This window comes from Ursus americanus, chromosome 24 (genome assembly GCF_024610735.1).
Source record: "Ursus americanus isolate L20-20 chromosome 24, mUrsAme1.1.p, whole genome shotgun sequence".
Lineage (NCBI taxonomy): Eukaryota > Metazoa > Chordata > Mammalia > Carnivora > Ursidae > Ursus > Ursus americanus.
The window spans coordinates 34,726,676-34,986,967 of record NC_142150.1 but is presented as its reverse complement, the minus strand read 5'-3'; the positions used below and the strand labels follow the sequence as shown (position 1 = coordinate 34,986,967).

Sequence of the window (260,292 nt, the reverse complement as noted above, 5' to 3'; positions counted from 1 at the left end):
CGCCTGGGTGGCACAGCGGTTAAGCGTCTGCCTTCGGCTCAGGGCGTGATCCTGACGTTGTGGGATCGAGCCCCACATCAGGCTCTTCCGATACGAGCCTGCTTCTTCCTCTCCCACTCCCCCTGCTTGTGTTCCCTCTCTCACTGGCTGTCTCTGTCTCTGTCGAATAAATAAATAAAATCTTTAAAAAACAAAAACAAAACAAAAAAGAAATATTAAAAATAAATAAAATAAAATAAAAATAAAAAAGGAATATTAAAATTATTATGTAGGGCTGGGTGCTGTGCTGTCTCTACTTCTAAAATAGCTAAAACCATAAATGCCAAGGAGAAGAAATGGAAAAAAAAAAAAATCAACTCCAAAAAGCACTGGCTATCCATACAAAGGAAGACAAAATATTTTTACTCATTTCTACCCTCTGGTGGCTACACGTTACCATCGAATGTTTGTCATTTTTAAAGCCCTGGGTAGGATAGCCGTTTATCATTCCCTTTAGAAATTCAATCACAAGATTTATTTAGATGGTGTTGGATTAAAAAAAAGAAGAAGAAGAAACCAAGAAGTGAGTCCTCTCTACTTCTTGAATATTAATCTAATCCTAATAACAATAAACTCATGAGGGCATATAATATTTCTATTTCTCTTACAAGTCCACAGGATCACCTCTACTGGTACTTCACCTGCCCACTGGAGTCTTGATTCCACAGTAAGATGCCATAAACAAACATTGTTCTGCCTTGTCTGTCTGTCTTTCTTTCTTTCTTTTTTTTTTTTTTTTTTTTTTGCTTTCTTACTTGCTTGTGTGTGTCCTCCTTCTGTTAAGTTTTATGTCCTTTCATGAGTTGCTTGCTCTTCAAAACATAACTTCGACCAAAAACGCCTTCTGTTCCTTGATCTACCCACCTTGAGAGCAGAGGCCTCAAACTAGGAAAATATTACCGGACTTGGAAATGCACTCCACCCCCCCATATTTCAGTCAAACTTCCCAAATCCTTTAAAAATATTTAATATATATTTTTATATATTATTTTATATATATAATTAAATATACATGTTTAATATATAATTGCCCTACTCCTCAAATCCTTTTTGAAAAGGTGTTAGATATCAATAAAGACGTATTTGAAAGCACCCTACTACTCACCTCTCGACACTCTTGTCTGCTCCTTTGCAGGTTCCCCTTGTCGCAGGCATCTTGGCGTTGTGCCTGCAGCTGGCCTCCGCGAAAGCTGCTCCGTTGTAATTCGCCACACTCCGTCACCAATGGCTTTGGATTCAGCCCTCTTCGTCCAGAGCTGGACGTCGCGGGGCATCTAACCGAAACAGGCCCCAGGTCCTAACACACACACACACACACACACACACACACACACACACACGGGTAAGAATCGCTGTCCAGATTCATAACGTGGGTTGGCATTCTCGCTAAATGTTTGATCCTGAAATCATTTGATTTTTTTTTATATCACCCCTGAAAACAGCTGTTTCCAGTCAGGAAGTGCGCTAAATAAATCACGTCTGGAAGGACACCGGAGGCCACTCCACACGGGAAGTTCTGCAACCCCCTTGGTCGCACCAGTTCTCCGCGATTTAGGGTAGAGTAGATTCTGTGAAAAGCCTGAATTTAGACACTAGCCTAAAGACCTGGTTCCCGAACATCCCTGGACTGAGATCTACCGAGAGTGGAGAGACCTGATCAAGGTGCGAGGAGAGCCATCCACGGGCTTTTTCCTCTGGAAAGCCAGGAGCGCTCTCACAGGGCCAGGGCCGTTTACTGATAGCCTCCTCAAAGGGAAGACCTCGAGCATGCGCTACTGGGGCATCCTGACCCTCTTGTCACTGTGATTTCGTCGAGTGCCGAGGAAGAAGACGGCCTCCATAAGGATCCCTCCCGAGGGGGCCCTCCCGCCTACCTCTGGCAGCCGGACCACCTTGGCTTAGCCCTCAAGTCCCTCGAGACTTAGTCTCCCGCCCAAAGTGCTCCTCTCCCTGTGATTGGCCGTCGGAGAAGCCTTCGGCCAATGGGGATGAGACGTATTCAGGCAGACGTCAGCCCGGGCTGGGGGAGGAGGAAGGACGTCGGGCCCGGCGACGCGCAGTGCGCGAGGACAGCGGCGCGAGGTGTGTGGCGCGGGCTGCGTGCCCTCAGGCGCTCGCTGTCAGCACGTCCCGGTGCAGGAGGGTGGCGGGGCCTGCGGCGGTAAGAGGGCAAGAGGGGGTGGCTGCAAAGCCCGTGCGGCCGGGCGTGGTGGTGACGGTAAGCCCTGAATTCGGGCCTCCGGGAGTCCCACGCTCCGTTCCCAGAAACCTGCGCGCCGAGACGTCTCTCTTCAAAGGAGTTGGGCCGGGGCACCCAGAGCGCGCGGGACGCCCAGCATTGCAGGGCCTTCCCTGAAGCCCGGCTTTCCCCGCCAACCCCGATTCCTCGATTCTGGACGGGGAGACGAACCCTCAGGCCGTTGGCCCACCTGACTTGCTTTGCTAAACCTTCCCGTGCGAGGCTGGACTTCGGGAGGAAGCAAGGCAGGCTGGACAGAAGACCCAAGTACAAAGAGGTCGGCAAGCGCAATTCTGACGGCAGAGCTCTTCCAGGTTGGGTCTGGAGGCAAGGCCGGTGCTGGTGGGTTGGGAAGCTTCCCCAGAGCCTCTGTTTGGGACCTTGCAAGAGCAGCCATTCTCTGCCCCCATCTCTCTGGCTGAAATAGGAATTGAGCCTACCCCTTCTTTTTTTTTTTTTTTTTTTTTTTTTTTTTTAAGATTTATTTATTTATTTATTCGACAGAGATAGAGACAGCCAGCGAGAGAGGGAACACAAGCAGGGGGAGTGGGAGGGGAAGAAGCAGGCTCATAGTGGAGGAGCCTGACGTGGGGCTCGATCCCACAACGCCGGGATCACGCCCTGAGCCGAAGGCAGACGCTTAACCGCTGTGCCACCCAGGCGCCCCTGAGCCTACCCCTTCTTAATTAACCTTTCCACTCTTTTCTTTCCTCATAGTTTGCCGGGAACTGTTCAGATCCTCGGTGCCACCTGACAGAAAACTGTATGCCAGGAAAGGAACACCAGCTGTGCAGTGAGTGTGGGGGTTTCAGTGCAAAAAGCTGGAAATGGAGTAAGCCTGAATTCAGAATATCCAGCTTTTATCAGGAAGGGTAGAATGCTTAATTATCCCTGCTCCATTGGTAGCCAGGCAATTAACCAGACTGACAAACTTAAAGGCCAGATTCTTTGCCAGTTTCCAGGCCTCATTAGGCTCGCTTTGGTCAAGAACATCTGAAGCAAGGGTGGCGGTGTCCTTATTTCTGTGAGAGACTTTCCCACCAAGTCCAGCACCTGCTTTTCTTTACTGTGCACCCTCTGCTGGTTAGTGTGATGGAGTGAGCTCAAAGAAAAGAAGGTGTGGACAACTTCCTAGGGAATTTCCTATTCAATGTTGTTTCTTTAAAAGTGTTAAATTGGGGCGCCTGGGTGGCTCAGTTGGTTAAGCATCTGCCTTCGGCTCAAGTCCTGATCTCTAGGTCCTGGGATCGAGCCCCACGTTGGGCTCCCAGCTCAGCTGGGAGTCTGCTTCTCCCTCTCCCTCTGCCTCTCCCCCTGCTTGTGCTGTCTCTTTCTCTCTCTCAACTGAATAAATAAAATCTTTTTTTAAAAAATGAAGTGTTAAATTGAGGATTATACCTACGGAACTCAGAAATGTGTTGCTCAGGAAGAATATGAGTTGTCAGCACTGCAGGCGTTGAGTCTCATTGGTAATGTGAATGAAGAAGGTTTAAGGAGAACAACAATAGCTACCATTTTAGAAGTGATAGTTATATGTGCCAGGCACTCACAGTGCTAAGCAATTTTACCTGCATTGACTCATTTAATCTTTAAAACAGCCCTACCAGGTAAGTACTGTTATCATTACCATTTCATAGATGAGAAAAGTGAGACTCAGAAAAGTTAGGTCATTTGCCTGAGATTATACAGCTAAGCTAATAAATAACAGAGCTGAGATTCAAATCTACACTTGCTTCTAAGCTCCCGCATGTAACCACTATATTCTTTCTTGAGAGACCTTTGGCACAATTTCTGGGCTTATGGTAACTCAGCTCATGGCTATTATCTCCAACTTTCAAGATTTTCCTACCATTTCAAAGACAAAAAAATTAGGTACAGCCATTGTTCTGAAATATACTTTCTCATCCACAGGAATCCGATCTGTGAAAACCTAGAAGGTTTAAGAGACCAACATGTGCTCTCCTGCCAGTTCCAAAATCCTATACAGGAATCCCCGGTTTCTCCGGTTAGCTTTTCTGCAGCTTCATCACCAGCAACAGACTGGTGTATTCTGTGATGTCCTTCTGCAGGCAGAAGGTAAGACACTAGTGGGGACTCAATTGAAAAGTCACTATAGAATACTCTCTATAGACTAAGATAAAATGAGCCCAGGGTCAGGGAGTAGAACACAAAACCAAGAAGATGTATTATTGCTCCTGTGAACTATAAGTTATTTGGTAAAGAGCTGTTTGTTTCTAGGACAGTTACTGCTTCCAAGAGTGAAAATGAGACTGTGCTCTTTTTCTCTTAAAAAATGTAAGTGAGGGGATGCCTGGGTGGCTCAGTTGGCTAGGCATCTGCCTTCAGCTCAGGTCACGATCTCAGAGTCCTGGGATCGAGCCCTACGTCGGGCTCTCTCCTCACTGGGGAGTCTGCTGCTCCCTCTCCCTCTGCTCCTCCCTGTGCTTGTTCTCTCTCGCTCACTACTCTCTCTCTCAAATAAAATCTTTAAAAAAAAAATGAAAGTAGGGGCACCTGGGTAGCTCACATGGTTAAGCAACTGCCTTCGACTCAGGTCATGATCTCCGGGTCCTGGGACTGAGCCCTGTGTGGGGCTCCCTGCTCAGCAGGGAGTCTGTTTCTCCCTCTCTCTCTGCCCCTTCCCGCCAGTTGGTTCTCTCTCTCTCTCTCTCAAGTGAATAAATAAAATCTTTTTTAAAAATGAAAGTAATGTAAAGTTTAGTAAGTATAGAAATTCTGTAAAGGGTGGATAATAATAATGTAACAGGATGGGGGCGCCTGGGTGGCTCAGTCGTTAAGCGTCTGCCTTCGGCTCAGGTCTGGGATGGAGCCCTGCATCAGGCTCCCTGCTCAGCGGGAAGCCTGCTTCTCCCTCTCACTCCCCCTGCTGGTGTTCCCTCTCTCGCTGTGTCTCTCTCTGTCAAATTAATAAATAAAATCTTTAAAATAATAATATAATGTAGCAGGATGATCGTGAAGATGGAGTTAATATACACATGGCACTTAGAACAAATGCTTTAAGGTACTAAGCACAATGTAAGTGTTAGACAATACCATTATACATTTTCCCATTTTCTTGCCAAGCTGTTGCTTAATTTTTCTCATCTTCAGATTGATGGTTTTTGTTGTTTGTTGTTAGACCTAAAAACATACAGTCTATTTCCACCCATTTCCTTTACACTTGGAATGTTCAATCAGTATAAAGTAGAGCCTGGTATCATGTATTTTTGTTGGTTTTTTAAGTAGGCTCCATCCCCAGCATGGAACCCAGTGCGGGGCTTGAACTCATGACCCTGAGATCAAGACCTCAGCTGAGATCAAGAGTTGGACCCCTAACCAGCTGAGCCACCCAGGCACCCTGAGCCTGGTATCCTATAAAAAGCCCAAGACTAGGAGTCTAAGTCTTAGCTTTGTTACTTAGAAACTAAGTGACAAATGGGCAAGTCCCTCTTCATCTCTCTGGAGCCCAGTTTCTTCATTTATAAAAAAGAATTATGACAACCAACATCGTGTAGCACTCTACAGTTTGCAGAGTACATACAGTATAGTGTCTCATTTGATTTTTACAACAGCCTTGTGAGATAATGTTATTTGGTTCCAGTTCTAGAGATGAGTGAATTGAGGCTTAGGGAGTTAACTGACTTGCCTGTTGGTTCTCTTAGTAAGTACGGAGTTGGGATTCATCCCTTAATTCAAGGTAAAAAAAAAAATCAATTGCCTATTGTATGTTAGAACAGTGTACTAGCATGGGCATACAATATATAAGAAGATAAAATCCCTCCTTGTATGGAAATCATGTAAAGGGGAGAGAGACCCTGATAACCAGTGGATCCAAGTAACTGCAATACAATAAATAACATTGGAGTAAGTAAAGGCTGATACAGGAGCACAAGAGAGGGGCACCTTCCCAGACGTGAGGAGGTTGGGGGACAGAGGTTAGGGTGATTTCCTAGGAGAAAATAACCTCTTAGTGGAAATCTGGAGGACAAATGGGAGTAGGAGGAAGTGGGGAAAGATTTTTCCAGGCAGAGAGAACAGCATTTACAGAGATTTAGATATGACCAAGGATTTGTGAGTGGTTCACTGTGGCTAGAGGGCAGACTCTAAGAAGTGTATTGATGAGAGATAGGGCTAGAGAAATTATCAGCAATGTGTAAGGTCTGAAGTGTTATGCAAAGGAAGTAGGTCTTGTCCTCGGAACATTGGGAAATATATTTTTTTAAAGATTTATTTATTTTTTTTAAGAAAGAGTGTGTGCAAGCAGGGAGGGGGAGAGGGAGAGGGAGAGAATCTCAAGCAGGCTCCCTGCTGAGTGTGGAGCCTAATGCAGGGCTCAATCCCATGACCCTGAGATCAGGACCCAAAGCGAAACCAAGAGTCAGACACTCAACCGACTGAGCCACCCAGGCGCCCTGGGAAATGTATTTAAAGGTATTAAGAAGGAGGTCATGATCACATACCTACTTTAGAAATAGCACTTGGGCTGCATGAGAAGAATTATTGTTGTTGAGCCCAGGTAAGAGGCCATTTTGGAATCCAGGAGAGGGAATGGTGGCCTAAAACTAAGGCATTGAGAATAGAGAAAAATGCATGGTTTATAAACAAAAAGAATTTACAAAACTTGGGGCAGTTAAGGGCATAGGCTCTGTAACCAAACTCCCTGGGTTCAAATCCTCTCCCTGTGACTTGCTAACCGTGTAATTGTGATGGTTATATTACTTAGCTATGCCACAGTTTACTCATCTGTAATAACAGGTACTTCACAGGATTGTAGTGAAGAGTAAATGCATGAATACTGGTAAAACCCATACTTCGTACATTACATGGTATGCAATAAGGACTCAAGAAACAGTAGCTTTTTATTTATTTATTTTTTATAGATTAACGTTTGTGGGGCGCCGGGCTGCTCAGTCAGTGCAGCATGCAACTGTTGATCTCAGGGTTTTGAGTTCAATCCCCATGTTGGGTGTAGAGGTTACTTAAAAATAAATAAATAAAAATTCATGTTAGATTAGATGCAGTGGGTAAAGGAGAACAATCAAAGATGACTTGTAGTTTCCAGACTTGAGCAGCTGGGTAAAGTAGATAATTATTTTGGAGTAAGAAACAGGAGGTTTGGGGGTTAGGGAATGGAGTTCACTTTCTAGAAAGGTTGATGCAGGCTATGGCATGTTTAGTGTATCATGGAAGAAGGTATCTCGGCAGAGGTAGGACCTGGGAGTCAGCAGCAAGCCTTTGGAAATCGAAGCCATGAGAGAGACTGAGATTGCCAGGGAAGTGCCCATAAAGAAGGTGGCTGAGGATAGACCACTGCCTGGTAGGCAGTGCCTAAGAGAGTCAGGAAGGAATTGAACCCTGAATTGTGTACATCCGAAGCTCACATTCTATTACAAACAGCTTCTATAAAATTTTTTAAACCCTTATGTGAGTCTAAAAACAAATTTGATCCCCTCCTTTCTGTCAAACAATGAGTATACCTCAGTGAGCAAGACAGATACAGTCTCCGTCCTCCTACAGCTTCACTTCAGTGAAGGATGGTGGACACTTACAATACACATAGCTAAATGCTCTGATAGCTAGAGTACATCTCTGTGCCCTGGAGCACCTAACCTAGGCTTGAGGTGGGGTGGGGAAAGACTTTCTGAAAGAAGTAATGTCCAAACTAGATTTTAGGGGTTTTGTTTTTAAGATTTTATTTGTTTGATTTTATTTATTTGTTTAAGACAGAGAGAGACCACGAGCAGTGGGCAGAGGGTCAGAGGGAGAGGAAGCAGACTCCTCGCTGAGCAGGGAGCCTGATGTGGGGGTCAATCCCAGAATTCTGAGATCATGACCTGAGCGGAAGGCAGATGGTCAACGGACTGAGCCACCCAAGGGTCTCCTAAACTAGATTTTGAAGGATAAAACGGAGTTAGGTAATGACAGAAGGTTCCAGGCAGACAGAAGGAACAAATTTCTCCTATTTGAACTTCCACAGAGGAAAATTGAGAGAAGGGACAGCACATCTGGGTAGTAAGGACTCTGCTTAGCCCATGTACATGCCAGTCTGCATGAGATGACAGTGTCTGGATTTCCTTCCAGGTGAGGCAGTCCCAGCTCATTGCTGCATCCTCTCAGCCTGCAGCCCCTTCTTCACAGAGCGCCTGGAGCGGGAGAGGCCAGCCCAGGGTCGGAAGGTGGTGCTGGAGCTGGGGGGCTTGAAAATCAGGACACTCAGGAAGCTGGTGGACTTTTTGTATACCTCAGAGATGGAAGTATCTCGAGAAGAAGCCCAGGATGTGCTTTCTGCTGCCCGTCAGCTCCGTGTATCTGAGCTGGAATCCCTTCAGCTAGAGGGTGGGAAGTTGGTGAAGGCCCCGCAGGGCCGAAGACTGAACCGGGAGTGCTTACAGCCTCCAAGTGCTGCACCGATCTCCGCCAGGGTGGTGGCGTCCAGCCGCCGCCCTCGGACTCCACTGCCTGCAACCCAGACTCCTTGTCCTCTTGGGCCGGTGAGATTGAAGTCCTCGGGGAAGGAGGAGGGGCCCCTGGAGAAAAGCAACCGACAGAATGCAGAGAACTTGTCTGGCAATCTGCTCAAGAAGAAGGCCAGAGCTTGCCCAACTCCACAAGAAAAAAGCTCTTCACCATCAAGTCACAGTCAGGGGCCAAGAGAGAATAAGAGTGACCCTGCCCTTGCTCCTACAGCACTTTCCCCACCCAGTCTGTATCCCTCTGTGGATGAGCGGCTGCTGCCCAGAAAGATCAGACTGAGTCGCTCGAAGCCATCTCCTGATATCTGTACATCCCAGCCTTCCAGCATGGTAAGAGGACCCAGCTCAGTACCCACAGCCCCTGGCCGGCGTCTTTGGCGGCAGAAGAGTATAAATAAAGTACCAGAGGACAAGGAGAAACCAGGGAGAGCTAGTCCTCTGCAGAGCGTCCCAAGCCCATCTGGCCTTGGAAAGACAAGTGGGAGCAAGAAGCGGAGCCCTGAAGTCAGGGCACCAAACTCAGACTCTGCAGAAGAGGGGCAGGTGGGAAGAGTGAAACTTCGGAAGATTGTCAATGGGACGTGCTGGGAGGTGGTACAAGAGCCTCCCCTCAAAAACTCTCCAGGGAGCCCTCAGATCCCAGAACCTCAATACTCAGAAGAGCCTGCTGTTACTGAACCATCCTCCCTTAACGAGCAGGAGCAGGAGCCGTCATCTGCTCAGGTAGACCTGTGTCAGGCCTCCCCGGTGTGCTCTAGGCTACAAGACATTCTGCTGTCTGCTAGCTGCTCCCCAGAACACCCGGTGGTCAAGTCTGAGTTCGGGTCCAGTCTAGAACTGGTAGGGAAGGAACCCGGGTTGGATATTGACTGCAGCGAGCCCTACGCATTTGACCCAGCCCTGCTGGGGCAGCCCTGCGAAGCTGAAGAGTACCGCATCACAAGCGCTGCCGCCACAAGTGAGCTGGAGGAGATCCTGGACTTCATGCTGTGTGGCTCAGACATTGAGCCCCCCATAGGGTCTCTGGAAAGTCCCGGAGCCGAGGGCTGCAGGACCCCTAGCTATCACCTGACAGAAACCAGAAAGAACTGGATCGAAGGGGAGGAATGGTGTTTGCCAGACATGGAACTCTGGCCCAGGGAGCTTATGGGACTGGAAAAGGAACCTGTTGGTGAGAACAAAGAGCCAATTGAATCCCTTAGTCCCCTTGTCATATCCTCTGAGGTGAGTGAAGGGGAGGTACTTTCTGTAGGAGGCTCTTGGACTCCAGATCTAGAAATTACCAGTTCCCAACCACTGGATAGTCAGAGAGGTGAGCTTCATATTGACTCTCTTGACCTTCCCCAAAGGTCCCATGAGGACCTCTCCCCTCCCTGTTCAAACTGGATGGACACTAGGCCAGAAGTGTCCCTAAGTATGGATGAGGTATTATATCCTGCTCCAGAGGCAGGCAAGGAGGTACTTGGCACCTCTGAGTTGTTGGACCCACTTTCTGCCAGCTCCGAAGAGGAAGAGATTGATGTGGTGGACTGGACATCCGAGGGGAGGCTGGTGCCCACTGGTATTCCCTCTGTGTGGCCCGACCCTTCCTCAGAGTCAGACACAGAGGTGGACATACTAACATAGAACAGGAAGTGCAGGTTAGGGGCAGTGGGAGGGTGGGAAATGTTGGCTAGCAAAAGGGGTACTGGCAGAGGCTAGCACGTGCCCTGTCCTCCTAGCACAAGAGGCAGGTGTACTCCTAGTTCTCTTTAAGTCCCTTCCTCTCCCCAGGCTTTGGGAACCAGGCAAAAGTAGTACCATGGGTACAAAATTATGAACTTGAACCATCTTATTTCTTTGTAATCTATGTTCCAGTTAGTGATAAACAAGTGAAACTATAAACTGTGTGGTACCCGACTCTACTGAGTCATAAATAACAGCCAACACCAGGTCTCCTAAGTTGAGAAGCATCTAGTCACTGCTAATTCAATAATAAATGAGAAGGAGTACCCTCTGAGAAACAGAAAATGTTCCAGAAGGTGTGCAACAATGCTGGGGTGGAACAAGTGGGTACGAGTGACGACATTTTCCCATACCTAATGTGTGTCGCTTATTCAGTCCAATATGGGGTCTAGCCAAACCTCTGCAGGGGCCAAAAAAACATAACTTCCAACATCACTTCCAAGAAGTGAGTTGAAAAAGACAGATGCTTTTTTAAAAAAAATAAATTTACTTTTTTTCCCCCTACAGTTTTTGCAAGTATTTCACATTATCTACCAGAGAACCTAGGAGCTCCAGGTTAATTTGTGACCTCAGAATATGAAAAATACAAGGGGAGCCAATCCCACAAAAGGCTGGCTTTGTCCATTTCTTACCATAAGATTAAGTTTTACTTTATTATTCAAATACTTTATTTCAACTTTTATTAAACGAAATCCAAGAACTTTTCAATGTCTTAGTAGAGGGTTGCCTCACAACTGAACCATCCTTTCTGGAGGGAAGAAACCATGGCTTCAGGTACATGACTGAAGTTTGGCCATGTTCCATCATAAATGTTCCAACATCACCAGGGACAGGAGGCTGTAAACATGACCGGGGAAAAAAAAAAGGTTAGAGAAGGTCCAGGCAATCCTAAAGGCTGAAGAAGCTGTGCCCTCCACCCTAGAATCCACAAACCCAGGAGAGTTCAAGGATTGCATCCTCCCCCACATTTCACTCAGCAAGCACTAGGGATAAAGACCAGTCAAATGCTTGGGGCCACAAGTGACATACTGTAGTTTTCACATAGGAATAACAGAAAACATACTAGGAACAAAAACACAAGAAATTAGGGTAGGGGTAAGCACACCTCAGGGCGGTTACACAGGTTGTGCCCGTACAAGGGGAAAAAAATATATAAAAAGTGCCCATGATTTTAACTCACAAAAGAGGAAACCGGTGGGATTTACACCACCATTAAGGAACAAAACAACTGCCAACAGGTGTGCAAAATAAATTTTTTAACATACAAATAGGGTCCGTACCCCTCCCCCCCGCCAGGGCAATAACCGCATCTTCAAAGGGCACAAATTGCATTTCTATAGTCATTCACATTATGATCAGCGGCCTAATAGCTTAGCTCAAAAACAGTGAAACATGCCATGAGCAAAGGGCACACTAAGAGGAAACATTTTACTGCCGATTTCTATTTTTCCTACCAGCAGGAAGGGGAAATCTTGAGCAAGAAAAGAGTTACAAGTTGTAGATCCTGTATGACATGAGAGGGCTGTAAGGGCTGCTTCGCAAATACCCCCAATCCACCCCTACCCCCGCTTCAAACCTCAGCGCGAGGACTTCTGCCCAAAACACTCTACGAAAGGTGCTTCTTCAGCTCCTCCACCACCTCTTGAGGCTCAGGGAACTTGAGTTTGCGTGGGGGCCCCTTCTTAATCCCAGTCCAGAGCTCCACACCTGGGGGAAGACCGAGGAAGCGAAGTCACTCTGGAATGCACCAGCATGCCCCCCACATGCCGAGGTGCCCGCGGGCTGAGACCAGCGCCTCCCGCCTGCTCCCGGGCCCGCACTCACTGCTGCCATCGGGGCGCAGCAGCGTCACCTCGAAGCTGCCCCTCCGGGGCTTGGCAGGATTCACCTCCACGGGAAGCTCCGGGGTCTCCAGGCGCAGCGCCTGGCTCAGGGCCGCGGCGTTGCGCCCGTAGACGCGTCAGCTCGTGCTAGGGAGAGATGGGGAAGGTCAGAGGCTGGGGCCTCGGCCTGTGACGCCCTGGCCCGCCTCCCCGGGCCTCTCCAGGCCCCTCACCAATGCTCGATCACGACGGTCGCCTCCTCCACTGCCTTCCGGCCGCCCGCCGGCTTCTCCTGTTTCGCCGCCACCGCGACTACCGCCACCTCGGCCTTCCGCTTCCTCCCGCGAGAAGCCATGTCGCCTGGAGCCCGACCGGGAGCCGAGCCGACCTGGAACTCGGGGCTCTAAAGCACAGGCCACAGAGCCCGCCGCCGGCACAAAGCGTCTCCCTACGCTGCGCAAAGCGTGGCGGGGCGCACACGTGGTCCGGAGGCGGGGTCCCTGGGCACAACCATTCAGCCCCCGGCGGCGGGGGGGGGGCGGCGCTCCCAGGGCATAACCATTCTGCTCGCGGCGCGGGGGAGGCACGGGGAGCCCCAGACCCGACCACCCGCGCTTGCCGAGGGGCGCGGACTAGACAGCTCTGAAACAAGCCTGGCTTCCTACAGGCGTTTCTGTAAGCCTCCGTCGGGGTCAATAGCGTGGACCACGACACACAAACCCCATCCCCGCCGCCACACCTGCTCCCTGGAAACCGCGGACCAATCCCAAACCAAACCCACAGCCTAACTGGGCGAGGCAGTAGTCTGGGATTGCGGTAACTAGCCTTCCCCGACTCTCCCTGATCCTGGGAACCAGCGCTGGGCAGTTGGAGAAACTCAGCAGACGGTACTCCGAAGTTGAGGTAGAGGAGGTAGGCGTTTCCTCTGCGATGGCCAGGCTTCTCCCATAGGCGAGCAACACGCGAAGGCGCAAACAAAAGGCAATCCCAGTTTCTTTATTATGGAAAACCATCACCCGGGTGTTGGGAGTAGGTGGGAGAGTAAGTGAAACCCCATTCCTGCCCAAGGGCTTTCTCCCGGAGGCCCCACCACACAAAGGAATGTCTCAAACCTATTCCCCTTCCTCCCAAACTCCAAAAAATAGGGGGATTATTCAATATTATCTTCAATGAGTACACTCAGTGGTTAAAGGTGTCTCCTTGGGACCAGTGACAAAATTAGCCTTATACTTTTTAATGAAGGCCACAGACCAAGCCAGAAGTGCCTAAAGAAGCAAGGGTCCTTGAGGGAGAAACCCTAGCGCAGCCTCCATATACAGGCATCTTCTGTTAGGCTGAATCTAATGTAAGCAGACTGTGTAGGTCCACTAAGAGGGATGAAAACACAGCATGGAGGAGACATGTGAGTGGTGAACAGTAACTGATACACTGACCCAAGCTGGAGGGAAAGCATTATCTCATCCATCGTAGATTTCTCCCTTCTTCCAGTGAAAGTTTGGCCACAGCAGTGGAGGCCGTCCTGAAGGGTGCCTGTCAGTTCCCTGGAAGCCTCTTTAAAATCAGAAGCAGCACCCTGCCCCACTCAGGGATAGCCAAAGGAGAAAACATAAATAAAAGGCCCAGGCCTCACGCAAGGCTTATGGTTACAGGAGGGGCAGGGCCTCAAAGGTGAGGCAGCACTGACAAGGCAGGCATTCTATTTGTCCTTCTTGCTTTCCCCACCTGGCGCTTCCGTGGGGGTTGAGGCCACAGGCTGCTCCTCGGGGATATTATCTCCAGCCTTTGATAGCTTCTTGGCCCGTTGATATAGTTCATTCAAGCTGAATTCTCGGATCACATTCTCCTGCACAAAAGAGGTACATACACACATCAGGGTTCTGGTTGGAGAGTTCTTACTGGGAAGTAAGAAGCATTTAGACATAGTCTAGGAAAGAAGGAAGGAGAGGACAGAAACCTACTCTAAACTAACTCTCCTTTTTTGGGTACCTGGAAGAGTCAACTCTGTGACAATCACGGTGCCAAGAGTTACAGCTACATTACTTAATGTCCTCTACAAAACAACCCTGGGACCCAAGTGTTACTCTCTCCAATTTACTGCTAAGGAACCTCAGGCCTACAGACTATACTGATGAGGGCCTCTGAGACTGAATCTTAATAACTGTTCCCCTGTACTAGGAGTGCTGGCACATGGTAGAAGCACAACAAATCTGCTGAGTGAATTCACGAATGAAATATGGTAACCAGTCCACACTCTCAGAACTAGTGGGCCAAGTGGCAGAGCCAGGAATCAAACCCAGGTTGGGCTCCAAAGCCCACCACTGTTCTACACCCTTCTCCAAACCACTCGCTCACTCTTTCAGATACCTCAGAGAAGGTCCAAGAGACAGCTCGTCCTTTCTTGTCAATCTGTGGCCGCCGCATGACCTCCTTGCCACCTTGGAATAGGATCAGGGTAGGGAGCTGCTTGGTGAGGGGCGACGTGCTCACTTTGTACCTACAGGGCCCAGAAAGTACTCTGTAAATGCATCTGTCCACATCACTCCAAGTGATTTACTGCTCAGACCCTCTGTCCAGGCCCTTACATACCGCGTACTAACATCAGTGTAGCGTCCAACGTCCACCTTCCCAAAATTTAGCCCTGTACAGTTGTACCTAAGAAAAATATATTATTTAACACACTAAAAGAAGAGAATGGATCAAGGGAAGTGGAAATACAGATATTTGGAGAGAGAGGGGAAAACGCCTTTGGTTGCAATGTACAAAAATCAAGGCCAAAAACAATGCGAGGGAAAGTACAGCACCTCTGCTTCCATCATCCGTCCCTGTGCAGTACTCACTTGAGGGAGAGGTCGGCATAGATGGGAGCAAACGACTGGCAGTCATTAGACCAATTGGCAAAGAACTCCACGATCCAAGTGACCCGCTTGTCCCGCTCTAGCTCTTCCTGCCACACACAGGGAAGAAACGGTGAGCTGCATCACAGAGGCTCCCAGAAGGTTCAGACCTGAGCATCTATTCCTCGCCCTGGTTTTCCCTCCCCCGTCTCCCTCGCTCCAGTCATGAACCTCAGTGCCCTTGACTTCCATTCTGAAGCAGTTACTCCTAGTGAGTTAAAAGCACAACTATAAAATCACCCACAAGGGACCCAAGAAACAGGGAGAGAGGAAGAGAACTCACATCAATGGTTTTATCATTGAAGTACTTGATGTACTCAGGGCCCATATATAGGGGAGGTTTGCACGTCATCAGGAACACTAAACACGGAAAAAAGATGTCAGGGGAAGCATATAAGGCCTGCAGCAGGGGTTTACTTTCAAACCAACTCAAAGATTTTAGGCACCAAAGAATACACTTTGTGGACATACGCAGACCACTGACACATTTCCTTCCTCTTAAAGTTACTGTGGATTCCTATCACCTGGGCCACATACATAACTAATTAGGTACAAGATATGGAAGAAGGGTGAGGAGAGACCTGTCTGGGGTTGGAATTTGGTTCCCACCACCAGTCTCCTTACCTATGCAGAGTGTGATGTAAAGCAGGCCCATGCGAATATCCAGACGGAAGAAAAGGATTGCATTGGCCACTTTACTAAACATGAAGATGTTGCCTATATGTTGCTCCACAGTGACTGAAACACAAAGATGTCACAGGTCAGGCTGGGTGGCACACTCCTATATCCTGTTTGTCACTCTTCCCGTGGTGCTTTGAAATGGGAGAGGGGGAAGAGGATAAAAGTCCGAGATCAAATTCGGCCCCGGCATGGAATGAGGGACTCATTCACCAAATAATGCCCTTCTCGTGACCAGACTGCAAGCAGCTCCGGAGGGCGGGAGGCCTAAGCTCGAGAGACCGAGGAGCAGCTGAACTTACTGGACCTGCGGTTCTTCATCATCACAATGGCACTGAGGAACATCAGGATCTCTACTTCTCTCTGGAACAGAATCAAAGTGACAGAAATGCCATAAACACAGAGGCTTTGAGTGGGTAAGGGAGCCAGATATGGACTAAAAACCAACAGAGATCCAAACTGGGAATGGTACCAGCAAAGAAGTAACCGGAGTCGGCGAAGATGCAGTGGGACGAACACCAGTCAGGCTCTACCCCAGCCACAAACTGGCTGGTGCCCTTCGGCAGATCACTGAACCTCTGCGCCTTGGTTTCCTCGGAGAACAATTTCTGTCTCAAACGGTTACTGTAAGGAGTAAATGAGCTACTGCGTATGAAAGAATTGCATAAAGCCTAATACCATATAATACCGTAAGACAGTATTACCAACTCAAAATTAAACAAAACAAATAAAACTTTCCCAGGAAAACTTCCTCTGTAATACTCCATTAATACAATAGCTGGCTATTCCATTTCTGGAGTTTTGTTTACATTAAACCCTTCCTCTCCATCCAATATTCATAGTGATAAAACATGCACCTTTAATAGGATCTGAGAGCTGAAGGGGGCCTCTCAGAGCTTTAGAAGGCCCTTCAGTACCTGGAGCTTCCAGTTCTTTCTTACTTTCTAGACTCTAAGGTCTGTGAGACAGACAATAATCATGACAAAGAAACAAGGTAACTTCAAAGAGTAAAGACTGCAATGCGTAACAAGGACCCTGTGAAAGAAAGCATGGGAAGGGGGGGGCACTAGAGTCTAGATGGTCCGAGGCCTTCCAGACCTTTCTGTTTACAATACAGGAACCCAAATCACTATTTCACACAGAACCAATCAACTAAAATTTACACCTAGAAGTCAGGGACTTTAGGTTCTGGGTTTTTAGCATCAATCTCCAACAAAAAGTATCGACTGGCTTTAGCAACAGACATGTAAAGTGGGGGTAAGGGAATATGACAGACCTTACTAAATATACCTGAACAGAAAGCAGCACATTTTCACAAATGAAATTGGGTTAGAACTGGCACTTAACAAACGTGGAGGATGAACTTAAAAGAAAAAAAAAAAAAAAAAAGGATCTGTGGTCAAGCAGGAGACCAAATGTAGGAATGAAAGGAAAAGTGTTTAAAGACAGTGGGTCAAAGGCAAAGACTGGCTTCGTGTACTCCCGGCCCCGTTTGTGTCCTCCTGGGCACACTGCAGCTGGACTCGCAGTCCGCTTGCACCGAAGCAGCACTGTGCAACTAGCGTTCCTGCATGGAACGGGAGTGGAAGCGATGCGCCACGTCTGTGCCGGTAAGCAAGCGCATGTCCTCGCATTCCAGCTTCCCGTCCTCGTCTGCTGGCTGGCTGATGATGGCATGACCCTAAGGCCATAGGGGGAAGCAGAATGAGCTTGGGTTCCAGACAAACGGTATGAAGCAGAGTCCCTTTGGTTATTCTGCCTGTTTGTTCCCTGTTTTTAACCCTTTTATTGTAGAAAATTTCAAACATACATAAAAATAGGATACTAAAAGGTAGCAGAATGTGCCCCCCCAAAATATGCTACTTTGGATTATTCTGCATAGTAATTTTGAGCCTAAAAGCAATTAAGAAGTAGATACAAGAGGGGCACCTGGGTGGCTCAGTCGTTAAGCGTCTGCCTTCGGCTCAGGGCGTGATCCCGGCGTTCTGGGATCGAGCCCCACATCAGGCTTTTCCGCTATGAGCCTGCTTCTTCCTCTCCCACTCCCCCTGCTTGTTCCCTCTCTCGCTGGCTGTCTCTATCTCTGTTGAATGAATAAATAAAATAAAATCTTAAAAAAAAAAAAAAAAAGAAGTAGATACAAGAAAAGCTCCTTGCCCTCCATTGGTCTAAAAGCAAGACATAATTTTTTTTTTTAGATTTTATTTATTTATTTGAGAGAGAGAGCGCGCTCGCACACGTGCACCTGGGCACAGGTGTGAGGAGGGGCGGAGGGGGAGGGAGAGGGAGAGAATCTGTGCTGAGCTCAGGGCCCCACTCGGAGCTCGATCTCACAACCCTGAGATTATGACCTGAGCCAAAACCAAGAGTCGCAAGATTAACTGACTGAGCCACCCAGGTGCCCCGAAGCAGGACATAAATTTTTTAAAGTATTCCTCTAACCCTCTCTTCCAGGAAGGACAAAAGTTAATCAAGGGAGACAATTTTAGACCCTATCAGCCTGGAGACAGCACCAGAGGAAACTAACATAACAAACGAGACCCTTTATCTACCATGAGTTTACCTTCCCACAGTTTGCCGTCCTTGGACGCCTAAAACTTCTTTCCTTTGTCCAGTCATTTCTCCAAAAATGTATTGCTCTTTGTAAGGATGGATATAAGCCAGAGTTCTAATCCACCTCTGAGTTAATTCATTTTCCCTGGGTCTTTCCCATGCATGTATGAGGTATACATGTTAATAAACTTGTTTATCTTTTGTTTTTAATCTGTCTTTTATTACAGGGGTCTCAGGCAAGACCTCAGAAAGGTAGAGGAAAAATTAATTTTCTCCCCTACAATACTTTAATAAATCCCTACTACTCAGATTTAACAGTAACACTTTGCCAAAACAATTCATCTATGCTACCCACTTTTTTTTGGAGAAACTTAAAGCAAATTCTAAGTATATCATTTCACCTGCAAATACGCCAGTGTGTATCTCTTACAGATAAGGACTTTTTTTTTTTTTTTAAGGGGGGGAGGGGCAGAGGGAGAGGGAGAGAGAGAATCTTACTCAAGCTCCACACCCAGCCCACGCTGGGCTCCATCTAAGGACCCTGAGATCATGACCTGAGCCAAAATCAAGAGTTGGATGCTTCACTGACTGAGCCACCCACGTGCCCCAAGGGCTTTTTTTTAAAAGAAGTTCCCCCCACACCACCCCCCCGGTTTTTTCAAAAGTTTATTTGTTTTAGTTATCTCTACTCCCAAAGAGGGGCTCAAACTCAAAACCCCAAGATAAAGAACTACATGCTCTTCCAACTGAGCCAGCCAGGCGCCCTGGGACTTTTTTGTTTTTAACAAACCAAAATACCATTATCACACTTAACCCAGTTAATAATTCCTTACTGTCGGGGCACCTGGGTGGCACAGCGGTTGAGCGTCTGCCTTCGGCTCAGGGCGTGATCCCGGCGTTCTGGGATTGAGCCCCACATCAGGCTCCTCTGCTCGGAGCCTGCTTCTTCCTCTCCCACTCCCCCTGCTTGTGTTCCCTCTCTCGCTGGCTGTCTCTATCTCTGTCGAATAAATAAATAAAATCTTTAAAAAAAATAATAATTCCTTACTGTCATTTAATACTTGGTCCTTATTCAAATGATCCCCATAATTTCAAATTGTCTTTGTGCAGTTTTTTGTTCAAATCAGGAACAAGCAAGCCAGATACACACAGTGCACTTGGCTTGTGTGTTTCTTTGGTCTTCCTTTACCTCTAAAGAATATCTATTCTTCCTTTTTACCCCAGGCCACTTATCTGTTGAATACATTGAGTCACCTGTACTCTTGACTTTCCCACTTTCTGGATTTGGCTGCTTGCAAACTTATGGTATGTGTTCTTCAGATGATGATTTTCTGTCTTCCATATTTCTTGTAAAGTGGCAATGAAATCTAGAGGCTTGAAGACAATGCTACACACTCCCCGTTGTATCTCTTCAGAGGACACATCAACCTTTGATCTGATGGTTTTAGCATGATTATTGCCTAGGTTTATTATTTCATTAGGGGTTGCTAAATGTTTTTGTTGTATGGTTGTTTTTTTTAGTAAGCTCTATGCCCAACGTGGGGCTTGAGCTCATGACCCTGACAAGGGCTGCATGCTCCACTGACTGAGCCAGCCAGGCACCTCTGCTAAATGATTTTTAAACTGTATCAATCCCTGGGACACCTGGATGGTTCAGTTGGTTAAGTGTCTGCCTTTGGCTCAGGTCATGATCCCAGGGTCCTCAGATCAAGTCCCACATCCGGCTCCTTCCTCAGTGGGGAGCCTGCTTCTCCCTCTGCCTGGGGCTTCCCCTGCTTATGTTCTCTCTAATAAATAAATAAAATATTTAAAAAAAATAGATCTTATCAATCCTTCTATATTTATTAGCTCAAATTTGCCTATTAAGAAATCAACATTCCCTTGTCAATTGTTTGGTTACTCTGAAAGACAATACATACAGGAAATGCAAAATGCTTCTTTCTTTCCAGTTAGAAATAAACTTTTGGGGGCGCCTGGGTGGCTCAGTCGGTTAGGCATCTGCCTTCGGCTCAGGTCATGATCCCAGGGTCCTGGAATCTAGCCCCACATCCCCACATTGGGTTTCCTGCTCAGCAGGAAGCCTGCTTCTCCCTCTCCTGCTTCCCCTGTTTGTGCTCTCTCTGTCAAATAAATAAATAAAACATTTAAAATAAATAAATAAACTTTTGTTATGTCACTGAAAATTCAAGGTTTACCTGTTATTTTATTTTTTATTTATTTACCTGTTATTGCTAACATTATTTACTTTAATATCCTAACTTCCCAGTCACTAAGGTAAATCAGTAAAACATGGATTTTCCAGGAAAACAAACACTGGTTATGAACTCTACGTAATTAATTTAAAAAAATTCTATCAGAGAAATAGTAAAATACAAAAAATTCCAGTATTTTGCATATTATTAAACAAGAGTATACAGAGAAATTAGTTATATAAAAGGTCCCTACACGTATTAAAATCTTTACTACTACCCACTTATATCTTTGAGTCCCATTTTGGTTAAGTCAGTATGGAATACAGTAGTCCTCCCTTGTCTGTGGTTTTAGTTACCTGTGGTCAACCAGTCTGGTAACAGATCATCCTCCTTCTGACTTTTCAACAGAAGGTCAACAATAGCCTAATGCTATGTTACAATGTCTATGTCATTCACCTCACTTCCTGTCACCTCACTTTATCATCTGATACCATCATCATCATCAGGATGAGTACAGTACGATAAGATATTTTAAAGGAGGGAGACAGAGAGACTGCATTGACATAATTTTCATTACATTACGTTGTTATAATTGTCCTATTTTATTATTAGTTATTGTTGTTAATCTCTTACTGTACCTACCTAAATCGTAAACTAATTTATCCCGGGTATGTATATATAGGACAAAACATCATATATATAAGGTTTGGTACTATCCAGGATTTCAGCAACCACTGGGGGTCTTGCAATGAATATCCACCCCCCCACCTGCCCCAGATAAGGGGGGACCACTATAAAAGTTGGATCTTCGAGCTTATCAGTAATATTGTCTGGGAAAGGACAGAGGAAGTATGAAAGCGTTAACAAGGGATGGAGAATAAAAATAAGGGAGTGGGTTCTGGTAAAGGTCAAGACTCGCTTTAGGGGCTGGGGAAAAAGACAAAAACTCAGGCTGACCCTCCTCCCTCAGAACACAGCTGCGGCTGTACAGCAAGAGAGCACAGAGCTTCAACTCATTTTTCTCCGCTCCTACTCAAGTCAGCAAGACTCTCAAGAGAGATTTCTTTACAGTTTTGGGTTTTTTTTACAATTTCTTTTCAGCAGATCTGACACTTGTGTTCATTTTTGCATCCTCAGGATGCAGCCGAGTGCCTAGCAGACAGCGCACGCTCTGGAAATGTTAACTGAATTAACAGACGGCTGATGGAGTGTGCAAGTAGTACGGCCAAGAGTGGTTTCAGGTCGCAGTCACTCACTAGTTGACTAGTGACTAGTTTGGCAACTCGCCTAACCACGCCGAGATCAACTTCTCCATTAATAAAACGGGAATACTACTATACCCTCCTTGTTTACCTCACTGGCTCCGCAAGAGGCTTTACATAATGGGGAGCCCTGTAAAATAGTGAACATGTGTAGAGTTTGGGTACCGCTGTTGACCAGCATGAATGGTGAGATGGAAAGAACCCTGGACTCAAGAATCCTAAGAGCCAGGCTGTTGTGCAAGCTCACCGGCTGTTTTCCCATCTTAAGTAAGCATGAAGAGGTTTAGCCTCGATGATGGTCCAGGCCCTACATTCTAACAGTCTGTAAGTCCGCTACAGGCTCGGAACCTCAGGTATCCTCAAAAAGGTGAACCTTGGGGCTCCCGCATGCAATCTCGGGGAGCAGGGGCAGTGAAGGTCGCGGGGTCCGCTCACCCAGTCAAAGTCACACGGGTTGCCGTCTTCGCGTTGCGTGGGAAGACTGTTGCAGAGAGGGGGAAGCTTCCTCACGAGTAGGAATGCAACAGAAAGCAGGGCTGACAAAAGATAGTAAGGTCGGGCCAGCCATCGTGAAAGTCGTGGCACCGAATACACCAACGCAATTAAAGGTGCCAGGACCGCCATCTTTCAGGCCTTTGCGGCGCCCGCCCAGCTTCGGCGTCTGTAGCCCTGGCCCCGCCTCTCCTACCATTGAGACTTCCATTAGGTCTAGTCTCGGATGCACCACCTCTGCGCCCGGAAGTAGATCTCTGATTGGACGCTCCAGAAAGGTAAGGGGATTTGACATCTTATTGGTCGATCTAGATGTCGCTTTCTCCAGTTAAGTCATTTTATTGGATATGCGATGGTGGCGCTTGGCGACTACAGAGAAGAATTTAGTAAGTTCAGATAGCACTTCCTGAACGTTCTCATAAAGCGACGGAAGTAGTTGCCAGAAAAAAGTAGGCGGGGCACCCAATGACAAGCGGCTCCTAGAGGAAGAGGGCGGGACATCGTGGAAAGATTGTCCAATGAAAACGACCGACGCCAGACACCCGGACCGCGCCGGGGCGGAGAAGACGATGGAGAATTTCTCGGCACTGTTCGGAGCTCAGGCCGACCCACCACCACCCCCAACCGCACTCGGATTCGGACCAGGAAAGCCTCCACCTCCGCCTCCCCCTCCTCCGGGCGGGGGCCCAGGCACGGCTCAGCCGCCCACCGCGGCCACGGCCCCTCCCGGCGCCGACAAGTCGGCTGCTGGTTGTGGTCCCTTCTACCTTATGCGGGAACTTCCAGGTGAGTACTAGGCCTGGCCGAAGGCAGCCAATCAGATCATAGCGAGGAGGTGATGGGCGTGGCTCTCAGCCAGCCGGGGTAGGTGTGAGGTAGCCTAGGCAACGCGTGTTGGGACCTTAGACCTGAAAGTCGGAAAGGCTCTGAGGATTCACGACCAAAGGGATGACATGAATTTTTGGCCTGGATTGGGAAAGGGGAGAGAATGCATTTCCGTGACCATCTTTCACAGCATATTTGGCTCTGTCCCTGATACTGGTTTATGGTTCCCTAAAAATTATTCAGAGTTTGAGTTTGGAACTCGAGAGTCCTGATTTAACATCCCTGCAGACCTGAGGTTTTCCAACTCTGTCACAAACATGCTGTTGGTTTGAGGCATATTTCCCTCCTTTTAAGGGTCTCTGCTTTTCTTCACTGTAGGAAGGAGGGATTAGAATTGAACCAAAAAATCGTTTTGTTGAGCACCTACTATGTACGAAGCGCTGTTCTAAATGCTTAAGATACAACTGTGAATAGGACTAACAAGATCTTTGCCTATTTTGGAGTTTACGTGTAGGAGGAGGCGGCGCAGAGTACGCTAGATAACATCAGATAGCCGTTAGTGCTACAAGGAGAAAATGTGATAAAGAATTGAGGCAGAACTGCTTTAGCTAGAGTGATCAAAGAAGCCATCTCTGAATAGATAATATTTGAGCGTCATTGTAAAGAGCCAGTCTTGTGTGAGTGGGAGAGATAAGATGCAAGAAATGAGGTCAGAAGCCGTGGTGTGAGGGAAAAGCTTGGAATATCTGAGGGTCAGAAGACCAGTTGGACTCCAGTGAAGTTTCAAGTGAAAGAGTGATAGGAGACGAAGGGGGGAGGAGTAGGCAGAGGCCTTTGTAAAGCATTTAGATTTTAAGTTCAGGGGGAGCCATTTTATATATGTATGTATGTATGTATTTTTAGTCATCTCTGTACCGAAAGTGGGGCTCAAAGGCACCACCCAGGATCAAGAGTCGCAGCCTCTACTGACTGAGCTAGCCAGGCACCCCTCAGGGGAGCCATTTAAACACAGGAAAGTGACATGATCTGATTTACTTATTTTTAATTATCCAAACAGCTACATTAAGAATGGAAAGTGGGGAAATCAGTTAGAAGTTACTTCGTAGTAGTCCAGGAAAGAGATGATGGTTTGGACGAGGCAGTAGCAGTGGAGGAGAGAAGTGAACTGATGCAGGATAAATATTAGGGGTAGAGTTTATAGGAATGAAGGATTGAATATAGAAGTAGAGAGGAACTGAAAATACTTGTAAATTCTTGGATTGAACAGTTGGGTGATTGGTAGTGCTGAGACCAAGAAGGAACACGTTTGAGGAGGTGGTAAATCAAGAGTCGTTTTGGACATGTTAAATCTCCGAGTTGCCTTTCAATTCCTCCCAAGTCCTACTGCTACCTCAGGAGTTGAGGGAAATAATAATGCGAATTGGTACAGTGCTTTGAAGTTCACAGTGAAGTTATATATGTAATAGAATTTGATACCGAGAATAGCCCCTTGAGGTGGGCATGTTAGAGTTGAATAAAACTGAAACAGAGAAAGGTTGACTTTCCTTTGGTCAGTTAGTGGTTGAGGTCTACCAGCAGTTTCTCTAACTTTACTCTGATTGTACCTATTTATATCAAGCATTTGACAGATACTGAGTATCTATTTTGGGCAAATGCTGGTATGTAGGAAGGGCGGAATGTGGTGAGAAGGGGAAAGAATTAATAAGTCTAGTCCTTGCTTTTAAGGATCTTATTTTACTTAGGGATATAAAGTGTGTGGTTTAAGGATAGCGACTGTATTTCTTGTTAAAGCTAATATTACTTCATGGTCTTGCCTCATATACAACTATTAAGAACTACATGATGGGGGCCCCTGGCTGGCTCAGTAGGGAGAGCACGCGACTCTTGATCTTGGGGTTGTGAGTTCCAGCCTCGCATTGGGGGTAGATGTTTATTTACTCTTAAAAAAAAAAAAAAAAAAAAAAAAAAGAACTACACGCTGGTTTTCAAAACGTGTTTCTTGTTATCCAAAATGGCAGAAAGAGTTGTCACTTGAGCTAGACCTTTACAATTTCATATTGGTGAAGAAAATTTGGAAGAATTGTCTTCTAATTACATCAGTTTTCCTAAAACAAACTTCCTAAAAGGAAATGAGATGAGAAGTGTGTTTCTCAGGAGATAGTGGAGACCCTTATGGACTGGCTAGAAATGTGGCACAGGGGAGTAGTGGTTGATCAGGCCCCAAAGCCAAGTTACGGTAAGATGTGTTTTACTGTGAGTGCCAGAGGGATTTGAGCTTTTTCCTGAGGATGATAGGAAACCATTCAGATTTTTGAACCGAGGAGTACTGCTTCCAAAAATATCCAGAGAATATGGGTGTCATGTATTGAAATAGAGAAGCCATGAATGAGGTGGGGGAAGGTTTGGAGTTTTAAAAAACGAATCTGCATGGAATTGACTAAGAGGAAGTTGGAAATGTAAGGCTAGTTTTTAGGAGGGGAGTTTTTAGGAGGCTGGGGAGATTTATAAATCATCTTCATAGAACTGATAGTCAAAACAGGAAGAAGGATGGGACTCATAAAGTGTTCAGGAAAAGCAGGAGTGCCTTCTCACCCGAGCCTTGAGGATGACCCCTTGGAAGAGGACAGCTGACAGAGGGGGAAGAGCAGGATGCTAGAATGGTCGGAGGCATTGCCTAGTTATGAGGCGCTGTACTGTGGCGCCGAGTGTTCTGAAACATTGCTTCTGAAACATTTGGCACGAGAAGGAACGAAGGGAAGGATAGGGTAAGGCCTTGGGCTATGGAGGGAAAATACCTTGCTCACTTACCAGTTACCGAGCACTGGAGGTATGTACTCTGTTGGGCACTGGCGAAACATGTATGAACAAGAAAGACACTGTCTCAGCCCCCAAGGGACTCAGATCAGAACCTGGGTTTTTCCAAGTGAATGATTACGAATAAGCCACTTTCGTCATCATTTGCATTCTTCGTGTTCATCGTAACTCCAGATGAAATTGTAGGCTAGCTAGCTCTACCCTTTGCCACTAGATCCTTATTAGATTACTAACAAGCTTCCATTCTTTGAAAAAAAGTCAAGTCGTGCGATATTTATACTGATAGTGTCTTGCATCTATAGAATACTTTATACTTCTCAATGTTTGCATTTGAACCTTGAAAAAAAATTAAGTGTGCTGGGGCGCCTGGGTGGCACAGCGGTTAAGCGTCTGCCTTCGGCTCAGGACGTGATCCTGGAGTTCTGGGATCGAGCCCCACGTCAGGCGCCTTGGCTGGTAGCCTGCTTCTTCCTCTCCCACTCCCCCTGCTTGTGTTCCCTCTCTCACTGGCTGTCTCTATCTCTGTCAAATAAATAAATAAAATCTTTAAAAAAAAAATTAAGTGTGCTTAAGATAGCTGTTTCCCCACTGCAGAGGTAAGAGGAAACTGAGGCATAGAGTACCGCTAGGGTTAGACTTCTAGTTGCCCGGATGCTAATAGAACATTTCTTTCTTTGAGGCAGAGCATTATACTTGGCATTATGAGTAACAGAGACGGTGGTAACAAGTTAGTCAGCAGTGGCTAAAAAATCCTGTTTTTTATGTAAAGGTAATTAGTGTTTCTTGCTAGAGAAAAAGAAAAAGAAAAAAAATGTCCTTGACCAGACACTCAAGCCGTTGGATCATATTTGGCTCTTACCTGGCTGGTCACCTGAGCTCTGAGGTAATATCCTGCCATGTCATAGAGTGTAATTTCTCACTAGTATATATGAAAAGCACTCAGAACAGTGTTTAACACAGAGTAAGCGTCATGTAAGTGATGATTGTGGTGAGTCCAAGTTGGGGAGAGTGTCTCTTCCTTTGGGGTAGTTTCCATCTGCGCCCTCTTTGGATGCTGAAAGAGTTTTCTCCTCGCTCCAACTTACCATTCTATGGTACATAGTTTTAGTGCTTATTATATGTAGTTATTTAGTTTTGCCGTTTCTTACTTTAAAAAATAATTTTACATCATTATAACTCTCACTTAAAAGATTCCTTATTTAGGCTAAAACATAGTCCTTCACTTTCCCTTTGGGTGACTTTAAAAAAACTTCTCTACTCTTGGGACTAATATGTTTTTGTTCTTCTCCCGGTGTCCTCTAGGTAGCACCGAGCTGACAGGCAGCACCAATCTGATCACACACTACAACCTGGAACATTCCTATAATAAATTCTGTGGGAAGAAGGTGAAGGAGAAGCTAAGTAACTTCCTGCCTGACCTGCCAGGGATGATTGATCTGCCTGGTTCCCATGATAACAGCAGCCTCCGCTCCCTCATCGAGAAACCCCCTATTCTTGGTGGCTCTTTTAATCCTATCACAGGGACCATGCTGGCTGGCTTCCGCCTCCACACTGGCCCGGTGAGTCCCCTCTTGGGGAAGAAGGCAAATGGGGAGGCCTGGAGGGCGTGGAGGTGGTTTTTCTGTCCAAGTCTGTTCCTTCTAACTTACTGAGCAGAACAGATGGGAGCGGGGCATTTCCTCCCTCCGCTCACCTGGACCTTCCTTTGGTTCCTTCAGTTACCAGAGCAGTGTCGTCTGATGCACATTCAGCCTCCCAAGAAGAAGAATAAGCACAAGCACAAACAGAGCCGTACCCAGGATCCTGTCCCCCCAGGTAAGAAGCGGTTCTGTTCAAAGCCAGAAAACCTGGGTCCGCTTGGACCTTCCCCAGTGAAAAACCCGGCGAGGTTCCTCACAAAGCCCCAGACTCCCAGATTCTCCTGAAACAGGTGTAAAGGTAATTGGTGTTTCCTGCAAGTGGGTCTCCCGGGCGAGGAGAAAGCTGGAATGGTGCTTTAGCAGCGCCTCCCTATCCTTTCTGGCCTTTAGAAGAGCAGTTGCACCTCGCTAGGTCTTCCTGTGGTCTTCAGAGTTCTAGCAGTAGGGAAATTTTGATAGGCACATACTGTCTCCTACAGAAACCCCATCTGATTCGGATCACAAGAAGAAGAAAAAGAAAAAAGAGGAGGATCCTGAACGGAAAAGGAAGAAGAAAGAGAAGAAGAAAAAGAAGGTAGGGTCGGGACCTGGTGCTGCAGCCCCGAGTCTCCCCGTCTCACCCTGTCCTCGATGGTCCTTTGCCTCAGGGGGGACCCAAGATTGAAAATCCAGGACATGTTACAGTTTTTTCCTGCACAGCCCTGATCAAGGCCAAGATCACTTCCTAGTTGTTCTCTTACCCCTCCTTCCTTGTCTCCCCCAGAACCGACACAGTCCAGACCACCCAGGCGTGGGCAGCTCTCAGGCCAGCAGCAGCAGCAGCCTCCGCTAACAGGACTCTCCTGGAATGGCTTTCCTTGCTGTATTGAGCCTGCAGACAGAAGCTGCCTTCCAGGCTCGGACACTGCCGTGGGAGCATCCCCTGCAACCGGGACAGAAGCCAGCTCCCACTGTGCTGGGCTAAGATTAATGCATTATATGTGAGAAGGGCCATGCTTTTGTAAGGCTCAGCCCAGTTGCCTTTCTCACGGACAGCTCTTCCTCTCCCAGGAAGCTTTCTTTTCATCTCTTTTGTGCAATTGGTCTGATGGAGGACATTGTCTGATCTGTTAGAGTTTTTCTTTAAAAAAAAAAATTTGCATTTATCAAACTGGCTGAACTGTGGCTGCCTGTTAAGAGGTAAGTGCCTTTCTCTGAGAGTCACGGTTTAAGCCAGGGCATTCAAAGATCTGAGGGGAATTTGGGGTCTTATCATGACATTATTAGCAGGCAGGGAGACCACCAAAATGAGATTGGGGAACACGGTGCACAGGTGAGGCACAGCTTGCTAATACCTGTCCACGGTGGACACGTAACACTCTGCCCGTCATGTTGAGAACCCAGCAGCTGGATGAGGCCCCACCAGAGGAGCGGACCCAGTGAAGGCTCATCCGTCTTCTAGATCAGCTGTGCATTGAAACAGAATAGCCAACTGAAAAAGCACCCACAATCACCAGTGTATTTTAACAAGGTCGATTCCTGGTGAAGCCTGTGATTTTTATTTTTATTTTTTCTAATCTCTGGAAAGCAAAGGTAAATGCTTCTCTTGTATTTATAGGAATCCCTGACCTGCCTCATTCCTTAGTTAAGACAATGAAATTATTAGGCTGATGTAAAAACATTTCTAAACTTCTAAGACAGCCACAAAAAGGCAGAATGTAAAAGAAATTCCTTCAGTCTTTACAGCAGGCCAGGTAACTGGAAATGTCCACTGGAAAACCCAAGCTATTGTAATCTGATTTTAAATAAATGTGACACAGAGCAGTTAAAATCTGTTGCTATGAGCCAAGGTTGTTACTAGGTCAGGAGGTGGAAAACCATTCACTGAGCTACAGTTTTAATCCAGGATTCCAGAGTGTCTATGCTTAAGTCACAGTGAAAATAATGGGTTCGGGCCAGGTTCTGGAGATTTAGCGTCTGAGGTGGCCTATTTAAAATCAGGGCGTAGCCTTTTTGCTTTGGAAACACAGCAGAGACACCGTGAGCTATCATACTGAATGCCAGCCATAGCCAGGCAGCCTGCCTCTAACAGGCTTTCCTCCCCCGATCATCCACTGTCTCACCTCTCGGTACATCCAAAGAGCTTTACTGTCCAAAGACACATTTCTGTATTAAAGAACTGTGGCAGCCAAGAGTTCTCTAAGTCTTGAAACGACAAGGAGCTTAGGTGGTCCCAAAAGGTTTCTTCTAGGAATGTTTGAATTAAATCACCAAAATGAGAACAGGCCCTGTAAGTGGTTATTCCCACCACAGTCCTGCCTCAAGGTGGGCCAGGACCAGCGAAGCTGAGGAGGGTTTCCTTGCGACTTCCCACCAGAGATCGTTCACCCTGCCTTACTTAACCAGACAAAATAACACAAGTCGGGGGGAGCTGGTTAGATCAGGATTTCTTTTTATTCCTTGTTGGTTTAAAATGGCTAATCAGAATAAAAAATAAAAGGGCCTCTGTTTAGAGGCTGGGGTCTCCCCTATTTAGAGGTTAGAACCCAGGTACCCCCACTACCCAGCACCATACTGAGGTGGGCTGAGGGGTAACCCCCAAGGGACAATCGGAGGGGCCTAGGCCTGCCACTCCTTCGCTCTATCCCGTTTTTGGCATGTGATGAAAAATATTGCTTTTTGGATTCATCTCTCCCGGCCTTGGATTTAAAAATAATGTTAACCGTGTGAATTGGGGGAAGGCTCTGAGGGGACTAAAGAAGCCCACTCTAATCCCTCTCCCCCAAGAAGGGGGCGAAGCGGATTATCCAATATTGTTTCTGGAGCTCAGCCAAGCTCTTTTCCTGATCTCCCCACCACCACCAAAGTCATGGGGCTGTGACCCCTTTCCTGGGGAAACTAAGTGCCAATGAACCTAGAAAACTAACTCAACTCTCTCAAGTCCTTCCCTCCTCTGACCAAGACCCCAGACTCGCCTCTTTCAAGGTTTCTTTCCTGATCACTACGCACCAACAGTAGTAGGGGGGTGCAGTTTCCTTAGTTGGTAACTGGGACAAAAGAGAGGGAACCACTGGGAAAAGGAAGACTTCGATGGATGTCCCCGCTTCTTGCCTGCTGGTCTGAGGAACGGGAAGAGTAAGATACCCCTCCTTCTACATATCCCTCCCTCATTTTTCCATCCCAGGATAGATATATAATTTCTTTGATATTTATAATATATATATATATATATACATACATATATATATATATGTACACACACACCTGGTAACGCAGAGAGGAAAAAAATAGAATCCGTAACAATAATAAAAAAAATTATTTCTGGTTTAAAAATGATCTGGTTCCCTCCAGGGCGAGCAATTGCACAAATGTCCACTGAGTCTGGTCCAGGGGGTTAAAGAAGGGAAGGTCTTAGAAGGTGAAGGGGGTTGCTACCCCAGTCTCAGGGCCCCAACTCTCCAACTCCCCAACCCCACTGCATTTTATAAAACGCTCCTCATCCTCTTGGAATCGGTGGTTTAAAAAAATGTCCATGCAGGGGAGGGGAGCCCCTTGAGGAAAGGAAGGTGGCCACCTGGGGCCCTTTGGTGTAGGCGCGGAGGCGTGGGGGGAAGGGAGGTGCCGAAGGCTCACACGGAAATCTCATAGGTGGTACCACCCACCCCTGACACCTTCTTGACCCCGCCCCTTGTGGGGCTGCTGAGAGGCGGCTGGCCGGGGCCAGGGGAGGCAGAGCCTATACTCTTGGGCTGCCCATTGGATTTGCTGTAGGCCGTCTTGAGCTGTACTTCATCTCTAGGAAGAGAAAAAGAGATAGGTGTCAGGAAGTGGGACACAAAACACAGGAAAGGGAGACTGTTTTTAAAAGTTATGAGAACAAACTGACACACTTTTCTACATATGTACTTTCTTACCCAAACATTCCCACCTGTTTTATTGCCCTGCTTAAAACAAACCTGATGCCTTATTACCCCTCTTGATTCCGTCTCTCCAACAGCAGCCATCTTAAACACTTACTCTCAGGCAAATACATACATTTTGGAAAGACCAGATTAAGAAAAAAGTATTAATCGTTAGGGTCTGAACAGGAATAGCCCATGAAGGCAGCAAGAGAGTAAGTGAAACGAGCTACCTACAAGCAGGCACCTCTGAGTCCACTTGCACACAAGTGAAGCCATGATACCTTCTGTAGGACCCTAACGCTAATTTTAAGTCCACTGCTGTCAGGATGGATTTATACTTACTTGGGTGTCAATAATGGCTGCAAGGCTACTTCCTCTGCCTCAGAGACACCAGCTGGGGCTTTTTGGCTGCTGTAAGACATAGATCGGCCCAGGTATGGGGCAGTTGGGCCTGGTTCAGGGGACCCTAGTCCCCGGCCCCTTAGCCCATCAGGCTTGCCAAAACGGGGGGCAGCTGGGCGTCCCAGTGGAGTCTTGACCAAGGGTGATCTCTTCGAATCATCTGAGGAGGAACTAGTACGAGGGGCATGGCCTGAGCCCGGCGTTGACTGAATGCCTGAGTCCCCCAAGCCTGGTTCTTCCTCGCGGCCTGGGAGTGGGGGTGACTGGCGTAGCAGCTTCTCTCGTTCCTGGAGGGAGGCCACAATATGGCGCGACAGATTGTCGTACCGGACTGGTGAGGGCTCTCGGTGTGTTGGGCCGGTTGGCACCAAACGTGGGTGCCTCTCGGCTTCCCGCTGCTGGGCCAGCCGGGCTGACAGGAAGGGAGAGGTGTAGCCTAAAGGTGGGTCTGGCTCAGGCCCTGCCTGCACTGACTCGAAATCAGGGCTGTCTGAAGGAGTGAGCAGGCTGTCGTAAGATAGGCTCCCATTTCGTGTCTGGTTGGCCAGGCTCTTATAGGAGGTGGAGGTTGTGCCCTCTGAACGAATGGACTGCAGCTGACCCAGCTCAAAGCCAGTGCCCTGGGCCGACTTGAGGCTGGAGGAGCGTGAGCCACTGGAGAGTGGATCGAAGTGAAAGCTTTTGCCAAAGGTGGGAGAACGGAAGCTCTCGGGCTCCAAGCTGGGCTCCGAGCGGTAGCTGGGATGGCGGCTGCTCTCTGCAATTGAGGTTGGCTCCTTCAAGCTGTCCCCACGACTCAACTGAGGGAGAAAATAAAGCATGCTCTTAGTGTTCCTCCTCTTGTGACCGATGCTAGGCCCCAGGGCCCAAGCAGCCATGTCCCGCCAATATGCTTAGAACCTTTTACGTGCATTCTCTTGTTCAACACCTAAAGTAAACCAGTGAGTTGGAACAAATAATATCTCATTTTAAGATGCAAAAAATGAGGCTTAAAGAGGTTAAATAACTCGCCAGTGATGGGTTTTGAATTCAGATATATGATGCTGTGGTCAGTGCTTTCACCTAGTATGCTACGTTGCCCCCTCTCTGATGAAGGACACACTGTCAAGGAGATTCGGTCCCATCAGTGCCAACAATTAGTAAAATGTCTTTGGTTTTTCTCCTTCCCTTTGCCTCTTTTCCTTCCCTTCTCCAATATTCTTTTTCCCAGAGCAGCTGACATCATCACAGCCCTCCTTCTTACAGAGCACTCAGTACCTTGGCGCTGGAGGAATGAGGCATGGCGGCTGACGTGCTGCTGCTGCTGTAGCCCGGACGGTACTTGTACATGGTAGGTGTGGGAGGGCTGTCCTTGCCCAAGAGGCTGCTATCTGCAGGAAAAAAGGCCCAGGGATAGACACCACTTTACAAGCTGTCCTTAACTTGCCCAGTGTTTCCATAAAGGGAAAACAAGGTAGCAATGGATATACCAGCAACAGAAAAGTCCCAGGAACGTGAGTCAGCTGCAGTCAAGTCTACAGACTCATACCGGCCCAGAACTCAGAGCGAGAGAATGCACCAAACATGTCTAGGATGTTCTCTGGTCTATCTGGATGCTGACAGTTCCCTCCTCACAAAAGTCCGATTCACTGCCACTAGCTACGTGGAATCCCCTTTCTCCTCTCCTAGCTGTCTGAAGTGGCTCGACGCCCACCTGTTGGGTGTTCTCAGCCACAGTGCGAGTATTACCTCCCAGGCCTTGCCTGCCTGTCTTCTCCACAGCAGGCTCCTGCCACTGCTCTTACCCTCATTGGCAGCCAGGCTGAGGTGTGTTCGTAGCCCCGTGTAACGGCTCAGGTCCGGCTTAGGAGGAGGTGGGGGTTCAGCATCTGCAGACTGGCTCTCTGTTATCTCCAAGCTGCCCTTAGACTGGATAAATGAGAGAAAATCACATCTGGAGAACCGGGTGTAAGGACAACTCAAAGTATTAAACTGGTATTAGAGGGGTGCTGGGGCATCAATTACGTATTTCTAAACTGGGACTAGAAGACAAGGGACAAGAGCCATTCTGGGGATGACAATGAATAAAGAAAACTTTTCAACAAGGGTTTAATTCTGTCACTTCTGTGTTCATTTCCTCAACTATCTGTTGAGCTCCTACCACCTGCAAGCTGCCACATTAAGTCCATGAAAACATGGAAATGAAAGGACTCAACTTCTGTCAGTGGACTTACAATCTAATGGGAAAAAAAAGAAGATAGGCACTTAAGTAATTAAAAAAAATTTTTTTTTTTCTCTTTAAGTAACTCTACACTCAACATGGGGCTCCAACGCATGACCCCCAGGTCGAGTCGCATGCTCTACCAGCTCAGATGGCCAGGCGCCCCTGTACTTAAGTAATTTTTAACACAAGTTATCAGAAATTGAGAAATACTGTAAGGGCAATGGCAACTGAAAGCAAGTTTCCATCTTTTTGCCCAGAAAGTCCCCAAGTTACCTACTTTACTTCCCTAAATTCCTCACCTTGCTTCTCCTCAGCTCTCCCTGGATGCCATTGTCCATGATCTTCACAGTTATCTGCCCATCTGACACTTCTGGTCGAAGGAAGGGAGGTCTGATGACAATCGTTTTCTCTTTCTTTGGTCTTCCCAAATACCTGAGTGTCAAGAGTGAGAGGGCTTTCATTCATTCATTCTAAAATATCTAGGGGTTGCCTATCTTATATTAAACATTTTTACAAATACAAAAACAGTCTGACCAAGACAGCAAAAAGCTCAGCATTGAACTGATTTCTTAGATTCCATGAAGAACTGCACCAAGACTAGGCCTCTGGGCAGATATCTAGTTCAAGCCACCCTGGAGTAAATCTCACCCTCAACTCTCAAAGGAGAGTAACCATAATACCTGAAGAATATCAACTGAATTCAGGGGGTCCACTAAAGGATGCCATGGCTCTCCCTTGCAGGCACTTCCCAGACTGAGAGAACCCTCCCTAAACGCCAGTCTCTCACCCAACCTCCCCTATACTAGAACAAGCCCAAAGACAAACGTTTTGACCAAAAGTGAACACTAGACCAAAGGGGTGGGTGTACCTGGGTGCTGGGGAACTGCAGAGCACACGGCTGACATTGTTACAGCAGCCATTGGTGAAGGGGTTCACACCTCCTCGGAATTTACCCGTAACCTAGAAAAAGGAAAAACGGGCCATATCAGTTAGATGATGGACCTTGACCTCCAAAGGCCAAAACATAAATCCATAACCAATTACTGTGCACCCACTATTTGGGAGATACAAAAATGAGTAAAACACAACCCTACCATCAAGAAGCTTATAATCACAATGGTTAAGAATGGGAACTCCAGAATCAGGGCCTTGAATCCTAAGGCTACCTCATGGTAGCTATCTGACCCCACACATCAGTGTTCTTATGTGAAATGGGGATCCCCAGCTCCCTCAGTATTGAAAACTCAGATAACACACATAAAAGGAAGCAGGTAAGGCCAGCTTATTATAAGCATGGGAATAAGCGGTTCCCTTTAAGCGGCACTATGAGCTTCCTGAGGGCTGGCCTACTACTGCTTCTATAAGCTTGGAGCTCAAATTGTCCAGTATACAGTGAGCATTCTGCAAATGTCTGTTAACTAAAAAATGGTTCTGGGGTGCCTGGGTGGTTCAGTCGGTGAAGCGTCTGCCTTCATCTCAGATCATGGTCCCGGGGTTCTGGGATTGAGCCCTGCGTCGGGCTCCCTGCTCAGTGGGGAGCTTGCTTATCCCTCTCCCTCTGCCTGCCGCTCCCCCCTGCTTGTATGCTCACTCACTCTCACTCTCTGTCAAATAAATCTTAAAAAAAGAAAGAAAGAAAGAAATGGTTCTGCTCTCGTGCTTTCATGAGGAGCATGGACACTTCATCATAAAAAGTATTCATCTGGCGTCCATCCGTGGAAGCACTCCACTACACTCTCAGTAGAGGGCGAAGAGTCGCATGCCCAGCTCTACAGGGGGTCCCCATCACGTCTCCCCGTACCTGTTCATTGGTTGTGCGTCCCCTAGCCACCAGCACCACATGAAATCCCGTGAGGCCAGCTACAGGGATGAAGAATAAGCCAGCCACACACATCACTGCCATTCTAAAGCCAAAGAATTAAGGAGAACAGAGCAGCACGATCTCACTGTCCCCAGCCCCTACAAGAGCCACCTTCCCCTTGACCTTTGCTACCACAGTGCTCGACTTGCCTCCTCCTCCCCGCTCCCAAGCCCGCAACCCACAGAAGGATACGTGACAGCCGTGCGGACCCCTGAGAGTTCCTCCATGTGGTAGAGGACATAAAGGAGGCCAAAGCCAAACACACCCATGATGTGCGCTGTCAGGGAGAGGAGGAAAAGGAAGAAATAGCGGTAGTTCCGGCGACCGATACAGTTGTTCACCCAGGGGCAGTGATGGTCAAACTCCTAGGGACAAAAAGAGAAACACTGAGAAGCAGCCTTGGACCACAGCCCTAGATCACTTCTGTCAAGAACAGACCAAATGTCAGAACCGAAGCGCTGCTTTCAGTAACAGGTGATCGTGTTCGCCATGTAGTTGCGAAATTAACGAGCTCAGGCACTTTATCTCGCTCTATCAATCTGTAAGGAAGACCTTCCAGAGGCTGATCGAAGGCCAAGGCCCCCCTCTCAGAGTTTATCCAATGTGACCAAGGAACTCCGAAAGGGATGAGTATCAGAGGCTTTGCCTCTTATCAAGATTCATGAGAAAAAGAGGCCTGGAAGGAAAATCTGGCAGGCAACTGCTTATAGCTAAGTAAAAACTGACTAGGAAAAAAAAAGGGTTAAAATAAAAGATAGGGGATGCAGAAGGACAAGCAGAAAGAAAACCTGTAAGATCTGAATGCAACACACACCACGATGTAGCGGATGCAAGCGATAACACAAAGCCAGGACAAAGAATCAAAAAGATGAGTCAGGAAGGCTAATACATATACACATAAGAGTGTTTGATGTTTATGGCTGTTATATAATATAAAATAAAAATTTTAAATTAAGTTTTAAGTTTTAATTCCAGGATATTTAACATACAGTATTATATTAGTTTCAGGTGTACGACACAATGATTCAACAATTCCATACACCACTTGTAAGTGTAAGTGTACTCTTTAATCCCCCCATCACCTATTTCACCCAACCCCCCATCCTCCTCCCCTCTGGTCACCATCAGTTTGTTCTCTATAGTTAAGAGTCTGTTTCTTGGTTTGTGTGTGTCTCTGTCTCTCTTTTTCCCTTTGTTCATTTGTTTTGTTTCTTAAATTCCACATATGAATGAAATCATATGGTATCTGTGTTTCTCTCATTGACTTATTTCACTTCGCATATACTCTCTAGTTCCATCCAGGTCACTGCAAATGGCAAGATTTCCTTCCTTTTTTTTTGGCTGAATAACATTCCATTGTGTATATACACCCCCTCTTTATCCATTCATCTAATGGGTAACATTTCTGACAGAGCTAGAAGAGAGCCAGATAGTGAGCCAGGGCTACACCGCACCCAAGACCCAGGATGCAGAGGATTCCATTCTTATTCAATGGCTAGGAAGAAGAGAACTTAGATTAGGCCTACAGGCCTACCCCCGTCAGGGTTCTTACCTCCACACAATTGTCACAGACACTACAGTGGGAACACCGAGGAGGACGGTAGAAGCGGCAGGTGGCGCACCACTTCATGCGCACCTGGATGCCCTTAATCTCCACGGTTTTGTAAAGGGGCGCGCGGAAGTCATCTTCCTTGTCTTCATCCTCCTCAGCTGCACAGAGGAAAAATCAATTAAAAAACAACGATGCCAGCACCGTACTAGGCATGAGGGATGCACCGCTATTTAAAATACGGCCTCTGCCTTCGAGGAATTCAGTCTACTGGGCAAGAGAGAACAGGAACTAATAACTAATACTGTGAAATCAGTCCTATATTACAACACTACCGGAACACACTGGAAATGAGGTTCAAGAGAACACGACTCAGAGGTAGCTCGGACATGGGTACGCGGACACTTGGTTTACATACTATGAATATATTTGTAAAGAAATAACTTATATATCAAAGCACATGTGTAACGAGTTTGCGTAACAGTTCAATGTCTACGAGTACATGAAAACTAGAGCAATCCAAGAGAGGAACTAACAGCAACCCTTTTTTGATGCACAAACCCCTTCTCCAAAAGATCGTCCCCAACTCTATTAACTCCCTATATAGTTCAGTACTGTTTGCTGGCTCAAGACATTCTCCTTACCTGAATGCCTTTTCAATTTCAATTATCAGAAACTCATAATTCTACTTCAAAACTTAAAGGGCCCTATTTGCCTTCTCATCTACAGTATGCAATTTTTATTTTTTATTATTAATCTATAAAAAAATACATGTGGGAAGGAAAAATTAAATAAATGAAGGAGTAGAGATTAAAAATTAAGTTTCCAACTTTCATTGATTTGGGAAATGCTTTAAAATATAAATAGGTGAAAAAAAATGCAAGATAAAGAATTGTACAAACAAAAAGATCCCATTTTGAAAACAGAAAAACAAAAATACACACATACGGGCACCTGGGTGGCTCAGTCAGTTAAGCATCCTACTCCTGATTTTGGCTCAGGTCATGATTTCAAGTCCTGAGATCGAGCCCTGTGTAGGGCTCCGTGCTCAGCACAGAGTCTGCTTGAGATTCTCCCTCCCTCTGCCCCTCCCTCCCCCTGCTCCCACACTGCTACGCTCAGTCTCTCTAAAATAAATAAATCTTTAAAAAAAAAACCAAAAAACCGCATGTACATTTCCTACAGAAAAGTGGTAGATGTAAATGTTATATATATAAATCTTCAAAACACTGAAAGGAAATAGGAATAGTAATTATCTTTTTATTTTATTTATTTGAGAGAGAGCGAGTACAGGCAGGGGGAGGGGCAAGAGGAAAGGGAGATGAAGGGCTCAATCCCAGGACCCTGAGATCATGACCTGAGCCGAAACCAAGAACCGGATGGCTCAACCGATTGAGCCACCCAGGCGCCCCAATAGTAATGACCTTTGGCTGTGAAATTACAGGTGGTATTTGTCTTTTTTATGCTTTCTACATAATGAATATTTACTACTTATTAAAATCTTTACTTTTAACAGAAGTTTTCTTTTAAAGGAAAAAAATTAAAGTGCTACTTATTTTGAAATTTCTGATCTTTCCACACCAGAAGTGAGCACCTTCTCTTCTTTAAGTACTATGTGGTTCTTAGGTTACTCCTGTAACTCAGCACAGTACAGGGTATTTATTCATGGAAACGTCTTCCCTATCATTCTTTATAGACTGAGCTATTTGAAAGCAAGGACCTTTAAAAAAAAAACTCATCCCAAATGACCAGGATAAAGTCTTCCATTCAGATCAATAAATATTTAATGTATGAACATTACAGGCTCATTAAAATAGCCCTCCTTGGGGCACCTGGGTGGCTCAGCTGGTTGAGTGGCTCAGGTCACGAGCCCAGGGTCCTGGGATTGAGCCCCACACTGGGCTCCTTGCTCAGCGAGGAGTCTGCCTGTCCCTCTCCCTCCGCCTGCTGCTCCCCCTGCTTGTGCTCTCTCCCTCTGTGCCAAATAAATTTTTTAAAATCTTAAAAAAAAAAAAAAACCTCCTTGGCGCTAGGGACTCCAAGTTCCTTAGGTTCAACTAATCTTTGAGACAAAAGTCACAGAGCACAGTGATACAGGCTTTGTGAGCACAACGATCTCAGGAAAACCCCATTCTCTCCAAAGTTGTCTTCCCAATTCACGCCTCACCCTTACAAGTTAACTTCACAGGTGAGAGAAATACTGGTTATCAGCACCAACCCTTATCAACTTCTACCTCTAATGACGGTTCCTGACTCGCATCTCCTCTCCCAAAACGCCCTGCTTCTTCTGAAGTAAGCCTAACCCTTCCAACACGCACAGGAAAACACATCCTCCCTCCAGAAGGTAATTCTATTATCCCCCTTTCCCTTATCCAGCTCCTCTCTCTCCTTCAGTTCCATCTCCTCACGCTACCAGAGTGCTTTAATCTTCTCTATCACAAAAAAAGGGGGGGGGGGAGAAAAAAACCACCAAAAACCCTCTCTCTCCCGCCTAAGACATTCCATCTTCTGCCTTCTCTGCTTAACTTTATGAAAGAGTAATCTGAACACTCACGGGCTCTGCTTCCTCACTGCCCATTCGCTGCCTTCCAAACCATCACAGTTTTGCTAATTTAACTGTATTTTTTCCCACATACATACCTAAACACACTATTAGAACTATTCCTGTCAAGATCACAAATTCCTGGGGCGCCTGGGTGGCTCAGTTGTTGAGCGTCTGCCTTCGGCTCCAGTCATGATCCCAGGGTCCTAGGATCAAGCCCCACATCGGGCTCCCTGCTCGGCGGGGGGCCTGCTTCTCCCTCTCCCTCTGTCTACTGCTCCCCCTACTTGTGCTCTCTCTCTGTCAAATAAATAAATAAAATCTAAAAAAACAAACATATAATCTCTGAATTTTAACAAGTTTAAAAATAAAAAGATCACAAATTCCTTAGTTACCAAAACAATGGGCAATTTTGAGCTCCATACTATTGGATCTAATTTCTGATACTGCCAACCATCACGAACTTCACAACCCTCCTTAGTTCCCACTTCGTCCAGTTTCTTCTACTAACCTTTCTTGCCCAATCCCTCTCCAATGGCTCCTCCTTCTCCTCTGCTCATCATTAAAATGCCAATGCTGGTCAGATCTGACCTTGGTTCTTTCCTAATCTTGTTCTACTTTCTCTAGACAATCTTACTCCTGTTGCTTCAAACACCACATGGCTGAAGCCTCTAAGACCAAGGTCTCTGAGTCTGATGACTCAATTGGCCACTGGGCAACTGTATCGGAATGACCATACTATCTCGAGTTCAAATGTCTAAGAGGCTATCTTCCCTCCAAACATGTTCAACATTCCTGTAACTCCTATCTTGGTTTACAAACATCAGCATCCAACTTATCTCCCAAGTTAGGAGCCTTGGGACTACCTTAGACAACTCTTCACCCTCTCACTCTCCCCCGATAAGCAAATGGTCATGAAGAAATCTTTCGAGTCTACTGGGAAAAATCTCTAAATCCAGCCGTGAATTCAAGTTCTCATCTGGTTTACATTATGGCAATCACCTCCCAAAAGGTATCTGTACATTCTTTTGAGAATTTTTTTTGTAAAAGGAAATCTGATCCCATGATTCCTCCAATTGAAGACCACTTGCTGTCCAAAGGAAGAAACAGAATCTATTTAATTTAGCACACAGTCTTCGACAATTGGGCTCTCATTTACCTCCGACCCCTTTTGGCCCTACCATGTGCTTTATCTTCCGCCCCACTGAGCTCGGCATTCATGGCACATGCTGCTTCCTGGACTTAGAACGTGCCTCCTGCCATCCTCCATTTTCTCTCCTGCCTCCTCCTTGCAGCATTTCCCCAATTTATTGGGGGCAGATATAAGTGCACCCTTTTCTGTGGCCTAAAAAACCACTGTTCATGCCTTCACTACAGTTCACGCCACACTGTTAAAACTGTCTAATTCATCCTAGATTATTATTGTGCCTAGGGATAACGCCCGACCCATATGCTCAAAATGAATCTCTGCTGAATGAGTAACTGAAAATCAAAAATTTGACCCGAAGTGAATGAACAGGACTAGAAGTTATGACATCTATTCTAGAAGACTCTGACCCACTTTTCATCATTAGACTACTGAAGTATCTGAAAACCCTCAGAGTCCTAAGGCCCGGGACCAAAAGTGTATGTCCAAAAACCATTATTTTTCAAAGGTAGTTGAGGAGTTTCCAAGAGAGGAGAAGGAGATCTTACCTCGAGGGAAAATCCCTGGGTCCATGAAGGTGGCCATGCTGAAGTTGGCCAGCACAAAGAGAAAAACAATCGCATTGTAGATGGGCACTGCAGGTGACACATAGAGGCTTAGTCCTGGACAGCTGCACAGATAATAAAGAGAATGAGGGGCTGCCCCTAACACTTGGGACACCAACCATATAAAAATCTGAAAGGTTCAGCCCCCACACCTATAAATTTTATGTTTCACCTCTGCTGTCTCAAATTATCTTCATCCTTCACAAGTGGGTCTACTTTCCCCCACAGAAATGCTCATTTTAGATCAAGGTACAAGACTCAGAATCTCTCCTACCATAGCCCCTTGTACTAAAAGTCTGCGTTCTTCAGATTCATTCTTCCCCTGTGGATCTTTCCACATTTTAGAATCTGTCCTTATCTCCTTTTAAGCAGGCACAAGAGCTAGGGACTGAGCATGTAACTGATGGCAGCTACATTCCCTTCTCTTGCGCAGGCCGAGGCTGCTGGATCTCAGCCATGCCCCACTGACCTGCACGCTGGCACAACCCATGGGATACCACCTGCCTCTCTGGCTCCCCTTCCCTCTTCCCAGCTGGCTGTCAACCACTCTTAACTGCCTAAAATTTCTTCACTGCATCAGATATTCCTGAGAGTTTTATTCAACTAAAAGCTAGTTCTCAAGGGGGAGAGGGGGACCACACACAGATAAGTATGGATATCAAGACATAAACTAGACCCCTTGAGGTCTATAAATGAAGCAGAGTAGGGGAGAGGAAAAAAGGGCGGAAGCAGACCAAATCAGCCCTAAATCCTTTAGGAAAAAGAAACTGGCCAAACATATCCAAATTCCACAGGGTCCAAATCAAGACATATACGTTAGGTAACCTTTCTTGACCCCCCCCCCCAAAAAAAGAGGGAGGTGTGCCCTCGTCCAGGATTAAACTCAGTTTCTTTCAGGATATGAGTCTAAATAGGAATGCTGTTAAGAACTCTTCCTTTCTGCTGATTTCCTGGGAGCTCGAAGTTTCAGAAGAACATCGGACCAGCTGGTTGCATTGTCAGTACTATCAAATGCCCTCTCTCCTATCTCAGTTCACGAAGAACTTCCCCTTACAAGACAGTGGCTAAATACCCTAATCTGCTTTGTGGCTGAGAACTTAATCTCCAGAATGAGGACAGCATCTGTCCTTGTCCCCCTTATCTAGACCAGCCAGAAGTAAAGGAAGAGTTCACTGAAAGGAAGAGGCCAGAAGAACAAGACAGCAAATGAGTCCTGAGAATTAATTCACAGTATTCCTGGATTCTGTTGAGAGAGATCTGTCTCCATCAAAACAAAAAGCACAGCCCTGAACAGCGATTCAAGACAATTCACAGGAATTGAGCACCTTAATCAGATATAAACTAATAAGAAGAGACAAAAATCACTGTCACAAAGCATCTCACAAGTCTTTACCACCTCCATCTATTTATTCAAATTCGCCATTCATTTAAAAAATTTAAGTAAATGTTTATTGTGTGATAGGCTTTTTAGATAGTAAATATCAATTAACTCTTTGCTTCTCTAGGTAGGTGAGTACGTAACTGGGAAACAAAATAATGAAGCGAGGTGCAGGCACTCATTTCAAGGGAAAACAGACCCTCAGTCACCAGGGTGACTTTTCCTCTATCCACGTCTCCCATGGAAGCCTCTTCCTCTGGGGGGGTTCTCTGGTTCGGAAAAGATGTCCCTATACTCCGGCAGGGTTTGGGGTGGAATACAAGCAAGAGGAGTCCTTACACAGCCCCACCCAAAGGCTGACCTCCCAGGCTCCTTAGGAGGGAGGGACAGAAACTGAAAACCAGTCATCCAGGTCAGAGCCCCTCCCTAGCACTTAGCTGTCGCTTCGATTTCCGCCAGGGGAAGAGGAGAAAGGGTGACTCACTTGACTCCTACAGCCTGGGAAGATAATTAGAAGGGAAAAAGAAATGAAATCCTTAGAACACTGAGGTCCCCATGATTTAAAAGTCTCATTCCTAGAATCGATGACTGTAGCTACAGTGGCCTCTTGAGCTTCTGACAGACTAAAGGTTCCTCGATCCCTGAGGGGAGCTAAGGTGAGAGAATAAGATGTCAGCCCCTTGCAGGCACAGATGGCAGTCTTTCTGACCCCATTTTTTCCTTCAATTTCTGCATTTCCAAATGAAGAAAATCACCCAACTTCTTGGGTACGCTGCCACCCACCCATCCCTGGATAATGAACGTCACCCCTGCAATCTTCCCCCCCCCCAAAGATTTTAAAGTAATCTCTACACCCAACGTAGGGCTCGAATGCACGACCCTGGGATCAAGAGCCACACGTTCCGCCAACTGAGCAGCCAAGCGCCCCGTTCCTGTAACATTCCTGATGTCGACTCATCCCAGCTGAAGCATGTAATTCTACAATCCAGTTTCAGTATCTGTTGCCAAGATAAAGCCTACCCCCAGAGTAGCAGCATCTAGAAATGATGCAAATGACTCCACTTCCCAGGCAGCATCTGCCCCTTGCCTGAAATCAAGGACCCACTGCTTCCAACCTTCACACTCTAGCTGCCGGAACACCGCACCAAGGAGAGGCGTGAAGGAGCAGAGCCCGTTCCTGCCACATCCCATATTCTACTTGGCTCAAGGAGAGGCTTGTCGTTGCTATAGTACTTTGCCAAATCCCTAGGTGACCACTCCAAGTGGCCTGTCTGAATCTGTTGCCTTTGATGAAAGGAGATGAGGCCTGGGCTGAGCCGGAGTTGTCAGGGCTGGTCCTCAGCCTATGGCAATAATCACAGAGCTCCAAAGCATAGGGAGTGGCGGTAGCCCAGAAGGCTGGCTGACTCACTGATGAGACTCCCAGACCTACACTAACCCAGGAAGAACAGGTTCTTCTGCCTACCCATCCAGCACTACTGTTTTCAGAGAGTGGGTTTCAATACCCACAGTCCTGGGGCACCTGATTGGTTCAGTTGGAAAAGCACGTGACTCTTGATCTCAGGGTTGTGAGTTCAAGCCCTACACTGGGCATGGAGAGGACTTAAAAAAATAAACAAACTTAAAAAAATACCCAGACTCCTGAAAAATCTGTTTCCTAGCCCTAACACTTCCTATTATAAAAAATGGTTAAGGGGCGCCTGGGTGGCACAGTGGTTAAGCGTCTGCCTTCGGCTCAGGGTGTGATCCCGGCGTTGTGGGATCGAGCCCCACATCAGGCTCCTCCGCTATGAGCCTGCTTCTTCCTCTCCCACTCCCCCTGCTTGTGTTCCCTCTCTCGCTGGCTGTCTCTATCCTGTCGAATAAATAAATAAAATCTTAAAAAAAAAAATGGTTAAGTTGCTGGTAAGAGGAAGTAAGAGTCAAGAAGCTCTGGATCTTAATCCCGTCCCCCTCAATCAATGCTTTGCTATGGAGCCTCAGGTAATCTACAGAAAACTCTCCAATCTGTTACTTCAGCTATATAATACAGATATGAGAATGAAGGAGATAATATATGAAAAGATCCTGGAATTCTTTTTTTTTTTTTTTTAAGATTTTTTTATTTATTTATTCGACAGAGATAGAGACAGCCAGCGAGAGAGGGAACACAAGCAGGGGGAGTGGGAGAGGAAGAAGCAGGCTCATAGCGGAGGAGCCTGATGTGGGGCTCGATCCCATAACGCCGGGATCACGCCCTGAGCCGAAGGCAGACGCTTAACCGCTGTGCCACCCAGGTGCCCCTCTGGAATTCTTTTTAAACCAGCTAGCTTAATACTGAGCATTCACTGGCTAGAAGACACGCCCCCCCACATTATTAACTGTCACCATCATCATCAATTATCATTCCAGTTCCACCTTCATCCCTAATTCTACTTCCTCTGTGTGAGGTACTAGAAATGCACGAGCACTTCAAACAGAGGCGCTACGCTCCTGAAGAATAGGTCTAAGCATTCCGCCCATGCCTAGCACACAGTTTGACGCTCCGGCTAGCGTTCCCTGTTGATGAGGCAAGGCTGGAATGAGTGGTCCATTTCCTGCCCCTGGGGATCCTGAAGATTCCATGGGAAAACAATTTTTCCCCTCTTAGGTGGGTAAGTTTCTCCTAAGATACCAATTTGTCGTGTCTTACGCACACTTTCAAGCAGCTGAGTGCAAGAGGTAGGACTTGGGCACTTATTCCGGGATGAAAAAACAACGTGGGAAGTAAAAGGAACATCCACTGCTCGATTAATGCCCTAAATCACGAGGCTGCTCCCACTCAAATCAGGTGCTAGCACCTCTGCAGTCAAGAAGAAAAGGACCAGCAGGAGAGGCACTAAGGTACCCAACTCTGTGGGTAAAGGGCTGGGAGGGGCCAGAGGCAGAAACTGAGGAGAAGCAAGCTCTCCCACAGACGGGACACTGGGCAGACCATCGTGGGTTCTGGACAACCCTGACTCGCACCCTTCCCCACAGAGGACGCCTGGCTGCAGAGATTTTACCGCTGCGCCCTTCCTGCCACCTTTAGAAATAGACACACCGTGAGACGCTGGCTGACTTAACTCCAAGCTCAAGGAGATTTTAGGGAGGCAGTTCAGTGATTTATTTATTTTTTTTAAGATTTTATTTATTTACTTGACAGAAAAACAGCCAGTGAGAGAGGGAACACAAGCAGGGGGAGCGGGAGAGGAAAAAGCAGGCCCCCAGTGGAAGAGCCTGACGTGGGGCTCCATCCCAGGACCCTGGGATCACGCCCTGAGCCAAAGGCGGACGCTTAACGACTGAGCCACCCAGGCGCCCCCAGTGATTTATTTCAAATGGCATTGCCAGGAGCTCTAAGAAAGACTCACGGGTCCCCAAGGAGGCAAAGAGGAGACACCAAGTGGCTGGGCCTCTGCACACCAGCCTCGCTTGACCCACAGCAGCCCTCCTCTGTTTTACACACTGGGGTTCCGCATAAGATCTCACTGGAAAAGGGTCACTGTGCTTAAATAAACTGCTCTCGGTCAACCTCCTCATTTTACAAAGAACAGATTCACAAAGGTTAACAGACTTTACCAAAATTAGTCTCCTGACCCCCAAACAGTGCTGATTTTCTCTTACCTAACACTGTCCCCTACCCTCGCCAATCACAACAGGGGACTAAACTAAGACAGATGAGGATCCAGGCCCATTATCTTAAACACAGGGTCTAGGATCTAATTGGGAGGAGGAAGGTTACTTTAGCAGACACTCTCCTTCCCCAACAGTGGAAACGGAAAAGAATTAAAACAGAATCCCCAATAACTCTCCCACTTAGTTTTGGTATGGGACAAATTCAGTGAATGCGAGGGATCAGGGTTCTGGAAGGCAGGCCTCAGCTCTTCTTTTCAAGCTTCTCCAGGGCAGGTCACCTTTCGGCGACCAAACCCAGCTGGTAATTTCTGCTCACAGCTTTCCCTACCTGCCAGAGAAACACCAAGGGTAAATTGTTCCTAATGAGTTGAAGCCTACATGCCTCCACTAATTATGTATGCCACCTGAAAGGGACTCTCCCTCCTACTCCCAGTCCTCTAGGTCCCCAAGTCCCACTTGGGACTTAGACTGGTGTAAGAACAGACAGTTATAGCCTGGTTGAAGAGAACAGGAGGATGACAGAATAGTTACAGATTCAGGGCCCCAAATAGGAGCTGGCTCAAAGACAGCCTTCCTCTGGGGTACCTGGCTGGCTCCGTTGGTAGAGCACGTGATTCAAGACATCTCCGAGTTGTTAAGTTCAAGCCCCACTTTGGGTGTAGAGATTACTTAAAATCTTAAAAGAACAAAACCAACCAAACAAACAAAACAAAGAGAGGCTTCCTTTTGTCTACTTGAAACCAGAAATTGTTTTTTAGGTTGTATATAGTTTTAAACCGGGGGGGGGGGGGTTCTCCAAGGAACTGAACCTCAAAAAAGGATATAATCTGTGGGGGAACACTTTTTGACAACAGTGGCAGCTCAGCCCAGATACATGCTTATAGAGGAACTGCTATGGTCAGATGTAAAGGAAAAGATGAGAATTTCACAAGTACCAAGAACTAGGTGATAAAAGATAAATAGGGTGTCTGTCTCCACGAGGTGGATAGGGGAGACTCGAGGAGGAAAGGAGCCCAGAAACTGGCCCTGAGCAAACTGCCAGGGGAAACTCTAGCTACGACTTAAGTCTCTTCTAACTTTGGATTAGAGGCAGCAATTCCAAAGGCCATTATTGTCCTCCAAAATTCTTTTTCCTGGGGCTGAGAGACCATGGAATAAGGAGGGCCCCTATTTCTCTGGCACCAGGGAATGAGAAAGTAGGTTAAATAGCTTCAACTATCAGTCGAGAAAATGCCTATGTCAGGACAACTCTTTGTGGTGAAACTGGTATAACCAGCCAAGCACTTCAATGGCTTCAGATTAACAAAATAAGAACGAGGATTCTGCTTGCTCTATCCCAAGAACAGATGGGTTGAAAGAGAGACCACTCAGTCAGCCCCCTGAATTTCCTAGCTTCCCAAAGGCCTTGCCTTTTGAAGGAAAACAGACCCTCCTCAATCAAACAGGCCTAAGGGTGCCAACCTGGTCTTGTAACATACCCTCCTGACACAGCACCACAACTGCTACAAGGATATGAAGATCCCACATAACTGCCCCTTGGTTAAAATACTGATTCTAGAGAAGCCTGGCTGGCTCAGTTGGTAGATCATGTGACTCTTGATCTCAGGGTGGTGAGTTCGAGCCCCACACTGGGTGTGGAGATTACTTAAACATTAAAAAAATCTTTAAAAAAAAAAAACGCTGATTCTATTTACTGGCCATAATAGCAGAAACCAAAACAAGTCTAAGACTGAAGACTCACATCTCCTTATTGACGGTTAATACATGAAGAAGGACAGAACACTGAACACCCTGAATTTAAGCAAGAGAAAAAATTATGAGGAAAAGTCAGATAAAGAAGAGTACAGAGAAGAGTGGTGATGCTTTAAATCCTTGAGGAACTCAACAGGCACGCTCAGGCTGGAGAGCTGGGGGCCAAAGAATCCATGACCTCTACCCTCCAGAGGAACAGGTAAAAAGCAGGATGATGCTCATACCTTAGATAAGAGATTCTTTTTTTTCCTTGTTTAAAAACTAAACAGAAAAACATCATGACTTTGCTGACTCTATTGGCCAAACAATCCAAACCTTTTAGAATTCCTTTTGATATCTGAAGCTCAATTTAGGGGGGAAGAGGGGGTTACCTCCCCTCCTCAGATTTAGTATCGGTTCTTAGGTTTCTCCCCATAATAGTAACTGCCCCCTCCCCAGCAATTCCTGCTTCATTCATCCTTCAATGAGTCCAAACTGCTTTTATTCCCTACCACTTCAATCCATTTCCTTCCTCTTCCCAGCAACCTCCCATTGCTCTAAACAGCATCTCACAATTAGGTTTGAGCCTGAAATCACGGTAAAGTGAACTCCCCAGAAAATCTAGCACATTCTGATTGTTCCACGAGCTACAACTAGAACACTAACTCAGTGACTCAACAGTTTAAGGCTCAGAAGCCTGCTACATGTTAATTCATAAACAGGTAACGGCAAAGAGGCCGGTCAGGTGGTCAACAGTTAAAATACTGTGGGAAGAGGAAAGATCAATCAGTCTCCTCCAGGGACCGACAGATGAACAAAGTCTGAATATCCTAAGCAGGAAACGCTTCGGGTGGCAGCTGCTTTGCCTAACAGGACCAGGGAATACAGGAATTACTGCCATCCCTTCAGAAGGAAGGGATGTGAAGGCAGCCTGCCAGGACTCTTCCTAAATAAAACCTGCCCTTTCCTAGTGGCCTTCACTGGTCCAGCCTTCGGCTCTTAAGAGTGCAGAGAAAACGATCTGAGCAACAGGAAAAGCCCAGCTGTCTCCTTGGTATATCTCCTAAATCAATTCTGCAATTCTCCAGTACACTCAGCTCCAGACATCCTGGGGAAAAGCCATTACTATTTGAAAAACCTCTAGTCTAGTTCTTTCTCTCACAGAACCAACTGCTTAAGCTGATTCAAGCCTCTCTGGTGGTTTCCTCCTACTTCCTTCCTAGTTCACGATCAGCTCATGATGGAGAGCTGGGTAGGAAAACACAAAGACATCTGTGATTCCCAAGGAAGGCAGGCAGGTGAAAAGAGAGGATTCCACAGAGTAAAATTTCTAACAAGGCTGACAGGACAGGCTTTCTTCTCCCCGTGCTTACCACGTCTCTGAGATGTACTGCTGCCTCGAGCAGACATCAAAATGCCCAGGCACGTGGCAAGTAACTAGCAAAACTCACATGACAATACCCCCCTCACCTCCCATGGAGCCCCCCAAGTACCACCACTGAGAGGAAACTCACGTAAAGGCAAAGAAGAGGGTCGTAGCTCCCACTAAGAAGATGGCGGCTGCTGAGACCGGAACATACTTGCTGGGCTTGAATCTCTTTCCAGACTCTGCGGGCATGTTGGAGCTCTGACGGGAGGTCTGCCCTGCCGCATAGCCCAGGCCCACACAGCGGCAGAACAGACAAGAAAACGGGATGAGGGAAACAACGGAGAAAAAGAGTACAGAAGGAAACCAGGGAAACAGAAATTGAAAATTATCACCCTTCCCCCTCCCAAAGAAAACCAAAGTTCAAAAGATCTCAAATGAAGGAAAGCATATGGGAGGGGGAAAGGCAAGTCCAAATGATGACTAACCACCTCCCCAGAACAAGGCAAGAGGGAGAGATTAAGAAACACAACTGGTACAGTTTAAAAACCAGAGACGAACAGTAGGCTGTACACATGCAAATGGCTGCAGGTGGAGAACATGGGCCGTCAGACAGATCAGGGAATAGCTCATGGATGGAGGCAAGTCTTCAAAGGGCAAGCAGGGGAGAGTATCAGGATAGGGGAGGACACTGTGGGCAAGGAGAAATTCTTCTGAGGAGACACTCTAGCACCTCCCCGACTACCACACTCCACCAGATGTGAGCTGCACCTACAAGAGGTGTGCCCCGTGTTTCTATTTTAATCCAAAAGGGAACCTGAGGCCCCTTCCAGTTTTAAAGAGAAGCTGTTTTTACTGCAGTCCTCGTCTCTTTTAGACAGTTTTCTCAATGCCACCACTCCCACACCTTGACTTCAGGGCTTGTAGTCTGGCAATGGTGGTTTAATTTTATTTATTTTCTCTTGATGGCTAAAGCTGGGCAGCAGCTGTTACAAGGTTGAGTTGTAAATCCTTTTCTTCCAAGGGGGAGGGAAAACAGAGAGAGTGAGCACGAGCAAGCTTGTCTGTCTTCAATCTCTTCTCGTTATTCCCAAGCCCTTTTAAGGGTTCCGTTTCCTATCGAGTTCATGCAAAACTAAAGGGAAACGTAAAATCCCTGAAGCCATGTTCTTCCCAAATAGCAAAATAAGATGAAGAAATCAATTCCACTCAATGATAGTTCTAAAAGGGTACAGTGGATGAAAGCAAAGTTCCAAAGAGGTCCCTGTTTCCAGGTTAGTCAATGTCTTTGATCTTTCTTCTTCACTCTTGGGCTTTCTAGATGCAGAATTCAACTGGGTTATAGTGCCTCACCTGGAAAAAAAAAAAAAAACACACAAATATCTTCATCAGATAAATTCTTTCAGAGAATTTCTTAAGAACATCAAGGCTAACACCCCACAGGCTACTCTGTTTAAAAAGTGCCTTTTTATGGCATACACTTCACTTATGTGCACGTGGGAAAGGATTCTGAATTGGGAGAACAATGGATTCAGAATCCTTCACTCTTCTTAGTGCTGTTCATACTGGAAAGAGAAGAACATGGCTTCACCTGGCCTGAGGCCATCAAAGAACTAGCTCTTATAAGGGGTGCATCTCACCTGGCACAAACAGGCAGTAACAAATATCAAGAATATAAAAATCTAAAAACAAACAAGGGCACAGCAGTGAAGGGCAGTCCTGGAAAGAGAGTTCTCTTTGGACAGAGAGTATTTATTGCAACAATGAAAAAAGAAAAAAGTAACCTCAAAATTAGGACAGTATGTCTCATTTCCCTTCTGTGTATGTCTCTGTCTCTTATCTCTCTACGCTTTTTAGCTTTAACCCTGAAGAGGCAAAAGCCGAGTTTTTGGTCTGCTGGAATAACCCATGAAAGGACCTGGGTGAGAACTATCCTTGAACTAAAAAGGTGAACTGCTTTCTTGGAGAAACTGAGTCAACCATAGGTGCTGGTCCTTTTCTTCCCAATTCAACAATTTATTCCTACACTGGCCTATCAGAAGTCAGCTGAGTCCCACATTCCCCGTATGATTAAGAGTAACAATTATTTCTGTTGACAGTAGTAGCCAAGTAACACTTTGGATTTTATAGGATGCTTTTCATCTAGTGATCTCAAAGCACTTAACTCACATTATCTGGTGACACAGTCCCTTACCCCACTCCATAAAATTGAAGGCTAGAGAATGCCTGAGGCCATTCTACTTAATCACTTGAGCAGTCAGGTTAAGAACCAGAGTTCACATGCCCCTTTGCCAACGCAAAGGCTTTCTACCACTTTCTTATCCACTACACTACTTGCCCAGTGAATGCATCTTGGAATTGCAGACCAAAAATTTTACTCGTTAGAATTTAAAAATAAAAGTTTATTTGACCCAAGCAATTCAGTGTCTTCCTTAACACCAATGGCAGAAATTCCTATGTCAGAAGATTCAAACAGCGAAATATAAATACGCCCTGGAATTCATCACTTCCTCTCTTACCAGTGGCATGGAAGGCAGACACCTTCCTTCTAGATGCACTGTCTCTCTCCTTAAAAAACAGAGTATTAGAGGGCCAAACGGCAATATTAGAATAGAGTGACCACTCAGAGAGTAAAAGAAATTGTTAAAGGCCTAAAAAAGATAAACCCCCTCTAGCCCCTGATTTTATGATTATTTACCACTCAGTTTCTATAGGAATCAAAGCCCAACCTTCTTAATTTGGGTAACTTTGTGAACAATGAGAAGCAAATTCTTGGTCTGTGAGCAGTACCATTAAACTTACTCCTCAAAACCCCAAAGACTAGAGAAGATGGAAAACTACATTGCTTCTAAAGTATCTAACGTAAGTAATATCATTTAGATACCACATATTATTTCAGATTATATCTTCTGACAGGAGAAAAGTCACATGGGCTAATATTGCCATAGTAATGCAGGGTTATAAAAGGCCATGCAATTTGGGGAGTATGATACTGGGAAACAAAAGTGATAAACATTTGAAATCTTTAGGGAATATACATCAGAAGGGAGAAGACAAAAACGGAACAATTTATTCGGTATAACAAAGACGCACCAAGTCTTAGCAGAAGAATGTGCTGTGGGCAGTAGGGATGAGACTGCAGGCTGAATGTGGTTCATCACAACCAGCAGTCTGGATCTGTACCAGCATGAGAAAGGTGTACAAGAATGTGTATGACATATTCAGGCACAGAGTAATCTATGGAATGAAAATATGTACATAGAAAACAAACTACAGATCATATTGTATAAATGTTTAATACAAGTAGGTACCTCAAAGGGGTGGATGGGTATCTGCAGTACCACCGATAACACAAGTTATCATATGCTGAAATAAAGTAGTGTAACACTGCAATATAGTAAATCTGAATACAAAGTACTCAAGGTATCATGAATAATCCACATGTCAAGATGTTGACTAGAGACAAGCAGAAGTTTAATAAGGGTATTATTACATACAGAAGTAGCCAAGTACATGGCAATACGATTCTTATAAGCATTAGGTGGGTTTTTAAAAACAGGTGATAATAAGCCTTCTGAAGAGATCTGAGAGAGTACGAGGGGTACTGGGATAAAAGGATAGGGATGCGATATAAGATCAACCTAGACAAGATGGCATTAACCAGGAAGTGAAAAATCCAACGCAAAAAAATGGTCTAGGGTATAACACATATCCGATCCTACACCTCTTTCCATAACTTTTAAGTCACTTTTTTACTTCTCATTAGCGTGTTTTCATTTGGCCAAGTGGGAAAACACTTTCCACCTCCCTGTCCCACAAAGAGATTCCTATAGGTAAATATTGGCAAACACATTCGAGCTCCACTGGCAAAAAGTACAAAGTACTAAAAGCACGGAGCACCCAGCTGGTGGGGGTAGGGAGGAAGCGGACGGATGGGAGAGAACAGGTAACAGGATGAGGCTTGAGCCAAAATAAGTATCAGCAAAAGGGGGCAAGGGACCTGAAATGCGGGGACATAAAAGGGGAACAGCACCCCGTCCCCACCCCGGAGCTGGGGCAGGGAGAATCACCATTCGGGGCAGAACTGGCTGAGACCGAGAGGACGGAATCCGCGGCGGTAGGGCCCACTGAGGCTGCGGGAGACGGCAGAGCCCGGGGGCGCAGGGCCGGGGACCGAAGGGGCGGCGGCCGGGCGCCAGGCGCGGAGGTCCCGAGCCAGGACCTGGCGGCCGGGCACTAACCCGTTCTGAGCCCCGGCGGCCGCGGATCCCCGGCCTCTACTCGTCGTCCGTTTCCGGGGCCCACGGGTCCCGCCGCAGTTGGATGACCCGGCCCGGGGAAGGAATGGGCCTCAAACCACCTCCCCCCTCCTCGGTCCCCCTTCCCTAGAGGTCACTCTCCCCTCCCACCTCACTGGCCCGGCACTTCCGGTTCCGCAGGGGCCGGTGTCCCCGATACTCACCCCCGGCGCGGTTCCCGTCACCGCCGCCGTCGTTGTCGCCGCCGCCTCCCGGCAGTGCCGTCCGGCCTCTGAGAGGCCGCGCGCGGCCCCCGCACGCTCCACGCCCGCCCTGCTACGCGCGCTCCCGCCCGGCGACGCTCGTCTTCGAGCCGGCGCGCGGCCGTTGCCCTCAGCGCCGGGTCTCGAGCCCTCCCAGCGTTCCCATTGGCTCCCTGTCCCGGGCGCGCGCGACGTCTCGCGCGGGGCACGTTTCTCTCATTCATGCGGCTCGCGACGCCGCGCCCGCCCCCGCTCACTCTCCCATTCACCCATAGCCCCCACCCCCACTCCGCTCTAGGGCGTGCGCGCGAACCCGGCGACCGCGGCGACCTCGCGGCCTGATTGGCTGCAGGAGCACAGCGCCGTACGCACGCGAGAGCACGAGCGCGCGCGCGCACGGCCGTCGGGTTCCGCAGACGACTGGGAGAGAAAGACTGGCGTACTGCGCAGGAGTTAGAAATGGGGAAGTAGCTGGAAGAGTCTTCCGTTTTCCTGCGTCCTATTTTCAATTCCTACAGTATCCAAGAAGAAATCCTCGGAAGTAAAAATAGTTATATGTGGGTGCTGGAAATACTCAAAAGCGAGGAGACACTCTCATTCTCCAGACCCCCTCCAAGTAAGTGTGGTACGGCCCAGACAGGCTTCTAGTATAACCAATCATCAGCCGGCCCCGCCGTCCTCCCTGTTCAGCCCCTTCGAGCATTGGCCAACCGCTTGGCGACTAAATAGCTTCCACCCACCCACCGCCTCCCCCCCTCCCCCGCCCCCATGGGGATAACTTTATTTAAAGCGATCTTAATGGAGGAGCCCTCGGCGGTGCGAGCTCCCTAGTACCAGCGGAATCGCAGGATAAAGGAACGGTCTGGCTGTGGCTCCCTCCTGGAGGGGGCTCCAGGACTAGGAGGGTCGTCTGGGGCGAAGCTCCTGCCAAAGGCCCGGGAGAAAGAGGAGGGACAGCGGCGCGAAACTTGCAGCCCACCGTAGTGCCAACCGTGAAAGGAGGCGCGGGAGTGAGCGCCCCCTGAGACGGTGGCGGCCCCCCCCCCCCCCGAGGGCGAGCGGCCTCTTGGCTTCATTCCCTTAGTTTCTCACTGCAGCACAGGGATGGGCGCGCGCTTCCCTAACCTCGCCGCGAATACAGGCTGGAATCCGGCTGTCCCTGGCGAGCTGCTGGCCGACCCTACATAGATCCATCCCAGCGCCAGCCTTTCGCCCTAATTAGCCCTACCCAGCTGTGAACCCAAGAGCAAGGCTAGGTAGGTGTTGTTCTCTCCTCTTTTAGCTCGAAGCCATCTCTCTTTTGAAAGGAGCTCTGGCTATTATATAACGGTCTTTCAAAAAAGTGTTCCAGCAGCCACTTTTCTGAAGCCAAAGTTGCTCACCCGTAAAGTGTGATTCTAAATCCTGCAGTCTGTCCTCAGGTTTGGTGTCAAACGTTGCCGTTTGAACTGTGGTCTAATACTTTAGTGCTAGGCAGCAAGGTAAAGGGGAAAGGTCTGCCTTCAGTTTTCTGGGTCTAGTCTACCTTCTCTGACATGGCATATGTATCAGGGTCTACTTCATCCTTGCTAGGGAATTCAAGCCACCATTTATTGCAACACACTAGAGAGTTCTCTTTTTTAATGAGCAGTATGTATTAAAAACTGAAATCTTTAAAACACTTTAGCTCATATAAAAAGTTATTATTGGAGATACAGTATTTATTTATAGAGGCTTTTCTGTCTGTAAATTAGGTCAATTTGTTTCCTTACGAAGAAATCAAAGTTCATTTTTCTGTGGTATATTTTTCTTGGATCTTTAAGACTTCCATTTCCCCAACTTCACAAGTTAGGCATCTTTCTTTTCCTACTTTCAACCGTCAAAGAACCCGTAAATTGTCTTGTCTTTTGGCTAGACTGCCAAATGAAAATAAAAATTTGATCTTCCACCAACCAACCACACATACTAAAGCTCTCCTAGGACGCTGTACCACTGGATGCCAGCCTTTTAGCTGGATGAGCACTAATGGTGGCATAATCACTATCCCAAGGTTTAGACGCAATTACATTTTCTTGTCCAGTTTATTTTAGGATCATGCAAGATATTTCCTGGAAAGGATGTTTAATAGAACATAAGGTTTAAACTAGCAGCCACTTCTCAAAAATATTGCACAGTAGAATCTAGGCTAAAACAATGGGGTATCAAGGCCACCAAACTTCAAATAAATTACTTTGCTATCATGTAATACCTTATAGTTTTTTTCTAGTGCATACTTTTTCCAGTCCTCTTCTCTTGCATCTTTGCATGCCTATAGATGGCAAACCACAAGGTCATTTTTAATTTAACTTACCATAAATAAACAGGCAGACATAACAAACTGCTACCCTTGGGTATAGACACAGAGAAGTTTTTTAATACCCCAAATCGCCAGTGACCTCTTTGGGTTTTTTGATATTTTTTGTTTTAGTTTGTTTTTTTTTAATAATGTTTACACCCCGCGTGAGGCTTGAACTCACAACCCCTAGATCAGGAGTCACATGCTCTTCCGACTGAGCCAGCCAGGCACCCCAACCTCTTTGTGTTTAAATACCACTGCCTTTCCTCCTGTCCTTAGGCAATGTCTGTGCTTGTAAAAGCACTTTCTCCTCTCGTACTCTGGATCCCATCCCCTTCACTCCTGTATTTTCCGAATTTTTTCTTTGACATTTTTTTTTAAGATTTTATTTATTTAGGGGTGCCTGGGTGGCTCAGTTGTTAAGCTTCTGCCTTTGGCTCAGGTCATGATCCCAAATTTCTGGGATCAAGCCCCGTATCGGGCTCCCTGCTCAGTGGGAAGCCTGCTTCTCCCTCTCCCATTCCCCCTGCTTGCTTTCCCTGTCTCACTGTCTCTCTGTCAAATAAATAAATAAAATCAAGATTTTTATTGGCAGGCAGAGGAAGAGGGAGAAGCAGGCTCCCCACTGAGCAGGGAGCCTGATTCAGGGCTTCCACCCCAGGACCCTGGGATCATGATGTGAGCCGAAGGCAGATGCTTAACCGACTGAGCCACCCAGGTGCCCCTCTTTGATGTTGTATTTGAAAAATACAGAAAAAAATAGAATGGTGTCAAGAAGATTCTCCTCCCCATCATTAAATTCTCTCTAGTCTGTTGATATGCTGAGGCATCCTATCTAAAAAACTTAACAATAAACCCTCTCTTGACTCTACATTCGGCCCCCCTCCCTTTCTTAGCAAAGCTTCTTGTCTGTGGAGGTTATCTCTACTTCTTTAATAATATATGTATTTCAATCCGAGTTTTATCCCTGCTATTCCAAAACTACCCTTCTGAGGTCAATACTGACATCCATGCTTCCAGATCCATAGTCCAGTCTCCTTTGCTAGCTCCCATTACACTTCACCGCTTTTGTTTGGAGTGCCCTGAAAGTCCATCTCTGTCTTCTGATTTCCATTTACAGAGTCCCTAACTGACTTCATCCAATAATACTGCCTTAAAAAGCCCTCTATAAACCAATAGCTCCCATGAACCTTCAGCACTAACACCCCCAAACCTTCTAACTGCTTGTTTCCATGTGTCCACACAGCATGTCCATATGGATGACTAGTAGATGGCTGAAACTTAATATTGCTAAAATAGAACTCTTGGTAATCTCTCATCCCCTGAGTTTTCCCAATCTCCTATCCAGTCTAGTTACTCAAGTCAGAAATACAGGAATCAGCTTTGATTCCACTTTCTTTTCCTCACCACTCCCATCAGCAAATTCCATCTTACCTCCAAAAGATCCCAAGGCAAATCTACTCTCCTACTCCACCTCTGCTAGTCTAATCCCCCCCCATCAATTCTCACATTGAAACTACCGCAAGTCTCCTCATGTATGCTTGCTCCTACTCTTCCCTCTATAATCCATTTTCCACACAGCAATGATCTTTTCAAAATCAGGCCATTCCTCTGTTTAACCACCTGCTTTGGTCTGGAATATATCCCCAAAATTCATTATGTTGAAATCCTAAGCCCCAAAAATGATGGTATTAGGAGGTGGGGCCCTTGAGAGGCACTTAGATCCTGAATGTAAAACCTTCATGAATGGGATTAGTGCCTTTATAAAAGAGGCTCCACAGTGCATCCTTGGCCCTTCTATGGGAGGACACAGCCAGAAGTAGGCCGTCTGCAACCCCAAGGACAGCCATCATCAGAACACAACCATGCTGGTGCCTTGACCTTGGAATTTCCTGCCTCCAGAACTGTGAGAAACCACTGATGTTTATAAGCTACCCAGTCTGTGGCATTTTGTTATATAGCCGCCTGAAGGAACTAAGATACCACCCCTCTCCCATCCTTTGCCACTGCTCTTAGATTACAAGAGCCCTATATTATCTGGTCTCTCCCACCCCCTCCAGCCTCAATTTTTACCAATCGCCCCTTGATACACCACCTTTCCCTTCATCAAATACATCACGGTTGGGGTTTTTTTTTTTTTTTTCCCCCTCTCTTAGGGTTTTGCACTGTTTCCTCCACCAGGAAGATATCCCAATTTCACACAGCCATTCAGGTCTTGATGTGAAATGTGCTCAGGGGAGGCCTTTCCTGACCAATCTAAAGCATTTTCCTAGTCATTCTGTCTCAGACCACCCAATTTTAACTCTACATAGCACTTGCCTTTTTTGTTTGTTTATTCTAAGTAAGCTCCGGAAGACTTTGTCTAACATGTTCCCCATCTAGAATGGTTCCTGGCAGGTAGATGCTCAGTAAATATTTGTGAAAAGAATGAATGGATGAAGGGCATTAGACAGTACTCAAGAATCCAGTCTAAACCAGGAACACAGATCATTTGCAAGAAATCAGAGAATGGGGGGCACATGAGTGGCTCAGTCGTTAAGCATCTGCCTTCGGCCCAGGGTGTGATCCCAGGGTCCTGAGATCAAGCCCCACATCGGGCTCCCTGCTCCGCTGGGAGCCTGCTTCTTCCTCTCCCACTCCCCCTGCTTGTGTTCCCTCTCTCACTGGCCGTCTCTCTCTGTCAAATAAATTTTTAAAAATCTTAAAAAAAAAAGAAAAGAAATCGGAGAATGGGGCTTTCCCAGCTTACCACCTGAAAGCTCAATTTACACTGCCATAGGGCCCAGTTCCAATCAGACAGACAATAGGAAAGATAGCTGCAGCTGAGAGCAAATGGGCTATGTCTGGAAAATGATTAGACCAGAAATCTCAATCCAAGTTTATCACCAGCCCCTGTAGCTCCTCAGCGTAAACCTGGGATTGACAACAGATTTAGAATCTATTTACCTACAAGGAAAGGAGAGTCATTATAAAAATTCGCCTGCTTGGCTCTTGGCTTTCCTCTCCTCTAAGCATTTAGCAATAACTCATACCAATAATGTTTCCCTCTTGCTTAGGGGGGAAAACACAAAATTTTAAAAAATTATACAAGCTTCTATGATATGACAAAAGTATTTATTAAAATTTTCCAAGTTTGAACTTTATTAGAAAAAGGCCTTCTGATTCAATCTTTCATCCTGTATAAATGAGATAGTAAGTACTAGATACAGAATAGAAAGCAGTGATGATAAAAAAAAAAAAAAAAAAAAAAAAATTCCTCCTAAAAATCAGTCCACCAAGTAGCATAGTGGAAGAAATAGGATTCTCCGGGACCTCAGAAAATTCAAAGTGGCACCTTCGGTGATCCAAGAAACCAATTATATTCTCATGGTTGTCCTTTTGGTTCAAGATTAGAAGAGTTGGGTTTCCACCACCTGTTTTAAGAGGTAGAAATATGCTTTCTACTAGTTCACTGTTTACTCGTCTGCGTGGCCTCAACAGAGTCTCATACCTCAGCCTACCTGCCTTTGGTGATGGCCAGAATATCTCTAATGCCCCAGGCAGCAAGGCTTCCTGCCAATCTCTACTTAAGGTCCATGAACCGAATATCCATGATGAGAAGGAAGTTCTTAGGCAGTGGGCGGGGGGCTGGAGAGAGAACAGTAAACACTTGATGTTCCAGGTCCACACTGGTCACCACAATGAAGCCAGCCACACTGGTCTCAGAAAGGTTCTCCTCTGTGCCCTCAGCAGTGCTAACACTCAGGAGGTGGTGTACCATATCTCGGCCGGGTGTGACAGGCACTAGCTTGAGCTGATTGTCCTCCTGAGACATGCCCAAAGGCAAACAGGAGTCTGGAATGGTGGGTGCCCCAACTTTGTAGATTTTCACATCTGAAAATTTGACATTGAAGGCATGGGGATAGAAACAGCCCCGGAATCCATAGAAATACTCACGGATACGCTCATCCCTACATTCCCGCCGGAAGTCTTTGGAGCGTTCAACCACACCCCCTGATTTAGGGAGCAGCACAGTGCGGACAAAGTGAGGCAGGTCCCGTTTTAATTCATTGTACAGTCGTTCTTGATCCAGAACCACAACCACATCCACCTCGAAGGCTGAGGCTGCGTGCACCAGGGCCTGGTACCCAGAGCCCTTGACCCAGCCACAGGTGTTAATGACACAGCCACTCACAGAGGCCCTTCGGTTCACTTCACACCTTTGATTGAACACATCCGCTAAACGAGATGTAATCTGAAGAAGAGAGCATCAAGGTGAGGAAAAGAAACACAAAACGAACAAACTCATAGCTACATAGAATAAGTGACTATTAGGTACAAGAAAAAAATGACATTCTTAATGGCTGTGGTTTTAGCCCCGTAACATGCGTTTTTTACTTTATGTTGCTGCTTCTACTGTTCTATGTCCTAAGTAGAAATTCATTAAATTATTTAAGAACAGGGCCACAGAAACGTTTAACAATCTGAGGTTGACTTATATTTGAAACTGTCTTTTCTGAATTCATGTGGCAGTAAATACCAGCTGAGAGGGAGCAAAGAAATGGCCACAGACGGTTTTAATTAGCACACTTTTGCACAGCTTCCTACCCTGATAGCAGCCCTTCCCTCCATCCCACCTTGGCTCTGGCTCTGACCTTATTATAAAGCTTGATGTTGGTGCCAGGAGTGGTGGATCCAAAATGATACACCAGAGGGGCTTGGATAGAGAATCCCTCTTCAACGTCTGCTGGCCGCTCAATGTAGAGGGCCCCCATGGTACCAGGGATGGAAACAGAGCCCTGGCCCACATCCAGCTCCACGTAAGTGGGACGGCGGCCCAAACGCACTGCATAGTTGAGCAGTAAGCGGCACACTGTGGACTTGCCCACATCAGTGGGGCCCACTACCATCACCCGGGGGCCTCGCTCTTCTTCCTTCTCCGCCTGCCTCCTCATCTGCTCCAAGGCTGTGTGAGTGTTGAGATAAAGCAACATAGGTGTGTCCTTGGAGACATAGGCAACCTCGGTGCGGCCACTCAGCTGTAAAGAACAGCCATGCCAAGTGAAAACAGCCACCTTGGCACCAGCATCAAAGGTGAATTTCTTGTTTCGGGTTAGCTCTGTGCCAAAGATTTCTGCCATGCCAGCCAGCAGCTCCAACTGAACTGACTGAGATGCCTCCACCTCAAAGCGAAGTTCTGTTTCTCGCTCTAGTTCAAATTTAGTTGTTGGCTTCTTGTCATCATTGGCCTCCTCTCCCATCTTTTCTGTGTAGCTGCTGTGCCTACAATACAAATTAATTATTAGATCTAAACAGAGGTTAGGATGCTGTTCAAAATCCCCCCCATGAATATTTCCCCTTCCCTTGCCTGATTTTTCTCCTTATCTGTGATCACCACCTGTCTCACTATATATTTGTTTATTGTTTGTCTACCCCAAAAGGAATGTAAGGGTTGGGCAGTTTGGTTTGCGGCTGAATCTCTAGTATCTAGAATAGGGCTTGACAACCCGAAGGCATCTCATAAATACACCGACTGAATAAATGATTCAGACATAAGAAGATTATATCTACACATTGATCTAAGACTTGATTATATCACCTCCATAGCTCCTTTCGTCATTCTATTGGGATACTACACATGAGAACGCAACAAATGCCCACTCCCCAACTCTCCTAGTCAACAAGAAAGGGCGTCTGCAATCTGGATGCAAAGCAGAGAATACTGGGTTTGGACTTAGAAAACAGCATTAACGCCCTGCTCAGCAACTGCTAGTGCGGTCGTTAGACAAATCACCTAATCTCCCTGGACCTTTTCCTCGGCTGTCAACTGGAGGCACTTAGGCTTCCACTCACACAGTGTTGTTCTGGGAACTGCTGAAGGGAAAAAATTACTTCGTACACTAGAAAACACCGAGAAATAGTGAAGACTGATTTCCGATCGCGAACTGCAGCTTAAGTACAACATCTGTCCCGGCACCCCCATACGCCGAAATCTGCCTTGGCCCCAAGAGGGCGACCGTTGCATTCCTGAGCTTATTATCTCACCTGCACAGCTACAAACCCAAACAGGTAAACCAAGGAGCCCCAGCAGCACCCAAACCCAACTTCACGCCACGCTCGCCCAGATCCACACCGGAAACAAACGCGGTTCCGCACTCGCGCAATGGAGAAGCCGCGGTCGCGCGATGCGCCTCGGGATCTGTAGTTTTGCCGGAACGGCCTCAGGGGCTGAGCTCGCGCAGCCGCTCGGCCTTCTGGGAGTTGTAGTTAGAGGATTGTTTTGATCGTGTCGCCAAAGGTGGGCGGGGCGGCGTCATTGTTCGCGTAGCTGGCGAGCTGGGGGTAGGAGGCGTGGCGGTAACGCCCCGCGCGAGGCGGGACCGGCCGAGGAGCCAATGGTTGCCGAGGCGCGGCTGTTGCGGACTCTCGCCCCAGTGTTCCCGCTCACCTGCAGCCCGGGAAAGAGAAGGGAGGCGGGAAGGGGGGGTGGGGTTAATAGGCTTGCCATCTGGGTAACCCGACCGTTTGCTTGCCTGGACCACAAGCCAGGAGGTGGGGAAATTAGCAAAACCCCCACGTGGAACACCAGGAAATCTGGGAGTAAGGAAAGTGGAGGAAAACAGCCTGTCAGAGGCCAGCCTGGGCTGTAATCCCCTCCCTGACACAGCGCTTGGCACCTAGAGAGCATTAAAAATTTTTTTTGTTTTAATAAGGAATAAATATCCAAGAATTTCTGAGTCATTACCCAACAACGTCTCTCCTATTGAGAGAGCATTTCTGTTGGTGACTCGGTTTCCCTCCCTGAATTCCTGACAGTTCTACAAGACCAGTCATTTATCCCGCAGGCAACAGTTGGGGCCACATCTATAATCCTTTGCCACTTTCTCGCTGTGTGACTTTGGGCAAATCAGGCTTATATTCTCTGAGACCCAGTTTCTTGGCTGTAAACAGGGATAATAACAGTACCCAACCTCTTAACGTTGTTTTAAAGATTGAATGGGATGGGGCGCCTGGGTGGCTCAGTCGTTGGGCGTCTGCCTTTGGCTCAGGGCGTGATCCCGTCGTTATGGGATCGAGCCCCACATCAGTCTCCTCGGCTGGAAGCCTGCTTCTTCCTCTCCCACTCCCCCTGCTTGTGTTCCCTCTCTCACTGGCTGTCTCTGTCGAATAAATAAATAAAAATCTTTAAAAAAAAAAAAAAAGATTGAATGGGATGATACTGTAGAGTAGTAAGCAAAATGTAACATAGCATCTGATGTTAGCTTTTAAGTTTTTATTATAGGTTAAGGAGGGGGAACTCTATAATAATGCCATCATTTGTACAATAGTTTAAATTTTTCAAAGCCCTTTCTGGTATCTTCTTTCACAGCCAACCTGTAAAGTCAATTTTATTATCTCCAATTTCGGATGAGGAAGGGGACTAAGGTAGGTGAAGGGACTTGCCCAAGTTAGGACTCAAACCCAGGATTTGAGAGTCTGAGTCCAGTTATTATAGTAGCAAACACTTACATAGTGTTAGATGCCAGGTACTGTTCCACCACTTTACAGGTGTAAATTCATTTCATCCTCACAGGAATCCTGTGAAGCACATACCGTAATTGTCACCCCCACTTTACAGATGAGTAACTTCCTTCAGTCCAGCTCCCACGGTTACTCTGGATTGAGAAGCCTGGGACGATGATTTTCTGGCTTGCCTCTTTCACACTAGCCCTGTCTTAGCAATCATTCTGTCCGCAGTGCCATCCTCACTTCCCACAGCTTATTCCTTAATGGTTTGCTTTAATTCATTCATTCACCACGCATGCATTAGTTCTCCAGTGAACTTTCAGGTATCCCATAACCTTTCACCATTCTTCAGAAATTCAGTACCAGGCTTCTATTTGCAAATTCTCTCCCTGAATAAGCTCAGCCTCTCCTCTTTCCCTGCAGTCTATTTCTCAGATCTGTTTCTTCGCCTCCACACTTTCCCCCTTGAGGCAATTTCTCCCAATTATCTGAAGGTCATCTTTATTTGGCTTATTTGTAGAGCCATCTCAAGCTGAATTTAGGGAAAAGAAACCTCTCCCTGCCTTTAGACTATCACCATTTCACTTCTCTCTCCCTTTCTCTCTCTCTCTCTCTCTCTTGTTTAAGTAATCTCTACCCCCAAGGTGGGGCTCTGACCCATGACCCCCTAGATCAAGTACTGAGCCAGCCAGAGGCCCCTCCAATTCACTTCTTAAACAGAGTAAGGGCACAACATTTACAGCATCCATGCTTGCCTACACTCTCTTTTCTCCCTTGTCATCTTTCACCAAGAGTTCCTGCCATCTCCACCCCCACCCCCAGAGAAAACTGTCCTCATATGTCCTTTTCATTCTCCTTGCCAGCTAAACCCTTGATCATTTTCTTCCTGAGTTAATTGGTATCCCCTTTTTGCCTCCAAACTTTCAATCCTTGCCCTAAGAACTACTCACCTACCTTTTACCCACTTCCCATTGTTTTCCTCAAGAATGGTTCCTCAAATTCCTCCCCCACTTACCTTTCCTCTCTCAACTGCTGCCCAGACAGAAACACTTCTTTCTTTATCCAATTCTCCCTCTCCGTTCCAAACTGTTCCAAGGTACTTGCACTGTGTTTTCGGAATTTAGCTTAAACCTCAGAATCTTCCCTGATTAAATATTCAGAATTCCTTGTATGTTCTTTTAATTTTGTAAGATTTTATTTATTTATTTGAGAGAAAGAGGACAAGCAGAGGGAGCGGCAGGCAGTGGGAGAGGGAGAAGCAAGCTCCCTGCTTAGCAAAGAGCAGGATGGGGGGCTTGATCCCAGGATCCTGGAATCGTGACCTGAGCCAAAGGCAGAGGCTTAACCAACTGAGCCATCCAGGCACCCCTCCTTGTATTTTTTCATACCCAGCTAGCATTGCCTCCCATTACCCGCATTTCCTTGCTCTTTCCTGCCTTACATGTGAAAAGACAAATGACCCACCCAAAAAGTTGTCCTGAGTACCTATCTTTGTCACACTTCATTTTCTAGACAGTAGCCTCTAGAAAGCCTTGGGGCTTTTATCTTAGAGGATATGTTCCCCGTCCACATACTTCGGAGATATGCACAGGACAGCAGTCCATGAGAAACAGAATCTGAGTCAGATGAAATGTAATTGGAAACTGATAGAAAAATAGCACTGAAAGGTGGAAGTTCTTCGTAAGATATAAATTTGGTATGTGTCTCTTGAGATGTCAGAATTTAATAGTAAATCCTCTCTGGGTTTAAGGATATGAAGTTGAGAACACTGTTTTGAAATAATTACCATTTACTAAGTTCTGATCATGTGCCAGGCACTTTTTCAGCATTTACATGTTACCTCACTTTACATCACATCTCCATGAGGTAAATATCATGAGCTTCACTTAGCAGGAGAGGAAAACTGGCGGCACAAAGAGGATCAGGAACTTGCCAGGGGTTCCTGGTGAGTATACTGGCAGAGCTGGTATTCGAACTCAGGTCTCTTTGAGACCAAAGCCAGACACTTGGACCACGTCTGAAGACGCAATTCAACTGCTGTTTTGGGATCATCTTCTACAGACAAGGCTCTGCGCTAGGCATTGCAGTCCTGGGATGCAGAGAGGAGTTTCCCAGAGGACCTTTCTCAGAAAGTTTACAGCCCGGTAGAGAACCTTATGTAACGTGGGTGTCTCTGTTCCCAAACTTGGACTTGGAGGTAGCTGAGAAGAGGTTCCTGCTTGTGAGATGTCATACTCCCTCAATGACTCCTTCAGGGGCATTAAGCTGAGGCTTTGGAGGCTTGGAAGTGCCTGGTTCAAGCTTGGGTGGCACAATGTTCACAATTAGTATGTCTTTCTTTTCCCTGTGTCAGGGCTGGTATCCGAGCTGAGATAGGAAATATATCGTCTTGAACGTGTGCGCACATGCCTGATTCTCTGCATCCATCTCTCACTGTCACCGCCTGGCCACCTCCTTTCCTCAAGCCTGCTAGCCATACTCCATCCTTGCCCAGCCCTGTCCTTCCCCCAGGTTCCTTCTGTCTCCTTGGCCACACTGCCTCCCTCCTCAGCAACCAGCCTCTCCTCTGGCATCCCTCCTCCCGTCCTGTGCCTCTGCTCCCACCCCCCTGCTCCCTCCCCTAGACCCATCCCTCGATGCCTGCCCCCTCCCTTCCTCCCGACCCGCCTCCTGTGTCTCCCAGCCCTGCTCTGACGTGGGAGGTGAGGGGGTGGGGGGATGGATGAGTCACAGTGTTATGATGCAGTTCCACAACACACAGCTACATTCACCCACAGACCGAGGTACAGACGAGAGACAACCTCTGGCCCCCCAGCAGCTGGCCAGCTTGGCAGCCCCAGTCTCGAGCCCCTAACTACCCTCCCCCGCCCCCATCCCCTTCCCAATTGAAGGAGCGGAAAGAGAAGAGAGAAGAGTGAGCAGAGAGATTGAGAGAGAGAGAGAGACAGAGAGAGAGATAGACGGAGATCTCTGGAGCAGACCTCAAGGTGAGGGGGCAGCCCTTCTCCAAATGAATTTCCCCCCCTTTGCAAATTTCCTCCTCCCGCTGCGTGTTGCTTTCCCCCCATTGCAAAAGCATTATTCATCCACCCTTTGTCCTCCCTTCCCCCTCCCCGCTGCCTCGGCTCCTCTCTCAGCTCCTCTATCCGTCTCCGAGCTCTGACGGTCCCCGCACTTATTTCCCGGCAACTTTGGCCGCTGCATCAGGCCTCACTGTTTATTGTTTTGCTGCGTATGCAGACCCCCGAAGCCCGCCCGGGGAGCTGTCTGCGCTGCTAATTATTTGGACCATACCATGCCGAGAACGCCAGCCCGCGTGGGGGGGGGGGGGACGAAACCTCGGAGCAGATGAGAAAATCCATTGTGAGCAGGTGTCGTGTCCCCCCCACACACACACACCAGGCACAGGATTCGCACCTGGTTCCTCGAGCCTCCGCCTGGGCGCCTCTGCTGTCAGCGCCGGTTGCTCAGCACTCCCCACCCCCCCCCCCCAGCGCTCCCTCTCCCCCACCTCCCACGGTCCAGCCCCGTCTCACTTGGGGGAACATCCTCTCCCCAGCACTCAGCTTGCCTTTGTGTTTTTCGTCATCTGCCCAACTTGATTCTGCCTGTGATCTGAGCCGGGGAAGCAATGACCCCCGCTCCCCGTCCTGTGAGTGATCCTCTGGGCTTCTGTGCAGCCTCTCCTTGGCCTGATGGGGAAGCAGGGGAGAGAGAGGGAGGGAGGCGTGCCGGAGGCTGGGAAAGGAGCTGGAGAGCAGGGACCCAGCCCGGCCCCCTGGCCGGGCCCCTCGCAGGTACACTAGGTGGAGCGCAGCGCAGGAGAACTCGCAGGCAAAGTTGAAGGCAGACTTGAAGGCAGACCCGGGAAGTGGGCGCTGAACAGTGGATGCTGGTGAGGAGGGCCAGTCTCCTGCAGCCAGAGCCCAATGTCACCCTGAACTCAGCTCAAGGTGTCTTTCTGGGGCCCAGCCAGGGGTAGAGGTCCTCAAACTGAAGACGGGCTCTGTCGGGGGTTCTGTGGAGAGACTGCCTGGAGCGGCTGGGGTGCCTGTGGCCGCCACAGAGGACAGGAGAGCCTGCTTGCCCTGGCCATTCGCAGCCACATCACCTCTGCTCTGCTTAGTGGCCTTGCCTTGCCAGAGCACCCAGCTGGCACCTCTGAACCTGACTTGAGCTAAATCACCCACAGCAGGCCTGAGGGCCCCATGGAGGAGAAGGCAGAACCTCCCCCCCTTATCAGAGCCAACAGAGGACCTCTCCCTTCTTATCCACTGCCTCTAGCACCCTCAGCTGCTTTGGGGCTGGAGTCTAGGCAGATACTGACATCTTCCTCAACATTCCTAATCAGAACCCAGCAATTTTATCTAATGTCACCCACAGAGTCACTGCTGCTTGTCCCTACCCCAGGGAGAAGGTGGAAACGTTCTCCACCTTGTACCCCAAAGCATAGGTTTTGAAAATAGGAGTCCCCCCACTTCTGCAGCAGACCTTGCTCCCACACCACACCACACAGCCCAGGAGGGCAGCCCTTCCTGACGTGATCCCCGTTTCCTATTGCTTCCAGCTGTTAGATTTGCCTGGAGGAAAGATAGTTTCTCTCCTCAGGCTGGATGTCCAAGTCTTTCACTGAGGCTAAGGCAACAGTAGAGACCAAGGGGGCTCAGAGGCTGAGGAAAGAGCCAGGCGCTGTTCCTGAGCTGGAATGAGCGGACCAAAGAGCGGGGCTGGCGAGCGGCCACGTCTGAGGTCTTTGGTACCAAAGGAGACATCCATGAAGTTCTGGTTCCCGGAGTGCAGGACCCCAGCCCCAGGACAGGGCTGAGCAGGGTGTGTGTGCCCGGCCAGCCTCTCCCCCACACAAAATGTATGAAGGACCGATTGCATTGTAAATGGAGGCCACAGAAGAGAAAAACCGCCAGGCTTCCCCAACTTGTAAAAGGCTCTGAACCCGAGCCTCGCAGCACACGTGGAATGCAGACCCTCACAAAAGGGCTGAAACCCAGGAGAGGACACTTGCAGATGACGTTGCTCCCATGGCAGCGTTGGTGCCAGCGGGCCGCTCTCAGTGGAAAACGGTGCAGGCTCCTCCCGCCCCAGGAGGGAGAGACACCACCTCCCGGCTGTGGCACCAGAGGCCTGGAACGGCTGCCAGCGCAGCCAGGAATCCAGGGGACTGGGGGCCGGTGCAACTGGCACCCTGAGGGTCCCTGGTGATGGGGGAAGTCGGGGCAGGGGAGAGCCGAGCCCATCGTCCCCATTCCCCCCAGGGAGGGGCTCTTCACAAGGTCAAGGCACGCCTGATGCACTCTCTTCTCTTCCCAGGTGACTTCCGTTTCCATCTGGTTCACGTCTGGGGGGGCCCTGGCCGGGCAGCCCCCCACATTTCTCCTGCCCTGAAACACGGCTCTAGCCAACCTGCTCCGCTGCTTCACCTGCGACCGTCTGTGTGGGGGCTGCACGGCGCCAGCCCCTCCGGCCCGCCAGGGCATCGTCCTCCAGCCGGTCATGCCCAGCTGCGACCCTGGCCCGGGCCCCGCCTGCCTCCCCGCCAAGACGTTCCGCAGCTACCTGCCCCGTTGCCACCGCACATACAGCTGCGTCCACTGCCGCGCGCACCTGGCCAAACACGATGAGCTCATCTCCAAGGTACGCCAGGTCGGGGGGCGCCACTCCTCTTTCCCACCGGGACAGCCAGTCTCTCCGAGGGCAGAGGCCACACAGCCCATCCACCCTCCTCCTCCTCACCCCTGGGGGACGCAGGCAGTGGGGCCGAGGGCAACCCAGCAGTCACTGTCTGTCCTGTGTCTCCACAGTCTTTCCAAGGGAGCCATGGCCGAGCCTACCTGTTTAACTCCGTGTGAGTCTACCTCTTTCTTCGTGCGTGTGCGTGTGCGTGTGCATGTCGGAGTAACTTTCCAGGGTGGAGAAGGGGGGGGGGTGAGCCCTCAGCAGGGGGCCTTGCACCTTCCGCTTTTGCCTCTCCTTCTGCCAGGCGGTCCAGAAACTCAGGCCGCGGTGCTCTCGTGGGGAGTCTGGGCAGAATTGGAACCACCGCCCTGGGGACAGAAGGCCCAGGCACTGGTCACACAGGGGTGGGGTGCCGTCGGCAGGGGCTTCCAGTGGGGTGGGCTGAACGCTCTCCAGATGGAAGTTCCTTGGGCTGTTTGGGGGGCTGAACTGACAGAACGACTCCACTGCTGCTGGGTCCTTCGTGTTTCCGGAGACAGGGTCAACGTGGGTTGTGGACCCGCCGAACAGCGTCTCCTACTCACGGGACTCCACTCGGTAGCTGACATTTTCTGCGAGAGCTGCAAGACCACCCTGGGCTGGAAATATGTAAGTACCTGGAGAGGGGGCCACCCACTCAAGTGGACGGTCGCCATGGCCCTCCTAGCCCCAGGGACAACTGCAGGGTTTTGCACAGTCCGAAGAGGCAAGAGGAAGCTCGTTGCCGGGTCGGACTAGGCAGGGGCCCTTGGGGGCAGGGGTAGTAGCCCTGGTAGGAGGAGGTCCTGGAGGGGGTCTGTTTTGTCCTACATGCACTGCTTCCCCTCCACCAGGAGCAGGCTTTTGAGACGAGCCAGAAGTACAAGGAGGGGAAGTACATCATTGAAATGTCACACATGGTGAAGGACAACGGCTGGGACTGAGGGGCTCAAGCAGGCTGTGCCCTTCCTCCGCATGCCCACCCTCCCCACACCAGTCCCCTGGCCCTGCCAAGCAGTCCATACCAGCATGAGTACTGCCCCACCCCTGGGGGGAACCCGGCTCCCACCACCCCTTCCCCCCTCCACCTCATCACTCCCAGGCCCCTTTGGAACGGGGGTCTGGGGTACCCCAGGGGTGTTCAAGGCTCAGGAGTGGGCAGCAGTCAGGGAGAGACAGAACTGGGGAAAGAGGATGGTTGCAGGTCCTTCTAGCCATAAGGCCCTGAAAACGGAGGTGATGGCAGGGCGTAGGTCGGGCAGAGGACCATGGAAGGATCCATTTCTGCCCTAACCTCTTTTTTGAGTGAACGGAAGACAAGCCTTAGGCATGGGGCTGGTAGGTCCCAGGCCACAGGACAGCAGATGGGAAGGGGCTTGAGTTGGAGTGAAATTTTGGCCTCAGACACAGCGAGACACCAGTCCCTGAGGTGAAGTTTCCCGCCCCCGTTTGTAGGAGAAAGGATTCTGGGGGTGGAAGGAAAAAAAAAAAAATCCCAGATCCCAAGCCCTGGGAAATAAAAGAATCACAGGGGTTTCCATTTCACTCCACTTGTTAGTTCATCTTGGCACTAAAGAGGCACTTTCGAGTATCTAACCTTCGCCAGTGGGTGGGGTGGGGAAAGCTGCTCCTGGAACAGCCCCCACCCCAGCTGGCTGTTTCCAGAGCGAGCAGGCTTTCCGGGCATTCTCGGAGGCCCAGTCACTGCTCCCTGGTACCCAGTCCCTTGGAGGGGAGGTGGGACATCAGTGCCACGGGGTCAGGCTTCCTCGTGGCTGCCACCAGCGAATGCAACTTTTGTATGATACATAAAGTGTTTGGGTCTATTTTTAATAAAAAGGGGAAAAGCAACTGTGAGGCACTCTGTCCTCTGACTTTCCTTCCCATGTAGTATCAAATGCTATCCTGTCACCTCCCCCCTCCCCCTCCCCCCAGGGGCCTGTCCCTTCACGCCACTAGAGGGCAGCAACTGCTTTGTCTGTGTCAAGACCCCACCTGAGCTTTAACCAGGGGATGGGTCTTCAGGTGACCTTTGCTTAGCGAAGAGGGAGCTTTGTAAGCAGGGTTCCAGCGGGAGCATCCCAGTCAGCTCCTCCTCCAGACCTCTTGACAATGAATCCGTCTTTGCCTGGGTCCAGGACTGGGCACCCGGAAGGGTCTCATCCCTGAACAAGGGTGTTCTTGGGTCCTATTGCCTTTCAGCCTGGTTTTGAAACGTTTGGGTTGGCTCATGGTCACACTTAAGGCTGAAAGGAAAATCGATCAACCGAGGTGCTGCCCCAGCACAGCGGAGACGAAGTGGAACGGAACGGCTCAAAAATCGCAGCATCAGTGCAACCGTGTGACCCACGTGCAATTTTTGGCAGTGATGTGCAATCCCCATTGTTGTTTGTTGGGTCACTGGCAACTGCAGGGAGGGCTGTACACACCATAAAAATTCTTTTTTTGTCAGCTAGCTTGTTATCCAGATTCGTTCATTGATATTGCAGATCTTTGTAGAGCACCCGTGACCTGCCAGGCATCGTGTCCAGCGCTGGGGATGCAAGTGGAGAGCGAGGCAGTCATGTTTCGGGGAACTTTCAGTCTAGCGGGAGGACAAACAATAACCAGGCAATTCCAGGAACAGGGGACGAGGGCTCTGGGCAGCAGGCTCGGGACTCCTAGGAGAAGCTTAGCCTAGATTTGAGGAGTCAAGGAAGACTTCGCAGAGGTGATGACTGATGGCGTGTGGAGGAGGAGCCGTCGGGTTGGCACAGGGAAGTGGAGAGGGGGACTGTTTCAGACACAGAGAACTGTGTGTGTCGAGTGGTTTGAGCTTAGTTAATTGGAAGAGGGAACAGAAGTTTCCCAGCACTGGAGTGGAAATGCCAGTGGGTGAGAGAGAGGACACTGGAAAGACAGACCATTTAGGAATCTAGATTTCATCCCAAGGGCATTGGGAAAATACTGAAAAATTCTTGTTTTTTGAACAAGAGTGGAGTGACATCAGCAAATGGCTGTTTTGTGCCCAGAGAAGAGGCTCAAACAGAAATGTTAATACACTGAAGAAAGTAAGGAACATAAGCCGATTGTACTGTCCAATGCTATGGTCAACGTCAGAACGGAGAGGCTATCTGAGCAGAAAGGGAGGAGAGAAGTAGAAGACCCAGAGATGCAAGAAGCCACGCAGGAATGATGTCCAGCACCTCGCTCTGAGAGGCCTCAGAGGGGTCTGTCCCATTGTTCAGTTTCCGCGTGCCTGGTGATGTCTAGAGATGCTGCTCTCGGGCTCTAGCGAGGGACCCAGAAACCCTCGCAGTCCCACTTCTTGCACCAAAGTCCAGGAAGGCTTGTCTTCTCAGGCCCCAAGCGCTAACCCTGAAAATCAGGCACAAATTAGCTACCTTGTTAGAGCTCCCTAAATCTGCCCCCCTTCTGTTTACTTTCACAAATGTTCATTAAGCTGACTAGGCACTGTGGGAAACAGAGAAGTAAGTGGTGTAGTCACTGCTCTCAAGTTCTTTGTAATCTCTCTGGAAGGAATCGTTCTGTGGCCTTCGCTCCAGGGATGCTATTTAATCTCTAAAGTCAGGCCATGGGCAGTGCTGTCCAAACCTTGGATGCCCAGACAGGTATACCCTGGAGAAGCATTACTATCAAATATCCTGTATTTCCCAGCGGGGTTGTGCTGGGAACTGCAGGCAGAGATGAGATCTCCTTTTTATGCCCTAAGAGCAGCAGGTGCGGAATACCAGGAGCGCACAGGTCCTTATCCCTGGTGAGCAGTCCTTCTAGGTTAGCTCTTTTCCTTTGCTGTGTGTCCACTTTTTCTCATGGAGGTCTACTCTGGTCCTATCAGTGATTCCCCCAACCTTCTCCACCCACCCTCCAATCTCAGGTTGAGCCTGGGAACTCTTCTTTCTCAGACAACAAGCCACCAGTTTTGTCCTTATAGGTTTGAGGCTTTGAAAGATACCCTCCTACAACCAGCAGGTGGCATCAAAACCTTCCAACCCTCAGCTCAGGCAACCTCCCAGGGGACAGAACCTACTCAAACCTCTCCAGATAAGTCTACAAAACAATGGGTGAGCTGGCGAACTTAGGACGGGGTTAGATCCAGGCTCTGCAATCGAAGGGCTGTATAACCGTGGCCACAGTGCTTAAACCTGTCTGGCTCTTGGTTTTTTCATCTGTAAAATGGGGGTGTTACCTGCTAAGAAGTTAATCGGTTTCATCGTCAAGGATGAAGTGTCTAGCACATGGCAGTGCTTCCGTTCATGGGAGCTGTTAGTATGGCTGCCAAGAGGCTTCCCAGAGTCTCACCACGAGGACAGCTGATTGGCGCCCAGAGGGGAGAGGAAGTCTAGATACTGAGGAGGCAGCCAGCGCTGGGTAGCACTACGCGGCCAATGCCCTTTTAACATTGCACTGCTAGTGGTAGGTGCAGACAGTAGCACAATGTGAAAAGAGCTCCGGCCCGCAGCAGAGGCATGCCGGCCCTGCCTCCTCGCCCCTTCTCCCAGGCCCCGGCCCCTCAGCTTTCTTGGCCTCCCTCTGTCCGTTCTCATCTTTGAGACCCCTCTCCTCCCGTCTTAGTGCTAACCCTCTATTTCTTGTCCCCCCTCATCCTTTGGCCTCCTTCCTCACACCCTTCCCAACAGAGACTAGCTTTCTCTGAAGGTTTTGTGGGGGGACAAGTTCCCCCCAAGGCAGGGTCCATGGAGGCAGCTAGGGGAGATCCTGAGCTTGGCCCTCAACTGGAAGGGACTGGTAGCAACCACAGAAGTCTGGGGGACACTCATGTGAAACTCTGTTCCCCTGGACTTGATCTCTGTCAGCTTCTCTTCCGGAGGAGTTTGCTGACCAGGACCATAGCATCCTCTCCCCTTCCCTTCTCAAAAGCTCCCTCCTTTTCTTAGTTCAGATAAACAGGAGTTCGAGGCCTCAAGGGGACCACCGCTGAAGGACCTCCAGGACCAGAGTGTTGAAGAGTATTGTCACAGGTCTCAGCAACACAGCAAAGCTTTCAGGTCTAAGAGGGGGAAGCTGCAGGAGAAGCCCCACCCCTGCAGCTCCCCTCTGAGGTCTTCAAATCCACCCTATGGATTCAGCATCAGACAAAATCGTGAGGGTGATTCCCTCTCTTGTAGTGAGCGTTAGGCATGGGCTTTCATTGGCAGTGAGATCAGAATCTGAGCCAGTCCTGATTTTATCCAGGGGCTCCCCTTAGTCTTCAAGCTTACTCACAACTTCACCATCCCAGCCTGTTCAAGGGGGCTTAAACATTGGCTAAATCCTGAGGCTGCTCAAAAACCCAAAGCCAAAGGTTCAGAGCTCCAGCGTGACCCGTTCCTGGCTAAAGCACGGGTCTCAGAGGCCTAACTCCAGTTCTGACCTAGTATACAGTGTGCGCCCCCAAAGGGGCAGAGGCGGGGGGGGGCGGGGGTGATGCCTCAGGCACACCAATCAATGAAGGCCTCCATGGGATGGAGCTGCCTCTGGGAGATGCCCTCCTCCCCACTCCACAGCCAGCAGGAGGCTGGGAGGGCAGGCTTCCAGTTAGGAGCTCTTCCTCTGGGCTTCCCCTCCAGCTTCCTCCCACCCCCCCCCCCCAGGAAGCAGGAGAGTTTGCTCCTGTGATCCGCAGACATGGGGCCCTGTCCCACAGTTTGCACAGTTGCAATGACGGAAACTAAGGCCCCGCTAGGGTCAGTCACCAGGCCTCTGTGTTGGGCAAACCAGTCCCAGCTGCGGACTGGATCAGGCCAACAGGGAGCAGAGGAGTAAGGGCAAGACTGCCCAGCCTGCTTCAGGGAGGCTGGTGGAAGATTATTCACCAAGGAGTGCCCAGATCTCTCCTTGGGCCGAGCAGGGAGGGGGGGCTAGGGCCAACATCCCCTTAGCTCTCACACCCAACTCCTTCCAGAGCGGCCCTGCGATTCACCAGCCAGCAGAGCCCCTCCCCCACCTTGGGCCCAGGAGCCATCCCCCAGCTCCTTCCAGAGGCGGGTGTAGAGACCGAGGAGGAAATGGGGGAGGGGAGGCCCCGGCTCAAGTTCTCTCCACTCCCCCTCCTCATTGGCCACCATCTTCCGGCCCCTGCCCCCCAGAGCAGCAGGGGATGGGGCCCAGCCTGTGGAAGGGAGAGAAAGGGCAGGTGGAGGGTTAGCCTGAGCAGCGGGGGCAGGGGCTGGCCCCAACTGTCTCCTCCCACCCCTTCCCCGCAGCCATGGCGACAGGCGGAGGAGAGCAGGAGGGTCCTGAAAGCCATGTTCTGTGAATGGGATGAGAGGGGCAGGGGGGCAGTGGAGGGTGAGGGGCTCTCTCCCTCAACACCCAACTGTGCCCCCCCCCCCCACACACACACCTCCAGGCTGGACCACACACGCGCGCACACAAACTCCCAGCCTTACTTGCCACACAGCTCAGCCCTTACTCCACACTTACCCAAACAGCAAGCTCTGGAGTGTGAGCACACAGCTCCCCCACAACCCCGCACCCCTTAATACCGCACACTCTGAGCTCAAGAGCGGGCCTCCCACCCACACACGGCCCCTCAGCTCACCCCACAACTTCTCAAGATGCAGAACTCCCTGCCCGGCTCCAGCCCTTCAGCCTCTGCGTTTCCCTCCCCGCACGCCCCCGGCCAGGGCCCCCAGTGCTCCGCACCCCCACACCCTCCTACACACGCCCGGGCACGGACAGATGGCCCAGCCTCAGCCCTGCCCAGCCCGGCCCCCCGCCCCTTCCCCACCACACCCCCCGCTGGAAAATGACAGTGAAGCCACCCCGGCGAGACATGCCCAGTGCTTCCCAGTTGCAGTGGTTTTGAAAGGAGACCCAGAAGAGATGCCCACGAGTGGAGGAGAAGGAAGGGGGGGACGAGAAGACGAGAGAAAGAGCCCAGACCACCCCCTCCCCGCCCGAGAGAGAATAAAACCGAAAATCGGTGGCGTTACCCTTCTGGGAGCTCCCGATACCTACACATTGCTCTTCGTTACGTTCCTCTGCCTGCCACCTCCTTCTTCCCGGGTTCTTTCTCTGCCCTTCCCTCCCTCTCGGCTTCCCTCCCTGGCCTCGTTCCCCCTCTCGCACGCCCTCCCGCACCCCGCCTGCCCCTCTCCCGGGTCGGGCTCCGGGCCCCCGCGCCCGCCCCGCCGCCCGCCGCCCGGGCCGAGTCCCGAGGCCGGCCGGCCGCGGCGCCCTCGCCTCTGCCCAGCTCGCTCTTCCCCCCTCGCCCCCTTTCTCCTTCCACACTCCCTGCCGTCCATCTTGAATACTTGGGATTCTTGAATGGAGTGAGCAGGATCCGCTCCCCCAGGCTCCCATTGGCTGCGGGTTAACCCTTTTGAAACGAGATCCTCCCTCCCATTGGCTGCCAGGCTCCCCTCTTCTCCCCCAACCCCCATCCCCTCCACCTCCCAACAGCCGGCGGGGTCAGGGCGCTCCCGGGCGCCCCCTCCCCTGGCCTCTCACCCCCTGCCCCCACCCCGGGACGCCCCTCTGCCGGCTCTTTCCATCGCCCCCCCTCCCCCCAACAGGGCTGCAGGTGGAGGCAGGTCCGTTTCCCGCCAAATGCGGCCCCAAGGCTGGGCTGGCAGAAACCCTGTTCCCAGATGCCCCTTGTGCTGGACTTGGAGACCTTGTTAGATGTAGGGGTGCGATTTCCTGTCGCCCTGCAGCCCCTCCTGGGGCAGAAGGACCTCTTCAACAGGGAATCCGCTCAGCTTTTCAGCCTCGCCCAGGAGAGCAGAGAGCTCCGGAGCGCTCCTGAACCGGGCAGCCCCCTGGGCTGGGCAGGAAGAGAGGGCAGCTCCGGAAGATCGAGGCTCTTCAGAGAAGAGTGCCGCGGGGCAGGTCTGACCCCACCAGGAATTCGCAGCATCTGGACTTCTGCTCAGTCACAAACATCCCCTGGGACCAGCCCGGCCTCGCCCACGTGTGGGGCCCACTAGGGGCTCTGAGTTGGGGGAGCCCAGAGAGGCATGGGGGAAGGAGGCAGCAGGGAGTAGGGTATGAGTCAGACCTGGCAGTGGGGAACCTTTGTTCTAGGCCCACATCTGCCCATAACATGCTTGGTGATGTCCTGTCTGCTCGCTGAGTCTCAGTTTCCTCATTTGCAATAGATTGGTCCTATAGAAGTTTCTGTGTGCAGATGGAAATGTTCTATATCTGTATCATCTGATATAGTAGCCACTAGCCACATGTGGCTACTGAGCGCTTGAACATGTGGCCAGTGTGACTGAGAAACTGGCTTTTAACTTCATTTAATTGTAATTAATTTGTTTAAGTTTTTTTTTTTTTTTTTAAGTAATCTCCACACCCAACGTGGGGCTCGAGCTTACAACCAACCCTGCGACCCAGAGTGGCATGCTCTGCTGACTGAGCCAGCCAGGTGTCCCTGTAAGTACTTTTAAATAGCCACATGTAGCCAGTTGGCCATTAAGTGGAAGGAACAAGTCTAGAATCCTTGTGGTCCTGCTGGTGAATAACATTCCATGATTTTTTTAGGGGGGAGGGGTCCTTTCTCTTCATCCTCAGGTACAAAATCTTCTAGATCCAAATCACAAAGCACCAAGGGCATCGATGTCCAGGAACTGAGGTTCAAAACCCTGCCACCTCGGTTAGGAATCCTTTCCTTACGTGACTCTCTGCCTGGCAGGGAGCTGAGATACACACACTTGTGATACCATGGACGATTTGGGCTAGCTGGGAATTTGCAGGTTGGCCCCACCTTCTCGTTTTTTCAGGGATAGAAACCAAGATGTGGATGGGGGAGAGGAGATGTCCCTGGACCAAGGGCAAGCCGCAGGTTGTTTGGCTTACAAGCTAACACACACCCATACATTTAGTACATGTCTTTAGGCCTCTGCACCATCCCCCCACCCCCACCCACATATATCATTAAGTTCCTTCATTAAATGTACTTCCCTGACTCAGGACAAATGTATGGCTGATATCAAGGGAGAGCCCGCTTCTTGGGAGGGATGGATAGGCTCCTGGGTATGCTGTGGTTACGAGAACATGGGCAGCCACCAGACCCTGCTCCCTCAACCAATGTGATTGAGTGACTCCATCGTGCCAGCTTCTACCATGAGGAGAAAAAGCTGTGGGGCAGGAGAGTGACTCTGGGTTCATCCTTGGGCTGACCAGGAAGCTAACGAACAAAGGGCTGGGGCTTCTGGAGGAGGAGGGGTGCAAGGTGTCCAGGATTCTGGTGGCCACAGGCTCAGATTGGCGCATCCAAGGCCCTAACCGAGCAGAGAAAGAACCGCGGCCGGGAGCTGGTAGAGAGGACTGCTGTTCCAGTGTCAGCTGGCACAGTCTTCATCCACTTCCCACTGCCAGAGGGCCTCTGCCCAGGGAACGTGCCACGGACGAGCGGAAGACACAACGTTGCCTGGAGAACGGCTTCTGGCTCCAATACTCCTTTACTTCCAGGTGAAAATTGCTAAATGACTTCTCTGGGTAACAGATAAGGAGTTCAGAGGAAGAGGGACTGCCTCCCATGGAGAATGGAATCTAAGAAGGCTTCCTGGAGGATGAAGCATCTAAGACTTGAAGAATAGAAAAGTTTTAAAGACAAGAAGATGGCAGAAAGGAGTGTTCAGGGTGGGTGGGAAATTCAGTGAGAACCTAGGATGGATGAAGGGGAATGGCAAGGATGGAAAGGCAGGCTGGGGCAGATCATGGAGGGCTCGAACACTTCCCTCTGGCCTCTACTCAGCTCCAAAGATACTACTCTCTTGAAGGTGCTCTTCTCCTTTTCCCCACCAAGGGCTGCCTTAAACCTCTTCCTCCAGCTACCCCAGGGCCTCCACCCTCAGCTCTCTGCTGCTCCCATTGTAGTCTGCAGGCCCCCTATTTGTGTTCTACAAGCATTCTTCCCAGGACAGAGTGGACATCAGTTCCCCATCAGGGGATGGACTCTTCTCAGTCCCTCTCAGCTCAGTCTCCAGTCTCTGGAATCCCCCTGCCCAGGAATGGACTGCGTGGAGAAAGCTTCCTTTTTCGCTTATCACCTTCCAAATCCCTGCTTGGCCCATTGCCCTGCAGGAAAGAGTTGAAAAGGAAGCCAGGGGACGCCCAGGTAGCTCAGTTGGTTAAGCATCTGTCTTTGGCTCTAGTTGTCGTCCCAGGGTCATGGGATCAAGTCCTGCATCAGGCTCCCCTCTGCCTGCTGCTCCCTCTGCTTGTGCTTTCTCTCTCTGATAAGTAAATAAATAAAATCTTAACAACAACAAAAAAAAAGGTGGGGCACCTGGGTGGCTCAGTTGGTTAAGTGTCTGCCTTCGGCTCAGGTGATGATCCCAGGGTCCTGGGATCAAGCCCTGCATCACACTCTCTGCTCAGTGGAGAGCCTGCTTCTCCCTCTGCCTGCTGCTCCCCGTGCTTGTGCTCTGTGTGTCAAGTAAATAAATAAAATCTAGAAAGGAAGGAAGGAAGGGAGAAAGGGAGGAAGGGAAGAAAAAGAGGCCAGGAACAGCCAGACGTGGTCCAATCTGTTATAAGAGTGTTAAAAAAAAAAAAAAAAAAGGATCCAGGAGCTCTTTGACTCCTAGCCACCCCGCTCCACCTCCACATCCTTCCCTCCTCCTCTGGGAGTTCCAGAATGTCCCAGGGCTTTGTAGTGGCCTCCCTTTTCCACTGTCCCCACGACAAGTTTGGGAGCATTCTGGAGGTTCCCCTTTGCTTTCCTCCCTAACCCCGGAGTCTTACCCAGGGTGCACCACGTGGAATTCCGTAATTGTGAGACGGGGAGACCACCTGCCCCAATCCTCCCCCTCTTGGAAGGACTGAATCTGAAATGTTTGGAAGAGTTGCCTCCCTGCTCCACCAGCAGTGGGGGTAACTTGGGTGCTAATCAGTGGCTCCTAATTCATTTGGATGATGCAGGTCTTTCTGTGGGAGCCTCTTCAGTCCCCCCCCCCCAAGATAAGGGGCCTCTGCTTTTACCATCCTGCTTCTCTCCACTACCTATGTGTCGGAGCTCTTCCTGGGTGGAAGGCTCTGGAATCATTGCTAGAAAACATTCCTGGCCCTGAGGTGCTCGCAGTTGAGGAGTACAAGGCAGACACACAAAGAGGAAGTCAGATGTAACAGGTGCCCAAATAAATGCAAGAACTTTCTTTCTAAGGCAAACCCACTTCCCTGAGGTTTTAATCCTATTCTTACTTCATCGATTGTCCTGTGTATTGCACCTTCAATCCCTTTCCGTGAGCCTAGAGCAAGGGTCAGCAGATTCCAGCCCGTGGGCCAAACCCTGCCCTCTGCCTGTTTGTGAATAAAGTTCATCGGAATACAGCTGTGCCCGTTTGGTTACAAACCGTCTCTGGCGGTTTTCACAGTATAGTGACAGAGCTGAGTAGTTATGACAGAGACCACATGGCAGCAAAGTCTAGACTAACCAGCTCTGTATGACAAAAGTTTGCCAACACTTAGTTTGCAGGCCGTTTTGGACCCTGGTATCTCAGTGAGCTGTGATGGAACTCAAGAAAGGCAGCCGAGAAGGGCAGGGAGGAACACAGCCCAGACTTTCCCCCTCAGGCTCCCACAACCGACCAGAAAACTCCTCACCGTGCCAGTCCCCTTACCAATCCCACTCTTTTCTCAGTCCCTATCACACACAACCTCTGTCAGGCAGTTGCCTCTCTGGACTGTGGCAGAAACGCCCATGGCTTCGAAGACTGGTCTCTCTTGGGTCGCCTCCTACTTCTCCAACTATCCCATCTCTGTCCCTTCCCATGAGTCCTTTTCCTTCCCCTGCTACCTACATACACACAGTCTGCAAGGATTTGTCCGGCCCTCTTCTCCCTCCGTACTCTGTCACTGGACAAAATCAGACACACGCCTGATTTCAACGGTCAGAGAGAGAGAGTGCCCCAGTCGGGGGTGGGGAGCAGAGGCAGAGGGAGAGAGAGAATCTCAGGCAGACTCCCTACTGAGTGTAGACCCCTACGTGGGGCTTGATCGCACAACTGCAAGATCATGACCTGAGCCAAAATTAAGAGTCTAATGCTTAACCGACTGAGGCCTCCAGGCGCCCCCAACAGTCACTTCTATGTGGATGGCTTCCCAGCCTCTAAACTAAAGGCCCAGATTTCTAACAGAAGTCAACTTCTGTGTCTCCTCAGAGGCATGTCAGTAACCTAAGTGAAGTTGTCCAGCATCAAACATGTCTTCCTCTACTCTCTCCTCACTTAATCACCTTTGCTCTCCTTGCCTCTGCCCCTTCACTGTTGCCGTTCTCTCCCCTGACCCTTCTCTCTTTGGGGGCAACTGTATCCATTCATACAGTTTCAACAATCACCCATGCGTGAATCACTGTCACATCTCTGTGTCCAGGTACGTTTCCAGCTGCCTGCCCACATTCCCTAACATCTGTGTGAGGCAGACATCGATGCTTTTGCCTGGCCTGATTTCATCCCCCTTCTGGTAACTACACCTTAGCTTTCCTTTGTGGAGACACCTATTCTCCACTTTCCATCCCCATGAGTCACTTGAGGCTGACTCCATCTACTCCTCCAGGGGCAATCACACAACCCAGGTGTTATTAGTTGTCTGTGGCTGTGTAACCAATTAGCCCCAAACCTAATAGCTTAGGACAACACTCACGTATTTTCCTGCAGTTTCTGTGGGTCAGGAATCTGGGCAGGGCTTAGCTGGGTCCTCTGATCACGATGTCTCCTGAAGCAGCCATCAAAGTGTCCCCCAGGGCTGGGTTTTGTCTGAAGTCTCAGTGGGCGAAGGAATTGCTTCCAAGCTCACTTTCATAGTGGTTGGCAGAATTATGATCCTTGAGAGCCTCCTGTCTTTGGTGGCTGTTGGCTGGAGGCTACCCTCAAGTTCCCAGCCATGCGGCTCTGTCCAACATGGCAGCTTGCATCAGCGAAGCCAGCAAGAGAGAGAGTCTGTTAGCAAGAGGGAAATCACAATCTTCTGTCACCTAATCACAGAAGTGACAACACCTCGGGGCGCCTGGCTGGCTCAGTCAGAGGAGCGTGCAACTCTCGATCTCGGGGCAGTGAATTCAAGCCCCACACTGGGTTGGGTGTAGTGATTACTTAGAATAAACAAATAAAATGAACTTAAAAAAAAAAAAAAGTGGCAACGCCTCAACATTGCCATATACTGTTAGTTAGAAGTAAGTTACTCCAGAGGAGGGGACTACACAAAGATGTGAATACTAGAAAGTACCATCACCAAAGGGCCAACTTAGAGACTGTCAACCACAGCAGATTAAGTCAATTAAATGACAATAATTGATTCAAGGGTGAGTACCCAGTCAGAGTCCATCTGAATCAGGCCTGAGATGTTGGCCGGAACCTTTGGGACAGTGGCACGACTGGGTTTGTTATGCTGATAGCAGGTAAGCTTGAAACTGCTGGTGGTCAAAACTGCGTCAATGTGGGGGAGAATCTGCCTAAAATGAAAGCATCAGAGAGGAAAAGGAGCCAAGAGATGGGGAGAGACAGCTGCCTGGTAACATCATTTGAGAACCTGATACAGCCGTGCCTGCAGCAGGACCTCCTGAGTGTTTCGTTATGTAAGCCAACCCCATCCCTCTTCTATTCACATAGGTTTCGGGATTCTGTCACCCACACCCAAAAGGTTCCCAGCGGATAAAATCTCTCTAGAGATACCTCGGGGGTGCCTGGGCGGCTCAGTCGGTTGGGCGTCCAACTCTTGATTTCGGCTCAGGTCATGATCCTGCGGTTATGGGATCGAGCCCTGAGTTGGGCTCCACACTCAGTGCGGCGGAGTCTGCTTGAGATTCTCTGTCTCCCTCTGCCTCTCTGCACCCTCCCCCTAAAATAAATAAATAAATCTTTTAAAAAATGTCTCAGAGATACCTTGGGTTCAGTTTGCCCGAACCCAATTTGGTTAGCATACCCTCACCTTTCCCACAGACCTGCCCCTCTCCCTGTGTTGTATTTCACCGTATTGCCCCCGTTACAGTCATAACACAATGGCTCCGGCTGAAGACCTGGGAGTCCCCTTCACCTTCCTTGTCTCGAATAACCTGGGCCACGTGGCTTGATCCTGCAGAGCCATAGGAGAAGCCTTCCGCTGTATTTACAAGGGCGGGGGAGGCTCTGAGGTGACCCAAGGAAGCACCATCTTCATACAGGTAAACAGGTTACTCTGGGGTTTTTGCCCAGCCATTAGGATCTTAGAGAATTTCTGCATGTGAATCACGTGGTGTAGAGGATGAGACCAGTGTATCTGACTCTCCTATCAGAACACACCATAGGCTAAAACGAAATGCTGGCAAACTGCCCAGGAGCTTGTGGTTTGGAAGGCACCCTGGGCTGGATTTGTGAAAATATTCCTTCTGTCTCTACGGCAGATTAAAAGACATTGTGCAGACTGTACGTCAACTATACCTGCAAAATAAAAATAAAAATAAAGAAAGAAAAAAGAAATGGTGTCATTTAAAAGTCAGTCACCATTTCTTTTATATCTTTTGCCTTAGGGTTCCAGTCATAATTCAAACCTTTTCCTCTTTTCCTATGTCACATTCATCCAATTGCCCAAAATCCTGTGCGTGCTTCCTCTCAGAAGGTCCTGTGTTTCTCCATTCCCCTGCCGGCTGAATATCCCTCTTGGGGGTTTGTATCAGCCTCTGAAAACTCTCCCCTAACCACCCCCACCCCCGGCTCCATCAGAAGGTGAATCCACAACACAAACTTCAGATCCTTCAACTGCCCCAAATTGTGAGGGCTCCCTAGCGCTTCCTGACCTTTACTGCATCATGGATTCTTTGTTAAGAAGGTGATGGGCGTTATGGGTAACCCTTTGCAGAAAGATCTGTGTTTTGTGTTTTGGCGCACATCTCAAAGGGCTCATGAACCCTCTGGGCTCCATTTACACATTTTTTAAATTTTTAAAAAGATTTTATTTATTTATTTGAGAGAGAGAGCTGCATATGCAAGCAGGGGGAGGGGCAGAGGGAGAGAGAGGGAGAATTTCAAGCACACTCCACGCTGAGCACGGAGCCCAGCCAGGGCTCCATCCCAGGACCCTGAGATGACTTGAGCCGAAATCAAGAGTTGGACGCTTAACCTACTGAGCCATCCAGGCACCCCGGTGATGGTTATTTTATGTCTGATTCCCCACCAGTCCACAAACCTCCCCGACGGCAAAGACTGTGCCCTTCATTTTCCCTTGTTATATCTCCCCAGATGGAATGGAAGTTTCTCTGGGGGCACTAATCAGAACACCTAGCTCAGTCTAGATAAATGGTTGGCTCACTGCTAGATTTTTATTTTATTTTATTTCACTGTGCTCAGAACTCTTCACATGAGATCTATCCTCTTCACAAACGTACAAGTGGACAATACGGTATTGTTGATGACAGACACGACATCTCACAGCCGATCTCTAGAACTTACTCATCTCGTTCAACTGACACTTGATGCCGGTTGATTAGTGATTCCTGATTTCCCCTCCCTCCAGCTCCTGGCAGCCTCCATTCCACTCTCGGATTCTAAGAGCTTGACTATTTTAGATACCTCAGAGAAGTGGAATCATGCAGTGCTTTTCTTTCTGTGTCTGGTTTGTTTCACTCAGCATAATGTCCTTGAGGCCCATCCATGTGGTTGCCTTTCGCAGAATTCCCCTCTTTGTTAAGGTTGACAGGTATTCCAGTGTGTGTGTGTGTGTGTGCGTGTGTGCGTGTGTGTATATGTATATATATATATATGCATATATATGTGTGTATATATATACGCATATATATGCATATATATATATATCACATTTATTTACCTATTCTTTTTTTTTTTTTAGATTTTATTTATTCATTTGACAGAGAGCACAGCAAGGGAACAGCAGGTAGAGGGAGAGGGAGAAGTAGGCTCCCCGATGAGCAAGGAGTCTGACAATGGGGCTCAATCCCAGGACCCCGGGATCATGACCTGAGCCAAAGGCAGGCACTTAATGACCGAGCCACCCAGGCGCCCCTTTTTACCTATTCATCTGTTGATGAACATTTAGGTTATTCCTTCATCTTGGCTGTCGGGAATAGTGCTATAATGGACCGCTGGGTTTCTAGTAATTTTTAGCAGTAATGGGGTTTTAGGGTGATGGGCTTGTATAATATGATACAATGTCATAGGTTCCCAATCTGTATTCTAGTAGGGTTCTGAGTTCAAAACTTTTCAGTTTTAGTGGACTCCGTGGGTATGGGAACTTCTTAGACCTTGTGATGTGATTCTGGTTTGGAGAATACAGGTCTCCACTGGAGAACTTACCACATTGGCCCTTACTGCTGCGAAGAATCCTTGTTTGGTAGCTGGGGCCCTCCGGAGCCCCAGAGAAACGTAAAGAACTGGCCCCGTTGGTGGACTCTCAGGTGAGTTTGTTGATTTCATATTGTTGCTTCACCCAATCCTAACGCCCAACACAGACCAAGGCAGGAACGTCCCCCTATGTCCCTGCAAAATAGGCATTCTGGAGAAATCTGGGGCAAAAGAAAATTGCTCCTCCTTGGTCACATTTCAAATCCCTCCCACATTTTAGTCCTTCCCCCACACCCTTTACAGACACTGGGACATTTCATATCACATGGTAGAAAATGGAAGGAAGACAGTATCAATCCATAAAAGTGCATGTGCTGAGGGGACAAGGACTCTGTCTGTCTTACTTGACACTGCATTTCCAGTGCAAAAACAGGGCCTGGCAGCTAGTAGGCTCACAGTTAATACTTATTGAGTGAATGAATGAATGAATGAATGGGACATTGGGAGAAGTCAGTGGACCTTTGCTTCCAATCCGTAAATGCCTTGTGATTTCATCCATCCGTAAGCACGGAAGGATCAGGGTCATACTACACGTGTCAGCACCAATGGGATGACTTCACGTGTCCCCCACACGCAGCATATGCAGCACTGATAAATCAGATGTGCTTACTGTGGGCCAGGGTTTCACATGACGGCACCCACATGCTGTGGTTTGAATTATAGGTTCAGATTTGATTCTACCTCAGGCCCCACAGTGGCCACTCAAGCTCCAGGCATCATGTTTTATTCCAGCCTGCAGGAAGAGGAAGGACTAAAGAAGGATGGGCCCCTATATTAAGGACCCTTCCCAAAAGCTATCCTTGATACCTCTGCTTACATCCCACTGGCCAGAACTTAGTCACATGTCCACAACTACCTTCAGGGAGAAGTCTTTAGTTTGGTTGGCCAAGTCACCAGCTGAAAATCAGGGGTTCTATTACAAAGGAAGAAGTGGGGGGAACATATATCGGGAGACATTGTTGATGTGGTTGGGGGGGTGATTTGACATGGAAAGTCTGGGCTTGCAAAACCAGAGAAACCTCTCTGAACGCATGCCCCCAACTCACTGCTTTTTCCTGGAGAGCGATGGTCACCTGGGAGTGGAAAAGTGGGCTGCGTGCATAAAAAGCATGGCTGCTTAAGTCGGGTGGCCATGAGATCAGATATGTCTTGGGACCTCTCCTCTCCTCCACGTATGAAGCAAGGAAAACAATACCCATTGAATGGGTTGTGGTGAGTATTTTACTAAGGAAATCCCTGGGACACAGTTGTGACCCAGGAATGGTGCTTTTTAATTATTATTGTGGTAAAACACATACAACATTAAATTTGCCCTTTTAACCCACGTTTAGCGTACAGGAGTGGTAATATATGCACACTCTAAAACCTTCTATCTTGCACAACTGAAACTCTATGTCCCCTGAACAAGACCTCCTCCTGCCCCCTCCTACCACCCCTGGCAACCAGCATTCTACTTTGTGTGCTTCGATGAAGGCCGAATAATGTTCTGTTGGATGTAGACCCGACATGTTCTTTATCCACACGTTCTTCATCCAATGGACATTTAGGTTACTTCCGCCTCTTGGCTATTGTAAATGATGCTGGAGGAATGGTGTTTCCTATCCAAAACTAGTTAGCATCAGAAACTAGTTCTCTCCTTTCTTTTAATACCCTTGGGGGAAAGGTATTTGCTTTTTTTCTTTTTTTTTTTTTTAATAAAGATTTACCTATTTATTTGGCAGAGAGAGAGCATAAGCAGGGGGAGCGGCAGGCAGAGGGAGAGGGAGAAGCAGGCTCCCCCTGGAGCAGGGAGCCTGATGGGGCTCGATCCCAGGACCCTAGGATCATGACCTGACCTGAAGGCAGATGCCTAACTCACGAGCCACCCAGGCGCTCCCATTTTGCTTTTTCTGCATGTAAATAATTGTTAGGTTACACATCTCAGGTGTTTGGACATGCGAATTCTAGAGACACTACCTTTCAATTCGAAGGAAAGGGAAAAGCTCCCCTCCCCCGCAGAACAGTAACAGAGTGCGGATTCTCTTTAGGTGGCCCGTTAGACTAGATAAGGAAAGACAATCTATCCGCCACGCTGTCACAATGTTTAATCCTACAGCTGAAATTCCAGACTCCAGATGTTTACTTCCATGAAGGGTGCAGAACCATCCCCCCCAGTTCTGACTGAAGCAGCCCATCCACGGAGTCCCATATCCTGACCCCAGGCGGGGGTGGGCAGCAGTGAGGAAGAAAGACCACCCAAACACAACTGTGTAATTCCCTGGTTGAGAGATAACTTGTAAGGCAAAACCCTGGCTGATAATAACCGCTAGGAGCTGTGCTTGGGTATTCCTTCCTCGAGTGGTTTCCTGAGGGGATACATTAACTAAGAATAACGTCAATGTCATCACTGTAAAGTAAAATCTTTACCCAAATATGGACGTTGTACACTTTGTGGAGTTTTTTCTTTTAAACCTTTTTTTTTTTTTTAATCAAGTAAGCGCTACACCTGCACGAGGTGGGGTTTGAACTCAGGACCCCCAGGTCACGAGTCTCATGCTCTAGGGACTGAGACAGCCAGGCACCCCTGGCCATTGTACACTTGGAATCAAAAGCGTTTGCTGCACATTTATAGGCATAGGTGGTGCCGGGGAAGGACAGTGTGCGTCAGGTTCCCAAGGAGCTTCCCAGTAGCTGGGGTGAGAAGGCAAATACTCATGGGCATGTGACAAATTATATGAGGCAATGTATGCTGGGCGCCGTGTTTGGCGGAGGGGTGATGCCAAGGGCTGGGAAGAGCAGAGCACGCCGCTGGGGGAGGGGGGGGGTTGCCCTGGACTCAGAATGGCATGGCAGCGTTTCAGTAAGTGGATAGGGTTCAGAAAGGCATTTGTTGTCGTGCTTTGTTTTGTCGTAGCTGATCTGTACCGAGTGCCAGACTCCACGCTTGAAGCGGAGGATAATGACAAAAAGACATGCGCTCTGCCTTCAAGGAGGCTTTCAAAATTATTTCAGCAGGGGAGCAGATTTTACCAGGGAGGCCCACACTGCTCAGGGCCCCGAGACACCTCCGGCACACTCAGTCCCCAGGAAGCAGAGCTGGATGGCCAGGGGTTGGGGATCCAGGGCGGACAGTCTGATGCTATGTCCTGAAGCCAGCCCGAAGTCCCGCTAATGCGACCCCGACCCCGCCGGCCTGGCCCGCGGCGGAGGCACCCCCAGAACCCCGCCCATCTCGTGCTGGCGGGCTCAGCTGCCCTGCGTTTTCCGCTCAGCCCCTGACCCTTGGCCCTTGAGGCTGTTATTTGGTCTCCCAACTGTGGGACTCCTTCAGACTTTGGCTCTTCAGCTGATTTAGGAGAGAAATGAGAAGACGAGGAAGTGGGTCTTCCAAGAGGAAATGCGGAGCAATGAGCGGGAGCAGGGCGGTGGGGGGCGGTGGAACAGGAGCTGGGATCCTGGGCCATGCAAGCAGCCGACTCTGCTTTGAATACCATCACTGGCCCTCCCGCCTGGGTGACCCTGAGCAAACTGATGTCTTCACAGGCTCCTTTTCTGCATTTGCAAACCTGGCGAAACAATACCAAGTCGCAGGATGATGCAAAGTTTCCGCGAAAATACTGAAAACGAAGCCCAGTGCGGAGCCCATGGTACGGCCCGTTTGGAAGGGGGTAATGCATGGAAGGGGGCTGGGGGAGTGTCCCCCAGAGTGCAGAGAGAGGAGGCGCAAGCTAGCCGTCGAGCCAGGGCATGCCCGTAGCTGTGATTTGGGGCAGGACCGAGGCTACCACGCTTGGTTCTCAGCGGAGCCATGCTGCGGTCACTCAAGGAGAAATGCAGTGCAATGGGGGAGGGGCCCGGGAGGCGGCTGCGCGGCCAGCCTGTCGCTCTGGGATGATGGATGAGCCTATCCCATGCCTTGTAATTAGTGCTGACTGGCTCTGAAATCCTTACCGTGGGGGAACGTTCCCGCTCCTCCATGTCCGGGAGGCCCTCCTCCGGGATCGGGGCTGGGCTGGACTGGACGTAAAGTTTGCCCTGACACTCTGGCACACCCTCCTAGAGGCTGGTGTGCAGGTGTGCATGTGCTTTTGTACACGTGTGAATGTGAGTTTATGTGCCTGCGACTCTTGTATCAGCCTGTGCATACATACACGTACGAACAAAAGTATGTGTGTACTTACATGTCTCTGACTGCATATGTGCTAAGCTGCTAGTCAAGAGCAGGATTAAATATGCAAGGAACTTTCAGCTTTCGGCTGGGAGGAGGCAAAGGTGCAAACGTCATCCATCATCACGAATCTGGGTGCATCCCACACCAGCCACCTCCACCATGCTGCCTAAGTTGGACCCTAACGAGATCAAAGTTGTATACTTGAGGTGCACAGGAGGGGAAGTGAGGTCCCTGTCTGCCCTTCCCTGCACGATCAGCCCCCTGGGTCTGTCTCTAGAAGAGATTGGTGATGACATCGCCGAGGCCACCCGTGATTGGAGACTGGAAGGGTCTGAGGCTGACAGTGATGCTGACCATTCAGAACAGACAGGCTCAGCCTGAAGTGGTACCTTCTGCCTCCGCCCTGATTATCAAAGCCCTCAAGGAATCGCCAAGAGACAGAGAAGCAGAAAAACACTAAGCACAGTGGAAATATCACTTTTGATGAGACTGTCAACATTGCCTGACAAATGCAGCACCCATCTTTAGCCTAAGAGCTCTCTGGAGCCATTAAAGAGATCTTGGGGACTGCCCAATCGGTGAGCTGCAATGTTGATGGCCACCACCCTCGTGACATCATAGATGACATCAGTAGTGGTACAGTGGCATGCCCAGCTAGTTAAGAACTGCAAAGGGAAATACTTCAATAAAGGATCATTTGAACACAAAACAAAACAAAATGCAAGGAGAGGAATTTGCAAAATGAGAGTCTTTTGTCTGGATCACTGGAAGCGGACTTTCTATTTCAAGAAGCCACTTGACTGGTCCCTCTTAGGTATCCAGATGGTGGGCAGCCCCTGTCCTGAGGGAGGAAATACCAGAAGCATCCATGCCTCTCTACAGGCTGCCCCTGAGTAGCCGCAGCAGGGCAGGAGGGAGGAAGTGTTTCACTCTGTAAAAGGATTTTTCTGGAATAAGGGGATTCATATTTCCCTAACATTTCTTCCTGAGATTCAAAATTGCAGAAAGCTTTCAGGACGGATGAGTGGAATTTCAACCAAGGCTTAGGGCAAGGAATATCAGCAAGTTCTCAGAGACGAAACCACCTTGGGGGGGCACCTGGCTGGCTCAGTCCATGGAGCACTCCGCTCTTGATCTCAGGGTCGTTAGTTCAATCCCCGCACTGGGCATGGAGCCTGCTTAAAAAAATAAAATAAAATCTTTAATATAAATAAATACATAAATAAATTAAATAAATAAAATGAAATTACCTCATGAGAAAGGGCATCTAGGTTACTAAACACTGGGGTCTACTCCCCACTCCGTCATTCATCAACCATGAGACCTTAAAGGAGTAGATTAATTGCCTTCTTTTTTATTTTTTTTAAGTTTCTTACTATTTTTTGTAAGTAATCTTTACACCCAACCCCAAGATCAAGAGCACATGCCCTTCCAACTAAGCCAGCCAGGCGCCTCTTTGTAGATTAATTGCTAAGACCTCATTTTTCTTCTACAAAAAGGGGATATAATGGAAATGGTGCTTTATATATTATGTAAATTGGAGTTAAGCAAATATGAAAAACTGCAAATCCCCCTACTTTTTTTTTTTAATTTTTAAAGATTTCATTTTTAAGTAATCTCTACACCCAACATGGGGCTTGAACTCACCACTCTGAGATCAAGAGCCACTTGTTCTTCCAACTAGGCCGGCCAGGTGCCTCTTTGTAGATTAACTGCTTTTTTTTTTAAATTTCAATTTACTTAATTAACATATAGTATATTATTAGTTTTAGAGGTAGAGGTCAGTGATTCATCGGTCTTATATAACACCCAGTACTCATTACATCACTTGCTGTCCTTAATGCCCATCACCCAGTTACCCATCCCCCCACCCCCTCCCTTCTAGGAGCCCTCAGTTGGTTTCCTAGAGTTAAGAAACTCTTATGGTTTGTCTCCCTCTCTGATTTCATCCTGTTTTATTTTTCCCTCCCTTCCCCGATGATACTGTTTTGTTTCTTAAATTCCACACAGGAGATTAGCTGCTTTCTGATACTTCATTTTTCATCTACAAAAAGGGGATATAATGGGTGTGGGGCTATTATGTATTACGCACATTTGAAAAACTCCAAATCTCCCTAAATTATTATTTTTTTAAGATCTTATTTTTAAATAATCTCTACACCCAACATGGGGCTCAAACTCACAACCCTGAGATCAAGAGTCACATGCTCTATCAACTCAGCCGGCCAGGCACCCCCAAAGCTCCCTAAATTAAAAAAGAAATCACCAAGGTGACATGATTTCAAAAACGGTGAGCTGAGAGGGCCTGTGGACTGCGTTCACAGCCGTTACCACATGACAGTCTCCCTCGAGCTGGCAAAAGTAAATAACAGCTATTAATGTTCGTATCGTGTGAACTGAGCCATTGTTTACGTACATCCTAACTTCTGAGAGTGGACGCGAATGACTAATGTGCTGCTGTTTTAATATTCGGCATTATCGTTTAAAATATTTTCTGCATCCTAGAATGATATTTTCTCAGAGTTCATTAAGTCCTGGCACGAGTGCCGAAAAACACGGTCCAAAATCAATAACTTTGTAATGGAAGTTAGATATGATAAAACACTCTGAAAAAGCCCCGAGAACTGTCGTGACATGCCAAGCAGTTAATTGAGGAGTGCCTGCGCCGTGAAACATTAGAGACTTTAGTGTTTGGTAAATAAAAAACAGCACAAAGGCAAACATATTCTGCAGTGGTTGAAGATTCCTCTCCCCACCCTTTTTATAATGATTCTTCTGGAAAACACAATGTCAAATTACTGAAGTCTTGATATCTCCAGTAGCATATCCTTTCCACACGGTGTGATCTCTCCTGAACCGAAATTATGTAATCCATGAAAAATTCTTAATGTGGTGCCTGTGGTTGCTGCTGCTGGGGTCATCAAGCTAGTCCTGAGGGTTTGCAGGGACTGGGCTGGTTCACACTCAGCACGTGGCTCAGGCTGGAGGTGGTCTGGACTCCTGGCAAAACCTGAAGGTATTGAGTTTTGGGAAATAATGGCTGAAGGAGTATAAACCATAAACCTTACAATGGAAGTTTAAATCCCCACGTTGGCTACGGGAGCATCTGGAACTTACAGGAAATCACAAGTGTCCAAAAGGCTGTGCAGGACACAGTTTCAACAGTGACACCGTGTGGTGACAGGGGTTAACTGCAATGGAGCCCTCTTCACACTCAGGGTCGTTTTTTAGGATGTCTTCAATCAAACCCATGTGTGGGGGAGGATTGAGTAACTGGGAAAGGAAGCAGGTCTTTGGAACTATGTGGGCTGACACGCAGAACTTTATCTATCCCCGAATAGGCTGGCAGGGCAGGGTGAGGGTAGGGGTCCTGGACATGTATATGTCTGTTTATGACCTTCTGTCTTTCTCAAGTGACACGAGTAAGTGCAAGAGCCAGAACTCATTGAATATGCCCCAGAGAGAGCAGTGGCAACAAGAGGAAAACTATATGTAAGCAACTTGAAACTTCACATAATAAATCATTTCTGATATTATAATGATAGAGACAAAAAGTCCTTGATTCTTGAGGGAAAATCTCAGAACAGCAGGTTGTTTGGGAAAGTTGCTGGTAGTTTCTCTACAAATATGTAAGACCACAATTGTAGAATGGGGAAAACGGTCACAGTGATTCATGCTTCCTTATATCCGTGCTCTTCGCAGAGTGACTTTGCAGGTCTTCTAAGTGGAGACTTTGTCCCTACACTTTGAGACGTTCTCGAGCGAGGCAGATGTGATGTTGTATTACTTCCTAGCTTCCGACTCAAGGGAGCTTGCGTGCCTCTGCTCACACCCTTAGGCTCCTGCAGCCTCCACGAGTAAGTGCCCACTAGCCTCCTGGCAGATGAGAGGCCATGGGGAGCAGAGCTGGTCAGCAGATCATCTTAGCCAAGATCCAAGACACGTAAAAGAGCCTCTACGAGCTCAGCAAAGCCAAGCCTCCTCGGACCAGTGACTACGAGCTCAGCAAAGCCAAGCCTAACCCCCCAGTGACTGCAGGAGGCACACAACCGAGGCCACCCTAAAACTGTGGGGCCCACACGGACTCAATGACTCATAAATGTGTATCGTTTTAAACAGACCTTAAAAAAGTGACACATGCTCTTTTACAAGAAAAGCCTCAGAACAAAAAATAATTCAATTCTCTCCACTTCCAGATTTAGATTTTCTATTCTTTACCTGCTACCAGGATGTGGGGATTCATTCATTCAATCATTCAAGTGTTTCTTTTGCTTGTTTATTTGTGTGTGTGTGTGTGTGTGTGTGTGTGTGTGTGTTAGGGTAAGGCACTTTAATAGGTTTCATAGGGACACATGGTGCAAATCATGAGAAAATACGGATTGGGGGTGCCTGGGTGGCTCAGTCAGTGGAGCGTCAGACTCTTGGTTTCAGCTCAGGTCATGTTCTCATGTGTCATGGGATCGAGCCCCGCATCGGGCTCCACGCTCAGTGGGGAGTCTGCTCAAGGTTCTCTCCCTCTGTCCCTCCTCCACCTGCATGTGTCCACACATACATGCTCTCTCTTTCTCTCTAAAATAAAGAAATAAAACTTTTTAGAAAAAGAAAAGAAAATGCAGATCGGAGGGCGCCTGGCTGGCTCAGCTGGTAAAGCTTGCAGCTCTTGACCTTAGGGTTGTGGGTTCGAGCTCCACGTTGGGTATAGAGATCACTTAAAAATTTTTAAAAAAATCTTAAAAAAAAAAAAAGAATAGGAAGAAATTCTGACTTAAAGTCTAGTTTGGAAAGAAAGGAAGGACGCCTGGCCAAATAAGCTACCCACTGGATTTGAATTCAGACAACATGGGATCAATTAACAGCTGTGTAACCTTTGGACAGCTACTTAATCTCTCTGAGTGTTAGCTTCCTTATCTCACAAACAGCAGTAACACCTGGCTCTCAGCATGGTGGGGAGAGTCCAAAAAATTGGCAAAGGACTGTGCCCATGGGTCAGAATCACTTTCCACCTCCTGACTCTGCTTGTCCATATCTCAGGTGGGCACTGAGCACCATCTTCAAGTCAGGGTCACCCTAAGGAGGGAGGAATCTTCCCGAATTTAGGAGGTGCCTTTGCTTTCAACAGCCCCTCACATACAAATCAGCCCACACAGGAAACCCAGCATCTTCCCGGCAGCCCGCAATGGACTTTTGGACCCTGAAAGGGAAGGGCGTGCAGCGATTCCCCCGCACATCAGGCCTGTTGTGCAGTGGCTGAGCTCTCTGTGCCCACGGAGCTCTAAGTCGTCCGGGTGACCCTTGTTGGGTTCGCAGCCTTGGCTGGGAGACTGAGCTGCAAGGAAGGCTCTGACCTGGGACCTGCTGTCCTGAGGTTTGGCCCCAGGAACGGTCCACGCGAGGAGCTGGGCCTGCCACAGTCTGAGAGCAGGAAACAAGAGTAGGCAATGAATATGGGGGAGGGGATAAGCCGGGAATACCCCTCATGTCTTCTTCCTGTCCCCCTGAGAATTCTGACTTCAACCAGAACATGCATGAACTAGAGTACACTGACCAGTTTGGGCTCCTGGGAATGAACATGCTTGCTGGTCAGAATCCATCATGGCGCCAGTCCTGCCAATGCTTAACTGAAGCTTGTGTCACCTCATGCTGCATTCAGCCCAGGGCCATAGAGAAGGGAGCCAGCCTGAAGGGTGAGAGTGCTGAGCCTGGCTTGCAGTCCCTAGTTAGCTCAGGTTTTGCACTGCCACCCTCCCCGTGCCTCAGTTTCTCCTCGTCACCAGGGTATTCCTTAAGAGGGGGATGGGGAAGCCAGATTTACAGGCAGCTTAAGTTCCTAGCAGGAGGCAGCGGTCATGTGAGCACACATCCCCGTGGCTTCGATGGCCTTAGGAGATCACACGCCCTCCAGAAACAGCTCAGGCAGAATTGGCTTGACCCAAGTTAGACCCTATGGGAAATCACATCTTCCTGTAGGCCACATGCTTGGTGAAGCTCTGTGGAGCAGGGCTACATGCAGAAATCAGTCCTCATGTTTGGGTTGACAACACTGTAACAGCAGGAGGGGAAGGTGCAGACACAGTTGGGATGAGAATGGGGGAGAATGGGAGAGAAGGGAGGTAGAAGGGGGAGAATGGGATGAGAAGGGGGAGAAAAGGAGAGAGGGAGGTAGAAGGGCTAAACGCTGGAGGGAACATCAGCGAGTTGAAGGGCAGAAGCTAGAAATGAGAACACACTGAGACATCTTCAGAGATGAAAAGAACACTCAGGGGGCGCCCGGCGGGCTCAGTTGGAAGAACGCATGACTCCTGATCTCGGGGTTGTGAGTTCGAGCCCCATGCTGGGTGTAGAGATTACCAAAAAACAAAAAACAAAAACAAAAAAACACCAAAAACCTTAAAAAAATACTGAAAAATTAAAATCTATTTTCCTATTTGTCCCATCATGCTACTATAGGTTTTGAGGGTTAAGTCATCTTCACACTTACCATCGTGCCCAACGCAATCCTAGGCACTCAGTGAACGAATCAATCAGATATTTAAGAAAAGTCAGGTTTTTCAGACAGAAGGGCAGACAGAGAGTGGCTCCGAACTTCAGAGTCAGACACACGCTTTCACATCTCAGTTCTGCCATTTCCCAACTGTGTGACTTTGAGCAACACCTCCCCTTGCCGAGTTTTCCATATGACGTAGAGAGGAGCAAAGGTCTGCAAGCCTCGTGCCAGGCTGCCCATGTAAGTTCCCAACAACATTAATGACTGCTGTTACTATCATAGTTGTTGCAGACAAGGGACACGGGGACTGCGATAAATGCAGGGCCCCGGGGCACCTGGGTGGCTAAGTCAGTTAAGCGTCTGACTCTTGGTTTTGGCTCAGGTCATGATCTCAGGGTCGTGAGATCGAGCCCTGCACCGGGCTGTGTGCTGAGCATGGAGACTGCTTAAGATTCTCTCTCCTGGGGCCCCTGGGCAGCTCAGTCGGTTGGGCGTCCGCCTTCGGCTTGGTCATGATCTCAGGGTCCTGAGATTGAGCCCTGCATCGGCCTCCCCACTCGGCAGGGAGCCTGCTTCTCCCTCTCCCTCTGCCTGCCGCTCCCCCTGCCTGCGCTCTTTCTCTGTCAAATAAATAAATAAATAAATAAAATCTTAAAAAAAAAAAAAAGACTCCCCTTTCTGAGGCTTTTCTTGGAGCTCTCATTGCAGGGTAGCCTGCTGGAAGGATGCAGGAGACATGCAGAGGAGAGCCAAGGTGTCCCAGTTGAGGTCATTATAGATCAGTCACCCCCAGCTATGACAGATGCATGAGCAAGCCCAGGGAAGAAAAGCCAGGTCTAACCAGATCAGCGAGACCCCTCAGCCAATCCTGAGACTTACATGAAATAAACAAATGGTTGCTATTTTAAGCCACTTAGTTTAGAGTGACTTGTTACACGGCAATACTAACTGATACAGGGGCCCTGGCTGCCCTTGTCCTCTAAAATTGGAAGGTAAGTAAGAGAGGAAGTCATGGTCTGCTGGGTTTTATTTGTAGAGTCTGGTGAACTTGAACCAGAGGAAGCTGTAAAAAGTGCTTTGGGGAGCCACAGAGAAGGGATGATAGAAGCAGGTCCCTTCACCAGACCCCGAGGGAGCCCTTCACGTGGAGAGCAGGGGACACCCGGGGCGGGAGGTGGCTAGGGGGCAAGTCCAGGCAGGGCTGCCACTGGAAGAGCGAGGCTTGAGGGGGACGGCTTGCCTCAGCCTGGTGCCCTGTGGGTCTCAGACCCGGGGGTCATACACCCGCCCCATGAAGACAGGGAACCTGTGCCGCTGGTCCCAGAGCAGGAAGAGGAAGGGCTGCTGCACTTCGAAGACCAGCAAATTGCGGGCCACGGAAACGGCCGAGGCCGCCGCAGCCTCCACGCCCGACTCCGTCAGCTCGAGCGTGGTCTGGTGTTGCATCGCAGAAACCTGAAGATCCATGTCCTCTGTCAGCCCACACAGGTTGATGTCGTAAAGAAAGTCAAAGAATTCTAGAGCATAACCAGACAGAAACAAGGAGTCAGAGACCAGCAGGGGGTGCTCGGGAGAGCACGCGACTCTTGATCTCAGGGTTGTGAGTTCGAGCCCCACGCTGGGTGTAGAGATTACTTTAAAAAAAGAAAAAGAAAAAGAAGACCAGCACAAAGTCCTCTGCTACTGGAGACATTTGTCCCAAACGTTCTGGGGTGGTCCCAAGTCCCAGTATTCTCTTTGTCCTCCTCCCTTGCTTGTCACATTATATATTGTGCCTTCTGGTACAGTTCATGGGGTCTTCTGTCAGTGGGCCCACCTTCACTCCAAACACCACCTTCTATGAAGACAGGGCTTGCCCCACACCCCAGAGAACCCTGAAAATGATGTCCTTGTTTCCAAGGACCTAAGAAGTGAGGTCATACATCAGAAAGAGGTTATGTGTTATCAAATGAGGTCATATACAAGGGCGTAATGTCCTATACTAGGAAACAATTCACCTGTTAGGGGATCAAGTTCTGTAACAGGAAATGCGGTGATATATCTGGACATGAGGTCAAGATCAGGAAGTGAGGCCAAAGGTTAGGTAATAGAGTGTTGCCTCCTCCGAACTCAGAAGCATCCAGACTGTATTATCCAGATAGCTTCTTGCATAGTCCATGGGGTGGCTGAGTGTTTTGAAAGGTCCCCGGGGAATGAACGTCTACGACCCATCCCGGCCATCTGTCCCAGTGTCCTTGTCACAATGAACCACGGTGGAAGTAGTCGAGCTGGATACCTGGGTTGGTGTTCTTGCTCACTTCTAACTAGCTCAAGGGATCATGGGTAAGTCAGGTAGACTTCGAGTCTCTCTTTCCTCAATGGTCCAATGGGATAATAGCATCTGCCCCTCTAACCCACAGGACTGAGGAACGACCTGAGATTACGGGTGTATAAAATACTCTAGAGAGTGCTAAACCACACTTTCAGGACACCCCCACCCCCACCCCGAGCCGCCAGGGCTCACTCAGTTTCTCCATGACGATCAGCATGTCCTGGGTGCTCTTCACTTTGATGCGGGGCAGCGTCAGGAGGGTGGGCTGGAACTTGCTCATCTCCAGCTTCTTCATGATGGCCTTGAAGACAGTGGGGTTGAGAGACTTCTCCAGGTCCTCGAGATGGTGTTTCGTGCTCTGGGGCACCAGGATCACCAAGCTCAGGTTGTGGGAGAGCTGCAGCTGCCCCACCTGGAGAACAAGAGATGTGCTGTATCCATCTTCCTACCCCAGCTCTCCTGGATCCCACCCCTTATGTCTCAAGGCCTATCTTCAGTCTGCGTCTCCGTCCGTGCTATTGCAATAAGCTGCAGCTGCACCGGGGCTCCCAAGCTTTGTGACAAAATGGGGATGCCTGCTGGGTGAACGGTGCTGGTCTAACTCCGTGCACATGAGATACGGAGGAACAAGAATGGCTTTCTGATCACACAGGCCGAGGACTACACCCTGACTCTACCACTGACTACCTACGTAATAGAGGCAAGGGATCTGATCTCTCTGAGCCCTGTTCTTTCCCTTCCAGTGTGCTGTGCATAAAACATGTAACATGCAGGGGCGCCTGGGTGGCTCAGTTGGTTGAGCGGCTGCCTTCGGCTTAGGTCATGATCCCAGGGTCCTGGGATGGAGCCCTGCATCGGGGAGCCTGCTTCTTCCTCTGCCTCTGCCCTTCCCCTAACTCATGCATGTGTGCACGCGCACTCTCTCTCTCAAATAAAATAAGTAATCTCTATACCCAATGTGGAGTTTGAACCCACGATGCCAAGATTAAGAGTCTCATGCTCTACCAACCAAGCCAGCTAGGGACCCCAGTCCTTTTAAAGAATTCTGATGGGTCTTTACTGCCTACGATATTAAGCATAAATCTCTTAGTGTGGCATTCAAGATTGTGGACAAGCCGATCCTAGCCTACCTTTCAAGCTTGCCATTAAAAGGACTTCCAACTGGTGGTCAGACAAAAGTATGACACGGGTACGGGACCCATGGGTCTAATATATAGGGGTTCTCAACCCAGGGTGAATTTGCCCCCAGTGGATCCTTGACAAGGTCTAGAGACATTTTGGTTCTCACAACTGGAGGAGAGGGGACTCACAGGGCTGCTGGTATCTAGTGGGTAGAACACAGGGATGATGCTAAATCCTACACAACGCCCAGGATCGTCCCCCTAACAAAGAATTATCTAACCCAAGATGTCAATAGTGCCAATAGGTCCTGTGTACAGACCTTGAATCTCTGACCAAAAGATTACCACATTGTGGTCTTGACTTTTCCAGCCAGTCACCCTCACATACTGGAGATGGTAAATCTAACCTCCTTAATTGGGGAAATGTTCTTAAGTCCCGGAAGGATTTATGGGTATGACAAAGTAAATCACCTCCATGGTATTTTTTTTTTTTAATTCGCTTTTTGAGAGAGAGAGAGAGCATATGAGAGCGTGAGCATGGGGGAGGGTCAAAGGGAGAGGGGAAAGCAGACTGCCTGTTGAGCAGGGTGCCCCATGTGGGGCTCGATCCCAAGACCCCGGGATCATGACCTGAGCTGAAGGCAGACACATAAATGACTGAGCCACCCGGGTGTCCCCCAGCTCTGTAGTATTAACATCAGGGTAAACTGAAGGTAATCTGTGTGTCTGTTATTCAAAATAGCGCTTATAATTTTTAAGAGAATCAGACATACTAGCTTTATGCTTTGAAGCAAAAAGTAATTAAATGTGAGAAGGATACTGAGATGTTGATGGAAAGTTGATTTACTCTTTGAATTTAACTTTTATTTCACAGTGGGCTTTCGGTGCTTGGAAGATATGGCCAAGCAGGGCTGTAATTCAGCTCTGATGGGTAGCTGACATGCTTAAAAGAAAATCAAGTATATTACACTCACCCATGCCACTCTGGTTCTGTTAGTTGTGAGTGATCAACTACACTGGATAGGCATAGATGGGTGGGTGGAAAGGTGCATGAATGCTTAAGAATGGTCAGAGGTAACCTCCTCTCTGAAGCCTTCCTGGCCACCCCTAAGTGGGTTGCTTATACCCTTTCCGACCCTCCAATGAATTCATTCATTTATTCAGCAAACATATAATGAGCACTTATTATATGTGGCATTGTTCTAGACTCCAGGGATAGGAAACAAGGCAGGTAAGGTTTCTGTTCCCGAGGGGAGAGACAATATTTCAGGGAGAAAAACAATTTGTAATAAAATAAGCAAATAAACAACCTAATTTCAGATAATGAGAAGTACCATGAATATAATCAACGAGGGCAATGTTTCAGGGTGGGGGGGGCTACTTTAAGAAGGGGGACGTTCTCGCCATCAAGCTGACCTTTGACCGGACATCCAGGTCCACAAAAGGAACAAGTTATGTGGAAATCTGAGTGAGAAAGGGTCCAGGCAGAGGGAAAAGTTAGGGAAAGCTCCTTCCCAAAGTGGAACAAGCCTGGCACTAAATCACTAGGTATTCTCCCATTGTTTTCTATCTCCTAAATCTCTGTCTTGCTGTCCTAACAAGGCAGAAATATCTAGATATATCTACAAATAAGTAGAATCTGCTGGGCTCCACCGTCAATCTTCCCTCCCTCCCCCTCCGCTGCAATTCTACTGTTCAATTTCTGCAAAGGAACGTAAGCCATTTACCCCATGCCTCACAAACACCTCCCGCACACGTCTACACCTACCCGGCCCCGGGAACACCTACGTTCGCACGCTGCACACAGACACACACATACACACAGGACTTACTAAGCCACCAGGGGCTCCTGGTGGGTTGACAGGAAAGAGATACAGATGAACAGACTCACTCTTGGCCATTGGACGCAGTAGAGATGAAGAAACTTTAGAATCCCGCTTTCCAGCCTAAAATAAACAATGCCTGCCTCGGCCAAGCTAGAGAGGGGAGAAGCAGAAAAGATGGAGTAGAAATATAGATGGAAGGAGTAGAAATGATGCATTTGTAAGGGCATACCCCAAACTGATGGGGCCATAGCAGGAAAGACATCAGGACCCGCCAGAGGCTCTGAAACAAGAGTGGGAGGGGCCAAGAACGTACCTTGGCCTTCAAGGTCGCGTCCGTGAAATGGGCCACGGGGTATTTCTTGCTGTTCATCATCATCGCTTTGATTACAGAGGATTTGAGGTAAAAGGGCTCCATCGAGGTTCTTTTTGGATCAAATACTGTCTTCCACTTGGCTGGAGGGAAGGGGAAGGAGGGTGACTGTAACAGGTGCACAAGGGTGAAGAGGAGCGGAAAGCCCCATTGGCAAGGGGTGGGAGAGGCTCAACGGATCCAGCTGAACTCAGGGTTTCGTGGGCTTTGAAGCCAAGAGGACAGAAAGGACGCGGGATGGAAAGACCACCGGGTCCGGGGCTCCCTTACCACTCAGGTAGACAGCGTTGAGGAGGACAAGACGGGTGTCAGAGGGCAGACTTTCCAGCAGCTGCGTGATCTTGTTGTTCGTCTTCTCTGCCACCCAGGCGTTGATGAGCTCCGTGTTGACATCACTGTCATTTCCCAGGACTCTGGGGCTGCTGCCATATAGGCTCTGAGAGGCATTCACAAAGCCGTCCCTTATGACCAGGTCTGGGGGAAGGAGGCAGGTGGAGAGAGGGAGGCATGAGTCCCCCGAACATCCTCTCCCTTCTAAGAGCAGGCTTTGGGAGGGACCCTGTTTGCTACTGCTTTCAGCTTACACAGCAGACTGGAGCTGGGGTCCCATCCCCTCCTCTTACAGATCCAGCCGGGCCGCTGAGGCCCCGAGGAAGCAAGCCTCGGACCGAGGGCAGGACCCTTCCAGGCTCTGCTGCCTCTCCTTGCCACGCACCTGTGGCTTGGCGAAATAACTCTCTGAGATACTAATTTCCATTTGCCAGTGTTTTCCCTGGTTTCTTCCCTTAATTCAGCAGGGAACCCACTCTGCTTCTCGGCCTCAGTGGAAATTCATGGCAAGACTTCCTGGCTTTTGTTCTCCAAAGGTCAAGTCCACTGAAACAGAACTTTTTCCTGGACTACATAGATAATATTGAACGCAGTCGCATTTTCTACCAATCTAGCAAGACAGAGGATTAAGTTGATTTATAGCAAATAAGTTAATGCAGTGTTTCTCGAACATCTCTGACACAGATTTTTCCCATCTCTAAAAGAGGGTATTTTTTTAAGAGAATGGGCTGATAGATGAGTTTCCTTTGTTGTTTCTCCTCCTCCTTCTTCTCCTTCTTCTTCTTCTTCCCCTCCCCCTCCCCTCCCTTCCCCCTTCTCCTCTCCCTCCTCTTCCTCCTCCTCCTCCTCCTCCTCCTCCTCCTCCTCCTCCTTCTTCTTCTTCTTCTTCTTCTTCTTCCCCTCCCCCTCCCCTCCCTTCCCCCTTCTCCTCTCCCTCCTCTTCCTCCTCCTCCTCCTCTTCCTCCTCCTCCTCCTCCTTCTCCTTCTTCTCCTTCTTCTTCTTCTTCCCCTTCCCCTTCCCCTCCCTTCCCCCTTCTCCTCTCCCTCCTCTTCCTCCTCCTCCTCCTCTTCCTCCTCCTCCTCCTTCTTCTCCTTCTTCTTCTTCTTCCCCTTCCCCTTCCCCTCCCTTCCCCCTTCTCCTCTCCCTCCTCTTCCTCCTCCTCCTCCTCCTCCTTCTTCTTCTTCTTCCTCTTCTTCTTCTTCTTCTTCCTCTTCTTCTTCCCTGTGTTTTCTGTTTTCCACAATGAATGAATATTGCTTTCATAGTTAAAAAACACACACACACACACACACAGAGGGAAAAAATGTTTTTCCCTTTAAAGAAAGGCGCCAGGGATGCCTGGGTGGCTCAGTTGGTTAAGTGTCTACCTTCGGCTCAGGTCATGATCCCAGGGTCCCGGGATCAAGTCCCAAAGAGGGACCTGATGTGGAGTCTGCTTCTCCCTCTGCCTACCGCTCCTCCTGCTGTGCTCTCTCTCTCTCTCTGACAAATAAATAAATAAAATCTTTTAAAAATAAATAAATAAAATAAAGAAGAGGGGCAAACTAGATCCGTAGCTTTCAAACCTTTGCAAGGAGCAGAACTGTCCTGAAATAGTCATATCTGAAGCCCATGGTTAAAAGGGCCCTGGCTCTTTTAACCTGGCTCCATCTGCCTCCCACAGGAAGTGGTCCCCCCGCACCCCATTCAGCCTCCCCATCCCCCTCAACTCCCACCGTGACTCCTGAAGCAGCTCAGCAGAACCCCAGGGCTCTGGGGAAGAAAATTTGAAAATAACTGTATCAGGTCATTTTGGAAGCTTATTAATCTTATTACATACTTAATAATACAGTATAGGTAAATGACCACAACTTCATAGAACACAGAAGTAAAAACACTAGAAGTCTCAAGACTCCCCTGACCCAGGTTAACAAACATTGTTTATCCTGAGCTCTCTGGTTCTATCTGTGAGTGAATGCAGAAGGACGTTCTTATTCTAACCAGAGCTGATGAGTGAAAATGACTTGCCTAAGGTCTCACCAGGGGAACCATCCAACTGCTGGAGCCAAAGGGCATCCTTGCGGAGGCCCTGACCTGCTCTGCAGTCTGTCCCCGACACTCTAGCTCTAACATTCCCTCTGTCCTCTTTCCCCAGGGTCGGGTCCCCCTCAGAATCCTCTCAAAATCCTTCTCGGCAGCTGCAGCCCTTTCCCGGGGTGCTCACCTGGGCTGTGGAAGATCTGAGAGACTGTGGTGAAGCCTTTGGAGGTGAAAGTCTTCAGGGCCTGGTGGACACAGGCGAAGTCCTCAGGGTAGGACAGGAGGCTCTCCAGGTTTCTCTTGGTGCTGTTCCCAGCCCCTGCAACAAAGGGCAGAAATGAGGAAAAACTGCAGGGCGGGGCTGGGGTAGGGCATGTGCGTGATGGGACTCGACTCCTGCCATTCAGGACTAGGATGGAAGGACCAGGCTGGAATGGGTCGGCGGAGTGGGGGGTTGGTTCCTGGTATGGAGTGGATCACAAATCATCAGAGCCGGGACGACTGTTTCTGAAGACAATCTATAGGTCCGAAGGAAAGGGGCGGGGGAATTATGAACCATCACAGTTAGGCTTTTCCGGGGCTTTGAATTATCTCCTCCGTTTTCTACCTAGTTTTAACCCCACAGGTCACTGAAAGCCTCGTCCAATCACTGCCTGTTCCACATGAATGATGACGTAGTTGGTTTGGGTTTGCAAAGGGGTTAGCCCCTAGGCAGGGACACTAGCTCACTATGAAGAGGAGAAATCAGAGGACCACACAAGAGGATAGACATTCAGTACCCTTTCCGTTATCCATTGTTAAGTATCTATCGCGCTCATCTTCCATGCGGTAATAGATGAAATTTACAGAGCACTTACTTGGTTCCAGGGTCACCCCGCATTAGCTCACTGAATCTCTACAAGAACCCTTTCACAGAAGGGTGTTTACTCTCCGTGTTTGCAGACGAGGAACCTGAAGTTTAAGAGAGTAATGATCTACTCCACTCAAGATCGCAGAGTTAAGTGGAGAAGGGAGACAAGAGTCAAGCCATCCCTTCTGGGCAATAAAGAAATATGCCAAAGCCAATCAATGGAAATGTGCCTCCAGGGGACATCTGGCAGTTTGGGTTGTCCTAACTGGAGAGTGTGGGTAGAGGTTTATCCCATGGGACTTAACAACATCTCTCAGGAAGGCAGGGGATTAAGCCTCTAAACATTTTTTGACCTCCCTCTAAGCACTAAACTCTCTGCTTTCTTTTTAGTAAGTACAACCATCTCCATTTCACACCTGCGGACTCAGGCTCAGAGACGTTAAGTAACCTGCCAAGGTCACACAGCCAGTCAGCAGCATTAGCAGGATTCTACTCTCTGTCTATCACTTATGGTTTCGTCTTCCTTGTTGCCTTACCCTGGCACACGGCTGGGGACCAGGACCCTGTGTTATGTGTTCCTGTGTGGTCCATGGGGTTTCATAAGCAATGGTGCCTCTTAGATCACTGTTAAATGAAGGAATAAATGAATGTTCACCCTCCCCCCCAAACATAGCCCAGTTCTGTAGCCTTCTCCTCGAAGCATGGCTTTGCAGGCATCTGGGTTGGGGACCCTCATGGGAAGGTTCCGCATATAACTTGGAGAGAACTTAGGTTCTTACCAAGCAGGACCTGGGTTAGGAGGCTGGCAATGCTGAATGGAGAGAAGGCCATGTTGGTCTCTGCCTTCTTCGTTGCTGAGAAAGCATGGTAGAGCTTCACAGAGAAGTCTATCAAAGCCTCCCTCAGCTGGGACTCTGCCCAGGGACTCTCCACGTCAGAGCAGAAAGTGACAGGCTCTGGGCAGAGGGGCTCAGTGGTGGGCTGGATGGGTTCAACGGTGGACTGGATGAAGGGCTCAGTAGTGGGTTCAAGAGTGGTACTGGGTGTTATGACGGTCGAGGGGACTGTCAACAAGGTGGAAGAGTCCACGGTGTGTTCAACGGATCGATTCTCGGTGAGCGCTCCCTCCCGGATCTGTCCTTCGCTTTCTTCTTGCCAGCTCTCTGCCGTCGAGTTGGGGCTGGTAACATTCACATCTGAAGAGGCTCTAACCTGTGGTTCAAGAAACTGAGTTTCATTTTTCCTACCATGAAGCACAGTCCCCTCAAACACTCAAAGCAGGCAGGGAAGGTGGGGATGTGGAAAATGTCCTGCACCAGAGAATGATTGCTGAGAGAGCCTGGTGGGTAGGGGAGCTGCTCTGAAGCTGCCACCTGCTAGTTCCTCCAGAGAAGGGGCAACGCGGGAGCAGTGGGGGTGGAGGCAGAGGTAAGGAGCAGGCAGGGACTCTGTTATTTCTGAGGAATCACTGCCATAGGGAAGCTGTTTCCCAAACTTTGGAGCCTAGGGTCCATTGCCATTTATCTATGCTCTTTTTTTTTTTTTTTAAGCCAACTAGCCTTTTTTTTTTTTTTAAAGATCTCATTTATTTATTTTGACAAAGAGAGACAGCGAGAGAGGGAACACAAGCAAGGGGAGTGTGAGAGGGAGAAGCAGGCTTCCCGCTGAGCAGGGAGCCCGATGCGGGGCTGGATCCCGATGCGGGGCTGGATCCCAGGACCCTGGGATCATGACCTGAGCCAAAGGCAGACGCCCAATGGCTGAGCCACCCAGGCGCCCTGACCATTTATCTATGTTCTTGCAATTTCTTTAAGTATCTCCCTGTCTTGGCTCACCCGTCACGCCAGTAGAGATATTTGAGCTTGTGACCTCTGCATGGGAATAGTGGTTTTTCCAATTGTGGGTTGCAAGCCATTAGTGGGTATAGGAAACCATCCGCATTCCAAAAGGAAGGAAGGAAGGAAGGAAGGAAGGAAGGAAGGAAGGAAGGAAGGAAGGAAAGGGGAGTGAGTCGGAAGGGGATAGGAGGAAGGAAGGGAGGAGGCAGGAAGGGAGGAAGAAATAGTATAGACCAGTGGCTCTCAATCAGAGACAATTTTAATCCCCAGGGACTTCTGGCACTGTCTGGAGGCATTTTGGGTTATCATAGGGGAGCGGAGGGGATTGGGGGGTAGGAAAGAGATGTTACTGGCATCAAGTGGATGGAAACTGGGATTCGGCAGAACATCCTACAAGGCACAGGATAGCCCCTTATAATGAATTATCCAGCCCCAACGTCATGGTTTCTTTCTTTCTTTTTTTTTTTTAAGATTTTATTTATTTATTTGACAGAGATAGAGACAGCCAGCAAGAGAGGGAACACAAGCAGGGGGAGTGGGAGAGGAAGAAGCAGGCTCATAGCAGAGAAGCCTGATGTGGGGCTCGATCCCATAATGCCGGGATCACGCCCTGAGCCGAAGGCAGCCGCCTAACCGCTGTGCCACCCAGGCGCCCCCAACGTCATGGTTTCTGAGTTGAGAAAGCACATATTATCCCAATTCACTGATAAAAGAAATGGAAGCTGAGATAGTAGCTAGCCCAGAGTCTCATGGAAGCTGATTTGACTCTGATTCTAGATTCTTCGCTCATCATGGCAGCACCTACAGATTCTTAGGCACTTCTGCACACTAGCCTGAACAGACAGCCAAAGCAGGCGTCCACATCCCTCCTGACTCCCAAGCCGCTGGGACCTCACCCTGCGATCCGCCCCCACCCAGACCCAGGGGTGTCTGCTGCCTTTCCTGGCGTTTTGACAGGCGCGGCCCAGGAAGGACATGTGTTTCAGCAGCCTGGGCCCCACCCCACAGCTCCGCCACAACCCCTTGCTCTTAGATCATAAAATACTGTCCACCTCCTGGCCCTCTCTGACCCTTCCGCTTTATTCTCCACTTTATAAACCAGCACAGGTAGGCTCGGAGAAGGGACTTGCTCAAGGCCACCCCAACTGCTGGGCAGAGGGCCAGGATTAGAACCCGGCTCTTGCCTCGCTCTCTTCGACCCTGGTGCAACGACCACACTTGCTGATCCCAAGAGGAGTTCTCCTCATTCTCCGGCCCCAGAACGGTTAATCCTCAGCCCCCGCCCCCCGCCCCCTCGAAGGGGCCACTCACCCCAGCCAGCAGCAGCAGCAGCAGCAGGAGGGTCAGCGGGGTCAGCCTGGAGGCCATCTGGGCGGCGGCGTCAGCCCGGACCTGCGGAGCCAGCCAGCAACTTTGTCAGCGCCGAACCCTGGGGCCCTGGGGGCCTCCACTCCACTCCTCGATCCAGCCAGCACCCTAGGCCCGCCCCCATTCCATTCCAGGACTTAACCCCCCTGCGCGAATTCCCTCCCCCTTCTCCTCCTCCCCGGGCCACCTTCTCCCAGGCTCCTCCCCCTGTTTTGTTTTCCCCGAACTGCTTCCCTTTCCCGGCACCGGCTGGCCCTTCCTTCCCCCTCCCAAGCCGGGGTCTCCATCCATCTGTTCCATCCAGAGAGTCCTGCTTTAGCCTAACAATGACGCTAAGAGGCAGAGGGAACAGGGGAAGTCCAGAGGGGGCTGGGCACCACAGCTCCTGCGGAAGCGGGGGGCACCCAGGAAAGAGGGGCACGGGGTCCGGGGGAGGACAGAAGTCTTCAGTGGAAGCAAGCCTAAAGAAACTTCAGAAATAAAAAGGGGGCAGGAAACGGGGAGGGGGGGAGGAAAGGAGATGAGGACAACCCACTCCCCAAACCCCGACCCCCACCCCCACCCCATCATCAAACCTGCTCCAAACTCCTGGTCGCTGGACGGCTTCGGTGCAGACTGCGTGGATAGTCCCACAGGGTCAGGGAGGTAGGGTGTGTGGTGGGGTCCGTCTTGGCTATTGGCTGGCCCAGGACACTGCCCAGTTACAAATTAAGGATGATTGATCGCTGATGTGAGTTCCCGTAAACCAGGATGGGACGGACCACTCGGCTGGGTCTTGTGGGCCGGGCCAGAATTCAGCCCCAAGCCCCTTGGGAGCCAGGGGTGGGGGAGCTTGGGGGGAGCTTCTCAGCTCTAGGCAACGGAAGTTCCTCCGCCGTCTTCAAGGGTCCTGATAAAAACTGCAGAGACCCAAAACGTGCTCCTTAGCTGACAAGCAACCAGCTTTTTGGGGATTGCTCAGCTCAGCTAATCCTCAAAGGGACCCTTTGGGAATAGGTCCCATTGTGCCCATTTGATAGATAGAAAACCTGAGCAGAGAAATGTCTGGTGGGAGATCGTCCTCACTTGGAAGACAGCCTGGACTCTGACCTAAATCCCCTGTAGTCCTAACCTCCAGGAGCTCTCCCCTGTGCTGTGTGGGTGCTGTTTCCCCTGTTGGAGACGTGGAGACAGCGGTTCTTCCCTTGTAAAGCAGACAAGGTGTCTGAGGCACCCAGCCCAGCAAGCATTCCCCTTCCGTGAAAAGCTGACAGCTGGAACGGATGCATGGGGGGTGGGGGTGGGGGTGGGGAGCAGTAGCTGGGAACCAGCAGACCTAACTTTGAGGCCTGGCTGGATGGGTGACCCTAAGTTGTTTCCCCCTTAGCACATAACTCTCTTCTCAGGGTTGCCAGATAAAATACAGGAAGCCCAGTTACATTCGAATTTCAGATAAACAACAACAAGAAAAATTCTTTGGAAGGATGTCCCATGCAATACTGGGGCATACTTTGAAAATTTGGTGTCATTGATTTGAAATTCCAAATGAACTGGGCATTCTGTATCTTATCTACTAAATCTGGCAACGCTACCTCCTTTGCAAAGCAAGGAGGTCTCGGATGACCTCGTACAGCTCTAAAGTTTTATGATCATCTCACTGCTGGGCCTGTTTGGAACAGTCAGGAAAGTTGGCTGCTAGCCTTCAGAACTGCTCTTCTATGGGACTGACCAAGGACAGAAGGAGAGAAAAGGTGCGTGTCTCCTTGAGGATCATTGGAAAAGACCCAGAAAGACTTGCACCAGCTTTGCAAGTGTTCCATTCCCTACGCCCACCTGAGAACCTTCTGAGCCATGGGGAAGTTCCTTCAGCGCAGGCACATACGCAATGGCACTTGCCCATCCCCAGGCCTAAGCTGGGGGCCTGGAAGGCTCACTGAGCTTGTGGATTCTGGGAAATGGGTCAGCCAAACAGAAAGAAGATGGTGGAAGGCAACCTCTTGCATCCTTATTGATTCTCATGACAACTATGAAGTGGGTGCTAATATTAATCTCCTCTTGAATTAAAAAAAAAAAGAGACTCATAGACAGTAATTGGCCCACCCAACATTGCTTAGCAAGTAAGTGATGAGCCAGGATGTGGATCAACGGGGTCTGAGCCACAATCCTGTATGAACCCTGATAAAGGACGAAGGTGAAGCAGGCACCAGGGTGAACATCCTCTGTCCAGCTGCAGGAGTGTGGTGGTCTGTGGACCAGTCTCATGGCGGACGAGGCCCAATGGAGAGGTTTCCCGGGCCTGTGGGTCCACGTCCGTCAGCCATCTTACCCAAGATGGCCACTCCGGACATTAGGAGGATATCTCCGGGCTTTGTGGAGACCGTTCTGTCTGACAAAGCCGGTACAGAAGTTGAAGCTCTTCTCTGGCCATGGACATCAGCATTTTCCCCCAACACAAATGGCCTGAGGTTGACTTAATTATGAGGTTTGCAGAATTTCTCACGAGTATGGGTGTTCCGGTCGGAAGTCAATCAGCTTAGGGTCGTAAATTAAGTCCTTCCCTCACCGCTGGGAGCAGGTCTAGGGTTTCCCTGCCATTGGAACCTTCCCTTCTGGTGGGGACCCCTTCCCCCATGTGGGATATGTCCATGGCTTCTGCCACTGTGGGTTTCCTGGAGGAGGTCCAAGTTCTCATTAAAGCTCTTTCTGCGCTGAGAGCGTTTTATCAGGTTTTGAGCATTTTTCTTCAGGGGGCCTCGGGTAGTAAAAGTACAAATTACTGTGAGTAGACTTTCTCAAAATCTATACACCTGTAGTTTCTCCTCTGAAGAAAAGTGATCCAAAACTTGGAAAGAGGGCAGAAGAATCAAGGCCATCTTATTCTCAGGTCATGGAGAATTGTTCGAGTGACTGTTTTCTCAGTTCTCCCCTAGACAATACACGACTAGTCCCACTGTGGATGCAGAGAAAAGTGGATTGATTACGTGCGAAGACAGCGTTGGGCATTAGGGCTCCAGCCTCTCTTCAGAACCCTGGCTGAGAAATACCATTGGTGGGAAAGAAAATTTGCTTTGACTTCTTATTTACTATGGATCAGGTCCCGGAGTCTGTAATGTCACATGTTGACCTGCCAAAATGGGTTAGATGCAAAAGTTTTCTGTCTGGTATCGATGAAAGTAAAATAGAAACATTTGGGAGAGACAAGAATGATAATCCCAAAGGTTGTGGTCTTCTTTCATTGTAAGGCAGTAGCCAGTTCTGCTGCCAACTTAACCACGTTCTTCCAGAATTCTCTTTTTCATTGAGCACACACACACATACACACACACACAGTTTCTTGCATCCTTCTTTTTTTTTTTTTTTTAAAGATTTTATTTATTTGTTTGAGAGAGAGAGTGTGTGCACACACGAGCTGGGGGGAGGGGCAGAGGGAAAGGGAGAAGCAGACTCCCTGCTGAGGAGGGAGGCACCCCAGAGCTCCATCCAAGGACCCTGAGATCATGACCTGAGCCCAAGGCAGACACTTAACCGACTGAGCTCCCCAGACACCTGTTGCACCGTTCTCTGAACCGGCTTCATCATCCTGATGTTTGTCTTCTTAATATTCTTGCTGTGTTTTTCTGTGAGAATGACGTTTCTACCATTTTGAAACCTGGGTGGTGGCTTTCCCTTTTGCGGGGTTATTGATGCTGTAAGTAAAGATGGACCATTGACTGACCCTTGTGTCATATTTCCTACACACACAGTCCTCTCTGGGAGAAGGCATAGGTGTGGCAGCCATGAATGAGGGCGGTGGCTCCTACTGCAGGTGTCCCCTCACGTCTTCCCTCATTCCCTTGCTCAGTGGGCCCCACACAGGCTCTTTCCTGTTCACCATTCCAAGAACCGAGCCATCCTGGGAACCCACTAGCGAGTCTTCATTCACAGGACCTTTCTCCCAAAGACCCTCTTCTCAGTATCAGCACTCCAGGGGGGTGCCTGGGTGGCTCAGTTGGTTAAGTGTCCAACTCTTGATCTCAACTCAGGTCTTGATTTCAGGGTTGTGAGTTCGAGCCCCACACTGGGCTTTACACTGGGCATGGAGCTTACTTTAAAAATACGTCTATATATATATATATATATATATATATATATATGCGTGCAGGACTTGATCCCAGGACCCCAGGATCATGACCTGAGCTGAAGGCAGACACCTAACCAATTGAGCCAACCAGGCATCCCGAGCATGTGATTCTTGATCTCAGGGTTACAAGTTCAAGTCCCACATTGGGCATAAAGCTTACTTGATTGATGATAGATAGATAGATAGATAGATAGATAGATAGATAGATAGATAGATAGATAAAAACTGTTCTTTGGGGGCACCTGGGTAGCGCAGTCATTAAGCGGCTGCCTTCGGGTCAGGGCGTGATCCCGGCGTTCTGGGATCGAGTCCCACATTGGGCTCCTCCGCTGGGAGCCTACTTCTTCCTCTCCCACTCCCCTGCTGTGTTCCCTTTCTCGCTGGCTGTCTCTCTGTCAAATAAATAAATAAAATCTTAAAAAAACAAAACAAAACTGTTCTTTGCTTCAACTTCTAAAAAGCAATTACACTTGCCCTACAAGCTATGTAAATATCTTATCATCCAAGGGCGCCTGGGTGGCTCAGCTGATTAAGCTTCCGACTCTTGATTTCACCTCAGATCACAATCTTGGGGTTGTGAGATTGAGCCCCGAACCCCGTTTCAGGCTTTGCACTAAATGCGGAGTCTACTTCTCTCTCCGTCTCCCTCTGTCCCTCCCCCTGCTTGTGCTCTCTCTCTCTCTGTCAAATAAATAAATAAAATCTTAAAAAAAAATATCTTCTCATCCAAATACGTATCTGCCACAAATGCTAATTTTGTTCAGATGGAAGAGTAGCTACCCCTTTCTTCCCCAGTGTCACATGTGATGGAGGGGAAGGGGCCTGTGCTTCTGAGTCGCAGACTTGGATTTAAATCCTGCTGTTCCGCTTATTTTTTTTTAAGATTTTATTTATTTATTTATTTGACAGAGACAGAGACAGCCAGTGAGAGAGGGAACACAAGCAGGTGGAGTGGGAGAGGGAACACAGGCAGGGGGAGTGGGAGAGGAAGAAGCAGGCTCATAGCAGAAGAGCCTGATGTGGGGCTCGATCCCATAACGCCGGGATCACGCCCTGAGCCGAAGGCAGACGCTTAATGACTGCGCTACCCAGGCGCCCCCACTTATTTTATTTTTTTTTAAGATTTTATTTATTTATTTGACACAGAGAGAGAGAGAGCACAAACAGAGGAATAGCAGCAGAGGGAGAGGGAGAAGCAGATTCCCGGCTGAGCAAGGAGCCCGAGGCAGGGCTCGATCCCAGGACCCTGAGATGATGACCTGAGCCAAAGGCAGACACTTAACCCACTTAACTGACTGAGCCACCCAAGCGCCCCCATCAAAGTTGCTTCTTTCTTCTCCGGCCACATACGCCTTCCCTTGCAGGCATGTGAGCTCGTGGAATGCAGGTGGAAGTGACACGAGCCATTTCTAGGCCTGGCCTTGACAAACCCCCCACCATGAGACTCTTTCTTCTCCCTCCACTGCTGGCTGGATGCTTATGTCCAGGATGACCTTGGAGGCCACATATGGATGACAGTTGACTGTCTATCAGCCGGGGGGGGGGGGCTGGGTGATTTTGGGGAGCAGAACCTCTTCTGATCAGGAGCACTAATTTTGGACTTTACCCGAGCAAGAAATGAAGTTCCACAGCTGCGATCCTATGAGATACTGAGATTTGGGGCTTGGCTGTCCTCGCTATTAGTCCCTCCTAACTAATATTTGCCCATTTTTCTATTAGGCCTTTCTTTTGGATTTGAGTTCTTTTGGGATGCGGGGTACACATGGAGGTGTGCTTGCTCTTTGGTCAGAATTCTGGCCTGCCTTGGGAAAGCCTCTGATTCCTTCTGGCCCACTCAGCTTCCTGTCAGCCCACCACCTGCCACACAGCCGACACTCGGTAGATAATTGTGGAATGACTGAATGACCAAGGTCCTTCGATATGGGCCATCAAGGACACAGACTACATTGTCCCATCATGCTTTCTAGCAGCCCTTTTCTCCTACACACCCATCCCAGACAGTCACTTCTGGCACCTTCTCCCAGGAGGCTGGTGGTGCCTGTTACTTCCTCTAAAGAGCTGATAAGACAAAGAGAGGAGAGACACAAAGATATTACACAGGGAGGGGGAGAACAAGCCCTCCCCCAAATTCCAGAGAGACAGCTGCGCCAAGAGCCCATTAACAATTCAAGGTCAAGACATTTTCTTTATTTCACCCCCCACCCCAATATTCTCCAGTCCTGCATTCCTCCTAACTGCTAGCCCCGGGCTATTCTCATTTTCCCACTAAAAACACCACTTCACTAAATAGATAAGACATTTAAACATTAACATCTGTTGCCTCCATTTACCTGCAGAGGACACGAAAATGAACTTTTGGTAAAAAATTTTAAAATATTACAAATAGAGGGGGCGCCTGGCAGGCTCAGTCAGTAGAGCGCGTGACTCTTGATCTCAGGGTGGTGAGTTCGAGCCCCACGTTGGGGGTAGAGATGACTTAAAAACAAAATCTTAAAAAAAGAAAATCTCTTTTAAAAAGTAAAACATTACAAATAGGGCTGCATTGATGCTTCCTCCCCAAACCCACTGGAGTCTATCATCGCTTAATTTCGTCACTGGGTTTACCTGTTTAGGATTCATTTGGGATTCAAACCCTGCCCAGTCTTTTCATTTAAGGATTTATTTATTTATTTTGAGAGAGAGACAGAGAGAGAGAGGAAGAGAGAGCACATGGTCTTTTCATCCAGTCAGACGCTCTCTGGGACCTTTCTGGCCCACCCTTCGGGCCACGGAGCAGCTCAGACGAGTGACAAAAGCTCCCAGCTCACAGAACTCTACCCCTGTCCGCATTTTCAGAAGCTCCACTTTCATCTCCCACCGCCATTCTCATCTGCCACCCGGAGAGCTGACCCGGAAAACGGACCCGCTGGTGGCTGGGCTTTCCTGCGTGGTCTCGGGCCTTTCTCCGCAGCCTCTTCTCCTGGGAGGCTAAAATGGAAGTGAGAGAAAAAACCCTGGGGAGGGGGGGACAGCGGGGGGGGGGGGGACCCTTCCGTCACCTCGGGAGGTGGCCTCTGATCAGGACCTGGTTACCTGGGTGACAGGAATCGGTCCTCAGGCCTTGGCAGAGGCCCCCCTAGTCAGAATGCTAATTTACTCTTCTTCAAAGCTCCCTCAATTCTTTATTATTTTTCTTTAACAAGGTGCTGCCGCTTGGATTTAAAGGGACTTGGTCCTTTGTTGGCCTTTCCGAATGTTGTTGTTGTTTTTTTTTTTAAGATTTTATTTATTTATTTGACAGAGAGAGACAGCCAGCGAGAGAGGGAACACAAGCAGGGGGAGTGGGAGAGGAAGAAGCAGGCTCATAGCGGAGGAGCCTGATGTGGGGCTCGATCCCAGAACGCCGGGATCACGCCCTGAGCCGAAGGCAGACGCTTAACCACTGTGCCACCCAGGCGCCCCTCGGAATGTTTTTTAAAGCAGCTTCTGACAGAAACAACCCCCCCCATCAGAAATAGTTTCCTCACAGAGCTGAGGGCTCGGCTAGAGTGGGCTGTGGGCTATGTCCCCCTGGAGAAGGCCTATGCCCGCCCTTGGGGACGGGTCATCCCAATCTCAGGAGTGTGCTGGAGGAACCCAGGTGCCCCATCACGGAATGTCTTGAAGGGCCCAGAAGGTTGAGGAATTCCAGTCCTGGCTCCAGGAAGTTTCATCTCTAAAATGAAGAGCTTTTATTTCTGTCACAGTCTTACACACCTATGGGCTTTCATATTGGCTCTAAGCCTATCTGTGTCCCCCACCCAGCTCCTCTGTCAAAGCCCTTACCCTGAATGTGATTGTGTCTACAGATGGAGTCTTCCGGAAATAGTCAAAGTGAATGAGGTCCTAAGGGTGGGGCCTGAATCTAATAGGATGGAAGCCTTATGAGAAGAGGAGGAGAGACACACGAACATCCCCTCCACAGGAGGACACGAGAAGCGTGTCTGCGAGCCAGGAGAGGCCTCTCACCGGAACTCCGCCAGCGCCTTCCTGATCTCACACTTCCAGCCTCTAGAACTGAGAGAAAATCCGTCCTTATTGTTTAAACCACCCAGGCTATGGTATTTTGTTATGGCGTCCTGCACTGACTAATGCAATATTGTTTAAGACTCATTTTGTTTACTTGAATACACTTATTTAAAAAGGACACTTGACTTTTCCTTTGTAATTGGAAAATTGGTAGCACTCACCATAAATAGAATGAATCAGGGCTGCCCAGGCACAGAGCCTTGAGCACAGGACACTTTTAGGGGCCTAGAAAATGCTTTAATGTAAATTTCTTTTAAAATCAGAAGAAAAAAGAAATATAATGAATCCAGGTTAGATTATATTCTTATTTTTTTACCAATCCAGTTATAAAATATAATTTTTAATTCTTCTTTTCTTTCTTTCTTCCTTCCTTTTTTCTTTTTTTTAAAGATTTTATTTATTTATTTGAGAGAAAGAGACAGAGATAGTGACAGAGAGCATGAGTGGGGAGCAGAGGGAGAAGCAGGCTCCCCGCTGAGCAGGGAGCATAACCTGGGACTCAATCCCAGGACCCTGAGATTATGACCTGAGCCTAAGGCAGAAGCCCAGCCAACTGAGCCATCTAGGAGCCCCACTTTCCTTCTTTCTTTCTTTCCTTCCTTCTTTCTTTCTTTCTTTCTTTCTTTCTTTCTTTCTTTCTTTCTTTCTTTCTTTCTTTCCTTCCTTCCTTCCTTCATCTCTCTCTCTCTCTTTTTCTTTCTTTCTTTCTTTCTTTCTTTCTTTCTTTCTTTCTTTCTTTCTTCTTTCTTTCAAGGAAGGAAGGGGCCAACCAAGGCTAAAGTGTCTCAAACCCATTAAAGTCAGAATGCTGCCCTGGAATAACTGTACCTATAAAAGAAACACAATGAAAACAGAATGATGTTACTAACTTCTAGCAGATTCTGCCCACCAAAATTTCTTTTCTTTTTTTTCAGAGAGAGAAAGAGAGAGAGCATGAGCGGGGGGTGGGGGGTGGGGGGGCAGAGGGTGAGAGAGAATCTCAAGCAGACTCCCCGCTCAGTGGGGAGCTGATGAGGGGCTGGGTCTCCCAATCCCAAGGTCATGACTTGAGCTGAAACCAAGAGTCGGTTGCCTAACCAATTGAGCCATTCAGGCACCCCTGACTGCTGAAATTTCTGTATCTCCTTTTTGTGCTTCCTTAGTCCTTGTAAAAAAAGAGATGTGGGGGCACCTGAGTGGCGCAGTCGTTAAGCGTCTGCCTTCAGCTCAGGGTGTGATCCCAGCGTTCTGGGATCGAGCCCCACATCAGGCTCCTCGGCTGGAAGCCTGCTTCTTCCTCTCCCACTCCCCCTTCTTGTGTTTTCTCTCTTGCTGGCTGTCTCTCTCTGTCAAATAAATAAATAAAATCTTTAAAAAAATAAAAATAAAAAAGGAGATGTGTTAGGTATTTAGCTAGTAAAGACCTACTAGCACCAAATTGATACTTTGTCCTTGAGAAATCAAGAAGGATCAAAAGATATTGAAAAAGGAAAACCTTTCTCAGTCTGTGATTTTTTGTTATCTGTAGGCCCAAAATTGCTTGACACCCTTCCGTGAGTTCATCCTGTACTGGGGAGACACTGGGTTTGATGATGATGATGGTAACGAAGATGATTATGTTGGTTATCATAGTCCTGTGGTCCGGGTTTGGTATGAGTGCTTCCTGTATTTCAGGCCCTGGGCTAGAAATTTTCATATTCAAATCTCACATAATCCTCACTACGACATTGGGAACACGGCACTATTATCTCCATTTTATAGATAAACTAAAGCTTAGAGAGGTTAAGTAACTTGCCCAGAATCACTTAGGAAATGTCAGAGCTTTAAATCCAGGGCTGATTGGCTCTGAATTCCATGTTCTTAATCCCTAGGTTACACTTCCTATTTTGGTTTCCCTCTTTTCCATTAATTTTCTTAAAAAAAAAAAGCAAACACATTGTAGGGGCACCTGGGTAGCTCAGTCGGTTGGGCATCCAACTCTTGGTTTTGGCTCTGGTCCTGGTCTTGGGGCCGTGGGATCGAGCCCCGAGTCTGACTCTGCGCTCAGGGGGAATCTGCTTGAGATTCTATCTCCCTCTCCTTCTGCCCCTCCTCCCACTTGCACGTGCGTGGGTTCTCTCTCTCTCTCTCTAAAAAAAGAAAAACTTAAAAAACCACATTGTATTTGTTTATAGTTTTGATTAGATAGTTATTTACATAGGATAAAATTTTTAAAATACCAGAGTGGAAAGTAAGTCTCCTTCCCACCCCATCCCAACATATAGTTTCCCTCACCAAACTGATGAACGACTCATTAGTTTCTTTCTTTCTTTCTTTCTTTCTTTCTTTCTTTCTTTCTTTCTTTCTTTCTTTCTTTTTCTTTTTTTTAATGATTTTATTTATTATGTGAGAGAAAGAGAGAGAGAGCACAAGTGGGCAGTGGGGGCAGAGGGAGAGGGAGAAGCTGACTCCCCAGTGAGCAGGGAGCCTGCCATGGGGCTCGATCCCAGGACTCCGTGATCCTGACCTGAGCAGTAGTCAATCGCCCAACCAACTGAGACACCAGGTGCCCCCACTCATCAGGTTCTTAAGCATCCTTCTAGGTTAGTCCATAACTGTTTAAAGGTAGTTTCTAGAAAAAGGCAAAATCATGACTCATAGAGGTATAAAATGGACGCATATTAAAGATTTCATTCTACTCATTAATCAGTGAGGGAACCAGGCAGATGTTAGAATCACTGAATCTGAAAACGGACACATTTATAGATCAGGAGTGTTGAAAGGAAAGATGTAAATAAAGGCAAAACTGGTTTTCCAATGGGGTGGGGGAAAGGAAGTCTATTAAACCTCTACTGGACAGAGAATTCGCACGTCTCTAAGGATATTTTGCAAGCTATCAGCGCCTACAATTTACAGAGTTGTATGATGACGAAAGGCAGACAGTTTGGAAAGGGCGTGCTGAATGTAGACACATTTTCCCCTCCCAAACTGATAACTACTCTATTAGGTTCTTGAGTATCCTTTCTCATTACTCTCTAACCAGCAAACGTAAACATATAGCCTGTGGTCTTTAAACACACAGACTTGGTACCAAACTGTCCGTGGTGTGTGAAAAGTATTTTTTCCCAGCTCCTTTTCAGATGATCTCTGAGACCCCTTGTCAGTGACGGAGCTGTCATCCTGAAGCCCCTAGAAGGGTCCTGAGCAGAGGCCAGGCACCGTGTATGCACACGTCTGGGTTGGCAAAGGCCACGGCCATCACGAAGCAAGAAAAACCCTGACGCTGGGGAAGAAAGAAGAGTTTGCAGATAGGAATATAGTATCAGGGAGGAAACATTTTGTTCCACCCTGGTCTAAGAATCAAAATGACATGAGACAGATTAACAGGAGAAAATCAAACAAAAGTTTAATAACCTGTATAATTCCCTTATACGAGGGAGAGACCCAGGAAAACTAAGTAACTCCCCCAAATGGCCAAAGCCACCACCTTAAATCCATCTTCAGCTAAAGAGGAAAGATGGGGATGGGGAGTCTGTTATGGGACGTTACCAAGAAAAGCACAGTAAATTTAAAAAACAATGTTAATAGTAGTAAAAATAATACTAACAAATATTAAAATGATGACTGGTGCCTGCCCAGGAGCGAATGTGCTGGGTTGGAGGAACGGAGATGTCTGAGTTTGTTCCCTGAGAGCAATGGGAATACTGTCTTTCCCAATAGGAGAACCCTTTTCCTTCTCTCCGATCTAGTCACTGGCGTGTATTCCTCCGCTGTACAAAGTCTATCGAGCACTACAGCAACTGCATTCTTTCCCTCTGTCTAAATAGTATGAGAGCTCCTCAAGGACAGGGGACCCCACTTTATTTATTTAGTTACTTAAGATTTATTCTTAAGTTACTTAAGATTTATTTATTTAAGTACTTAAAAATAAATCTATACCCAACATGGAGCTTGAACTCACAGCCCCAAGATCAAGAGTCACATGCTTCATGGACTGAGCCAGCTAGGCGCCCCAGGGACCTCACTTTCTCATCAGGGTGTTCCCCAAAGGCAGGGCCTGGCACTCAGTAGTAAGTGCTTATTAACGAAGATGAATGATCAGAGGTGGGTTCAAACCTTTCTTCCCTCACCTGTCAGTTTCCTAGTCACTTCTAACCTATAGAAGATGCTCAGTTTATTGAATTGAATTAAACAGAATTAATCATTCTGCAAATGCACCCCACATCTGAGCAGAGAAGTTACTTGGTTCTAACACACTTACATAAAAACTACGTGGGGTACAGAGCTGAGAACTCAAAATATGTGCTCAAACTATGCCGATTTTCTTCCTCATTTGGACTTTGGACAGGGGTTGGTCGGAGTGAGGAAGATGTGTTCAGTCCTCCCAAGGAGTCCAATGTTACTAGGAGATTCTTTCCCACACGCTGCTCCGTGCTCGGGGGCTGCTATTCCATGGTGGTCTCGGTGTCCGGCTAGGGGAAAGGTCCTTGCACAGAGGGCTGGGGACCCCAAGCTGTGTGTCGGGGGCGCACATGGTAGGCCCATTTTGTTGTACTGGACCGGTGGTAAAATAAGAGAGGCCGAGCAGCCTCCCCCGAAGAGAGGCTCCTGAAGTCCATCTTGGGGCTCCCGCCACCCAAATGTTTACCAAATTAGCACATAGTGGTTAAACACTAAATTTTAAACATTAAACCTAGTCAAGGACCAAATGAATTGTGGACGGAACCCCTAAAGCGAGAGGAATGGGTCCAACAACGCCCCCTTGCGGTGCTCTGCACAGAAGCCGCCACCTGGGAGGAGCGTCCCTGCGGTCCCACCAGCGAATGCTGCCGGACACCACAAAGGACCCGAGCTGCCAGGGGAGCGGCCCTAGAGGGGATGTCGTCCACGCCATCCCCCATCCATTTTTAGAGACGGGGCACTGGGCCCAGGGCGGGTAAGTGGCTCGTCCAGCGGGGCCCCAGGAATGCGCTCCAGCAGCTCAGGGCGGCGGTCTGAGGGCGGAGGCCGCGGGCGACCTGCGGCGGGGCTGCGCTGGCACAGCGAGCAGCCTGTGCTGACTCCCGGAGAGTGTGTCCTGCAGGTGGCACGGAGGCGCCCGTGGGGCTGAGGGGTCCTGCGCGGCCGCCAGCGCCGGAGCTGCAACTGGAACCCGGATGTGCGGACTCGCAGCGCGCCCCGAGCGCTCTCCGCCCGGTGCACGGCGCCCCCAGCGGGCGCGGGGGGCCAGGCAGCGCCGCGCGCGAGCGGGTCCCCGGATCCCAGCTCCTCGCGCGGGACCGAGGGAACCCGAGTCCTCGGCGCAGCGTGGGCGGGGCTTTTTCGGGGGGCGGGGCCATAGGGGGCGGGGCGCTCCGAGGGGGCGCGCCAGACTGCAGTCTCTCTGGAGCGCACAGAAGCCCCCAAGCTCGGTCCCGAGATGACAGCCATGAAGCGGGTGGCGAAGGTAACGGCGGTCGGGCGACCCCTTTCTCATGGCTCCCTTTGCCTCCCTTGTCCTGCCCCCTGCATCCCCCCACCCCCCCCCCCCCGGCTCTCGGAGCGCGGTTATTTGTCGCTGTCACCGCCGCCCCGTCCGGAGGACGAGGGGGTCTGCGATAGGGGCAGCAGCGGGAGTTGAAGGAAGCCGTGGGGAGGGGGCTCTCGAGCGGGGCTGTCGCTGCCTCCCAGGGCTGTGCTGGGCATGGGGATGAGCCGGCTCTGCTTGGGCCGAACTGGTTTCGGTTTCTTTTCTCCTGCCAGAAACTTGTGATAACAATTGCTTGCGTCTCTAGGAGGTGCTGGAAAGGTTCTAGGAGCCAGGCGCTCTGCTGGGGCGGGGTGCGGGGTGTGTTTGTGTGTGTGTTAGGAACAGAGATACTGAGAACAAGGTCTTTGCCATGGAGTAGCTCATGCCCCGCCCCGAAATTGGGTACCTACATTTCTAGAGTCCTGAGAAGTATGGGGTGTTGAGTAGGAGTCAGGAACAAAGTTCCCTGGGTGTTCTCAGACGGAAAAGATGTCAAGGCAGAGCTGGAAGGCGTCCTGGAGTAGGTGGCATGCATTCATTCCTTTTACAAATGTTTTGAAAACCTGTTATGTGCTGGCTTCTGTTCTAGGAAGTAGGGAGGCAGAGATGAGCAAAAATCTGCCCCCCCCCCTTGAGCTTTCTTTCCAATCAGGGACACAATTTGAAGATTTATTTATTTTTATTTGAGAGAGGGAATCCCAAGCAGACTTCGTGCTTAGCACCGAGCCTAAGCTGGGGGCTCGATCCCACAACCCTGAGATCATGACCCTAGCAAGGGGAAATCAAGAGTCCACGCTTAACCGACTGAGTCACACAGGTGCCCCTCCAATGAGGAATACAATTTGAAATGAGATCTGGGAGGATGGGAGGGGGGCAAATTCCCCAAGAGGTGGGAAAACCCAGGGTGTTTGTAGGACTGCTGTGGAGCCGGGACTTGGGCATAGGTGGGAAAGGAAGAGCAGTCATGACGAAATGGGTCTGACATGTCCCAGACTTTGACTGTCTTGAAAGTGCCCCTCCAGTGTGTAAAGCGGGGACGGGCTTCAGGGGGTGAGGAGGGCTGCTGGCTCCTCTCCACCTTTGAGAGATAGAGGGTCTCAGATTGGGGCATAGAGCTGGCTCAGCCCAGAAGGACTGAAATCTAGAGCTTAGCAACAAAACGGGGCAGAAGGTCCTTCTAGCCAAGGGGAAGAGCTAGGAGCCAGTATTTTTCACACTGGCACCACGAAGTGCCAGGCACTTACAGTAGTTCATGAAATTCCCACAGCAACTCTGTGAGATAAATCGTATACCCCCATTTTATAGATGAGGACGTTGAGGCTCAGAGAGAATAAGTCGGTTGTCCAGGGTCACCCAGTAGGGTGTGATAGGGCTGGAATGGAGCCCAGGTTGGTGGGGCTCCAACGTGCAGGCTTGTCCAGTGGCCTCTTTACTTTCATTTTCTTTTCCTCTGAGTCAGGTGATTTCCTAGCTGGTCTTAGGAAAGAGCCTTGTGTCCTAGCTTGGGTTTCAGTATCCTCGGGCTTACAGAATCTTCTTTTTTTTAAAATTTTTTTTATTATATTATGTTATTCACTATACAGTACATCCCTGGTTTCTGATGTAAAGTTCGATTCATTAGTTGCGTATAACACCCAGTGCACCATGCAATACGTGCCCTCCTTACTACCCATCACCAGCCTATCCCATTCCCCCACCCCCTTACAGAATCTTCTGGCGGAACTCCTTTACAGCAGAAAAGCCCAAGCGATCCCAGTTATAGTGAAGTCGGGAAAATGTCCACTCCAGAGGTCTGTTTGACTTAGGGCTCCATTCCTGCCAAAGAGTCATAGATGATACTGCAGCTAGGACTCATGGGAAAAGATGCTCCTACTTTTAGAGTGAAAAATAATTGAGGGGTTGCAGCCCCTGGGCAGAAGGCACGAGAAACAGTTTGTGGGTATGAACAGAGACAGAATATGGGCTGAGAGATAGGCGATGGGGCCAGGGTTGTGTTTCTATGTTGGGGGTGCAGGGAAAGTTCTCATGGTCCACAGTCTGAAGAGCCCCTCCCATACTGTGGACTGGGGTTGAGCTTTCTGTCTGCCTTTTTTTATACCATGATTTCTCAACCTTGTCACTGTTGACATCTGGGGCTGGATAATTCTTTGTAGGATGTCTGTCAGCATCCCTGGCCTCTGCCTACTAGAAGGTGATGGCACTTCCCCAATTTGTGACAACCCAAAATGGTTCTAGGCATTTGACCCCACCCCAAGGTCCACTGTGAGGTGGGGTCAAGTTGCCCCCAGTTGAAAACCAATGGTTTATACCCATTTGGTGTTCCAAAGGAAAATGGCCTGCCCTTGAATGTCTTTTTACTTGTTATTGTTTGGTTTTCCAAAGAAAAGGTCTGTTGTCCTACAAGATGGCACCCCAAAAGGGGAAAGGGGTTCCTTGGTCAGATATGTTCGAGAAGTACTGCATGCTGTGGGCTCACATCTTGGTGATTCACGATCCGCTTTACCTTTGTTTTCCAATGTGCTTGCTCACGGAACCCTTTTCCATCAATAACTAGTAAGCTTGCGTGGGGCACACTGTACGTGTTTGCTCTTATTGGGCGCTGCGCCTCGCCCCTTCTCTGCATGGCAGGCCCCTGTTTACTCTGCATGGCCTGGCGCAGTGCTCCCTTGTCCCGCTCTTCCCCAGTGTGTATCCATCCGCACACGTTCTTCGCATAGTCACATTCATGGTTCTGCCGTTCCTCCAGGGAGGGTCTTGAGGGCTGGGTCCTTCTCACTCAAGCGTCAATAGCGGATGCTCTGTGATGGGCCGGAGGGAGAATGCCGTGACGTCCTGGTGCCTGTGTTACATCTTGGGGCGGAGGTGGGCATGTGAGTCACTCCTTGTCCCCTTGGCTCTCTGCTTGGTGTGTAGAGTTCTCTTCTGCTGCAGGCTCCCTGAACCGTCTCCCTTCTCCAGCCCCGGCCTGGAGGAGTTTGTCTCTGCTGTCCACGCTGCCATGAGAACTGGAAGGGCCTGTCGTCATGCAGTGGCTGCCATGGGGGGCAAGGGGGGGAGAGAATCAGGACCTTGTGTCGCTCCAGGAGGAGAGCAAGAGGACGGAGGTACAGTGTGTAGTATCTTGGTTTTAGGAGGAAAGGCTCCAAAGAGAGTTTACTCCCAAGTGGTACTAATGTCTGGAAAGAAGGATCTTTATCTCTGCTCCCCGCCCCCCCCCCCCCCGACCTGGTACCTACGGAGCTTGGTGAGGCTTAAGACACATAAGTCACTTAAAACACTCGACACTGTGCTGGACACATTCCTTTTTTTTTTTTTTTTTCCTTTTTTTAAGATTTATTTATTTGGACACCTGGGTGGCTCAGTCAGTCGGTTGAGCGTCTGCCTTCAGTTCAGGTCACGTCCTAGGGTCCTGGGCACCACGTCAGGCTCCCTGCTCAGTGGGGAGCCTGCTTCTCCCTCTCCCTCTGCTGTTCCCCCTACTTGTGCTCTCTCGTGCTCTGTCAAATAAATAAATAAAATCTTAAAAAAAATTTTATTTATTTTTTTGAGAGTGAGAGAGAGTGTGTGCAAGCAGGGGGAGGGCCAGAAGCAGACCCCCTGCTGAGCGGGAAGCCAGACCCCCCCCCCCCGAGGGGGGCTCAATCTCACGACCCTGAGATCATGACCTGAGCCGAAATCAAGAGTCAGACACGTACCCGACTGAGCCCCCCAGACGCCCCTGTGCCTGGTACATTCTAAGTGCTCAGTAAATGAGGGCTCTGACTTTGCCAGCTTCTGTCCCTGAGGATGTCGTTTTTGGGACTTGGGACAGCTTGCTGCTGGGATCGGCGGACGGGTGGCTGCAGGAGGGGAGCCCAGCCACCTGCCCACCGCTGTGACCCCCCCCCCCCCAGGAGCTGGAAGATCTTCAGGCAAAGCTTCCGCCGTACCTACGGGACCTGTTCAGCGACGACTCGGACGTCCTGGTGTGGCATGTGCTCCTCCTGCCCGTGAGTGTCCCCGGGAACCATGGTCTTCGACCAGGGGGGACGGGCCAGGGGCAAGTGCAGGGAGGCTTAGGACTGGGCCAGAGTTTCCCCTGCCTTAGAGTCCTTTTTTGACTGGAGGTCAGTCATTGGTGGAGGTCTCTGGATTGATTGCTTCTGAGGTCAGAGCAGGCTAATGAAGAGGCTAAAAAAACTTCTGGATTTAGTAGGAGACTCTTTCCTCAAACCAGTGTCACCAAGCCCACCACAGAAGCGTCAGTAGACAAACGGCTTCGAAAGAAGAAAACAGATCTCTTGGACCTTTGTCGAGAGGTGGGGATAAACTGCCTGTTTTTCACAGTTGGCGGAATTTGCCCTCTCCAACCTAAAATGTATTTTGATTTCTTTTAAAGATCATATTTCAGACAAGGATAGTTTTTTATTTCAGTATAGTTCACAGAGAATGATATGTGAGTTTCAGGTGTATAATATAGTGACCAGACAACGACTGTTACGAATGACAACCGAGATAACGCATCTCTACTATTCTGATTTTTCTCCATTTATTAGAGCTCTCTCAGTAAAATCTCCCCCTGAAAGCAGTATTCTAGAAGACCTGTCTGAGTGCAAGATTTCTATTTTATCATTAATAGACTGACGATATTTTCTGTGGGGAGTCATCTACACACCTCTAGTTACATGGACATAAATATTAAAACAGTGAAACTTTATGGTAGTTCTTTGGAATATAAAGAGAACAATTCATTTTGATTATTTAGAATTTGGACTTTTTTTTTTTTTAAGATTTTATTTATTTATTTGTCAGAGAGAGAGAGAGAGCACAAGCAGAGGGAGCCACAGGCAGAGGGAGAAGCAGGCTCTCTGCTGAGCAAGGAGCCCAGTGCGGGGCTCGATCCCAGGACTCTGGGATCATGACCTGAGCCGAAGGCGGACATCTGTCATGTCCTGTGGGCTGCTGGGTTCAAGCAATCCATTTACCTAGCTTGAAGTGAGGACACCTGCTCTGGGCCTCAGGTGCCAGAGGACAAAGGTTCGAGAAGGTACTCCAGGGACAGGTTAGATCCCCAAGGAGGCTAGCTCTGAGGGATGAGCGTGCAGCTGGGGGAACAAGTCAGAAGGAAGAAGGTGGATGACAGGGACACCTGGGGAAGGTCACATTGCAGAGGATACTGTGAAATCAGAGGACTCTGATGATTGTCAAGACCAAGGTGACTGGTCTTCTGGTCTGAGCACAATTCCACTGTGTGGAGGGGTGTCCCCTGCCCCACCACCAAGCAGTTCTCAGGACACCAGCTGGGTGTCCTACTCTATAACTCACTTCTGACACCATCTACCTGGAGATAGCGTCAGATCCCACAGATTAAGGGCCTGGTCCCACAAGACTGTTTCCCCGGCACACATGTCCCGCCTCCCCTCAGAGGTCAGTCTCGAGTCCAGGCTGCTTCTGACCAAATGGCTAGGAATCAGAGGTTCCCATGACCCCTTCTTCGGGCTCAATTACTTTGCTAGAGTGACTCACAGAACGCAGAAACATTTTCCTTCCTAGATGACCAGTTTATGATGAAAGGTTATAAAGCAGAACAGCCAGAGGGAAGAGAGGCCAGGGCAAGACATGGGGGAAGGGCACAGGGCTTCCCACCCTCTCTGGGCACGCCACCCTCCCCACACCTCCACCTGTTCTCCAGCCCAGAAGTTCTCTGAACCCCGCCCTTTGGGGTTTTTATGGAGGCTTTATTACATAAACACAATCGATTAAATCATCGATTAAACTGGAGCCATTCTCCCCTCCAACCCTTTAACCCCAGGGTTGGCTCCCCTGCCTACAGCACGCCCACCCCCGTCCTTAGGAGCCTCCAAAAGCCATTTCATTAACATAACAAAAGACATTCCAAGGGTTTTGAGAGCTGTGAGCCAGGCACTGTGGACAAAGACCAGTTATATATGAGAAATATATCTGAAGGATCAAGTATCTTTTTCTTATAAATCACAATAGCACAGTAGTTGTGCCCCCAGGAACTAACCAGAGACCTTCCAGCCAGACAGGGGTCCTGAGCAAGCATGCTAGGTGGGAAGAATCTGGGATTGGGGGACCAAGGATTGATGCAGAACAGCCAGCTAAGGGGGCCCAACGGTGCCTGGTGGAGCCATAAAAGAGGCATGGTTGGCGGGCAGGGGAAGGAGAACCCAGATTCTGGTCTGTGGGACGAGCCGACAGATTGCCCCTCAAAAGCTCAGTTTCGGGGCGCCAGGGTGGCACAGCGGTTAGGCGTCTGCCTTCGGCTCAGGGCGTGATCCCGGCGTTATGGGATCGAGCCCCACATCAGGCTCTTCCGCTATGAGCCTGCTTCTTCCTCTCCCACTCCCCCTGCTTGTGTTCCCTCTCTTGCTGGCTGTCTCTATCTCTGTCGAATAAATAAATAAAATCTTTAAAAAAAAAAAAAGAAAAAAGAAGAGCTCAGTTTCGATATACACGCTCAGTAAGGTGGCCCCACTTGTCACCTTGTAAAAAAACTGACAGCAGGAGGAGCCTTTGCAAGCTCATAGTAAGAGCTCCCATTCACTGAGAACCCCTGTGGCCCGAGCACTGTTTCCAGGACGTCGCATGAGCTGTCCTGCTGAAATCCTCTCAACCACCCCACCGGGGAAGACTGACATCTTTTCACAGTTGAGGAAATGGAAGCCAAGGGGGTTGAGTGACTTGTCGCGCAGAAGGTCGCACAGCATAAGGTGGCCAAGCTGGAAGAATAGCCGAGTGCACTTTCTAAACCCCAACCCCAGGGAAATAGGACTTTCTCAGCTAACCCAGGGTACAGTATGAAGCTGTCGGGTCCAACTTCTTCATGTTACAGATAGGAAACGGATTCGCGGAGGAGCTCCAAGCCACGCCACGGGCTCGAGGCAGAGCTGGGATGGGTTCCCAGGGCCCTGCTCCAAGGCTCCGTGGTCTCCTTCCTCTGTTAGCACCCAGGAAGCCCGGCCTGAACCCCTGTAGACAGGACACATGGACATTCTCCCATCCTTTCCTGAGGCCTCACCCTTGGCCCTGTCTCTACTTTACAGGCCCCAAGCTCCTCTTATCAAAAATGGGAACTCTGAGACCTTTTCCTTCTCTGCCCTGTGGTCATCCCCTCTATCTCAGACACACCCAGGACCGCCCTGGCTCCCATTTTGTCCTCTGCTAACCAAGAGGATCTCTCGTACGACCTTGACCCTGGGCTTACATCCGTATGTCGTTCTGGCTGTCTTTGTCCTGTCTTCTCAGTAACGAAGTTTCTGAAAGGATCTGGAGCTTTGGAACCAGCCAGAAGCCCCTGGGCTCTGTGCTGGGGTCACCTGAGTTCCAGGGCTCCCCTCTTCTAGGAGCATAGACTAGAGCTCATGTGTGGAGACGGAGTCACTGGCGCTGGGTTCCCATCCAGTGCTCCACTGTGACCCTGGGCGAGTTACAGACATTGAACTTGAGTTTCCTCACCATAATACAGAGGCTAATAGTGGTGAGTTTTCATAACCCTTACCATTATTAGCTGACACAAAGATAGTGCTTTCTGTGTGCTAGGCCCTGCTCTAAGCCCTTAATAGAAATTAGTCCTCACATAACCTCTGGGAAGAAGTCTGTTATCATTCTCATATGGAAGCACAGAGAGGTTAAGTTACTTGCATAAGGTTACACAGCTAGAGAATGGCAAAGCCAAGATTTACTGAGGGGCGGGGGGCTCCAGAGTTCATGTCACCCTACACTGTGCTGCATGGACTAATGTGTGTCAAGCCCTTAACACAAGGTGGCACGGGGTAGGTGCCCAGGAAAGTCTTCAGGTTGCTCGAAGTCTGGAGGACCTTCTACTGGTTCCTGGCAACCTGTCATTCCAGCCCCTGAATTCTTTCTTTTTTAAAAGTTTTTTTTTTTTTATCATGGTAAAGTACACAATATTTACCAATCTAACCCTTTTTATCTTTTTAAAGATTTTATTTATTCATTTGAGAGGGAAGTCGGGGAGAGGGAGAGGGACAAGCAGACTCCATGCAGAGCTGGGAGCCTGACGAGGGGCTTGATCCCAGGGCACCGAGATCATGACCTGAGCTGAAACCAAGAGTCAGATGCTTCACCAGCTGAGCCACAGCCCCCCCTTCTTTTTCTTTTCTTTTTATTGTATCTCTCTGAGAAGAGAGACGTTAGCTGAACCCACTGTGCTCATCATTTTACCGTATAGGTAAATGAAACCATTACGCTGTACACCTTAAATGTATACAGTGATGTCTATCAATTATTTTTCAACAAAATTGGAAAAAAGTTAATTTTCAAAAACCAAAAAAAAGCAGAGAGAGTCCCTAGAGCTCGTCTAGTCAAACTGGACCCCGTCTTCAATGAGGAAACAGGCCCAGGGTGAGGGCCGGGATCCGACTTTGGGGCCTCCCAGGCCAGTGTTCTTCTGTGACTCTTCCATGAATCTGTGGCTCGGTCACCAAGTGAGTGCCGGTGCTGCCTGTGTCCATTCACGGTCCTACCCGGGAGTGCAGCAGACGGTGCGTGGGGGCCCGCGGTGAGGTGGGGAGAGGAGGGGCCAGACCAGGGCCCTAGGAGGAAACCAGTCTTTTCAGAGCAGTGTGTCTTGGAGCAGAGCTTGACCCCTTCTCTTGCACAGGAGAAACCCCCCTACAACCTCAAGGCCTTCCACCTGCGCATCGACTTCCCTGAGGACTATCCGTTCAAGCCCCCTACGGTGACATTCACCACCAGGATCTACCACCCCAACGTGGGCCACAACGGACGGGTTTGCCTGCCCATCACCAGCCGTGAGAACTGGAAGCCTCACACCAAGACCTGCCAAGGTGGGGCTGGGCCTCGCCTAACAGGAGGGACTGATCCTGGATATGGGGTCATGGGACTGTTTTGGAGTCAGGAAAGCCCCAAAGAGAGGAGATAAAAATTGCGGGTCTCAACAGAGCCTGCCTTTGGATAGAAGGGATGCGTCCTGAGGTCCTGGGCTGGCTGACCTGGTCCTGGCCTGGCTCTTCTACCAGGGCAGGTGCGACAGAGCCGCGTGGCTATGGCTCATGGAAGAGAGAAGCAGTGGCCTGTAGAGGGAAGGGCTCTGCTGCTCTGTCTGCGGACCTTGGTGAGGTCTGTCCCTTCCCAGGCTCAGTGCCCTAAATGACAGTCGAGGGGACTGGCCCGATAACGGCAGTACACATCGAGTAAGCACTGTGAGCACTGTGCTGGGAGCTTCTCACACTGACTGCACCCCATCCCAGCAAGCCCATGTGTGGTGCTCTCATCGCCCACTGAGTAGGTGAGGACCCCGGGGCACGTGGCAGGTAAAGCACTTGCCTACGGTCATACAGCTGGCAAGTGGCCAAGCTGGGATTCGAAGCCGGGCTTGGCTGACTCTAGAACAGCACCACCCAGCAGAACGTTCCGCAGTGATGGAAATGTTCTATAGCTGCACAGTCCAATTCCCAATTCCCACATGTGGCTACTGAGCACCTGAAAAGTGGCTAATGTGATGGAGGAACTGAATTCCTCATTGCAGTTAATTTTAATGCGTTTCAACTTAGATATCTACATGTATCGGATAGTGGCTACCTTGTATATTAGACGGTGCATTTCTAGAGCCCATGAGTGCAATCTACGTGCAGTCTGTCCTGCTTCTGGACCAGCTCAGGAGTGCTTTTTTTTTGTTAATTAATTAATTAATTACTTTTTTAAGAGAGAGAGAGAGTGTGTGTGTTTGCACGAGTGGGGGTAAGAGTGGGGGGAGGAAGAGGGGGAGAATCTCAAGCAGACTCCCCACTGCGAGAGGAGCCTGACTCGGGGCTTGATCTCGTGACCCTGAAATCATGACCTGAGATCACGAGCTGAGCTGAAATCAAGAGTCAGAGGCTTCACCCAGGCTGAGGCACCTGGGCGCCCCCACCAGCTCAAGAGATCTTAGCCTGGGGAACAAGGATCCCCGGGGAGAAGGTGGAGGGGTCCCCGGGGACTGTGGAACATGTCGAACGGCATATTTGTGCGTGTTCATACGGGTACATGGACCACTGCCTTCACCGGGTTCCCAGAGGCCTCTGTGAAAGATCGGGAGCCATGGGGCAGTAGTGGTTTCCAGTCTTTAGGCTCAGAACCCTTTTGCCCAAATAAAACTTGATTTATTGAGAATCCTAATATCAAACAGAAAAACAGAGAAGGGAGTGGGACCCCGAAACCCCATTTATCTCATTGACCCCCATGATGGGAAGCTTCTCTGAAGCCACAGAACGTAGTTTGAAAGCTCTGGTGTAGCCAGTCAGGGCTTTGGGCGTCATCAGTGAGGAACGAGGGGCACTTGGCTCGTCATAGAGTCAGCCTCATCCTGAGAGATGGAACCTCCTTGGGAGTCCCCCGCGGAGTGAGTGTGGAATGCCGGGAGATCTGCGGTGGGCTGCCATCGCCTGCTTCCCAGGATTTTTCTCTCATCCTGCTGTCCTGATCTGGCCTCTCTCCCCAGTCTTGGAGGCCCTCAGCGTGCTGGTGAATAGACCGGACCTGGAGCAGCCGGTTCGGGTGGAGCTCGCCGATCTGCTGGTACAGAACCCTGAGCTGTTCACCCGAGAGGCCAGAGACTTCACCCTCAAGTATGGAGCAGACCGACCCTCCTGACCGTTCTCACCCCTCTCTGAGCAGGAGCCTCTGCGTGATGGACGGACACTTCTCATGGACTGGGGGCCAGAGCCCCCTCCTTTGTTCCGTATTTTCCTTCATAGATTATTAGTCGTGTGTGTGTGTGTGTGTGTGTGTGTGTGTGTGTGTGTGTGTGTGGTGTGGGCCCATGCCCAGTTCACCTGGCCGCAGGTGGGCTTTTCCTGGTCTCTTTCTCTGCCCCAGAGCCAGAGGAATTCACCACGGGACAGTTAGGGGCCAGCTCTCCAGCGCTCTAGGGCATGGAAATCCTGGTCTCACTAACTGCTCCTTCTTACAGACACAGGTCATCTCCCAGGCCAGTGGGCAGGAAATGGGCAGGAAATGAGCCCAGAACCAACCAGAATCCCCGCAGGGCCCAGGGATCAGGGGGCAGAGGGCACGTGGGGAATATGCATGGGGGGCAGGGCACTCAGAATCATATTTACAATTGAGTGATTTGTTTATTGAGTGACTGAAGTCGGCCCCACTGCTAATGGGTACTACAGGTCTAGATTTAGGTGCTAAACCTTTCCTTCTCCACTGATAAATCACAAAATGAAGAATTTCCATCCCGGAAATCTGACTACATAGTTTGGTTTTGTTTTTTAAAATTATTACTTATTTGAGAGAGAGAGAGAGCGCACACATGAGTAGGGAGAGGGGCAGAGAGAGAGGGAGAGAATCTCAAGTAGACTCCCTGCTGTGCGTGGAGCCTGACACAGGCTCCATCTCATGACCCTGAGATCACGACCTGAGTGGAAACCAAGACTCAGGCTCTCAATCAACTGAGCCACCCAGGTGCCCCTGACCACGTGTTTTAAACTCTTTTTTTTTTCCTTTTTCTAAAGATTTTATTTATTTGGAAGAATGCATGCACAAGCGGGGGGTGGGGGGCGGGCGGCAGAGGGAGACGGAGAGAGAATCTCAAGCAGATTCTATGCTGAGCGTGGAGCCCAATGCGGGGCTCGATCCCAGGACTCGGAGATCATGACGTGGGCCCAAACCAAGACTCAGCTGCTTAACCGACTAAGCCACCCCCTGACTACATGGTTTTAAGACCACTTGCAATCCCATTAGGTTGCCGGTTTCTGGGGGCCAGCCTTCAGGCTGGGAGGAGTGCCCTCCCCAGCTTCCAATCCAGGGGGACCACAGAAACCATCTGCTTGTCCACCCATTAAAGTCACAGATGAACTTGGAGCCTGGCTGAGTGTTCGCTGAGAGGACGGGTGGTTTCGCCAGGAGAAGGTGAGGCTGAGGGTTAGCTGCTGTCTACTGTCTACCCCAGAACAGACGGCTCACGGGGCTTCAAGCCTCGTGTAACCCCGAACACTGTGGGGAAAACTGGCCTGAGGGACTAGGCTGTCAACCTGTCCACAGAGGGGAGGAGCACCCCTATTTTACAGACGAGGCAACTGAGGCACGGAGTGCTGCGGTGGATGGCCGCGTCTGCTCTGCCCGTCGGGGCCCGGTCCAAGCCCTCGGCCGCGTGCCCAGCCAGCTGGGTTTTGTTCCTCTGTTGCGCATGAGCTGTTCTCGTCAGCACCCACGCTCCGAAGGGCTGATGAAGGCAGACAGGCCTGTTAGCAGGAAGTTTTAAGCAGCTCAGGGGCTCGTCTCTAATGAACAATGGAACAGCAAAAACAAGCCAGAACTCCAGCCGGCACAGAGGGATTAACTTCACCCGAAGGAAGGACGTTCAGGCAGCTGCAGACTAAGCTGCTGGGAAGCTGCCGCTTGTCAGGGACGGAGTGCGGGGTGTCTCCCCCAGGCCCTGCTAACCGAGTTCGAGATTTCCAGAGAACCTTCTGTCCCAGCACCCAATCTGGGGAAGTGTGGAAAGAGGGAAGAGAATCAGGAAAAGCGCCACCAATGGCTCGAAATGTACAGATGTGCTTACTTCTGGCCTGACTTGCCGAACGCTTAAAGTGACAGGCACTGGGCAAGGCTGTCGGCTCGTTTCATTATCTCATTCAACCCTCACAACACCTCCATCAGGTTTGGACTCCTGTTATCCCTGTTCAGATGGTAAACTGAGGCTCAGAGAGGTTAACTCACTGGCCCAAGGTCACACAGCTGCTTAGCAGGGCCATTGCCCTTTCCCAAATGCCCGTCCCGGTTGTTGAGAAGATCGTGTCGGGTGAGGAACCCTGGCAGCCGGGGTTTATTATTCCAGAGGGAGTGAGGTTCCCGGGCGGGGGATGGAGGGTGCACTGAGGGGCCAGACAGGATTTTATAAAAGTACTTTTAATGCATTTAAGACTGGTGCCACCTGCCCTGGCTCGAGCCCCAGCTCTGCCCACCTCCACCCACAGGGCCGGTCTGCTCCTCATTTCTTCTTGGTCTTCACCAGCCCCTTCTGCACAAGGCTGCGGTACAGCTCCTGGATGTAAGTGTAGACGCACTTGGAGTCCGGCACCGCCAGTCGCACCATGTCGTCCACCTCCAGCAGCTGGGCACAGTCGGCCAGTTTCCTGAGGGGTGGGGGGTGGGAATGGCTGAGCAGCCCAGCTAAAGCTGACGGATGTGGCCGCCCCGGGGGGCGGGGACAGCCCAGCCAGAATGAAACCCACAGAATCGTGTATGTTGGAGCCGGGAGGTCATCTAGGCCGACCAACCCATTGTGCAGATGAGGTCAGTGAGCCCCTGCCAGTCCCAACTCAAATGCAGCTTGGTCTGATCTGGCCAAAGCACACGTATGTCAAGGCCAAAGGGAGTGACACAGCTGGGACTCAATCCCAGGCTTGCCTCTGGCATCCTTGCCCTGAAGCTGGGTCTCGGCAGTCCCAGCCTATCAGACTGCCATGGGTGCTGGCAGTGGGAGAATCCAGGGTCCCAGCAGAAACCCCCTCTTGGGGCAGAGACAGCTAGGCTGAGACCCAAGCCGGACTGGTCTGAGAGCAGGGGGAGGGGCACAGGCTGGAGGATTTCCAAGAACGGGACATGCTCCCTGCAACCAGTGCGGTGATCTCCACTCCTGGGGGTGGGTCAGGGTGCTGTCCCCCTACACATGAGACGCTTCATTCCCACTTGGCCTGAGGAGTGGCGGGGCCGGGCTCCTCTGGCAGCACAGCTGATTGGGGGGGGGGGTGCGAGCACTAGCTGTTCCCCTGCATCCCAGGATTCCATGGGAATCCAGTGAGTTCTAGAACAGGGGCAGCGGGAGGTGATGGCTGGGGCAGGGGCCCCCTTACTTCGCACAATCTTCACACCAAACCCAAAGAGAAGGGAAGTCAGCTGCCAAGAGTCACAGAGCTAAGAAGGGGGGGCAAGATTCGAATTCAGCAGGTCAGCCCCTCCATCCTGTGGCCCCATGCATCCCTACCAACAGCCCTCCCTTTTCACTGCTGCCTGATGCCTCCTGGCAGGCTGGTCCTTGTCACCTGATTATTCATTTTGCCTGCCCCAGGCTCTGCCTGGCTTGGAACCGAGGCAAGGCAGCTGCAGGAGGACAATGACCTATGTCCTGCAGGCCAGGGACACTGGGTTCCTGGCACTCAGAGCTCTCGACTGGCAGTGTCACATCCATGTCACGGCTCTGCCAGGGCCCTCCTGTATGAACCTAGGACATCGAGGGACCTCACTACTCACACCCGCGCTCTAAGACTGCTGAGAGGACAGAAGGAAATGACCCAAGGAAAGCTCTTACAGGACGCCTGGCACCTATTCACCCTCGATTCACGGGGCTGGTCGTCAACATTAAAGGTGCTTCTGAACCAGAGCAGGACCTGGCACTCCTGACCCCCTCGGCTTTCCACCCCAGGGCATGCATTCCATTCCTCACAGGAAAATGTGAAACTGGAAGGGATCTTCTGGAATATCAAGCCTGGTGGTTTTCAGATTCCATCCTTTGTGCCCTAGGGATCCATATATGTGCCTCGGGGAGCGTCTTGGGAAGAGTGCTGGGCGCTGAGCTGGCATGCTCCAGGAACCCCTCCCAACCTAGAAAGGTCCCCTTTTGAGTGATGACATTGATCACAACTCCACATCCATCTTCTCATTTTGCCCCTGGGGGACACGCGGGCCCAGAGAGGGGAACGTGCTTCCCCAGGCCTGGTCTAGATCAGAGGGCTCCGTGTTCCAGCCCCAATGCTGACGTCCCCAGTGACTCCCTCCCTGTCCCAGGGCTTTGGAAGTGCCCTCATCTGTCCACTCTGGGGCCTCAGAGTTGACCTCAATCTTCTGCATAATTGATTTCTACTAGGTGGCTCAGAAGCCTCGGGGGGGGGGTGGCTCGAGAGAAGGGGTGCTCCTGGCATGTGCTCCTTGGGAGCCCTAAGGCCATCAGGGTGCATTCAGGCCTCCCAGTAGGTAGGGACAGAGGCCTCCAGCTGAGGCCAGCTCTCGTGCTTTGGTGGGGAGAGCACCTCCCCTTCCACCACCACCGGGCAGCCGCATCTTTGCCTCTCAGGTTCTTCTTCGGGCCTCGCTGTTCCTCACACTCTTCCTGCTTTTCCAATACCCCGTTCTCCATCCCACCACCACCACCCCTGGCATCCAGCTGTATGAGCCTCAGCAAGAAATCCCCCTCCAGATTCCAAAGTGGCGAATAATTACCGTAAAAGCTGTGGTATCATCCATCATCATATAGGAACGACAGCTCAGAAAAATTTTTGGAGCGTTTACTGTGGGCGAGGCACTGCTCTAGAGACTTCACCTAATCACCTACTTAATTCTCACAGTAGCCGTGCGGACGAGGAAACGTCGCGCCCATTTTACAGATCAGGACGTGAAGGCTCAGAGAGGTAAAGGCGCCTGTTCAAGAGCACACCGCTAAGAAATGGCCGTGTCAGACCAGCCGCGTCTAAACAGCAGGCCTGCCACTTGGCTACGGCCTGCGTTCTCTTCGGGGCACCGCCCCGTGCCCCCTGCCCCCTGCCCCCCGCGTTACATTTCACACGGAGGGGTGTGCTTATGACCCATCTCGCCCTTTAGACTCTAAGCCGCGACAAGCAGGGATTTTGCCCGGTTCGCCCACGGCTGCGACCTGACACAGTTCCTGAGGCTCGAACAGCGTCTGTTGGATTCGTGGCCGTGACCCTGTGGCTGGCTGAGCCGCCCGCTACTCCAGGTGTGAATCCAGCGCGCCTGCGCCCCTGCACGCTCCGGAGCGGCTCCCTGAGCTCCCCCCACCACCGCGCTCTCCGTGCTCCCCGGGGCGCATCTCCCAAGCCCCCCCCCCCCCCCGGCCCCCGGTCAGTAGCTGCGGCTTACTCTGCGGTGGAGAAGGCCAGGGTGAAGTTGTGCCGGCGCTGCGTGGGCTCCAGCGCGGCGTAGTCGAAGGCGTCGGGGAAGAACTTGTGGATGAGGGCGCAGAAGGCCATGCCGCTGCTCCAGCTCGAGGAGAAGTTCTGGATGTCCACGTGCTGCGGGCGAGCGGGGCCCCGAGCGGGCCTCGGTGAGCGTCCGGCCCAAGGGCCTGCGCCTTGCCCCTCGGGCTCTGCGCCACCCAGCCCCTCCCCGGCCCTGCCGCCCTGGGCGAGGGTCGCTGCCCCGGCCCACCTCGTAGTTTCTGGTCATGGCCCGGCACCACTCCAGAAGCATGTTCTTGACACCGCCAATGGCCGCCCCGGCTGCCTTCGTGTTTCGGAACAGGGCCGTGGGGCCCGACGCTGCCCTGCGAGGGGAGGCATGGAGAAGGCCCGGCCAGGGAGGAGTGAGCTCATAGGACGCCCCAGATAGCAGTCTTCCCACCCGGGCCTGGACTGTTCCCATGCTCTCAGGGCCCCCGCCCCGCCGACCGGCCCGTGTTTCCTGGGGCAAGCCCAGCCTGCACCCTACCCGCCAAACTTGTCCACGATGGCTTTGCGGTTCTGTGCTCGGGGCCCCCGCGGCCGGGCAGGGGCTGACACCCTGCGCTCTGGTGGCTTCTCTTTCTTCTTCTCTTGGGAGGGAGGGGGCTCTGTAGGACTCTGGGGCACGTCACTGGGTGAAGACTCACTATGGAGAAGGTTCAGAGCAGTGTGAGAGGGGCTGGGATCAGCCCCTCCAGGACACAAGGAGTGGGCAGGGAGCCCGGCTAGGGTGGGAGCTCCCTGCAGTCAAATGAGGCTTACCAAGTTGTGGCCCCCACTCCCGGCACACCTCTCCTCTGTGCCCAGCACTGGGAGGGGATCGAGGCAGAATAATGAGGCTGTCTCACTTTGGGGAGCGTGTGGTCTGGTGAGATATGTGTGCAGAGCTAAGACAAGTCTGAGGTCTGACCTGAGTTTGAATCCTGGCTTTGCCTCTTATTTGCTGTGTGATCTTGGGAGTGTCATGTCACTTCTCTGAGCCTCAGCCTCCTCATCTGGAAACTGGGGACAAGAAGAGCTACCTGCCAAGGGGGCTCTAAGGCTGAAGAAAGAAGGGAAGTGGAGAGCATCCAGCCAAGCCTGCCACATGACGGCCCGTGTGAACACGCACCCGTTACCTTTCCCTGAGAAACTGGCACGGAGGTGAATCTCAGGTCAAGACAAAGGATGATTCTTCCAATGAGTCAAGCTGGACAATTCAAGAAGGTTCTTGCTGTATCCAGCACCCGTTGGGTATCAGGCACGGTGCTCAGTGCTCTCCGCTGTTCTTTTAAAAGTAATCCCTATGCCCAGCATGGGGCTCAAACTCACGACCCTGAGACCAAAAGTTGCATGCTCTACCGACTGAGCCAGCCAGGCGCCCCATGTCCTTTTTACCTTTTATGCCATGGAAGCCTCACACTAATCCTATGAGGTACGATTACGGCACCTGCTTCACAGAAGAGAACAGTGACATGGCCAAGGTCACACGGTTGGTACGTGGCAGAGTCATTGCCTGAACTCAGCCTTTCTGCTCACGCTCTGTGGGCAGTGCTCATGCCACGGAAACGTGCTCAGGGACGAGACGAGGAGCCCCATGAAGATCTACTGAGGACGCCAAGGAGGAGGCTTTAGCGGTGGAGGGGGAAATGGTCCCTTTGCTCCCAGCCTCTGGCTCCTCTGGTTTTCTGGGCTCTGCCCTGGGATTGGGGGCTGAAAGCCAGGAATCCTGGACTATCTCTAGATCAAGGGCCAGGGAGACCCAGGCCCAGGCGATGGTAGACTTTGAAGGGAGTGCGTGGTAGAGGGCGTTGGAACGGGGGCCCCAGAATTTGACATTACCTGGCGGAAGGACTGGTCTCTCCGGAAGCTTCCGTGTCTGGACCCAGCCCATCTGGAAGGAGGGAAAGGGGGGGGGAGCTGGAGCTATCTTGACATGCTATCTGCACACCCCCTCAGGGTAGCAACCACAGCGCCCCACGGGCCATTGGGCTCACTCACCTGGGCTGAGGCCACTGCCCTCCTCCGTGGGGCTCTCGAGCCATTCCTCAGGGGAGCTGGGAATCACCCCTGCTCCTTCCTCCGACTCTGCCTCCACACCCTGGTCCTGCTCTTCCTTGGGACTACCTGGCTCCTGGAACAGACATGATCTGTGTGGGCTCATGGTTCCACAGGCACCTGCCCGAGGCTTTGTGAGGGCTTCAGAAAGATCCAGAAGGCAGCCTGGGGCCACCGCGCTGCACCCCCCACCCCAGGCTCTTGATGTCTTTGGGAAGACTAGACTTTCCCAAAGGAATAAAGCCGGCGGGGGGGTTGGGCTTACTTTCTGGGGTGCAGAGGACTTCAGAACACTGGGGGGCCTCCTCCCTCCTCTCCTTTGCCTCACTCACCGCCTCCTCCTTCCCGTCAGCCTCCCGAGGTTCAGCGCCAGCCTCCCCTTCCACGGCGGCCTTCGTCTGAGAGTCTGACCTGGCCTCTGGGGCACCGGCTTTCTCCTGGCCTTCAGCCGCGGGCTCCTCTGTCTTGCTGCTCTTCTCCTGAGAGGCCGTTGTGGCCTCCTCCTTCCCGTCAGCCTCCCTGGCTCCGGTCTTGGCCTCCTGCTCCCCGGCAGCCTGCTTGGGCTCAGCCTTGGCCTCGTCATTCACACAGGCTTCCTGCCTAGATTGGGGCTTGGCCTCCTTCTCGTCAGCTTGCTGCTTCTCAGAGGCCAGCGTGGTCCCCTGTGCTTCCTCAGCCTCCTTGGGGGCAGGTTGGGTCTCTTCCTTCCCACCATCCTCCTTGTGAAGTTCAGCCTCCGCTTTGGACTCCACCTTGACCTCATCCAATCCATTGGCTTCCCCCGGAAGTTCAGGAGAAGTGCAGTCCTCGGCTGGTGCCCTTTCCTGCTTTCCGGCTCCAGCTGGAGGCCCCTCTTTGACACTCGTCTCGGTTGTGCCTTTGGCCTCCTCTGCGGGGTCTCCACCTCCCTGCATCACGGGGGCCTCCGGGGCTGGGGAGACCGTGGTCCCATCCGCAGAGGGCTTCTCTTCCTTCTGCTCCATTTCTGGAAAGTGGAGGCAAGCAGCCCTGGTCACGCCCCATTCCTGCGCCAGGTGAAGACCCCGCCCTCAGAGACCACTGGCCTGGGAGTCTGGAGGCCTGCTGCTCAGTCCTGGGTCCCCCATGGTGCCACCGCTTGGACATGTGACGGGAGCATCCGCGTTCCCTGTGGTAAAATGAAGGGGTCCAGCACGGCTTCCCCACAGGTGAGGTGTTGGGCCACATGGACTTGGCCTGGGATGGTGTTCACCTAACAGCCCCCCGCAGGCTGTGGCTTGGGCTTTAAAGAACATCAGATCACATAATGCCTTTTCAAGGATCTTGCCTCTTTCTGATTAAGGCAATGAAATGGTGAAAATGGGGTCCTGGCATCGGGAACACTTCTCCCCTTTTAATGCATGTAGTAGCTAACTTGGCTCGGAGCCCAAAGCAGGGAGAAGTATCTAGATAGAGTCTAATAGTGCTGCCTTGTTTCCGTTGTATTTCTTTTTACGGTTACTTTCTATTTCTGGCCGGTGATATTGAGTTTCCATTTCCAATAGTGATATAAACTTTCTTTTAAAAATATATTTGTTGAATTTAAAAATAAGTTAATTCAAAGGAAAGCATTCGGGAAAGCAGGACACAGGTGGTACAGATGTGCTTAAATCCCGGGGGTGGCGTGAAAATGCTTGAAATTTGGGAAAGCCTGGGCCAGCTGGTCTCTGGGGCTCTGCCAGCTCCGCCAGCTGCCACGGCTCTGTCCCAGCTCAGCCAGTGGTTCTCAGAAAAGGTGGGCCTGGACCACGTTTATTTTGGTGAAGAATAGAAACGTACTCTCCCTCACCTCTGCCAGAGAAATCTGACCCTCTTACTGCCAGGGATGGGGCGGGGAGGAGGGGAGGGTGTAATACCTTGACCTGAGCTTTCCTATTCCAGTACTGTATATACTGTAGGGTCTACAAAGACAGGTGGGCGGGGGGCGGGGGACAGGGCCAGCTGCATCCCCCTGCCCTTCTTGGGTGTCTGTTTACAAAGAAATCAATCCTCAAGTAGTGTTCAGGGCATGACTCAGGCAGTAAGAGAAGGAGGTACTCCTGTCACTGGCTAAAAATACCTCCTGCCCTCTGCCGTGCCATCATTCTGGGTGACAGTACCCAGGGCACCTGGGCAGCTGGGACAGAGGCAGGAAGATAGGTGGACTGGTGACAGGGCTCGGATTCCTGCCACCGGCTCGGGTCTTACTGCCCCCAGTCCAGAGTCCTCGGGGTTCCTGGATTCGGTGCCCCCACGGTTTCCGAGGAAGCAGGCTGGGATTTGCAAAGATGCTCACACTGTCCGCCCACTCCGCTCCTCCCGCCAGAGCCCCTTCATGGTTCAGCAGTTCCAGCCGTGTATTAGCTGGGAGCCAACCAGACGGAGATGGAATGCACATCAGCGGGGAGCCAGGAGGCCACGGAGCCAGACTGACCCCATCTCTTACTCGCTCACTCTGAGACCGGAGCAGACCCTTTGCTTCTCGAATCCTCAGTTTCTACTGACAATGACAGGATTGGTCTAGATCAGATTTTCCAAACTGTTCTGTGGAAAACTGGGGTCTTCTAAGACATTAATAGGAGCTGGGGTCAGGGAAATGTATTCTCTGGCGGAGGCTGTTCCAGAAACAGCCTCCTCTTTACCCTTTTAGAGATACACAATTTCATTAGCACAGAACGGGGTTTTAGACACTCCATAGTAAAGAAACCTTAACTTTGCTTAGCTTTATTTAACTCACTGTTCCCCAAACCTATTTGACCGTGGATTTACTTTTTCTTGCTTTCTTTTCTTTTTGCTTTGCTTTTCCTGAGACGCGCCTACCGCCATCTTGAGCGATGCCCTGTCTCCCAGAGGCAAGTATGGCAGACGCTGGCCTAAATGACCCACACAACCCCAAACTCCGTGCTCGCTTTGGAAGGTGGTGTGGAACAGGGGTGAAAATCATCAAGTCTGGAGTCTTCCCACTGTTTACTAATTGTGTGATCTTGAGCAAGCTACCTGCCCTCCCCGTGTTGTGATGTGTAGAGATAAAAATCACCCTGTGGGGTGCTGGACAGTTAAGGAAGCCAATGCATAGAAAGTGTTTTGAGGTGTGCCTGGCATGAAGGGAGCACTCAAGACTTTCTTGTATTATTATTGTTATTATCATATTATTATTAATTTTAACTAGGCTCCACACCCAACGTGGGGCTTGAACTCACAACCCTGAGATCAAGAGTCGCATGCTTTACCGGCTGAGCCAGCCAGGCGCCCTGAAGGGAGCCCTCAGCACACAGCAGCCCGTATGGCTGTAGGTTGGCCTCTGCCCATTAATGTTGGCCCTGACCCAGCCACGAGGGCATTTCGTTGGTAGACAAGGCAAGGAGGACTGAACGCCAGTAAGATGACAACAAGCCCCTTTTATACCTCAGAGGGCTGTGGTGCTTGGCTACGACTTAGCAGAGCGCTGTGGCCATCTTTCCTTTCATCTACCTGTTACACACTGCGGGGGGTGGGGGCGGGAGGGAAGGAAGGGGCAGGTGCACACACACGCACACACACGCACACACACACACACCTCGGCCGTCCTGTGTGTTCATCACCTCAGCTTTCCACACCCCCAGGCTTGTCATAAATAGATAAGGAGTGAAGAACCCCAGAATGTGAGAAGCCGGGGTAGCAGCACCCACCCCAACACTAACGATTCTCTAGCAGGTTTCCAGCTCACCCTGCGGGACCCTGCGGGACCTCACTCATTCCTTGCTCTAGCCCTTTGGAATAGGTGTTACTGGTCCCGTTTTGCAGATTAGGAATTGGGAGCCCCTTGAGTAAAGTCACAGGACCCACCCCAATGGTTAAAGGGCCCAACCATACCTAGAACCCGGGTCTCCTGACAAGCGGTCTGGTGCTTGTGCCAAAGGTGCTGCTCCCGCCAGCTCTGCAGCCAGCGTCCCTCCAGAGGCTCGAGCCCAGAGTGAGGGGCACCCCACTGGTGGGCGAGGGCAGCCGGGTGTGGCTGAGGAGTGCAGCTCTCTCTCTTCCACATGCACGGCAAGCCCTCTCCTCCCTCCATCCCTTCCTCTCCATCTCGCCTTCTCTTTCCTCCCCAGGAAGCCTACAGGCACCCTGTTTTGTATCCAAAGCAGCACTGCAGACAGCTCCCCTTCTCTCTCCGTTTCTCTCGGCCGGCTGGGAGAAAAAGAACCCAGGAGCTCGAGTTCCAAGCCCCAAATACTGTAGACGACACTTGATGGTTCTGTGAACACCTCCCTGACCCCCAGTCTGTCTGCTGGTGGTCCTGAGGCCATCGCTGTCTGTCCCCCATCCCAGCCAGTGACCCTCCCTTGGAGAAGACACTCTCAACTGCTTAGAGAGTCTGCCTCCCACCCCGACCAGACCAGACTCCCAAGGCCCTCTCTGCCCCCGTCAGGTCCTCCCGGGGGATGGCCACCTGCAGGCTACTCTGTGGGTGATCTCAAGTGGCCCAACACCCTAGAGCTAGCTCCCCGACCTGTAGCATCCAAAGAGAGTTGACAGAGAGGTGGAGAGGATTAGCAAAGAGCCGAGATTTCGCCAACTCTGGGACTCTGCGTGGAGGTTCCAGCCCTTGGAAGGTGGGAGAGGGGTTGGCAGCTGGAGGGGGGCACTTCAAAAGGGGCCCGGAGCTTCTCCTACCTGTGGGGCTTCTGCCTGGGGGCTTGGAGCTGTCTCCTTCCTCCAGCTGAGCGGCCTCACTCCTGGGCTGCCTTTAGCCTCAGCCAGCGGCCTCTAGCCCCCAGCTCTTCCGTCTGCCTGCCTCCCCCTTCCTCCCCCCTTCTACCCACCCCACCCCCACTTCAAGAGCCTTCAGCTGAAGAAGAGCATTGTTTACCGCCCTGTTGGTACAACACTTTCCCTTGGCCCAGGAGGCTCAGATTTCCCGTGAAGATCTGACAGGTGGCACCTTTCAATCACAGCCTGTCTTTCCTGCCCTGACCCCGGCGGTATCCATCCTGCGGCCACCTTTCTTCCCAATGTACTCGCCTGGCTCTGGTGACCCCGAAGACCATCTGTAGGCCCATGTGGAGGATGGTCACCAGCCCTCTGGCCTCGCCTGCCCATCCAGAGCCCAGGCTAGGCCTCCTCTGCTCCCTTTGCTCCCCTCACCCCATGTTCCTTTAAATAGTCCTTTACTCCTCCTCAGACAGAAACAGCTGCTGAAGGGTGGGCGGCAGAGGGGGTGAACGGGACAGCTGCCCACAGGGGGGTGTCTCGGGGCTCACACAGCACAGAGAGATGTGGAAGGGGAGGGGCGAACAGGTGAGGAGCCAGGGCCCAAGCCAATGGAGCACTGGGCTTAGGGTCTAGAAAATACAAGACTGAATTCTGTTTTAAGCTGAAGTGACTGGTACATGGGACACTCTGAGCTCTTCATACTGAATTGAGATTTTTTTTTAAGATTTTATTTTTAAGTCATCTTTATGCCCAACATGGGGCTTGAACTCACAACCCTGAGATCAAGAGTCACAGGCTTTGCCGGCTGAGCCTGCCAGGCGCCCCTGAATTGAGATTTTGCTCAGGAAAACAAATCCGTGTCTTCCCTTTGTGTCCTGTGATCTCAGAGAGGTACTACTTTGGGAGAATGTGTGCAGGGGACACCCCTATCGCTTAGGGAGCCTGGGGCTCTCCAAAACCACCTCCCCCAGTTCTTTCCACCTCAGTCACACTGGCCTCCTTCCTGTTCCTGAAATAAATCGATTCCTTTCCACACTCAAGGCTGTCAGCTTTTTGCTTCTGCTCTTTGCAAGACTGTTTCCTTCTCATTCTGCTCTCAGCTCAAATTCTGTTCCCTCAGAGAGGACTCCATGGCTTCAGTCCCTCTCCATCATTTTGTCCTGGTTTATTTTCTTCATAGTATTTATTGGAATTCAAAGTGAGCTTGTTCATTTACTTATTATCTGACTCTTACTGGCCTCTAAGCTCCTCGAAAGCAGAGACTTTATCTCCCAGGGCCTACCTAATTGCGGGGTTCACAGGAGGTGCTCCATACATACATACATACTGAATAAATAAATAAGTTAATAGAAGGTCATGGCGGGGGAAATCCTGTGAGGCCCCTGTCAGACGCTGGCTTTTGCTCTGGGATTGGAAGCCAGTGGAGCCTTTCAGGTTGTAAAGGGACATGATCTAACTTTAGTTTTTGACAAGATGACTCTGGTTGCCGTTTTGAGAATAGACTGAGGGGGGAGCATTGAACTGAGGTGGGGAAACCAGTCAGGACATTACTGCAGTAAGCCAGGTGCAAGATGGTGGTGGCTTGGATCGGATGGGCAACACTGAAGGTGAGGAGACGTGGTACGGAATGGTAATTGTGGATAACAGTGACCAAGACTGTGCCAGCTTTGTCTCCAAGCCACTAGAATGACCCTTGCATTCAAGCCACTGACATTCTTGCCTTCTCTTCTCCTGTTCTTCTCCAGGGAGTCCATCTAGACTTTGTATTCTCTACGCCTCTCATGAGTGGTCAGAGCCCATAACAGACTCCGGGGGACCATCCTGAATCCCCTCCTTTGTGGTTGAGTTCCCATCCAAGAGGACAATACCGATCCATGGTGAGTAGCAAATACACAACTCCCTTCGGGAGCCTGGGAGGCTGGGAAGGGGTGGAGCACGGTAGAGGGAGAGGCCAGAGCCTCGGGGTGGTGCTGACAGAGGTCAGCAACTTTAGATGACGTATCTGGATTCCAAAGAGATCTTGGAAGGCTGGGCTGTGTAAACTGGTTTTGTTTTGTTTTGGTTTGGTTTTTACAAGAAGAAACTTAACAGGAACAACTGGAGATTCCTACTTGTGTTCTCAAATCCCCAACTGTATAAGTATAGGAAGGAAAAGACAGTCTCATAGTAGCTAATAGCCACGACATCACCATCAGTAAGAACAGTGATTACCCGGGCACTGGGGGGAGGGGGAAAGTGCGACGTTGTTCAATGGGTATAAAGTCTCAGGTGTTCAAGATGAATAAGTCCCCAAGGTCTGTTATACAACATTGTGCACACTTTACAAAACTGCACTGTGCACTTAAAAATTTGTTCAGAGGGTAGATCTCATGTGAAGTGTTCTTGCCACATAAAAGGGGGCCATTTTTAAAAAAATATTTTATTTTGAAGTAATCTCTATACCCAACATGAGGCTTGAACTCAATGCCAAGATCAAGAGTTGCACACTCCTCCAACTGAGCCAGCCAGGTGCCACCCGAAAGGGGCTATTTTTTTAAAAAAGATTTTATTTATTTATTTGAGAGAGAGCATGAGTGCGCACAAGTCGGGGGGGGGGGCAGAGGGAAAGAGAGAGGGAGAAGCAGACTCCCTGCTGAGCAGGGAATCTGCCGTGGGGCTGGATCCCAGGACCCTGAGATCATGACCTGAGCCGAAGGCAGACGCTTAACCGAACGAGCCATCCAGGCGTCCAAAAGGGGCCATTTTTGAGAAATTGGAGGAAATTGAATATGTGCATAAGATTACATCAAGCAATTACTATAATTTTGAGAATATGAAAATGGCACTGTGGAAAAGGACTTTATCTGTGAGAGGTCAAGACAGATTTTAAAAATATGGCTAAATGTTAACAACTGTTAAATTCAATATACTGTGCTCTCCACTTTTCTGTATGTTTTACATTTGCTCTAATAACAGTCAAAAAATTAAAAGAAATGAGAACAATGACTACTTTTCACTGAGCATCTGCCATGGGCTAGGTGCTTTAAGTACATTTCTTGTTTTTCTGTTTTGTAATGATTGTTTTAACTTTTTATTTTGAAATAATTGTAGGTTTACAGGAAGTTGCATAAGTAGTACAGGGAGAATACTAAAAGTCAATGTTACATAACTATATGCAATATCAGAGCCAGGAAATTGACACTGGAACAATGGTGTGTATAGTTCTATGACATCTTATCACATGTTTAGAGTCATATAACTCCTCCGCAATCAGGATGCATAACCAACCCATCACCGCAAAGATCTCCCTTGTTCTACCCCTTTCTAGACATACCTCCACCCCCAACTTTAACCCTGGGCAACCATGAATCTCTTTGTCTCTATAATTTTGTCATCTTGAGAATATTATTTAAACGGAACCATACAGTGTGTAACCTTTTGTAATACCTAATAAAAATTCCATCAAGGAAGCCGATTACTCTTGTAAGAACCCATCTCCTTTTCCCATGCAATTTCTTAATATTCCATGTGTTGACCATCTTATCAAAAGCAAAAACCAGGGGCGCCTGGCTGGCTCAGTCAGTTAAGCGTCTGCCTTCAGCTCAGGTCATGATCCCAGGGTCCTGGCATCGAGCCCTGCTTCAGTCTCCTTGCTCAGAGGGGAGCCTGCTACTCCCTCTTTCTGCCACTCCCCCTGCTTGTACTCTCTCTTTCTCTGTCAAATAAATAAATAAAATCTTTTTTTTTTAAACCAAGCTAAAACCAGTACAACAACATGTGTCCCCTAAAACATATGTATAGTAATACTCACAGCGGCATTGTCATAATAGCCCCAAACTGGAAACAACCCAAAAGTCTATCAACAGGTGAATAGATAAATGAATTGTGGCTTATTCATACAAACACTAGATGGCAATAAAAAAGAATGAATGACAGATACACACAACAGTGTGGATGATATCTTACGGACACTACAATTGAGGTAAAGAAGTCAGGCACAAACCAGCAAATAATGTACAACTCCTTTTACATGAACAAAGTTCAAGAGTAGGCAAAACTAACTGATGGCCATAGAAGTCAGAATAGTGGTTAACTTTGGGAGAGGGGGTATTGACTGCGAAGGAACATAAGATAACTTTTGAGGGTGTTGGAAATACATTGTATTTTGATCTGAGTGGTGGTTATGAGAATGAATGTATATATTTAAAAATTAAGTTTGAGTTTAAAAGAATTAAGCTTAAGTTTCAGGTACTTTAGTTAAAATGTTATACCTTAATTTTATCGAGAAAAAGTTTTTAAGTAACCTCTACAACTAAGGTGGGGCTCAAATTCAGGAGGAGGTGGGGGGGGCAGGTCAAGTGTTGTGTGCTCTACTGACTGAGCCAGTCGGGGTCCCCTGTTATACCTTAATTCTTAAAAAAGATTTTATTTCTTTATTTGGGAGAGAGAGAGAGAGCTCAAGTGCACACTCAGGGAGTGGCAAAGGGGGAGGAAGAAGGACAGAATCTCAAGGGGATTCTGCACTGAGCCGGGAGCCAAGGCAGGGCTCTATCTCACCACCTTGAGATCACGACCTGAGCGGAAACCAACAGTCCCACGCCTAACGGACTAAGTAAGCCACCCGGGCACCCTACCTTTATTGTAAAGTATGGGGGCACAGGGCTTGAGAAAGATGAGTCCTTAGAGCAGAAATGAGGGCCAGTGTTTAAAATCTTGACTTCCTTGGGCAATTAGGGAAGCAGAAGTTGCATAAAACAGACTGTATACATGCCTCCGTTTTTCTGTGAGCAGGAGCCTTGCCTCGCTTCTCTGCAACCCCAGCGAAAGCTTAGGACCTACAGGCCGCTGTGTTCCCACAGTCCATTGGAGCACTGACTCTCAAACTTGGCTGCACAAAGAAATCACTTAGGGAATGAAACGTTTACTGATGCCTGGGTCCTACTCCCAGAGGTTCTGATTTAATTGGTATGAAGTGAGGTATGGGCACTGGGATAGTTTAAAGCGTCCCACGTGACCTTAATTTGCAGCACAAACAAAACCGCTCTTTGGGGGAGTCCTTCCTTCTCCGCGCGTGGGTTTGTGCTGGGGCCTCAACTCTCCGGGGGTGGGGGCGAGGTTCACCGAGCTCGGCCCTCTGGTCCCTTCCTACAAAACAGGTAAACTCCGACCTCTCCGCGATAACCCAACCGACTTGACAGCCAGGCTGCAGGCGCTCTGCACTCCGCCCAAGCCTCTATGGTATTTTGGCGTCCTCTCTAGCATTTGCAAGGCGCCTTCGCCTTCTGCCACGGCCGGCAGCTCCCTCTCTATGGTAGCCGATTTCCCAGCGCCGCCTCGCTGGTACTTCATTCCGGAAGCGAATCTGATCAAAGAAGAGGCGGGACTTCCTTCCCGGAAGTGACCCACGTGCTTCCGCCCTAGCCTACCTGGTCCCACGGTGAGTCTCCAGTGTTTGCCTGAAGTTGGGGACACTGCGGGCATTGTGACTGGCCGCAGGCCGTGGTAAGTGACCTCTCGCCTCAAGGTGACCCTGATGATGGCGCCGCCATTTCAGAGGTTCAACCCCTGGACCGGGACCTGTCACCTTAGATCCGCGTGTTTTCGAATTCCTAGGGCCCTGGAAGTTCAGGCCCGCGGTTTAGTGTTCCTTTTCGGTCTCAAGATCTTCCCCTGGGTGGAGGTGACCGCTAGGGACTGGGGCGTCAGGTCTCGATTTTCAGCCTCTTCGTTGACGTGCTATGTGACCTTGGGCTGGGCAGTGTTCCCTTTCTGGTCCTCAGTTTCCACATCTGTGAGATGGGGTGGTTGAGCTCACTGAGGTCAGTGGCCCTTGCCAGCCCGATGTCCAATGATTCCTCCGCATCCTCTAACCCCGTGGGATGGGAAACGGAACGGGAGGGGTGAAAGCTGACGGCGATGTCTGCTCCTAGGACTAGGAGGCCAGAAGGAGATTTCCCCCTCGGTGCAGGTTTGAGATGGATCCACTCAGGGCCCAGCAGCTGGCTGCGGAGCTGGAGGTGGAGATGATGGCTGATATGTACAACAGGTAAGGGCCGACAATGCGCTCCCTTGTCTTTGAGAACGATCATAGGTCACCCTTTCTCAGGGTGCCTTTTGGAGGGTACCAGCCCCACCTACACTCCTCATGGTTGAGGGCTAATGCAGACGCGGTATGGGGTCACTAGAACGAGGTGGACTTCTAGATTGGGATGCAGTTGGCAACCGAGTGGCTGAGCAGGAAGAGAAGCCCCAGTCCAAGCTCTGGTTGGGTTCCAGGAACAGTTGAGTGTTGCCTTTTGTGATAAACAGCACATGGCCCACTTAGTAGTTAACATTTCTTAAACTCGTCCTCCACCTCAGGCACATGCTGAGCAGTTTACATGCCTTCATCTTTTTTAATCTTCAAAATGATCCACTGGGTCAGTTTTAGTTGTCCCATTCTAAGGTGAAGACATTGAGGCTTCTAGAGGTTAAATAACTTTCTCAGGGCACACAGTTGGTCGGTAGCAATGTCAGGACCAGTACCCGAGTCCGACTCCAAACTAGTGCCCACAACCGTTTGACAGATTTGGGAACAAACTGTAACTGCACCAATCACCACTAGTATGGCCTCAGGCAAGTTACTTGGACTTTTTGGTGGATTTCCCATCTATAAAATGGAGGTAGGGGGCGCTTGGGTGGCTCAGTCGGTTGAGCATCTGACTCTTGATTTCAGTGCAGATTGTGATCTCAGGGTCGAGGGATGGATTCCCACATTGGGCTCTGCGCTCAGCAGGGAGCCTGCTTGAGATTCTCCCTCTGCCTCTTCCCTGTTCGCCCGCACACTCATGCCTGTGCATGTGCTTTCTCTCTCTTAAATAAATAAACAATAAATCTTTTTAAAAATAAACGAAACGGAGATAATAGTGGTACCTACCTTGTAGAGACATTATAGATGTTAAATGTAGAAACGTATGACAAGCTCTTAGTATCAAGGCTGCTACACAGTAAGTAGTCCACACAGGTTTGCTGTTTTTATTGGCTTAAGCCACCTGGTATTTTCTCTTGATGGTTTATCTTGGAGGCTATATATACGAATACTTCCAAATATTTTAAATAATGTTAAAATGCAGGCTGTGAGATCAGACTCTGTGGGTTCATATCCCAGCTTTACATGATCCTGAGGCTCTCCATGCCTTAATTTCCATATCTGTAAAATGGGGATAATGATTGTGCCTACCTCATAGGGTTATTGTAAGGACTGCGTGGCAAACCATGTCAAGCACTTAGCATGATGCCTGGAACATAGCCAGTGCTCAACTAATGGTTCCTATTTAAATGAACGTGGGCTCAGATCAGGTGAGCGCTCTCAAGGACCTTCTAAGATGGTTGAGATGCAGACTGAGGATTTACACTGCCTTCCTGGGAGATGAGATCAGCATAGCAGGGCAGGAATGATGGAGAGTTCCCGGTATGCCACTGACCTGACCTTGCCCTCCCCCCCCCCCAGAATGACGAGTGCCTGCCATCGGAAGTGCGTGCCTCCCCACTACAAGGAAGCAGAACTGTCCAAGGGCGAGTCTGTGTGCCTGGACCGCTGTGTCTCCAAGTATCTGGACATCCATGAGCGGATGGGCAAGAAGTTGACAGAGTTGTCTATGCAGGATGAAGAGCTGATGAAGAGGGTACAGCAGAGCTCTGGGCCTGTGTGAGGCCCCAGACAGTATACACGCCAAGGTGCGCCCTGCCCCTTCCCACTTGTCTAATAAAAGTGCCCCCACTGGGTGTCATCTGTGAAGACTGCCGAGCCTTGGCTCCCTCGGGAGAGCCTCCAGGAGGCCGGAGTATGGTAGGGCTACTCTCCTGGTTGAAGAAGGGGTATTTGTCACACTGCGATGTGACTGTGTATGTACGTGTATGTGTGTGTATATATATATTAAAACAGGTTTGTGGACACCTACTACACGGAAAGCAGTGTGCCTGGCACTTGGGAGTAGAGGCAGCAGCCACAGTGTCTGCCAGCAGAGGGAGTCTCGCGTGGTGTTTAAAAGCACAGACTGGCGTGGTGTTCTGGGTTGTACCCCAGGTCAGCCTCTTGCTGTATGACCCTGAGCATATCACTTCCCTGTGCTTTAGCTTCCTCATCTGTAAAGGGGGGATAATCCTGGGGCCGTGGCAAGGATTATATGGTTTAATGTGTGTCCAGCATTTAGAGTGATGACTGGGGCATAGGAAGTGCTCAGTAAATGTGAGCTGTATACATGTGTTTAAATAACAACCTAAAATTTAAGTGGAGTCAGGCGGGCATTTTTCCAGATATAAGAGAATATTTAGAGGAGCGAGTGAACAGGAGATGGGATCTGAGAAGGAAGTAGCCAGCCCCTGGGTTCTGAGTGGCAGTATCAAAACGTGAAGGGGCCAGCTTCGTGTGTGATGTGAGTGATCCAGGAGGGGACTGAGTGAAAACCACTGCCATTCACTGTTATTCTCAGTCAGGAACCGCACTCCTCACTCTTCGTGCAATATCCGATCTAGCTCTTTCCGCCATCTTTCCGGGCCACCGTAATGCTGCACATGAATGTCCTGGCAGATGTTTGCACGAGCATTAATGCTGAAAGGGGAGGCAAACGCCAGGTTCTTATTAGGCCATGCTCTAGAGTCATCGTCCGGTTTCTGTGATGATGAAACATGGTTACCTTGGTGAATCTGAGATCACTGATGATCACAGAGCCGGGAAACCTGTGGTGAACCTCGCGGGCAGGTTAAACAAGTGTGGAGTGATCATCCCTAGATTTGATGTACAGCTGAAAGATCTAGAAAAATGGCGGAATAATCTCCCATCCTGCCAGTTTGGTTTCATTGTGTTGACAACCTCAGCTGGCATCATGGACCAGGAAGAAGCAAGAGGAAAGCACACGGGAGGGAAGATCCTGGGGTTCTTTTTCTAGGGATGTAATGCATGCAGAGGAAATACCTCGATGGGGGAAAAAATCTGATCTAATCCACTCAGCTGGGCTAAGGGGCCCAATTAGGCAGTGGAGGCCCAGAGCGGTGGTTGCTTGTCTGAGGTCTCACGAGAAGAGTGGGGGCTGACTGCTGCTCTTGCTGTCTCCCTGAGGAGACCACTGCCTCGAATTCCTGAGTGTCGTGGGGAGCTATGCGCCTTTCGGAATGTGTGGCTCACTCCCTCCAGGTGGGATTTTGGTTGATGTCAATGCCACTGTGGCAGCAGTGCCTTCATAGTAGAGAAAGGTGGGTATTGGAAATGGAACCTCACCAGGTCACTGGGCATGGAGTAAAGGGAGCGCTAGAGGCAGTGAGTTTGGGGCTTACATGTGCAGGCCCAGAGGCTCTGGGGTGGCTCGGTTGAGCATCTGACTCTTGGTTTTGGCTCGGGTTCATAATCTCAGGTTGTGAGGTCAAGCCCTGTCTTGGGCTCTGTGCCGGGGGGGGGGGGGTGAGGGGGGGTGCTAGGAGTCTGCTTAAGATTCCCCCTCCCTCTGCCCCTCCCTCCACCTCTCTCTCCCTCTGTAAAAATAAAATTAAAATAAAATAAAATAAAATAATTTGCAGGCCCAAGCCAGACTGCCTGGGGTGGAATTTTCTAGCCGTGTGATCATGGGTAAGGCATTTACCGGTGTCGTGTGCCTCAGTTACCCCACCCATAACATGGTGGTAGCGGTACCTACCTCCTTGAGTGAGTGGTGTGAGAATGAAAAGTGTTAATACTTATAACACTTAGGAAAGTGCCTACTGCTGTCAGATCAAGTGCTCGATAATGTTAGCTTGTTTGTTTGTTTGTTTGTTTGTTTGTTTGTTTGTTTGTTTGTTTGTTATTGCTGAGTTTGGTGTGAGAAGACATGGGATAGACCCTTGGAAAACTTCAAAGCCATGTCGGGTGACCTTGGCCGGCAAAAACTGAAGGCTCCTTTGTAGGTACTGAAGTGCAAGCTTGGGTCAACAGGTGGCGCTGTCCGCTCACAGGATCGGCGCTGCAGAGGGCAATTCCGCAAGTGCCTATTATTTGCCTCCTCCGTGCCAGCATCGTGTCAGCGTCGGGCTAGGGAGAGGGGAGTGGTGAGAAAGATAGATATTGTGCCTACCCTCGGGTTTAGCCAAGGGACATCAAAAATTCTGATAGTGCATAGCGGGAACATCTAGAAGGGGTGGTAGGAGCGGAGAGAAGAGGTTCCAGCTGGAGGGAATAGTACTTGCAAAGGCTTTGAAGTGGCAGAAAGCGTGGAGTGTTCAAGAAACAGCTTCAGTGTGCCTGGAGTGCTGAGTGTGAAGGGAGGTGGTGGTGAGAGATGAGACTTGGGGGCTGGGCAGGCAGAGCTCCAAAAGAGAAGCTGTGTTAAAGAGTTTGGATTTTCTCCTACTGAGGGCAGCGGCAAACTGTTGGAGGATGTAAACCCCGGCAGTGAAAGAGACAGATCTGCGCTTCCAAGGCTCGCTCTGGCTGCCAGCTGGGGGGGGGGGGGGGTAGCGGAAGATGATGGTAGGTAACGGATTAAGGGGAAAGGTGCCAGGGAGCCAGTAAGAATAGCTATTCAGTTGCAGTGGTGTGCTAAGAAGTGTATTATTTCAGTTAATCCTTGTAACGTCTCCCAAGCGGGTATGGTTATTCTCACTTTGCAGATGAAGAAGCCGAACTCTGTAAAGTTACTTGCTGTAGGTCACACAACAAGCAAGGGACAGAGCCAGGGTTCCAGCTTATTCAGACAGCGGAGCCCACTTTTAACCACTCCTCTAGAATTGGGGGGGTGGGTGTGTGGGGGGATGCTCCCCCAAGAGGTACAGGTCAGCAATTTCATATTTCATTCAACAATATTTATTACAGGCTGCTACATGCAAAGAGCTACAGGAAGGATCCAAAATGAGTTTGCTCGGTCCCGGCCCTCGTGACTATTGTAGGGAGCGGGAGGGGGTACAGGAGAGATGGAACACACAAAGGATGGTAGGATGGGTTAGGCTCTTTGTGCCATAGAGCGGAGTCCAAAACTGCTCATCCTCGTGTATTTTACCTAGATTATCAGTTTCAAAATCAGGAAATGTCTCTCAAAAATCTGGATTTGACATTCTTTGAAAGTTTGGAATATCTAACCAGTGAGCCTCCATTCCTGCTTGGCAGCGGCTTGACCATAGGCATTCGGTCTGTGCCTGCTCTGGGCTTGCAGGTGAGCCGGACGCTACATGAGAAAACATGTCGCTGTCCAGGAATAGGCAAGCTCTCGATGGCCCCCAGTGGCCCTGCCTGCAGCCAGTTGTTCCTGGTACAGTCCGCTTCCCCTGAGCGTGCACTGGACCCACAGACTTGCTGCTAACACACACCGCAGCAGAGGCGACAGGATGCCGTTTCCGAGGTTAAGGTACAAGAGATTGGAATGGTCGTTTTGTTCGTTCTCTCTCTCCTCTTGCTTACCATGAGGAAGCAAGCTTACGTCTTGTGAGCTGCCCTGTGAAGAGGTCTGTGTGGAAGGAACTGAGGGCAGCCTCCAGCCGGTGAGGAACTCAATCCAGCCGACAACCATGCGAATGAGCTCGGAAGCAGCTGCTTCTCCAGACGCCCGCAGCCCCGGCTGACACTTCACAGCTTTGCAAGCCACCTCGGAAGCAGAGGACCCCTCTAAGCTGCACCCTGACTCCTGACCTAGAGAAACCAAGATAATGAATGTTTGAAGCCATGACGTTTTGGGATAATTTGTTATGTAGCCATCGCTAACCAACACATGTACAGTGTTCACAACTATTACAATTGTCTGAGACTGTGGCCTTTCTCCTCCTAGACCCAGCATGGGCCAGGCACCGTTGCAGGCATTTGAGACACATCACTGAACAAAACGGAAAGGTCCCTGCCCTCTTGGAACATGTATGCTAGTGGGGACAGTTCTGCATAGTAGTAGAAGTCTGGTTTGGCAGTGCTGTTTTGAAGGAGAGTGCATCTTCAGCTCCTGGGGGAAGGTTCGTAACTGTTTCCAGTTCTTAGACCCCCATGAAACTGCAACAAAAGCCGTGGATGTTTCTTTAGAAAAATGTACATGCACATAGAATTTTGCATACGATTTTAGGGATTATCATAAAAATGTGGGCTGACCTGAGGGAAGTGTTGTGATGAGCATTGTTTTAAGTGCTGGGGTGAAGAGAAACGATAAAAAACGGAATGTGAAGACCTACTAAACCCAGTTGCCTTTGCAGTTGTGTTCAGCGCCATAGGAGATGTTCTGGCGCTGTGGGCTATATAGAAGAATGTGCCCCCAAGGCTGGGTGCTCAGAAAAGGATGTCCCCCAGAACTTGATAGGTAAGTGAGAGTTGAAGGATGAGTGGAATTGGCCAGCAGGGGGCAGGTAGGTGGTGGGGGTTCTGTGTGAAGTGGTAGGAGGGTAGAGGTGAGGAAGGCGGGCACGGGTTCCCGCCCTCTGGTGCACACAGTCCATCCGACAGAACAGACACATCTTTTTTTTGGAAGATTTTATTTATTCATTTGAGAGAGAGAATGTGCAAGTGAGTGAGCACAAGCAGGGGGGTAGCAGAGGGAGAGGGAGAAGCAGACTTCCCGCCGAGTGGGAGCCCAGTGTGGGGCTCGATCCCAGGACCCCGGATCATGTCTGGAGCTGAAGGCAGATGCTCAACTGACTGAGCCACCCAGGCGCCCCCAAAACAGACACAGCTTCATGAGTTTCATCGAAAGGCAACTCAGATATACAGATCACATAGCAAGGGGATTTATTGCTGGAATCAGGCAAGGAGCCTTCCCCCAGGAAGTGACCATTAAGCCATAATCTGAAGGATTAGTTAGATAGGCCAAGCCAGGGGAATGTTCCAGGCCCAGGAGAAACTTGAGATGGGAGAACATGGGGTGTTAATGGGCATGAAGAGGTCACCATGGTGAAAGCATAGAGAAGAGAGGCTGGGGCTGCAGGTGGGCCTAGACAGACTCGGGGGCATTGTCAGGAGTTTGTATATTTGCCCAAGGGTCATGGGTATCTTGTCAGGGGAGCGGTCTGACCATTCTGTTTCCAGAAGATCATTCTGACTGGACCATGGGGTCATGTGCACAGGCAGAATCAGAAGGGCCAGGTTGAGAGGGGCGGCTGGCTTGCTCAGTGGGTGGAGCATGGGACTCTTGACCTGGGGTTGGGAGCGCAAGCCCTATGTTGGGTGTAGAGATGACTTTAAAATAAAATCTTTAAAAAAGCCAGGCTGAAAGGGTTGCTGGAGTGGAGGCGCAGTTGCTGATGACCTGGGCTTCCGCACGGCAGTGGATGAAAACGAGAGGTCTTTAAGGATAGGGTCCACAGGCTCTCTAGGTTGGATATGGGAGGTGGGGCAGGGAGCAAGTCGGCTAACTCCAGTTTTGTGGCTTAAACGACTAGGCGGTGGGTGGTACTTTTACTGACACAGGCCACACTGGAGAAGGAACGGGTTAGGGAAGAGGAAGGTCATTTGTAGTCATTATTGGGCACTTCTTATTTTAAAAAGATTTTTTAAAAGATTTATTTTTATTTATTTATTTTTTAAAGATTTTATTTATTTATTTGACAGAGAGAGGCAGCAAGAGAGGGAACACAAGCAGGGGGAGTGGGAGAGGGAGAAGCAGGCCCCCCGCTGAGCAAGGAGCCCGATGCGGGGCTCGATCCCAGGACCCTGAGATCATGACCCGAGCCAAAGGCAGATGCTTAACGACTGAGCCACCCAGGCGCCCCTAAAGATTTTATTTTTAAGTAATCTCTACACCCTACATGCGGCTCAGACTTACAACCCCGAGATCAAGAGTTGCACGCTCCACCGACTAAGCCAGCCAGGTGCCCCCACTTATTATTTTAGAAGGTCCAACATAGTTGGATGTTTCCAGCTGCATCCTCACACCACGGTCCCCTCGTTCTGTGTGCCTCAGCCATTCTGGCCCTCATTCAGCAGACTGAATGTCCCTGGCATCCTCCTGCTGTAGGACCTCTGCATGCATTGTGTCTTCCTCTTGGGGGGCTGATAAATCCTACTGATTCGGACATGGGAAGCTATCTTCAGATCAGAGCACAAGCATGCTGACCTCTGGTCTAGATCAAGCCCCTGATATGTTCACATAGCACCCTATGTCTCTCTTCCTGAGCACCTCCTTTAGATGCAATTACACCTGTGTAATTATTCGATTCCTCTATACTTCTGTCCCATTGGACTTTGCATTCTCTCAGGGCCAGGTCTGCATCCTACTCACCATCGAATCCCTAGCGCCGGACACATGCAAAGGTGTGTGGTTTTTTAAATTGAGATATAAATTCACATAAAATGAAATATTTTTTTAAAGATTTCGTTTATTTATTTGAGAGCCAGAGTGTGAGAGAGAGACAGCGAGAGAAAGCGCACAAGCAGCAGGGAGGGGCAGAGGGAGAAGCAGACTCCCCACCCAGCATGGAGACTGACTCGGGACTCGATCCCAGGACCCTGGGATCATGACCTGAGCCAAAGGCAGATGCCTAACCAACTAAGCCATCCAGGCACCCAAAATTAAACATTTTAAAGATAGATAGATATAGTTATATAGATATATATATTTATTTAATATTTATTTATTTGACAGACAGCCGGCGAGAGAGGGAACACAAGCGGGGGAGTGGGAGAGGAAGAAGCAGGCTCCCAGCAGAGCAGGGAGCCTGATGCAGGGCTCGATCCTAGGACGCTGGGATCATGACCTGCGCCGAAGGCAGACGCTTAACGACTGAGCCACCCAGGTGCCCCTATGTTTATTTATTTTTTAATGTAATCTCTACACCGAACCTGGAGCTCGAACTCACAACACCCAGATCAAGAGTCTCACGCTCCCACCATCAGAGCCAGCCCAGCGCCCCCTTTTCTTTGGTTTTTAAAAATTAAGAAAAAAATATTTTTTAATGTAATCTTAAAAGTAACTAAAGTGTAAAATTCAGTGGATTTTAATATATTCACAAAGTTGTACAACCATGACCCCTGTCTAATTACACAACATTTTCATTGCCCCGGGAAGAAACTTCATTCCCATTCGCCATCACTTCCCATTTTTCCCTCACTGGTCCTGGTAACCAGGAATCCACTTCTGCTCAGTGGGTCTGCCTATTCTGGGCATTTCATGTAAGTACAGTCATACATTGTGCGGCCCTCTGTGTCTGGCTTCTTTCACCGAGCAATGTTTACAAGGTTCTTCCATGTGGGAGCAGCATGACTTGCTATGACCAAATATGATTACATTGGAGAGCAGTACACACACATTTCGTTTATCCACCAACTGATGGGCAATTGGGTTGCTTGGACGCTTTGGCTATTGTGAATAATACCGCTCTGAACGCTTGTGTCCAAATTTCTGTGTCTACGGCTGTTCTCAGTGTTCTGGGGTGTATTCCTAAAAGCGGAGTTGCTGGGTCACGTGGTAACTCTATGCTAACTGTGAGGAACTGCCAGCCTGTTTTTCCAAAGCAGCTGCACCATTTTATTTCCATTCTTCATGCAAAAGCTTATAATAACTATTTATTAGCTAGAAGAAAGAAGTTCTTACACTGGATGCTATTACTTCCAGCACTCCGTGGGCTGGAAGAGCGAGGCTCGGGAGCGCAGGCCTTGGGCAGAATCGCACAGCTCGTCAGCTGCAGGGCCAGGATCGGGACCCAGCGGCGTGACTCCGGAGCGAATACTGCTGTGGGCCCAGCTGTGAAGCAGGCCGCAGCCAGCAGGAGATCCCATGTGATTCGGGTGGTGTCAGGAAGACAGTCTAGGAAGGGATTAATTTTGGGGCCAGGGAGGGGGCTGAGAAATCCTATCAAGTCTGATGCAGAAGTGTATCTTAGGTCGCTTCCCCCCCCCTTTTTTTTCCATCTGAACTATTACAGTGGCTTTAAGGTCTTTAAACTGTCATAAGTTCTCTCTCCTTTCCAATATAGCCTTCTCCATTCATTAAGCACACTCATTAAGCAAACTCAAGCACATCTATCACCATCCTTGAAAAGAAAAGGAAAGAAAGGAAGAGGAAAAAAAAAAAAACGAAGAAAACAATCAAACACAATTCAGGAGCTCCTGTCGGCCATCTCACAACGCTGGAAATGCTCGGCCTCGTAGAGGTCATTCCAGACTGACCCTAGCTTACTTTTTCATGAACTTCATGTCCCACCCACTCCCTTTGATTTATTCAGCAAATGTTTACCAGGGGCTCATTACATGCCAGGTGCCGGGATAGGTGGCAGGCCTGCACCTACCCCGTGGCTGTGGCCCCCAAGAGATTCATAGCTCACGGGGAGGAGGCAGACAACTAAACCAATGAGTCAGGGTCACTGTGAGAGCTTCCATGGAGATCAGATTAGTGTTTTGGGGAGTACGTGGGCAGGGCCCCTAACCCAGCTTAGGAGACCAGACAGCTTCCAGAAAAGGGTAAAACTTGAGGTGAGTTGTGAAGGAGGAGTACATGAGAAACGAAAAGGGCCATCTGTCGTGCCCACAGAAAGGAAGAGCAGGTGCAAAGGCAAGGAGGTATGAAACCAGCTGGCTTCACACGTCATTCCACAGGTGCTTGCTGAGGACCTCTTGGGTGCTAGCGGCCGTTCTAGGTGCCGGGGATCCAGCAGGGAACACAGCAGACCAGGCCCTCGCCCTCACGGAGCTGACAGTCCACAAGCGGAAAATGTGGAAATGTGTTGGGGATGAAGAAGGGCAAGCATTAAAGCCATATAGGCCCATGGACCCCTAAAGCCCATCCCATGGAGGGGCCCACAGAACCCTGACACTGGAATGTGGAGACGTGTGTGTGTGTGTGTGCTCATGGTCACACATGCGTTTTCCCAGGGAGCGGACTCATAACACCGTATATTGTAGTCTCAAGGGGATCCATGACTGTTTGGGGTCAGAACCCTTCTTCTAGGGCACCTTGTGTTAAGCGAAGGTGTTTGACCTTGATCTGGAACTTCTGGGAGCCAGTCATGAATTTTAAGAGGTGAAACCAGCAGGGCCTGACACCGTGCTCCTGCCAGAGAGAGCTCCTTGTGCTTTTCTCGCTGCTAAGCCTTTGCTCTTGCTCGTCCTCCTGGCCTGGAGGACTGGAAAGGGCCACACTTAAAAGATCTGACTTTGCATCCTGCCTCCACTCCCCACGTTCCAGGTGCCAGCTGCTAGCCTCCTCCCCCTGCGAAAAGCTATGAGGTTAAGATAAGCTCATGGTGTTTGGAGGATTTCATAGTTCTTGTTTGGCAAGGGCCCAGCATTTGGTACCACTCAGCAAATGCGAGTTCCTCTCTTGGCTTGGTGGCTTAACTGTTCAGGGATCCCCTCGTGTCTGAGGTCTTCCTGGGCCGTTGCTGACATTGCCACAGAGCTTTCTGGGTATCGCCGCTCACTCTTAACACTGTGTTAAGCTCACATCCGTATTGACTGGCCTTTGCCTCATCTCATTAACGCACACCTCCTATTTTACAGAGAAGAAAACTGAGGCTCGGGGAGGAGTCAGGAAGTGTCTGGAAGCATCCTATCACCAGGTCTTCAGAAATAACAACAACAACAACAACAACAACAACAGCCATAGCAATAACAATGAACACTTACTGTGTTACCGAGTCCCGTGCTCAGCATTTGCGCTGCACCGCAATCCCCAATTCCATCCTTCACCTCCCGCCTCCTTCATTAGGTAGTTACCTGAACTTACAGAGGAGGAAACCGAGGCGCAGAGAGGTTAAGCAGCTTGCCTAAGGTAACTCAGGCCAGTCACTTTCAAAGTCCAGATGCAGACCTCCAGCTGACTAACCCCAAGGAAACCCGTGTCATTCTGCTTCTTGGAAAACACTACTCCCAACTGCACAGTTCAAAACCCCACCCAAGCCCGCCCTTGCATCGTGGCCAGTCCGCTCCAGCTGAGTCGTTCTCTGTTTTGACCAAGGATACAAAGGGCGCTGCCCAATTCGTCTGGGGGGCTCAAGGGAGAGGGTAGGGGTGAGGGGGTGAGGGTGGAAATATTAGGTGCTGGGGCGTGTGCCGGGGGAGAGTATCTGGGGACCAGAGGGCGAGTCACGTGCGCGTGAAACTCGACCTAGGGGGAGGGGAAGAAAAGGGAGCCCCCGCCCCTACCTCGGGGCGCAGTCCGGGACGAGTGTAAATACAACGCTTAACTCAGTGGATCCACTTGGTCTATGCCCCACCTCAAGGATCCCGGGTGCCCGGCGGGTTCCCAGCCCCCCGACTTCATCCGAGGGGACAGAGGAGGCAAGAACACCAGACTGCGGCGCTGAGTCTCCGAGGCGGCCCGGCCCCGGCGCGCAGAGAAGTCCGAGCGCCGGTGCGGTTCGCAGCTGGGCCGGCGGGACAGCGGACGCCGAGTGTGGACGCGCCCCGAAGGCGCTGCGCTCCCCAAGGCGTCGCGTCCGCGGCTGCGGGAGGTGCGTTTGCCCCCAGACCAGAGGTGAGCAGCGGGTGTGGGTAGGGGGTCCCCAGCTGCGGGTCCGCTGAGAGCCCCCCGGACCGGCTCCCACCGACACTCGCGGGGTCCCCAAGAAAAACCCGCTGCCCGAGCCCGTGGGCCCCGCGGCGCACTGTCGCGTCTCTCCAGGCGTGCCCCTCCCTCCCCTTCCCTCCGGGCCCCTCGGACTCCCCTCTTCCTCTCGGCCCGCTCGGCTGCACTTCCTCAGTTTGGAGCAACAATCTTGTCGGAGTTTGAACGGACCCGCGGGCGCGCGGGAACCCAGAGCCCCATTTCACAGATGAGGGCACTGAGGCCCGGGGAGCCGCAGCTGGTGTCCTCCGCCCCTCCCTCTTGCCCTTCCCCCTCTTGCCCTTCCCCGTCCCTCTCCTCTCGGCGGTATCCGTCTCCCCCCTGCCGCTCCCCGCCCCCGCGCCGCCCGCGTCCCGTCTCCTCCCACGGTGGTGGCGGCGGCCGCGGCGGGGGGAGCTCGGGCTCCTCGCCTCCCTCTGGTAAACACACCCGCCCGCCGCCGGCCCGCTGGCCCATCCGCCACGACTGCCCTTATAAAGTCAGCGGCCTCGGGACTTCCTGCCGGAGCGCTAGCCCCCTTGCCCGGCCCGAGAGCGCGGGCTGGCGCGGATGCGCGCCGCGTGGTGGCCCGCGCCCCGCCGAGCGAGTGAGGGGCGTCCCGACCCGCCCTAGGTCCCCATCCACGTGGCAGCTGTTGGCCAGGACCGAGAGACTGCAGGGACACGGGTCGCCCGGTGCGGAAAGGGGGAGGGCGGAGGGCTGGCGGGGGCCCGGCCCCAGAGCAGAGGAGTGGTCTTACCCCGGCAGCAGGAAGGGGGGGGGGGTCTTAGGCGAGCCCCAGACTTCCCTTTCCTCCTGCTTGCTTCTGGGGGTCCTTCCTGGAGCGGGCGGCCGGATACTGGCCAGCGGTGCCTTCAGAGCGCGCTCTGCCCCTTGCTGACCTTTGCGGACTTGGGGAAGTGCGGGTTTGGGCGCGGGCAGCCGGGCTCCGCGCGTTCTGGCCCGGGGGGGAAGAGCCCGGCCGCGCGCCAGGAATAGGTTGCACTCGCACAGGACCTTCCTTGTTTCCAATAGTGGCCTGGCGGGAGCCCGGCGCCGCGTGAACCCCTGGCACTGCCAGTGCGCCCAGAGCCAGGTTGGAGGCACCCGCCGGGAAGCCCGGGGCCCTGGGGTCTTCCCGGGCTGGCTCGAGGGGACTCGGGAGCCATCAGGATGCGAGACCCTTCCCGGGGGCCACTGAGGGGGAGTCCCCTCGCTCAGCGCTGTGTTCCTGTGCAGGCTCGCGGCCAGCATGGCCCCCACGCTGCAGCAGGCGTACCGGAGGCGCTGGTGGATGGCCTGCACGGCGGTGCTGGAGAACCTCTTCTTCTCAGCTGTGCTCCTGGGCTGGGGCTCCCTGCTGATCATGCTCAAGGAGGAGGGCTTCTATTCCATCTTGTGCTCAGGTATGCCCGAGGAGGGGCAAGTCCGGCTGGGGGAGGGGCAGCAGAAGGGCAAGGTGGAAGTTAGAAAAGAACAGGTGGCCCAGGGGACAGAAAGCAGGGCTGCTTAAGACGGAACACTGGCGGGAGTTGGACAGCCCCACTTCTTGACCTCTTCACCCTTCATCTGGAGGATGGGTGGCGTTCTGCCTGCTCTACCTCGTTTATCTAATCCAGTCTTCACCGAATGCCAGGTATCCTGCTGGCTATTGAGACCCCAGGACTGACCGGCGGAGTCCTAAGTCTTTGGCAGCCTCAGGTCTAGCTAGAGCAAGATGGAAACCCCTAGAAGGAGAGCTGCTGCACCTAGCTGGGTGAGGGATTTTTTTTTTTTTAACCAGGGCTTCTGTAAGGCTAACCAAGACAAAGGAACCCCTACAAAGTGCGCTTGAACTTAACAGGTCTGTGCCCGTCCTTTTCTAGGACTTTGAGGCCCCAGGTGTTCAAATCACCCATCTGCACAAGGTTAATAAGCCAGGCATTGTGGAGGGAGTGTGTTTTCCATTTCAATTCCTTTGGCTTCCTGTGAGGGGCCCCTAATGAGGAAGTAGGAATTCTAAGGCTTCTGAGAGGAGGGGAGGAGTCCAGGTCCCCTCTGAGTTGTTTACCCTGAAGACTGTAGAGGTCCTGCTCTTTGTCACCTCACGTTTTTGATGCTTGCCACTGCCCATCCTGTAGCTCCTTCCTGCCCTACTCTACCTGTTTCTTTGGGGGTTTTTTGTAATCAACTTTATCGAAGATTAATCTCCATCACACATTTGGTGAGACTTGACAAATGTGTGCCTCAGGAACCGTCACCCACCACAATCAATATTTAGGATATTTCCATCACCCCCAAACTCCTGCTTCCCTTTTGCTGCCCATCCCTCTACCTGTGCTTTTAAAAAACACGTGTGAAAGCTTTATTAAGATCTAAGTCGTATATCTTACAATTCACCCATTTAAAGTATACAGATTTTTTATTTTTTTAAATTATTTATTTATTTATTTATTTTTTAAAAAGATTTTATTTATTTATTTGACAGAGATAGAGACAGCCAGCAAGAGAGGGAACACAAGCAGGGGGAGTGGGAGAGGAAGAAGCAGGCTCATAGCGGAGGAGCCTGATGTGGGGCTCGATCCCACAACTCCAGGATCACGCCCTGAGCTGAAGGCAGAAGCTTAACCACTGTGCCACCCAGGCGCGCCTACAAATTTTTTAAAGATTTTATTTATGTATTTACTTGAGAGAGCGAGAATGAGAGAGCAGGAGCAGAGGGGAGGAGCAGAGGGAGGGGGAGAAGCAGACTCTCTGCTGAGCAGGGAGCCCAACTCGGGGCTTGATCCCCAGACCCTGGAATCATGACCTAGGCCGAAGGCAGCTGCTTAACCGACTGAGCCACCCAGGCGCCCCTGAAGTGTACAGTTTAATAAGCTATGCAACCATCACCATAATCAATTTTAGGACATTTTCTTTACCCCGGAAAGTAATCCTATACCTATTAGCGGTGCCTCAGTTTACCTAGGACAGAAACATTTTTTTTTTTAAAGCACTTGTTACCATTTAGTAAACCTCCCCCCGAACACCCCACTCCCTGGGGCTTCAAGCTACCAGGACACAGCCACCGCTCCCCTTTAATCTCTTCAGCTCTTCCGTTGAAGAATTTGGCCTTCCCAATGATGGGAGGCTTTGAGGAGCCCTCCCTTGTCTAGCACTCTGTAGTATCCTGATTTTACGCATCAATGATAGGAGCTGTTCTGAATATTTCACATAAATGGCATCTTATAATCTGGTCTTTTGTGACTGGCCTTTTTTCACTTAGCCTGATGTTTTCAGGGTTGACCCGTGTTGTAGCCGGTGTCAGGACTTGGTTTCTTCCCATTGCTGAATAGTACTCCACTGTATGGATCGACCACGTATTTATCCATTCATGAGCTGATAGGCATTTGTTTCCACTTTTTGGCCATTATGAATACTCCTGTAAACGCTTCGGTACAAATTTTTGTGCGGACATAGGCTTTCCTTCCTCTTAGGTATTTACCGAGGAGTAGAATTGCTAGGTCAGATAGTAACTCTACGCTGAACATTTTGAGAAACCGCTAGACTGTTTCTCGCAGTGGTTGCGCCATTTTCCATTCCCACCAGCGGCGTAAAGGTTTCCAGGGTCTCCACATCCTTGCCCACGCTGAGGATTGCTTGTCTTTTTTTTATTGTAGCCATTCCAGTGGATACAAATATTACCTTCTTATGGTTTTGATTTGCAGTTCCCCAATGGCTAACGATGGTGAGCATCCTGTCGTGTGTTTCTTGGCCCTTGGTATATCTTCTTTGGAGAAATGTCTGTTCAGTTCCTTTGGCCACTTTTAAGTTGGGTTATTTGCTTTTTTATCATTGAGTTGTGAGAGTTCTTTATATTCTAGATACAAGTCCCTTGAGAGATCTTTGATTTGCAAAATTTTGCCCACCCCCCCACCCCCCCTGCCCCGTGATGGTCTTCTCACATTCTTTGTGGTGTCCTTGGGAGCACAGAAGTTTTTTTAACATTGATGAAGTCTAATCTATCCTTTTCTTTGCCGTTTGTGTTCTGGTGTCACGTTTAAGAAATCCTTGCCCAACCTGTGGTCGGTAAAGATTTATGCCTGTGTTTTCTTCTAAGAGTTTTTATAGTTACAGATCTTGGGTCCACGTGGGGTAAGTTCTGTATGTGGTGTGAGGTGTTCAGCTGGTGTGTTGAGCTGTTCAGAAGTGAGTGTGTCTGAGCCCAGTTGTCTGGGCTCACTAGAGGTGACCAGAGCGAACCCTCCTTCTTTCTCACACCGTCTTTGTCCACTCGTGAAAAGCAAGGCACAGCACATCTCTCTTCCCCCAGCTCTCCTTCCTTCAAGTGACTCAGCCTAAATCCTTGAGCCATCAGGCTGATTGGGGGTGCTGTACCCTCTTCTGCCTCAGTCATGCAGCCCTATCAAAAGCACTTATTTTCTGCTTTCTTTTAAACATTAAAAAAAAATTTATTTCATTTCTTTGAGAGAGAGAGGAGAGAGCATGAGAGCGAGAGAGCACAAGTGGGGGGAGGAGCAGAGGGAGAGGGAGAAGCAGACTCTCCAGCTGAGCAGGGAGCCCTGAGCCCAGGACCCCGCGATTGGGACCTGAGCAGAAAAGCAGACGCCCTACTGACTGAGCCACCCAGGTGCCCCTGTTTTCTGCTTCCTGAAGCCACATTCACAAGAACACAGGATCAGACTGGGAATGTGTGTCCCCACACTGTGTGGAAAGAGCCAGGCAGCATGGCTTCCAACTCTGTGTGTCGCTTGGCTTATTTCAGGTGTTTACTTCAGTTTCTGAATATCTCAGTTACCCTGTATGTAAAATGGGACCGATCATCCCTACCCCGGGGGACTGCTGTGAAAATGAGATGAGAGCAAGCATGTGGACCAAGGGGGGGAGGCGTTATTACGTGCTGGACCAGTTTTGCTGCCATTTGCTGTGTGACTTTAGGCAAGTCACCCGTCCTCTCTGGATCTCCGCTTCTAAGTCTGCAAAACAGAGTAGATGCCCTTCATCCTTCTTCCCGCAGAGCAATGATGTGAGGACCAAACGATGCCGGTTAACAAATGTGGAGTTCATGATCGAGGTGTTCACTAGTGTCGGCCTTGGGGTCCCCGTCTTTGGGGGGATCCCTGGAGGTGTGTCCTGGGGTGGGTGGTCGAACCACCTCTAGGGGTGTCACAGTTGAAGAGAGCTCTGTTACTCAGAATTCAGGCAGGGGCAATTCAATTTAACACATATTGTGTATCCAGCTAAAGTGCCAAGACAATAAAACAACACCTAAAGTTCATCAGGCCTTTGCTGTTTGCTAGTTAGGTCTTCAGTCCTCACAGCAGATCTGTGATCTAGATATTATTATTAACACATTTTGTGGAGGAGAAACCTGAAGCTCAGAGCGGCTAAGTAACTTGCTTGAGGTCACACAGCTAGTAAGGAGCGGAATGAGGATTCAACCCCAGATCTGACTCTACGATCTGTCTCCTGGTCCTCATGGGAAAAGTGTAGACATCTCCAGCCTCCTTTAGCTTTGGGTTCACTGGGGGCGGTCCTGCTGTAGATGAGACGAGCAGCTAGAGCCCGATCCTACAGGTGTTTCGGAGAATGTGACCGTCGACTGCAGGGAAGTGAAGCATCAGGGTGTGAGGAGGGGCCCGCCGACCTGGGAGACTAAGTAAATGGGATCATTCTGTGAGTGTTTGCGTGTGGCAATCCTCAAGCCAGCCAGCCTCTAAGGGGCTTGTGCCCCACCGCTATCCCCGCTTCCCAGATGGGCTAACAGAGTCTCAGAGTTTCCACAGCACAGCCAGTGAAGCCAGGATTTGAACGTGCTCTGCCTGGTGCTAGAGGGGGAGTGTTTAACCATGCCAGTGCTTCACAGACCTGGTCGCTTGTAGTTCACCCTCATGATTTTACCTTTTCTGTGTCACAGGTACTATTTACTTAATGCTTCCTTTTAAACCAATCCGTTTAGAAAAACTAGCCTAAATTTGAAGTGTAATATCCTTGGAATCTTGGGTTTGATTGTCCTTACCCACACATATACACACACACGACACACATATATGTGCTTAATACCTACACATATATGTATCTATATGTATCAGAAACACACACATAGACACACATACATATGTGAGTATATTGGAAAGCGTATGCATGTTTCTAATGTACATACATATACATGCATACATTTTTCCAATACACGCACGTGTATGCGTGTATGTATGTGTGTTTCTGATGCATATTGAAATGACTAATAACTATGAAACATCAAAATCCACCCCTTGTACCCCAGCCCATCTTGAGCGCCCCACACGCTATGCATGCCACAGTTTGGGAAACACGTTTTTTCCTAAGGCTTCAGCTCTGCCACTAACTCAATACATTTTCCCTGTCCCACCCCATGCCTCACTTTACTTGTCTATACAAGTGGGGCCATTGGATTTCGACGGCCTCTTCTGTTGTAATTGGCATGGATAGAGTTCGAAGGAGTCTTTGCAGCTTGGGCTGGCTTTATCCAAGAAGTCTGGCTTTAGGCAACTCTCAGAGTGATCAGGCCCCAGGAGCTAGCTCACACCAGCCAGGCTCACAAGAGGCTGATTGATAAACCAGACATACTGATGCACTAAGCGACCTTGATCATTAGCCCTCCACGGGGCTGGCATGCTCCCCGGACGGAGGAACACCTCTCCTCGCCAGGGCCAGCACAGGCTCGGGAAGCTGCGTTCAGGACCGAGGGGTCCTGTGGGGGATGGAAGAGTGCTGGCCTTGGAGACTGTCTTGAGTCTGAATGGAAGCCTGCCTGTAAGAAACGGCGCGGCTGGGAGTTGCTGACTGAATCAGCCAGGTGCCCCAACAGCACCTGTCACTCTTTAAATCAATGTTCGTTTGTTTACTTGTTTGGTATCTAATATAAGCCCCACGAGACGAGAGCTTCCGTTTTTATTCACTGTGGGATCCCCAGCACCCAGAGAAGAGGCTGGCCACATCGTGACCCCCTGGAGGGCCACCACCCACCCGTGTCAGCTGCTTCCGGAGAACCTTCTCTGGGCCAAGCCCTGTGCCGAGCGCACCTTCCCCAGCTGACTCTCCTGAGGAACCCGTGGGTGAGGTCTCCTCTGCTCCCTTTCACAGGCTAGGGGCCTGTGGCTCAGAGGGAGGCAGTGACTTGTTCAAGGTTGCCCAGCGCGTAGGGACGGTGGTGGGAATTCAGACCCTGGTTGGTCTGCCCTGCAGGTGCACCCCGAGTGCGGCCTTGGCCGTGATGCCTAGGCAACAAACAGGGGGCAGGGAGTAGCCCCACCTCGTGACTCAGTGAGCACTGAGTGAAGAGAATCGCCCTCCTTCCCCCACCATTGACTGGTCATGACTCCAAGTTGGCACTTTACCTGGAGGACGAGTCCTCGGCAGAGTAGATAGGACTTTGGGCCCCCCGCAAAGTCGCCAGGCTGGCAGGAAGTCACAAGCATGGGATTTGAACTCAGGAGCCCCGACCCCCAGCCCTTCTGTCCCGCGCCTGGCGGCTCCTGCCGCCGTGCTGAGCCTGCCCTTGTCCCCTCAGCTGAGAACACCACCAACGTCACACAGGACGAGCAGCGCAAGTGGCTGAGCTGTGACGGCCAGGAAGAGATGCTCAACCTGGGCTTCACCATCGGCTCCTTTGTGCTCAGCGCCACCACCCTGCCGCTGGGGATCCTCATGGACCGCTTCGGGCCCCGGCCCACGAGGCTGGTGGGCAGGTGAGGCTGACTGGGCGGTGGGGGGCCAGAAGGCAGGGGCTGCTGCTGCAGGGGGAGGGGAGGCTCGGAGCGCTCACAGGCAACTCTCCCGCCTTCCCTGGGTCTCCACAGCGCCAGCTTCGCTGCGTCCTGCGCCCTCATGGCCCTGGCCTCTCGGGACACCAGAGGTGAGCTGTTTGGCCTCTCGTGCACCCACAAGAAAATGGGTGGGGTGCAGGTGGATCTTCTGCCCCCAGCCCCTTCCTTGGCCTCCCACGGCTCCCCAGATGCCCTCACCCATCCCTCTCCCCTTCCCAGTTCTGTCTCCGTTGATATTCCTGGCGCTGTCCCTGAATGGCTTTGGTGGCATCTGCCTAACGTTCTCTTCACTCACGGTGAGTGTGACAGGCCCCACTTGGCAACAGGGCACCCAGGAGTGGGGTGGGGGTAGAGGTGAGTGAGGGGGAGAGGGGGTGGGGGGGCATGTGCGTGTCTGGAAGTGTGTAGGCTGCAGCTAAGGGTGGGTGTGAGGCTGTGCATGTGGGGGCGCGACAGAGTGTGAGTGTGGATGTTGGGCTGCGTGTGTCCGGAGCACGTCATGTCTGCCGGCCTCCGTTCTAGGCACCGCGGCCACAGCACAAACAGACTGCCAACTTCCTCACCTTCCTGGAGCTTCTGTTTGGGGGGACTGAGGGAACAGGCAACCCCCCCCCCCGCCCCCAAACAAGTAAACTCATAAATTATGTCAGTAGTCATAAGTGCTGGAAAGAAAATAAAACTGCGTGTCGTGATAGATAGTGACAGGGGAGGAGCAGCTGGTGTGTGTGTTTGCCACGTTGTGTATTGTGTGATGCTCTCGTTGGGGAAGGGCGCGTGTCCGCCAGAGTATTTGGGAGTGTGTTAGATGAAACCGTGTGAAGTCGCGGCGCTGGACCGGGCCGGACCTACAGAGACAGCTTTTTCGCGTGACTCGACCTCTTACATGTGTGTTGCTCTGAAGTGTGTATGTTTATGGATGGTAGTGAATGTAAGGGTTAAAGGCCTCTGAGTGTGTGGTGGGGGAGGGGTTCCTGGCTGGACCAGACTCAGGCTGTTTATTCCTGACCCGTCCTGACCGCCAAACTGGGTGTTTTTGGCTGAATTTCACCTCACCCAGCAGCCGCCTTTAATTCCAGCCTGGGACATTTCACAACTCTCCAAGGAAGCGGATCCCTGCCTCCCCGCCCCCCTGCGCAGCCCCTTCTCCACGCTGTGCGGCTTGGCTCAGGCCCTCGATCCCTTCCCTCCCGTGCCCAGCCCCGCGCTGCGCGGCACCCAACCTCGGACCCTGCCCCGGCCCGCCCAGGCGGCTCTGCCCACCGCCCCGCCGCCCGCCGCTCCTCCCCCTGCCCCGCCGCCAGTAATCTCCAGCCAATGGCAGGGCCCGGCGCCCGCCCCGCCCCGCCCCCGCCCCCGCCCCCGCCCCGGGCCTCTGCCCAAGCCCGCCAGGACAGACCCGAGCCGGGACAGCCAGTGCTGCCCAGCCCCGCAGCCCGGGTTAGCCAGGTCGGCCTCCCGCCGTGCCCCCGGGCGCGCCTTGATGGGCGGAGACAACGCCCGGGGACCCTGGGGCGGGGGGCGCTCTCCGGCCCTGGCACTCCCCCCCCCCCCCCCCCCCCCGCGTCCTTGGCGGCGTGCCTTGCAGATAACTGGGTGTCAGGGAAGCCTGTGCCCCAGTGAGGATCAGCCTGGTCTCAACCCCTTTTCATAGCCGCTTGGAAGTTGGTGGAGGACTGCGTTCTCCGTGTTTACTATCTTCCTTCCCCAAGGTATTCGAGGTTCCCTTCTTGGCATGGGTTATCCCCTCTGTAGAGAGGGTTGAAGTTTGGTATGGCATCTAAGGCCCTTCCCAGCCATGGGATCTGTGGACCTGGGGAGAATGGTGGGGCCAGAGCGGGGTGTACGCAAAGGGCAGCATGACTTTGCTTTCTCCTCGCCAGAGGGCTTGGCTCGGGCCAGTGGGCAGAACGTTTGATCAGTTCTCTACTGGTGGGAATTCTGGGCCTGCTCTGCATGTCAGAGCCACCTCTCTTGGACACCTGGCCTGCCGCTGCCCCTCCTTTAGTTCCACCCCTACCTCCCTGGCACCTCCCATGACTTGTCCTGGCTCAGCAGACTGGGGCCTTTGGTGTCACCAGGAGAGTTAAGTCCAGAGCCAGCCACGGTCACAGCCTCGGGGCCTGGAAGAGAGCAACGATCCCCAGAACAGGGGAGAAAGTCATCAACGAGCTCTGTGAACTGGAGTTCATTTATCTCCCTCTCTGGGCCTTGGTTTTCTTATCTGTCAAATGGGTTGCACTAGATCAGTTTTTCTTAAACACCCATTGCATGGCTGATTAAGAGGCGTCACCCAATAGAAGGGAGCCATAAACAACTAACTTGGGAAACCCAGACAGTTAAGCAAAACTGACCAGTTTTTTTCTTTGAGGGCATGTCTCGGAACCTTTCAGATGTTAAAGTGCATTGGGTGTCTCTAGGAGGGTGTTGGCTAGTTTCCGACTGTGATTTTGTCTTCATACTTTTCTGTTGCATCTCCCGGAGCTAGTGTTCCTGGAGCTCACTTGGAGGGCTGCGCGGCTGGATGCATCCGGGCTTTACCGCATGGGGCTGGGCAAGGGGCGCCCTGGGTAGCCGTCCGGGTCCCCCGGCTCACCGGTGCTGCTTTCCTCCCTCAGCTGCCCAACATGTTTGGGAACCTGCGGTCCACGTTCATGGCTCTCATGATTGGCTCCTACGCTTCTTCTGCCATCACGTTCCCTGGAATCAAGGTATGGGGACTATTTGGGGTGGGGGGCAGTGAGGTCACTTGGGTTTTCTTTTTGCCTCAATGCAGAAACTGGGTGGGGCTGGGTGAGTAGTGGCTGGCGTGTCTGAGGATCCTGTTGTTGCCGGTCCGAGGTCAGTCCCCACCACGATGGGGCAAAGCACTGAAGCGTCCTGGGAAGAACCTGGCCATTGCCTCTGACCCGCAGGTCTGACCTCCCTGTTTTGCCTCCTTTCCTCTGTCCCAGGCCAGGCCTCCGTCCTCTCTCCTGGGCACGCTCAAGCCTTCCTAGATGGTGTCCCTGCCTCTGACCTTCCCCCTCTCTAGTGTGTCATTCACAGGACTTCTAGAATGATCTTAGTTGGCAGCCTGGCTCACACACCTGCCCTGCTTCACTGACAGAATCAAGTCCAACCCCTTCACGAATGCATTCAATTGCCCTTGACCTCTCTGGCCTCAAGCAGCCTTTCCGGCCACTCTCCTTCTCCTGCCCTGGAGAGACTGGTTGCTTTGGGTCCAGGGTCCTGAACGTAGTCTGCACCGGGCTGGAGCCTGGACAGGTCTGCCTGGTGGAAGCAGAACCGGAAGGCCTGAGTTCTAGCTGGGGGCCTCATTTCTTCCTCTGATATCAAAGACATCAAGGCGCGATTTCACCTGGGCCATCGCTCGCCCTTCAGGTTCCGCCTGGAGAAGTCACGTTTGTTGGTTTAGAAGGCACTTGCCCGGCATCCCGGAAGGAGTTTGAGAGCACCATGGTGGGGGTGCCCATCAGCGTTCCGGTAGCACCAGGCATGGAGGGTGGCAGGTTCCCCCTTCTCTTTGAGGCTCTGTCCTGTCCCCACGGAGGAAAGAGCCTCCAGGCCCCAGGCTGAGGAGGGGCAGAAATGTTCCCAGGGAGCACTGGAGCTCTGAGCCAGACCCCAGCGGGGGCGGGGCGGGGGGCGGGGCGGAACGACGGCAAATGTCAGTCATCCCAGGCAGGGAGGACAAGAGGAGGGACACCATCTCTATGTACCTGGCTTCCCTATTGGCACAGAATCCCAATCAATTCAGAACCACTTGTCCTGAGGTGGGGAGGCCTTGGGCAGAGCCCTTGCACATGCGCTCGCGCGCACGCACGCACACGCACACACGGTTGTCGTACCTGGGAACACCTGTGAAAGGAGAGATAAGGCTTCTCTCCTTGGGTTTGTCTTTCCCTCAGGGAACGTGCCAGGAAGGGGCAAGATAAACACAGGCCTGGGAAACCTAGAACATTGATTTTTCTCTTTTGTACATAAAATGAAATGGCATTTTCGTGTGAAAGCCAACATGCACGCGGACTCGTAGGCAGATCTGTGAGACTTTTTTAGATAGTGATTGAGATTTCAAAGACCTTTTGTGCTTGTGGCCAGCAACTTCAGCTCCCTGTGGGAACTGTTTCACACCTCGTTAGGGGGCTGGGGTGAAAAAGGAAAAGGATGGTGGGTCTTCTGGGTCTGACTCTTCACTTCCGGCCTCAGCTTCCCCATCTGTAAATTAGGCGCAAGGAATGGGGCAGAAGAAACCTTGTCTCGGGCCACGGGGGCCTGGGCTCTGCCTTGGGCAGGAAGAGGTGGGGCCAGGCGGCCACCCCCATGGGCCTTCCCTGTCCTTCCACAGCTGATCTACGACGCTGGCGTGTCCTTCATGGTCATCATGTTCACCTGGTCGGGCCTGGCCTGTCTCATCTTTCTGAACTGTGCCCTCAACTGGCCCGGCGAAGCCTTTCCTGCTCCTGAGGAAGTCAACTACACGTGAGTGGCTGTGGAGGGCTGTGGAGGGCTGTGGAGGGAGAGATGGGCAGGCCGGGGGTGGGGTGGGGGGCAATGGCGGCAGTGGTAGTGCAAGGCACAGAATCAGCTTTGGCGTCAGAGAGACCTGCGTTTGCAGATGGCCTATGCTTTCTCATCTGTACAATGGGCTTGATCCTCCCCACCCGCAAGTGTTTGAATAGACATGGCCCATAACAGGCGGTCAGAACAGGGTGACTGGCACTGTTAATATCCTTTCTGAGTTTGGAGGGTGGGATCAGAGAAGGAGGGACCCCAGCAAGAGTGCCTCGTGCTGTAGGGTCCCAGGAGGGAAATACGAAGACTCAAATACCGCAGCCTTTATGGGGCAAGCTAAATGCCACCTTTTCCCCAGCCCCCAGCAGTTCAGCGTGGACGGGGTGACGCTCCAGAAGGATGCGCACGGGGTGCCAGTCAAAAGCTGATGTTTATCTAGTGTCTACTACCATGGCTCTCAGACCATTCTCGACAGTCCTATGATGGCTTCTGTTATTAACTCCATTAATAACAGGCTCAGGGAATAAAGTGACTTTCTTAAGGTCGCACCACTGAAGAGGGGCGAGGGAAAGCTTGGAACCAGGCTCTCGGACTCCGGAGTCTGAATTCTTAATGCTGCCTCTATGGCAACAGCCCAAGTTGCCTCACGACGCACCCAGCCTTCATTACCGGGTGCTAAGCTGGCCCCTGGCCGGGGCTCTCAGTGATGGATGCAGGGGGCATGTCCATCAGTGCTAGGTCAAGGGGGCCCCGGCACCCCTGGGCCCGACTGGGCCAGACCCTGCGAGGCCAGCTGTTGAGGGTGGGCCCTGCATCGTTGGTTCCCACATGCCCTGGCCCGGCCGCCGGCAGGAAGAAGATCAAGCTCAGCGGGTTGGCCCTCGATCACAAGGTGACAGGTGACCGCTTCTACACCCACGTGACCATCGTGGGCCAGCGGCTGAGCCAGAAGGCCCCCAGCCTGGAGGAGGGGGCCGACGTCTTCATCTCATCCCAGGATGTGCGTGGTGCCTCAGAAAGCCGTCCTGAGAGTGAGTGTCTGGTCAAGGGGCGGCCTTGGGGGACAGAGAGGGTGGGTCCTCATGCTCAGTGAGCCCTCATCCAAAACGCTCCTTCTCTCCCCCTTGTGTTCTCTCCACACCCCATGGCGTAGGTGGGGCCTGCTCCCCTTTTACAGAATGGGGGGAAAGCAGAGCTCAGAGAATTCTCCAAGTGCAGACTCAGGGCTAGTAGGCTGGATTCCTCGGCGAAGGAGGGAGGGAGGAGCTTCCAGAAGGAGGCAGACTCTCCAGGCCTGTGGGGCGGTTGGTTTCATCAGGGCTCTGCAGCCCTCTGAGCAGACGGCTTCAAGTACTGCTCGGTCCGCCCACTGCCAGGCTAGACCCGCCAGCGCCCGGCTGGCTGGCTCCCCCTGCTGGCTGGAAGAGGAGCAGCAGCCACCTGCCTGGGCCGCTTCCCGAGGGGTCAGTTCCCAGATGAGGGGAAGGTGCACCCGCCTTGGAGTCAAGAGATGGGGGTTTGAGTCTGGCTCCCCCACTGCAGGCCATGGGGAGATCCTGTAGCCCTGCTCTGGCTTGCCTTATCTCCTAAACTCGCAGGAATAACACCGGCTGAACAGGGAAGTGAATCGTGAGGATTAAATGGTTCACGGACGTGGAAGCTCTGGCAGGGGCACAAGGGTGTGCCGGTGTGAGGGTGTTACCCCCGCTGCTGGCCCCTCGCGGCAGGATGAGGCGGGCAACCTGCCGCTTCCAGCCCCGAGAGCTTGTGCAAGTCATTGAGCTCTGGGCCTCAGTTTCCTCAGCCGTAGAATGTACCAATGGCAGGTACATTTACTCCTTGAGTAAATGGGACGATATGTGTCGAGTGTGCAGCACGTCGTAAGCGCTTACTAAGTAGTAGCTAGAGTTCCCGTTACTACACCAGCGTGGGCATCCAGAGCTCACCTGAAAATGTTCTGTTGCAATCATTATAAACCTGGGCAAGAACCTGGAGGCCGGTGAGTCTGAACAGTCCTTTTTGAAGAAACCAGTCCCTCCAGCGTCACGCAGTGAGTGTCAGAGCCCCTCTGGAACCACATCCGCTGGGACACCCAGAGGGAAACGCAAGATCGGGAGGCTCAGGGGCGCCCTCTGCTGTCTCCCCAGAGTCCGTCCCCTTCCGCCAGAGCCTCTGCTCCCCCGTTTTCCTGTGGAGCCTCCTCACCATGGGCATGACCCAGTTGCGGGTCATCTTCTACATGGCGGCCATGAACAAGATGCTGGAGTACCTCGTGACTGGGGGCCAGGAGCACGGTGAGGTGCTGCCGAGCCCGCTGGGGCTGGGGGCACAGGAGGGTCCCCCTGCTGAGCTCCTCTCACTCTGGCTTCTCTCCCCACCCCCCATCAGAGACGGACATCCTGAGAAAAAAGGCGGCAGAGACAGGTAGGGGGATGAAAATCGGGGCCCTGGCCCACACGCGCCCCACCGCTGCCCACCCTCAGAGCTCTGGACGTTCGGGGCATGGAAGAATCTGGGGTCAGGGGGAGGCTATGCTGGCACCCGCTCTTCTACACCGGAAGTGGGTAACAGTGCCCACCGGGCTGCCGGCATCCCTCATGCCAGCCCCTGACTCCTCTTCTCCCCCCGTCCTGCCCAGTTGGGTTCTACTCCTCCATCTTCGGGGCCATGCAGCTGTTGTGCCTTCTCACCTGCCCCCTCATCGGCTACATCATGGACTGGCGGATCAAGGACTGTGTGGACGCCCCCAGTGAGGGCACCGCCCTCGGAGACGCCAGGTGACCGGCACAGGGATGGTCACTTTCTCTGCGCTTTCATATCCAGCATCTCATTTCATTGTCCCCAGAGCGCTGGGAGAGCAGGAGCCTCTCCCCATTTTACAGATGAGGAAACTGAGGGCGGGGGGTGCACGGCTTGCTTGATAATAAGTGTAGCTCACCTCAGGTGTTGACTGTGCATGAGGCACCTTGCATTGTCCTGTTGAGTCATGCGACAGCTGTCTGAGGTAGGTATGGTGTCCTCATTTCACAGATGAGGATGCTGAGACACAGAAAGGTGAAGCAACTTACCCAAGATCACACAGATTTTATTTTATTTTATTTTATTTTATTTTATTTTATTTTATTTTATTTTACTCATTTCATTTCATTTCATTTTTTTAAAGATTTTTATTTATTGGGGCACCTGGGTGGCCCTGTTGGTTAAGCATCTGACTCTTGTTTTCGGCTTAGGTTGTGATCTCAGGGTCCTGGGGTCAAGCCCGGGGGCTCCCTGCTGAGCAGGGAGTCTGCTTTTCTCTCTCCCTCTGCCCCTCCCCCCACTTGTGCTCACGGGTGCTCTCTCTCAAATAAATAAATAAAATCTTTATTTTTATTTATTTATTTGAGAGAGAGCGAGGGCCCAAGCAGAGAGGGAGACAGAGAAAGAGAATCTCAAAAAGACTCAAGCAGGGAGCCTAACATGGGGCTCAATCCCAGGACCCAAAGATGGTGACCTGAGCTGAAACCAAGCGTTGGCCGTTTAACCGACTGAACCACCCAGGCGCCCCTATCACACAGCTTTTAGTAGCAGATTCTAGAACCCATGTTATAAAGGGTACACCCTACAGCCTTCTTGTGGCTAGAAAGAGAGAGAGTCGGTGTATCGGATATCGACTGCTGTATCACAGATTACCCCAAAGCTCGGCATCTTTAAACAGCTAAGGTTTATTGTCTCATGTAGTTTCTGAGTCAGGGATCTGGGAATGACTTAGCTGGGTGGTTCTGGCTCAGCGTCTGTCTGAGTCTGCTTGGGCTGGTATAACAAAACACCACGTACTGGGTAGCTGAAAAACAATAGAAATTTAGTTCTCACAGTTCTAGAAGCTGAAGTCTCAGATCAGGGAGCCAGTGGTTGAGGGCCCTCTTCTGGGTGGCAGACTTCTCCCTGTGTCCTCACGTGGCCTAAGGAATAGGGACTCTGTGGGGCCTCCTTCATAAGGGCACTAATCCCATGATGAGGGCTCTGCCCTCATGACCTAGTCACCCCACAGAGCCCCACCTCCTAATATCATCACGTTTGGCATTAGGATTTCAGCATACGAATTTCGGGGGGACACAGCCATTCAGACCATAGCAGGGTCTGCAGTCCAGCTGTCGTCGAAGGCTACAGATATCTGGGGTGTTGACCAGGGTGGGGGAATCCATTACTGAGCTCACTCACATGGCTGTTGGCAGAAGATTTGGCTCCTCCCCACCCGGGTCTCTCCATAGGGCTGCTCACCACAGGGCAGCTGGCTTCCCCCAGAGCCAGGGGCCTAAGGGAGGGAGACCAAGACAGACACCTTGGTGTCCTTCACAGAGAAATCACACAAGTGACATAGCATCGCTTCCGTTGTGTCCTGTCGGTCACACAGAGTCACCGGTCCAGTGTGGGAGGGGATGACGCAGGGTGTGGCTAGCCAGATGTGGTCTCATTGAGGCCCATCTTGTTGGCTGGAGACCACTGTTGGGTCTTGAACTGGGGCTTTCTGATTGCATGTGTTCTTTTTATGTTTGTCCTGAGAGGATAGGAGGGAAGGTGTCTAAGAAACAATCCAGGGGCTTCCCTCCCCAGCATTGGTGGCCCAGCCCTGGCACCCAGCCTCCTGAAGCCAGGGCCATCTGTCTAGGATAGACGGGCAGCCTGTCCTCATCCCAGCCTACTGACCTCTCCCCTGGGGCAGCCCTCAGAGCCCTTAATGGTGCCAGAGTGGGGCTTGTTGGACAGTCAGGGGCCAAGCTGCTGTCCCCCAGAGTAGCATCTCCTTGTGTCCACGCTGGTGGGCAGGGACGCTTTTGTAGGGGCTTCCAAAGGGAGATGATGTGAGAGCTCCCGGTTCTCCACCTTCCTTCCCATCCTTGAGTCTCAGACTTCAGTGTGCGTGAGACATACCTGGGCTATTTGTCAAAATGCAGATCCCTGGGCCCCACCCCTGAGATTGTGGGGGGTGGGAACCCGGAATCTGCATTTTAAACAAAGGCCCCAGGTGATACGGGGGTCCTAGGTGGGGGAGCCACACTTCGAGAAACACAGGGCTGGAGAAATGCCGCCCCCATGTCAAAGGCACAGCAGGAGAGGCGAGGCCAGCCCGGGAACCAGGGCGCTGCTGGGGAGGGGGAGGCAGCAGCCAGTGACATCCCGTCCTCCTCAGGGATGGTGTGGCCACCAAGTCTGCCAGACCTCGCTACCGCAAGATTCAGAAGCTCACCAATGCCATCAACGCCTTCACCCTGACCAACTTCCTGCTGGTGGGGTTTGGCATCACCTGCCTCATCAGCAGCCTACACCTCCAGGTACCGACTTCCATCCTCCCCCGCCCCCCAGGACCCCTCCGAGGGGACAGTTCAGCCAGCGCCTGCCTTCCAGGAAGCATGGCTCTCATGCTCTGGGTCTGTTTCCCGGGGTTGTCAGGGGCTCAGTTACCCATCCTTCCTCCCGCCTCCACACCTGCTCTTCACCTCTTCCCTCTCTCTCTTTTTGGTTTCAGTTTGTGACCTTCGTCCTGCACACCATGGTTCGAGGTTTCTACCACTCAGCCTGTGGCAGCCTCTACGCTGCAGTGTGAGTCGGCCCGTGCTGAGCTGCCTTCCAGAGCTTTCCCCCCATAACCAGAGAATCTCAGAGCAGAGTCATAAGGGCCGGGACACCCCTTCATGCCCCAGCCTCCCTGGAGTGCTGACTGACATCTCACAGTCGGTGGGAGGCTAGGAGGCTGTCTGGGGGGCCGCCCTCTCAGAGCCCCTCTGGCGGTGGGCCCCCACCCCCCCACCTCTATCAAAGGCAGCCTGGCCCACCGCTGGCTGGCTCTAGCGCCAGGAGGTCCTGCCTGAGAAGAAGCCGAAATTCTCGGTTTGATGATACTTTGGTCCTCTGTCCGCTCTCCTCTCTCCCATCAGCCCTGTAGAAATCTCCGGACTTGCCCGCCTTATAACTCTCCTGCTCCATCTGGGGCAGCCCCCAGTTCCCGTTCCCCTCGCCCTCTGGTTTCCACTGCCAGCACTGCTGAGTGACTCTGGTGTGCGTGGTGACAGAGTCGTCACCGTTATCAGGTGCTTCCTCAGGGGCAGGCGCGGTGCAGGACGCCTGTCCGGTGTCAGCAGAGGACAGCCCCATCTCCTTCACCTTCCTCACACTCCATGTCCAGTCCCCAGCAGTCCTGCCAGCTCCCCGTCCACAGACCCCAAATGCAACCCTCTCCGGGTCCCCACCGCCACCCCCCGCCCCGGCTGAGTGCAGCAGCTCCCCACGGGCTCCCCGGCACCTGCCCTCGCCTCCCTTGGCCTATTTTTAACACAGGGGCGGCTGGAGACACTTGTTGGGACATAATTCTTTTCCTGTCACTCCGTGGCTTCCTGCCACACTCAGAAAAAGCCAGAGGCTTTGTTATGACTGAACAGGCCTTCCAAGGTCCAGCCCCCAGGAACCCCTCTGCTCTCTTCCTTCCCTTCCCCCCTCGCTCCCTCCACGTCATGCCTCAGAAACCCCCAGTGTGTTCCCTACTCAGGGCGTTGGCACTTGCTGTCCCCTCTTCCTGGAACATTCTCCGTCCAGATATCTGCAAGACTCACAGCTATCTCACCTTCCCCAGGTCCTGACTCAGTTGTCCTCATGTCAGTGAGGCCTCTGCTGGCCATCTGGTGGCAACCCCTTGACACCAGCTTTCTCTGCCCTATTTCTCTCCTTAGCTCTTATCACCAGCCTACGCTCTAGGCATTTATCCTGCTCCTTGTCCAACTGCCACCTGCCCCACCAGAAAGCCCCCTCTACGAGGGCGGGACTCTCTGTTCCATTCAATGTTGAACGTCCCTGCACCTTCACATGGCCGCGCGGTGAATACTTGTCAAAAGAGTAAATGAGCAGCCCAGTGAGGTCAGCGCTATCTGGGTTATTAGTGGAGGAAGTAGGTCGAGGAGAGGTTGGATTACTTGCTATTGTCACAGAGATAGTAGGTGTCAGAAGCCAGCTTAGTGGCCCTGACGTCACTAAGGCTCTTCCAGTCCACCCCGCCTGCCTCACAGAGAGCGGCGCCTGGGGGTCGGCGGGGGGGGTGCTGGGTGGGAGAGGGCCACACCTGCCTCCTGACTGCCCCCCCCCCCGTCTCATTGACAGGTTCCCCTCCAACCACTTCGGGACGCTGACGGGCCTGCAGTCCCTCATCAGTGCTGTGTTCGCCCTGCTCCAGCAGCCACTTTTCATGGCCATGGTGGGACCCTTGAAAGGAGAGCCCTTCTGGGTGAGAACTGGGGGTGGCATGGGGGAGGAGCCCCCTTTCCAGGGTGCTTCTGAGGAGGTGGGGGCTGGGAGGGGGGCTTGTATGTGACAGAATCCCTGACTCGTATCTCAGACGGAAGGTCTCTAGTCGGGGGTCTCCCAAGCTGGCTGCCCATCACAGCCCCTCACAGAGTGTGGAAAATGCAGATTCCCCAGCCTGCTGACTCGGCGCCTCTTGCCCTGGGCTCTGAAAGAAGTGCGAGGTGCCTGGGGAAGTGGCCCAGTTCTGATGCAGGCCGGTGTCACCCAGGGCGCGGATCCTCTCTCTCTCGTCACCTCTGCAAAGGGTTCCTCTGAACCCTCTCAGCTCAGCACCCTCAGGACAGGGCAGCGGCCTCTGGTATGGTTAGGCAGCTTTTCCTTCCACCTCCCACACGCTTGCCTCCCCAGAGCTGGTCCTCTCTCTGCCCCGTGGGGCCACCTGTCCCATAACTGTTCTCCCAGCGGAGCGATGAAGAAAGGACAGTCACGGTTTATGGCGTGTGCACGAGGTGCTGAGCTCCCCGTGTACTCTGCTCACGTCATCTTTGCCGTGACAGCCCTGACAGGCACTTGGAGTCAAGGCCATGTGCCCGAGTCGCACAGGGAGTCATGCAGGGAAGGCTGTGCACTGAGGCCATGCCCGTGAGAGGGCGACTGTCCTGGGCCTTCCGTCGTCAGGCTCCATGCCTTGGCTCCTTTAACCGCCTGCGAACCTCTTCTCACCAGCCTCAATGTGATCTGGTCGTCAACGTCCCCAGGCCAGAAGGTCCCATCTCAGAAGGTGCCCTGGTTTGGGCACCAGCCCAGACTCCCCAGTATCTCCCCGGAGGGCGCCAGCTTGTGTGGGCACTGGCGTTAGCCAGGGTTCAGACCGCGCTCTGATACTTTACGAGGTTGTCCAACGTTAGATATTGGTGAAACGGTGACTGAATACAGTCAGCGCTAGCTGTGTGTATCATTCTGGCCCAGGACCTGGAGCAAAAATGGCTGTCTCCTCCTCTCTGTTGGAAGCTTAGGAGGGTCCTTGAGGGTGATGAGGGAAAACGGGTACCTACTTGACTCTTGTCTCTCTCTCTCCTTGCCCTCCAGGTGAATCTGGGTCTCCTGCTCTTCTCACTCCTGGGCTTCCTGCTACCTTCCTACCTCTTCTACTACCGTGCCCGGCTCCAGAGGGAGTACGCCACCTACTGGGAGGGCCCAAAGAAGGTGCTCGGCAGCTCTGAGGTGACCGCGTAGACCTCTTGAAGCCAAGGGACCTGGGTGACAGGCAGCCCAGGCCTCAGCAACCAAAGGGAATGCCCCGTGTGGCTTTTTACCTGTAACATACGCACAGAGCTGGGCCGTGGATTTATAAATACCAAGAGAAGTTCTATTTTTGTAGGGACTTGCTAAAAGGAAAAAAAAACCACCTAAAAAAAAATTTCCCCAAAGCAATGCTCCATTGACTGAAGACAGCCCCTGTGCTAGAAGGATTGGGCCTTCTTCCTTCTCAGACTGGCGGAGACCAGGATGTGGGGCTGCCCTTTCCCTGGGCCTTCATCCTAGGGGCCTGCCTCCTGGTGCCTCCGGGGGGCTTGTGGGATCAACAAACAGGCGAACAGGCTACCCCTAGGGTTCCAGCTATGCAATGCCCAGAGCGTGCGTGTGTACATGTGTGCATGTGTGTGTGGGCGTGTATGTATGAAACAACCTTCCCCTCAGGGGAAAGGGGCCTGAGGTGCTCGCTGTGTCTTGGATGGGGTTTTGGGGGGTAAGCCCCTTCCAGGGGCCGGAGGGCGGGTTCCCTCCCTGGTACTGCTTTTTGCAGGTCTTAGAGAAAAAATAAAAAGGGAAGTGAGAGACTAGCTGGTGTGTGCCTGTATCTTTGTTGGAGGTGGGGGGGTGTTTTCCCACACCCCCATCTCTCCCTCACCCAGGCTGGGCTGGGCATTAAGTAGGACAGCTGAAGTGCCAGCCTGTCCACCTCTGGCTTTCTGGCTCATTTCCCGGTTCTTAAGCATGCCCTGCCCTCAGTGTCTGGAGGGAGTCCTCATCCTGTCCTCTGCTCCTACCCCCCCCCCCCCCACTTCCCATGGTTTGAGGTACATCCAGGAAGTTGCCTTTCTCTGTACAAGGGATCAGGGCAGGATGCTTTAGAAATAACGCTGAGGGATGATGGAGGTTTGTTGAAATTTACACTTTTTTATAGTCTCCTGTTTTATCTTAAAACTTCATGCAAATTTGGAGCTTCACTTTATACTATATTTATACTTATTTTTAACATTGAAGTGAGGCTTTAAAATTACGTAGGTAAAGACACCATCTTTGAGAACAAGGGGCCCTCCAAGAAGATATACCTTGCTTATCCCGGGCCTACCCTTCTGCATGTGCCTGGGACATAAGCCTTAGAGGCTGGAGTAAGTCACAGAAGGAGGGGTGGGGCCGGGAAGGGCACTGACATTTTTTGAGGATCTGCCTGGGCTTCACAAGTATCTCACTTCATCCTAACCATGGCCCGAGAGGCTGGTATCTTCACAGCGTTTTGTAGGTTGGAGAAAGCGCAGACAGGCTAAGGCACGAGACCAGTGGGTAGGTGGTGAAGCTCAGCTAGGAACCTGGGCACTCTGACCCTTGAGTCCTGACCACAGGCCTACCAGGGCGCTCAGGGGCAGAAAGGAGGTCCCAGGCTTCTCAGGCCAGCTCAGCTGTCCTCAGGGCTGAGAGCGACCTCAAAGGCCCTATTCACAACCCCCCTCCCTGGAAAAAAACAACTTTGGAGAAGCCACAAATGTTAGCGCTGAAGACAGGATTACAGATAAAACTGCCCCTTTGTCTTAAACTCTCTTTAGAAGTTAATGAAACAGATTGATCCACCCATTTCACGGATGAGAAAACATGTCCAGAGGGGTCTGGAACCTTGACAAAGTCACATAGCAGACTCCTGGCTGCTCTGAGCCCAGACTCCTGGCTTTCAACACAGTTCCTTTTTTGCAAAAAACTAAACCAGAATTGGACAGCGCCCACTAAGGAGTTGGGGGGGGGGGTGTTCCCGGAGGGCCTGCTTGTGTCTCACTGTGCTCGCTGTCCCGGACCTTGACCTTCCAAGTAATCTGGTGGGGAGTTTGACCACGAGCGACGGATCCCACAGGGCCAGGTTGCCGGCGGGCAAAGGAAGCAAGGCGGGTGCGCCGGGTGCTGGGTGTGCCCAGCAGGCGGCGCTGCAGGGCTGCGTCTGGGGATTGGGGTGGGGGTGGGGGTGGGGGTGGGGGTGGGAGGGAGGGGGCGGAGAACAAAAAGGGAAACCCTTCCGCCCCCTCCCCCCCCGACACACACAGCTCTCCACGCACACACCTCCCCGCTAGCCCATCCTTCCTGGGCCTCTACCCCCAGACTCTTACCCTGGCTTGCGCTGCCCTCCTTGGACGGCTCACGCCTTCCCGACCCCCACCCTTTCAAGCGTTATCTGCACCCCCATCGATCCTCAGACCGAGGGAGGGGGGCTGGACGCTGGCCCCTGCCCAGCTGGGCCTTCGGACGGGGTGGGAGTTGCCGCCAGAAATCTCGGCGTCCCGGGGGAGGGGTGGAGAGCTTGGGGAGGGGGCTGGGCAGGGGCGGAAGCGAGCTGGAGCCGTGTTTGTCTCGGCGCTGCTGAGTGGAACAGATGGCTGGGGAGGGGAGAGGGTACGTGGCGGGGGGGGGGGGGAGTGGTGCGGGGGCCGGAGGATGAGGAACGAGGAATTTCGACGCCCCGAGTCTCCCAGGAGAAGCCCCCCTCCCCATCTCTTCCCTGCAAGAGTGGGGGCCAGCGCCGGCCTTTCTCCCAGAGAGCCCGGCCTCTGGCCTGAGCCGGCCCCCGCTGCGCAGCCGGCCGCCCCGGGGCGCGCCCCTCGCCCTGGGTCGCCCCCTTGCGCGGACCGGGCGGGCTGGGTCAGGGACGCCGCGAGCCGCCCGGGGCGCTAGGGTTAATGGGGCCGCACCCCGAGGGGCGAGGGGGCGGCGGGAAGCAGGCTCCCGAGCTGGGAGCGAGTTCAGGGATCGTAAATAGCTGAGGGAAAACGTGTTAATTGGAACTTTATGCAGATGAGCTGGGACCGGGGGCTGGGGGGTGGAGGGAGGGAGAAGGTCACGCGGGTGCGGGACCCGAGCCCAGTTCCGAGGGCAGGGGAGGAGGGCTCTGGCCCGGGAGGATAGGTGAGTGTCCTGACTTCTGGGCGTTGGCCTCTGGGGAGGGCCGCGGGTCCCTGCAGGCGAGGCTTCCTCTCTGACACCACCCCCCCCCAGCCCCAGGAATCCACCAGCGTGTCCACATCCCGCGTCCAGAAGTCCAGGGTCTCAAATCGTCGCGAGGGTGGGGGACACCTTGCAAGTGTCTGTTTCCGCTAGTGGCTGCTTACTTCTCGGGTCTCATTTCTGTGTCCCCACACCCATCAGTCTCTGCGTCCTCCCTCTGCCTCCTCCCTCTTTTATTGCCCATCCCGGGTATCACCCTCTCAGCGCTGGAGTGTCCCCTCTCCGCGCTGGAGTGTCGTCTGTTACTTCCATCAAGTGTGCCTGCGGTGGGGGTGGGGGTGAATCTAACTTTTCTCCCTTTGCTTTCTCCAGTCTGCCCCCCCCCCCACCAACCTACCTTTGGGATGTTTCTCAGCCTTTAGAGTGCTTGGTAACCAACCCTGGCTTGTTAAAATGCAGTTCCAGGGTCCCTCAGTGATCTGATTCAGCAGGGTTGAGGGGCTCAGGAATCTGCATTTTAGCTACTTCCCACCTAAATCCGATGTAAAAGACCCTCGTTTGTGAAAGCCACTGGCAGGGAGTCGTGGGCAGGAAAGACGGGGCAAGCTTCCTTCCACAGCCCCGCCTCCACCCTGCCAACCCTGCCTCCATGCTCCTGACCTCACCTCTGCTCGGAATGGCCATCCGGGCTTCTGGCGTGATAGCACCAGGGCTGGAGAAGGTGCCAGGAAGGAGAAAAGGAAGGAGAAAGGGAGAAAAAGAAAGAAATGAGCCTGCCCCTAGCTCTTCTCTGAATAGGGTCTTCCCCTTCCTGTCTGCTGTTTGCTTCCCTCCCTTTCCCCTCAGCTGGACCTTCTTCCTGTCTTACTCCACCAGCCTGGCCTCAGCTTCTCGCTTCCTTTCCCCCTCCTCAGCTGAAGTTTCTAGAAAGGACAAAGGATCTTAGGGGGGAATGGCAGAGCCAACCAAAGTCCCCACCTTGCCACCAAAAGAAAGGGGCAAGAGGCACCCCTGGGGTTGGAAGGAAGAAGGGGAGGGAAGCTGGACTTGAGGGAAAATAATAATAACAGCAAATATGTAAGTCACCTTCCCATGGGGTTATTGTACTTACTCCCCACAGCAAGTCGATTTAAGCAGGTGCTATTGTCCCCAGGTCACAAATGAAAAAAACACAACAGACATTCAGAGAGGTTAAGTAACTTGCTGAAGGTCACACAGTAAGTGGAAGAATAACTAGGTCATTCATCTTCCATTTCCCCAAAATCATTGCTCCAGAGGCCATTGGTAGCTGTCCCAGGCCTGTCTTCCCTGCCCTACCCCCAGGGGCGTGGGGATGGGGAAGGGCATGGTGTACAGAAATGAAAGGAGATGCTCAGGTTTCAGAACATCTGACAGGTCTGGCTGGAAGCATTAAAAATTCATGTGGAAAACTGACCCCAGCCGGACCTTGGGTCTGCCACCTGGACTGTCCCTGGCCTTGTGGCCTCTCAGAGCCTGGTGGGCGAATTTCCCTTCAGTGGTGTCCCGGAAGCCCCAAGTCTTTGTATCTCAGAGGAGAGGGGTTCTCTTAGGGCTTAGGGGTCTGAAGTCAGGTGCCCGCAGTTCAGAAAGCACGGCTGAGAGCCCTCCCCGCTACTCTGAGTATAAGAACCTTAGAGGCTTAAGGGCTTATAAAAGCGGTCATCTGGCGTCCTTCTCCTGTTCTCTCCCCAGGCGAGCGGATCGCTGCTCAGGCTCAGTTTACGATGCCTGAAGCCTGCCTGTGATTCGCAAGGTGGCCAATGGGGGGCAGCCATCTGCTTGGAGGGAGCCCGAGCCCGAGCCCTAACCGCGGCTTTGAAGGACAGTCAACGAACCCCCACTGATCAGGTCAGAGAGGTGCAGCCCCGGCCTTGGGGAAGGGGTCTGGAGTCTGTCATCTGAGGAGAGGGGGGAAAGGCTTCCTAGTTTGGGGGAGATGGAGGAACTTTAGAGAGAGTTCAAAGTAGGTTTGTGGGTTGCAAGTGCATGATAACTGACGGCCAGCACGATACAATCATTCCAGCTGGAGTGAAGATTTGGGGCAAGGCCAAGAGAGAAAAGGAGAGAAAGGCAGTTGGTAACCGACTCTGAGGGATCTTTGATGGTCTGCTAAGCATTTCATCTTTAACCTGTAGGCAGTAAGGAGGCATTGTATGCTCCGGAGTGACAGAAAAACACAATGCAAATTTTGGTCTGATGAATCTGGCCACCACGGGCAGCAGGTGGGAGGGAGAGAGACTGAAGGTAGGAAAACCAGGGAGCGGGGTACTGCTATTTTCTTCTCCATTCTAGTCATGAGGTAATGAGGAGACTGAGCAGGGAGGTGGCAGGGGGAAAGGAAAGGGAGGGATGGGTTGGGCCTGGAGGGGCCTGGGTAACAGGGGAGACACAGATTAGAGAGAGGAGTTATGCACAGCCCACCTGTGGGGCTGGCAGACAACGCAGGATGTGGGTCCACTCACAGAAAGCAGCAGGATGAATGAGCTTTGTTTCATTCAGGGGTGGGGGCTCTTGGACAAATCCCTTCCCCTCTCTGGGCCTCAGTTTCCCCATCAGAGCACTTGTGGTTGGACGGGATGGCCCTGAAAGCCCCTCCTGTTTCAGGGTGTGCGGCTCGAGGCTGTAAATTTGAGTTGTCTGGACATGTGGGGGGACTGTGTGTGGGTGAGATCTCTGGAGGGGGTCTCTGTGCAGGGTCCGGCTTATGCGGCTGTGTGGCTCTGCATGCATGCATTTGGGGTGCATCTGCCTGTTTGTGGGACCCGTGGGTGTCAGCTTCTCTGCACGTGCCCCATAGCTCCGCGTTGTGTGAGTGTGTGTGAGAGAGCGTGTGAGCGTGGGTGTGCACGTGATGGGCGTCCGTGGGTCTGTCTGGGCTGATGGTGGTGGAGGTGGGGGTGGTGGAAAGAGGCATTGCTGTAGGCTTCTTCCTGAGGCTCACACGCTCCTCTTGCTTTCACTGTTCTGAAATAGCATCTGGACAAAAGGCCCATGAATATTTCACAACGATAATTCTGTGACCTGGACAGCCTGCTTCGGATTTCTCAGCATCCTCCCTCCCCCTGCCCAGTCCCCAGCAGCTCCTCCTCCATCAGAGCTCTTGCCCCCCTCTCCCTCACGCTAGCCTCCTCAAAGCCAGCCTGACACAGGCTCTGTGTGGACCCAGACCTGGAGCTCCCCAGGTTCCTGACTAGCTGGCTGTTTTCTCTCTTCCCCCACCCACTCCAGAGTCGTATCCAAGGTCCACCTGCCTCAGGCCTTCAAGGTCGACTCCTTCCCGTTTCTGCCTCCTCTTCTTGCCATCCTTCTGACCTGCCTGGCCAGAGTCACAGGATCTCAGCATCCCTGCTGTCTGAGCCCTGGCATCCAGGTCCCCTCTCTTTCCATTCCCACTCCCCCCATTAGATTCTTACTCCTAAATGTAAACCATCAAACTTCTCCCCAGTTGCTCTAATGAGGCTCACCCCAACCTCTAACCCAAGTTCTTCTTAGTCGGGCTTTTTCCTTCCTCCAGCCTCCCTAGCCCTAACCCTAACCCTAACCCTAAATCTCCTTTTCACACACTGGAAAGATGAAGCTTCAGATCATACCTTAAGCCAGCAGTGTACCCCAACTTGGGATTCATGTCCCTCTGGTCACCCTAGGACTTTGGTCTCTCCTCTAACCTGCTTGCAGAACTGCTTCTCTGACCTGGTCCATCCCACCTCACAGGAGCCAAGGGGAAGAGACCATTGATCTATAGGGTTGTTGTGTACAGCTGTGCAGGCTGCACACTGCACAAAGACACTCAGCCACAGGGGCAAGTATGAGCTGAAATACAGCCTTAGGCTCTGTTTTCTAAGGTGTTTGTTATGGTGTGGGGCTGGGTTTCCCTGTGGATGAGGTGCCTTTTTCAGATTTGCCTAAAGCCATGTTTGGGCTGGCTGTGACCCTGGATGTCTGTTATTTCTCCTTGTAGGGTAAGATGGGAAATGCTCTTCCTTCCTGAAGAAACAGGGCCTGGGAGGGAACGGTTAACCAGGCTGGAGACCTTCCCCAGCCTTAGCTCCTCAGGAGCCAGACAACTCAGGGTCCTCTAGCTGCTTTTCCCGGACCAATGGGAGGTGAGGTGATGTCAGCACCCACTCTTGGCTGTCAGATTTCACCTGGCCTGCTTGGGACTCCAGGGTCACCCCTCTTCCTCAGTCTTCAGCTTCTCATCTTGGGGGAGCAGGACTCCAGCCAGCAAGAAGCACTTTGGTGGCCTGGGAAGGATCCCCTTTCTCTAACCCTCCTGGCCCTGAAATCCTGATGGTTCCAAGCCCTCCTCCCACTTTTGAGGTCCTGAGCCAACAAATCTTACAGAAGAAGATAAAATAATAGAATTTTTTAATAAATTTTTTTTTTCCCCAAACAACTTCTGTTGATCTTCACCACACAGGGGCCACGGTGGAGAGGAAAGTTCTCTCCAGGCACCCTAAAAAGTGTCCCGGGTAGACTTAGGAGAAAAGTATTCCTCCAGTGTCAGGAGGGTGAGGGGGCTAGGATAAGCAGGGGCCTAGGGTTAGCCTGGCCCCAACTGAGGCATCCCTCCAAAGGGCTCCTGGGTGGGGCTCCCTTCCCGGGAGCTTCCAAAGGCTCTGCTGGTGGAAGATGCTCTGCAGACAAAAGCCCCTCTCGAGTCCACGGTGGGCACTGGGAGAAGGGGTCAGCGGCTGCCTGGGGTGCCACACCCCAGCCTTGGGGCGGGAAAGAGTTAATGGCCGGAGTTGGGGAGAATAGGGCTGAGCCACCAGACAGTACCCCGTCCTGAGCCAGCAGCCCAGGAGGCAGGGAGAGGCGGCCGCTCCGGTCCGTCCCTGGGGAGGGGAGAGGAAGGCCACAAAGGCCCGGGGGCGGGGTAGGGGGCGGGGCGAGCCGTGGCTGGGGGTGGGGGCGGGCGGGGGACACACTGGCCTCTTCAGTCTCAGCACCGCAGTCAGAGGTGGTGGGGCGCCAGGAGCAGGAGGCAAAGTAGAGGGGTGGGCAGCCCCGCCGAGAGCGCGGGGCCGCGGGAGTCCGGGGGCGCCTGGCAGGCCGCGCCCGGGCACGTCTGCTCCCCCCGCTGGTCCTCGCCCCCGTAGCCCCCCCAGTAGTCGTCCTCGGTGGGCGCGTCCCCGCCCTGGCGCCCCCGCGGGTCTTCGGCGGGCAGGTCTCGGTAGAGCGTGGAGGGGTCGGCGGGCGGCGCCCCGGCCTCGGCCACGCCGTACAGGTGGTTGGACGAGCTGTTGCCGCGCGCGCGGCTGCCGGGCCGCGTGGGCGTCGCGGGCGGGCACGCCTGGAAGTCGGAATCGCGGAGGGCGCGCAGGTCGCGGCCCTGGCGCTCCGGGGGGGTCGCGCAGGTCACGTCGGAGCTGGACACGCGCGCGCGCTGGAACCAGGCCCAGAGCGGCCGCGCGCGGCAGTCGCACGCCCAGGGGTTGGCGTTGAGCCGCAGGAACTCGAGCGCGGGCAGGTCAGCCAGCGCCTCGCCGGGCAGCGAAGCCAGGCTGTTGTTGAACAGGTAGAGGATGGTGAGGCGGCTGAGGCCGCGGAAGGCCGCGCGGTGCACGCCCTGCAGCCGGTTCCCGTGCAGCAGCAGCCGGTCCAGGCTGCCCAGGCCGCGGAACACGTGCTCCGTGAGCAGCCGCAGGCGGTTCCCGTGCAGGAAGAGGTGACTCAGGTTGGCCAGGTCCGCGAACAGGTCATCCTGGGGTGGGAGAAGAAGAGAGTGGTCCTTAGAGGCAGGTGGGGAGGAGGGGAAAGAGGCGGAGCACCGAGGTAGAACGGAAAGGGTTTGACCTTTTGATTCGGAGAGTTCTGGGTTCGGATCCTACCTCCCCATACCTATTGAGAAGTAAATGCGGGGAAAACAATATAGTGGAGGCCAGTAGTTCTTAAACGTTAGAGCTTTGAATCCCCTGCGGAGCCCTGTGTGCTGTACCCCCCCCCCCCCGTTTCTGATTCAGCAGGTCTGGGGTGTGGCCGCAGCATCTGTTCCCAGATGGTGCTGATGCTGCTGGTCAGACGACCACACCTGGAGAATGAGAACCCCCGGTTTGCTTCAGCGTGCAGACTTCCCGACTTCCAGTCCTGGATCTGTCAGTGCTGACGGTGCCACTCTGGGCGAGTCTCAGTATCTCTGACTCAGTTTCTTCACCTGTAAGACGTGGAGATGAAATGAAGCAACATATATTCAGTTACTTAGAACAAGATCTCCGTGGTTGGCCACTGTGGGTAACTTGGCCGAGCCAGGAATCTCTCTAAGCCTGTTTCCTCGTCTATAAAATGGGGATGAGTGTACCTCCTTCTGCGTTGGTGCTGAGGATTAAGGAAGACGAGCCACACAAAGAGCAGATGGGTGAAGTGCTGGGCACAGTGCCTGGCACATTGGGATTCGGGCCAGTGAAGCCCACAGGCTCAGGACTGAGAGCCCGGGGCTTCAGATCCAGCTTGCCCTCTTCCCAGCTGCGTTATGGGGGGCAAATTATTCAGCCTCATCCAGTCTCAATTCCTTCAGGACATGTAACTCAGAGAACAGCCCCCAGGGCGGGCTGAGGGTTAGGTGAGATCAGGCTGGAAGGATACGGCACCCGGTGGGCACATAGACCACCATCAATAAATAGTGGTTATTACGACAGTAGGGTCTCCGTTTCAGTTAGGTCCATCCCTATTCCTCTAACAGAGGAGCTTCCTGGGGCTCAAAAGTTCTGCTATTCCACTTCCATAGGGTAGTAAAAGGACCAGGTGTCAGCTCCATGCCCCAGAGGTAGCAGGGGAGGGGAAGGAAGCCTGCTGTCTGATTCCCTGCCTCACCGGCCCCCTTAGAGGGCTGTCCCGCCTGCCTGCCTGGGGCTGGGGAGTCCCAGAATCAGGCCTTGTTAGTGCTGGAAGGATCTTGAACGGTGATTCAGAATTCATGGGGGTGCAGGAATAGGTATAGGTTTGCTTCCGGGAGGGGGGGTAGCAGGCAGGGAGCTGGATTCTGCATTTTAACCAGCTCACCAGCTTGGTGGTAGTCAGCCAGACTTGGGAGTTAGTGCTTCCGGGTCCACTGGCCCAGCCACTTTTTATAGAGGAGAGCACTGAGACCCAGAGAGACCAAGGACTTGCCAGAGAGGGGCCCAGAACCCCAGGCCTGACATCACTGTGTCCAGCAGGCCCAGAAGGCCTGGTTCTCAGGGATGAGAGCATCCGATGTGCTGAAGCCCGCTCACCCCTGGGTCCTGTTTCCGGGCTGCTTCCCACCCTTTCCTGCCTGGGTGATGACCCCGCCCTTCCCACCAAGGAGCCCAGTCGCAGGCTCTCAGGTGGGGGGGAGGGCGTTGACTCCCAGCCCACACCCACAGCCTCCACCTTCCTGTGCTCCTGCGTTTTCTCGCCCCCTCCCATCTGCCTTCCGCCCTCTCTGCTACAGGAACTGAGCCTGCCAAGAACCCTCCTCTTGGCCACATTGAGATCCGTCCCCTCAACCTTCTTGGCTGTCTCTGACACCAGCGTTCTCTGCCCCCTGCTGCCACCACCCCATGCCCGGCTCAGTGGGTTCTCTGCACGCCTGGGGCCTCGGCCTGTCCCAGCTTGGCCTGGTGCCCTTGCCCTTCTCTTCCCAGCGCCCAGGGAGTGGGCTCTGAAACCCTTCCACTCAGACGCCTAGTTAGGGTTTCCCTTTTTTATGGAGTGTCAGCCATGGTGGTGCACACCCAGAGATTCCTGGTCAGGACCAATATGGGGTGGGGGTAGAAGCAGAGGTCATCGGCGCTCTGGGACTTCCAGAGGTCAGGAAGAGAAGACCAAAGGTTCAGACACCCCAGAAATTCAGGCGCCTTTGATCCGCAGCCCCAGTTTGGGGGCCGCAGAATCCCTTGATCTCAACCTCTTCTTCTTCCCCCTTCTCCCTCTTGCAAATGTCCTGGCCCTCCCCTCGCTGAGCCTGCTTCTGGGGGTCCATAGCCCTCCCTTCATCCAAGCTGTTGCCAAATCCCACGGCCACTTCCTGGGCTGCAGCTTTCAAATCCGGGCCTTCCTCTCTCCCCGTTAAAACGTTCTCTGTGCATTAATAAGCTCTTGACTTTCACAGCCCTCGCCCTCCCCACCCCGTGCCCCCTCCCTCTGGGCTGAGAGTGGCTGCTAAAGTCATCCACTTCCATTTCGAAAACCGCATTTCCCTCACCTCCCTGCAGGTCGGTTCACAGCTCTCTGCATCCATTTGGAATCTCAACGCAGCACCCCTGCCCCCACCCACCCCCACCCCCAGCCCCCAGGCCCCTACAGCATCCAGCAGCCTGCTCTTCACTTTGCCTCCTTCCACCTTCCCAGATTCAGTCTCTGGCACTAGCCACTGGGCTGTGTGACCTTGGGCAGCTCCACAAACCTCTCTGAGCCTCAGGTTTCTTCCTCTATGAAACAAGGGACTTAAGAGAGTTGATCGTTAAGATCCAACCTCATCTGGTATTTATGAGTAAGTGAGTCCTGGAGTGTACCTCATTCATTCAGCAAAGCTGTACTGAGTGTCTGCTCCGTGCCAGGCACCCCCACTCACAGTGCTCACCAGTCTCTGCCAGGTGTCACCATCATCGTCTGCGTCAGAGCCCGCACTGGGTGCCAAGCCCTGTGCTACCCAGATCCCATGTAGTAACTGAATCATCACAGCCCCACGAGGCGATAATATTATTACGTCCCTTCCGGAGAACAGGAGAGGGAGGCCCCCAGAAGGAAAGTGACTGGCCCAGGGTCCAACAGCTCTACGTGGTGGAACGTGGGCATGGACTCTGGAGTCAGGCCGACCGGGGGGCCCGTTCTAGGCTGCGCTCCTGAAGGGTTGGGTGACCTCGGACGATGCCTGGACTTCACCGAGGCTCAGTGTCCTCAGCTGTTCAATGGGGGAAATGATGCTTACTCTGCACCCCACATTGTGCTGAGCCCTTTTCAAGTAGCATCGACTTTAATCCTCACAACAAGCCTCTGAGGCGCAGGTCATTTTGTCCGCTTTACAGATGGGTCCATGGAGGCTCAGAGTGGTAAAGTAACTTGCCCAGAGCCACACAGCAAGCCAAAGGTGGGCCTGGGATTCACACCCAGGTCTGCCTGAGTGCGAAGACTGCCCTTACGTGCCATTCAGGCTGTCGTGATTAAAGGAGAGAACTGGTGTCTCTATCATCAGTTCTACTCAAGTAGAAACCAAGCTCCGGGAGAGCAGGGCCACTGTTTTTGTTCACTCTTGAATCCCTGGCACCCAGAACACCGCCTGGCATGTAGTAGGTGCTCCGTAAATACCCACTGGTGAATGAACGCCCCCCGGTACGGTGCCTGGCCTGCAACAGACAGTCGGTGAGACACCCCGCCCCACCCCGCCTCCACCTTCACCTTCCTCTTCCTGAAAAGCTCTGGCCCTCGCCCCCTCCAAAGCTCCCCTCTCCGGGGAAGGCTCCGTCTTGGGTCATGCCTGCGTTCTGTGGCTCTCTCCCCCACCGATCGTTTCCTCACCTGCCTGTATCATCTCCTGGCCTGGTTCTGCCCCGAAGTCCCCAGGCAAAGGCTGGTTCCTTCTCCTCTATGAAGGGGCCAGGTGCGAAGGTGCTCCCTTCCCGCGATGCCCCGTGCCATTCACCCCAGGGGTGCAGGACAAGCACTTCCCATTTCAGAAGCCCTCCCCCCCCAACCCCTGCATCCCCCAAGGCCACCCTTGCCCAGACCCTTCCTGAGCCCGGGCGCTGGCTGCTGTTCGTGGCCTCAGAGGTGCCGGAGGGTCAGGTCATCGTGACATGATTTATTCTGCACTGAACTACGTGCTTTATATACACAAACTCATTGGCTTTTTATAGCCATTCTTTGTGGAAGGTCTTATTTTTATTTTTCCCATTTTAAAGATAAGGAAACTAGGGTTCAGAATGGGGAGGCAACTTGCCTCGAGTTAGGATATGTTGGAAAACAGCAGAGCAGGGATTCAAACTCAGGCACTGTGGCCCCAGATTTGTCATTCTGAACAGCTCATATGTATCCATAAGGAGGTCAGGGTGTCAGTAGGAGCGGGTGTCCAAGTACTAGTAGGAATACGATAATGACATCGCCCATACGGAGCGTGGCCCTGGGCTAAATTTTAAACCCTATGGAGCTTCTTAGATAAATGTCAAGTACTACCATGATTGCCGTTTCATAGATGAGGAAATGAAGATCGAGAGGCTGAGTCATTTGTCCGAAGCCATACAGCAGCCAGGATTTGAACCTCGGTCTGGCAGGCTCCAAAGAGTGTACTTTCCAAGACCAGCCCACACTGCTGTCCTTCCTGCCCCCTGACCCCAGACGGAGCCTGGTGCAGAGGTCTAAGGGGACGGACATTCCCGAAATGTCATCAGACTCTGTAGGCTCCAGTACCATCCGCTCTTCCTGGTTGAGTGGCCCCAGGAACTTCCGTTCTGTGTCCCCACTGCTCCAACTGTCCCCTACTACCAGGCTGTTACGGAGGTGAGACACGCAAGCCCCCAGTCACGTGAGAGTGGTTTAAGGGACATGATGTGTGGAGGCCTCCTATCTACAAAGGCTTTGGGGCTCCGGGCCTCCGCTTCCTCATCTGTAAGGAGACAACCTCCAACTGGGCAGTAGAAGTGAGATGAGGCGGCTGAGTATACTTCGTAAACCCCGGGGGTGCTAGGCAGATTTAGGAAGCAAAGGAAAGGGAGGGAGTATTCTGGGACCTGCTCGTGGCCTCGGTATCATCCATGAAGATGACCCAGATCTCCAGGATCCGGTCCAAGATGGGCCATTTCACCAAGGCCAATGTTAAATGAGGCTTGTTTCTCTTTTTTAAAATAGTATTTTAACAAGCATTTATATAGTGCTTACCGTATGCCAAGCACTATTCTAAGTGCTTTACAAATTATTCATGCACTGAACACTTATAAAATCCCTAGGAGATGGGGGGCTGTTGCTGCCCCCGTTTTACAGATGGAAAGACTGTGGCTCGGGAAGGTTGAAATTTGTCGCATGCTTGTAAATGATACCAGAGTCGATGCCCGCATAGTTCTTAGCACAGTGCCAGACGCACAGTGTGTCTCCTAAGTGGTAGTGGGCGCTACGATTACCAGTATTTAGGCAGTAATAATGGCCATGACAGAATTTTCCAGCAGACTACACATTTTTCTTCTGGTCTCTGTCCCCCACTAGAATGCTGTCCCTGGAGGTAGGGAGCTTTGTCTGTTTCGTTCACTGCTGTCTCCTCAGCTCCTAGCACATAGTGGGTGCTCAATACATTTGTCAGGCTATTACTGACTATGTCATCGTCACTGACCTGATGTGCAAATCAGCACATTGGTGAGACCACGCAGGCACCTGACCCAGGATGGGGAAGGGCAAGTGCCTTCCAGGCTTATGTGTGTGTGTGGGGGGGATTTGGAGGTCCTTGCCCCCTTCCAGCCAGAGGCTGTGTAGCCCAGGGAGGAATTTCTTCCAGAGTGGTTTGGAGCGTGTGTGATTGCTTCCTGGGGAAATAGAATGGGAGGATCTGGCTGTCAAACAGTCAGCATAACAACAACAATAAACAATATTTAGATCAATGACAATAACAATAAATAGCAATTACTGTTATTCCTTCCGTTTCCAGAGCATCCATTTTCCAGCTACTTAACCGCTCTTTACCCTTTTCTTTTCCTTCTTCCCTTGCACGGGGACGACAGGTTTGGGGGAATCTGGAAAGGATAGGCCTTCCCCTTGTCCCAGTACCCCATGAGCCAGAGAGAGGCAGAACCTTCCGTGGGGCATAATTACAGGGGCTCTGCTCTCCTGCTCCTCCTCCCGGTGATGTGGGAGGGTGTAGGGGTGGGTGACAAAAGCAGCCACTAAGGCCTTCAGGCTGGGTGCCTGGGGAAAGGCAGAGTCCCCCGAAGGCAAACAAGGGGGGAAAGGAGGGATCACAGAAAGAGACACGTACATACACCCAGACAGACACGGGGGAGTGTGTGGAGTGGGCGTGTGAAGGGAGACAGACAGAAGAGGCAGAAGACAGATGGGGGAGGCAAGTTAGTGAGAGAGGTAGAGAGGGACAGAAAGGGATAGACAGACAGACAGACGGGCAGAGGGAGACAGATGGGGGGCTGGAGAGTTAGGGAGAGAGGCAGCGAGGGACCCAAACGGGCATAGACCGGAAGATAGAAGGGAGAAAGTAACGAAGAGCCCCTGGCGAGAGTGGGAGGGACAGAAACTTAGGGAAGGGGCGGAACGAAAGCCGCTTTGGCAGGAAGGGGGTCCCCCGGGGCCCCGGGGCAGAGGAGCGGTCGAGGGGAGAGCGGACCGGACCGGGGCTGTGTGCGCACGCGCGCTGGGCGGGGCGGGCTCACCTGGAGGTGCAGCAGGCTGTTCTCCTGGAGGTAGAGGTACTGCAGGCTGACCAGGCCGCGGAAGATGTTGCCGGGCAGGCTGCTGAGCTGGCAGCGGTACAGATGCAGCGACTGCAGCCGCTCCAGGCCCTGGAAGGTGTCGGGCTCCAGAGAGCGCAGGTGCCGGTTGTCGCCGAGGTCCAGCTCCTCCAGGGCCTGCAGGTGGCGGAAGGTGCCCGGGTAGATGGCGGAGAGGTTGTTGGAGAAGAGCCACAGGGTGAGCAGGTTGGGCCCGAAGGTCCCGGGCCGCAGCGTGCGGATGAGGTTGTTCTGCAGGAACAGTCGCTGCGTGCTGGGCGGCAGGGCCAGCGGCACGGAAGAGAAGTTGTTGGCCTGGCAGCTCACGGTGGGCGGGGATGAGTAGCAGGTGCAGAGCATGGGGCAGCTGGGGGCCGCTGGGGGCAGGGCCAGGAGCATCAGCAGGAGGCAGGCCGAGGCGGGACCTGGGCGAGAGGGAGGCCAGGCGGTTCTGGGGTGGGGGGTGGGGGGCGGCCAGGCCTGCCAGCCAGAGGCCTGCCCCCCCAGCCGCCTAAGGGGAGCCCTTCTCGGGGAGGGCTTCTGGGTGCAACTGCAGGGTCGCAAGAAGCCCTGGCCGCGTCTGATTTTTGAGGCTCCTGGTGTTTTAAAAAAAATAAAGAAAAGCCAAGAGGACACTGTGGAAAGCCAGGTTTAAAGTTGGTGGATGAATGGTGACCTTTTTCATTGGCTTTCACGTGGAAGGTTTGCCCATGTAACTGCCAGGGCTTCTCCAGCTCGGGAGGGTAGGCCTGATGGTTCCTGGATGCACGGGGCAGTCCTGTGCCATGTCTTATTTAAGACGTTTAGCAGCATCCCTGTCCTCTGCCCACTAGGTGCCAGCAACACCTGCCCCCTGGTTACGATAACCAAAATGTCTCCAGACATTGCCAGATGTCCCCTGGGGGGGCGACTCGCCCCCATTTGAGAATGGCTGGAACTAAATTGAGAATCTTCGTGAATCTAAGGCCCGTGCAAAACGGCCCTCAGGCTGCCCCGGGGTCTGGCCTTGCCAAGCCCAGCGGTGCTTGCAGCCCCCTCCCTCACCTTCCAGCAGCTTCCACCTTGGAAGAACCAGGGCCTGTCCAAGCTGGAAGGACCCTGAGGGACCAGGGCTCAGTGCAGTTCTAACTGGGGCCAGCAGCCACCTGCAACAGAATCAGCCAGGTGGTCCCGGAACGCAGGCAGAATCAGAATTCCTGGGGAGACAGCCTGGGCATCTGCTTTTTATAGCTCACACTCTCCCTATTCAGAATCACTGACAAATAATACATATATTTTTCAAGGTAACTTTTCAATGACGGAAATAGTTCAGGCCCCTTATGATACAGATGGAGAAGCAGGCCCAGGGAGGCCCAAGGGCCTGGGGCTAAGAGTTGTGTCTAGGCCCCTGAACCCCTGTGCTATAGTAGGGGTGCGGGACCCCCTCGTCCATCCCTGTCCCCTGGCCTTCTTGCCCTCACTGAAGCTGGTAAGCTTCTGGGCTGGATCTAGCTTGACCTCTGCCCTTTATCATGACTTCCAGACGAGTCCTGGGATTTTCTTCTGGCAAGTTTGCCTGGGGAAAGGGAAGCCTACCCCCCACAAACTGGGCAGGGATTCCCTGGGCACACATGGACTGAGAACCTTCTGCTTCAAGGAGTGTGTTAGGCCCATGAGGGCAGAGGGGAGGAAGACAGGAGCTTGGACCCAGGAGCTGAGATCTTGGGGCTCTGTGGGTTTCAGAGACCCCAGCGGAAGGACAGAGGGTCTGTGGCTCTAAGCGGTGCCTCGCACTCCAGAGGTTGCTGTGTGTGTGTGCGTGTGTGCGCGTGTGCACATAGACACACGCGTGTGCGACTGTAGGTACGGGTGTGAGCTGGCTGCTCCCTGCTTGTGTGGCTGAGGCTGGTGTGTGCACGTGGCACCAACAGGTCGGAGTGTGGCACGGACAGCACGGACGCTCTGCTGTGCCTCCTCCCCGGGTGTGTGGGGGGGCACCCCCCGCCTGATGTGTGTGGCGTTCCCGCTCCTCGGCTTCGGGGACCGGGCCCCTCCCGGTGCCGTGCGGCGCGAGCGTGTGCCGGCTGTCCTCCGCGTGTGTGTGAGTGCAGCCCCGTGCGTGTGTAGGCTGGGTGTGATGTAATAACCCAGTGACACAGCGGCTGCTGTTCCGTTCCTTCACACCACCTCCGCGCTTCTTGGCCCTTCTCACCCCTCCCCCGTGCGGCGTTTCACGATTACTTTCTCCTCCCGAGTTTTTCAGAGCCACGTGGGGTGGAGGGGCATGTCTCTCACCCCTCATCTGAACCAGGCAGAGGTGGGGTGCGGGAGCGCAGCAGGGAACCCTGGTGGGTTTCGTGAGGCCTCAGGTTTGGGACTTAGAACGGGAGATTTCAGAGCTGGGAAGGTCCTCCAGGTTCGTGTGGTTCAAGTTCTTGTTCTACGCAGGAGACACGGGGGCTCAGAGAGGGCAAGGAACTTGCCCAAGGTCACACAGCGAAGTGACTGACTGGGCAAGGACCAGAAAGGATTCTCCTGCTGCCTGGCCAGGACACTTGTCTTTCTAGCAGTCACCCTCTGAGCTTGACACCAGAGGAAGTCAAATCCTTTTCTGATCCTTAATCCCACCCCTGATCCACGAGCTTACAAGAGTGTGAGCTCTGAAGGCCAGCAGCCCTCCAGAGGATTACAGAGCTCTTCGCCCCAGCCTCTAGGGCTGACTGATACCCCAGAAGAGACAGAGGGAAGGATGTGTGATTCCAGAGCTCTCCAGATTCAGGGCCACTCCCTGGTCCCAGGGTCTCCTCCAGTTTGGGGGCCAAGCGTGCAGGGGCTGACTTACAACTCCTTGGCTTCCTGCTTGTCCACATCAGGGGGCTCCTCTCCTTCCTCCCCACGCCCCCTCTGGCCAGTCCCCACATCTACCCTCATCATGGCCCACCGCCCCAAGTCGGAGCTGGTGTTCCCTGCAGGCTCTTTGAGGAGGGGCCCTGAGCAGGGGGCCCCTCCGTGACAGCTGCTGCGTAACAGTGACTCTGTTGCCATTTCTGGCCCTCTCCGCCGTGCAAAGCAGCTGTAACCCAAGGAGCCTCATCCATAATTCAGGCTGCGGCTCTCACTGGAGGCGAGGAGGAGGGGAAGGTGGGGGGCTCTGGGTTTCTCTGCCCCCAGGCCTGGCTGGAGAGCTGCTGGGCAGAGGCAGTGGGGGCTGGTGAGCCATGCCATGCTGCTCTCTCCCTCCTCCGCCCTCAGTCCCTGCCCAGCGCGTGCCCTTTTCCTCCCCCACCCCCTGCTTCCCACGGCTCCTCACCATCACTCCTTCCTCCAGGCCTTGTCTTTTCTCCCTCCCTGAGGACCACACGTCCACTCCCAATCCCCATCTTGTGACTCCCTGGCAAAGACTAGGGCAAGATGCAAAGTGTCAGAGCTGGAAGGGGGGGGTACATCAGTGGCCATCAAGAGCAAACCCTCCTTATTTCACAGGCAGAACCACTGAAGGCTGGGGAGGGGAAGGGTCAGTTTCGGAGGGAGCAGCTCAGGCGTCCTGACCCGGATCTCTGACAGTCTGCCTTCAATGTCTTTCTTGAAGCCTTCCTTTCGCCCCTCACTCCTTATACAGGCTGATGAGAGCCTCAGGAGGTGACAGCCCCCCCACCGTCTTGGCTCCCCCATCCTCTCTCTTTCTTCATCTTCCTGTTTTCTGAAGTCAGCAGGTGATGGCTAGAGCCGCAGGGCCACGCAGGGGTGCGCAGGGGGCGCGGAGCTGGGATGGGCAGAAGCCGTCTGTTATTAAGCACCTACTGTGCCCCAGACACGGCATTACTACACATCTTTGTGCATAGAGTACAACATAATGTAACCCTGGGGATTAATATTATTGCCCCCAGTCTGCAGCCGAGGGGAGGGAGGCTCAGGCATGGAGAGTTCTTCAGGTCATGCGGCTAGTGTAAGGTGGAACCCAGACCTGGCGAGCCCGTGTCAGAAGAGACTCTGACCTTTCTTTGGGAGACCTCACATCATCCACAGAAACCACACCTGAGTGGGACAGTCACTGCCCTTGAGGGAAAGGGAGGCAGAAAGCACACCCAGGTGCACGGGGCTGGGCCAGCCATGATGCTGTTTGGGGTGAGAGCAAAGAAGGGACCCAGGCTCTCTGCAACTTTCCTCTTCTGGGCTCCAGCTTGCGGCTGCTCTAAGGGATGGCCCACTTGGGAGTCAAAAAGGAATGACCAGTGTTCAGGAGATGTGGCTAGGATTGACCTACGGAGCGAGTGGAGAGAGGCCAGAGCATGGTATCGATTCTGGAAGGCTGAGGTGCCCAGAGCCAGAAAGTATCCATTCACCAAGGGACCATTGTCAAGGACTCTGGACTATCACCCTGGAGTCCCAAGGCTCAGAAGCAAGGTTCTCACCCCAGGAGCCACCTTTTAGTCCAGAGACTCTGGTGAAAGAAGGAGCTTGGGGAGGAGGTAGATGGACTCCGGTTGGAGGGCAGGTGCCAGGGTGCTAACCCACCGGGCAGAGGGGCCCCTGGAAAAGGTGCTTCCTGAAAGGGGAGTCAAGGGCTCTGCCTCTGAAGGAAGGACACAGGGTCCCAGAGGAACAGCGATGGCCCCACACCCAAAAGGCTGGGGAAGGGCTAAGGCCTGGCAGGCAGATGCTGAGGGGGAAGGGGCTGAGGAGGTGGGAGAGCGGAGCAGAATGGAGGTGGTGGCGATGCCAGTGACGCAGGGGCCTGGGGAAGCACTGATGCGGGTGACGGAGCTTTAGAGCTGCTGCAAACAGCTTCTCACTCTGCCAGAATGTAACACCCCAAAATAAACAGCCACCGTGGTGGGGTGGCAGGATCCGACGACGGGGCCTGGAGATATAAATGGCAGCATGCAGCCAACCAGGGTGCCCAGCCATGGAGGCTGCCACCCCACTCAAATGTCCTCACCCTTTTCCCCTCACAGCTGCCCCCAAGGCCCAGAGCTTAGAGCCCCCCAGGCTGGCCCAGAGACCACTCCCTGAGAGAAGGGATGTGACAGGCAGGCGCTTTGGGAATGGTGGACTTCCCACGTGGAAGTGGTTACCAGAAGCCTCTTTGTCTCATGCCTGGGCAGCCACCCCTGGTCCCTCTCTCTCCCATCTTGTCTTATTCCTCCTCCTCTTCCTTCCTGCCCAGCTTCCATCCCCATCCCCATCAGCCCCCAGCCTTCCCTCTATGGTTCCCTGTCCCCAACCATAGCGCTCATCCTTGACCCTCCTTTCCGGCTCCTGATACCCCATTTTGATCCACCATCCCCGTCCGTCCCTCTCTGGTTTTTAGGCTTCTGATCTTCCCACTCCCCTTCCCTTCCCAGTCCCCAGGGTCCCAGCCCTCCTCTTTCCCATTACCCACCCTGCCTTCTGGATTCTGGGTTCCTCATCCTCGCCTTCTCTCCACCCCTCTCTGAATCTGGTCTCCCTTCTCCTTTTCCCTTCCTCCGTCCTCACCTGGGTCCCATTTCCCTCCGTGCTTTTCCCGTCTAACCTTTATTCCTCCTCTGTCTTTCTCCCTCCCCTAACCACTTTCTCCACCATCGACTGCTTCTCGCTCTCCCCCTCTCTCTGACTCCTTCCCCACCCCACCCCCAATCTCTGGTCCACACCCTAGTCTGTCACTCAGTCCGTGGAACTATCCCCCTTTCTAGCGCCCTCCATCTGTCTTACTAGGCAGGGCCGTTTGGATTTCCCTCTGAGGCTCCTATCCTCCCAGACAGCCCCCTACCCACACCCCCTGTCTTCCCAGCACTGGAAAGTGCTGAGGCACGGGGCACGAGGAGTTGCTGAGTCGGCGCTTCCCCAGCCGGCCAGAGTCCTCAGCGTCCCCCGGAGCAGGTGGGGCCCGGGCCGGGTCCGCCTGCCCCAGCGTCCCCCCCTCGGTCACGAGCTACCCGCACCTCCCAGCAGGCTCCAAGCCGGGTGCGCTCCTCCAGCCGGCAACCCTGGGCGCGGGGGCGGGGCCCCGGGCTAAGCTCTCCCCGCTCCCCAGGCAACCCCCCACCCCCACAGCAGCCCCACCCTCACGCCCTGGGGGAGGGGGCACCCGGCTCCCCTCCCCTGGTTGCCTTCCGCCAGCCGGCGGTCTGGGGTCCCTACCTTGCAGCAGGCGCCCGAGCCCGGGCAGCATCTTGTCTCGACGCTCGGGGGAGGGGGCGGCAGGGGGAGGGCGCTCCCTCTCTCTCCCTGAGCCCGCCGGACGGACGGCGGGGACTCCGCGGGGCTCCCCGGGCTGTGTGGCCCGGCCGCGGCGCTCTACCCTGCGCCCCCCGGGCTGCGGGCCTCGGGAGGAGCCATCGGCCCCGACGGGACGGGGCGGGGCGCGACGGGGCTGGGAGGGCTGGAGCTGGCCGTCGACGCCCGGTGTCGGCGCCCCCCAGCAGCTGAGGCAGCGCGCGAGTCCGTCAGTCCGTCGGTCCGTGCGCCCCGGCTGCTCGCCGAGGGAGAGTGGGGACAGCTAGGATGCTCTTCCCAACCACCCCCACTCCTTCCCGCACTCGCTGGCTCCTCCCTCGCTTCCTAGCTAGCCGACTTAACCCTCTCCTGGCCACTAGGAGGCGGGAGCGGCTCTCTAGCCCCCTCCATCCCGGCCCCCTCCCCTCCTTGGGGAACCCGGAGGACGGTGTTCGATCGCCTTCGCGGAGCCGCGCTTCAAGAGAAATCCTTCCCTGGAGGGGGGCGGGCGGTGTAGTAGTGTGAGGGAGTCCCGTGGACTTGGCCAGTTCCCCCTCCCAACTTTCCCGGAGGAGATGGGCTCCCGGGTCACCTCCCCCTCCTGCCGCGTCCCCGGCGTCAATGTCCAGGCCTCCACCGTTTCTCTCCCCTAGATTTCACCTTCCCTTCCGTTCCCAGACCCCAAGCCCAGAGTGCGCGCGACTATAAGAATAGCATATGCAAGAGTTTTCGTGTGCAAGATTGAGTGCCTATGAGCGTGCACGCGCGCACAAGGACACTTGTGCAGGTGTGACTCTAGAGTGCTTGCGCGCGACCTTTTAAACCGGCCGCGGAAGGGGGAGGGCACCTGAGTGTGCGAATGGGTAAGCCGCCGAGTGCCCACCGCCGTGCGTGTCTGCACTGGTGGGAAACGTGAGGTGTTCGAGAGTTCGGGGCCAGTGAGCTTGGGATGGGTGGCAAGGGGATATGTGCCTGGGTGTGTGTGTGCCCCTTAATGCATTGGTGAGCAGGTGCAAGTTTGGGTGCGCGCGCGAGTGTATTTTTATGTGTGTGTGTGTGATGTGTCCTAAAGGGAATATCTCATCTCCCGCGTGGGAACGAGACCATTGATTTCACTCGAGCTGCTTCTTCCTTTAAAAGAGGGGTACATTCTGATCTCGTCGGGGTCCCTCCCGCCTCTCGCGGCCGCGTTCGAGGCGGTACCATCCGATCCGTGACCTAAGCGTCTCTTTACAAAGGCGGCGGTGACGATGACCCTGGCCGAGACCCAGCCCAGGGCGCCCAGCATCCGACCCTCCGGAGCCGCCGCGGCTCCGGAGAGGCGCGGCGCTCTGGGGGAAGGCGCTTCGGGGACGGTGGCCTTGCGGCGCCCGCAGGGCTGGAGCTGCGGGAGCGGCTCGTGCAGTCCAGGCCAGGGCCATCTGCGCGCAGCCTCACCCGAGGAAGCGCGACAGCCCCGGGCGGCCGCTCCCGGGAGCACAGAAAAGGAACCCCTGGCCCCGCTGCCTCGCTCTCTGGCTCCTCCTCCCCTGTCGGTGCTAGAGTCCAACATAGCACCGGGCATACACTCGGCGCTATATAAATGCCGGTTTCTTTTTCCCATTCATTCTCTGCTCCACCCATAGTCTCTCATTCTTCCCTGGCTCTCATCCGATTTCTCTCACTTTCTTCCCCCACCCTTATTCATATTTTGTAGTCTCTGTCTCTCTGTTCCACCCCTCCATTCTTCCCCCCCTCCCCTCCTTCCTCTCTCCTCTCCCTGTCATTTCCTATCTTGATGCATCTGTCTCTATCACTATCTCTGTCTCTCTCACTCTCTCCTTGTCCCCCGTCGCCTCCGTTCTGTCCTGTGGCTCCCTGCCTCTCAGACTCGACATGTCTGTGTCTCTGGTCTCTTTCCTGGTCTCCCCCCCCCCCCCCCATTTCATTGGCAGGCTCTGGGCCTTCTTGCACCTGGGACGCTCGGGCGCCCCCTGCTGGTTTGTCGTCTGCCCTTCCTGGGCTCCGTCCTCACCTAGTGTCCTCTCCTGCGCCTCTCCTGTTCTGTAGAGGTAGGAGCTGAAAGCCGCGTCTCTGGGCTCCTGTCCCCCTCCCATCTCTAGAAGGCAGGAATAGGCCCCAGCGTTTCCTGGGACCCACCCTGCCGAGGCCCCGCGCCTGGGAGGAGGGCCTGGAGGGGGCGGCGGGGAGGGAGTGTTGGGGGTAGCAGGGTGGGATTTGGCGTCCTTCCCCGGAATGAGCCGCGGCACAATCTGTCGCTGGGTTTGTTTGCCGAGCTGCCTCCGGAGCGCAGTGGGGCTGGCTCCCGGGGAGCGAAATATCACAAGATGCGGAGACAGACGCTGAGGGGCGGGTGGGCGGCGGGCTGACTCAGGTGTGCTGTCATCGGCTCCCTGGGCCCGCGATCTGAGAGGGGTGGAGGGGACCCCGGGTCTCCTACACAGGCCAGCTCCCGAAGCTGGGACGGGATCCCCCATCCGGGGGTGACATGCAAGGAAGGGATGTCCCTGCCAATAATCCTTGGCCTTGGGAGCCCCCGGGGGGACACCTCCAAATTGAGTGTACCCCAGAGGGTCACAGACCCCTCTGCTCCTATCCATTGTACAGGCGTGCATGTGGTTTCCTGTAATTATCTGCTGACTCACCACTTTGCCCTACTAGACTGACAGCTTTTTGAGGGCAGGAAACTCCTCTCATCCATCTTTGTGTCCCCAGCAAATGCTCAATGAACACTTTTGGGTGGATGGATGGATGGGGGGGGGTTGCTTTGCAGGAAACACCACCATGCATTTGGTCTTCCCTGTAAAGCATTCTGACCCCTGGTTCCTCCTCTCCCTATCCACACCTGCATCCCACCCCCTCCCTCCTCCAGACCGACAGGGGATTGGAAGAAGTTTTCCCTCCGGTCTGAAGACCAGCGTTCTCTAGGTGACCCTAAGTGAGTTGTTCCCTGTTCTGATGCTTCTGGCTTTTCATCTGTACAGTGGGAACACACTCATAAGGCTTCAGCAAATCGCCAGCCACTCCAGATATGAGAACATGCTTAGTAAAATGAAGTTCTAACTGGTGTCTGCGGTGGTAACAATTGTCCTTACTGTTTTGGTGGTAATTTTAAGATCTTGACCCCAGGAGAATCAGACACCATGTGTGAACACGAGTTTTGCTTCTGCAGTGAGGTGTTTTGACATCTGAGGGAGTAAGCTGATAGCAAGATGTAACGGATGGCTGTGTCATGGGGCATCTGGGTCTGTTCCTGCCTGGCTGGACACTCGGCCAGTCTCTGGGGCTACGGGGTCCTCAGGACTTGCCACAGAGCTGGCCTGCCCTCTGGTGGCGATCGGCGGATCTGCAGCCCCAAGGGAAGCCAAGGGTCTTCGGAAATGGGCTGACGGGATGGATGGATTTTCCTTGAGAAGGGGGAGGATCCGTCGTGTGGAAAACCGTGGGCTTTGGAAAGGAGGTCATGTAGAAGAGACAGGATATTGGCACAAATCAGGCGAGGCTTGACTTCCTCTATGAGTTCCCACTTATTAACAGAGCTCCTACTCTCACGGTGACCCCCCTGGCTCTGCTTTCCTCTGGGAGACCCCATCCAGTGAGGCCACAGGGTTTCCCTGACTCTTTTTGACACCTGTTTGGCAACGTCATCGTGTAGGACCCTCGGCGGCAGGTGACGTGAGGCTGGCCCAGTGGTCAAGGGCGCGGGCTTCAGAAGGTTCCTGCCCTGGCTCTGCCGCTCACCCAGCTCGCTCCGTGACCTCGGGTGAGGTGTTTACCTGTTCTAAGCCCCAGGTTTCTCATCCAGAAAACGGGAGGCGGGCAGTACTAGTTCGCAGCTCACGGGGTGTCTGAGGATCAAAGGAGATAAAACGAGAAAGAACCTAACAGAGTACCTTGACCCTGTGTTCAGCAAGCCCGAATACTGTTACTATTAATTTTCTCTTTCAGCCTAACAGCGGCCTGCAGAGACAGATGTCGCAGTCTAGTGGAGAGAGCAAAGTGAGGACCTGAGGTCTCATCTGCACTGAGAAGCGCAGCCGGGTCTGGGACTCAGTTTGTAGTTGTAACCTCCTATCCCGTGTGTGTGTCTGGTCTCCACATTCTGCCTCCCCTTGGCACAGACCAGGGCTGCCCAGGGCGATGAACGCAGTCCAGGCCTGAACTAGAAGTCCACTTCTACCCTGAGCCTGCCTCCAAACGGCTGCTGTGTAACTGGGGACAGACCTCTCTCCCCCCTGGGCGTCAGGCTTCCATTACAGGAAGGAGCAGCTGGGACTGCAGGCTCTTTCTGGAAGGTCCTGCAGAGTTGTGCCTTTGTGACATCCTCCTTTCTCTGTGGTGGCTCTGGAGTCAGCAGCTACTGAAATGCATCCCTCAGCCAGATTCCTTTCCATGCTGCCCTCCCTTCCCAGCTCTGGGGGTGTGATGAGTGATGAGGGCGCCAGGGGCAGGTCAGAACTTCTAGGGACTTCCTGAGCCCCCTGAGCCTTTCAGTGTATACTGGCGGGAGGAGGGGTGGGGGAGAAAGGCTGCACTTTTCACCCAGAGCCCTCCCACATTGAATTCTAAGTCCTACTCTGCCCCGCTAATGGGGGCAGCGGACAGGGCTGCTTTCCAAAATAGGGAAGAAAACAGAAACCCAAGTAGTTTAAAGGGCAAGGGTGTTAGGACTTGTTTTCTCCTTCCCTGCTTGGTTTCTAGGGTCTCTGCCCATTGGTTTTATTTATAAGAGTTACTGGCGTTTGTGAACTACTTCGTGTCATGAACTTAACGTGTATTGGCTCATTTAACATTCCGAGCGGCTCTATGGGGGAGGGCCTATTCATATCCCCGTTTTACAGATGGAGATTACTCAGAGAGGTAATATTACTCTTAGATCCTTCTTGCCCTGGGTCCCATGCTTTAGAGGGTTTTGGGGGAAAAAAATAGAGTGGTTTTTGTTCGTGTCCTCCACCAATCAGCGTCCCTCCATGCGGCACGAAGTCCCTGCAACCAAGGGGATGTGCCCCCTGGGAGCCGGCCTTCCCCTTCTAGACCACACTGTGGGTACCCAGAGTTCTGGAATCTTTTCTCAAATGGCCCATGTCTACTGCCAGGGCCTCTCGGGGCACCTTCTCCCATCTACCTTTTTGCCAGTGTGGCACTCCTAAACGAAGGGTGTCTGAGGGGGGTGTTTGTGGGGGTGGTTAGCGCTTGGACATGTGGGTAGGATATCCCCACGTAGGATTCACATGAGGCCCCTTGTTTGGGAGGGAGCTGTGTTCGGGAAGACAAGAGGAGGTGGCTATGTTTCTGTATAGAACCCCACGCAGTTAGATCATTCTAAATTTGAACCTAGTTTTTCCAATGTCAGGGTCCTTTGAAGGAAGCAAAGGAACAGTGCTGGTGTGGTAAGAGGCTAGGGGTACCTTGTGGGCAGGGGTTGCCTGGCAGGGACCGGTGGGGTGAGGAGGAACCTCCCAGCTTATGGTACCTCTGCTTCCATCTAACATTGCAGACATCAGGGGCAGCCATGTTGAGAGGTCATGTGACTTCATCAAAGTTGACATGACTAGGAAGTTGTAGCACCAAGCTCTGAATCCAGGTCTGTGTGACTCTTTCCTTGTTTCACGAAGCTCCATGCCAGTCTTGACCAACAGTCAGAATTTGGGCTCCCTGAAGGTCTGTTGGTTAGAAACTTGGGTCCCCTTGTGTCTGCTGGAGTTCCCTTCCTGGTGACAGGAGCGTCCCTTCCTCCCTAGACAGTGAGCTTGCAGAGCGCAGGGTCCATGTCTTCTTTGACTTTATTTCATGCACCTGGCACAGCCTTGGCTCAGAGTAGGCACTTGGCAAACAGTGCTGACCTACGGGACCCGTGGTCTTACAAATAGCCAAGGTGCCAGGTGCTGCTGGTCCCGCTGACGTCCAGGAGAGGGGGCGGGTCTGGGATGGAGAGCGGGCTTTGGGAAGTATTGGGAAGCCCCACTGCTATTAGATGAGTGGCCTTAGACTCTATTAGTCTGAGAATCCATAATTTGGGTTGAAAGACTCTTATGATGCCCCCTTCCCTGTTGCACCAATTCTCCAACCCCTCCCCTACCTCCAGGAGACACCAGAGGAGAAAGGTGCTTATGGTGTCACTTCCCTGTGTGACTCTCTGTGGGCAACACTTTTCTCATTTATCTCGTGAACAGACAGGACAGAACAGTTCCCTTCCCCTTAAATTCTGTGGGCTGAAACCCCCGAATTTGCAAGAGAGAGTGCATGTGTGTGAAGGGCATTGTGGGAGGCAGGGCAGAGAACCATGAGTTCTAGTCCGGGGGCGTGGACCCCTCCTGCCTATTCCCACCCCCACGGCCCAGTTCAGGCTCCTGTTATGGGGTCGAGCACAGCAGCCTACGGACAGATTTCTCTGTCTCTCGGCCCCTGACCTCAGTTCATCTCAATGTTAATCCCCCCAGGTGTCGTTTTGATCCTGTGACCTGCTGCTCGGAAGCCTCCGATGGCCAAATCTGGCCAGCAAAGGATTCATGTCTATGAACCCTGAAGCACTCCAATGAATAGGAAAAGCCCGAAGACTTCAACAGACAAACAGGTGAAGGGTGTGGACAGCTACTGCACCCGAGAGGATAAGCAGAGTAAACAAATACTTGGAAAAATAGTTGAACCTGTTCCTGGTCAAAGAGATGGAAATGCAGGCAGTCTCAGGCTAGCGTTTCATACTTATTCAATTAGCAGAATTCATAAACACCGTCACCCAGTGCTGGCAAGTTTGGATGAAGTCTGTGTTCCTACGTCTCCGGAAGCAGTATGCAAAACCCTGCAAACCAATCTAGCACAATGTAACAAGAGCCTCAAAAATATTATTACCTCTCGACCCGTTAATCTCACTTCTGGGAATTGATCTTAAGAGCATCATTCAATAGATGAAGAAAGCTCCTGGCATGCCGCTGGCCTTGTCCTCCCACATTCTTCCAGGCAGGGAGATGGTTAAGAAAACCATGGCTCATCCAGTCAATGCGATATTATGCAGCCACAAAAATGATAATTATAGAGAATATGCAGAAGCATGGAAAATGTTTATAACATCATGTTTGTTGAGAAAAAACAGGATACGAAATTTGCATGAACACTGTGATTGCAACTATGAACAGTAAGTATTCATGTTGACAAAGTCTGGGAGAGAATATGCAGAAATGAAAATTATTTAAGGTTGGGGGATGAGTGGTTTTCCCTTTTGTTTGAGCATCTTCTTTGTGAATGTGGCCGAAATATTATTTTCACAACAGGATGAATTCTATAAAAACAAAACCTCTATTATTGCTTATAAAAGAAAGTCAAAACTCTTTAGCCTACATTCACTCTAATAATTAGAATGATCACTTTTATTAGGTGTTTAATAAGTACAGTGACCCCCATTTATTAGGTCTTTACTACATTCCAGGCAGCAAGGTGAGTCACCCACGCAATTTCACTAAATCTTCGCTACAGCCCTGTGGGTAAAAACTAACATCCCCATTCTGCAGATTAGGAATCAGACATCCAGGGGGGTTACCCCACATGGCTATAGGGGAAATAGCAGAGCGGGGCTGGAACTGCTGGCTGGCTGCTTCCAGAACATGTGCTAAATCCCATAACTGGCTTTGTGTGTCAGTGTTTCAAGAACTTTAGTCATTAATGTATCACCATGATGATTTGGGGGCTAACAGTGGCTCACACATCATGTACTGTGATTTACTTAATCTTTAAATTTAAATCAACTCACTTTTTAAACATTCAAACGCCTACTCTAGCATTATCCTAAGTAAGAGTCCCCTTGGAATCATCTGTTAAATGTGTTGGTTATATTTTTCAGTGTACAATAAAATAAAAAAGAATTAATAGTATAAAAATCCCCTGAAGATCATCTTGCACACCCTTTAGGAGAAACTGAATTATCTTATGCCACAGTCTAACTCGACCTCCCGGTCCGTTTTTCTTCCTCCACCCAACCTGCCCTATCGGCTGCCACCATTCCTGAGGTTTGAATTGGTCCCAGCCAGATGGCTTCTCGGGTCTCCCCCGGTTCCTCTCAGCCTGGTGCCTTGAGACCAACCCTGTGTCCCCTCCCTGCTCCTGTGTTCTGTGTTTCTCCAGGGCTTGCCCGAGCCGAATCCAGATCAAAGCACTTAATGGACAAACAAGACACTCAGATTCAGAAAGCTGCCTACTACAACCATTAATTCTCATTTATTAAGCTCCCACTGTGTGCCAGGCACTATACAGGACGGTTTATGTATATGTGATCTCTATTAGCTTCCCCCCCCCCATCTTGGGGTCAAAGTATATACATTAACCAATTTTTTTTTCTTTAAGATTTTATTTATTTATTTGACAGAGAGAGACACAGCCAGCGAGAGAGGGAACACAAGCTGCGGGAGTGGGAGAGGAAGAAGCAGGCTCCTAGCAGAGCAGGGAACCTGATGTGGGGCTCGATCTCAGGGCCCTGGGATCAGGCCCTGAGCCGAAGGCAGACGCTTAATGACTGCGCCACCCAGGTGCCCCACATTAACCAGTTCTTTTCATTCTATTGTGGTAAGGGCATTTAACATGAGACTTACCTTCTTAGATTTCTAAGGGCATAGTGAGTGTTATTATCTACAGGCACTGTGTCACACAGCGGATCTCCAGAACTGATTTACCTTGCATACCTGACACTTTATCATTGACTCTTAAAAAAAAATGTTTTTATTTATTTATTTGACAGAGAGAGCACAAGCAAGCAGAGCGTCAGGCAGAAGAAGCAGACTCCCCGCTGAGCACAGAGCCCAAAGTGGGACTTGATCCCAGGACCCCGAGATCATGACCTGAGCTGAAGGCAGATTCCCAACCAACTAAGCCACCCAGGCGCCCCTATTATTGACTCTTTATAATGATCCTGTGACACACATATGATTTTTAATTTATTTTATTTTAATTTTTTAAGGAGAGAGCGCGCAAGCTAGGGCAGAGGGAAAGGGAGAGAGAATCTTAAGCAGGCTCCATGCCCAGTGCAGAGCCCCATGTGGGGCTCAACCTCACGACCCTGAGATCATGACCTGAGTTGAAATCAAGAGTTGGACACTTAACCAGCTGAGCCACCCAGGTGCCCCTGATTTTTAATTTCGACTTTATATGTTGGCAAACTGTGGTCCATGGGTTAAAGCATTTACTTGAAGCACATAGCAGGTAAGTAATAGAGCATAGACTCAAGTCTTGTATTGTTTGACCCCAAAGTCCTTCCTCTTACCACTCTGGTCCTCAATCTTATTAATGATGAGGGTAATACGACAGGTCAATGCTCCCTCCTCTATGCCCTCCAAAGTGGGCCTATGAATTTCTTGCCTCTCCAGGCTGGGAACAAGAGGCATTCATTCATCATGGGAGGGAGTGTTGATTGGTCTGACCGCTTTGCAAGGCAATTTGACAGCAGCTATTAAATTGAAAATGAATATGCTTGTTGACCCCAAAATTTACTTTTTTTTTTTTTTAAGAGAGAGAGAACAGAAGCAGGGAGGGGCAGAGGGAGAAAGAGAGCGAGAATCCCAAGCAGGCTCCACAGTCAGCACAGGGCCCGACTAGAGGTTCAATCGCATGACCCTGAGATCATGATCTGAGCCTAAATCAAGATGCTTAACTGACTGCACCACCCAGGTGGTCCCCAAAGTTTACGTTTTAGGAAATTGTCCTTTGGTAACTCTTCAAATGTGCACGAAGACATCTGCAGATTAATAGCCAATGCAGCCTTGTTTGTGGTAAATATCATCAATAGGGGATTGGCTACATACATTTTGAAGATTTTATTTATTTTATTTTATTTGAGAGAGAGAGAGAGAACTTGAGTAGTGGGAGGAGCATCGGGGAAGGGAGAGGGAGGGGGAATCTCAAGCGGACTCCACGCTGAGCCTGATGTGGGGCTCGATCTCACAACCCTGAGGTCAAGAATCCCAAGCTCCACTGACTGAGCCACCCAGGCGCCCCTAGCTACATACATTTCAGTGCAGCCATATGCAGTCATCAAAAAGAATGAAGGGGTACCTGGCTGGCTCAGCCAGTGGAGCTTGGGATTCTTGACCTCAGGGTTGTGAGTTCAAGCCCCACATTGGGTGTGGAGCCTACTTAAAAAAAGAATGAAGGAAGTTTCTATGTTCTTATTCGGAACAATAACTTAGTAAAGATACTAAGTTACAGCAAGGCAAGGGGCAGAACAATGCAAGGGTCTATTACCACTGTGTCAAACCCTGTGGGATGAAATGTATCTAATTATACCCACAGAGGTGCAGGCAGAAGCTACCCCTGGAAGGACAGAAACAAAACCGGTAACAGAAGCCGCCCAGAATTTTGTATCAGGAAGACTCTGCTGGATGTGAGAGGGAAGGGCTGGTTTTGCAACAGCGTCCAGCCAGAGGACCGTCCTGGCGTCTCAGGGTCATGGGAGGGGTCTGTGAATAATAGAGACGTGAATAATAGAGATGTCCCCACCTACGTGCCCACCGCAGCCAGCGTGGCCCAGATCGTGGCAGACTTACTTTCTACTACGTAAACTTTTGTGCTCCTTGTTTCTTAAAACCGTGGGCCATCTATTACCTCTTTAATAATTTAGAATTTAAAATTAAAAAAAGAGGAATTTCCTGCCTCAGGCAGGACCCACCTAAGAAATGAGATGAGGCCAGGCTGCTGGCCGTGGGAGCGCCAGCCTTTGTGGGCTGGAGCCGGGGGAGCTGAGACGCCAGGACCTGTGGCCTCTTCCGCAGCCCATGCAGGACCTCAGGACCCACTCTAAACCTCCCTTTGGGGGAGGATTTTTATCGTCTCCCTTCTGTGACCGGCAGCTGGTCACGGTTTCAGAGGCAGGTTTTTGGACAAGATGTATTTCAACAGCCACACTCAGCTCGGGGTCCTTCACTTCTGTAGGGCGGGATGTCCTTATTTCTAAGATGGGGATAATACGGACTTCACAGGGTGGTTGCGAGGGTCAAGGAGCCGATGCTGGGTGGTACACAGCGGACACGACCCTGGGGAGACTCCTGCATGACCTTGGTGAAAAGGGACAAGGTGCCTGCTGAGGGGTCCAGGCGAAGGGCCTGTACTGAGTTTTTGGAAAACTCAACCCGGACTGGCTTGAGTGAAACTCCTTATCCATCACCAGGAGAAAGCAGACGTTCCCCAGTCGTGGGATAAACGTCCTTCCCTTCTATCTGGGGTATCTTTGGTCAACCCCCTCTTGAGACCAGTAATTGTCACCTGGAGGGTAACGGAGGCTGTTTGACTGAAGGCGGGATCCCGAGTCAGTCTCTGGCAAGGAGCGTGATCCCACCTCCACTATCTTGGGCTCACCAGGGCGGCCCTTCCGGGGAGAGCGGACCCTGAGTCACATGATTGCTGAGCAGTGGGAGGGGGAAGACATTTGGGGGGAGGGGTCAACCACAACAACCGCCACAGTCCCCTAGGCCCAGACAACAGTGTCTTGTCTGGACATTGAACATAGCTAAACAGAGACTGTCTTATCCGTTCACCCATCTATTCTCCTGTTCAGTAATTTCTCGAAAGAGTACTGGGTGCCAAGCACGGGCCAGGGCTGGAGATGGGGCAGTGACCGGCAGCCCTCTGCCAAGCCCTTGCTTCCTCTAAGGCTCTGTGGTGCCCTCCTTCTCAGTGAGGCCCCCCTGCTTAATCCCGCACCTTGTACTCCCACCTGCCACCCCCACATCCACTCCACTTTTTTTTCCCGCAGTATTCCTAACTTGCCAACATGTTATGTAAGTTATCTATTTATTAGGTTTATTTTATTTTTTTTAAGATTTTATTTATCTATTTGAGAGCGAGGAGGGAGAGAGAGAGAATAAGTGGGAGAGGGGGAGGGGCTGAGCAGGGAGCCTGGCACAGGGACTCGATCCCAGGACCCCAGGATCATGACCTGAGTTGAAGGCAGAGACTTAATGGACTGAGCCCCCCAGGCGCCCCTGGGTTTATTGTTTATTGGCTGTCTCTTCTTACTAGAATGTGAACTGCATGAGAACAGGGAGCTTTGTCTCTGTGGTCACTGGTGTATCTGTGGCCCCTGGCACCCAGCAGTCGCTCGGTAAATGGCTGTTGAACAACTACAGCGCCCCCCCCCCGCCCCCCCAGTGTGTGCTGGTGACTGTGTACGCCCTCGAGCGGTAGGGGGAGAACTCCGAGATCAAGTCATCCCCAACACAAATAGGTAGTTAGGAGCCAGGATCAGGTCTATGAAAGAACCAGCCACAGTGCGTCCATCCTGGGGCTTGGGAAGTCATACGGAGCCATGCTCTGAGGGATGAGTAGGAGTCAGCTAGCGATAAGGCAGGGAGGGGACAGAGCAAGGGGCTTCCTGCGGGAGCCTGGTGGCACAGAGGGCCCCATGAGGAGGAGCCAGGCCCAGGAGCCGTGGGGCCTGTTTGGGATTCAAGATCACTCGAATAAATGGAGAGTGACAGGTCCTCCCAGTGAGGCTAGGGCAGCCAGCCTGATGGGGAGCAAGGTAGTGGCCTTCCTGGCTCTCCCCCTGCCTCGTTCCCACCCAGAGGCCCTACCTGCCCTGTCGATGGCACAGGGCACAGGGGACAGCGCTATGCAGACTCAGAGCAAAGGGTTCCGAATCGCCGCTGTTTCGGGAGAAAGCTCAGTGCAATTTCATTCCTCTTTTCTTGTTGAGGAAGGGGCTCAGAGGAGGAGGCCCTTAGAGTCATATGGGGAGAGAGTGTCACAGCTGGAGGGAGGCTCGTGGAAGAGGGACGGCCACCACCGGCTTGGGCAGAGATCACAAGGACCTTTGACTTCTAGGCCTCAACCCTTCCCAAATGCACCCCTGAGAGGATATCCTGTCTTACACCCATTGTCGCTTGCTCTCCTGCTGCTGATGCTCGCTGCCTCTTCCCACCAGGGCGAGCCTCCCGTCAGGGCTGAGAGAGAACAGCTCTCTTCTTGCTGGTACTGAAGCTCTTTAGCAAAAGTCCCAAGACAGTTTTGTCCTTTCCTTTTTCCTGCAGTCTCCTCTCTTGAGGAATCAGGACAAGTGTCTCAGGGCATAGGTCCCCCGACTGTGTCCTTCCGGACAGCATTGTTAAGCCAGGGGTCCCAGGCACGCCCATTCTTGCCTCAGGGTCAGGATCCCGCCTTCCCGGACATTCTCTGCAGTCCTGAGGCCGCCTCAGTGCCAGCTTGGTTTTGATGGGCTGGGTTTCACTGCAGCCCTGAGCCCTCCCCCCTTCTGGTCTCCAGCCCCAGGGAACTGTAGGCACATAGCCCACAGTTGTACATCACCCCGAGCCCTGAGATATCCAGATCTTCCACAGACCCAATCCATCAGCAGGACCAGGTAGAAACTGAGCCATGCACAGAGCTCAGTGGATATCAGTTTGCTCCTGCTGTCCTTTCTGGATCAATCTGCCAGTCCTGCATCTTGGAGCCTCAGTTGTCGGCACCCCTCCAGTCCTGTTACTTGCTTTGGATCTCTTTGTTTCCGGATTGGACTTCAGGCCTTTCCTTTGCACGTTCATACGGCTTCCAGGCTGACCCCATCAGCAAGTGCTGGGGTGAGGCAGGTTGGCTACGAGGCACCCCAGTCTCAATGTGGGAAGGCGGCTCTCCTGCTGCCCTGGCTGCCTGGCTTTGGTAGATGGTAGGGAGATTCTCCAGCCGACTTGTCACCTGGGGGCAGGGTGACACCACACAGAAAGGACACCTAGCCTGTGTCTGCTCTTCCAGAAGCCTCAGGCCTCTGACTGCAAAGTGGAGTCTGGGCCTCCCTGTGCTACCACTGCATTTCTCTCGCTTGCTCAGGTGCTCGGGTGGGGCCTAATCACTTAATTTGTCGCTTTGGTGTCACTTCCCCTGAGCCCAGATACCTATCAGGCTGCGGCTGATGAGCAGCTGGTAATGTCCCTGTGCTTACCTCTGGGAGGTATCAGCTTCTCACTGGGGACTCTGAAACCAGACCCTCCCCCAGGGACTCCGCCTGCACCCCTTCCAGCTGGTGGGGCAGGTGCCCGGGGAGGGCTTGGGGAAGTGCTTTGTTTGGCCAGTTGGAGAGAACTGTATAAATTCACAGGATTATTCTGTCTCTTCCCTTTCCTCCATCAGGATGCAGCATCGCATGGCCCACCGGCACTGGTGAGGGATGGAAACTGAGGCTCGAAGAGGATACAGGCACAGGGTAGGCGCACAAGGATGCTGTCTGCTCTAAGGATACAGCCAGGTTTCTGATGGGAAGAAAGGGAACTATGCTCATTTGGGGCCCTTTGTGTCCAGGACTCTTCTGACCTTCAAGGACTTCTCCAGGGAGGAGGCCTCTCCGTCACGGAGGGAGGACCTCCAGTCCCTAAAAGACTCAGCCTCTCAAAATGGAGGCCACTGTGCTCTGGGCCCTTCCTGCCAGGAGAGGGCGGCTGAGCGGTGCTCCGGATGTGGGAATGTGTGAAAAGGAGGAAGCTCCCATTCCTGGCACTTCCCAAGGGAGGGGTCTGGGAAAGTGGGAAACCATTAACCTACTTGGCATCTGAAAACCAAGAGCAATTCAACTCCCAGAGATTGTTCACACATCTTCCAATGCCCTTTCTCTGAGGGACTTTGTTGGATTAAGTCCCGCACTTGGGGTGACTTTTTGAACAGGAATTGCTTTTTCAAATCCTAGAGAAGTAGGATCAAAGTTGGATGTTCCCTGTCCTTGAAAAAGCCGGTCTGAGGGTGAATTCAGAGATGACTGGCTGTATGGCAGGGGGAGCAAACGGAAGACGTGAGGCACAGAGCCCATCCCGCCACCCCCCCCCCCCAAGGCGTCCTTGATGGGCCTCAGAACCGGCGGGGTCTCTGGGGGCGGGGCCGGGGATCTGCACTGCCCTGAAACGAAGATATATCATTTAGTAAAGGGCACACACCTTAAGTGCATAGCCCAGTGAATTTTCACATAGGCAGAGAACTCTATAACGACTGCGGAGATCAAGACACAGGACCATTCTAGGGACCCCGAGGGTTCTATAGGGTGCTGATGGTGATTAACCTACCTCTTCCCTCCTGGCAGTCACCAACCACCACTCTGGTTTTTGTGACTACCAATTGGTTTTGCCTGTCCTTGGACTTCACACAAATAGAATTCGTACATCACATAATGTCCTTTCCTGTCTGGTGTCTTCTGCTCCACATCACGTCTGTGAAATTAACTTGTGTTGTGTGTACTAATAGTTTGTTCCTTTCATTGCAAAGCAGTATTCCATCGTGCGGATACAGGGCACGGTATTTACCCATATTCCTAGCAGTGGGCATTTGGGTTGTTTCCAGTTTGGGGCTATTGTGATAAAGCTGCTGGGAACACTCTTGCACGTGTCTTTTGGGGAGCTTGTGCACTCATTTCTCTTGGGTAGATATCGAGGGTGGGATTGCCTGATCAGAGGGCAGGTGTGGTGGGTACACAGAATTCCCTTCCTTATGTGTTTCTGGCTGGGGGGCCTGAGGGGGATTCTTGAGGGGATTCGGAGGGTGGAAGGGGAGCCATTCTGTGGCTCACACGTGTTGTGGCTGATCGGTTGACACACTTTGTGGACGGGAAGGAGGAGCTGGTTCCTCCTCCCGAGCCGGGGATGTCTGTGTTTAGCTGGTGGTGAAGGATCCTGGCTCCTGCCGGGCACCCCCATCCTCGATGATAGAGGCAGCAAAACCCGACATGAGCTTCTGGGATTCAGTCCATCCTTGTGGGGGTCCAGTTAGAGCTTATGGGGGTGCCCGCCTGTTCCTTGATCTCCCCAACCTTCTGTTCTCGGCAGCCTGACGGGGGCATTCGAGCTCCAACTTGAGAGGCAAAGACAACAGTTTCACAAGAGTGCTTCACCAGCTGCCACACTGAGTAAGGCCAACTCCCTGTGACAAATCCCGCCACACAGTGGTTCTCTTCCCTGGCTGACCCTGGCGGATTCCATCGGTGGGTTCTCGCTCCATTAGAAACCGCCAAGCCCATTTCCAAAGGGATGGTTCCTACTTACTCCCGCCGGCTGTTCCAGGTTCTCGCCAGACCTTGTTATTTTCATCCTTCTAAACGTTACCCATTGGGGTGGGTGGGTATCTGCATTTTTAACCAAGCTCTTCTCGGGATTCTTGTGCAGGATGAGGGGTAAGAAGCCAGCTTGGGGCAAAACCTTGGCACTCAAAAGGAGCCAGTTTGCTTTCTGAATGATCACTTTGCCACTTACTGGCTGTGTGATCTTAGTTGACCTTTTCTCTCCCTGGGCTTCGGTGTTTTCATCTATAAAATGAATTATTAAGCATCGTTAACAAGTATGGAGTACTTACCAGATGCCAGACACTGTTCTAAGCACTTATGTGTACTAACTCACGGGGCTCTCTCAACCAATGATGAGGTGGAGGCTATCATTATTTCCAGCCTCGAGACGGGGAAGCCGACGCGCCGGGATTCAGACTCAGGCTGTCTGGCTTCCATGTTTTTTGCCATTGGCCGTCCCTCCATTGCGAAGCAGTGTGAAGGTGAACTCACGATATGGAAGTAAAAGCTCTTCAAAGGGCAGTGCAGTATTGACTTTTCTTCCTCCGTGGGTCTCCATGGGAAGTTCCCTTTCCGTTCTTTCAAGTATGCAGACATAATCTAAACAAACAAGCTAACAGACAAGCTAGGCACAATCATAAATGCAGCCAGAAAGGTCGGCTCTTCCTAGGATCCAGAAAAATCCAACACCCTTGAGAGAAGAGGACACTGGTAGGGCTCCCTGCCTTGGATATTCTGGCCCCTTGGCAGGTAGGAGGCTTTAGAGGTCCATCAACTCCCTTCACTCTGACTTTGTACTGAACAAAGAACCTTCTGGTATTGATTTCCTCTCCCAAAAGTCTATCCTTCCTGAAAGAGATTGTGCTGACCAGTCAACCTCAGAATTCCCATCCGTTGGGTGGTTTCGTTTCTCAGTGTAAATTATTAAATTGCCTTCCAGGTTTATCAATCCATCTCTTGTGAGTCTGTTTAGTGTAGGTCATCCCCCCGCCTGCCTCACCTAATCACAACAACTAAACTCTCAGGGAGAGACTTAGAAAGTAATACCTCCAAGGTAGTATAAGAGAGATGTCCAAGGAATGGTGCAAAAAAGTATGCTGTGAAACTTAAGAGGACGGAGAAAGGACTTTTGTGTGGAGGAAGGGAGCATCAAGGAGGGCTTCCTGGAGGAGGGTGATGTTGGCACAGGAAGAGGGACACTATAGCACCAAAGTGTGGTTAAAACAGAGGCTCTGGGGCCTGCCAACCCGAGTTGGAAGTCTGTCTCTCCCACTTACCGGCTGTGTGAGTGGTCAAGTTACTCTATCTCTCTAGGCCTCAGATTCCTTATTTCTAAAGTGGGCAAAATGATAGCAGCCATCTTACGGGGTGGCTGCAAGGATGAAATGATTATATACAACACGTACAGTTCTTAACACAATGCCTGGCCCATAAGCAACACTCAGGAAATGGTGGCCATTACTGTTGCCAGTATTAATACCCAAAGTGATGTGTTCATTGAGGAGAATTCTAGGAGAAGGGTCATAGTGGAGGCCTGTTGTATCCCCAGAGGCAATTTTGTATCAAAGGGACTGTGTTTTGCTTTAAGACTCAGAGGGCAGAAAGCCCTTTGCAGTATACGGCTCTTTCCTTGACAGTGGTCACAGCCCATCCTGTGGTTTCGCAGCCCACGAAGAGAGCTGCCTGTACAATCTATCCGAACCCATCAGCCTCGAGAACATCCGTGGTTTCTGAGTCACTCTCAGGCCATTTCAGCTTCCAAGTAGAAACTCTCAGGGCACGCGCACCTTCTAGGCCTTTTCTGCCCTCCACTGTGCGGGGAGAGGGAGGGTAGTGTCAGGAGGCCGCCTGCTGCACTCCCCTCCCCCCCACTGGTCCCAGCTCACCTCCAGGCCCTGCCAGAGGCCCAGCGTGGCAGCCAGTGAAGGATGAGGGACATCAGCTCTTGCTCCGTGATTGCCTGGCTCGGGTGCTCCGGACCCCAGGTCTCTTGCTTCTTTGTCCAGTGTTCCTTCTGTAGATTCTGATGGGCCTTCTTAGTCTCCCCACGGGTTTGGTTCTGGCTGATGCAAGGAGAAGGGGAGAGGGGCACAGGGAGGCACCTGGAGGAGCACCGGAGCTTCCATCATATATGTAGAGATCCCACTTGTCTCCAATTCTCCCCCTTCTCCCAGTGGATGTCTATGTCCCTGCACCCTCCCCCTTTAACACCAAGGAAACTGTTCCAGTTTTCTCTCTGCTTCTCTTTGCTTTTCCCCGGAACTAGTGTGTTCCATTGGCCCCAGCTGTTTCTTGTTCTTTATATTCTGGGGGAGCCGGACATCTGAAAAATCCATTGCTTTCACACAGGACTCCTGTGCTCTCCTCCTGGGTCCACGTCCTTTTTCCCCCTGAGCGTGCCTGTGGATGTGTGGGGGTGGTTGGTTGAGGAGGGCTGGGAGACACAGACCCCTTGCAGAGTGGAAAGCAATGCTTCTCTCTTCTTTTAACCAAGGATGCCTTCTGAATGAGGTACCCACCCCGTTCCTATTACTAATAATCAATACTCATAACAACCCAATACCAGAGATCATGATCTGTCTAATGCTCGGGGGAGCCCCCTCAGGGAGTCTGGGTGGGGTACTGGTTAAGGACTTGGGCCATAGAACATCTGGATTTATATCCCAGCCCTGCCACTTACTACTAGTGTGAGGTTGGGGGAATTGCTTCAACCCTCTGGGCCTCAGTTGCCCGGATAATGGATGCTAATAACGCCTATTCCCATAGGATTGTTAGATTCAGTGAGAGAATAAGTCCAAGGCACTTAGAATAGTGCCCTATAGGCGGTCAGTGTTCAGTGAACATTGGGTCCTATCGCTATTTACTCTTCTCAGGGGGTGAGGCAGCCCTCAGTGTTGACAGAGCCCCCCAGCCAGGTCCTCAGCCCTGGAGATTCAGAGGTGGTCAGTGCACCCAGGGCTCTCTGTTCTACCAAAGTCTGTGCAGGAAGTCAAGTTAGCAAGCCACAGTTGCTTCCTAAGTATGGAATTAGAGCTGAGTGGAATGCGGACGGGCAACGGGAGGCTCTTGGGGCCGAGGGTGGTGGGGCCTGGGGCTCCCATTTCTGTCACAGGGACTGGCCCTGAAGCTCGCTGTTCTCTGCATGGCCGAAGGGAGGGCTGATCTGGCGGCCACATCTGCTGACTCCAGCATCCTCCAGGGTCCAGCTGGCTGACCTGACAGGCTGAAGCAGCCCCCTCTCCCTGGTGCCTCTTGGGCGGCCTTTAGGATTCACCCTTGGTTAAAGAAAGGTCTTCCCAGAACAAGGAGGCCTCCTCCTCATTCAGGACGATGGAGTGGCTCCCCTCCCTTGTCAGAACTGTTTGGAAGGCACTAGGAGATGCTCTGAGGAACTCCTTCCCGTCCCTGTTTACTTTGGTTTGTGAATAGACTTCCTTCCTGCAGCTCGGAGTATAATCAACCAGGCCCCTGCTTTGGACAAGCCCGGCCAACTAGGGGAGGGCACCCGGATGACACTGGTCTGCATTGGGGGGCTACCTAGAGATCAGTTCTCTGGGGTAGGGCTTCTGGAACAAACACCAACCTCACCCATTATATGATTTTTCCCCCCTCATTTATTTCTCTTTTAGGTTAGGGGCACTTTGTAATCCTCCTCAAATCTGACTTCATGATCTCCTCTTTGCTTTTCAGTAATTCAATCATTTTTGGTAACAACAATAGCTGCTATTTGTTAAATTTTATTTATTTATTTTAAGTCATCTCTACAACTGACGTGGGGTTTGAACTCATGACCCCAAGATCAAGAGTTGCAGGCTCTTTCAACCAAGCCAGCCAGGTGCCCCTAGCTGTTATTTATTAATCAGCCAGTGTACTGATTGGGTGATTAACTTACCTGACCTTTAATCCATACACCGTGATTCCAATTTCATAGATGAGGAAACTGAAATCAGAGGAATCAGGAAGATCAGTAAGTGGCCCAATATCAGTGTGTGTGTTTTGTTTTGTTCTGGCATTGCCTCAAGATGTTTGGTATTTTTCAGGGTGCCTAGGGGGCTCGGTGGGTTGAGCGTCTGACTCTTGGTTTCAGCTCAGCTCATGATCTCAGGGGCCGTGGGATCAAGCAGCGTTCAGGCTCCGTGCTCGGAGGGGAGTCTGCTTGAGATTCTCTCTCCCCCTCTCTCTGCCCTTCCTGCTGCGAGCTCACTCTAGTTCTCTCTCTTTAAAACAAATACATAAATCTTTAAAAAAAAGATCAGTATTTTTCTCCTCGGTTGAAATGAAAGAGAACATGTTTGCTTACTTTTATCTTCCAAAACAAGCTCTTGAAACCTCATTCAAGACCCTAGCTGGGAAAACCAAACATTTTGAAATGCATGAACCCAGATCTTGAAAGGACAAGAAGTTTATGTTTTGTTTTGTTTGTTCATTTGGCAGGTCACAATTAAAACCCTTTGTATGAATGGCTCACAGTGTATCCACATACAAAAACTTAGGAAGGGATGAGGAGCCAGAAGGAGTATGTGGACCCTTCCCAGAAAGTGATGCTCCGGGGTCCGGGGTGGGTCCTAGCTGAGATTATCTGGAGGCGGTTTGAGAAAAGAGCTCAGTGCCGGGGGTGGGGGGGTTGGGTTTGGGGGCTTGGGGGTTAAGGGGTGGGGAAGGCTTACATTGGAAGGTGGCCCAGCTGAAGACCAGCCACTGCTTGTGCCCCAGGGGATGGCTTGGTGCAGCTCCTCCGTGCTGCCTTGTTTGGCAAACCATTCTTCCCCGATCTAAATAAATATACCCCGTTGCCATCAAAATACCCATAGGGTGGAGCGTGGCTATCCAGACATGGGCATGGGAAGGAAAAGGCCCTCAGCACCGGTACTTGGGTGGGAGGCAAGAGATCCGGTTCAGTGCTCCCTCTTCCCTCCAACGCAGTAATGTCCCATGGCTAGTATCCCAGGACCCTGACTGGCCCTCACCAGCTGGCTGACTGGAACTCTGGCGTCTGAGCAGTTTTGAGCGGTCAAATAGTGTCACCAGCTGGGAACCATGGAAATGAACTGCTGCGGCGGATGGGGGGGGAGGTCTGGAAGGAGGTAATGTCCGGGTGAGAGATGGTGAGCGTCTGAGTAGGGCAGCGGTCAAGGAGGGAGAGGAGGCGTGCTGTGGGGTAGGATCAATAGGACATGACTGATATGGGCCCAAGTCCAAATGCCTTCACTTAGCTTGGGCGCTCCGGCCTCGAGCACTGCCACTCCCGTGGCCAGTCTCCGCTCTAGCTGGTTCCTTGCATGTTGTCCCTCCGTCAAGGCTCCATGCCTCTGAATGTGCCCGGCTGGCTTCTGCTGGGGTTTCGTTGTCTGTCTCCCGAACTGAACACTGAGATTCTAGAAGGAATGCGCTGAATCTCTTCTCTCTGAACCCCGCCCCCCCTGGGGCACAAAGCCTAGTTGCACCGTGTCTATTTGTTGAGTGAACCAATCAATAAAAAAAGACTCAGGGTGAAGGGGAAGGAAGGAAGCGAAGAGCAAAAAGAATGAAGACATCGGGCGCCCCGTCAGACCTTGTTATAATCACTCCTCTCTCTGATGTTACACACGAATCCTCATCGAAGCGAGGCAGGAGAGGGATGAGAGTAGCATTTGCCTCCTCTGGCTGCGGGAACTCGAAGCAAATCAAACGGGAACGGTTCAGGGAACATTCTAATATTCCATCCCAACAGTTTCAGTAAGTCTGCCGCATGGCTAGAGAAGCACTGCCTCCTGCAGACACTGAAGCTGGTGTGTGTGTGTGTGTGTGTGTGTGTGTGTGTGTGTGTGTGTGGTGGGGGGTGGGGGGATGCTGAGAACCACGACAGAGATAACAAGACACGGCGGACAAAGGCCCTGGCGACCTGGGCCAAGTCCCGAGCTCCAGTCCTGGATGTACAGACAGCCCGTGAGCTGGGCCTTTCCCACTGTTCTTGCTGATTTACATTCTAAAATCTCTCTCTCTCTCTTTGCTTTGACTTTTTTCCATTCCTCCCTTGCTACTTCCACACTCACTGATCCCCCAGGTCCTCCGGAGACCAAAATGTAAGCCAGAGCAGGAGAGAGGGCTTGAATTAACTTCAGTGTCTTTGTGTCTTGCAGTAAGATGGAAAAATCTTACATCTTAAGGCCTGTTTGTCCCGGGCTGCTATATTTTCTTACGGTTGTTTCCATCAATTCATTTTTTAAGACAAGATCCATTTTCTCTAATGTCCGGGTACCCGATGTGAGGACTGGGATGGTAAGAGCACAGGTCTGGGAGTTGGACAGACACTGGCGACTTTGTGGAGTGACCTTGCTCAAATTCCTTTGAAGACCCCGCTCAAAGCTGCTTCTCTGGCTGTTTTCGTATCCGGAAATGGGAGAACCCAGTACCATCCGCACTCTGGCAGCTACCTACCATACGGGCAAGGACTTCATAAACCCACCTCCTATTTCTTGACAAATACTGTAATTAAAGCACTGCACTCTTCGTCTTGCAGGTAGGGCAGCCAAAGAGCTTGCCTGGGGCTGCGTAAGCAGTGAGCGTCTGGGTCCAGGCCCAGAGGGCCCCTACCCCATGCAGTCAGTCCCTTTGGTGGTCTCACTTTCTTTATCCTTGGTGCTGTGGTAGAGATCTGGACAATAGTCTCTGGTTCTGGCCATCTATGGTTCTAACCTCTTAATGTCTTTCTCATCAAAAAGAAGTGTGTGCTCTCGGAATAGCTTGAGTCCCTGGCCCCAGGGGGAATCCAGAAGGCTGGGCATGGAGGTCTGCAGACTGCATTGAATATGCAAGAAATTCTCCCCCAAATTCAGCTTTTAATGGGGGGACATGGCTGCACAGGCCAAGGCAGCTGTCAGCTTACTTGCTCTGGGCTGGAATGAGAGCAACACAGCTGGTTCAGCTGCCTTTCTCACGCTGATCACAAGCTCCAATGGGCAATTATATATGTCTTTGATAAATAAAAAATGGAGCAATGAATGAATACTTAATCAACACAGTCTGGCGGGTAAAATCTTTCAGAACCTAGGCTGGGGTGAGGCAGGGAGTAATCAAAGGCATCCTTGGGAGTGAAAAGGCGAGGGCACCCCACCAGGGCGGGGGTGGGGGGTGGGGGGTGGGTTCTGGAAAGCTGTTCAGTCCTGGTCCTCAGCTCTCTGATTGGGGGGGGGGCGGCGGGGGTTTGCTTGACAGCCCTGGAAGCCTGAGATCAGGACTGAGGTTTGAGCTGGTGAGCAAAAATGTATTCTGTGGCCACCTAAGTGGGCACGGTAAAGCACCTGGAATAGGGTGCGTGTGCGCCCGCAGGTAGCCAGCTGTCCCCTCCGGTGTGCTGGGCGTTTGTGCTCTTTTCCGTGGGTCTGCCCGTGCGAGCCACAGTTTTGAAACGAATTTGGTTAGGGGAAGGAGGAGAAGCGAAGCGGCCAGGAGGCTGACCGAGGATCAGGAGAGATGAGAACCGGTGCAGCTGGGCCAGAGGGAGATAACGGAGCGAAGATTCCAGGCCCGACAAGCCTGCGGGAGATGGTGAGCCGGGGAGAAAGGAAGTGCTCGCAACGGGGGCCGGTGGACCTCCGCCGACGCCGCCGCGCAGGTCAGGGCCCTTCCGGAGGGGGCGGGGGAAGGGCGGGGCTGGGAGGGGCGGTGAGAGGCGCGAATCCAAAAGGCGCGGGGCGCGGGCGGCGCTGGAGTCCCGGCCAGCAGGCGGGCCAGGTAGGGCTCGGGGCCGAGGCACGGGGCGCGAGGCCGGGATCCCTGCGGCGCCTCGGCCCGGGGCGGGGGGCGGCGCCCGCGTGCAGGAGGGGGTGTGCGTGCGGGAGCAGGTGCGCGGGGTGGTGGGAGGGGGCTGCGGGGGCGGGGGCCCCAGGGCACCCTTTCGGCAGAGGGTCACGAAGGTCCTGCTGGAGCTGGGTATTCTGTGCTTTAGACTGGCCTGCGTTGTGACTAACTAGCCCATGGGACCTAGGTCAAGTTGACAACCTCCCACGGGCCTTTAATTCCCTTGTCGGTAAACTGGAGGAAACAAGACAGCTCACTTTGTCAGGTTGTTTTGAGCGTGCGAGGACCTCCGTGAAGTGTCACCACCGCCCGCCCCCCCCCCCCCCCCCCGTCGCCGCTGTTTCTATTTTTGTGGACAGTCTTCAGAATTGGGCTCAGTTTCTGCGTCCCCAGGTGCTGCCATTGTGGGGTAGAGAGGCTTTTTGCAGCTGTTTCGAACAGCTGGCCTCTTCCCGCCCCCCTCCCAGAACGCGCCGTCCACCTCTACCTTTCCCACAAGCCCCCTGTACCAAGCGACCTCTGCTTTATTTGACAGGATCCAGAGAGTCGACCACCGCTGTTTCTTGCCCAGGCTGGAAAAAAGCCAGAACCAGAGCCTACTTGAACAGAAGGGCTTGCCAGAGGAATTTTCCAAGGGCCCAAAGGCCAGCCCTTGAAGCGCCTGTGGTCAGCCCGGGAGGCCCCCGGTGAGATTTGGGGATCGGCTCCACCTCCCGCCATGCCAGGCCAGGGTCTGCCCCTCCGCGTGGCCACCCTGCTGACGGGGCTGCTGGAATGCCTCGGCTTTGCGGGAGTCCTCTTCGGCTGGGCATCCCTGGTGTTTGTCTTCAAAACAGAACATTACTTTGAGGAGCTCTGTGAACCGGATGCCGGGCCGATGGGCAATGTCACGGGGTCGGCTGGTAAGGGACTCCTCTAGGGAAGCAGAGTCTGGTTCCGAAGCAGGAGGAAGGAGTGGGAGGGCTTCTGCCCCCAACCCCCACTGTGCCAGCCTTTCTGGGGTGAGAGGAAAGGAGTGTCAGCCTTCCCACCAACTCGGCAACTTTGGTCTAGGAGGTGCCTGGGGAGGGAAGTACCAGCCCCTGAGGGGTCACTAGGGGCTGTCACATTTCAACTCCCTGAGATCTCCCTTTCTCTCCTCCAGACTGCAAAGCCCAGGATGAGAGGTTCTCACTCATCTTCACCTTGGGGTCTTTCATGAACAACTTCATGACATTCCCTGCCGGCTTCATCTTTGACAGGTTCAAGACCACCGTGGCTCGTCTCATAGCCATGTAAGTCCCAAAGGCCCGGCCTGGGCAGAGGGAGGCCCTGTCCCAGCAACTGTCACAATAGCACAGGAGGTAGACTCTGTTTAGACCCGCCCTCTTCTCTGCATCCCTACTTCCCTTGCCTTTGCCCTGTTCTTCCTTTGTTCAATGTGACTGTGTATTCAAATTGAGCTGGAGTCTAGGCCGATTTCCTTTGAGGGCTGGCTTGGTGCCTGGGTTAAAATAGAGGAACTGAAAATTGTCACTCAGGGATCCTACCAGGCCTCACATCCAGGTCCTTCAGGGTTAATTGTCATCTCACCTCCCCCCCCCCCATGCCATTCCCCAAAGACTTAGTAAGGTCTCCTGAGTATCCCCGATGGTGGGATTTCCCGACCCCCTGACTGGAGCAGAGATAGTGGGGGTTTCACGGAGGGTAAGGAACCTCATCTCACTCAGACAGGATGCCATGGTAGCTGGCCAGCTTCAGCGATAAGCAGTGGCCTGCCAAGGCCTTAATAGGACCTAGGGCAGGTGCCTCCTGGCAGATGTATGGAAAATTAGTTATCAGACAGAGGGACTGGCGGGCTGGCTGATAAAGCAAGTTCCTGCTTTCTAAGCCGTTGGGTGTATAATGACTTTATCTCAGTCTGTCTTTGGCTCCCTGTCTCCTCTTCTTCCAACCCCTTCCTTTGTCCCCTCCCTTCTCTCCAGCCTTAGTATGTTAAGAAAAACTCCGTCTTTCCCGTGTTTCTCTTTTACTTTCACATAGAGCACTCACTTCTGATACACCTGGTCACTAAATGTGTGGGTTTCTCCCCCACCCCAAGGACATCCGCTGGATGTCCTACGATTTAACCCCGTGCTAATGCCATCTCCCTGGAGACAGGGTCAGATCCCACAGGTGAAGGGCCGGGTCCCACAAGACTGCCCCCCACTTCAGATGCCGATTGCAAGTTGGTAAGTCCCCAGGTGACCCACAACTTCTGTCTGACTTGGCTGCAAATCAGGGGTTCCCATAACCCCCCCTCTTGGACTGGATTATTTGCTAGAACAGCTCACAGAATTCAGGGACACACTTGTGTTTAGTTTATTAAAGGATATGATGAAGGATACAGATGAAAGCGTACAGGTTCGAAGCTCTCTGAGCCCCGTCCTATAGGGATTTTGTGGAGGCCTCTTCATGTAGGCTTGATCAATTATTAACCATTGCCAGCCCCGCTCCCCACTCTAGAGAAGTGGGGCTGGGGGTGGGGTTTGCCAAAAAATTCCATACTTCAATCCTGACCAATCCTTGGTCTTTCTGGTGACCAGTCCCCATCTAGGAGCTATCCGGGAACCTACCAGAGTCACCCCACTGGAACAAAAAAATGATCCTCGTGCTCTCATCATGGAGTTTACAAGGGTTTTAGGAGCCGTGTGTCAGAGACCCAGGACAAAGACCAAATACGTATTTCTTTTCTTTTTTTTTTTTTTAAGATTTTATTTATTCATTCAACAGAGAGAGAGACAGCCAGTGAGAGAGGGAACACAAGCAGGGGGAGTGGGAGAGAAAGAAGCAGGCTCCCAGCAGAGCAGGGAGCCCGATGTGGGGCTCGATCCCAGAACCCCGGGACCACGCCCTGAGCTGAAGGCAGACGCTTAACGACTGAGCCACCCAGGCGCCCCCAAATACGTATTTCTTAGTGTAAGCCACAGTATCACCGTGCAGCCCCCGGTCTTTGGACATGGATCCCTCGTAGCAGAAACAATCGTAAAGGTCAGAAGGTACCGGCACGGTAACAGAAACACATTCCGTCATTAATAACTATCCAGTCCATCATCACACCATCTGAAAGTGTCTCCCAGGGCCACGTACGCCTACTGGCTTCCATTTGATCTTGTCAGGTTCCAAAAGCAGGAGTGGTCTCAGCAATATATCCTTTCACCCTTCACACATCTGGTGTAATTGAGCAAAGAGACAAGACGCTCTCCTTCCCTGAGCCTCTTTGGGAGGGTTCTGTAGTACTGATTTCCCTCCTTACAGAACCTGCTTATTCGCCCCCTTACTCTCTGATGTTCCTTCTCTCCGCTGATACCGTAACTCTTCCGCCTTCGGGAGGGATGGTTAGGTTTGGCCACTGCTGGTCTGGAATGCTCGTCCAGCAAGTGTCTCCCCTTTCAGGGAGGGCGAGGGGACCCAGGCGCAGAACTAAGCGGGCTGTCTTTCCCACCAGGCGAGGTGGCTGCATTCCCCGTTTGTCCCAATTTTGGCAGATAGAGGGAAGGCACAGCCTACCCCAGCGGCCACTTGGGAATCGTAACATAATGGTTAAGAACACGGTTTTCTTGCTTAGGAATCATCTCTGCTTCCAGCCCTGGTAGTGGCAGCCCTGGTCCTGTGACCACAGCATGAGGGAGAGAAAGCTCCCCTAACCACAGCACTATTAGAGGAAACATTCCCCACTCAGACACCGTGCCCATCCCCCATATACAGCCAGGAGAGGAGGCAGCCACTTCACATACAGCCTGTTCGAACATACTAGTTCTCCCATTTTCGTGCACCCCTCTAATGCCACAGTGATTTCCATAGGCCTGTGCCCCATACGGCCAGGTTTCTGTTGCCCTCCTGCATGACCGAACGGCCAGGCCATTGGCCACTGCCCCTGGGTCCGTAAGAACCCATACGTAGGGGCCTTTTCCATGGTGGGTTTCTTTCCTCTCTACGAGGACAGCAGCATGAGGTTTGTTCAGCCCACGGAGCTGATCTCTTTACCTTTTTGGATCCGTGCAGTGGCCTTCCAAACAGGATGTGGTTGTCCATTCACCGTGGAGCGCAGCCAAGTATACTCTGTGTTGGCCAATCGAGGGCTCTTTGTAGGGCCCCGTCCAAGTGGCAGTAGAATCCAGCCGCTCCCCACACATTCCAGAGTCAGTCCTAGGGGAGAAGAGGCCCCCTGGTCCATGGTATCTCCTCCTTGCATTCCCCAGGCAATGTGATCCCATCTCACCACTGCTATTTTTAGTGTGGAATTCTTCTGGGCATTGCCATCCCCATTAGAGCATTTCTCCGCTATCAGCCTAGCCATTGTGGGTCTTTCACGTTTGAAGATCATTTTATGTACTTCAGTAATCTGTGTGGATTCAATTAATGTCTCATAGCAAGATGATAAATGCCCCGGAAATGGACATTCTCTTGTCCAAGGTCCCAGTACTTGTTGCTGGGAGGTGAGCACAGACTTTTGCCATTAGCCCCAGTGTGGGCTCCCCAGAGGGTTACGGCACAGAGAATTCGTCCCTGACCAGTTCTCCGGCGTCTAGCCCACACCGTTTGGGCTCGGGCAGTCTCACTGGTTCCCAGTGCACATGTCCAGTTGACAGGAAGGGCAGATTCAGATGCCTCCTGTTCCCAAGTCGCGCAACATGATCCAGGCACGTGAGGAAAGGCAGCCCCTTCTCGCAGAGCCTGTCAGCCATACCGGTTCTCCTCTAAACGTTCCCCTTTCTTCCAGTAACCCTGAACTTCCTCCCTGCAGCCTTCTCAGGACTTGGTCAGCAGGTGGTTTCACCGTTGCGTGGGGGAAGTGCTCCCGGCCAGACGTAGTATCTCGTTGTGAAATATCAGGGAAACGGGATGCACGTTTTTTTGGAGAGCATGTTTCAACATCCCAGCTTTTATAAACCTACCGACTCTTATATTCTTTGTGCTCTCAGTCTAACTGAAGCGCGTGTCCAGGCTTGACCAGTGGATCTGGGTGCCTCAGTGGGTGAGGCTCCCCTTATCAAGGAGCCCTAGAAACTTCTCTTCCCCACCCCCGGCTGCCCATTTTGGCCACTCCCGTGCAAAAGGCTGTGGGGCCAAGGTGAGGGGTAGAGTCAAGGGAGCCTGGTCCTTCCGTTAGTCTGGAACCTGATGAATCTGCCTCACCTTTGCCCCAAGCGTTGTGATCTCTCTGGCTTCTGGCTTTTAACATTTTTTCAAATGGGGACAAAGAGACTGGACTTGTTTGCAGGCACTTTAATGCTGGCGGCCGGCAGGGGTCCCTTTGGCCCACCCAGCCTTTGGCAGTGCTGTATGAACACTTTTTTTATTTTTAACCCCCAATAACTATCCGTTTCATTTATCCTCCATCTCTATAACCATCTGGAGATTTCCACCCAGCAGGGATGAACCCACGACTCTTCTCTGTTTCCTCTTTGTTCCAGGCCCATCAATATTTGCTTTATTCCCCCTTATTCTTTAATAACCGTTTAAAATTTTCTACCCTAAGACCAGCCTCTTGATTCTCCTCTCCACCTGTCCCCATTCTTTTGTTAATTAACCTAATCTATTTATTAGCAGCTATAAGAGCCAGGAGGGGAAACTGAGCCAGCAAACTCAGTAAGCCATCCCAAACTGGTTTTTCCCTTTTGCAGCAATGGGTTTTACAGGGTGCCCATGTGAAAGGGGCCCCTCGCCACAGCGTTTACCATGACCTGGGCACAGGGCACCGTAAAGCCATGCCCACACGGCTTGCATACAAAGTGTATGGGCTGCTGCATCTGGGATGTTCCCTTTGTAGGGCGAGGGGACCTTACAGTGGCCTCTAGCTGTGCCCCCAGGAACGACTTCCTGTGTGTGGCTTACACGCAGCTGTCTGCAGTTGTTCCAGAGTGAGCTCTAGGGCCCACGTCAACCCGGACATGCCCTTCCTCTTTGCAGCGTTCAAAACCCAAGACACCACATACCCACATACCCCAGATTAGTCATGCTCCCACCCATCTCAGGAAAGGTTCTCCGGGAAGCTGAGGATACCCAGCCACAAAATGTAGCAGCTCCTTTGTGTGGCATTCCTCCCCCCGCCCCGGGTTGAGTTTTGTCCCTCTTCTGCACTGACGACCTTCTTGGGGACCAGAGGTCTTAGAGGGACTTTTCAGGTGCTCCTTCATCATTTTTCCCTTGGTGCCGACTTCGAGACTAATGGCCACAGCTCAGACTGACCCACATCTGACCCTGGTCGAGTACGCAGGGCTGACCCGGCACTCTCTTGAATTTCGTGTTAGCTATTACGGATCCCAACAGGGCGTGTATCTTTCAGCTTCGGCTTATTAGTTTGCACTTCCCGCGCATCCCCTGAACCCACTCCCAGGAGCTGGATCCATTTCTGAATTCCAAATTGTAAGTTCTCCCTTTAGTTGCAGTGCACCGGCTGCTCCACACCAGGGGTCACCCCGTGGCCCCCCAGGAGCCAGGGGCTCTTCATCCCCTCTCTGTCCTTGAGGCACATGTTCCTTTGAGCTTGGGCCATTCTAGCAAATCCCACTTCACCGACACCAACTCTACTGGCAAATCCTACATGTCTCCTCCTGCATTTGTCCTTGACTTTCAACAGAACAGTTCACGTCGGATACATCTGGTCACCACGTGTGTATGTGGATTCTCCCCACACCAAACGATTCTGTGACACCAGCTGGTGTCCCACAATGTAACTTAGTTCTGACACTGTCTCCCTGGCGAGCGCCCCGGGTCCTACAGGTTAAGGGCCGGGTCCCATAAGACTGCCCCCCCCCACTTCAGAGGCCAATCACGGGGGTAGGTCCCCGGCTCACCCACAACTTTGGTCTGACGTGGCTACAAACCAGAGGTTCCCATGACCTCTTTTCCCTTGGATTGGATTATTTTCTAGAACAGCTCACAGAACTCAAGGAAACATTTACGTATGTTTACCAGTTTACTAAAGGATTTGTTGAAAGATGCAGATAAATAGGCCGATGGGGAGATATGTAGGGTGAGGTCTGGGAAGGTCCCGTGCACAGGAACTTTTGTCTGGTGGCGGCTGGGGTATGTCATCCTCCTGGCATGTGGTGTATACACCAGCCAGAAGCTCTCCTCATGTGGGCTTGATCACTTAGTAACCATTTCCAGCCCCTTTCCCCTTTTTGCAGAAGTGGGTGGGCAGGGCTGAGAATTCCAGGTATCTGATTATGGCTTGCTCTTTCCGGTGACCAGCTCCCCCCAGGAGCCCACCCAGGGTCACCTGGTCAGAACAAAGATGCTCTTAGTGCTCTTATCACTGACGAATAAGAATTTGCAGGTGTTTTAGGAGCCCTGTGTCAGGCACTGGGGACAGGGACCGAACGTATATTTCCTATTATAAATCGGAACATCACACTTAGGCACTGCTTCTATCACCCCATGCCTCGCCGGATCCCCAGACTGCTAAGAGATCTCCATAACCTTGGGATTGCGGTCCTGAAATCACAGCGCCCTAGAACTTCTAGATCAGCCCAATCATTTCCTTTTATAGCAAAGGCTGCTGAGGCCCAGAGAAGGGCAGTGCCTTACCTGAGGTCACACAGCAAGGAGGAATTTCTAATTCCTCAGAAGTTTTGCTTTGTAGACTGGGCACTCACCTCATTCTCCAAGGGATATTGAGCTGTTGGGACCCCAGATGGGAGGACCTTGGATCTATCCACTCTGCCCTTTGGACAACATTTTCCATCTCCCGTTGTGTGTTTCAGATTTCTCTACACCAGTGCCACACTCACCATAGCCTTCAGCTCTGCAGGTGAGTGCCGTCAGGGGGTGGGAAGGATGAAGCTCAGAGGCACCTGCTAGGTGGGGCAGGTGCGGAAGGTGATAGCAGGACACCCTGACCCCCGCAGTTGTTCAGAGATCCACAGGCTTTGAGCTTGAGGGGATCTTTGAGGGGGTTATGGCTGGTCCATGAAACCAGCCTAGTCCACTGAGAAATGCAAAAAAATAAGGACAGTGGAGGGACTGCTGCAGAGAGAATTTATTCAAAAGACTACATCCTTCCTCTTGTGTGTATTCATATGTTCTTTCCTTAAAAACAAAATGATAGTATGAGGGAGCATTATTTTAAAAAATATCCTTATTTAGTAGGGCAAATTCGAGAGCGCTGTTGTAGTCAGGAGTTTTCGTTTCAAATTTTACTAGTTGATGAACAGAGAAAACTCCTGAAGTCTGCGAATGTCAGTCTGGTTCATTCTCCTCTTCTCCCATTGTGTGGAGGGAAAACGGGCAGGCGAGAGATGCCTTGCCAAGACTTGCAGTGGGAAGCGCTCTTTCCTGGTGTGTTGGTTATGCTGGCCAAGCATGATGCCTGGCACAGAGGAAGCGCTCGCTCCGGGTTTAACGGACCAGGGAAACAGTCCACGGCTGCTTCTTGCTCGGCTCCCACGACACACCACGAGATGGGAAGGGCCAGGACTGTTATTCCCATTTAATGGAGGAAGTGACCGAGTCAGAGATTCAGAATCCAGCTCCAGGTCCTTCAGGGAATTAGAGGCTGTGCTTGGGGGGCGAACCCAGGCTTCTCTCCCCAACTGTGTCAAGCAAGGGAGGGGCTGCTTGGGTTTAACGAGGGAAGGGAGCCGAGGCTTCACTCTGGGTCTTGCCTCTAGTGACGTCCAGACATCCAGGCCTGCCACAGACCGAGCACCACTCTGGGCCCAGGAGACCTCCACAGGGTCCCTCTGCAGGGACATTTGGGGGAACCCTGACCGCTATCTTAAGGTCCTCAAAGGACGCTAGCAGGCTGGCTAGAATTGGGGCCCTGCCCCCAGGATCGTGAGGAATTTGGAGCAGGTGGGAGCCAGAGTCTGGGGGTCCGTGTTTGGGTTACACTATGACACAGCCCCACCTCTGTCTTTGATTGTTCCAGGCTCAGCCCCGCTGCTCTTCCTGGCCATGCCCATGCTCACTGTGGGAGGAATCCTGTTTCTGATCACCAACCTGCAGGTGTGAGCCCGCCCTGACCCCAGGCACCTGGTGGGAGGCCAGGGAGGGTAGAGGGAGGGAGAAGCGCTGCTCTGCTTTGGTCACTTCCAGTGGGGCTGGCTTGAGCCAGGGCGGTAGCTCCCTGGGGGAGGCGGGTCTGGGTATAATGAGGGCCTGGCACGTACCCCGTGGACAGGAAGAACCGGCTCAGGAAGAAATAAGTGACTCCTGTGTTCTCTAGGTTGGGAACCTCTTTGGCAAACACCGCTCAACCATCATCACCCTCTACAATGGGGCATTTGACTCCTCCTCGGCGGTCTTCCTTGTCATCAAGGTAAAAAACACCACTGAGCAACATGTATCACTCGCTTCCATGCGCCAGATGCTTGTCTTGTGAACTTTGCATGATTTCTTTCCGTCAGCCCTCCTGCAGCCTGTAAACCTGGCACTTGAACTTGAACCCAGACGTGCCTGGTTCTGGAGCCTCACCCCGTAGTGATTAAGCTCTTTACACCTATCTAGGATTTCTGGGGAGAGGCCGTGATGCACTTGGGCGGGGGGTTGGGCAGAGGCTGGGAGCCCCATGGCCAGGGGTGTTTGCACCTGTGAGCTTCTGGTTTGGACTAGGTGAGAGGTGGTCTGCCGAAGTGACGGGGCAGACAGACAGGCTTCTCCAGCTCTCCCAAAGGCTGCTGTTGGGGATCAGGGGGATGGGCTGTTCCAGTGCTGTTAGTGGCCCCCACCTGACAGCCTTTCCACCTTCTTCATTGCTAATAATTCCATCTGGGCAGTGAGGTGCCCAGCCCAGAGGATGAATCCCGATTGACCTAAGCCAACAGGGGCAATCCCTTCCCCCTTGTTAGGGATGGGTAGAGGTGGTCATATTATCCAGTCCTTGTTAATGAGATGAAGGGTGTTTTTCCTGGACAAGTTTAGGGGACATTTCCCCTCCCTGATGGAAGGTGAGAGCAGAGCCAAAAGAAAGCCTTTTGCCTTGGTCCCCCTGCCCACTTTTTCTTTTTAAATGTTGTGGGAGGGTGCGATAGAGGGAGCCGTGGCAGCCATGCTGTGATTATGAGGCCACCAGCTGGAGGACACTAAGGATGAGTGAGCGGAAGGAATGAGAGAATGTGGGTCCTTGACACCTCAGGCTGCCCAATTTGGGACTTCCCTCCAGGCTTTGTGTTAGGCCAGAGGCAGCTGGCACAGCCCATGGGCTATAGGGGAAGAGAAGAGGAACTCTGGGAGTCACTCCCAGACATAAGGCTAGCTAGCCTAGTCCCATGGGCACCTTGGCTTAGAGGGTCACCTAGAGTTTGAGCCCCAGGGGCACTTACTCAAGCCTCTCTACCACTTTCTTCCTTGTCTCCTTAGAGTTGGAAGGAGAGAGAGTGTCAGAGCAGGATCTGAGTTCTTAGTTTAATCTGACCTTGCTGCTGCGGACACTGACCTTGAGCAGTTCATTGCACCTCTCTGGACCTCACTTTGACCCTCTGTAAAAGGAGGAGGTGGGCTAGATCAATGGTTTCCAAACTGGGTGTTGAGGAACCCTGAGGGGTTCTCTGCAGTGTTAGGTCGGTCACCAAGGAGAATGAGGGGGAAGATGACTGGGCTGCTCCCCGCTGATGTGTTTTGTAAGTTGATTTTTGTGTGAAGCTTTGTTTGAGAAAAAGGACTTTGCTGCTATTAAAGAATAAAACGAAAAAGCAGCGAGCTAGCAGATCTGAGACCCCACCTTAGGAGAGTGTCCGAGGCTGTGGGGATGGGTGACACGATGCCCCCCCATCCTGGTTCAGCCGTGGGGTGGGGGTGAGCCTATGTGTGCGTCAGGTGGCCTTGATCAGCGTTCGGGACGGAGGGCCAGGGCCTGGGGAGGCTGGGGTCCAGCTCCTGTTTCTTACGTAAAACACACAGAACATGAAATTTACTCTCTTAACCGTTCTTACGTATACAGTGTACAGTATACAGTTTAGCGGCATCAAGTTCATTCATGCTGTGCAACCGTGACCACCATCCATCTCCAAAACTCTTTGCAGCCTTGCAAAACTGAAACTCTGTGCCGATTAAACAGTGACTTCCTGCCCCCCTCCCCAACCCCCCGCCTCAACCCCTGGCGAGCACCATTCCCTTTTCTGCTTCTGTGACGTCGGCGGCTCTGGGCCCCTCATGGCCGTGGAAGCCTGCGGTATTGATCCGTTTGTGACCGGCTGACTTCCCTCGGCATGCTCAAGTTTGTGCTGTAGCCTGTGTCAGGACTTACTTGACTCCTTCTCGGGGTGAATGCTGTCCCGTCGTATCTGTCTGCCACAGCGCGTTTGCCCATTGATCTGCCGACGGACGCTCGGTTTGCTTCTGCTGTTTGCATGTTGTGGATAATGGTGCCGTGAACACGCGTGTTATGCTGTCATCCTCTTCCTTCTGCAGCTGCTTTACGAGCGGGGCGTCAGCCTCAGGGCCTCCTTCATCTTCCTTTCGGTCTGCAGTGCCTGGCATGTTGGGCGCACTTTCCTCCTGATGCCCCGAGGCCACATCCCCTATCCACTGCCCCCCAACTACAGCTACGGGTAAGGACTGCGATCTGGTGACCATGGGCCCGAGCCCTCCGCCTGACCTGCGGTGGGCAGCCAGGGGGCGGGACAGATGGGCAAGCAGGGCGGAGGAAACTTGTCACAGGACGGCGGGACTGGGCCAGGGGTGTATCAGCTAGCTGTTGGTGCGTAACAAACTACTCCCAAACTCAGTGATCGAAAACATTCAGCATTTGTTTTTCATGAGTCTGTGGGTAGCTGGCCGGTTCTGCTGGTCAGAGATGGGCCCGGATGGTGTTGGCAGGGCTCTGGTCATCTGCTGGGCTAGCTGGGGCTGGCTGGGGAGGCTGGCCTCGCTCACATGGGGTTTGTCTGGCTGTCCTTTGGGGTGACAAAGGTATCTGGGTCACATGGCTCTCCCCCTCCATCAGGCTAGTTCCAGGGTTCCAAGAAACCGTGCAGACGTGCACAGAGTTTCTCAGAATTGGCCCAACATTGCTTCTGCTGCATTGTGGTGGTGGAAGCAGCTTCTGGGGCCAGCCCAGATGCAAGGGCTAGGGACCCCGTCAGAGCTGCCAAGACTCATTGCAGAGGTTGGAGAACGGGGGGGTGAAGAAGTGTGACTGGTTTTGCAGTCAGCGTCACGGGTGGTCACCGTGGGTGACCACGGGTGGTGGTGGGGCATTGGTCTGTAGCTCACTTACCATTTTCCCGTGCGCCCCACGATAATCCTCGCAGATAAACATCCTTATCTCTGTTTTCCAAATGAGAAAAAAAGAGGCTCAGAAGGGCTAAGTCTGAGCCATGTTTCCATAGCTAGGAGGGGGCAGCAGTAGGATTTGAACCCGGGCCTGGCCTGGTCTTTCCACACTTCCAGTGATTCCCAAATTTTGCTGCATATTAAAATCACTAGAGATCTTTAAACAATATGGAAGCCTGGGTGGCTCTGTTGGTCGAGCATCTGGCTCTTGATCTGGGCTCAGGTCATGATCTCGGGGTCGTGAGATCGAGCCCCCTGTCAGGCTCCCTGCTTAGCCAGGAGTCTGCTTCTCTCTCTCTCTCTCCCTCTGCCCCTTGCCTTGCTTGTGTGTGCGTGCTCTCTCTCTCTCTCTCTAAAATAAATAAATAAATCTTTAAAAAAAAAATAGAAGCCTGGCTCCCGTGGCCAGACATTCTGATTTAACTAGTCTGGGCTGTGGCCTGGGCGGGAGGGCCATTGAAATGTGTCTCCAAAGTGCAATGAACTTCGGGAGTCCCCGCACTGTGGCCCGCGGCCTGACTTTCAGGCTCAGCTCGCCGTCCTGGGGTTGGCCTGGGGGCTCCTGTGTCTGCAGCCTGTGTGCCAGGAACGACACCACTGAGGGAGAGAAGAACACAGCCGAGTCTGAGAAGCTGGAAATGCAGTCTAAGGAGTGCCTTCCAGCAAAGGAAGGTGAGCCCCTCTGGCTAATCCATCTGCCTGGACCCTGACCTCTCCCTGTGACTGGCCTGGTTCCCTGCCCCCGGAGGACCTGTGGCGGCTTCTCAACCCCCGCCCCACGCCCCTCTTACAGAGGGTCCGCAGAGGGGCACGGCTTCTGCGTCTTCCCTTTCTGGCCCTCTTCTCTCTTTCCTCGGCTCATCATACCTCCTCCCCACTCCCTGCTTCTTTCCCTGCTCCATCTGTTCTGGGTCTTTGGTTACAAACATGACAAACCACGGCCGGCAAGGTAGGAGCAAGAACAGGATTCTGGGAAGCTCACAAAACCAAGGGAAACAGGAACTTGCCAGGCTCCGGGAAGAGGAGAACCCGGATGCCTCTGGGGACCCCCAGACTAAAATCACGGCTGGTCTGCGATCGAACCGGTCAGCCCCGGGTGAGGACCAGGACAGCTAATTCACAGTCCCACCTGGACCGTGAGGACTGAGGCAGGGCACGGTTTCCAGAACAGACTCCAGATCCGGGTAGGGCAAGCAGGGGGAGGGATGTGCGGCCGCTGAGACGGTAGCTGGCCGCCGCTGACGCACCCCTCGCCTCCAGTGTCCACATTCTCTCCTCCTTGCCTTTCTCTTCACTGTCCTGGCTGAGAAAGTGCTGGTACAGGAAGTGTCCTGGAGCCCAAGTTGCGAAAGAGAGACCGGGTTTCAGCAGGACAGAGGAGGATGTGGGTGGGTCGCTGAGGGTCGTGAGGCCGGGGCAACCAAGCCATAGTGTTGGGGCGAGCTGGCTGCAGGCAGCCCTGGGGACATGCCAGCTGCGGTCTGGGAGGAAGAGGAGGTGAGCTCACTCCTTACACGGTCCTGCCCACCCCGCTCCCCTGCTTTCTTGTAATTCATGCCCGGACCCTTCCTTCCCATCAGAGGCCCTAGAACCGGGGAAGCAGCCAGAGCCCCGCTCTTTCTGGCGCTACGTGCTCTCCCAGCGCTTTGCCTGCCACCTGGTGTGGCTGTCGGTCATACAGCTGTGGCACTACCTCTTCATCGGCACCCTCAACTCGCTGCTCACCAACCTGGCCGGGGGTGACAGAGCACTAGGTATGAGCGGGGGCTGGGGGGCGGCCCACTCGTGCATCCGTGGAGACTTGAGGCCAGGGTGCTGAGCTCAGCAGGGCTGTGTGTCTGGAGGAAGGTCCGAGCAGGGGTGTGGGGAGGAGGGACAGGCAGGGCAAGGGCAGGCTGGGAGAGTCCTCTCCTATCAGGCAGTGCTGGAAATGTCTTACCACCCCGCCCCTCTCTGTCCCCCACAGTCAGCACCTACACAAATGCCTTCGCCATCACTCAGTTCTTTGGGGTGCTGTGTGCCCCCTGGAACGGCCTGCTCATGGACCGGCTCAAGCAGAAGTACCAGAAGGAAGCGAAAGGTGAGGCCTGGGCTGCAGAGGGTCGGGGAACCGGGAGGGGAGGAATCTTCATGCGGGGCCAGAGCCACCTTCTCTTTTGTTCTTAACCCTTTTCTCCATCCATCCATCCATCCATCCATCCATCCATCCATCCATCCACCCAATTGTTGCTGAGTGTCCGTGATGTGTCAGCTGTAGTTCCAGATTCTACCATGGACCAGACAGATAGGTCCTTGTTCTCAAGCTGCCCTCAGTCTAGAGAATGAGGGGCGAGTAATCAGGCGTCACCATCCATGAAGTCAGCTCACAGGGGGCGATGGGGACACAAAGAAGGGCACCTAGCCTATTCTGGGTGAGGATGGGTTTGATGTCCTGGAAGGCTTCCTGGAGGAAGTGGCTTCTAAGCCAAGGCCTGAAGGATGAGCAAGAAGTGAGGAGATGAAGAGGAGGGCCCTGGGAGAGGAGCCCGGGAATACAGTGCGGTCAAGGTGACGAAGAGTGAGCAAAACAGTGAGGAATCCCAGGAAGGAATTTGGGCTGGCTGGGGTGCCGGAGAGAAGGGGCTGAAGGGGGGAGAGGTTAAGAAGGGGCAGGCGACCCTTGGACGCAACTGGAGGAACAGAGGGGCGCTGAGCTACCCCCTTTCCTGGCGCTCCCCCTACCCCCGCTGGGGTATTTTAAGACAAACCGCAGGCATCCGATCATGTCGTCTGTAGATACTTCAGTCCGCGTCTCTCATGAATAAGGCCCTTTTTATTTAAACATCACCATAATATCATTATCATTAAAAAACCCAGTAATTTCTTAAGACCGTCTAACACACAGTCCTGATCCGATTTCCCGAAGTGTCTCAAATACGCCTTTTTACGGTTGGTTTGTTCGCATTAGGATGCACGCGGGGTCTGCACTGTGTATGTGGTTCATGGGCCTTACTCTGTCTTTTTCAGTCTTGTGCCTCCCGTCCCCTCCCCTCCCCTCCCCCTACCTTTCGTTTTTCTGGTGGTTTATTTGTTGAAGAAACCGGGTCATTTGTTCTATCAGATTTCCTCCAGATTGGATTTGGCATCTTTCGGTGTCACTTGAAAATGTCTCGCTGATTGGGTATTTCCTGTAAACAGGCATATTGGAGGCTTGAGGAGATGGACTTGAGTATTTTTTGGCGAGCAGGCTGGGGAGGTGGAGATGCAGGCTTCCTCTGGCTCCCAGTGGCAGCCCCTGCCCCCCCCCCCCCCGTCCCGACTGTCCCTGTTCTTACGATGTTAGGATTGATCGGTGGGTCCAGACATGGTCGGTCTGATCTACCCCGGACAGAGTTTCCCATCAGCGGCACGGGTAATGATGTCAGTAGCTATGGGCGATCGGTGCTGGGATCCATTATTTTATTAGGCTCGCAACAGGGAGATTTTCTATTTCTGTCTTTCCTTCTGCTTTTAATTGTTAGAATTCCTCTAGAAAGAAAAGCTTTCCCTCATTGAGTGCTTCAGCCCCTGAAACAAGTGCTTGGTTTTTTCCTCCATGTACCCGTTTCAGAGTAACGACTTGGGTGCCCTAGCAACCTCCCGGGGAAATGACTTGTCGTTGCTCTTTAATTTAACGAATTGATTTACTTTTGAATGATATTTCTCTTTTATTTTTATTATTATTTTTTAAAGATTTATTTGTTTATTTTAGAGCGGGAGAGGATGCATGAGCGTTGGGGGGGTGGGGGGAGAGGGAGAGAGAGAGTCTCAAGCAGACTCCACGCTGAGCACGGAGCCCAATGTGGGGCTCGATCTCACGACCCTGAGACCATGCCCTGAGCTGAAACCAGGAGTTGGATGCTTAACCGACGGAGCCAGCCGGGTGCCCCTAATGTCATTTCTGTTTCAAAGTCTCATTTTAAATGTATTTGACGGGTCTCGATCCCTTTCGGCCATGATGCTTCTCTATGCTCCAGTCCGTCTGTAGCTATCGGCCACTTTACCGACCCAGAATCCGTGTCCCTTAACACGACACCATCAGGTTTAGGTAGTGTCTTCTTCTCCAGTCCAGTGAGATGCTCAGGGCCGTTTCAGGGGTGCGTTTCCTGCCCCGGACCCGAAACAGCTGTTTCGGCAAGTAGTCCTGGGTCCCTTTAAGTGGCTTTCCTTTAGAGACTGTGGTCTGGATGCTCAGGCTTCCAGGTCTGCTGGGTCATCTGTGCTCTTAGGCCTTGGATAGAGGGAAGATGTCCTGATATTTTAATTCACAGTTTTGATTTTACTCTTGATTTTACATCTGTGTCTCTTTTCCTCTGAAGATGGTGCTTCCTACCAATGCCGTATACGTACAGTGTATATACGTCTGCTATGTGCTGCCCACTGTATACACATGTACATACGTAGGATTTTAAGCACGTATTTCATGCATAATGGCTGGGTTCGCACCATCAATGCTGTTAGGAACAGTATGATTGCTGAGTGCCACTGCCCCTCCTTCCCTCACTTCCTCCGTGCTGCCTGCTGGGTCTCGGTCATGGGGCGGCGGCTGGTCAGGTGGCTGGTCAGGTGGCTGTTTGCAGTCATTGCTGTCGCCCGAGAGCGCCTCTGCGGCTTGCCTGGCCGTGGGGTGGAGGGGCCAGAGCACGCGGCCCCGGGGAGGAGGCTACTGTCCCAATCCAGGCGTGTGTGGATGGGGACCTAGGGCAGGCTGAGTCGCTGGGGGTAGAAAGCGGTGGATGCATTTGAACGGCGTTTAGGGGATGAATGATCAGTGCTTATTGGCGGATTGGAGATGAGCTCGTGGGGGGGAGAGGTTTCGGCCTGGACGGTTGGTGGACGGTGGCTCCGCCCTTTGTCGCCTCTTTGTGCCCCGTCCCTGCCCTCCGCCGTGCTCGCCTCCACGCAGCCTCTTCTTCCCTTTGGACCAGGGTCCTCGGCCATGACGGTGGCCCTAAGCTCTGCGGTGCCATCTCTGGCCCTGACGTCTCTGCTGTGCCTGGGCTTCGCCCTTTGTGCCTCGGTGCCCATCCTACCCCTCCAGTACGTCACCTTCATCCTGCAGGTGATCAGCCGCTCCTTCCTGTACGGGGGCAACGCTGCCTTCCTCACCCTCGCGTAAGTGCGCGGGCTGCGTCGGCCCACGGGGGAAGCGCTGGTACAGAGGGACGTGTGCGGGGGGAGGAGTAGTCAGGAGGTGAGAACGGACCTGGGGAAGGGCCAGTGAGCGAGGCAGGGTCTGGGTGTAGAGGGGGAGGTGGGGTAGAGGCTGGTGGGGGGATAGAGCATTCACGAATTGGGCCTTCATATCGGCTCTCCTCTCTGCCTCTCTTGTCCACTTGGTGAACTGCTATTTGCCCTCTTCTAGTTCAGCTCTCCCAGAGAAGAGTGAGAAAGACAGTGTCTTCCTTCTTTATGCCCTTGGCACTCTGTTCTTGCGTCCTTTGCTAGTGTAGACATCATCCAGCATAGAGCGATCTGTTTATGTGTCTGTGTTTTCGTGAGACCTCTCCAGACACACCCTGTGTCTGGGTCCCTGCACAACGCCTTCTCTGTGTTCTGTGGCTTGAGCAACGGTGAAGGGGAAAGGCTGGGTGGGTGTGGGAGGGTGAAGCCAGGCCTAGCACGGAGGACTTGGGAGCAAGTGGCTGACACAGGCCCACCACGGCCAGGCTCCTCCTGGGAGCTCACTGGAACCCCATTTGTCTTGTTCTGCAGTTTCCCTTCAGAGCACTTCGGGAAGCTCTTTGGGCTGGTGATGGCCTTATCAGCCATTGTATCTCTGCTCCAATTCCCTATCTTCACCTTCATCAAAGGCCCCCTCCAGAATGACCCACTCTACGTGAGTACTGGGGGTGGCGGTGGGAGGTGCGTGGCTCTGGTCCTAGACCAGCAGGGACATCGGATTGGGGCACCTCAGTGGGGCTCCAGCAGGGGGCGCCCCAAATCTGCCTGAGATGGTTCCTGCAGGAATATTTCTGCACGTGGGTACACCCTTGGTCTTATTTCTCAAACCGGGGTAGCAGAGTACCCTGCCTTATGGCTGGGGCACCTGAAACCACAAGACTCACCTGACATAGCTTCCAAGAGAGTCCGTATTGTTAGAGATTTGGGGAGAAAATATTTTTTATGTGTGGGGAAACACACAGATATATCCTGGAGGAGAATGTAAAATTCTCACAGATTCCAAGTAAAAACCTAAGAGTTTAAAGACATTTCCTGCTTGCGGTGAGTGCAGGCTGAGCCCGGCCTGGCTCTGCGGCAACAGTACGCATTGGTCCCCACAGCTGGTCCGAGGGGCAGGAGCTCTGGTCTCACCCCCGGCGTCCCCACACAGGAGGGATGCTCGTGGGCCCAGCCCTGGGAGGCGGGAGGTGGGCATGGCTCGCCCCCTTTCTGCAGGTTGAAGCTGTAGGTTCGGGGATTTGGGTTCTGTGACTTAAATATTCAGAAGCACATAACTAGGGAGCAGAAGTCTTTTGACTTTGCATTCAGTATTCTGACCACTGCCCAGCACTCTGGGCAGGAGTTTAAGTCAGTCATTGGGAGAAAAAAACAGGAACGAACTAAAAACTGGGGAGAATTTCTTGATTGTGGTGTCAGACGACTCCAATCATATTCTGAAGACGCGTGTTCTAGCCACTGTCCCCAGCTTCTCGTGCGACCTTGAGCAGGTCATCGAGTGCTGTCGAGACCTCTGTTTCTTCATCTGTGACATGGGCAGATTCCTATTCCTCCCCACTCTGCTCCACAGGGCAGAGCGATAAATGACTGAAGGCTTCCCCCCCGGGCACCGTAGCGTCTGAGGAGAACGCAGAGGCTGCACCTGGCGGAATTCTGGCCCCTTTGTTGGTGGGGGCTGTCGCTCCGTGTTCTTGACCTCACCTGCCCCCTCTCTCACCCCCAGGTGAATGTGCTGCTGGTGCTTGCCACTGTGTTGACGTTCGTCCACCCGTTCACGGTGTACTGGGAGTGCCGGCAGGAAAGGAGCTCTCTTGCCGCCGCCTAGCTCGGAAGCTCTCGCTTTTCGCTCCGACGATGCTTGGCTAATCTTTCTGCACCTTTGAGGACCCCGTGTCCAGGAGCACTTGGCCTGCCAACCTACTTATATTAGCGAGCCATTACTTTTTCTTGTTCTTTCTTTCTCTCTTTCTTTCTTTCTTTCTTCTTTCTTTTTCTTTTTTTTTTTTTTTTAAAGACGTATTTAGCTGCTAGCAGACACTTGGATTCACACAGGAAGGCTGTCCGTTGCCACGCCGATTGCTGCCCTAGGCCCAGAGCAAAGGCCCACGAAGTTCTTGGTCTCGGAGCAGGAGGCACACGACTTTGGCAGACACTGGGTGTCAGGGCAGGTGATGTGATAGGGAGGAAGTGTGTCACCTACTTCTTTGGACATCTTGGCTGTGAAGCCTGTGGGTGCCGAGCCCGTGGCGCCAGGTAAGCCTCCAGGTGAAGAGTGAGCTGCTCATGAGCTCAGCCGTCACGCCTGGCACCTAGAGGTGGCCCCCTCCGCGCTTTACTTTGGGCGTCACAGAAAACATTTCTCTGAGGAATCATCTTATAGGAAAATAAAACCTCTCTGCCGAAGGCAACGACCAGTGTGGCTTTCTAGGCTTTGGGCCGCTGTGTGCGTGTGCGTGTATGTGTGCGTGTGCGTGTGCATGTATGCACATGCGTGTGTGTGCTTGCTTGTGCATCCCTGAGGGAGCTCCAGCCTGGGGGAGCAGACGCAGGGGTGGAGCGGGGGGTCTGGCTGCAGCACCCTAGATCTAGAGGTGAAGCAGGAGCCGTCAGACCTGGATCCATTCACCTGGTCCCCGGCCAGGGGTTTGAGACCACCCCCTCCCTCCATTCCTTCCTGTGCCTCCCCCCCCCCGTCCCCCCCTCCCCGGGCCCCTGTGAGTCTCAGGGCTGCCGCTCAGCAGGTGGGCGGGTCCCGTAACCCCCGTGAGTCACAATTTCCTCACCTGCAAAGTGCAGTTCATCGTTTCTATCCCCGAGAGCGGTTGTGAGAATTTAAAGTAATTGCTGCTAAAAATAAATAAAAATTAAAAAAATAAAGTAATTGCTGCTGCTTAGCACCTGGTGGGAGTACATGAGCGTTTGTGCCTCTGTGTACGCATGACCAGAAAGGAGAGGGGTAGCGAGGAGGGAGAAGGTGACAGGCGGGAGGGAGAGAGGGTAGGTGGGCGAGATGGGAGAATTTGGAGCACACCAGCTGTATTGTTCAACCTTGTTGGGAGACGCCGGTGACCGGGAGGGGCTGGCTGGCAGATGGATTGATTGGTTCATTCATTCATTCATTCATTCATTTGACAAATGTTTATTGAGCTGCTGCCGTGTATCGGGCCCTGCCCTGTCCTAGGTGCTGAAGGTACAAAGACGAAGCCAGCTCTGTGTGAGCCGCAGAAGGATCATTTCCAGGGGCCGGGGAACCTGGGTCTGAAGACAGACACCAGAGTGCTAATGGATGATGGCTTTTACCCTGTTATCTTGCGCAAAGCTTTCAGTGGCTTCCTGCTGCCCTCAGGACACAGCCCAGTCGCCAGCCTGGGGTGCAGGCGCTCGCAGTGTTATTCCAACCTCTGCCCCTACTCTTCCCCTCCCACGTTCAGGAGGATAGAACTCATCCCCGTGGACCCAGGTTCCCGGTTTCGGGGTCTACGAGCACATCTGCTCCTCTGCATAGGCTTGCCTGTGCCAGAGCATTCTGCCTGGCCCCCTGGGGTCCTGTTCCAAATATCGTCTCCTCTAAGACTCTTTCCTTGGGCTCTCCAGCAGCCCTGCGTTCCCAGCCCTGGGGCGTACCCTTCCCGGGGACCAGCACCTGCCTCCTTGCATGACGACCTCTCATCACCTGGGCACTGAGCCCCACAAGGGGGCCCCCTGGCTCACTGACTAATGCATGCTGGCCTCCCACACGGTGCCAGCTGGGCCTTGTTCAACGAACCGTCGCTCAGTGAGAGGGTTCTTTCTCTTTCTGGCCACAGAGCCAACCAGAAGGAGAAAGCAGCGCACACGGGAGTAGAGGGTAGAGGGCTGCCACGGTGCAATGGGAAGAACATGGATGGGGGGAGGGCTAGGCCAACCCATCTTTGATTCCTGCTCTGTCACCAGTGGGACCTTGGATTGGCCACTTCGCCTCTATGTCTTGGTGTCTTTATCAGCATGACGGGAGAAACAGCCCTGCCTCCCTGGGTTAGGAATTAGGTCAGCTGCTTCGCATAGGGCAGCTGCTCAACGATCACTGCTATCATTACAGGGAATATATTAAACTCGAGGAGGATGCCTGGTGTCCATCACTGGTGAATAGGGAAAGAAAATGTGGACTATGCATACAATGGAATATTGCTCGTCATTAAAAAGGAACGAAACGGACACATGCTTCAACCATGAAAACATTAGGCGAGGTGAAAGAGCCAGTCACAGGAGACCGACAGAGCATGACTCCATTCATGTGTGAAATGTCCGGAATAGGCAAATTTGTAGAGGCGGGAAGTGGATTGGTGATGGCCCAGGGCTGGGGGAGGAGTGCTGACGGCCGATGGCTGAGGGGCTTCTTCGCAGGGCGGTGACAGTTTTCTAAAATTGATGGTGGTGATACAGCTCTGAAAGCCTTTGAACTGTGCACTTTAAATAGGTGATTTATATGGGAGGTGCATTATGTCGCAAGCTGTTATTTAAAAAAAAAAAAAAAAAGGTGTCTGGATTCCCAGGAAGTGCAGAGAACACTTCTATCCAGAGAGAGTCAGAGATGATTTCTGGGGAAAATGTGTAAGCTAGAGAAGTGGCCCAAGGGCACAGCCTCGTATTTCTGTCGCGGGAGCCCCCTTTCTGCAGCTGCTTCCTCCAACGGGACCAACCGCTCTTTCAAACGAAGAAATGAGCAACGCGGGGGTTTCGCAAGTTTTGATTTCACTCAGCAACAGGCTCCCAGCGCAACCTCTCTCGCTGGCTCCCGGCTTTGGGGGACGGGGCCTCGGCCGTGGTGCCGAGCCTGGGCCAGAGGGCTCTTCTGTTAGGAGAACACCCGCCACGTAAAAAACAGCCAACGGCGTGGGTTAGGAAGGTGGTGTGATAGCCTTCCTTCCTCAGCCCCCTTTTACAAACGAGGAACGTCAGGCTCCGAGGGGCCAAGTCACGTCCAAGGTCATTCAGACGAGCACGTTGTGGAGCGGGTATTTAACTCTGGATCTGACCCCTAAGGTCCTGTTCATTTTAGAACCATTGCCTTTTCTTTACATTCATTCTTGTGTAGGAAACGTATGGTGGCTGTACAACAGATGAGAATATAAAATGCCTGAGAAGGAGGTATTGTTAATTGCACGGCTCAGAGATGGCCGCGGTGAACACGCTGGCCCGTGACTTGTACGTGCGGTCATTGAAGTAAGCTCTTCTTTATGTCATCAAATAGTTGTCCAAAACGCCATTGTACATGGCTGCTTAGAACCCCATGTTCTGGCTGTGTCCCCCCTTAGATATCCCCTGGCTGCCAGGCATGGGATCCTGGGCGATGCCCTTGAACACATCTTGGAATGTTGGGCCCCACTCTGTCCCCCTCTACTTCCTGAGTTGGGGGGGGGGTCCCAGATGACGGTGAACCATGAGGGCAGCCTAGGTCAGCAGGTGGGGAGTGTAAGCAGTAATAGAACTCAGGCCGGATGTCATGACAGAGCGGAGGGACATCACATCCATTAATCATTGTCCATTAACCTGGTGCCAACTGTTCTTTAGCCAGAGGCATTGGCTGCCCGTGGACCCTCTTCTCTGAATTTGAAGCTTGGAGCAATGACCCCAGGGGTTGTCCCCAGAGCTCCTTTTCCTGCCCACCCCCAGGGGTAAGATGATTCCTAAATGCATTGGGTGTGACTCCGGGAGACAGAGTTTTTCCTCTAACATCTTTGGGAGGACACTTCCCCCCGAGTTTCAAGGCACACACTGCAGTCCTTGTTTGACGATGAGGAGTCCCGAGGTGGGACGCGTCTGATGGCTCCCAGACACGCTGCAGTCTGAGTCACACTGGCCACCATGAGTCACCGCAGGATGGGCTGCCACAGGGTGGTTAAACCCAGGACCACAACTTTTGGTTGCACGGGCCGCTCTCCACAGGTTTTGATTTTTTTCTTTTTTCTAACCTCAAACATATGCTTGAGGGTCCCTCAGCATTCTGTTTCCTGGGTCAGGCATTCCCTCCCAGGCCCCAGGTGGACCCATGTAGTGGGCACATGGGAAGGGCTCTGGGCCTCCCTGGCACTGGCCAGCCACAGGAGCTTGAAGACCGAAGCCCTGCAGACCCTCAGTTCCTCACCTGTAGTGGAGATGGAAGGCACCAGGGGAGGTAACGTGGGAAACTATGAAAGGCACAGGCTTGGCCTCTGCTCTTTGGACTGTCCAAGCCCAGCCTCCAGCTCTTCCCCACACAAGCTCTGGGACTTCGATTCATGAAGCCTCAGTTTCTTCATCTGTAAAATGGGGTAGCAATAGGACTACATCATGGGTTGTAAGAGTTATGTGGGTTAATGAAAGCAGCAGGCGGCTATGCTGGCTTCTGGTGCTGCTCGTAACCCCTGTGAGTGCCGGTGGTGGTGGTGGGGTGTTAGGTGAGGGGTGGGGAGGGCAGAGGGAGGAGTGTCCATGGTTCAGTCCTGGTGGGGTCAACATGTCACTGTCTTGGTTCAGGACGGAAAACGCCCTGCAAGCATTTGCCCAGGCTTGTTCTGCCTAACAAAACAATACAGATTCCCTTGTATTGTGTAGAATGGGAAACTTCAGAGACAAAAAAATGACTACCTAGTTACCCAAAATCTTAAGGCAAAGTCAATGAAAAATATCAATCTTCATGTTCGGTTTTTGCACTACCCTTGTTTCTCCAGTGGTCGGTGCAGAAATGTCAACCACCAGGGGAGGGGGTGTGTATTCCTTCCAGAGCCCAGGGTTCAGGGCCAGAGACGGCATGGGCAGACAGCCAGACGGACAGCTGTGTGCCTCCATCCCGAATTCTCAGGCTGGGTGCCCTTGAACAGGTACAGCCTCGCCCTGCCTGTTTCCTCCCCTGAACTGGGGGGTCTAATGGCTACCCCAGAGAGTGAGGACCAGTGAGGATCCACATGAGAAGGCCTTGGCCCTGGTACACAGTAGGTCTTCATTAACAGCTGGTATTAATTTTTGTTATAAAAAAGTCACACTAACCTCCAAGTGCGCTATTTATTTGTTTATTAGGGAGAGAGCAGGGTGGGGGAGGGGCAGAGGGAGAGCAAAAGAGAGACCCTTAAGCAGGCTCCATGCCCAGTGCAGAGCCCGACACCGGGCTCGATCTCACGACCCTGAGATCATGACCTGAGCCGAAATCAATAGTGGGATGCTTAACTGACTATGCCACCCAGGTGCCCCCAAGTGCACTATTTAAAACCAAAATGGTTTAATTCTCTTTGCTTGGAACACACCCCACCCAACCGTAGTTAGCTCCATAGTTGACAGCAGCTCCGTCAGCCCTCAGCTCCGCCTGCCTTCCTTCCTCTCCAGGCCGTGACCTAGAACGGGCTCCTCGGTCCCAGGAGCCTCGCCCGCAGAGCTCCTCGAAGCTGCAGCGTAACATGCGGATTAAAAAGAAAATCAACATGTGTCTTGCATTGGCTGGGTGTATCTTGCACTACCCACTGTGTCCCCGGGGTTTTGCACCCTACCTGCCATAGGATGGAGGCCCAGAAATACCGGTATATACGAGAGAGCGAGCGGGAGAGACAGGCAGACAGGGAGAGAGAGAGAGGCAGGGAAAGACAGACAGACAGGGAGAGACATACACACAGAGAGACAGAGACAGAGAAACACACACACACACACACACACACACACACACACACACACAGGGAGGGAGAGCCAGAAGAGAGGAAGGAGGGAAGGGAGGAAGGACGATGGAAGGAGCAGCTCCGACCTCCCATGACTCTGAGACTCTGTCCCCACTCCCAGGGACTTGATTGCAGGAGCTGCTGGGTATTGAATCAGGAGGCCTTGGAGAAGCGTGCAGTATTTCTGGGGCTGTCCTATGGGGGGAGGGAAGGAGAGGTGGACAGGTGGAGTCAGAATGCTGTCCTTTTAGGGCTGGCCAAGAGAGGATGGCCTATCTCGGAGGAGAGCCTGAGGCACCCAGCTCCCCTTCCCCTGGCAGATGCCCTCCGTCATTTCCAGGAACTGACTGACAGGACAGCTGCTGGGATAGCGGGTGTGTGGCCAGCCTGGTGCCGAGACCAGCACACCCGAAAGCCCATGCCACCAGGACCCAGGGCCAGCCCGCCTCTCCCATCCATGTCCTCCTGCCTGGTGGGTGCTCTGGACACAGACCTCCCTCCCTTGCTGTGTCTGGGAAGGCACCCCGCCTCCCATCCCCAGGGCCTTCCCACCCACTGGACTTGAGATCACAATCACAATCTCTGTCTTGGTTCTGAGCTCGTAGCTGGGGACAGCGAAGCTATGGTTCGGGGTTCCCGGTGCTCCTGACCCGGCTCCGCTCGGTGGGCTGTCATGTGTCTGTCTCACACAGTAATGCATACACGAAAGATACTCAGAAACCTCTCCTCTTCTGGATGGCAGAGGAGTTAGACTTCCTTTTCAAGCCACCGTCGTTTGCTACTGCATGAGATGTGGACCATCATGTCACCTTTCCAGGCCTTGCTTCTCCCCTCCTAAAACGCAGATACGGTTCAGGATTGTTCTGTTGAGGACCTAGCAGGTGCCAGGCACTTCCTGGATTCTTGCATGACCACCTTCTCTTAGGGCCCTCAAACCCCCTGAGGCTGTCATCCCTAACTTAGCTCCCAGATTGGCAAACGGAGACTGGGGGACGAGGAGCCTGCTCAGGGGGGGCCAGGGTCTTTCCATTTCCAGGAGCTCGTGCCCATGCTTCCCATCTCCTCACCTGCCCCACGCACGATCTCACAGGGTGCCGCGAGCGCCGTGCACATTGGGGAACGGGTGGGGGTGCTTTGTGCGAGTTGTGCGCTCTGCCATGGGGCACTGAGGTACCGAGCGGAAGGGGGCAACCTCTCCGCTCAAATCCTGGTTTTGATGCTTCCCTGACGAGTACCCATTTGGAGCCTCGGTCTTCCTGTCTGTCATGTATGGACAACCGTGGCGCCTGGCTGGTAGGATCGTAGGTGAGATTAAATGACAGGGAGCACGTAGTGCACGGAGCCCTTGGAAAGTGCTTCCCGACTTCGCTGGTGCTGTTGTTACTGCTATTAGAACTCCTGCGTGCAATCCCACTTTAGGGAGCGTGCTCCCAGCCCAGTTCGGGGAGATCTTAACCGAGAATTGCTTCACGTGACTCATTCACTTCACTGGCAAACGTGAACTGAGCCCCCAGCGCGTGTCCATGACTCTGCAGGTACAAGAGACGCGCAGGTGGGCATGCCTTGGTCTGCTGGGGATACAGAGCAAGATGAGAGCTGCAGCGAGATGGGATGGGGCTGGGATAGAGAGAGATGAGCTCCGATGCGGCTCCCCTCTACCTCTCCCTGGGACAATCAGGGCAGGCTTCGTAGAGGAGGCAATCCTTGGTTGAAAGGTAGACAACCTTACCTCCAACAGACAACTGTTGGAACAGTGGCTAGGGAGGAAAGGGCACTGCAGGGTCTTAGCTCGCTTTGGCAGCCTCTGGGCAATGTATCAGGGGCGGGGAAAGGCGGTACGTCTGGGGGAAGGAAAGTAATTTGAAGCCATTGAAATGATCCAGGTGAAAAATGGTCAGCAGCGGATTGGGGGAGCAGCAGAGGGGTGGTGCTGGGGGTTGACGAGATGCTGAAGAAAAAGATGGCCCCAGGGTCCTGGTGTGGGGGTCCGGGTGTGGTTTCTCTTGAGAAAGTGACCACAGGAGAGGAGTGGGTTTGGAGGTGTGTGTATGTAGGGGTGAATTCAGTCTGGCATGTGTTGAATTCACAATGCTTGTGAGACATTCAAGTTGGAGACTTATTAGGTGGCCATCTATGTGAGTCTGTGGCGGGGGCCAGGCCTGGCAAGGAGCAGGGCTGGGGTTGGAGTGATCCGTACATATTTGGTAGCTTGAGATGGGGGCATAGATGAGATAACCCATGGAAAGTGTGTGGAGTTAGAAAAGAAGGCACCAAGAAACCAGGCGATTGCCAATATTTAACTTTCTAGAAGAGGAAGAGGGGCCCGCCAGCGGAAACTGGGAAGGAATGTTGCTAAGGCAGTTTTTAAGAAGGAGGAAGTGAAGAGGTGTCGCGGACCACAGAGGTCAGGATAAGAACTGAAGGTGGTCTGTGAGTTTGGCAGTTGGGTGGTCAGTGGGGACCATGCCAAGAGGAGTTTCTGTGGAGCAATGGGCAGGCAGAAACCAGATAACTGAGGAGTAAGGGGGGTTGAGGAACCGGCCACCAAGTCTAACTGCTTGTCGGAGGAGCTTGGCTTTGCATGGTTTGACTTAATCTCTAGGAAACACCAAATCATTCATAGCCCGGCTCAAATTCCAGCAGTACTGGGCCATGGTTTGGCCTCTAGAAGGGCCTCCCACTCCTCCTCGGCCTCTCCTATTCTGTCTATTAATCCTTCAGAGCCCAGTTGAAATAACACCTCTTCCAGGAAGCCCTCTCTGCCCACCCTCCGGTTTTACTGACTAATAGGTTCTTTCTGTTTGTCTAGCTGTCTTAGCTACATTAAGCTAGAGACTATCCCTGAGTATTTGGTGGATGGATGAATGAATGAATGAATGAATGAATGAATGAATGAATGAACGGATGAATGAGTGAATGAGCAAATAAATACACGGATGTCCCAGAACACAGAAGCTGGCTCAAGGTTGTGCCCATGGCAGGTAGAGCTCAGAACATTAATGGGTTTATACTCGGGGCGAAACTCAGCTGGAGTTTCTCCAGGTGTAAAGTTCAAGTTGATTAATTAATGCAGCGTATAATTGGGAAACTCCTTCTGTGATCTGGGTAGAGTTGTAGGCAGTAAATGAGAAAGACAAAGTCCCCGTTCTCGTGGAACTTACTTCTTCCTGGGGGAGACAGACCATCATCAAGAAACCAATAAATAAGCAAGGTCGTGTGATTTTGGTAAATGCTTGGATGGAAATACATGGAACGATATGGAACAAAGCAATTTGATGTGAGAGTGGGATGGGGGGGAACATTTCTTTTTTTTTTTTTAAGATTTTATTTATTCATTTGACAGAGAGAGAGACAGCCAGTGAGAGAGGGAACACAAGCAGGGGGAGTGGGAGAGGAAGAAGCAGGTTCATAGCAGAAGAGCCTGACGTGGGGCTCAATCCCAGAATGCTGGGAGCACATCCTGAGCCGACGGCAGACGCTTAACGACTGAGCCACCCAGGTGCCCCGGGACATTTCTTTATAAAGAGTTCTCGAGAAGGCTTCTCTGAGGAGGTGAGCTTTGAGCTGAGACCTGATAGGAGCCAGTATGAAGGCTCAGCTTGGCCCATGGAGTGGAAACCAGCAAGAGAAGGATCACTCACACCACTGAGGTCGGGCAAGTAGACAAGAGCCAGACCACCACTTGCAGGCAGTGGGCTTGAGTTTGGATTAGTTGTTGGTGCAGAAGGAAGACACTGAATGGAGAGCATGGGGACCATGGGCTCTGACGTATGTCATCACACGTGGCGGCCTGGGCTTGGGAGGTGGTACCAGACAAGGAGAGAAGTGGGTGGACTGGGGAGATACTGAAGGGTGGCGATTGGGGTGGGAGAGCCACGGACTGCAAAGACTTAATGTCACCCACCCCGTGGTGAGCACAGTGTCTGAGAGAGGAGGTCCCTGGAGGGACAGAAGATATTCTCTCAGTGGGAGCAAAGAGGGCAGTGAATCTGGGAATGGCGACATGTGAGTGCAACCTGGGGCACTCTCCATGGCTGAGATGTGGAGACTGGACAGGGTCATCTCCAAGGGCCCTTTCGGCTCTAGCGGTCTTGGTCAATGTCCATCCCTGGGGCGTTCAAAGACGGAAGTGTCAGAGCGGCTGCTGTTAAGGCCGATTTCACAGAGCAACGGCCAGGTCCCTATCTCCGGGCTGCTCTGCCCTGGGATGGTGTTAGGCCTTTCGCCACCTCTTATCTTATCTGCCCCACGGGGGTGTTGGCCAAGCCCAGCTACCAGGCGGTTGGGCAGCCTCAGAGGTCTAACTCCCGGAGGACATCTCTCCTGTCAGGACAGAGCTTGGAACTAGAAGGGGCTTTCTTTCTTTCTTTCTTTCTTTCTTTCTTTCTTTCTTTCTTTCTTTCTTTCTTTCTTTCTTTCTCTCTCTCTTTCTTTCTTTTTCTTTTTCTTTTTAAAGATTTTATTTATTTATTTGACAGAGAGAGACAGCCAGCGAGAGAGGGAACACAAGCAGGGGGAGTGGGAGAGGAAGAAGAAGCAGGCTCCTAGCGGAGAAGCCTGATGTGGGGCTCGATCCCATAACGCCGGGATCACGCCCTGAGCCGAAGGCAGACGCTTAACGACTGCACCACCCAGGCGCCCCCTAGAAGGGACTTTCTATCCTGTTATGGTCTAAGGGGAGGGGTTGGGGGGGCATCTGGACTGGATTGAACCTCTCTTTGTCGGTCCATATGTCCTGACCTGCTGACCCTGGATTCTTTTCCAGGAAATCCTCAAGCCCATTCCTTCGGGACACTCCCCCGTGCCAACACCCTCCCCCTCCGTTGCACTAACTGTAAATTTCATCCTGGGAAGGAACGGGTCTTGACGCTCCACAGCATCTTATTACTCTTCTATGCTGTATGACAAATTGATACAAATTTAGCAACATTTGTAGCTTGTGAGGCAGGGAGAGAATGTGCGGGTCAGAAGGCCCTGAGTGGGCCCCATGTGGGTTCAGGTCAGCCTAAATTTATGTCATTGGGACCAGATGTAGACATCGGTCTCTTGAGAGTTTGATTAATGTGGGTCAGTCCCAAAGACCTGGACACTTCTGGACCTATTAACACGAGTAGCTGTCATTTATCGAGCAGTGACTTCGTGCCAGTCCTGTGCTCACTGCTGTCGCGGTCAGGGCTCTGTGGTAGATAGACGAACCTCTCCCTGGCTGATCTGAGCAGAAAAATGAATTTATTACAAGGAAACGAAGTAGTTCATAAAATTGCAGGAAGGGCTAGAGAACCAGGGGCCCAAACCAGGCCGTAGGATGGGTGGGGGGAGGCCCCGGCTGCTGCTACTGCTGTGATTCAGACTCTGGGGCTGACAGCTTAGGGCCTGGACCCTGGACCCTCCTCCACGGCACTGCGGACACTGCCACCCCAGGAACTGGGTCTACACC

General features: G+C 51.8%; 14 protein-coding genes, 2 long non-coding RNA genes and 3 pseudogenes across 42 annotated transcripts; 10 read left to right on the top strand and 9 right to left on the bottom strand.

The window, feature by feature from the left end:
* The first annotated feature begins 4,221 nt into the window (after positions 1-4,221).
* On the top strand, positions 4,222-10,392 carry BTBD18 (BTB domain containing 18). The gene is made up of 2 exons (XM_087854880.1): positions 4,222-4,354; positions 8,360-10,392. The coding sequence occupies exons 1-2, from the start codon at positions 4,231-4,233 to the stop codon at positions 10,375-10,377; spliced, it is 2,142 nt and encodes a 713-aa protein (XP_087711006.1). The 5' UTR covers positions 4,222-4,230; the 3' UTR covers positions 10,378-10,392.
* Positions 10,393-11,110: 718 nt separating this feature from the next.
* On the bottom strand, positions 11,111-12,776 carry SELENOH (selenoprotein H). 2 transcript variants are annotated; one of them, XR_015721434.1, is made up of 5 exons: positions 12,533-12,776; positions 12,301-12,446; positions 12,053-12,183; positions 11,931-11,980; positions 11,111-11,313 (listed from the first exon to the last, which is right to left on the bottom strand). XR_015721434.1 is itself a non-coding variant. In XM_045786720.2 (4 exons), exons 1-3 carry the CDS (start codon positions 12,652-12,654, stop codon positions 12,083-12,085), a joined length of 369 nt encoding a protein of 122 aa, XP_045642676.1. In that variant the 5' UTR covers positions 12,655-12,774; the 3' UTR covers positions 11,111-11,313; positions 12,053-12,082. The 2 variants fall into 2 exon arrangements, 1 of the variants encoding a protein (XP_045642676.1); XM_045786720.2 differs by lacking the exon at positions 11,931-11,980 and having other exon boundaries at positions 12,533-12,774.
* A 503-nt stretch (positions 12,777-13,279) lies between these two features.
* TMX2 (thioredoxin related transmembrane protein 2) lies at positions 13,280-22,568 on the bottom strand. Of its 3 annotated transcripts, none has more exons than XM_045786716.2 (8): positions 22,314-22,560; positions 16,174-16,234; positions 15,818-15,931; positions 15,477-15,553; positions 15,137-15,243; positions 14,886-14,951; positions 14,664-14,793; positions 13,280-14,142 (listed from the first exon to the last, which is right to left on the bottom strand). In XM_045786716.2, exons 1-8 carry the CDS (start codon positions 22,500-22,502, stop codon positions 13,996-13,998), a joined length of 891 nt encoding a protein of 296 aa, XP_045642672.2. In that variant the 5' UTR covers positions 22,503-22,560; the 3' UTR covers positions 13,280-13,995. The 3 variants fall into 3 exon arrangements, with proteins under 3 accessions (XP_045642672.2, XP_045642673.2, XP_045642674.1); XM_045786717.2 differs by lacking the exon at positions 22,314-22,560 and adding an exon at positions 16,344-16,495; XM_045786718.2 differs by lacking the exon at positions 13,280-14,142 and having other exon boundaries at positions 14,897-14,951; positions 22,314-22,568.
* LOC148107871 (uncharacterized) lies at positions 17,243-17,951 on the bottom strand. The gene is made up of 2 exons (XR_015721435.1): positions 17,801-17,951; positions 17,243-17,552 (listed from the first exon to the last, which is right to left on the bottom strand). It is a non-coding gene; the product is annotated as an uncharacterized LOC148107871 (long non-coding RNA).
* A 305-nt stretch (positions 22,569-22,873) lies between the features above and the next one.
* MED19 (mediator complex subunit 19) lies at positions 22,874-28,802 on the top strand. The gene is made up of 5 exons (XM_045786719.2): positions 22,874-23,156; positions 27,312-27,568; positions 27,728-27,824; positions 28,129-28,223; positions 28,413-28,802. The coding sequence occupies exons 1-5, from the start codon at positions 22,889-22,891 to the stop codon at positions 28,479-28,481; spliced, it is 786 nt and encodes a 261-aa protein (XP_045642675.1). The 5' UTR covers positions 22,874-22,888; the 3' UTR covers positions 28,482-28,802.
* A 1,256-nt stretch (positions 28,803-30,058) lies between these two features.
* On the bottom strand, positions 30,059-54,548 carry ZDHHC5 (zDHHC palmitoyltransferase 5). Of its 2 annotated transcripts, XM_045786715.2 has the most exons (12): positions 54,413-54,548; positions 50,099-51,303; positions 41,783-41,904; positions 37,549-37,706; positions 36,189-36,361; positions 35,937-36,039; positions 35,004-35,095; positions 34,435-34,567; positions 33,717-33,840; positions 33,190-33,302; positions 31,873-32,732; positions 30,059-31,423 (listed from the first exon to the last, which is right to left on the bottom strand). In XM_045786715.2, the coding sequence occupies exons 2-12, from the start codon at positions 50,200-50,202 to the stop codon at positions 31,258-31,260; spliced, it is 2,148 nt and encodes a 715-aa protein (XP_045642671.1). In that variant the 5' UTR covers positions 50,203-51,303; positions 54,413-54,548; the 3' UTR covers positions 30,059-31,257. The 2 variants fall into 2 exon arrangements, with proteins under 2 accessions (XP_045642671.1, XP_087711005.1); XM_087854879.1 differs by lacking the exon at positions 41,783-41,904.
* Positions 53,081-56,111, top strand: LOC148107870 (uncharacterized; annotated as a pseudogene).
* A 3,885-nt stretch (positions 56,112-59,996) lies between these two features.
* On the bottom strand, positions 59,997-62,913 carry CLP1 (cleavage factor polyribonucleotide kinase subunit 1). Its single transcript, XM_045786714.2, has 3 exons — positions 62,790-62,913; positions 61,400-62,027; positions 59,997-60,999 (listed from the first exon to the last, which is right to left on the bottom strand). The coding sequence occupies exons 2-3, from the start codon at positions 62,003-62,005 to the stop codon at positions 60,328-60,330; spliced, it is 1,278 nt and encodes a 425-aa protein (XP_045642670.1). The 5' UTR covers positions 62,006-62,027; positions 62,790-62,913; the 3' UTR covers positions 59,997-60,327.
* A 4,086-nt stretch (positions 62,914-66,999) lies between these two features.
* On the top strand, positions 67,000-72,414 carry YPEL4 (yippee like 4). The gene is made up of 5 exons (XM_045786712.2): positions 67,000-67,237; positions 69,576-69,899; positions 70,067-70,110; positions 70,481-70,589; positions 70,814-72,414. Exons 2-5 carry the CDS (start codon positions 69,759-69,761, stop codon positions 70,901-70,903), a joined length of 384 nt encoding a protein of 127 aa, XP_045642668.1. The 5' UTR covers positions 67,000-67,237; positions 69,576-69,758; the 3' UTR covers positions 70,904-72,414.
* LOC148107869 (uncharacterized) lies at positions 71,441-77,009 on the bottom strand. The gene is made up of 2 exons (XR_015721433.1): positions 76,923-77,009; positions 71,441-73,316 (listed from the first exon to the last, which is right to left on the bottom strand). It is a non-coding gene; the product is annotated as an uncharacterized LOC148107869 (long non-coding RNA).
* Positions 77,010-90,461: 13,452 nt separating this feature from the next.
* On the top strand, positions 90,462-91,054 carry LOC123785312 (large ribosomal subunit protein uL11 pseudogene; annotated as a pseudogene).
* A 6,831-nt stretch (positions 91,055-97,885) lies between these two features.
* SERPING1 (serpin family G member 1) lies at positions 97,886-109,641 on the bottom strand. Its single transcript, XM_045786710.2, has 8 exons — positions 109,486-109,641; positions 108,854-108,934; positions 106,484-106,916; positions 105,039-105,173; positions 102,775-102,978; positions 102,448-102,587; positions 99,380-99,599; positions 97,886-98,393 (listed from the first exon to the last, which is right to left on the bottom strand). The coding sequence occupies exons 2-8, from the start codon at positions 108,908-108,910 to the stop codon at positions 98,140-98,142; spliced, it is 1,443 nt and encodes a 480-aa protein (XP_045642666.2). The 5' UTR covers positions 108,911-108,934; positions 109,486-109,641; the 3' UTR covers positions 97,886-98,139.
* A 12,190-nt stretch (positions 109,642-121,831) lies between these two features.
* UBE2L6 (ubiquitin conjugating enzyme E2 L6) lies at positions 121,832-134,358 on the top strand. 8 transcript variants are annotated; one of them, XM_087854878.1, is made up of 6 exons: positions 122,363-122,460; positions 125,270-125,385; positions 125,482-125,627; positions 126,417-126,512; positions 131,150-131,336; positions 132,989-134,358. In XM_087854878.1, the coding sequence occupies exons 3-6, from the start codon at positions 125,547-125,549 to the stop codon at positions 133,138-133,140; spliced, it is 516 nt and encodes a 171-aa protein (XP_087711004.1). In that variant the 5' UTR covers positions 122,363-122,460; positions 125,270-125,385; positions 125,482-125,546; the 3' UTR covers positions 133,141-134,358. The 8 variants fall into 8 exon arrangements, with proteins under 8 accessions (XP_045642663.1, XP_045642660.1, XP_045642665.1 ...); XM_087854876.1 differs by having other exon boundaries at positions 122,364-122,460; positions 125,270-125,393; XM_045786707.2 differs by lacking the exons at positions 122,363-122,460; positions 125,270-125,385 and adding an exon at positions 121,832-121,950.
* A 1,028-nt stretch (positions 134,359-135,386) lies between these two features.
* On the bottom strand, positions 135,387-145,510 carry SMTNL1 (smoothelin like 1). Of its 2 annotated transcripts, none has more exons than XM_087854874.1 (8): positions 145,488-145,510; positions 140,822-141,474; positions 140,433-140,565; positions 140,274-140,325; positions 138,940-139,098; positions 138,661-138,775; positions 138,373-138,524; positions 135,387-135,632 (listed from the first exon to the last, which is right to left on the bottom strand). In XM_087854874.1, the coding sequence occupies exons 2-8, from the start codon at positions 141,470-141,472 to the stop codon at positions 135,488-135,490; spliced, it is 1,407 nt and encodes a 468-aa protein (XP_087711000.1). In that variant the 5' UTR covers positions 141,473-141,474; positions 145,488-145,510; the 3' UTR covers positions 135,387-135,487. The 2 variants fall into 2 exon arrangements, with proteins under 2 accessions (XP_087711000.1, XP_045642658.2); XM_045786702.2 differs by lacking the exon at positions 145,488-145,510 and adding an exon at positions 145,140-145,297.
* A 1,142-nt stretch (positions 145,511-146,652) lies between these two features.
* TIMM10 (translocase of inner mitochondrial membrane 10) lies at positions 146,653-152,937 on the top strand. 5 transcript variants are annotated; one of them, XM_087854871.1, is made up of 5 exons: positions 146,653-146,785; positions 146,924-147,055; positions 150,579-150,659; positions 151,088-151,203; positions 152,647-152,937. In XM_087854871.1, exons 4-5 carry the CDS (start codon positions 151,133-151,135, stop codon positions 152,846-152,848), a joined length of 273 nt encoding a protein of 90 aa, XP_087710997.1. In that variant the 5' UTR covers positions 146,653-146,785; positions 146,924-147,055; positions 150,579-150,659; positions 151,088-151,132; the 3' UTR covers positions 152,849-152,937. The 5 variants fall into 5 exon arrangements, with proteins under 5 accessions (XP_087710997.1, XP_045642656.1, XP_045642654.1 ...); XM_045786700.2 differs by having other exon boundaries at positions 150,314-150,594; XM_045786698.2 differs by having other exon boundaries at positions 150,314-150,659.
* Positions 152,938-153,245: 308 nt separating this feature from the next.
* Positions 153,246-154,231, top strand: LOC123785055 (small ribosomal subunit protein uS8 pseudogene; annotated as a pseudogene).
* Positions 154,232-163,286: 9,055 nt separating this feature from the next.
* Positions 163,287-185,021, top strand: SLC43A1 (solute carrier family 43 member 1). Of its 5 annotated transcripts, XM_045786693.2 has the most exons (16): positions 163,587-164,304; positions 164,645-164,705; positions 164,849-165,015; positions 171,138-171,315; positions 171,427-171,482; positions 171,613-171,689; positions 174,009-174,101; positions 175,739-175,872; positions 176,758-176,936; positions 178,053-178,199; positions 178,294-178,329; positions 178,544-178,682; positions 181,076-181,217; positions 181,412-181,485; positions 183,034-183,157; positions 184,267-185,021. In XM_045786693.2, exons 3-16 carry the CDS (start codon positions 164,862-164,864, stop codon positions 184,411-184,413), a joined length of 1,680 nt encoding a protein of 559 aa, XP_045642649.1. In that variant the 5' UTR covers positions 163,587-164,304; positions 164,645-164,705; positions 164,849-164,861; the 3' UTR covers positions 184,414-185,021. The 5 variants fall into 5 exon arrangements, with proteins under 5 accessions (XP_045642650.1, XP_045642652.1, XP_045642649.1 ...); XM_045786694.2 differs by lacking the exons at positions 163,587-164,304; positions 164,645-164,705 and adding an exon at positions 163,287-163,517; XM_045786696.2 differs by lacking the exons at positions 163,587-164,304; positions 164,645-164,705 and adding an exon at positions 163,379-163,540.
* Positions 185,022-191,772: 6,751 nt separating this feature from the next.
* RTN4RL2 (reticulon 4 receptor like 2) lies at positions 191,773-206,280 on the bottom strand. Its single transcript, XM_045786690.2, has 3 exons — positions 205,893-206,280; positions 199,734-200,215; positions 191,773-193,114 (listed from the first exon to the last, which is right to left on the bottom strand). Exons 1-3 carry the CDS (start codon positions 205,921-205,923, stop codon positions 192,365-192,367), a joined length of 1,263 nt encoding a protein of 420 aa, XP_045642646.1. The 5' UTR covers positions 205,924-206,280; the 3' UTR covers positions 191,773-192,364.
* A 23,040-nt stretch (positions 206,281-229,320) lies between these two features.
* On the top strand, positions 229,321-249,602 carry SLC43A3 (solute carrier family 43 member 3). 7 transcript variants are annotated; one of them, XM_087854869.1, is made up of 14 exons: positions 229,623-229,689; positions 230,291-230,441; positions 230,592-230,657; positions 230,900-231,029; positions 237,486-237,532; positions 238,652-238,728; positions 238,949-239,041; positions 241,132-241,271; positions 242,522-242,667; positions 243,576-243,749; positions 243,962-244,075; positions 246,942-247,128; positions 247,729-247,852; positions 248,918-249,602. In XM_087854869.1, the coding sequence occupies exons 3-14, from the start codon at positions 230,633-230,635 to the stop codon at positions 249,017-249,019; spliced, it is 1,359 nt and encodes a 452-aa protein (XP_087710995.1). In that variant the 5' UTR covers positions 229,623-229,689; positions 230,291-230,441; positions 230,592-230,632; the 3' UTR covers positions 249,020-249,602. The 7 variants fall into 7 exon arrangements, with proteins under 7 accessions (XP_087710993.1, XP_087710992.1, XP_087710995.1 ...); XM_087854867.1 differs by lacking the exon at positions 229,623-229,689 and adding an exon at positions 229,321-229,503 and having other exon boundaries at positions 230,291-230,657; XM_087854866.1 differs by lacking the exon at positions 229,623-229,689 and adding an exon at positions 229,321-229,570 and having other exon boundaries at positions 230,291-230,657.
* The last annotated feature ends 10,690 nt before the right edge of the window (positions 249,603-260,292 follow it).

Excerpts from the sequence above, each read along its gene's own strand:
- TIMM10 (XM_045786699.2), top strand. The coding sequence starts at position 151,133 with ATGGATCCACTCAGGGCCCAGCAGCTGGCTGCGGAGCTGGAGGTGGAG. Across the intron at positions 151,204-152,646 it reads ATGGCTGATATGTACAACAG|AATGACGAGTGCCTGCCATC; the intron begins GTAAGGGCCGAC and ends CCCCCCCCCCAG.
- ZDHHC5 (XM_045786715.2), bottom strand. The coding sequence starts at position 50,202 with ATGCCCGCAGAGTCTGGAAAGAGATTCAAGCCCAGCAAGTATGTTCCG. Across the intron at positions 36,040-36,188 it reads GGGGTCCGCACGGCTGTCAC|AATGGCAGTGATGTGTGTGG; the intron begins GTATCCTTCTGT and ends CTTTGGCTTTAG. Across the intron at positions 33,303-33,716 it reads CAGCCTGGCTGCCAATGAGG|ATAGCAGCCTCTTGGGCAAG; the intron begins GTAAGAGCAGTG and ends TTTTTCCTGCAG.
- MED19 (XM_045786719.2), top strand. The coding sequence starts at position 22,889 with ATGAAAACGACCGACGCCAGACACCCGGACCGCGCCGGGGCGGAGAAG. Across the intron at positions 23,157-27,311 it reads CCTTATGCGGGAACTTCCAG|GTAGCACCGAGCTGACAGGC; the intron begins GTGAGTACTAGG and ends GGTGTCCTCTAG. Across the intron at positions 27,825-28,128 it reads CCAGGATCCTGTCCCCCCAG|AAACCCCATCTGATTCGGAT; the intron begins GTAAGAAGCGGT and ends TGTCTCCTACAG.
- RTN4RL2 (XM_045786690.2), bottom strand. The coding sequence starts at position 205,923 with ATGCTGCCCGGGCTCGGGCGCCTGCTGCAAG. Across the intron at positions 200,216-205,892 it reads GCTCGGGCGCCTGCTGCAAG|GTCCCGCCTCGGCCTGCCTC; the intron begins GTAGGGACCCCA and ends CCTCTCGCCCAG. Across the intron at positions 193,115-199,733 it reads ACAGCCTGCTGCACCTCCAG|GATGACCTGTTCGCGGACCT; the intron begins GTGAGCCCGCCC and ends CTCCCACCCCAG.
- UBE2L6 (XM_045786707.2), top strand. The coding sequence starts at position 125,547 with ATGCAGTGGCTGCCATGGGGGGCAAGGGGGGGAGAGAATCAGGACCTT. Across the intron at positions 126,513-131,149 it reads GGCATGTGCTCCTCCTGCCC|GAGAAACCCCCCTACAACCT; the intron begins GTGAGTGTCCCC and ends TCTCTTGCACAG. Across the intron at positions 131,337-132,988 it reads TCACACCAAGACCTGCCAAG|TCTTGGAGGCCCTCAGCGTG; the intron begins GTGGGGCTGGGC and ends CTCTCTCCCCAG.
- YPEL4 (XM_045786712.2), top strand. The coding sequence starts at position 69,759 with ATGCCCAGCTGCGACCCTGGCCCGGGCCCCGCCTGCCTCCCCGCCAAG. Across the intron at positions 69,900-70,066 it reads ACGATGAGCTCATCTCCAAG|TCTTTCCAAGGGAGCCATGG; the intron begins GTACGCCAGGTC and ends GTGTCTCCACAG. Across the intron at positions 70,111-70,480 it reads GCCTACCTGTTTAACTCCGT|GGTCAACGTGGGTTGTGGAC; the intron begins GTGAGTCTACCT and ends TTCCGGAGACAG.
- SLC43A3 (XM_087854867.1), top strand. The coding sequence starts at position 230,474 with ATGCCAGGCCAGGGTCTGCCCCTCCGCGTGGCCACCCTGCTGACGGGG. Across the intron at positions 230,658-230,899 it reads CAATGTCACGGGGTCGGCTG|ACTGCAAAGCCCAGGATGAG; the intron begins GTAAGGGACTCC and ends TCTCTCCTCCAG. Across the intron at positions 231,030-237,485 it reads GTGGCTCGTCTCATAGCCAT|ATTTCTCTACACCAGTGCCA; the intron begins GTAAGTCCCAAA and ends TGTGTGTTTCAG.
- SERPING1 (XM_045786710.2), bottom strand. The coding sequence starts at position 108,910 with ATGGCCTCCAGGCTGACCCCGCTGACCCTCCTGCTGCTGCTGCTGCTG. Across the intron at positions 106,917-108,853 it reads TGCTGCTGCTGCTGGCTGGG|GTTAGAGCCTCTTCAGATGT; the intron begins GTGAGTGGCCCC and ends CTTGAACCACAG. Across the intron at positions 105,174-106,483 it reads CCTAACCCAGGTCCTGCTTG|GGGCTGGGAACAGCACCAAG; the intron begins GTAAGAACCTAA and ends CCTTTGTTGCAG.
- TMX2 (XM_045786716.2), bottom strand. The coding sequence starts at position 22,502 with ATGGCGGTCCTGGCACCTTTAATTGCGTTGGTGTATTCGGTGCCACGA. Across the intron at positions 16,235-22,313 it reads ACCCGTGTGACTTTGACTGG|AGAGAAGTAGAGATCCTGAT; the intron begins GTGAGCGGACCC and ends ATTCTGTTCCAG. Across the intron at positions 15,932-16,173 it reads GATGAAGAACCGCAGGTCCA|TCACTGTGGAGCAACATATA; the intron begins GTAAGTTCAGCT and ends TTTGTGTTTCAG.
- SLC43A1 (XM_045786694.2), top strand. The coding sequence starts at position 164,862 with ATGGCCCCCACGCTGCAGCAGGCGTACCGGAGGCGCTGGTGGATGGCC. Across the intron at positions 174,102-175,738 it reads TCACGTTCCCTGGAATCAAG|CTGATCTACGACGCTGGCGT; the intron begins GTATGGGGACTA and ends GTCCTTCCACAG. Across the intron at positions 178,683-181,075 it reads ACCGCCCTCGGAGACGCCAG|GGATGGTGTGGCCACCAAGT; the intron begins GTGACCGGCACA and ends CGTCCTCCTCAG.
- CLP1 (XM_045786714.2), bottom strand. The coding sequence starts at position 62,005 with ATGGGAGAGGAGGCCAATGATGACAAGAAGCCAACAACTAAATTTGAA. Across the intron at positions 61,000-61,399 it reads ACATCAAGCTTTATAATAAG|ATTACATCTCGTTTAGCGGA; the intron begins GTCAGAGCCAGA and ends TCTCTTCTTCAG.
- SMTNL1 (XM_087854874.1), bottom strand. The coding sequence starts at position 141,472 with ATGGAGCAGAAGGAAGAGAAGCCCTCTGCGGATGGGACCACGGTCTCC. Across the intron at positions 138,776-138,939 it reads ATCGTGGACAAGTTTGGCGG|GGCAGCGTCGGGCCCCACGG; the intron begins GTAGGGTGCAGG and ends CTCCCCTCGCAG. Across the intron at positions 138,525-138,660 it reads CCATGACCAGAAACTACGAG|CACGTGGACATCCAGAACTT; the intron begins GTGGGCCGGGGC and ends GCTCGCCCGCAG.
- BTBD18 (XM_087854880.1), top strand. The coding sequence starts at position 4,231 with ATGTGCTCTCCTGCCAGTTCCAAAATCCTATACAGGAATCCCCGGTTT. Across the intron at positions 4,355-8,359 it reads TGTCCTTCTGCAGGCAGAAG|GTGAGGCAGTCCCAGCTCAT; the intron begins GTAAGACACTAG and ends ATTTCCTTCCAG.